This window comes from Bubalus kerabau, chromosome X (genome assembly GCF_029407905.1).
Source record: "Bubalus kerabau isolate K-KA32 ecotype Philippines breed swamp buffalo chromosome X, PCC_UOA_SB_1v2, whole genome shotgun sequence".
In the NCBI taxonomy this organism is placed as follows: domain Eukaryota; kingdom Metazoa; phylum Chordata; class Mammalia; order Artiodactyla; family Bovidae; genus Bubalus; species Bubalus kerabau.
Genome location: NC_073647.1, coordinates 94,649,406 through 94,905,423, shown reverse-complemented (window position 1 = coordinate 94,905,423; position 256,018 = coordinate 94,649,406). Strand labels below are relative to the sequence as shown.

At 37.7% G+C, this 256,018-nt stretch overlaps 2 protein-coding genes, 4 non-coding genes and 1 pseudogene across 9 annotated transcripts; 3 read left to right on the top strand and 4 right to left on the bottom strand.

Annotated features, from left to right (window-relative positions):
* Positions 1-13,408: 13,408 nt before the first annotated feature.
* On the bottom strand, positions 13,409-225,995 carry TEX11 (testis expressed 11). Its single transcript, XM_055565760.1, has 30 exons — positions 225,866-225,995; positions 225,011-225,068; positions 208,309-208,430; positions 201,191-201,275; positions 196,326-196,405; positions 176,734-176,814; positions 176,533-176,652; positions 154,856-154,936; positions 148,288-148,373; positions 137,795-137,849; positions 133,836-133,931; positions 129,382-129,463; positions 126,411-126,489; positions 117,439-117,590; positions 114,511-114,596; positions 112,800-112,937; positions 101,305-101,407; positions 90,170-90,294; positions 83,791-83,876; positions 80,989-81,045; positions 77,180-77,220; positions 75,365-75,451; positions 73,909-73,979; positions 71,497-71,613; positions 65,589-65,661; positions 47,038-47,187; positions 45,344-45,452; positions 44,271-44,391; positions 14,696-14,860; positions 13,409-13,657 (listed from the first exon to the last, which is right to left on the bottom strand). Exons 2-30 carry the CDS (start codon positions 225,045-225,047, stop codon positions 13,586-13,588), a joined length of 2,757 nt encoding a protein of 918 aa, XP_055421735.1. The 5' UTR covers positions 225,048-225,068; positions 225,866-225,995; the 3' UTR covers positions 13,409-13,585.
* LOC129640413 (E3 ubiquitin-protein ligase RNF130-like) lies at positions 41,656-42,799 on the bottom strand (annotated as a pseudogene).
* On the top strand, positions 45,877-45,956 carry LOC129640494 (small nucleolar RNA U2-19). Its single transcript, XR_008708861.1, has one exon. It is a non-coding gene; the product is annotated as a small nucleolar RNA U2-19 (small nucleolar RNA).
* LOC129640493 (small nucleolar RNA U2-30) lies at positions 46,099-46,168 on the top strand. Its single transcript, XR_008708860.1, has one exon. It is a non-coding gene; the product is annotated as a small nucleolar RNA U2-30 (small nucleolar RNA).
* Positions 72,097-72,226, top strand: LOC129640502 (small nucleolar RNA SNORA11). Its single transcript, XR_008708869.1, has one exon. It is a non-coding gene; the product is annotated as a small nucleolar RNA SNORA11 (small nucleolar RNA).
* On the bottom strand, positions 189,952-190,023 carry TRNAC-ACA (transfer RNA cysteine (anticodon ACA)). The gene has a single exon. It is a non-coding gene; the product is annotated as a tRNA-Cys (tRNA).
* A 9,449-nt stretch (positions 225,996-235,444) lies between the features above and the next one.
* On the bottom strand, positions 235,445-239,760 carry SLC7A3 (solute carrier family 7 member 3). Of its 4 annotated transcripts, none has more exons than XM_055565761.1 (11): positions 239,376-239,760; positions 238,883-239,041; positions 238,523-238,700; positions 238,216-238,328; positions 237,868-238,090; positions 237,301-237,440; positions 237,107-237,209; positions 236,701-236,867; positions 236,395-236,561; positions 235,955-236,063; positions 235,445-235,822 (listed from the first exon to the last, which is right to left on the bottom strand). In XM_055565761.1, exons 1-11 carry the CDS (start codon positions 239,743-239,745, stop codon positions 235,692-235,694), a joined length of 1,860 nt encoding a protein of 619 aa, XP_055421736.1. In that variant the 5' UTR covers positions 239,746-239,760; the 3' UTR covers positions 235,445-235,691. The 4 variants fall into 4 exon arrangements, with proteins under 4 accessions (XP_055421736.1, XP_055421740.1, XP_055421739.1 ...); XM_055565765.1 differs by having other exon boundaries at positions 239,625-239,760; XM_055565763.1 differs by having other exon boundaries at positions 235,736-235,839.
* Positions 239,761-256,018: the final 16,258 nt, after the last annotated feature.

Sequence of the window (256,018 nt, the reverse complement as noted above, 5' to 3'; positions counted from 1 at the left end):
TCCTTTTCATTGCCAACTGCTTCCTCTTCTTGAGCTCCCTTTCTTTTCACTCTGCTGTCTTCTCACCAGGAACTGAACAATCTCCAATTCTGCTCCCTCTTACTGACCATTCATTGGTTCAGTGCAAGTTTATCAGGTAACCAAAAACTCTTAGGTTCAGCTAGGACCTCCCAAAAATGATTTTCAAAGACTCCTCTCTCAGCATCACAGAAAGATAAACATCTTTCTGTGCACCCCCTATTCCATTCCTCCCTGGAGCATTTTGGCTTCAAGTAAGACTCCTTCACTCTTCTCCCCCATCCTAAATGCCAGCATTTTCCTAGTCACCTAGGCTCAAAATCTAATTTCTCTCCTTTGGTTATCATGTCCAATCTCCTACTGAAAATTGATTCTTTACGGTGTCCATTCAATTTAGTGCTTTGTTTTCATTATCACTGCCACTACCCTCACAATAAGAAGAGCCATGACCAGCGAGCTCCTCATGAGAGGCCTTGTGCTTGGTGCTGGAAATACAATGGCAAATCAAAGGAAGATAGTCCCTGCCCTCAAGGGGCTTCTAGTCTAGTTGGGAGAGGGCAACAAACAAGTAACTAAGTATATAATTACATGTTATACTAAATGCTGTGAAAGAATTAAATAGGATGTGGCAATAGAGAGGAGACGATGTCCAGGGAAGGCTTCTCTGAGAAGGTGACATTCAGGTTAGAGCTATAAGTTCAGCAGGGCCAGCTTGGTGACAGGAGTCTGGGTTGTGGGGGAGGAATATACTGAACACCCTCCGCAGGCCCTGATCTGCTTTTCCATATTACTTTATGTTTCTCTATAAACCAATCTAGACTTACCTTTTAACCTGTGAGCAAAGCGTCTGTCTGGAATGTTTCCAGTCCTGGTCTCTATGGAACCCTTCAACTTGCAGCTTCAGTGGCATTTTTCATGGTAGCCACTGGTCTTTACAGAAGACTTTCCCCCTCCCTTCCTTTGCACCACTTTAGCAGTTTATACGAACTTGTTCTTCCTTGTCCATAATGTACTTCTTCAACTAGACAGAAAGGTGCTAGAAAGCTGGGATTGCATCTGATGTATCTTTGTATCCCTCACAGCAGCTAATACATGCTAGATGCTCAATAAATGTTTGGTGAATGAACTCCCCCTTTCTGGGCCTGTCTTAACCTAAAACAGGAGGAAGTTGCACCAATGAGTCTACAGCCACTCCCAGCTCTAAGGTCATTGACGATGATAAAGTAGAATTCTATGCAGAATCCCTCACAAAAAGACAGTTCATGCCTTTTGTGGATTTGCAGTTGGAAAAAACCAATGAACAGTGATGCAGAGGATGTGAGAGGCTTAAATACAGCTGCCAAAGAACACAGCCCAAGAGCACATTAGGTTTATACATGATCAAACATTACATGCTTTGTGCATGCTGGAAAGGAGGGAGGAAAAGGATCCATAGGCGTGTGGACTAGGATGTGGGAAATTTCCTTTTTCCAGCTGGGTAGAAGTGTAGGATCCCCAAGACAGCTTGCAAAATAGAAACCTGATAGAAGAAGGTGTCGATTCTGATTACTTACCCTCAAAGAAATTGTGCTAGGAAAATACGGAAATAGGTGTCAAACATCCACTAGACGCCCCCTAAGGAGAGTGTAGGTGCCACAGGGTGACAAATAGTACTCCTGGTGGTGTTTCTCACGAGACTGAGGGCTGTCAGCTGTGAGACTCCAACCAGGAAGTGCTTCCTGGTTCTGAGGCCCTGCAGGCAGTGATGCCCCAGGTTGGGCTTTTAGAGCAGTTGCTGGCTTTGTGTTTGTTAAATGCGAGCTTTTCAACTTTCAGCTCTTGAGGCATTAAAAAGATTCCCACACAAAAAAGGGTTCCCTTACCTTTGACCTATCAGAGAGGTTGAAGTTTCTTAGGCCAAATGAGGGGAAAACTCCAGGTAAATAAACTCAAAATATAAAGGTAAAAAAGATCCTTAAAAAGTCAAGGGGGAACCCACCCCCTTGCTGTTAAGTAGAGGAGACAAAAAAGGCCCTCCCTCTCTGGGGTCTACTAGAGTTCACCCCACCATTTTCAGAGAATAACAGACTATAACAGAGAAGGTAAAGGGGAATAAAAAACACAGTCAAGACTCTAATGAGCGGAAGATTGCGAGACAACAGAAAAGAAGGTAAAAACCCCACCTCACTCTGGCTGCTGTATTAAAGATAGGAATCCTTTCCTGGGGCTGGGAAATTCAGATCTTGTGGAGAAAGAGAATGACAAGAGGGTGTCAAGAGTTAGTGGGTGCAGGGAAACACGTGACCCTGCTAGAGAGCAAGAGCCAAATAATTACAAACCTTCAGAAGGACTTACTGTAATAGGTGTCAGGCATTGCTCTACCAGCTTTGCATGTATTTACTTATTTACAACAACTCTATATAACTGTTGTTATGGAACCTTCCAAAGTGAGGTTAAGCACCTCACCCAAAGTCGTACAGCTAGTGAGTGGGAGAGCAAGGATTTTAACTTGGGCAGTTTGGTTCTGCGTTTTGCTGCTTTGCTGTGCTGCCTCATCTATTTCTTACTACTTCCCACCTTGGTATTATTCTTTGAAGTCTGGCTTTTGCCCTCACTACTCCACTGAAACTGCTCTCACAAGTCATGAATTCCAAACCAACAGATTTTATACTTTTACAGAGGTATACAAAGCGCTGTACCGTATTTCACACTGTTGAAACATTCTCCCCACCCAGACCTGAAATCTTTGCATCATGTCTATGTCTCTCTAATAGTCCTCACATCCATCATCACTGTTTTTACTGCTATTATCCCAATTCGATTCTTCATTATTTCATCCCTTCAACAAACACAATTCCATGTGTCAGGCCCTGGGATACAACAGTGAGCAAAACAGATAAGTCTGCCCTTATAGAGCTCACTGTGGAGGAGACAGGCATCAGCCATAGAAATAGATATTTACAAACATAACTGCTATTCATGAAGAGTGTGGGGCCTTATAAAAGGGTTAAATAGAGACGTTATAATGATTTACAAATTAGGCTTCCTCTAGCCATCTAGTCAAGGCTACGGTTTTCCCATAGTCACGTATGGATGTGAGAGTTGGACTATAAAGAAAGCTGAGCGCCGAAGAATTGATGCTTTTGAACTGTGGTGTTGGAGAGTACTCTTGAGAGTCCTTTGGACTGCAAGGAGATACCAGTCCATTCTAAAGGAGATCAGTCCTGGGATTTCTTTGGAAGGACTGATGCTGAAGCAAAGCTCCAATATTTTGGCCACCTGACGCAAAGAACTGACTCACTGGAAAAGACCCTGATGCTGGGAAAGATTGAGGGTAGGAGGAGAAGGGGACGGACGACAGAGGATGAGATGGTTGGATGGCATCACCAACTCGATGGACATGAGTTTGGGTAAATGGGAGTTGGTGATGGACAGGGAGGCCTGGCGTGCTGCAGTCCATGGGGTCGCAAAGAGTCGGATATGACTGAGCGACTGAACTGAACTGAGACTCTCCCCTCCAATCCACTTCATGCACTGTTGCCCTGATGTTCCCACAGTCTGTCTCTGACCATACAACTCCCCAGCTCAAATTCTTCCATGGCTTAGAGAATCAAGTTCAAATGCCTTAGTCAGGTGTTGGAGATCCTCCATAATCTGCTTCCAACCTATATTTCAAAGTTTTTCCCCAATATTTACCTTAAGCACTCTATACTGCACATAAAAGGGACCCACCGTTTCTACTACTGGAAGACTATGCCTTTGCCATGCTGGGGTTTTTTTGTTGTTGTTTTGTTTTGCCTAAAATACTCTTCCCCTTGTCCCTTATGTTCAAATCCAGTTCAACCTTCACAAAATATTTCCTGATCCCCTCCTTTGGTAATCTCAACACATTTCCCCTACTTTTATATTAGTCACAGTCTAGCTTTAATATTATAATCATTATAATACATTAATTGTAAGCCTAACCAGTTCACTGAGGGTAGGATCTGGGTCTAAACCACAATTACTCAGTGGCTAGATGGACAGATGAATGAATGGTTGATAGTTTCTGGGTTGACAATGTGGAGGGGGCCATAAGTATGCCGACATAGTATGAATATTTTCTCTGATCATGTATTTTCATTGCAGTTTAGCAGAGAGCCATGATAAAGCTATCAAACAAATGCCCATTTCCACCTTCCTTCGCCTCTTAACAGGTGGACATCTGGTAGAAATGAATGGCCCCACCAAAGGAGACATAGAAACCATCCCCAATGACTATTGTGACCGGAAAATTCAATGACATGATCAATCAAGTGTTTTTTCCCTTACAAAAGAAAACTGATACTTTAGAAAAGAAAATATGAATGGTGAAATGGCTGCCTATAGAGATGGAATTGCAGAATAGGATTTCTTTGTCTGGACTATAGTTTAAAATATTGGATTGCTGGGCTCTTGGCTAGGGACAGAGTTCTCTATGATAACTGGGAAAAATGTGTTTACCCAAAGCCTTGCCGATCTGATAAAGAGAACTTTAAATTGAAAATGGAGGGGAAAGGAGGAAAATGACCTGATAATATAAAATCAATTACTATGATATCAGTTATGACAACAAGAACAGCAATGGAAGAGGTGCCTGTTCAGTCATAGGAGAATACATCTGGGAAGTCTTAAGTAGAATTTATGGCTTAAGCTGTTTGTGTATCAATGCACAGCACATACACTGGGTTGAACCACATGAAATTGCCAATATTCTACTGCTTTGACTTACAAAAATGGCAACTTCATATGGCTCAACCTAGTATTACGAGGTACTCTTGAAATTTTACCTCAAGGCAATAAATACCAACTAAAAGATATCATTAAGACTTGGTGGAATGAAACACAACTAGAATTTGGTATCAGGAGCACACTGTAAAGAAAGACTTCCTTGAGAACAGGAGATGGCATTGTGCTGTGTGCTTCAGTTCAGTTCAGTTCAGTTGCTCAGTCATATCTCTTTGTGACCCCATGAACCGCAGCACGCCAGGCATAGACATCCACAAACGTGGGGACAGAGTCCTCTACAGAGTTTTGGTGAAGTTGAAAGGAGAAAGGAGCTGGAGTAATAGTGTAAGCATGTCACACAGCACTTTACCAAACGGGAGAAATGGCTGATGTATTCCTGACACAGATCACAAACATGATATTGGGCAAGATTTAGCAGCAATGAGGTACTTTGTCCAGGATTTCTATTGTTTCATTTGCTTAAAAGCAGAACATTTTGAAATATTTTACTTGTCTTGCTGACAATATTTCCCCTCAGAAAGTAAATCCACAAGCAAACTGTTTGCTCTCCATGACCTAATTCTGACCAATAACAAACAACTGATTAGTGAAGTGGAAACGAAGAGTAACCATAATAGCTCTGGATTTTCGACAGCATAAGGCTGGACATAGTAAGGTATTTTGCTCTAGAATTTAAGAAGGCAGACTTCAGATGGTTCAGAGAAAAGGTAGCATGAAGGCAAAGAAAGAGCAGGGGTCCAACACATCTAGTTTTCAGTCATGGCTCTGCCATTTACCTGCTGTGTGACCTTGATTAAGTGACTTAAACTCTCTGAGCCTGTTGCCCACAGAATGACAGGGAATGACAGGGAAGGAGAGAGAAAGAAAGGAAAGAAGGAAGGAACAGCAACAACAGAATGGCACCACCTCCTTCCCAGGGTTGTAACAACAATTAGATGGGATGGCTGCTTAGTAGGGATATATTCAGTTAGTTTTCCTGCACTTTCTACTCAACTGCCCTTCCAAAAGGGTTTTAAAGCTCTTAGAAGCTAAATTCTGACCTTATAATTGTGTAGTATTTTAATGAAGTAAAAATAAAAGTATGGAAAGAAAATGATGTAAATGAAGGAGTTCTTTGATGATGAGACATTTAAAAGGTGGAGAGAGGGCATCTGACCAAAGATGAATATAAAATAGTAACATGGAGCTGTCAAAATTATATCAGGGAGGCCTGACCCCAAATGAGCTAATGCTAGGAGTAAGAGAAAGAGGCTTGTTTTCAGTTTGTTTGCATCAAGAAGCAAATCAAGGAGGATATGAAGGCTGCAAGTTGGGGCAGAATGGTATGTTTTAATTAGTTTTTAAAATTTTAAATTTAATATAAACACATGTAAAAAAAATTCCAGTAGTACCACAGGGTAAAAAATGAAATGGTGTAATGTTGACAGACAGCCTCTTTAATTTCTCCTTTGCTCTAGTCTTCTCCACCATACAAACTCTGTCCATTAGACTGGAAAGGGTCAAGCAGACATTGGTAAAGAGGGAACTGAGGATCATAGTAAATAAGAAAATTGTAGGAAAGCATCAGAGTGCTTTAAATGATTTTGAGTCTCCTGGCTGAGACAGGTTGTATCTCAGGATGTTGAACGAACCTGTAGATGAGATCACTGCACTGCTGTTTGTAACCACGGAGAACAAGAAAAATGCTGGCAGCCTCAGTTCAGTTCAGTCGCTCAGTCGTGTCCGACTCTTTGCGACCCCATGAATCGCAGCACACCAGTCCTCCCTGTCCATCACCATCTCCCTGAGTTCACTCAAACTCATGTCCATCAAGTCAGTGATGCCATACAACCATCTAATCCTCTGTCGTCCCCTTTACCTCCTGCTCCTAATCCCTCCCAGCATCAGGGTCTTTTCCAATGAGTCAACTCTTCACATGAGGTGGCCAAAGTATTGGCGTTTCAGCCTCAGCATCAGTCCTTCCAATGAACACCCAGGACTGCTCTCCTTGAGGATGGACTGGTTGGATCTCCTTGCAGTCCAAGGGACTCTCAAGAGTCTTCTCCAGCACCACAGTTCAAAAGCATCAATTCTTTGGCGCTCAGCTTTCTTCACAGTCCAACTCTCACATCCATACATGACCACTGGAAAAACCATAGCCTTGACTAGACGGACCTTTGTTGACAAAAGTAATGTCTCTGCTTTTCAATATGCTATCTAGGTTGGTCATAACTTTCCTTCCAAGAAGTAAGCGTCTTTTAATTTCATGGCTGCAGTCACCATCTGCAGTGATTTTGGAGCCCAAAAAAATAAAGTCTGACACTGTTTCCACTGTTTCCCCATCTATTTCCCATGAAGTGATGGGACCGGATGCCATGATCTTCATTTTCTGAATGTTGAGCTTTAAGCCAACTTTTTCACTCTCCTCTTTCACTTTCATCAAGAGGCTTTTTAGTTCCTCTTTCTGCCATAAGGGTGGTGTCATCTGCATATCTGAGGTTATTGATATTTCTCCTGGGAATCTTAGAGAAGGACAAATACTCCTTTTTATTTTTTATTTTAATTATAAATTTATTTTAATTGGAGGCAGATTCATGTTGATTTATGGCAAAACCAATACAATACTGTAAAGTAATTAGCCTCCAAATACTCCTTTCTAAAGGGAGGATGGTAGGTTTCATAAGCTTTAGATAGGTAAATTTCATCTTAATCCCAGGCAAGTTTCTGTTATGGGAAAGGATGGTTTGCATAAGACCTGGAAGGGAAGTAGTGATCACAAAGGGTTTATAAAACTCTACCTAAGAAAAGTACAAGACAAAGCTCATTTTCTTTTCTGAAACTAGGTGAGCATATATAAATGGGTAAAGCTGGGGAACATTGTAGACATAGTGTATCTAGATCCAGCAAGGCACTGACAGCCACTCATGTGTGACTTTTTCCTTGTGAAAAAGTTGGGAAAATGTATATAGTACAATTATGGAATGGGTGAGTGATCATCCTGAAGTCTGCTAGTTAATGGATCAAAGCTTAGTTTATTTATATACTAATTTATCTGTCACCTCCACTTGGATGTAGGCTCCTCAAAGGAGAGACCTTGTCCTCTAATTTATTCATGACTTTATCCCCAGTACCTATAACCATGTCCAATACATAGTAGAAAGTGTTCAGAAAGTGTTTGTTGCATGAATGAACGAACTTGTGGGTATGACTGCAAGGCCTGCCACCAAGCTTTGTCTCAGCCCTTCCTTATTAAGTACATCTTTTCACCTACTTGGATGAAGACATAAGGTGGTGCACTGATCAAATATGCAGATAATGTGGGTCTGAGAGGGATAACACTGTAACAAAGATAGAAATTTTAAAAAGAACTGGTGAGAGCAGTTTAATAGTGATAAATGCACTTAGACTGAAAGTACAAGCTGCTGCTGCTGCTAAGTTGCTTCAGTCGTGTCCAACTCTGTGTGACCCCAGAGACAGCAGCCCATCAGGCTCCCCTGTCCCTGGGATTCTCCAGGCAAGAACACTGGAGTGGGTTGCCATTTCCTTCTCCAATGCATGAAAGTGAAAAGTGAAAGTGAAGTCGCTCAGTGGTGTCCGACTCTCAGCGACCCCATGGACTGCAGCCCACCAGGCTCCTCCGTCCATGGGATTTTCCAGGCAAGAGTACTGGAGTGGGGTGCCATTGCCTTCTCCGAGTACAAGCTGAGACATCAATTAACAGCAGGATATATGAAAAAAAAAAAACAACTTAGTTTTCATTCATTAACAAATATACTTATTGAAAGTGCCAGGCACTGTGCTAGACATTGGGATATACACACTGTCTGCCCTTCTGCAGCTTAAAGACTATTGAGGGAGACAGATGTTAATCAAATTAGTCCACAAGAAAATATGTTATCTACAAACTATGAAGAATAAAACAGAGCACTAAGACAGCATATGACAAGAGAACCTGACCTGGTTGAGAAAGGTTTCTTTGAGGAACTGACACTTGAGCTGACTTCTCGAAAACTAAATAGGAAAAAAACCAAGGTGAACACTGGGGAGAGTAAACAATAAGAAGTCTCGTGAGTCAACACTATGAAACGCCTGCTTAAATGTAAATGTGCTTCCTTGCCCTTCCCTTTGCTGGGGGGTTCGGCAAGGGACTCCTTCCCTTGCTCCTTCCCTGGGCCGGGAGCTTGGCTGATGGCTAGCGTTTGCCAGGGCTTTTTGTCTGAAGGGGCGGCCCTCATGGTCAGTATGGTGGCATTAGGCCTGAGGCCTGACTGGGAGATTGTTCTCAAACAGGGAGACTGAGCAAATAAGTGAGTATTTGATGTTAATAGGAGTCAGGTTTCTCAATGTTGGCAGAAATAGCTGCAAATATGGAAAAGGAGGAAGGCTAGAATAAACCCTCTGGTGTTGGATTGAAAATGGAAGTATCAGTATGAACTCAGTTATCAGTATGATGTTTTATATATACATATATTCACCAGGTGGCGCTAGTGGTAAAGAACCCGCCTGCCAATGCGGGCGACGTAAGAGACTCAGGTTATTATTTTTTTAAAACTTTACATAATTCTATTAGTTTTGCCAAATATCAAAATGAATCCGCCACAGGTATACATGTGTTCCCCTTCCTGAACCCTCCTCCCTCCTCCCTCCCCATACCATCCCTCTGGGTCGTCCCAGTGCACTAGCCCCAAGCATCCAGTATCGTGCATCGAACCTGGACTGGCAACTCGTTTCATACATGATACTTTACATGTTGAAGATCCCCTGGAGGAGGGTACAGAAACCCACTCCAGTATTCTTGCCTGGGGAATCCCATGGACAGAGGAGCCTGGTGGGCTACGGTCCATAAAGTTGCAAAGAGTTGGACACAACTGAAGAGACTTAGCAAAACACACATTTATCTGTAGGTATGTATTCACCACACATTTATTTCCTAATTCTGTCCACTGAGAGGCTGTAGAAACAATTGCACCCTAGTACACCTAGCACTCAGATCTTGGATAATAACTATCATTCTCCATTAAAAGGAATACGGGATCCTTGGAGAAATAACTGATTCCAGTGCAGGAGCAGGGAAAGTACAAGACGAGCCTGCAACATCTTATTTTGTCACAGAGTAAGAAATTGTTTAGTGAATGATGGGGACATGTCAAAAGGACATAGGAGGCAGCTTTGAGTAGCAAAATAGTGGTAATAGTGTATTATAACATTGAATAAGATAGGAATCCATTCAGTTCAGTCCAGTTCAGTCGCTCAGTTGTGTCCGACTCTTCGTGACCCCATGAATCGCAGCACACCAGGCCTCCCTGTCCATCACCAACTCCCAGAGTTCACCCAAACCCATGTCCATAGAGTTGGTGATGCCATCCAGCCATCTTATCCTCTGTCGTCCCCCTTCTCCTCCTGCCCTCAATTTTTCCCAGCATCAAGGTCTTTTCAAATGAGTCAGCTCTTCGCATCAGGTGGCCAAAGTTTAGTCTATACTAAAATATATTTTAAAAATATGAATAAGGGGAAAATGCTCTTCTTTACACATGCCAACTAATAAATGAAGAGGGAATAATAGAAATTTTTTAAAAAAATCAACATTTAGTAACCATCACAGTAAAAATGGATTCAGGCAAGAGTCATCAGTGGATGCTAAAACTAGTGAGAGTTTAATGAGGAACAGGATATTTGATCTTAAAGTATCTTCCACAAGATACTTTATAATTACTTATGAATTATTAATATGGTAGACATTGTCTTAACTATACCCATCAATGAAACAAACTGACATTGTGTGTCTGTTTGTATGATGCATTGAGAACACATCACTTCTGTGGTGTGCTTACAAAAATGTATAAATTAATCATTAGGAAACATCAGCTACACCGAAGTGGAGGTTCATGTTACAAAGTAATTAGCCTACATTCTTCAAAAGTGTCAAGGTCATGAAAGATCAGGAAAGACTGAGAAACTTTGGTTTGCAGATGAGAGACATGGTATCTAAAAGCAACTTATGATCCTGAACTTATAAAGGACTTTATTAAGACAATCAATGCAACTTGAAAGGAGTCTGTGGATTAGGTGGTAAAATTGTATCATTATGAATTTTCTAATATTGATTGCTGTACCGTGGTCACTTGGGAGAATAGTATTCTTGTTTTTAGGAAATACACAATGTGGCAAAGGGGTAATGGAGTGAGAAGTCTGCAAATTAATCTTGAATGATTCAGAAAGAAAAGCAGAGAATGGTAAGGCAATGTGCTAGAATATTAACAAATGGGGACTCGGGTAAAGGGTATGTAGTAACTTGCACGTTTTCTGTGAGTATGAAACTATTTCAAAATCGTAAGTTAATAAATGTTAATACAAACCAACTGGGGAAAAAAGTCAGTGTCATCTCACACGCTAGTGAAGTAATGCTCAAAATTCTCCAAGCCAGACTTCAACAATACGTGAACCGTGAACTTCCAGATGTTCAAGCTGGTTTTAGAAAAGGCAGAGGAATCAGAGATCAAATTGCCAACATCCACTGGATCATCGAAAAAGCAAAAGATTTCCAGAAAAACATCTATTTCTGCTTTATTGACTATGCCAAAGCCTTTGACAGTGTGGATCACAATAAACTGTGGAAAATTCTTCAAGAGATGGGAATACCAGACCACCTGACCTGCCTCTTGAGAAACCTATATGCAGGTCAGGAAGCAACAGTTAGAACTGGACATGGAACAGACTGGTTCCAAATAGGAAAAAAGGAGTACGTCAAGGCTGTATATTGTCACCTTGCTTATTTAACTTATATGCAGAGTCCATCATGAGAAGCGCTGGGCTGCAAGAAGCACAAGCTGGAATCAAGATTGCCAGGAGAAATATCAATAACCTCAGATATGCAGATGACACCACCCTTATGGCAGAAAGTGAGAAAGTGAAGTGAAAGTGAAGTCGTTCAGTTGTGTCTGACTCTTTGCGACCCCATGGACGGAAGCCTACCAGGCTCCGCGGTCCATGGGATTTTCTAGGCAAGAATACTGGAGTGGGCTGCCATTTCCTTCTCCAGGGGATCTTCCCAACCCAGGGATCGAACCCGGCTCTCCTGCATTGCAGACAGACACTTTACCGTCTGAGCCACTAGAGAAGCCCATGGCAGAAAGTAAAGAGGAACTAAAAAGCCTGTTGATGAAAGTGAAAGAGTGAAAAAATTGGCTTAAAGCTCAACCTTCAGAAAACTAAGATCATGGCATCTGGTCCCATCACTTCATGGGAAATAGATGGGGAAACAGTGGCTGCCTTTTTCTGGGCTCCAAAATGGGGCTTCTGCAGATGGTGATGGCAGCCATGAAATTAAAAGACGCTTACTTCTTGGAAGGAAAGTTATGACCAACCTAGATAGCATATTGAAAAGCAGAGCCATTACTTTGCCAACAAAGGTCCATCTAGTCAAGGCTATGGTTTTCCAGTGGTCATGTATGGATGAGAGAGTTGGACTGTGAAGAAAGCTGAGCGCTGAAGAATTGATGCTTTTGAACTGTGGTGCTGGAGAAGATTCTTGAGAGTCCCTTGGACTGCAAGGAGATCCAACCAGTCCATCCTCAAGGAGACCAGTCCTGGGTGTTCACTGGAAGGACTGATGCTGAGGCTGAAACTCCAGTACTTTGGCCACCTCATGTGAAGAGTTGACTCATTGGAAAAGACCCTGATGCTGGGAGGGATTGGGGGCAGGAGGAGAAGGGGACGACAGAGGATGAGATGGCTGGATGGCAACACCGACTCGATGGACATGAGTTTGAGTGAACTCCGGGAGATGGTGATGGACAGAGAGGCCTGGCGTGCTGTGATTCATGGGGTTGCAAAGCGTCGGACATGACTGAGCTACTGAACTAAACTGAACGCAACTCTAGCCAGAATGAGGTTGCTGAACTCTGTGTGGGTCAGACCTCACTGGAACGTGGGCTTTGGCTCTGGGAAAGGTGAGGTAACTACATCATATGAGAACAAGTGAGGGAGTCTGAGGATATATAACCAGAAGAAAAAAGCCAGGATGATGGAGAGAGGGAGCAAACTTGGTATGAGACAAATTTCTGTTCAGTATGAGGAAGTGTATTTTACCAATTAGCAAAAAAAAAGGTGGATTGCATTGTCTCAAGATTGTGTTTTCTGTCAGGATATGTTCTGATAGAGCCTGGACAACCAAGTCTCAAGAATGTCATAGATTTCATGAAATCTGATCAATGCTGGGCCCACAGACCACTACGGTCCATCTGATGAAGAGTCTATGGTTCTGTTATGTTCAGGTATTGGGAATTAGAGCACTTCTCGAATAAAATGCAATCTGTATTGGATCAGGATGAACATCCCCTTTTGTTCACATGGGGCATGAATCATCTTGCTCTCACATGGGCTATTTGAATAATTGCTCCGTTGTGTCTGACTCTTTGCAACCCCATGGACTGTAGCCCTCCAGGCTCCTCTGTCTATGGAATTCTCCAGGCAAGAATACTGGAGTGGGTTACCATTTCCTCCTCCAGGGGATCTTCTCAGCCCAGGGACTGAACCTGGGTCTCCTGCATTGCAGGCAGATTCTTTACCGTCTGAGCCACCAGGAAAGCCCAATATATTATGTATATATGTTCCTTAGCACTTTGGAAAAATCATTTGTCCCTCAGAAATGAGCTGGTCACAATAGTAAAAATCAAAATGCTTTTATTTTTGGAAATTTCACTTAACAAGAAAACAGGGCAGGGGAAAACAGAAGCAAAAAAGCAAGCTTGGTAAGAATTTAAGCATTCAACATCTTAGAACCGTGTACATATCTTCAACTTGCGGTCAGCTTGCCAGTGTATATACCTTGTTCCAGCAGTTCTCACTCTTCATTAAAAGCTGAGCGCTTGTTTTTTTCTAATGCTTCCATAAGCTCTCTGTACAGAATATTCACCTGGGAAAGAGAACAGCAAATAGATTTCTTGAGAGGAAGGGAAATGTGGGAAAGCTTCCCAGACCCATGTTGATGGCATGAGAATCTAACCTTTACCTTCTGAGACCTGAAGCACCACTCTGGGGAGAATATACAGTGTTCTCTTGGGGAAAAGGGATCCTGTGACACTAGGTTTAATTTTACTAGCAGCTCTTGAGAGTCCCTTGGACTGCAAGGAGATCCAACCAGTCCATTCTGAAGGAGATCAGCCCTGGGATTTCTTTGGAAGGAATGATGCTAAAGCTGAAACTCCAGTACTTTGGCCACCTCATGCGAAGAGTGGACTCATTGGAAAAGACCCTGATGCTGCGAGGGATTGGGGGCAGGAGGAGAAGGGGACGACAGAGGATGAGATGGCTGGATGGCATCACTGACTCGATGGACGTTGAGTCTCAGTGAACTCCGGGAGTTGGTGATGGACAGGGAGGCCTGGCGTGCTGCGATTCATGGGGTCGCAAAGAGTCGGACATGACTGAGCAACTGATCTGATCTGAGTATAAAAGATAAGGTACTTAAAACATAAAATATCCTTTGCTCTTACTTGATACAAAAACTTTCTCTCCATCAAGCCTCTCCTGGTGAGGTAGAGGCCCAGAAATAATTCTGCTCAAAATAATTCCTGCAGAAAATGTCTTTTTAAATAGTCACTGTTTGCAGAGAGGTCTTCCCTATGTGCACTGGCACTGATAGTGATACATCTTTCCTGAGCTCACTCTTGGCATTTTTCTTAGATTTCACTTGCTATTCCTCAATTTGCCTTGTTTGCCATTCTTCCTAGTTTTCACTAATTAAGAATTTCACTAATTAATGGTTTTCAGCAATTAAGAAATTACTGTTTATAGTCCCATAACTCTTGCAGTTCATGGAACTACCAAGAGGAACAATGGTCAAGATCCTTTCCTAGTCAACAAAGGTAGGGTTGTGTCTTTACTGAGAGCTAGATAGAACCTCTCTATCCCCTGAGTCATGCCATCCACCCCTAACCTTCTTCCTCCTCACCTGAGTTTCATAGGTGCTCTTGAGGGAGCCAAGGTAGTCAAGGAGACGCAGTGCCAGGCTGCACCATTTTTCAGTAGGTGCATACATGCGTTCACTGTACAGAAATATGCCAATATTCCAGGACTTGATCATCAGACAGAGAATCTCCATTTCTGGGTAGCCTTCCTAAAATCCAAGAACAAGAAGTTTACAGGTATTACTGTCACAATCACTGTAGCACTGATTCTATCAGAGCTGCATCCCATTATTATTAAACAATGGGTGCTCTGCCAACACTGAAGAAGAAACCCACAGCTTCTGTGAGCAATCCTGTGCTCCGGAAGAGGAGGAGAAGAGCACCTTTAAGTTCTGTCAGCTGTAGCATGTTCCATAGCAAGACCTCATGAAGTGACATATAAACTAAAACAGCAGTGAGGCCCTCTTGCACTGAGTTCTGTTTTTTCTGAAGCAGGAGAAAAACCTGTATCCTGTTTGGAGCTTCCCTTGTTGCTGTCCTCAGTCAATTATCTCCCTAATACCTATCTCTAATTTTCAGAGAAGCTTGTCAACAATCAGTTTTACTGAGTCTGCAGTTTTATTGAATCTCTTAATTTTCTTGACCTGCATCAGTCCTGTGTTTGGAACAGAGCTTATATTAATCTTTATTTTTTTGCATATATTGATAGAGATTTATTTTAAGGAACTGGCTCACACAATATAGGGGTTGGCAAGTTTGAAATCTGTAGAGCAGGCTAGCAGGCTATAAATTCATGTAGTTGTGATCTTGAGTCTGAAATCTGTATAAATTCATGTATAAATTCATCATGTATAAATCAACATCATGTATAAATCCATGATGTTGTGATCTTGATTGAGTCTGAAACCTGTAGGGCAGGCCAGTAGGCTTGAAACCCAGGAAGAATTTCTGTTAGAATCTTGAGGCAGAAATCCTTCTCCAGGAAACCTCAGTTTTCGACTTGAAGGTAAAAACTGATTACGGAGGGTAATCTGTTTTACTTGAAGTCAACTTATTGTAATTTAAAAATACTAATCTTTGTGTTGACAGTATCTACCTAGCTATGAATGCAGGACACATTTCTTTTTAAATTTTTTCTTTCATTTTATTTTTTAAATTAAATACGTGTGTATGATAGATAACACATGTATAGGAGACTTGGAAAATACAGAACAAAGTTACATAGAGTCCTACTATATATTACACTTATTAAGTAGATAAATTCAGATTTTTAGTTGGAGTTTCAATATCAAGCTCTCAAAAATTAATAGAATGAATAGACAGAAAAGTAGAAGGATGCAGCAGACTCGAAAAGCACTATGAACCAACTCAACATAATTAAGATTTACACAATTTTCAAAAAACAGTAGGATACAAATTCTATTCAAGTTCCCAAAGACTATAAAACAGGAGACAGCAGGACATATCCAGGGACATAAAACAAGGTGCAAAAATTTCATGTTCGAAAGGTTTTGAAATCATACACAGTCTTTTACCACTGTGGAATTATGTTAGAAATCAGTATCAAAAGACATTTGAAAATAACCCACATATGCAATGTGACATGTACCAAGAGAGACCTTTGAACTTAGCCACTGAAAGCCTCAATAAAGTTAAAATACTGAAAAAACACAGGGTGATTGCAGAGAAGAAAATATTTAAATAAGAAATTAATATCAAAATGAGAGATTAACATCAAAGATACTTTAAAAAACCCATATATTTGGGAATTAAATGTCCACTTTTAAATGATGGATGTATCTAAGAAGCTGTAACAAGGAAAATTAGAAAGTATCTGCAACAGAATAAAAATGAATAGAGAATTTATCAGAATTTATTGAATGCAGCTGAAGTTGCTCAATGTAAGTAACGAAATACAATGTGGAATCTTCAATAATTTATGAGAACAAAAAATGGACACTAGCATAAAATTTTGTGAAATTTGAACAAAATCTGTAATTTAGTTAATAATATTGCATCACATGTTAAATTTTCCATTTTTTAAAACAACATAGTATTTCTTTATGTTCTCAGAATTGGATTATTTTAATAGAAGTTTCAAGCCTCATTCAAATTTTTTAAATCACTACGATAATAAGCTTTCTAGATTTTTAGCAGTAATAGTATATGCCAGAATAAATGGAATTGTATTTAAGTTTTGAGTGAATATAAATTAGAAATCTAGCATTCTACTCATACTTAGTCAAACAAGTAGAATCAAAATGTCAAATTTTTTAGCTAGGAAAAATTCATAATTTTTTCTAAAATATATACATATCATAAATTATATATATGCATATACATATATACACAAAACCTTTTCTACTACACTTGATAAAGGCTTGAGAAAGAACAACAAAAAGAGAAATTGGAAAATATAAACTAAATGAAATAGAAAAAGTGAAACAAACTAGATAAAAATAAAAGATCATCATATAGTTCAGTTGTTTTTAAACAAGGCTGCTCATCAGAATCACATCTGGAGCTTTGGAGGAAAAAACAGTATCTGGGCATCTGTATTTTTCAAAAAATTCCAAGAGAATTCTAATGTGCATCTGGATTTAAAAAGTAATTACATAAACTGATACAGCCACTATGGAAGACAGTATAGAGATTGCTTAAAAAACTAGGACTAAAACTACTACTATATGACCCAACAATCCTACTATTGGGCATATACCCTGAGAAAACCATAAATGAAAAAGATACATGTGCCCAAATGTTTACTGTAGCACTATTTACAATAGCTAGGACATGGAAGCAACCTAGATGCCTGTTGACAGATGAATGGATAAAGAAGCTGTGGTACATGTACAAAATGGAGTATTACTCAGCCATAAAAAGGAATGCATTTGAGGTGGATGAACCTAGAGTGAGTGAAGTTAAGTCAAAAAGAAAAACATCATATATTAATGTATACATATGGAATCTAGAAAGATGGTACTGATGAACCTATCTGGAGCGCAGCAATAGAGATGCAGACAGAGAACAGGTTTATGGACACCAGGGGCGGGGAAGGAGAAGGTGGGACGAATGGAGAGAGTAGCATAGAAACATATACACTACCATATGTAAAATAGATAGCCAGTGGGAATTTGCTGTATGACTCAGGGAGCTCAAACAGGGGCTCTGTATCAACCTGGAGGGGTGGGATGGGGTGGGAGGTGAGAGGGAGGTTCAAGACGGAGGGGACATACATATACCTATGGCTGATTCATGTTGATGTATGGCAGAAACCAACATAATATTGTAAAGCAATTATCATTCAATTAAAAATAAATGAAAAAAATTTAAAAACTGATTACAGGTTTTTCTATTAAGTGGTAGTTTTAGCGATATAGAATTCTGTTATTTTCTGTCAACCAATCATGATACAAAGGTATTAAATGAGTAATAGTTACATAATCACAATAGTAAAAGATGTTTATCTGTTTTCACAATCCGTAGCCAGACAAAAAATAAAATATAATTATAATCACAAGCCATAATGGAAATAAGATTAACCTAACAATACAAAATAATTACATACAATTTAGGGGGTTAAAAGCAGACTGAGGTGGTAAGTGGAGGCGCATACAAGCACATGTTTTCATCTAGCCACCAACTCTATGTCTTTGGGTTGGTGCATTTAATCCATTTATATTTAAGGTAATTATCAATATGTATGATCCTAGTACCATTTTCTTAATTGTTTTGGGTTTATTTTTTGTAGATCTTTTCCTTATCTTGGGTTTTCTGGTGCTGAATTCTCTTTTAACTTTTGCTTGTCTGGAAAGCTTTTGATTTCTCCATCAAATATGAATGAGAGTCTCGCTGGGTAGAGTATTCTTTGTTGTAGATTCCTCTCTTTCATCACTTTAAATATATCATGCCATTCTCTTCTGGCTTGTAGAATTTCTGTTGAGAAATCAGCTGATAATCTTATGGGAGTTCCCTTGTATGCTATTAGTCATTTTCCCTTTTTGCTTTTAATATCTTATCTTTGTCTTTAACTTTTGTCAGTTTGATTACTATGTGTCTTGGTGTGTTCTGCCTTGGGTTTATCCTGTCTGGGACACTCTGTGATTCCTGGACTTAGCTGACTATTTCCTTTTCCATGTTAGGGAATTTTTCAGCTATTTCTTTTCAAATATTTTCTCAGGTCCTTTCTCTCTCTCTTCTCCTTCCGGGACCCCTGTAATGCAAATATTGGTGTGTTTAATGTTGTCCAGAGGTCTCTGAGGCTGTCTTTATTTCTATTCATTCTTTTTTCTATATTCTGCTTTGTGGCAGTGAGTGAATTCCACCATTCTGTCTTCCACGTCACTTATCCATTCTGCTGCCTCAGCTGTTCTGCTATTGATTCCTTCTTGTGTACTGTCCACCTCTGTTTATTTGTTCTTTAGTTCTTGTAGGTCTTTGGTAAATATTTCTTGCACCTTCTCAATTCTTTTTCTGAGATTTTGGATCATCTTCACTGTCATTATTCTGAATTCTTTTTCAGGAAGGTTGTCTATATCCACTTCATTTAGTTGTCTTTCTGGGGTTTTATCTTGTCCCTTCATCTGGGACATAACTTTCTGCTTTTTCATCATTACTTTCTGTAATGTGGTTTTTGTTGTAGGCTCTGTGGGACTCTCCTCCTTTCTTCTGTCTGTCTTCTGATAGAGAAGGCTAAGAGGCTTGTGCAAGCTTCCTGATGGGAGGGAGTGGTGGTAGGAAAAACTGAGTCTTGCTCTGGTGGGCAGGATCATGTTCAGTTCAGTTCAGTTGCTCAGTCACATCCAATTCTTTTTGACCCCATGGACTGCAGTACGCCAGGCTTCCCTGTCCATCACCAACTCATGGAGTTTACTCAAACTCATGTCCATGGAGTCAGTGATGCCATCTAACCATCTCATCCTCTGCTGTCCCCTTCTCCTCCTGCCTTCAATCTTTCCCAGCATCAGGGTCTTTTCCAATGAATTGGCTCTTCACATAAGGTGGCCAAAGTATTGAAGTTTCAGCTTCAGCATCAGTCCTCCCAATGAATATTCAGGACTGATTTCCTTTAGAATGAACTGGTTGGATCTCCTTGCTGTCAAGGGACTGTCAATAGTCTTCTCCAACACCACAGTTCAAAAGCATCAATTCTTCGGCGCTCAGCTTTCTTTATAGTCCAACTCTCACATCCATACATGACCACTGGAAAAACCAAAGCTTTGACTAGACGGACTTCTGTTGGCAAAGTAATGTCTCTGCTTTTTAATAAGCTGTCTAGGTTGGTCATAACTTTCCTTCCATGGAGCAAGCGTCTTTTAATTTCTTGGCTGCAGTCACCATCTGCAGTGATTTTGGAGCCCAAGAAAAGAAAGTCTGTCATGGTTTCCATTGTTTCCCCATCTATTTGCTATGAAGTGATGGGACCAGATGCCACGATCTTCATTTCTTGAATGTTGACTCTTAACATTCACTTTAACTTTTTTACTCTCTTCTTTCACTTTCACCAAGAGGCTCTTTAGTTCCTCTTCGCTTTCTGTCATAAAGGTGGTTTCATCTGTGTATCTTTCACTTTTATCAAGAAGCTCTTTGTTATTATTGTTCTCCAGTTTGTGGATCACTTACCTGGCAGGTATGGGATTTTATTTTACTGTGATTGTTGTGCCCTTCCTACTGTCTTGTTGCAGTTTCTCCTTTGTCTTTGGATGTGGGGTATATTTTTTGATAGGTTCCAGGGTCCTACTGTTGATGGTTGCTCAACACCTAGTTGAAATTTTGGTGTTCTTGTAGGAGGAGATGAACACATGTCCTTCTCCTCTGCCATCTTTAACCAATTTCCCCTTTGTCTTTTAACATGGTTGTTCACAAGATTTTGTGACAGCAAAAAGGATTAGTCTAAGGAGCTACTTTCACAATTCTCGTATAGGAGATGGACCACAAAAGGACCACTTGTGTGCTCATTTCATGTTAAAACCGTTCATCTACACAAGAAGTTTTGAGCCCTTGAAAGGGGACATATGATAGAAGACCTGAGCAGCAGTTTCTTAAGAGTGTCAATGACATTATCTAAGCTGTACTTTCACTCATGTGGATTTATAAAAAATTAATATGCATAAAACACTATGAGAATGAGGGTGCTAAGAGGGAGAAGACAAAGCTTTTATCCTGAATGACACATAATCCCTCCAGGGAGACACTGTATAAAGTTATCCATGTATACAGAGGATCACACCAGTTACATGATTAAGGAGTAGTCAGAATGACACAGGCATGAGATGCTTCAGCTCAGTCAAAGGAACGAGCATTGGGCTGCCAGTCAGAGGTCTAATTTTTCTGCTTGAAATGCCACCACTCCCACCCAGTCCTTATCCACCTGATAAAGTTCTACTTTTTCTTCAAATTAACAAGCAAAGTTATTCCTTTCTCTGTTCCCACAGCAAGCTTTACATTCCTCTAATACAACTTATATCACATTGTTTTTAAACTGTGCATTATGTATTTCCTCTACCAGGTTGAGCTCCTTGAGTACAGGGAACTTTTCTTGTTCATCTTTGTATCCTCAGGGTCCAACACTGTGCCAGGCACATAATAAGGGCACAATACATATTTGCTAAGTGAATGAATGAACAAATCAATTAACATCCAGTCAAATGCTACCTCCTCTTAGGCTTTCCCTGACTCTCCACAATGAATACATACGCACCACTTTGTTTCTATGACACTTTGTTCACAGCACTACAGCAGCAATTACAAGCTGTATTGTCTGTCTCCTCCACTAGGCTGTGCTGTGTGCTTTGTTTAGTCACTCAATCATGGCCAACTCTTTGCGACCCCATGGACTGTAGCCCGCTATGCTCCTCTGTCCATGGGGATTCTCCAGGCAAAAATACTGGAGTGGGCTGCCATGCCCTCCTCTCAGGGGATCTTCCAAACCCACTAGGCTGGGAGTTCTTTAAAGACAGAATGTCATCTACCTTTGAATATTTACAACCTGACACATGACCATGTTGTGATTTTTAACTGATTAACTGAACAATGACTAAACAAACAGACATGATCTTAGGGTAGATGCACAGGTGATCTAGCTATAGAGAGGTTATATGAAATGTCCAGAACAGGCAAATCCAGAGAGACAGCAGATTGGTAGCTGCCAGGGGCTGAGGGAGGGGGGAATTGGGAGTGACTGCTAATAGTTATGGGATTTCTTTTCAGGGTGATGAAAGATGTTCTGGATCTAGATACTAATGATATTTGCAGGATTTTGTGTATATACTAAAAACCACTGAATTGTAGACTTTAAAATTGTGAATTTTATGATAAATGAATTTATCTCAACTTAAAAAAATATATACAGAGAAAGAGATGGGCATTTCATGTGGGCAGAACTGAATCAATAAAGACTCAGACTGTGTTTGAGTCTGAGGGGGACTAATGGTCATTTGGCCCAAGCAGACAATTGACATAGGGAAATTAATGGGAAATAGGACTGGAAATGTAGGATGGGGCTACCTAAGCACTTCCTAGATGCTTTTCCTTAAAACATTAGTGTCATGAAAAATGTTAACAGATGGTGTATAAAAATAGAGTTCTTTAGTCAAATACATTTTGGAAGTACTACATTCTATATATAACCTCTTGGAGCGTTATAATGAACATTAGTTCATTAAAAGTTTTAGGAAGTTTTACAGTAATGAAGAAACTATGTTAACTTTGTTTAATCCAGAGTATGTACATCATTTACTAACATATTGTGGAAGTTAGTTTGTACAACATTGGGCTGGAGTGTTAATGGTTTTGCATAACAGGCTACAGATTTTGAAATTTATTCTGCTGGCAATGAAAAGTCACTGAAACTTTCTAAGAAGGAAAGTTATATGATAAAAGTGGAGTTTTAATAAGACTGAAATGATAATGGTATTTAGAACAGACCTGAGTGTGAGAAAACAAATACAGTGAGACTAAATGGACTTGTAAGAGACAAAGTATGACGTGATGAGGGTCAGAACTAGAATAGTGACAATGGAAATGGAAAAATGTAAGAAAAGTTCTAAAGGAAGAATCAGTATAACTTGGATTGATATGGGGAATGGAAGATAGGTCAATTAAAAATGGCTTAAAGTATATAGTTTGAGTGGCTGAGAGAATGCTGATACCACTAAAAGAAGAAATTGGAATAAAATGTTTCTGGGGATAAGGGATCAAGATAATGTTAAGTTCTAATTTAATCATGTTGAGACTGAGGCAACTTTGGAGATATGTAGGCTGTTGCAGATATGGACTGGAACTCAGGTTGGAGAATATCAACCCATTTAAACGACAGATTATAGAATATGGAGAAGGAAAGAGTAGAGAATATTAGAAATATTCATAGTTGGGTGGTAAGAGGAAAAAGATAACACAGAAGAGTGATGAGAAAATAAAGGACAAAAGAAAAGACAATTTCAGTAAGGGAGGCAGTGGTTTATGAAGGCCAGGGTAAAGAAAGAGGTCTTCAAATTTGTCTAGGGAGATAGCAACTGGTGGCCTTGTATAGTGTGGTTAGCAGTACAGACAGTGATGGAAAGAGTGACTCAAGATGAGGACAGACAGGTAGGCAGGCCCTTGTAGGTCATGTTCAGGATTTTGGTTTTTAAGAGCAATGGGAAATTACTGAAGGAGATTAAGCAACGTCGTATGTATTTGAAAATTTAAAAGATCACTCTGGTTGCTAGATGGAGAGATGAAGAAAGCAAGAGACGCTAGGAGACCAGCTAAAAGTTTCCTGTAGTAGCCGAGGTAAGAGATGATAACCTGAACTAGGTTGGTGATGGTGGAAGATGGGAAAAAAATGAATGGACACGATATTTAGGAGGTAGAATTGACAGGACTTAGTAATAGAAATGGGAGTGAGGGAGGAGTTGAGGATAACTCCTAGATGTCTAGCTTGGATAACTACAAGAATGACAGTGCCATTCAACGAGTTAGGGAACTCAAAGAGTTTTATTTTCATTTGCATTAACTACCCTCCTGTTCAGCACTGCTCAGGTGAACCATTAATCTTCAACAAAGAAATGCATCTATGCAGCTACTCATCCCAATGCAACACAGGCTTGCCTATGGTAATATACAAACCAACTCCAGCAAATAGAGGTGTTTGCACTTAAGACTTTCTCATGCTCATATCTGAAGCCAGTTTTCTCTGTCCTTAAGATCTTAATAAATATAGCGATCATACATATCTCTAACAAAACTGCAGATGTTCTGGAACACAAATGCCATCTTTTCAAGTTCTCTTCAGGGGTCCCGAAGTATATCAGCTTTATTGAGATATAATTCACATACCATACCATTTACCTATTTGAAGTGTACAATTCAATAGCTTTTAGTATTCTCACAGAATTCTGCCACCACTACCACAATCAATTTTAGAATATTTTCATCCCCCTAAAAGGAAACAACTGTGCCCATTAGCAGTCAATACCCATCTCCCCCAATCCCTGGGTAACCACTAATCTAATTTCTGTCTTTTATAAATTGGACCATTCTGGACATTTCGGATAAATGTCCTAAGTCACACAGTATGCAGTCCTTTATGGCTGGCATCTTTCATTTAGCACAATGTTTTCAAGGTCCATGTTGTAGCATGTATCAACGCTTCATTTTTTTAATGGCCATATGACATTTTGTTTATCCATTCATCAGTTGGTAGACATTTAGGTTGCTCCCATTTTTGGCTATTATGAATAATGCTGCTATGAACATTTTTATATATGTCTTTGTTTAGCATTTGTTTTAATTTTTTATGGGTATATACCTTGAAGTGAAATTACTGGGTTATGTGGTAACTCCATGTTTAACCTTCTAAAGAACTTAGCCAGACTGTTTTCCAAAGCAGCTGTACTACTGTAGAGTAACACAGTGTATGAGATCACCAATTTCTCCACATCCTTGTCAATACTTATTATTATATGTCTTTTTGATTATACCCATCTTAGTGGGTATCAAGTGGTAGATCACTTTTTTTTTGATCACTGTGTTCTGATGTGCCTATCTCTGATGACTAATGATGTCAAGAATCTTTCATATGCTTACTGGTCATGTGAATATGTTCTTTAGAGAACTGTCTATACACATCCTTTGCCCATTAAAAAATTTATTTGTTTTTATATTATCAAGTTGTAAGAGCTCTTTCTATATTCTAAGCACAAGTCCTTTAACAAATGTATCATTTCCCAACATTTACTGCCCTTCTGTGGGTTGCCTTTTCACTTCCTTGATGATCCTTCGCAGAAAAATTTTAATTTTGCTATTATCTAATTTATTGATTTTTAAAATTTTATTGCTTGTGCTCTTGGTGTCAAGCAATAAAACTGGACATGGAACAACAGACTGGTTCCAAATTGAGAAAGGAGTATCTCAAGGCTGTATGTATATTGTCACCCTGCTTATTTAACTTATATGCAGAGTACATCACGTGAAATGCCGGGCTGGATGAAGCACAAGCTGGAATCAAGATTGCAGGGAGAAATATCAATAACCTCAGATATTCAGATGACACCACCCTTATGGCAGACGTGAAGAAGAACTAAAGAGCCTCTTGATGAAAGGGAAAGAGAAGAGTGAAACAGCTGGCTTAAAACTCAGCATTCAAAAACTAAGATCATGGCATCCAGTCCCATCACTTTGTGGCAAATAGATGGGAAAACGACAGAAACAGTGAGAGACTTTAATTTCTTGGGCTCCAAAATCAGTGTAGATGGTGATTGAAGCCATGAAATTAAAAGATGCTTGCTCATTGGAAGAAAAGCGATGACCAACCTAGACAGCATATTAAAATGCAGAGACATTACTTTGCCAACAAAGGTCCATATAGTCAAAGCCATGGTTTTTCCAGTATTCATGTATGGATGTAAGAGCTGGACCATAAAGAAGGCTGAATACTGAAGAATACTTTTGAACTGTGGTGTTGGAGAAGACTCTTGAAAGTCCCCTGGACTGCAAGAAGATCACATCAGTCAATCCTAAATATTCATTGGAAGGACTGATGCTGAAGCTGAAGCTCCAATATTTTGGCCACCTGATGTGAAGAGCCAACTCATTGGGAAAGACCCTGATGCTGAGAAAGATTGAAGGCAGGAGGAGAAGGGGACGACAGAGGATGAGACATGAGTTTGTGCAAGCTCCAGGAGATGGTAAAGCACATGCTACCATGTGGACTGGCATGCTACAGTCCATGAGTTCACAAAGAGTCAGATATGACTGAGTGAGTGAACAACAATAATGACAAAGGAGGCATAATATATAATGGAGAAAAGGAGTCTGCAGCAAGTGGTGTTGGAAAAGCTGGACAGCTACATGTAAATCAATAAAATTAGAACACTCCCTCATACTATACACAAAAATAAACTCAACATGGTTTAAAGACCTAAATATAAGACCTGACACCAAAAAACTCCTAGAAGTTAACATATGCAAAACATTACCTGACATAAATCACAGCAATGTTTTCTTTGGTCAGTCTTCCAAGGCAAACAAAATAAAAACAAATTATAAGGAAAACATCAATAAAACAAAAAGACAACCTACAGAATGACAGAAATTATTTGCAAATAATTCAACAAACAATGGTTTAATATCTGAAATATAAAAAGTTTATATACTTCAATATCAAAAAGCTCAATAGAAATTGTCAGAAAACTTAAATAGACACATCTCCAAAGAAGATGTACAGACAGCCAATAGGCACAAGAAAAGATGCTCGAGATCATTAATTTACTAGAGAAATGCAAATCGAAACCACAATGAGTTATCATCGGTCAGAATGGCCATCATCAAGAAGTCTACAAATAATAAATTCTGGAAAGGGTGTGCAGAAAAGGAGACCTGCCTACACTGTTGATGAGGATGTAAACTGGTGGCACCACTATGGAAAACAGTATGGAGTTTCCTTAAAAAACTAAAAAGAGAGTTATCATATGATCCAGCAATATCACTCCTAGGCATATATCTGGAAAAGATGAAAACTCTATTTTGAAAAGATACATACACCCCAATGTTCATAAACAACATTATTTACAATAGTCAAAACAAGGAAACAACTCAAGTGCCCATCAATATACAACTGGCTTAAGAAGATGTGGAATATATACATCCAATGGAATATTAGCTATAAAAAAAATGAAATAATGCAATTTGCTGCAACATGGATGGACCTAGTGAATATCATACTAAGCAAAGTAAGAGAGAGAAATACAAATATTATATGTGGAAGGTAAAAAATAAAACAAATGAATCTACATACAAAAGAGAAACAAACTCATAGAGAAAACAAACTTGGGGTTACCACAGAGGGAGGAAAGGAGGGATAGATAAATTAGGAGTACTGGATTAATGGATACAGACTACTATAGATACAATAAATAAGTACCAAGGTGTTACTGTATAGTGCAGGGAACAGTATTCAGTATCTTATAATATCTGAAATTAACACAATATTTTAAGTCAACTAAACTTTAATGTAAAAAATAGAGACTGAAGGGAGAGGTTCAAAAAGGAAAACCATGAACACAATTCTTCTTATAAACACAACAAATTTACAGCTATATTTGGAATGATTTTCCTTTGAAAAAGACCTGAAAACTAGATGGACAGCACCTTCCCAAACAAAAGATAAAGGAGACACTTTGAAACAGGTAGGAGAAGCAGAGACATGGTCTTGCCTGGGATTCCACTCTAGGAGCAGTGACCCACAGTTGTGAGGGATACCAAAATATGGAATTTTCCCTTGAGGAGTGAAGAGATTGAACCCCAGAACAGGCACCCCAACCCCTGGATCCAGCAACAGAAAGACAAGATCCCAAAACGTCTGGTTTTAAAAATCAATGGGGATTAAGAGTTCCAGGAGAATTGAAGAACTATAGGGAATGAAGAACCTGCATTTAAATGGTTCATAGACAATCCCATTCACACTGAGATCCAGAGGAAAAGCAACAGTTTGAAAAGCACCTCAAGTAAGGGAGACCTACTTACTGATCTTACAGCAGCTACTGGGGAGGCAGAAACTTCCTGAGACTTTCTCTAGGGACAGAAGCATATCCTAAACTGCTGGTGACTAAGCTGGTAGATGCCATTTTTTGTGTCCGCTCTCTAGCCTGGTTACACAATTGTACATGCTCTGCACACCCTACACAACAACCTGGCTGGGTGAGCACCCTGAGCACTTGCCTACCTCACACAACAGCTGTACTATACATGGACTGGGTGAGAACACTACCCCCCACCCTCCTGAGTGCAGCAGTTGCAATGCAATGAGATCAGGCAGTTATCCTGTGCTTTCCACCTGCACAGCAATCTTACCACAGCTGGGCCAGGGGAGCACCCTGAGCCCACCCCCGATATAACAACTGTTCTTCAACCAGGTCAGCATGCACCCCATCTTCAACCTTCCACGCAACAGCTGTGCTACAACTGAGGGCATAAGCACACACACTTTGCCTCACTCTCCCCATTAGCAGCTGTGGCCCCACAAAAACCCACATAAGGGACATCTCTTTAGTGCTTGGCTCTGAGTCCAGGGAAGAATGCGTTTCCAGGCTCCATAGATCATCTATTACACAAGAACTCTCATTCAAGACCAGGAGAGGTAGCTATTTTGCCTAATAATATATGTAGATAAGCATAGCATCTTGCCTGGAAAATCCCATGGATGAGGAAGCCTGGTAGGCTACAGTCCATAGGGTTGCAGAGAGTCAGACACGACTGAGCAATTTCACTTCATTTCACTTCACTTCAAGCATAGAGTCAGACAAAATGAGGATATAAAAGAATATGTTCCAAGCCAAAGACCAAATCCCCAGAAAAAGATTTTAATGAAAAGTACATAAACAATCTACCTTATAAAGTGTTTAAAATAATGGTTAAAAAGATGCTCACCAAACTCAGGAGAATAATAGAGAAGAAAATATTACTATAAGAAAGAACCAAACAGAAGTTATAACCGAGCTAAAAATGCATTTCAGGGATTTAACAGCAAATTAGTGAGCTGGAAGATAAAGTAATGGAAATCACTTAAAGCAACAAAATGAAAAAAGAATTTAAAAAGTGAATTTAAAAAAAGTAAAGATACTTTAAGGGACCTCTTGGATAAACATCAAGAATATTATTAGTCACATTAAAGGGGTCCCAGAAGGAGAATAGAGAGAAGAAGGGCCAGAAAAATTACTTGAAGAAATAATGGTTGAAAACAACCCCCATCTGGGAGAGGAAATAGACATCTAGGTCCAGAAAACCCAGAGAGTTACAAATAAGATGAACCCAAAGAAAACCACACCAAGATACAGTATAATTAAAATGGTAAAAGTTAAGGATAAAGAGAGAATCTTATAAGCAGCAAGAGAAAAAACAACATAATGCATTCAAGGGAAACCACATAAGACTATTAGCAGATATTTCAGCAGATAATTTGCAAGTCAGAAGGGAGTGGCAAGACATATTGAAAGTGCTGAAAGGAAAAAATTTTCAACCATGAATTTTCTACCCAGTAAGGTTATCACTCAGAATTGAGGGAGTGATTAAGAGATTTCCAGATAAACAAAAGCTTCAACTCTTTTAGGAATTCATCACTAAGCATGCCTCACAAGAAATGTTAAAGGAATTTCTCTAAGCTAAAAAAGGCAGTAACTGATAAAAAGGAAACATATAAAAGTAATACTCTCACTGGAAAAAGGTAAATGTATAGTAAAAGTAGATCAATCACTTATGAAGAAAATATGAAGGTTAAAAGACAAAAGCAGTAAAATTAACTATAATTACAATATTTAGTTAAGGGATACATAAAATGAAAATACATAAATGGTGCCATCAAAAATATAAAACTTGTAAAGGATGGAGCAAAAATGTAAGCTTTGGAATGAGTTTAATGTTAATTTACTAACAACTTATAAGAAACTGGTATATACACAGACTGTTATATGTGAACCTCATGGTAACCACAAAGAAAAAAATTATAGGAAACACTCAAAAGAAACATTAAAGAAAGCCACTAAAGCACAAGGGAAGAGAGAAAGAGAAGAAAAAGGGACAGAGAGAAACTACAAAAAGAAATAGGAAATAATTAACAAAATAGCAGTAAGTACATACCTATCAATAATTACTTTAAAGGTAAGTATGAAACACTCACAATCAAAAGACACAGAGTGGCTGAATGGATTGAAAAACAGAAACTATACATGCTATCTACAAGCGATTTACTTCAGAACTAAGGACAAACACAGGCAGTGTGAAGGGATGGAAAAAGATATTCCATGCAAAAGAAACCAAAGAAAGGTAGTGTAGCTATACTCAAATCAGAGAAAACAAACTGCAAAATAAAAACTATAATAAAAGAAAAAGAAGGGCACTACATAATGATAAAGAGGTCAGTTCAGAAAGATATAAAGCACCTTATAAGTATATGTGCACCTAAAATATGTAAATCAAATATTAGTGAACCTAAAGGGAGAAACTGAAAACAATTCAATAATAGTAGGGGATTTTAACACCTCACTTACAGCAAGGGATGGATCATCCAGACAGAGAAGCAATGAGAAAATATTGGCCTTAAATGACACATTAGTCCAATGGACTTAACAGACATATACAGAACACTCCATCCAAAAGCAGAATAGTCTTCTCAAGTGCACATGCAACATTTTCCAAGATAGATCACATATTAGGCCATAAAAGAAGTCTCAATAAATTTAAGAAGACTGTAATTATATCAAGTGTCTATTCTGACCATGTTGCTGCCGCTGGTGCTGTTAAGTCACTTCAGTCATGTCTGACTCTGTGCGACCGCATAGATGGCAGCCCACTGGGCTCCTCTGTCCCTGGGATTTTCAAGGCAAGAATACTGGAGTGGGTTGCCATTTCCTTCTCCAATGCATGCATGCATGCTAAGTCGCTTCAGTCGTGTCCGACTCTGTGTGACCACATGGACAGCAGCCCACCAGGCTCTTCTGTCCATGGAATTCTCTAGGCAAGAATAGTGGAATGGGTTGCCATTTCCTTCTCCATTCTCACCATAAGACCATAAAAAACTCAAGATCAATTACAAGAAGAAAACCAGAAAAACCACAAAGATATGGATATAAAACGACATGCTACTGAAAAACCAACTGGCCTTAGAAGAAATCAAAAGAGAAGTAAAAATATACCAAAAAAAAAAAAAAAACCCCATAAATATTACGTACCAAATTCTATGGGATAGAGCAAAAGTTGTTCCATAAACAAACTAAATTTACATGTAAAGAAACCAGAGAAGAAAGAACAAATGAAACCCAAAATTAGTGGAAGGAAGGAAATAATAAAGATCAGAGCAGAAATAAATGAAGTAAACACTAAAAAGAAAATAGAAAAGATCAACACAGCCAAGAGCTGGTTCTTTGAGAAGACAAACAAACTTGAGGAGCCTTTAGTTTAGACTAACCAAGAAAAAAAAGAGGACTCAAAGAAATAAAATCAGAAATGAAAGGTAAAAGTTATAATTGATACTACATAAATACAAAGGATCATAAGAGAATAATATGAACAATTATAAGTCAACAAATTGGACAACCCAGAAGTAATGGGCCAATTCCTAGAGGCATACAACCTACCAAGACTGAATCATGAATAAATAGAAAACTGAATAGACCAATTACTAGTAAAGGAGATTAGATCAGTAATAAAACACCTCCCAACAAACAAAAGTTCAGGATGGAATGGCTTCCCTGGTAAATGCTTCCAAAAATTAAAGATTTACTACCCATCCTTCTCAAACTCTTCCAAAAAATTAAAGAAGAGGGAACATTTTCTAACACATTTTATGAGGCCAGCATTACCCTGATACTGAAAGCAAACAAGAATACCACAAGCAAAGAAAAGTACAAGCCAATATTGTTGATCAACACAGATGCAAAAATTCTCAATAAAACAGTAGCAAACCAAAGTTAACAATTCATTAAAAGAATCATACACCATGGTTAAGTGGGATTTATTCCAGGGATGCAAGGATGGTTCAACATGTGCAAATCAATCAATATGATATACCATATAACAAAATGAAGGATAAAAATTACATCATCTCAGTCGATACAGAAAAAGCATTTGATCAAATTCAACATCCACTTATGATGAAAGCTCAAAAAAGTGGGTAGCAAGAGAATGTGCCTCAACATAATAAAAGCTGTATATGACAAAACCATGATCTTAGTTTTCTGAATACTGAATTTTAAGCCAACTTTTTCACTCTCCTCTTTCACTTTCATCAAGAGGCTCTTGAGTTCTTCTTCACTTTCTGCCTTAAAGGTAGTGTCATCTGCATCTCTGAGGTTATTGATATTTCTCCCAGCAATTTTGATTCCAGCTTGTGCTTCATCCAACCCAGCATTTCTCATGATGTACTTTGCATATAAGTTAAATAAGCAGGGTGACAATATCCAGCCTTGACGTACTCCATTCCTTATTTGGAGCCAGTGTGTTGTTCCATGTCCAGTTCTAACTGTTGCTTCTTGACCTGCACACAGATTTCTCAGGAGGCAGGTCAGGTGGTCTGCTATTCCCATCTCTTGAAGAATCTTCCACAGTTTATTGTGATCCACACAGTCAAAGGCTTTGGCATAATCAATAAAGCAGAAATAGATGTTTTTCTGGAACTTTTTTGCTTTTCCGATGATCCAGCAGATGTTGGCAATTTGATCTCTGGTTCCTCTGCCTTTTCTAAAACCAGCTTGAACATCTGGAAGTTCACGGTTCACGTATTGTTGAAGCCTGGCTTGTAGAATTTTGAGCATTACTTTGCTAGCGTTGTGAGATGAGTGCAATTGTGCGGTAGTTTCAGCATTCTTTGGCATTGCTTTTCTTAGGGACTGGAATGAAAACTGACCTTTTCCAGTCCTGTGGCCACTGCTGAGTTTTCCAAATTTGCTGACATATTGAGTGCAGCACTTTCACAGCATCATCTTTTAGGATTTGAAATAGCTCAACTGGAATTCTATCACCTCCACTAGCTTTGTTCGTAGTGATGCTTCCTAAGGCCCACTTGACTTTACATTCCAGGATGTCTGGCTCTAGGTGAGTGATCACACCATCGTGATTATCTGGGTCGTGAAGATCTTTTTTGTACAGTTCTTCTGTGTATTCTTGCCACCTCTTCTTAACATCCTCTGCTTCTGTTAGGTCCATACCATTTCTGTCCTTTATTGAGCCCAACAAAATCATTGAAGATGGTGATTGCAGCCATGAAGTTAAAAGACACTTACTCCTTGGAAGAAAAGTTATGACCAACCTAGACAGCATATTAAAAACCAGAGACATTACCTTGTCAACAAAGGTCCGTCTAGTCAAGGCTATGGTTTTTCCAGTAGTCATGTATGGATGTGCGAGTTGGACCTTAAAGAAAGCTGAGCACCAAAGAATTGATGCTTTTGAACTGTGGTGCTGGAGTCCCCTGGACTACAAGGAGATCCAACCAGTCCATCCTAAAGGAGATCAGTCCTGGGTGTTCACTGGAAGGACTGATGCTAAAGCTGAAACTCCAATACTTTGGCCACCTGATGAGAAGAGCTGACTCATTTGAAAAGACCCTGATGCTGGGAAAGATTGAAAGTGGGAGGAGAAGGGGATGACAGAGGATGAGATGGTTGGATGGTATCACCGACTCAATGGACATGAGTTTGAGTAAGCTCCTGGAGTTGGTGATGGACAGGGAGGCCTGGTGTGCTGCAGTCCATGGGGTCGCAAAGAGTCAGACACGACTGAGCATCTGAACTGAACTGATGACAAAACCACAGCTAACATCATACTCAATAGCAAAAAGCTAAAAGCTTTTCCTTTAAGATCAGAAACAAGACAAGGATGTCCACTCTCACCTCTTTGATACAACATAGTTTCGGATGTCTTATCCAGAGCAACTAGGCAAGAAAAAGAAATAAAATTCATCCAAATCAGAAAGAAAGAACTAAACCCCATGATTTGCAGATGACATGACACTGTACATATAGAAAACCCTAAAGATTGCATCAAAAAACTGTTGGAACTAATAAATGAAATCAGTAAAGTTACAGGATAAAAAATTAATATACAGAAATCTGTGGTATTTCTATACACTAATAATAAACTATCAGAAAGAGAAATTAAGAAAAAAATCCTATATACAATTGCATTAAAAAGAGTAAGATACCTAAAAATAAATTTAACCAAGAAGTGAAAGAACTGTACCCTGAAAAGTATAAGATCCTGATGAAAGAAACTGAAGATAAGCAAATCCATGCTCATAGATTAGAAGAATTAATATTGTTAAAATATCCATAGCACCCAAGCAATCTTAAGATTCAATGCAGTCCCTATCAAAATTCTAATGGCATATTTCACACAACTGGAAAAAATTTTTAAATTTGTTTGGAACCACAAAACAATCCTGAATAGCCAAAACAATCTTGAGAAAGAAGAACAAAGCTGGAGGTATATCACTTCCTGATTTCAAAGTATACAATAAAGTGATAATAATTAAATAGTATGGTCCTGGAACAAAAAGACACACAGATCAATGCAACAGATTTGACAGCCCAGTAATAATTCACCCATATAGATAATCTGGGCTTCCCTCATAGTTCAGTTGGTAAAGAATCGGAGAGAGTCATTTCCTAGGCAGGTTGTGAAGAAATCTAGGGGTCCCCAAGGAGAGAGGGGTCTGGAATTCTCAAGGAGGAAGAAAGGACAAACTTTTCTTTCTTCTACATTCCTTAGGATTATGTATCCTGCCTGAGGACAGTCTCTGGATTAAACCTTCTGGCTAATTCTGTTATCTTAAAATGTAAATTATGGGAGGAGGTCTGGTGAGGCCTTTACCACCTTCAGACATTCTTTGGATTCATTGGAGAGTATATAACTCCATTGCTAACACTAAGCAAGCAGGTACTCTTTCTCCCCACTTTTGATGTCTATGTCAGAAGCTTTCTCTATCTCCTTTATACTTTAATAAAACTTTATTACACAAAAGCTCTGAGCGATCAAGTCTCGTCTCTGGCCCCAGATTGAATTCTCCTCCTCCGGAGGCCAAGAATCCCAGCGTCTTTGTGTGGTTCAACAACTTTTCAAATCTACCTGCAATGCAGGAGACCCGGGTTCGATTCCTGGGTTGGGAAGATCCCTTGGAGAAGGAAATGGCGATCCACTCCAGCATTCTTGCCTGGAAAATCCCATGGACAGAGGAGCTTGGTGGGTTACAGTCCATGGGGTCGCAAGAGTCAGACACGACTTAGCGACTAAACCACCAAACCACCATAGACAATTAATTTACAACAAAGGAGCAAAGAATAGAGAAAGGACAGTCTTTTCAATAAGTGGCGTTGAGAATACTGGACAGCCACATGCAACCGAGTGAAACTATGATACCACCCTTATGGCAGAAAGTGAAGAGGAGCTAAAGAGCCTCTTGATGAAAGTGAAAGAGAGTGAAAAGGTTGGCTTAAAGCTCAACATCCAGAAAACTAAGATCACGGCATTTGGTCCCATCACTTCATGGGAAGTAGATGGGGAAACAGTGGAAGCAGTGTCAGACTTTATTTTTGGGCTCCAAAATCACTGCAAATGGTGACTGCAGCCATGAAATTAAAAGACGCTTACTCCTTGGAAGGAAAGTTATGACCAACCTAGATAGCATATTGAAAAGCAGAGACATTACTTTGCCAACAAAGGTCCATCTAGTCAAGGTCATGGTTTTTTCAGTAGTCATGTATTGATGTGAGAGTTGGACTGTGAAGAAAGCTGAGTGCTGAAGAATTGATGCTTTTGAACTGTGGTGTTGGAGAAGACTCTTGAGAGTCCCTTGGACTGCAAGGAGATCCAACCAGTCCATCCTCAAGGAGACCAGTCCTGGGTGTTCATTGGAAGGACTGATGCTGAAGCTGAAACTCCAATACTTTGGCTACCTCATGCCTGAAGAGTTGACTCATTGGAAAAGACTCTGATGCTGGGAGGGATTGGGGGCAGAAGGAGAAGGGGACGACAGAGAATGAGATGGTTGGATGGCATCACCGACTCAATGGACATGAGTCTGAGTAAACTCCGGGAGTTGGTGAGGGAGGCCTGGCGTGTTGTGATTCATGGGGTCTCAAAGAGTCGGACATGACTGAGTGACTGAACTGAACTGAGACACTATCTTACACCATACACAAAAATGAACTCAAAATGGATTAAAGACTTGAATGTAAGACCTGAAACCATAAAAGTCCTAGAAGAAAGCATAGGCATTAAACTCACTGGTCTTAGTGATGTTTTTGTGGATCAGTCTCCAAAGACAAGGAAAACAAAAGACAAACAAATGGGACTACATCAACCTAAAAAGCTTCTTCACAGTAAAGGAAATCATCATCAAAACACAAAAGCAACCTACTGAATTGGGGAAGATATTTATAAATCATATACCTGATAAAGGGTTAATATCCAAACTATACAAACAACTCATACAACTCAAAAAAACCCCCAACAATTGATTTAAAAATGGGCAGAGGAAACGAAACAAAACAGAAAAATGGGCAGAGGACCTGAGTAGACATTTTTCTAAATGATACAAACAGATGCCCAAGAGGCACAGGAAATGATGCTCAACATCATTATTAGAGAAGTGAAAGTCAAAATCACAATGAGATACTACCTCATATCTATTAAAATGGCTGTTATCAAAAAGACAACAAGTGTTGGAGGGCACATGGAGAAAGGACAATCTTTGTGCACTGTTGGCTGGAATGTGCAGTTATTATGGAAAACAGTATGGAGATTATTTTAAAACTTTAGAATAGGTCTACCATGTTATCCAACTATTCCACTTTGGGAATTTATCCCAAGAATATGAAACAATAATTAAAAATGATATTAATATATGTACCCCATGTTTATTGCAGCATTTATTATTTTTTATGGCTGAGTAGCATTCCACATGTAGACACAATGTAATGCTATTCAGTCATAAAAAATAATACATCTTGCCATTTGTGATAATATGCATTGAGAATATTATGTTAAATGAGTCTTAAGGAAAAAATATGCTATGATTTCACTCATATGTAGAATCTAAAAAATAAAAACAAAACAAATTCATAGATATAGAGATTATACTGGTGGTTACCAGAGGGGAAGAGCACTGGGAATTGGGCAAAAGGAGTCAAGGAAGCCAATTGTATGGTGATAAATGGTAACTATGCTTTTTGGGGTAAATACTTTGTAGTATATGCCAATGTTGAATTATAATGTTGTATACCTGAAACTTTTAATAAAAAAGGGAACATTAAAAAAGAGAGATTGGCAAAGTAGATGAAAGAAACATGTTGTTTATATGCTATCTACAAAAAATTTACTTCGAATAGGAAGGTTGAAAGTAAAAGGATGGAAATAGGTATATTATGTAAACATTAATCAAAGGATAGAAAGAGCTGCAATATTAATATTAGTCATTATAGATTTCAGAGAAAAGAAAATTACTCATGATATAGAGGGACATTATACAATGATAAAAGGTGAAATCCACAAAGAAGACATAGCAATCATAAATGTGTATGAATCCAATAACAGAGTCACAAAATACATGAAGCAAAAACCAGTAAGCATGAGAAGAGCTAGGCAACTTCACACTTTAAGTCGAATATTTCAACATGTCTACTCAACAAATAATAGAACAATTAGCCAGAAAATAAGGAAACATATACAAGAACTTGGTGACACCATTAACCAGAGAGATCTAATCAACATTTATAGAATACTCTTCCCAACAACAGCAGAATACACATTCTTTTCAAGTGCCCATGGAACATTTGGTAAGTTAGATCATATCCAGGGCCATAAAAAAATCTCAAAAATTTTAAATAACTGAAATTGTACAAGTTGTGTTCTCTGACCACAGTGGAACAAAACTAGAATTTAATAACAGAAAGATAATAGGAAAATCTGTAAACACTTAGAAACTAAACAATACATTTCAAAGTAATCTATGGATTAAAGAGGAAGTCTCAAGGGAAATTAAAAAAATACACTGAGGTAAATGAAAATGAAAATACAACATAGCAAAATTTGTGGGCTACAGATAAAGTAGTACAGTGAGGGAAATTTACAGCACTAAAAGCATACATTAGAAAAGAAGAAAAATCTCAAATTAATTTATGTTCCCATCTCAAGAAGCTAGAAAAGAAGAGCAAACTAAATGCAAAGCAAGTAGAAGGAAATAAACAATAAAGATAAGAGCATAAATTAATGAGACTGAAAACACAAAGTAGAGAAAAATCACTGGAGGAGATGGTTCTTTGAAAAGGTGAATAAAATTTACTAACTCTAGGCAAGAATGACAGAGAAAAAAGGGAAGATTTAAATTATAAACATCAGAAACAAAACAGTAGATACCACTACAGACACTGCACGCATCAAAATAATAATAAAGGAATAATAATGCAAAGAAGTCTATACACCTAAATTTGACAACTTAGAAGAAACAGGTCACTTCACTGAAAAATATAAACTACCACAAATCATCCAATATAAAATAGATAATGTGAACAACTCTATAATTATTAAGGAAATGGAATTTGTAGTTTTAAAACTCTTGGAAAGAATCTCTAGCTAAACTGCAGAGTTCTACCAAACATTTAGAAAAGACTGACATAGATTCTACACAATCTTTTCCAAAAATATTAAATTTTATGAATCTAGTATTACTCTGATATCAAAACCAAAGACTGTACAGGTAAAAACTACCAAACAACATCCCTCATGAATATAGGAAAAAAACTTAACAATATGCTGGCAAACAGAATTTAGTAATATATAAAAAGAATTTACACTATGACCATGTGGGGTTTATTCCAACAATGCAAGGCTGGTTTAATATTTGAAATCAGTCAATATAACCCCTCATATTAACAGTTTAAAGAAGAAAAATCACATGCTCATATCAATTGGTACATGAAAAGCATGTGACAAAATTCTATACTCATTCATGAAACTCAGAAAAAAGGAATAAGGGAGAACTTTCTTAACTTGATCAAGAGCCTCTACAAAAATCCTATGGCTAACATTATACTTAATGATGAATATCTACTTTCATCACTCTTACTAACATGGTGCTGAGGGTTCTAGTCTGTGCAATAAGGCAAGAAAGGGAAAGAGAAGGCATATTGATCGGAAAGTATGAAATAAAACCATCCCTATCTGAAGATTAGATGGTTGTTTACACAGAAAATCCTAAAGAATCTTCAAATCAATTGTATTTCTTCATACTAGAAATTAACACATGGACACCATTTACAATCACTCAAAAAACAAAAAAACAAAAAAACAAAAAACACAACCCCCACAACACTTAGATGTAAATCTAACAACACATATATGGGATTTGTATGTTGAAAATTATATAATGCTGATGAAAGAAATAAAGAATCTAAATAAATGAAGAGACATATCCTGTTCATGGGTTGGAAGATTCAATATAATAAAGGCATCAACTCTTTTTAAAAACTGACATATAATTTAAGATGTCAATTCTTGATATATAGTGTACCAGGTTGGATGTAGCTCCCCCTCCAAATTCATATCCTTCCTTGTACCTCCATCATATGACCATATTTGGAAATAGGGTCACTACAGATGTAATTAAGTTGAGATCATACTGAAGTAGAGTGAACTCTTAATCCAGTAATGGATGTGCACTTATGAGAAAAAGGAAAGACAGACAGATGGGGAGAATGCCATGTGGTGACAGAGACTGGAGTGATAAATCTATAAGCCAAGGAATGCCAAGGTTTGACAGCAACCACCAAAAGACAGGAAGAAGCAAAGAAGGATCCTCCCCATAGAGCCTATGGAGAGAGTACACCCTGCTAACACCTTGATTTTCAGATTTCTAGCCTCCAGAACTGTGAGAGAATAAATTTCTCCTATTCTAAGTTACCCAGTTTGTGGCAATTTGTTATAGCAGTCCTAGGAATCAAATACAGTTTAATGCAATTCCTATCAAAATCCCAGGAGGAATTTTTGTAGATTTAGAGACGATTACTCTAAAATGAATACAGAAAGTCAATGGAACTAGACAGCTTATAACAATTACGCAATAGAACAATAAAGTTGGTGCAATCACTCTACTTGCTTTTAAGACATTATAGTAATCAGGACTGTATGGTACTGGCAGAAGGATTAACACATAGAGAAAATGAAGAACCCAGTAATAGACTCACATAGGTATATCCAACCGATTTTTGTCAAAAGTACAAAAGCAATTTAATGGAGGAAAGACAGCCTTGTCAACAAATGGTGCCAGGACAACTGGATATCATAGGCAAAAATGAACCTCAACCTAAATCTCACAACTCACACAAAAATTAACTTGAAATGTATTATGAACTTAAATGTAAAACATAAAGCTTAAAAAAAGAGGAGAAAATCTTTAGGATATAGGGCTAGGCACAAAGTATACTAAATACCAACTTGAACTGAAATTCCTAGCAAGAGCAAATAAATAAGACGTGTTCTGGTGCAAAGAGTTGTGAAATTGAGGTCAGACAGTTCTAATTCTTTCATTCACTAGTTGTACAAACTTAGGCAAATTGGTAACTTGACATTTTTGAATCTTAAAAATTCTCTCATTTGTAAATCAAGGATAATACGTATTGCCTGCTTCATAGAATTACTGAGGGTGGGGTGGTCAAATGAAATAATGGATGTAAGAATGCACTGTAAAATGTAAAGCACGATACTGTGGGCCTGAGGTTTTATGTTTGTGCAACAGCCATTTTGCCACTGTATGGACATACTTGATAAAGGTTATCTGCTTAATAAATAATGAACAAGTGACTGGTCATCAGAAAAGTCAAACAAGGGCAAATTTTTTTCCCAAGCATTTAAAACAAAAGGGATGCACACCACATTCAATCAAACAGTAAAAACCAACATATACTATATAAGGAGATAGAGGGTTATTAAATACCTGCATAAAAAGCTAACTATTCCATCATGTTTCAGAGAATTAACAATTATTGTGGGAGACTGGTCAAAAAAGTACAAAAATATTAACCTAACAGGCAATTCAAGAGTCAGAGAGATGGAACAGTAATACATTAGACAGAATAAAAGTGGCAAAAACAAAATGCTCAGAGCAGTTCTGACCTTACATAGAGACTATGGAAATTGATCAATTTGAATTTATAGTACAATTTAATTTTAGTTTGTATTCGTTACTATGGCAAACACATCTGAAGGTCCAGATGAGGCTCATGGCTTAGAAATTAAATTATTTCTTCTTCCAAAAGGAAGTTAAGATGAGGGGAAAAAAAAGATGTATGTATCTCCAAAATGTTCAATGCTGAAGTTTTTTTTTAAACTTAAATTCACACTGGCCGTAATTACATAGTTCCAAAATTCTGGGTTTCTGTAAGACGATGCTAGTTTGTACCAGGTTGTCACCCTGCTATATTATTCCACCATCTGTTGTGGTTTGCAGACATTTGTATATGAAGAAGCAGTTGGGCAAGTCAGGATCCTTGGATATTAACATGGACTCAAATAATGACTTTTTGTGTGACTTTAAGCAGGCCATTTAACCTTCTTAATATTTTATAGCTCCCTTACAATACCAATACTACCTTACATGTATATGAGCTGCTAAAGTTCACAACACATATTATTATTTCAGTTGATCCTTAGAACCTCAGTGTAGGAGTAAGAGAAAGTATTATTTCCATTTTACATGAGAAAACTAAAGTCAAACAGCAGAGGAAGAATAACCTTGTGCAAAAACAAACAAATAAGAAACCATTTAGACCCTTACCTCATACACCATAAACAAAAATTAACTCAAAATGAATCACAGACCAACATGTACGAAATAAGGGTATAAAAGCTACAAGAAAAAAATAGAAGAAAATCTTTGTAATTTTGGAATAGGCAAAGACTTCTTATCATGACTAAAAACATGACCCATAGAAGAAAAGATGACAAATTGGGCTTCATCAAAATTCAGAACATTTGCCTTTTTTTTTTTTTTCTTTTTCAGAGCTTCAGAAAAGTCCTTTATTCCTATTAGAAATACTTTGGGATACAGAAGTACTTTGGGATATATGGAAGTATACAACAGAAAAGGGAACAAAACCAGTAACATTAAAACACAATGCCTTCCCGCTCTCCTACTTCCCAACGCACTGTAAGCTAGAGTGATCAGCACAATGGCTGGGGAGGGGCGTGAGGCGTCTACACTGAAGGCGAGTTGTTTTCACAGCTCTGCAGCCTCTTGGTGCCGTGCAACAACTTGCAGGGCAGAATCCGGACAACATCATTCTGTTTATACCTTTCTATGCACACTGCACAATGATCAAAGTCTGGGTCTGTTTCCTTATCACCCTTTTTCACTGTTCTGGTTGTCAATTTGCTGATGGCTTTCTTGGCTGCATCTCCAAGACGACGCTGGTTCCTATCCCATGCATTTGTATACCTGATCTTCTGAATGAAGTAGAATATAAGCCAGGCTGAAGAAATAATCATCAAAACAATAAAGGATATTGACATGAAGACTAGAGAACCACGGCTGAAGTTCTTTGGCGGCATTCAAGTTCCAACAGCTATTGTCATTTGTACAGAGATGTTTTTCTCCAGATAACTCAAAATATCTTTACCCCTCAATTCTGTAATCATGACAGCAATAATATCTCCAGTGCCTGGATGAGTCATGGTGACTGGCTCCTCTTTGGATTTATTATTGTAGATGACTACAGCAACTGCATTGTGGAAAGCAGCCTGTGATATTTTCTCTTTAAAGGTGCAATTTCCCCTCTGCAGCAAGGCAATCCACTGTTTGATGTTAGGAGGGACAAAGAACCGTGTTTGAGGATCACAGCCCAGATGATCAGCAACTCCATGGATAGGCAGTGGCGCCAGAACCTGGCCGCGGACCTCGGCCTTGGGCGAGTCGAGTCCGTAGCGCCCATGGTCTATGCGGAATATAAGCGGGGCGCGGCGGCCGGGCTCCTGCACCGTCACGTTGATGAGCGCAGTGTAGTACTCCTGGCTCGCGTTGTCTGCCCGCGCCGGCCACAGGCTGCAGGTCAGCAAAGCGAACGCGGCGAGCCGGGCCGGGCCCGACCGCGCCGCGCCGCTCATCGTCGCGCCGCGCCGCTCATCGTCCCTCCGGCCGCCGCCGCTCGCGGACCGGGCTCCCGGGCCGGCCAGAACATTTGCTTTTTAAATAATGCCACTAAAAAATGAAAAGACAAGCCAGAGACTGGGAGATAATACTTACAAATAGCATATTTGATAAAGGATTTGTATCTAGAATACATAAAGAACTCTTAAAACTCACTGAGAATCCAATTTTTAAAATGGGAAAATAATTGAATAGGTATCTTTCCAAAGAACAAACGGTCAATAAGCACATGAAAAAAAGATCAACAGTGTTAGCTACCTAGGAAGTTCAAATAAAAACCACAATGCGCTACCATTACATACCCATTAGGATGGCTATAATAAAAGAATATGGACAATAAGAAGTGCTGATGAGGATGTAAAGAAATTAGAACTCTCATACACTGCTGGTAGGAACATAAAATTGATCAACAACTTTGGGAAACAGATTGCAATTCCTCAAAAATTTAAATACAGAGCATTACCATATAACCCATTAATTCACATGCTCTAGAGAATTGAAAACCCTTGAAAACAAAGACTTATCCACAAATGTTCATAGTAGCATTATTTATGATAGCCATAAAGTGGAAACAAATAAAGTATTTATCAACTAGTGAACAAAATGTGGCATACTGATTCAACAGAATAGTATTCTATTTATTCAGCAATAAAAAGGCCATTCCTTTACATTACTGATACATGCTACAGCATGGGTGAACCTCAAAAACAGTAAGCTAAATTGAAAGAAGCCAGACACAAGAGGTCACAAGTATGATTTCATTTATATGAAGTATCTAGAAAGAGAAAATCTATAGAGATAAAAAGTAGATCAGTGGTTCACTGGATCTGAAAATGGAAGCAGGGATTAACTGCAAACAGGCAATGGGAAACTTCTGTGGGTAATGGAAATACTCCTAAAACTGGAGTATGGTGACAGCTGCATAACCATAAATTTACTAAAACTCACGGGAATTATACACAAACAATGAGTGAATTTTATGGTATGTAAATTACATCTTAATAAAGCTAATTTGAAAATTACTGAATTAAACCTGCACTGAAGAGAAAATCAGCAGAGGAGGGACTAAAATATAGGTCGTCTTCAGTGTTCCTTCCACTCTGTTACCTAGCTCAGAAGTGGCAGGAGTAACAACAAACTTTTCCAAGGAGTTAGTACGATCACAAGGAAATAACAATTCTACCAGATTTGAAAATACAAAATAATTAAAAATGCCAGATGGTACACTTTGACCTATTCCATAGTACACTTGTATTAGAAATTTTCTACTTTTAACTATTAATATTTACATTTCACAAACCCAGGGAAATTTTATAGTGTGTAACCACATTTTAAAATGAATTTATTCATCATAAAACTCATATCAAAAAGCATTATTCTATGTAATTTCTAACACACAAGAAAACTCAGTTCTTTAAAATTAGCTTAAAGTTTAATATTGTTTGACTTACGGTTTGGCTAATAAAGATCAGAGCATCTTCAAAATTGCCCCAAATTTCTTCCATGGGACAGAGTTCTGTATTCGGCACCCCATCTGGCACTAAGAGGTCAACCAAGCTGTGCATACATTGGCTGAAAATCAAAAAGAGAAAACTCATCCCATAAGGAAAGAAATCATTGACTTCATGGCTGAGACAAGTAAAATCTGGACCTCATCCCAGACTAAGAGCTTCAAAACACGTCTGTTCTTCCTTCAATTTTATCTGGCCTTCAAGCTCAACGACAGATTTTTGAAGATATAAAAGGGGCTGACCAATCCTTCATTTTATTATGCCTATGGCTGTCTTTCACTTTTTTTTTAGTTTCCTGAACTAAGGAGTTGTGTCTGTTTACTATATTTTATGAGCTGGTTTAATCTACATGCACTTTAAAGCATTTCATTACATTCTCAAATGGGGAAAGGGAATTGGATTTAAACTGGGAATAATTCCAGGAGAACTGTCTCTCATGTCTCAGAAAAGAAAGACTGTTATGAAGTTTTCCAGAGAAAAATCACACAATATCTATTTTCCCCGCATGTCTGGGAATAGAGAACATAAAATCTCCAATAAATATTATTTTATATTATGTACAGCACTTATTGGTCCTTAAAAGAAAGGTGCTTAGAAAAAAATATGAGGCAAATGTGCCAAAATGTTAGTATCTGTTAAATTTGAGCAGTGGATACATTGGTGCTTGTTATATTAATCTTTGTACTTTTCTGTACAATTGGCATATTTAGTACTAAAAGAAAGGTACCAACACTTAATCAATAATTTGATTATATATAAAGACTCACAAAAGTAACTTTCTCCTTCTTTTTCTCCTTTGGGACAACCAGATTCCTTCACCTTGCCTCAGTCTGTAACACAAGTCTAAATGTGGAGCTGTTCTGTGGGCTGAGGACTTCTTAGTCCAGGAGTTACAAGAGTACCCCAATCATCTTTTGCACCAGTTGAGTATGATTGATAACAAATGGGACACTAATTATAGCACTTTTGGCTATCAAAAAGCTAGGATTCTGTGTTGAATTATATTTACCAACCTGTATCTCAAAACATCAATTGATTCCTTCCTTTTGTAGAAAAACAAAGCCTTTTTCAAGGCCTTCAGAGCAATAGAAGGATAGTATGCAGGCATTTCCATTGCTATTGCTATAAGAAGATAAGCAAAAAGATTGTGAACATCATAATCTCATCCACTGAGTTTTCATCCTAGGTTACAACTTGTTTTCTCTAATGAAACTGACCGGAAACAAATACAAAAACAAACACGAAACTCCAAAAATGAATTTCATAATATGATGATTCCGTGGTGGCTTTCAGAGATAGTTTCTACTTTCTGGGCAGAGTAACATGGTAGGATCACTAGGTTATATATGTGTTTTTTTCCCCCCAGTAAACATCAACAGAGAACCTACTGTTTCTGTGACTCAGCACACAGTCATATAGGCGAAATAATAATCTTATGAACCAAAGTGAAGGAGGGGCACATGAAGAAAAAACAGGAAGCAGATCAGTAAAAAGGTACTAATCAAAAACACATTTATATTCTCCACGATCTGCTTTTACTGAAGTGGATCAATAATGAAAGTAGTCAAATCTGAACATCAGAAAACCTCTTAGTTTACCAGATGCATGGTCTTTATAGTTCCAAAAAGCAAAAGAAAAATGTTTTTAAAACATTAAGGTGTGCATGTGTGTGTGCGTCTGTAAAGGTGACAGTGGATAATTGAGAACTTACTGGTGGGTGAATGAGAGTGGACTGAGGGTGTGTATATATGAAATGCTGATCAGTTCTGAGCAATGATGAAAATGTTTTACTATAGACCTTTATAACTATGAAAATTTCTACACTTGATCTGAGCTCAGAATTAATTAAAAAAAAAAAAAAACCTAGATTTTTACTACAATATACTGTTTCTATCTAATATTAAAAACAGGAAACCCTTGGCGTAAGAGTACATATCAAAGATAAAACTCTCAAAACTTCTAGATGCATTCACCAGGCTTCTAGAATTGGAGTTCCATTATACAAGGAGCAGTGGTCACCATCACATGGCTATAAGGTATATACCACCAGCTCCATGCTCCTAGAAATTCTGTCTTGGCAAGACAAGGAAAGGCAAATGTGACTCTTGTACATTTGGGGCTATCCAATACCTTTATTGAGGAGGGTGAAAGATATAAAGGGAAGATAATTAGGCCATGTCTTGCAGTATATCCCCACAGAGGCTGAGTCCCCAAATACCACTTATAGCCCAACGAAAAATTTGAGGTTGGCAATTATGTTACAAATATCACCAATATTTCTCTGTACACTTTAATAAATAAGATTATATCACCTTTGATTAGTGAAGCAGCTGATTATCTATTTCTAGCTAGCTGAGCAAAACTTTCTTAAGTTTGAGCTACTATCCCTATTGTGTAGTTACATTATTTGATTTTGCACAAAATAAATATAAGTACCTATTATGAGCAATGCACATGGTTAGGGTTTGTAAGTACAACAAATGTAAGTAATTATTACTCATGATTCTAAGGAGCTTATAATTTCGTATAAAGAATAAGATAAACACACAAATGATTGTAATACAGAATAGTTCAAGAATGCTATTAGAGAAGGAGAACAAAGTTCTGTGGGGGAACACTGCTTCCCACCTGGATGAAAGAGAGAAGAGAAAGAAAGAAAAATGATTTAAATGGGTACCAGCCTTCCAAAAACAAATTTAGCTCTTACCTGCAATTGTTTCAAATGCTTTACTTTCCAAATTAGGTAGTTCCCACACTGGTTCCAGGAAGTGGTCCAGTAATGGGTCATTCAGTTTGGCTCTCACTTCAAACTCATACAGAATAAGCAATGTCTCGCATGGATCTCTCGAGAAGTCCCCTAAGAAAGAGGCAAAAATGCAACATTCTCTGTGATTACATTTCATTATTCTCTGCTATTCTACTCTCTTCTGGGGAGATTTTCCTATTGAGGAAAATTAATTCTACTTACAATTTGAGGTTATCTCAGCTCCTTTAGATACATCTTTTACATTTGTAAATCTATAAACTTACCAATACTTTCACACCCTGAAATGCATTCACTGAAGTTGTCTACATTTCCTGAAATTATTGCCATGATATTTCTAAATAGCCTGGAAAACTCCTGCTGCTATCTAATTCAAATATAATGTTTGCCTGCCTTACTTTAATGACTGAGTTAACCAGAAGGTCCAGTGAAATATAAAACAACTGTAGTTTTATTTTCAACTAAGTAAGGGAAAGTTTCCAAACTGTTTCACTTAGTCAGTCAGTAATATTTATTTCTTGGTTATTACCATGGGCAGAATCTTGTATCAGGTGGCATATATCATACTATGTAAGTTGGTTTCCAATCACCCTTATTAGACTGAACATTTTCAAAAGTTTTGAGGTATAGCATATATACAATAAACAAGTATATTAATCTTAAAAGTGTGAATTTTAAATCTTAAAACAGTGAATTTTTATGTCTGTTAAAACCCATATAACCACTACCCAAATCATGATAAAGAACACTTCCAACACTCGTGCTCCTTTCCAGTTAATACCACCTTGCAGAGTTAACAACTATTTTGACTTCTATCACTACCGATTGTTATTTTTATTATTGAACATCAGTGACAGCATGTAGAACTATAACCATCTTTTGAATATTGACCTGTATCCTGTGACTTGCTTAATTCATTTACTAGTTCCTGGAACTCTTTTGGTAGATTCTTTAGACTTTCTATAAAGAGAATTATGTGTCTTCTGCAAATACATGTAGTTTTATTTGATCTTTTTCACTCTACACATCTTTTCTCACTCTTTTGCTTGCCTTATTGCGTTGGTTAGAACCACCAGGATGATGATGACCAGGAGTAGTGAGACTAGATATTCTTGACTTGTTTACGTCCTTCAGTTCAGTCGCTCAGTCGTGTCCGACTCTTTGCGACCCCATGAATCGCAGCACGCCAGGCCTCCCTGTCCATCACCAACTCCCGGAGTTCACTCAGACTCACGTCCATCAAGTCAGTGATGCCATCCAGCCATCTCATCCTCTGTCGTCCCCTTCTCCTCCTGCCCCCAATCCCTCCCAGCATCAGAGTCTTTTCCAATGACTCAACTCTTCACATGAGGTGGCCAAAGTACTGGAGTTTCAGCTTTAGCACCATTCCTTCCAAAGAAATCCCAGGGCTGATCTCCTTCAGAATGGACTGGTTGGATCTCCTTGCAGTCCAAGGGACTCTCAAGAGTCTTCTCCAACACCACAGTTCAAAAGCATCAATTCTTCGGCGCTCAGCTTTCTTCACAGTCCAACTCTCACATCCATACATGACCACAGGAAAAACCATCGCCTTGACTAGATGGACCTTTGTTGGCAAAGTAATGTCTCTGCTTTTCAATATGCTATCTAGGTTGGTCATAACTTTCCTTCCAAGGAGTAAGCGTCTTTTAATTTCATGGTTGCAGCCACCATCTGCAGTGATTTTGGAGCCCAAAAAAATAAAGTCTGACACTGCTTCCACTGTTCCCCCATCTACTTCCCATGAAGTGATGGGACTGGATGCCATGATCTTCATTTTCTGAATGTTGAATTTCTGAACATTTTCTGAATGTTTACGTCATTAGAGGGAAAGTATTCAGTCTTTCATCATTAAAATGACATTAGCTGTAGGTTTTATTTTTTATGGATGGCTTTTATCAGGTTAAGGAACTTCCCTACTATTCCTGTTTAGTTGAGAGTTTCTAAAATAAATGGATATTGAATCTTGTCACTTAATCTGTTGATATGGTGAATTAACTGAGTTTATAATGTTGAAACCAGGACAAATCTCACTTGGTTAAAATCTGTTAGACTTTAAACTATGAATTCAATGGGTTATCTGTTTCTTCTTGTGGGAGTTTTGGTAGTTTGACTTTCAAAGGAATTTGTGAGTCTCATCTAACCCTTCAAATTAATGGGCATAAATCTGTTCAGAATATCCCCTTGTTATCTTTTTGTAATGTCTGTAGGATCTGCAGTGATGTCTACACTATCATTCTTGGCATTGTTAATTTGTGTCTTGATCTGCCTGGTTAGAGGTTTCTCAATTGCATTGACAAACAGCAACAACAAAACAGCTTTTGTTTTCATCAATTTTATCAATTGTTTCCTGTTTTAAATCTTATTGACGTCTGCTTATATTATTCCTTTCGTTCTGCTTAATTTGGTTCAATTTGATCATTTTTCCCTGGTTTTTTAAGGTGAAGGCTTAGACTATTTAAGATCTTTTTCTAATTGAGGCATTTAATTTTACAAAATTTTGTCTAAACACTACTTTAGCTGTACCTCCAAATTTTTATATGCTGTGCTTTCATTTACTTCCTTTCAAACTATTTCTAACTTCCCCTATGAATTTCTCTTTGATCCATTTGATTATTTAAAAGTACATTAAAAAAAACCTGAAGAAACAGAATCACAGACTTAGAGAATAAACTTATGATTGCCAGGGGTAAGGATGGGGGGAAGGGATAGGGGGTTTGTAATGGCCAGGTACACACTGTTATTTATTATGTGAGTGAAGTAAGTAAGAAAAAGAAAGACAAATATCATATAGTAATGTATACACATGGAATCTAGAAAGATGGTACTGATGAACCTATCATCAAGGTAGCAATGGAGACACAGACAGAGAGAACAGATTTGTGGATACGGGGGTGAGGTGGGGAAATGGAATGAATTGAGAGAGTAGCATTAAAAATATATATTATCATATGTAAAGTTAGATAGCCACTGGAAATTTACTGTATGATGCAGGGAGCTCAAATCAGGTGCTCTGTAATAACCTAGAGGGGTGGGACGGAGACTTAAGTGGGAGGGGACATATGGATACTTATGGCTGATTCATATTGATGTTTGGCAGAAACCAACACAATACTGTAAAGCAATTATCCTCCAATTAAAATTAAATAATTTTTTTAAAAAGAAAAAACTGAAAAAATAAAATGGATAACCAACAAGGACCTACTGTATAGCACAGGGAACTCTGCTCAATGTTATGTAGAAGCCTGGATGGAAGAGAGTTTGGGGGAGAATGGAGATATATATATATATATATATATATATATATATATATATATATATATATACACATGGCTAAGTCCCTTTGCTACCCACCTGAAACTATCACAACACTGTTAATTGGCTATATTCCAATACAAAATAAAAAGTTTAATAAAAAAGATATAAAAGTGAAGCATAGTTGCTTTACAATATTGTTAGTTTTAGGTGTACAACACAGTGATTCAATATTTTTACAGGTTACATTCAATTTTAAGTTATTACAAAACAATGGCTATATTTCACTGTGCTGTACAATATATCTTTGCTGCTTGTTTTATTATTATTATTTTTACTTTACAATATTGTATTGGTTTTGCCTTACATCAACATGCATCCACCAGTAGTTTGTACATGTTAATTCCATACTCCTGTATTGCCCCCTCCCCCTTCACTTTCCCTATGGGTAACCATTAGTTTGTTCTCTATATCTGTGAATCCATTTCTGTTGTTATGTACATTGGTTTGTTTACTTTTTTTAAATTCCACATATAAGGGATAACATAGAGTATTTGTCTTCTTCTGTCTGACTTATTTCACTAGTGTAATATTCTCTAGGTCCATCCACGTTACAAATGCAGATTTCATTCTTTTTAATGGCTGAATAGTATTCCATTGTGGGCTCAGTGGTGAAGAATCCACCTGCCAATGCAGGAGACATAGGTTTGATCCCTGGTTTGGGAAGATCCCCTGAAGAGGGAAATGGCAACCCACTCCAGTATTCTTGCCTGGGAAATCCAATGGACAGAGGAGCCTGGCGGGCTATAGTCCATGGGGGTCACAAAAGATTCAGACATGACCTAGTAACTAAACAACAGCAACATTCCATTGTGTGTATATATACACACATACACACACATTTATGCACACCACATCTTCTTTATCCATTCATCTGTTAACAGGTTGCTTCCCTATCTTGGTTATTATAAATAATCCTGTTATGAACGTTGGGGTGCATGTATCTTTTTGAAATTTTTTTTTCCAGATACATACACAGAAAGAAATTACATGATTGTATGGTAGTTCTATTTTTAGTTTTTTGAGGAACTTCAATTTACATTCCCACCAACAGTGTACAAGGGTTCCCTTTCCTCCACATCTTCACAAATGTTTGTTATTTGAGGTCTTTTTGAGGCTAGCCATTCTGACAGGTATCAGATGGTATCTCACTGTGGTCTTGATTTGCATTTCTCCAATGATTAGTGATATTAAGCATCTTTTCATGTGCCTGTTAGACATCTGTATGTCTTCTTTGGAAAAATGTCTGTTTAGGACTTCTGCCCATTTTTAATTGAGATTTTTTTTTTTATACTGAGTGTATGAGCTGTGTATGTATTTTGGATATTAACATCTTATTGATCATATCCTTTGCAAGTATTTTCTCCCATTTCATATTTTGTCTCTTCATTTTGTCAATGGTTTCCTTAGCAGTGCAAAAGTTTTTATGTTTAACTACACCCCATTTATTTGTTTTTGCCTTTATTTCTTTTGCCTTAGGAGACAGATTTGAAAAATATTTCTATAATTTATGTCACAGAGTGTTCTGCCTATGTTCTCTTCTAGGAGTTTTATGGTTTTACGTCTTACATTTAGGCCTTTAATCCATTTTTAGTTTATTTTTGTATTTGGTGTGCAGAAATGTTCTAATCTCATTGTTTTACATGTGGCTGTACAGTTTTCCCAGCATCACTTATAGAAGAGACTGTCTTTTCTCCATTGTATATTGTTAACTCCTCTGTCATAGATTAACTGACCAGAGGTGTATGGGTTAATTTCTGGGTTCTCTATTCTGTTCCATTGATCTGTGTGTCCGTTGTTTTGGCAGTGCCATATTGTTTAGATTACTGTAGCTCTGAGCATAGTCTGAAGTCAGGGAGCATGATACCCCCAGTTTTGTCCTTTTTTCTCAAGATTGCTTTGGCAGTTCAGGGTCTCTTGTGGTTCCATATAAATTTTAGCATTATTTATTCAAGTTCTGTGAAAAATGTCATGAGTATTTTGATAAGAATTGCCTCAAATCTGTAGATCACTTTGGGTGTATGGACATTTGAACAATATTAATTATCCCAATCCAAGAACAGGAAAAAATCTTTCCATTTCTTTGTATAATTTTAAAATTGCTTCATCAATGTTTTATAGTTTTCAGAGTAACCTAGGTATTTTATTCTTTTCATGCGATTTTATTCAGGATTGTTTTCTTGCTTTATCTTTCTCATAGTTCATTATTAGGGTATAGAAAAGTAACAGATTTCCATATATTAGTTTTATATCCTGCAACTTTACTGAAGTCATTTATCAGTCCTAACAGTTTTTTTGGTGAAGAATTTAGGGTTTCTTCTATACAGTATAATGTCATCTGCAAATAGTGAGTTTTACTTCTTCCCTTCCAATTTGGATGCCTTTTTTATTTTTCTGGTCTGATTGCAGTGGCTAGAACTTCCAATGCTACATTAAACAGAAGCAGTGAGAAAGGGCATCCTTGTCTTGTACCTGGTCTTACAAAAAAGCCTTTCATTATTTCCTTGTTGAGTATGAGTGAGTTTATCATAAATGGCCTTAATTATGTTGATACATGTTCATCATAAATGGCCTTAATTATGTTGATACATGTTCCCTTTATATCATAATACCATAATGAAGAGCCTGCGTATCACAATGAAAGATCCTGCATGCCATAATGAAGATCCTATGTTCTGCAACTAATACTGGAGGCAGTCAAATAAATAAATATTAAAAAATAAAGTATCTTATATGATATTAATACAGGCATTCCAGTTTTTCTTTTGATTAATGTTTGCATAGTGTTTGCATAGAAGTATGTTGTTTCATTTCCAAATATATATTTGGAAATAAAAATATGAACCATACATATATTTTATATTATAGATTTATCATTTAATTCCATTATGGTAAGAGAAAATACTTTTTATATTTTAATATTTTTAACCCTTTTCTGGTTTGTTTAGGTTTAGAATGTGGTATATGTTCAGTGATCCACATGCATCTGAAAATAAATGTGTATTCTGGTGTAGAGCATTCTATGTCAATTAGATCAAGTTGACTGATAGTGTTACTTACGTCTTCTATACCCTTGTTGAGTATCTATTGACTAATTCTACTGATTACTGAGTATACTGGAGTCTCCAACCACAGGGTGGATTTATCTAGTCTTCCTTTCAGTTCTATCAGCTTTTGCTTCATGTATTTTCAAGTTCTGTCATTAGGTAAATTACACATTTAGGATAGTTATGTTGTCATGCTTAACTGATCACTTTTTCATTATATCCCTCCTTATCCCTAGTGATATTCCTTGTTTTAAAGCGTCTTTTCTGCGGATTTCCCTGATGGCCTAGTGGTTAAGAATCTGCCTTCCAATGCAGGGGATGCAGGTTCAATCCCTGGTCAGGGAACTAAGAGCCCACATGCAGTACAGCAACTAAGTCCATGTGCCACAACTACTGAGCCAGTGCACAACCAGAGAAGCCTGCATGCCATAATGAAGAGCCTGCGTATCACAATGAAAGATCCTTCATGCCATAATGAAGATCCTGTGTTCTGCAACTAATACCGGAGGCAGTCAAACAAATAAATATTAAAAAATAAAGTGTCTTATATAATATTAATATAGGCATTCCAGTTTTCTTTTGATTAATGTTTGCATAGTGTATCATTTTCAGTTCCTTTTATTTTTAACTTATCTATATATTCATATTTAAGTGAGTTTCTTATAGACAGCATGCAGTTGATGTTGATTTTTTAGCCAATCTTATATTCTTTTTTCTTTTCTTGATCTTTTAATTGGTGTATTTAGATCACAAGTGATCAAACTACAATCTGTGGGCTGGCCATTTGTTTGGCAATAAAGTTTTATGGGAATAGAGTCATGTCCATTTGTTTAAATATTATCTATGTCTATTTTCCTGCCTGTAATGGCAGAGTTGAGTAGCTGTGTCTGAGACCCTATGGCCTGCTAGCCTAAAATATATATTAATATTATTGGCTCTTTAAGAAAAGTGCCTTGACCTCTGATTTATACCATTTATATTTAATGCAATTATTGACATAGTTGGATATTCTTGAACTTCATTAAAATTAATTTTTTTGTTGTTGTGTTAGTTGTTCAGTTGTGTCTGACTCTTTGCAACCCCATGGACTATAGCCTGCCAGGCTCCTCTGTCCATGGAATTCTCCAGGCAAGAATACGGGGGTGGGTTGCCATGCCCTCCGCCAGGGGATCTTACCAACGTCTTACCTACGTCTCCTACATTGCAGGTAGATTCTTTATCAACTGAGCCACCAGGGAAGCCCCAAATTAATTATACTTAGAACAGTTAGAAAATCAAGAAAAATACTATAAACTTCAAGATATTTAGTTCACTTAAAATGTTAAACTGATATTACATTGAGTTAATAAATGGATAATAGATACCAAGATAACTTTTAAGTAAAACCAAATACTTTCATTACTAAGCATAGTTTTAAGTTTATATACTATTGCTTCTTATTTTTATATGCTATAGAGAGGCGGTATCTTTGGGTTAAGGAATGTGTTCATTTTTCCTCTTTAAAAGGGATGAAGGTAGTCAGAGAAAGTTGTGCTGTGTGTTCATGAACTCTGCTAGTCTGCTACACTACCAGTGAGTGAGAGATGGGTCTCAATTACACCTAAGTTTTCTCTTTGAAATAAAAATTATTTTGGTTAAAAGTACAATTAAAACAAGTGGTTGAGATTATATTATGAGCAATAGCATCAAATGGATATGTGCCTTTGTTTTTAAAGGAAAATGCAGTTTACTCCCAAATCAGTGGTTCTCAAACTTTCTGTTCTCAGGACCCCCATGTACTCTGAAAAAATTATCAAAGAGATTTTTCATATGCAGGTTATAACTATTGATATTTACCATTTTAGAAATTAAAACAAAATTTAAATATATTTCCTGATTGAATTAATTTGAGATGAAGTCACTGTGTGTTAATGTCAATTAAAAAGTAATTGTATTAAAAAAAAAAGTAATTGTATTTTGAAAGTGAATGAGAAGAGGGAGGTGGGAGGGATGTTCAAGTGGGAGGGGACATGGGTAAACCTATGGCTGATTCATGTTCATGTTTGGTAGAAACCAACATAATACTGTAAAGCAATTATCCTTCAATTAAAAATAAATAAAATTTTAAAAAATGAATGAGAAGATTGTTTCACAGTTTTGAAAAGCTCCTTAATGCCTGACTTAACAGAAATAGCTAGATTCTGTATTTTCTTCTGCATCCAATCTTATTACAGTATCACACATCATGTAGCCTCTGAAAAACTGTCTTAGTCTTTTCATAAAGCTAGTTTTGACAGGCAGATCCCCTAAAAGGTTGTCAGTTTGTTCAAGAATATAAAAGAGCATAATGAAGGACAAATCTGGGAAGTAAATTTCATTTGCCCTAGTTTAAACCTGAGTCTAAAATACAGCTCTGTAATGTATTAAAATGGAGCAAAGTTATCTTGATTTTTTTTGATGGGCTTGCTTTCTTAGTTTACTAAATGATGGTTTCACTTATAATATAAAAGTTTATTCTTTGTCTTGTATGTAATCTACCTAGATAGCAGATTTTGTGTTTTACCAGAATAATTTTTTGATCTTTGTTATCTTTGTGATGTCTTTATTTTTGATCATTTAATGACAAAAAGATTAAGAAAAAAGTTTTCTCATTTATTGAAGAGCTAAAGTTCTTTAGAATTGTGTTATTTTCTACACTTATTTGTAAATGTGTTATTGTCATTTTGCTTAGACGGGTAACCAAGTACTGTTTTTCAGGCACCCACAATTGTATTTTAATCAAGTGCCCAACTGCCTCTAACAACTCTTAATTTTGCCCTGAAAAGTCACATCCCAAATATAGAAAATATAAAACAATGTTTTCAGGATATCTTCTAAACTAAAATTATCTTTGAGATTCCCAAAAGGGCCCCTGGAAAACTGCAAAAATTCATTCTTTCTCCTCATAAAGAGAGGAAATGTAAGAAGTAATTAGGTTTGTTTGATGGGTTACTATTGATAAGAGTTGCATGAGAAGAGTTTCAAAATCAGAAGAGATGCTTAGCCTTCTCTACGTTAAATTTTTATAGGTAAAATATTATTAATATAAAAATTTCAGAAATTTTACTCTTTATGGGCAGTTCCTGGAGATTTCTGACTGTCTTCTCTGTTCCTAGTATATTTTTACCTTCAGATAAACATAAATCATACATTTTATGAATAATTTTCAAAAATGGATAGAATATGTAGATAGGGGATCAACAAGGAAATAAGAGGATGCCAACAACACTATAACCATTAGAATCCATCCAACAACAGAAGAAAACACTTTATGCTCAAGTGCTAATGGAATATTCTCCAGTAGAGACCATGTATCTGGCTACAAAATAAGTCTCAATAAATTTAATAAGACTAAAATCCCATAGAGTATATTCTCTGACCATAATGGAATGAAGCTAGAAATCCATAACAGAAAGAAAACTGGAAAAGTCACAAGTATGTGGAAATTAAACAACAAGCATTGGGCCAAAGGAAAAAAAAAATCACAAGAGAACTTAGAAAAATACCTAGAGATGGTTGGTAACAAAAACAAAACATAATGAAATTTATGGGATGTAGTAAAAGCAGTACTGAAAGGAAGGCTTGTAACTATAAACATCCATAAAGGAAGAAAAATTTTAAAGCAATACCACAACTTTAAACCATGAGGAAGTAGAAAAAAGAGCAAAACAAATTCAAAGCTACTAGAGAAACGAAATAATAAAGAGCAGAGAAAAATGAATTGGAGGAAAGAAAAATAGAGAAAATCAATGAAACCAACAATTTGAAGAGATTTAAAAAATTGACAAAATTTTAGCTACACTGACAATAAGAGAACTTCATTATAATCAGATCCTAGTAATTCAAAGAGAGGCTTCAAAAGAGGGGACAGTATAACTGACTTTACAGAAATAAAAAGGATTACAAGAGATTACTATGAACTATTGTATGCCAACAAATTAGATTTCCTAGATGAAACAAATTCTTTTCTTTAATTTTTCCCTTAGTTTTAACCTAATGTCCTTTTTCTTTTTTAAAAATTTATTTTTAATTGGAGGATAACTGCTTTACAATTTACAATGTTGTGTCGGTTTCTGCCATACAACAACATGAATCAGCCAAAAGTATACCTATATTCCCTCCCTCTTGAACCTCCTTCCCACCCCTCACCCCATCCCACTCCTCTAGGTTGTCACAGAGCACCAGGCTAAGCTCCCTGTGTTATACAGCAACTTTCCACTAGCTATCTTTTTTATATACAATAATGTATATGTTTCAATGATACTCTCTCAATTCATCCAAAGCGCTATATTTTCCCCACTGTGTCCACAAGTCTGTTCTCTATGTTGGCATCTCTATCCCCGCCTTGCAAATAGGTTCATCAGTACCATTTTTCTAAATTTCATATACATGCATTAATGTATGATATTTTTCTCTGACTTATCTTGTATAACAGGCACTAGGTTCACCCATCTCACCAGAACTGACTCAAATTCATTCCTTTTTATGGCTGAATAATATAAAGACGGGTGAGTGCTGAAGAATTGATGCTTTTGAACTGTGGTGTTGGAGAAGACTCTTGAGAGAGTCCCTTGGAGATTCCAACCAGTCCATCTTAAAGGAGATCAGTCCTGGGTGTTCACTGGAGGAACTGATGTTGAAGCTGAAACTCCAATACTTTGGCTATCTGATGAGAAGAGCTGACTCATTTGAAAAGACCCAGATGCTGGGAAAGATTGAGGGCAGGAGGAGAAGGGGACGACAGAGGATGAGATGGTTGGATGGCATCAATGAATTGATGGACACGGGTTTGGGTGGACTCCGAGTGTTAGTGATGGACAGGGAGGCCTGGCGTGCTGGGGTTCATGGGGTCGCAAAGAGTCGGACACGACTGAGCAACTGAATTGAACTGAATATTCCATGTCCCACTGCATGGATCACAGCCCTGTCATGGTGAAAGAGCTTGTGTAACTCAATGAAGCTATGAGCCATTCCCTGCAGGACTACCCAAGATAGATGGGTCATAGTGAAGAGTTCTGACAAAACATGGTCTACTGGAGGAGGAAATAACAACTCACTCCAGTATTCTTGCCTAGAGAACCCCATGAACAGTATGAAAAGGCAAAAGGATACGACACTGGAAGATGAGCTGCCCAGGTCAGAAGGTGTCCAATGAGGTACTGGAGAAGAGTGGAGGGAAATTACTAATAGCTCCAGAAAGAATGAAGTGGCAGGGCCAAAGCGCAAACAATGTTCAGTGTCCGGTGTCTGGTGGTGAAGGTAAAGTCTGATGCTGTAAAGCACAATATTGTATAGGAACCTGGAATGTTTGGTTCATGAATCAAGGTAAATTGGACACGGTCAAGCAGGAGATGGCAAGATTGAACATCAACATCTTAGGAATCAGTGAACTAAAATGGATGAGAACGGGAGAATTTAATTCAGATGACCATTATATCTACACTGTAGGCAAGAATCCCTCAGAAGAAATGGAGTAGCCCTCATAGTCAACAAAAAGAGTCCAAAATGCAGTACTGGGTGCAATCTCAAAAATGACAGAATGATCTCTGTTCGTTTCCAAGGCAAACCATTCAATATCACAGTAATCCAAGTCTATGCCACAAACACTAATGCTGAAGAAGCTGAAGTTGAACAGTTCTATGACGACCTTCTAGAATTAATGCCAAAAAAAGATGTCCTTTTCATCATAGGGGATTAGAATGCAAAAGGAGGAAGTAAAGAGATACCTGGAATAACAGGCAAGTTTGGCCTGGAAGTACAAAATGAAGCAGGGCAAAGGCTAACAGAGTTTTGCTGAGAGAACACACTAGTCACAGCAAACACCCTCTTCCAACAATACAAGAGATGCCTCTACATATGGACATCACCAGATGGTCAATACCAAAATGAGATTGATTATGTTCTTCGTAAGTCAAAGATGGAGAAGCTCTATACAGTCAGTAAAAACAAGACCTGGAGCTGACTATGGCTCAGATCCTGAACTCTTTATTGCAAAATTCAGGCTAAATTGAAGAAAGTAAGGGAAACCACTAGGCTGTTCAGGTATGACCTAAATCAAATCCTTAATGATTATACAATGGGGATGATGAATAGATTCAAGGGATTAGATGTGGTAGGCAGAGTGCCTGAAGAACTATAGATGGAGGTTCAAAAACATTGTACAGGGGGCAGTGACCAAAAACATTCCAAAGAAAAAGAAATGCAATTAGGCAAAGTAGCTTTCTGAGAAGGCTTTACAAATAGCTGAGGAAAGAAGAGAAGAGAAAGGCAAGGGGAGCCAGACATCCTGGAGCGTGAAGTCAAGTGGGCCTCAGGAAGCATCACTATGAAAAAAGCTAGTGAAAGTTATGGAATTCCAGCTATTTCAAATCCTAAAAGATGATGTTATTAAGTGATGCACTCAATATGCCAGCAAATTTGGAAAACTCAGCAGTGGCCACAGGACTGGAAAAGGTTGGTTTTCATTCCAATCCCAAAGAAGGGCAATGCCAAAGAATGTTCACACTACTGTACAATTGCACTCATTTCACATGCTAGCAATGTTATGCTCAAAATCCTTCAAGCTAGGCTTCAACAGTATGTGAAGAGAGAACTTACAGATGTATATACAAGCTGGGTTTCAAAGAGGCAGAGGAACCAGAGATCAAATTGCCAGTGTTCATTAGATCATGGAGAAGGCACAGGAATTCCAGAAAAACATCTACTTCTGCTTCATTGACTATGCTAAAGCCTTTGACTGTGTGAATCACAACAAATTGTGGAAAATTCTAAAAGACATGGGAATACCAGACTACCTTACCTGTCTCCTGAGAAACCTGTATGTGGGTCAAGAAGCAACAGTTAGAACCGGACATGGAACAACTGATTGGTTCAAAATCGTTAAAGGAGTATGACAAGGCTGTATATTGTCACCTTGCTTATTTAACTTATATGCAGAGTACATCATGCAAAATGCCAGGCTGGATGAATCACAAGCTGGAATTAAGACTGCTGGAGGAAATATCAACAACCTCAGATATGCAGATGATACTATTCTAATGGCAGAAAGCGTAAAGCAACTGAAGAGCCTTTTGATGAAGGTGAAAGTGAGTCAAAAAGCTGGCTTAAAACCCAACATTCAAAAAACTAAGATCATGACATCTGGTCCCATGTCTTCATGGCAAATAGAAGGAGAAAAAGTCTAAGCAGTGACAAATTTTATTTTCTTGGGCTCTAAAATCACTGTGGATGGTGACTGTAACCATGAAATTAAAAGACATTTGTTCTTTGGAAGGAGAGCTATGACAAACCTCGATAGTGTATTAAAAAGTAGTGACATCACTTTGCCAACAAAGGTCCGTATAGTCAAAGCTAGGGTTTTTCCAGTAGTCATGTATGGATGTGAATGCTGGACCATAAAAATGGCTGGGTGCAGAAGAACTGATGCTTTTGAATTGTGGTGCTGAAGAATACTCTTGAGAGCCCACTGGACTGTAAGGAGATCAAACCACTCAATCCTAAAGTGAACCTGAATATTCATTAGAAGGTCTGTTGCTGAAGCTGAAGCTCCAATTCTCTGGTTACCTAATCGAAGAGCCGACTCACTGGAAAAGATCCCCAGGAAAGACTGAAGGTGAAAGGAGAAGGAGGCGACAGAAGATGAGATGGTTAGATGGCATCACTGACTCACTGACATGAATTTGATCAAACTCCAGGAGACAATGAAGGACAGGGGAGCCTGGTGTGCTGTATGCTGTGGTCCATGGGGATGCAGAGTAGAACACTACTGAGCAACTGAACAACCACAACAAATAATCCATCATCCTTGGAGCTATACTTAGTGGTCTTTGGCATATAATTCTTTTCATATATTGCTGGATTTTTTCCAGCTTCATTGGGATGTATTTGACATATAACATTATGTATATTTAAGGTGTACAATGTCATGGTTTTATACATGTATATACTGTGAAATGATTACCAAAATAAGGCTAGTTAACATATCCATTACTTCATATAGTTGCCATTTGTGTTTGTGTGTGGGGTGAGAACATTTAAGATTTACTCTCTTGGCAACTTTCAAGTATACAATTCAGTATTGTTAACTACAGTCACGATGGTGTACATTAGGTCTCTCAAAACTTATTCATTCTATATCTAGAAGTTTGTACCCTGTGACCACCATCACATGTTCCCCCATGCCCCTGGCTCCTGGCAACCAACAATCTACTCTCTGTTTCTATGAGATTTTTTTTTTCTAAGATTCCACATATAAGTTAGGTCTAACAGTATTTGTGTTTTTCTGTCTTATTTCACTCGGCATAATGTCCTCCAGGTATTCATCCATGTTGTTACAAATGGCAGGATTTCTTTCTTTTATAAGGCCAAATAGTTAATTGTGTGTGTGCGCATACATATACATATATATACACACATACATACATATGTATGTATGTCATATTTTCTTCATTCATTCATCCTTCAATTAATACTTAGACTATTTCCATGTCTTGACTATTGTGAGACATGAACACGGGGATGCAGATACCTCTCTGCAATAGTGATTTCATTTCCTTTAGATATATACTCAGTACTGAGGTTTTTGGAGATGGTTGCTCTATTTTTGCTTTTTTGAGGAACGTGTACATTGTTTTCCATAGTGGCTGTACCAATTTACATTCCCATCAACAGTGCAAAAGAATTCCCTTTTCTCCACATCTCCCTTGTCTTTTCAATAATAGCCATTCTTTTAAACAGTTTTAGGTTCACAGCAAAATTGAGTGGAAAGTATAGAGCATTCCCATATATACCCTATCCCCCACTGCACACAACTTCGACTATTAACATCCTGCACCATAGTGGTACATTTGTTACAATCAGTGAATCTACACTGACACATCATTTTTACCCAAATTCCATGTTACATTAGGATTCACTCTTGGCATTGTACATTCTATGGATTTTGACAAATGTATAATAACATGTATATACCACTGTAGTATCATACAGAATAGTTTCACTGCCCTAAAAGGTTTCTTGTGTTTTATCTATTTATTCCTCCCTCCTCAATTCATGCCGACAACCAAAGATCTTTTTATTGTATTCATAGTTTTGTCTTTTTTGTAATGTCATATAGTTGGAATCATATAGTATGTGGCCTTTTCAGATTGGCTTCTTTCACTTAGTAATATGCATTTAAGTTACCTTCATGTCTTTTCATAGTTTAATAGCTCATTTCCTCTTAGTTCTGGACAATATTTCATTGTTTGGACATTCCACAGTTTATTTGACAATTTACCTACTGAATGATATCTTGGTCACTTCCAAGTTTTAGCAATTGTGACTAAAGTTGCTATAAACATCCATGTGCAGGTCTTTTCATGGACATAAGTTTTCAATTTATTTGCATAAATAACAGGGAGCACCGCTGCTGGATTGGATAGCAAGAGTATGTTTAGTTTTGTAAGAAACTGCAAAGCTGTCCTTCAAAGTGGCTATACCATGTTGCATTCCTGTCAGCAATGAATGAGAATTCCTGTTGTTTCACATATTCACCAGCATTTGGTGTTGTCAGTGTTTTGAATTTTTGTCATTCTAATAAGTGGGTAGTGGTATCTCATTGTTTAAATTTGTAAGTCTCTAAAGACATAGATAGATATAGCTATATAAAGAGAATCTAGCTGTGTTCCTAGAATGAATAAACTGATTTTCAGTAGACAGCTAGCATTCTGACATACTTTTTAAATAAAAGGCACTAAAGGTATAAATTTCACTCTGAGCACTACTTTAGTAATTTAGATTCTGTTATGAGGTATTCTAAGTATCATTTTCTAGATATTTCATATTGCTGCTGCTGTTGTTTAGTCGCTAAGCCAAGTCCAACTCTTTTGCAACTCAGTGGACTGTAGCCTGCCAGGCTCCTCTATTCATGGAATTTTCCAGGCAAGAATACTGGAGTGGGGCTGCCATTTCCTTCTCCAGGGGATCTTCCTGATACAGGGATCAAATCCAAGTCTCCTGCATTGGCAGGCAGAGTCTTTACCACTGAGCCAGCAGGGAAGCCCAGATATTCCATAGTTACTTTTGTTTTTTAAAATGTCCAAGTGGTAAAGCATTCTGTTTCCTAATTCCATTATTAATTTCTAGCTTTACTGCATTGTGGTCAGATAATGCTATGTTTTATTTTTAGAATTTATTCAGGTTTTTTTTTTCATTCAGGTTTTTCTTGTGATCAATTCTATCAATGTTCAAAGGGCACATGAAAAGAAAATGAGTTTTCTATTATCAGGCTGCTGCTGCTGCTGCCAAGTCGCTTCAGTCGTGTTCGACTCTGTGCGACTCCACAGACGGCAGCCAACCAGGCTCCGCTGTCCCTGGGATTATCCAGGCAAGAACACTGGAATGGGTTGCCATTTCCTTCTCCAAGGCATGAAAGTGAAAAATGAAAGTGAAGTCGCTCAGTCGTGTCTGACTCTTAGCGACCCCATGGACTGCAGCCTACCAGGCTCCTCCATCCATGGGATTTTCCAGGCAAGAGTACTGGAGTATAAAGTATATTTTCAGGCTATCTGGTATATTTCTATTAAATCTTCCATATTGAGTATGTTATTTAGGTATTTTCTCTCCTTTCTTTTTATTGTTTTTATTCTTCTAAATGCCTGCCATAGATTGAGATATACCTAGGTGAATTAAATTTTATATGTTTATGTTCTTTCTTATAATTCCTATAGTTTGATATAAACATTCATCAAAGGTATCATGAATATACACATAAAATGACAGCCCAATAATTTTTAAATATAAGGAAACCAAATTCACCATTTTTTAAAATAATACACTATGACCAAATGGATTATTCCACAAATCCAATGATGACTTAATTTTAGGAAATGTATTATTATTATAATTTAATATATTAATACTTCAAAAGAGAAAAACCACGTAATGATCTCTAGAGAAACTTAAAAGACACATAATTTGGGACTTCCCTGGTGGCACAGTGGATTAGAATCCACTTGCCTATGTAGAGCACACAAGTTCAATACCTGGTCCAGGAAGATTTGAAATGCCACAGAGCAGTTAAGCCTGTGCCTCACAACTACTGAGCCTGAGCTCTAGACCCCATGGACACCAACTATTAAGCCTGAGTGCTGAAGCCCATGCACCCTAAAGCCTGCATACTACAATTACTGAGCCTATGTGTTGGTTACAACAACTGAAACCTGCACACCTACAGCCTGTGCTCCGCATCAAGAGAAGCCACTGAAACAAGAGCCTGTGTACTGTAACAAAGAGTAGCCTCCACTCATCACAACTAGAGAAAGCCTGTGCAAAGCAATAAAGAGCCAGCATAGCCAAAGTAAATAAATTAATTAATAAAAAATAAAAGGCATGAAATTCAATTCAGTATGTATATATTTTTAAAAAATTCTAACTAAAACAGGAATAGATGGACACAATATAATAAAGTCTATATAATAATACCATCCTTAATTAGGAAACCATAGCAAGCTACTATATAGCTTCAAATGGTTTACTACTACACAGGTTATTTCATTACAAAATGTTAACAGTATCTGATATTATCATTGTGGTTTGGAAGATTCTGTACCCTACATTTAGTCAAAGTCAAAATTTGTTTAAATTAGATATCAAATCCAGTGACCTAAGAGCAATAAAGTCATATTGAACAATGATGGTACTATTTTTATACTCAATACTACAATGAAAATCAAGATAAAATATATTCTTGGGACTTCCCCTGGTAGTCCAGTGGCTAAGACTCTTTGCTCCCAATGCGGGGGTCCAGGTTTGATCTCTTGTCAGGGAACTAGATCCCACACGCCACAACTGAAGATCTGGCATGCTGCAACTAAGACTCGGCACAGCCAAGTAAATAAATAAATATTTTTAAAAATATTCTTACTCTAAGTAGTGTGTCAAAGATTTAAAATACAAAATACAAACACAGAGTGGGGGAAAAGCTAGTTCTTAAAGGATCATTTGGCTGGTTATCAAGTATTTCAGTGGCACAAATTTCTGTTGATAAAAGACTAGGTTATTCAGATCTGAAATCCCCTTTATAACCATGTTACCATACTCCCAGTCCCACTGTACCTGTTGTTTTCAGGACATTCCAGATGTCTCTGCATTTATGGATCAGATCAAGTGCACGATTTAGGAAGTAGTTCTGTTTGGTAAGAAAGTAATGAGAAAATTAGTCTCAACCAAACAAAACTTTAAGCAAATAAAAATTGTATCATTAAAAGCAGTAAAAAATTAAACTAGAAAAATCGAAGTATAAACTGAATACTTTTGGATTTATATATAAATATTAGCCTCTATTTTTTTTTCTCTTTCCTTTTCTCCCCCTAGTTTTATTGAGGTACAATTGATATAACAGCACTGTTTAAGATGCATAGCATAATCACTTAACTTATAGGAAATTGAGGATTAAACAGAAAATCTTGAGTAGTATTAATTTTAATAATCTAGGACAGAAGAAAATTGCTTCCAGAATGGTGATATGAGGAGATCTATGGATCCTCTCCCCAGCAAAACTACCATAACTGGTGAAAATGATAAAACATAATCATGTAAAGTCTCAGAAAATTGCCCTACGGGCATATATTAATAGCCAATGGGGAAACATCTATTCCAGGAAATCTTCTAAAGTCTCAGTAAGAACAGTGAGTACCTGTAGCTGTTGAGCCATGATCTGGCCAACTCCCCTCCCCAGTTCAGTATGATGTAAATGTACTTTAGGTGGGTATAACCAAGAGGATAGGGCTCACTATACCCTCAGCTTCCAGGCTAGGGATGACCGTAAGGGGCATGTTGCCAGGACTTTTCATTCCCCTCCCCAAGACCTGTATTGCATGAATATATGCTGTGCTTAGTTGCTCAGTCATGTGTGACTCTTTTAGACCCTATGGACTGTAGCCTGCCAGGCTCCTCTGTTATGGGGACTCTCCAGACAAGAATACTAGAATGAGTAGCCTATCCCTTCTCCAGGGGAACTTTCTGACCCAAGAATTGAATCAGGGTCTCCTGCATTGCAGTTGGATTCTTTACCAGCTGAGCTACCAGGGAAGCCCGAGTTCTATTATAAACAAGCACAATTAAGAAGCCTGGCACTCTTTTCTTCTACCCAGTCCCTACAAGCACTGCAGTTGAAAATACTGGGTCAAAATTGCCCTCACCTCAGCTTCCTTATAAGAGAGTTTCCATGCTCAAAGAGGCAAGTTAAGAATGTTAGGGACTATGACTTTTGCTAGATCCTGATTTACAGAGCCGTATTGTCATTCTGATACAAATGGGTCATGGTCCCTGCCTCTAGCTCCAAAGCAGTGTATAGAGTTTCTGCTCAGGAGGAGAGGAAGGTCATTAGAAGAGTGAGCTCTGTAGTCACCCTAAGGAGACTGACTGACATTTATTGAAATAGAGCTTGGGGAAGTTCAAGTCTAAAGACACTATTAAAAAAAAAAGTGAAGATTTTGGTGTGGGCAATTAAGAGGAAGCTGGTAACTCAGTGATAATGACAAGCCAAACAGTAGAATACAAGTTTACAGAGAGAACTAAGAGGAGGAGAAAGCTAAGATTACTTACCCCTTCAAAGGGGCCTTACATTAATTGGATCAGACTGTGGAGCAATTTATACCAGAGTATTTTCAAACGCGCATGTGTGAGTGCACACATGCACGTACATGTGCGTGCGCGCGCGCGCACACACACACACACAACCAGTCACCTAGTAATTCATCAAGCCTTACACCTGTGTATGATACCAATAGAAGACCACTCAGAAGCTTAACGGAGAAGGCAGTGGCACCCCACTCCAGTACTCTTGCCTGGAAAATCCCATGGACGCAGGAGCCTGGTAGGCTGCAGTCCATGGGGTCGCTAAGAGTCAGGCACGACTGAGCCACTTCACTTTCACTCTTCACTTTCATGCATTGGAGAAGGAAATGGCAATCCACTCCAGTGTTCTTGCCTTGAGAATCCCAGGGACAGGGGAGCCTGGTGGGCTGCTGTCTATGGGGTCACACAGAGTCGGACACGACTGAAGCAACTTAGCAGCAGCAGCAGCAGAAGCTTAACAGGGTGATCATGGAAAGAGATACTCAAAAATAACCCTGCTAAAACTACTTTCATTCCTTTCCAGGGGAGGGGTCATGGTGACTGCAAAGGCAAAGACTGTGATCTCTGAGGAATAACATTAGATGCTCTATACTATTATACAGCTGCAGAAATAAGACTGCACTGAACTAGCCCAGACAAGTCACTAATCAAACAAACAAGCACATATTAACAAGTCCCAGAGAGGGGGACTCAGTACCCAAAGATGTTCCAAAATACTATGCAAAATGTTCAGTTTTCAACAAAGAATTATAAAATATGCAAAGAAACAAGAAAGTATAACCCATACACAGGAATAAAGTAGGCAAGAGGAACTGACTTTTGAAAGGTCCAATATTGGAAATTAGCAGACACAGGTTTCAAAGCAGCTGTTTCAAATATGTTAAAACAATTAAAGGAAACCATACTTAAAAAAGGAAGGCAAGATGACAATGTCAGGAAATGTAGAATATTGATTAAAAAGGCAGTGGGATAATATATTCAATGTGATGAAAGAAAACAGGCAACCAAGAATCTAATACCCAGCAAAATTATCTCTCAGAACTGAAAGAAAAATAAAGAAATTCCCAGATTAAAAAAAGTTGCATCTTTTTGCTAGCAGAACCATTTATAAAAATGCTAAGAGAAGTTCTTCAGGCTGAAAGCATGTGACACCAATAGCAATTTGAATACAAATGAAAAAACAAAGTGCACTGATAATATATTTCTTCTTTCTTTTCTTATTTTAAAATACTGTGTAAAACTATGTATAGTTTATTTTTATACCTAAAAGATATACATAGACCATTTCATCAACCCAAGAACAAAGTAGATTCTTTCTCAAGCACACATGGCACTTTATCCAGGACAGACCGTATGTTAGACCACAACACAAACTTCAAATACATTTAAAATAACTTGAAGTCAGACAAAGTATGTACTCTGTCTACAGTGGAACAAGATTAGTTCTTCTACAGGAATTAAGGCCTCTATCCAGGTGGAGGATGATAACCTTAGGCTGAGGACAAGCATGTGGACCCCAGACTGGTTGGAACCAGAAGGCTAATATCAGACTGAGATGATGACCATTCTATTACCTCACCACCAGCCAATCAGAGAAGAGCTACGCACTCTGCAGTGCCACTTCCCCAAATGTTGCCTATAAAAACTTCCCTGAAACCCACTGGGGAGTTCAGGTCTTCTGAGCACGAGCCACTCATTCTTCTTGCATGGCCCTTGTTATAAGCCTTTCTCTGCTCCAAACCCTGACATTTCAGTTTGTTTGGAATGAATTTCAGTTTGACAACACCCTTACTTATAAAGAAGCCAAAACGGTTGTTTTGGTTTTGCTCTGAGGCTTGTAGATTTTTTTTCATCTTCTTTTACTATGGAAAAGTTTCTAAAAAGAGGTCCCTTTACTACTCAGGACAAGGACTTTATATCCTTTATCTCTAGTAACTAGCAGAGTACTTGGTACTCACATGTTTTTTTGAGTTGAACTCAATAATGGAAAAGAAAGGAAAGAAAATATGTTGGCAGAGATCTATTGATAGCTTGTTTCAGATGTGAAGAATCATATAAAAGAACATATTAACAGAAGGAACAGAATAAGCAGCAAGAAGGATTTTGGACCAATTGGAAAGAAAAGAAGCTGGCAAGTATGGAAAATTAGGAAGTTTTCTTTGGCTAGGTAAGAGAAAAAAACCAGAGAGATCCAGAAGTTAAAATCATACAAACATGCTAGGAGTCCAATTTGGTGACAAATTTCCTAGCTTGAAAGAAGGAAGGAAAGAACTAAAGACAAATCAGTGAATACTCTGGGAGAGTGAGATATTGATGTTGCTATCTCCTTAAAAGGTGTAAAGTTTAAGCTGAGAGTGGGACTCAGGCAAAAGTAGGTATTTTGTTTTCTTGTTGTTAAAACTGAGTTAATGTGGATCACAATAAACTGTGGAAAATTCTGAAAGAGATGGGAATACCAGACCACCTGACCTGCCTCTTGAGAAACCTGTATGCAGGTCAGGAAGCAACAGTTAGAACTGGACATGGAACAACAGACTGGTTCCAAATAGGAAAAGGAGTACGTCAAGGCTGTCTATTGTCACCCTGCTTGCTGGGAAGCCTGGCACACTGCAGTCCATGGGGTCACAAAGAGTCGGACATGACTGAGTGACTGAACTGAACTGAATGATAAAATATTCAAGAATGTGGGTCAAAGAAAGCAAATGCAATTGAGTGACAATAGTTCAGTTAGTCATGTCTGACTCTTTGTGACCCCATGGACTGCAGCATGCCAAGCTTCCCTGTCCATCACCAACTCCCTGAGCTTGCCCAAACCCATGTCCACCGAGTCAGTGATGCCATCCAACCATCTCATCCTCTGTCGTCCTCTTCTCCTGCTTTCAATCTTTCTCAGCATCAGGGTTGGAGTTTCAGCTTCAGCGTCAGTCCTTCCAATGGATATTCAGCACTGATTTCCTGTAGGATTGACTGGTGGGATCTCCTTGCTGTCCAAGGGACTCTTAAAAGAGTTTTCTCCAACACCACAGTTCAAAAGCATCAATTCTTTGGTGCTCAGCTTTCTTTATAGTCCAACTCTCACATCCATACATGACTACTGGAAAATCCATAGCTTTGACTAGGCGGACCTTTGTTGGCAAAGTAATGTCTCTGCTTTTTAAAATGCTATCTAGGTTGATCATAGCTTTTCTTCCAAGGAGCAAGCGTCTTTTAATTTCATGACCGCAGTCACCATCTGCAGTGATTTTGGAGCCCAAGAAAATAAAGTCTGTCACTGTTTCCATTGTTTCCCTATCTACCTGTCATGAAGTGATGGGACTGGATGCCATGATCTTAGTTTTTTGAATGTTGAGTTTTAAGCCAACTTTTTCACTCTCTTTTTTCACTTTCATCAAGAGGCTGTTTAGTTCTTCACTTTCTGCCATAAGGGTGGTGTCATCTGTGTATCTGAAGTTAAGTTGCCTCAGTCGTGTGTGACTTTTTGCAATCCCATGGACTGTAGCCTACCAGGCTCCTCTGCCCATGGAATTTTCCAGGCAAGAGTACTGGAGTAGGTTGACAGTTCCTTCTCCAGGGGATCTTCCCAATGCAGGGATTGAACCCAGATCTCCCTCACTGCAGGCAGCTGAGGTTACTGATATCTCTCCCAGCAATCTTGATTCTAACTTGTGCTTCATCCAGCCCAGCATTTCGCATGATGTACTCTGTATATAAATGAAATATCAGGGTGACAATATACAGCTTGATGTACTCCTTTCCCAATTTGGAACCAGTCTGTGACAATAAACAAGTCAGCTAAATAATTCCAGATGGCTAACAAAACTGTGGAAGTGGAACTTCCCTGGTGGTCCAGTGGTTAAGAATTTGCCCTGCAATGCAGGGGGTGTGGTTTGATCCCTCGTTGGGGAACTGAGTTCCCAAATGCTGAAGAGCAACTAAGTCCGTGTGCCACAACTACTGAAGTGCATGCCACACCTAGAGAGTCCATGCACCTCAACGAAAGATCCTGTATGTTGCAGCTAAGACCCAACACAGCCAAATGGGGAAAAAAATGCTGTGGAAGTAAATGTGTTTCCTTAGAGAATGTGTGAAAGGAAACAGAAGTAGAACAACCTATGGACCACTTGTGATCTCAGGGAGATGATGAAGATAAAGAATATTTAAAAGCAGATTCACAAACAGCGGTCCATGGCAAGGGGCATTTTAAAAGAGGCTAAGCCAAATATTACCTTTCCTTAGAAAGGAATTACAAATCTTTGAAATCAAGATATTGCCAGAATGGAGGAAAAGATTCTAAAAAGAGAATCAAAAAGAATTGCATGAAGGAAGGCAAACATACCAAACAGCACACTGAATGCTTGCATTTTCTTTGAAGGTTGCACATTACCTGTTCAAAAGCTGTTGAAGCTTTTCTCCCTTGCTGTAGATCAATTGCAGCTGCCATGAGTAGACATGTTTTCTGTGCAATCAGAATTACTTGATCAGAAGGACAAAACAGGGACATCTGATAAGAAATAACCAGAACATCAATGAATAGGGAGAATTCTGCCAGGTGAACACAAACAATCAGAATGAAAATCAGCAACATCCTGTCTGAATGACAAAATTCAGCTGGAAAACCACATCTCACCTTAACGATGATATCGGCTACAACACTGATTTATGGTTTTAATTTTATATTACTTTCTATTTTTTAGCACTTTTCGAGAGATTAAAAAGCTTCATTTCTTCAGAATTTTCCTGTCTTTCCCAGTGACAAGTACTGTCATTTGGCCCTGTATCTTTATCTAGTGATTTACTTCTTGGCTTATGTTGTAATTTCTAAGTGATTTTTCCCCTGGCAAATAGGTTTTCCCTTTGCATTGAATAGAGCTGAAATTAGTACCTATATTGTTCATGGCTGAAAGAGACAATGTCAAATCTTGACAGGCATTAGGATAACTTCATCATTAAACCTTGTACTCTAGCTTTAGAAAAAAACTCCCATGGGGTGTGCTTAGAGTAGGGGCCTGAAGAAATGACTCCTCTGTTTATAACACACCCAACAGGAATCTGGGTTCATTGTGACAAGGGGCACAAAACTTGTGGCCTTTCTATGAACAAATACCCAAACACATGTCTCTCTGTAGCTCCACATGGTTGCTGGTAGGACCAGTGGAGCTCAATACTGGAAGAAAACCTACAGTATTTAATAGAGAAGTTTGCCACCTAGAGCTGGTGAGGTACACACATGAGTGGGCCATGGGTGGTCTTAGGAAAGAAAAAGAAAAAATAGATTGCAACTGCATGCCATTCTGGAAAAGATAAAACTATGGAGACCATAAAAAGATCAACAGTTGCCAGGAGTTTGGGGGGAGAGGGCAGATGAATACACAGGGTACAGAAGTTTTATGAGCAGTGAAATACTGTGTATCACATTATAATGATGGATATATGTCATTGTACTTTTGTCTAAACCCACAGAATATGCAACACTACTCTCACTTATTAAAGCAAACCCTATGGTGAACTGTGGACTTTGGTAATTATGATGTGTCAATGCATTTCGTTCTTGGTTTTTTTAAAAAAGGTACCACTTAGTTAATAATGGCTATGCATGTGTGGGAAGGGGATATATGTGAAATTTCTGTACCTGTCAATTTTGTTGTAAACCTAAAACTGATCTAAAAAGTAAAAAAAAAAAAAAAAAAAAAAGAATTAACACTCAGGGTAGACATTTTTGGCAAAACTTTTGTTTCCCTTTCATGTGTGTATACATATTACACACAAGATTAACCAAGTTTGTAGGCCACTCTAGCCAAGTTATGCTGGCAAATAAAAGCACAAATTAACCTCAAAAAATAACCTCCCAGCATTGTACTACAATAAAATTCTAGGCTACTTAGGATTCTAACATGGAATTCTACTAGTGCTATCATAAATGTCAAAACTAAAACTGATTTACCTCATTAAAATGGCAATTATACTTAAATTTTCAAACATTATTTCTTATGCTCCCCAAATATTTAGTGATCATAATCATTACCATCATTTAACTAAATAGCATTTCAAGATACTCAATCTCTACATCTCAGGTAACTCATATATAAGGTGAAGGAGTTGTGCTAGATTACCTATATAGTCTTTTCCAGTTCTAAAACATTTGATCTATCTCAACATAACAGATTTCATACTCCTGAATGTGTATGAGGGATATTCTTTACCACCTCCCTTTCATCCTCTCATCAATGCTTGTTCCTTTGCCTGTCATTTAACCTCTGCCTTGCAGGCTAATGACTATTTTTAAATGCTTATAATTGCAAAACAAACTCAAATCCTTATACATAGAGCTTGCTCTAAGAAAAGTTATAAAGCAGATCTAAACTTCTTAGCATCCTTTTAAACTCCTGTTGTCCCCAAATACCTATTCTATATTCCTATAGACTTATATCCAGAACCGTTCCTAATGTTTCGGTAATTTACAACTTCTTAGAGTATTTCCTTCTAAAAATAGTTAGATTTTTATATAGGACTTTGAGAGACTGAAATTCCTTCAAAGATAAAAGAGTAAGTCTCTTATGGTAGAACTTTACACTCCAGGATGGTTGTTTGTGATACTGTGGTATGGGGAGATCTACCTCATGTTCTCATATTATATCCTCTAGGGATCAAATTCTCCTTAGGTCATTCCTGCTTAAATGTATATTAAGAGTTCCTAGATTAAAAGCCAATCTCACTCTATACTTAGTCCTTGACTATAGCCATAGGGTCATATCCTTGTTGTGGTTCATACATGAGATACCTGTTAGAAGAGACTTACCTTGTAAGAAAGTACAAAAAATTCTCTCATTGACGGTGGATCTTTCTCACAATGCACGGCCAAGTTCCAAGCTGAACATTAACATAAAATAACATAATTATGAAAATTCACTGTTTAATCTGTACCATTATAATCTCCACAGATTTATAATATCCATATCCTTAATATTAACATACTAATGTGGGGTTTCTCAAGGGTTAAAAAAAGCTAACTTTAGGTTTTTAGAGAAATTTTTTCCAGGTAAACTTAGAGACTTCTATTACTTCCAATCTTTAATTCTAGGACAATGACTAATGGCAATAGTGTTGAATTTTTTTTAAATCAGGGCTATACAATAAATTCTTAGTTGACACGAATCCATCTAAAAAATGAGTATCACATTGAAGAGTTCACCAACTTCAGTTGGTGAAAGAAAGTTAAAATTAAGCAAAGATCAGGTATATTAGACTCAACGTTCAGGAAAACAGATGGAAAGATTCACATCTTTCATAGAGCTGTGGACATCTCCATTAGGCAACATTCAGCATGATCTTTATCTTGAAAAATCAAAATTAAAATTCAGTGAAACAAGTATTGAGAAATAACTTTTTGAACTTCTAAAACATCAAAGTCATTAAATCTTTCTATAATTTAAATGTTTTCTATTTTCCATTATACACATAAGTTTCCCAGAAACCAGATTGTTGTATTTATTCCCTTTTCTCCTAGAGACCCAGTAAACCCCATAAAGCAGAAAAAGGTTCATGAAGAACCAGTTAACCTTATAACACTGATGCTTAATTGCTCTCGCTTACTTATCACTGGAGTGTAAATTTTATAAACAGAATCTGCATAAAGTAAATTACGTAACTCATAACCGTATAACGTGATGAATTTTCATAAAGTATATAATATCCATGTAACCAATCCAGATCAAAGATCTTTATCATTACCAGAAACCCAGAAGCAATCCCACCTACTCTCTTCAAGTACTACTCCCTTCAAGGGTAACCACTATCCTGAGTTCTAAAACTGTAAATTAGTTTGCTGGCTTTTTGTTTCTTACTATATATAAATGGATCCATGCAGTATATACAAAACATCTGGCTTCTTTTGCTCAACATAATTTTTGTGAGATTCATTCATATTGTTGCATGTAGTTTATTTTTCAGGATTCACATTTAGAGATAAATTGGGCATTCTAGAATAAGTTTAGGAACATAACCTTGGAGACCTGCAGTTCTAATTCAATATTTTATTCTTAGATTCATTTCAATAGAAAATGAAGAAAACTAACAGTGAGTGCATGGTATGTCCAGGTTCCCCATTTTTTATAGTAAAACTGAGATTAAACAGTAAAACTGAGATTAAGCAAGTTATCCTTTTACCCATAGCTATAAATTTAAGAGCTAGAATTTGAATCTGTCTGATTCTATCACCCCACAATGTTTCGCTTAGCCACAGAATTTCCTTTTACCTGTTTTTCGAAACCAATGAGCTTCATTAATCTTAGAGGCTGAAGTCCAGGTTTCTCCTTCAGATAACTGAGTAAGGTTCAGGAATGCTGCATCAAACAAGAAAATCTGATATTGAGGTCTTTTACTTTATACTCTAACAAAGTTGTTAATCCTGCTTTAAAAACAGTCAGACATGAGCCTGGATTTAGAAAGTCCTTTTTCAGTGTGTGTGCATGAGTGCATACCAAAATAATTAAAATGACAAAAAGCATTACTAAGCTCTTATAAACTGTTAATTCAAACTCTGGAGAACAAACACATCTTTGGAGAGATTTTTAATTAGAGCAATCATTCACCACCTGAGGTAGAAAGATATGATTTATGTGTAAGGAAAAAATAGAAATAATCATTTAAAATACTGAAATGGAGATTGAGGATTGGAAGAGTACTGATAGGTTGGCATAATATTTACTTACTGAACTCCTACAGCAAGCAAAGTACAGAACCAAAATCTGTTGTGATCATCAGAAAACATTTATTACATACTCTTGTGCCCTTCTGAGAGAGAAGAATGCCAACAGTAAACATTCCTCTTTTGAAAAGCTGTGGTTTCTAAACTGATTTGTTACATTTAACAACCTGTTGACAGATATTTGAGGTATAAAAGTGAACTACTGCAATAAATGGGATAGAATTTCTAGGATATGGAGTTTTTGGTGTATTTTAGACTTAAGGAAATTGGTACATTGTTGTTATTTAGTTGCTAAGTCATACCCAACTCTTTTGTGACCCCATGGACCGTAGCCCACCAGGCTCCTCTGTCCATGGGATTTCCTAGCCAAGAATACTGGAGTGGGTTGCCATTTCCTTCTCTGAGGGATATTCCTGACCCAGGGATTGAACCCACATCTCCTGCATTGCAGGCAGATTCTTTTACCACTGAGCCACCAAGGAAGCCCAAATAGGTACATGGGCAGTAGAAATCGGAAGACCTATTAGGCAAAAGCAACACCAAGAAAGAAAGCATGGAGTTGGAAAAAGGAATTCAATGGAGCTAGGAAGTTAGCTGAATGAAGTGGGAAGGCAGGAATTATTGGTATACAGAGGAGATGACATAGACTTGGATAGATGGATAGTGACTATAGTGAAGTCGCTCAGTCGTGTCCGACTCTTTGTGACCCTGTGGGCTATAGCCTACCAGGCTCCTCTGTCCATGGGATTTTCTAGGCAATAGTCCTGGAGTGGATTGCCATTTCCTTCTCCAGGGGATCTTCCTGACCCAGGGATTGAACCCGGGTCTCCCGCATTGTAGACAGACGCTTTACCGTCTGAGCCACCAGGGAAGTCCAGATAGATCGATGGACAGCCTCAAAATAACAGAGTAAGCAATCTGAATTTGATGCAGAGATCATGAAAATTAGTGGGGTTCAGAGTGTTTTTGTTTTGATCCTTTTTTACCTGTTCATTTTCTAGGTTAGAATCAAGTGGAAACAGAGATGGAAGGCAGGTAGGGAGGGAGGAAGGAAAAAACAGAAATGTCTTTTTAAAAACTGTAATAAAAACAGAGCTGAAATCACATTTGGACATGAATGCTAGTGACAGCAAACTTTTCTCTGCTTGTGAATAAAGAAACTAGATATACTGCTGTGACAAATGTTAGTAAAAACATGAAGCTTAACTCAAACATGAAGCCTTGGAGAATTATATATATTGAGAATTTATATATTGGAGAATTTATATATTGAATATTGGAGAATTTATATATTGGAGAATTTATATATTGATAGAGGATAGAGGCAAGATGAATGAGTGAAAATAATCAAGGAGATATTTACCTGTATTGAAGTAAGCCAAAATTCTATCCATTTCTTGCCTTCTAAAAAGTAAAGAAAAGAGTATTTTCCTGCTGTTCCAAAGCTTTACTACAGAAAAGTATAAAAAAGAGACTCTATTTGTACCTGAGAGCTTCTCAAAGAAAATGCAAAATTGTGAAGTTTTGTTGCTCAAGGTGCAAATCTATCATTTTACACCGTTTTTCCCCATTATAGGATACTGTTCCTCAGCCCCAATGTCCTCATATTTTTTTCTCTCTTCCCCCTCTACACCTATTCTTAAGCAAAGGATTTCAATGACTGATAAAGTTTTATATTACAGGGTCATAGAATTTGAGAGCAGGTACTGATCTCTGTGATTTTCAACTTTTTTTTTTGAAGAGGGGAAACCAGAACCTATGTTTCAGATAAAATTTTATAAAACTCTAATATACAAGAAGAGACAGAAGTGTAGCTGCTCTGGTTGAACCATTCGTGGGCAGAGCCCTAGAGCCTCAGTTCCTGGAAGTCCCTGAGGCAGTGCCATAGAATTTTCAGGTTTCTAAGGAATGTAGTTTAAAAATCACTTATCCATAACCTTAATTTTATAGATGAGAAAACAGATCTGGAAATTGGGGATGATTTGTCTAAGGTCATGCAATGATGACATCAAGACTACTACTACTCAAGCCTTTTGACCCTTTGTTAAGCTTCCTTGTGTGCTATGCTTAGTTGCTCAGTTGTGTCTGACTCTTTGCAACCCCATGGTCTTTGCGACTGTGGTCTGCCAGGCTCCTCTGTCCATGAGGATTCTCCAGGCAAGAATACTGGAATGGATTGCCATGCCCTCCTCCAGAGGATCTTCCCAACCCAGAGATCAAACCCAGGTCTCCCGCATTGCAGGCAGATTCTTTACCATCTGAGCCACCAGGGAAGCCCCAAGTCTCCTTAGGTGGGGTACATAAATTTTAACAGAGAAAAGCATCCCACTATGTTTAAACAAAGGATTAAATATGGAAGTATTAGCTAACTCAACTAAAGAAGTTTATACTAAGTAGGGTAGAATATACTCTATCTACAATCAGGAGAATGTCTAATATTATACAATGCAGACCGTGCTTCAGGAAAACTAGCCGCTTTCTAAGGGATAAACAATAGACATCTACTTTATATAAAGCAGCTTCTAACATAAATTTCATTAATCTGAATTTAAGCTGAGCTAAAGTTGACTTCTTCACTATTTAATTCAGTGACTATATAAAATAATCTAAAAAAAAATAATAAAATAATCTATGAGGGGTCATTAATGTAAATAGTACAAGTAAGAATGAGGATATGGAAAGGAATGAACATTCTATTTAAGAGACAAACTGCTTTAAAAAGTTTTAGCACACAAATTGTTAATACTTAAGTAGATACTGTAATTTTTTTTGATACTGTAATTTAAAACCATATGATTGTAAAGCAATTAGCCTCCAATTAAAATAAATTCATACTAAAAAAAAAGATTTTTAGAAGAGGATAGAACTTTAGAAATTTTCCAGTTCATCTTTTATTTAATAAGTGAAGAAAATAAAGCTTAGAGAAGTCAAATAAGTTGTTATTGTCTAAAGTAAACCAGAAGTTAGTGAAACAGCTGAAACTAGAACTCAATTCTCTGACTCTTTCCACTGAATTAGGCCTTTTCCCCCCTAAATTAGTCTAATCTATTCGTTAAATCAGGTCCTGACCTCTAAAACATTGCTAGTAGATGTTATTTTTTTAGATGTTCTTTATTACTGTATTTACATGAAAACAATAAAGGCATATTTTAAAAATATTCTGTAATTTAAGTTTGTCCTTAATTCAAACAAGATGCCTTTCTTTTTCCCTATCTTCAAATTAGTTTTAATGAGTGGGATCTGACTGCATTGCAATTACATGGAGTATGAAGCACCCTTTAAGTCCAATATAAGATCTTCTTATAAAGAACTGATATTTAGTCATTTAAACAAATTGAGTGACTATTATGTATGTGATACTGTCCTAGGTTTCTGAGATACAAAGATCAATATAAATAGCCCTTTTTAGCCTTCAAGGAGCTTTTATGTTCTATTAGCTATCAAGGTTTAGTCTCTGAGTTTCCTATTTTATTCTTTAACTTTTCACTGTTGAAAATTTCAAAGAAGTTTACATGTGTTAACAGATGAATGAACCCCCAGGTATCCATGGCTTAGCTTCAGTAATTATTAACTCATCATTAATCTTATTTCAATGATACCTCCACCTAGCTATATTATTTTGAAGCAAATTCCAGACATCACATAATTTCATCCATAAATATTTTAGGGTGTGTCTATAAGATAAAAGGATTCTTTAAAAATCATAACTATATTACCATTATATGCTTTAAAGATAATAATTTTTTTTTAAATTTTAAATTATTTATTTGGCTGTGCTGGGTCTTAGTTGTAGCATGTGGGATCTTTTAGTTGTGGCATGTAGGATTTAGTTTCCTGACCAGTGATCAAACCAGGACCCCTGCATTAGGAGTGTGGAGTCTTAGCCACATACAACCAGGGAAGTTCCAATAATTTCTTAATATCATCAAATATTTGATCATTATTTAAATTCCAATTATCTCAATATTTTTTTAGTTTAAGTGCCCTTCAAATGGATTCACAGAACCTGTAAAGAGGCAAAACTTAACCAGACATGTATGGGTAGAATTTGTATTATAAAAAAAGTTATGTCATCAATATAATATTACCTCAGTTATAGACGGTTACCAATGAATTTAGCTGAAAAAATACTATACCTCCAGGTACAAACATACGAAGCAAAAATGAAGTAGTGGTACACTATTATAGACTTTTTGTCCAAGCAGAGACAATAGAGATGAGTGATATTTCTCTGAAAGTCATCCCTACTCAAGATCTTGAATAGTTTTCTTTTAAATTATTAGGAGTAAATTAATTTTGTGAATGAAAAATGGGTGACCTAATTCTTCCACAAATTGTTAAGTTCTTGATATCATATGCCACAGAAACTGTGGACAGAAAGATATTTAAATACTCCCAGCTGAGCTGATAGAAAATCGGAATCAACAAACCAATCAGGTTATTTATGTTTCTGTGGGAAAGTAAGAGATACATCTATATGTAAGTCTCCTGTTAAGAAAGGGAAAAACAGACCTCCCTGATGGTCCAGTGGTTAAGAATCTGCCTGCCAAAGCAGGGGACATAAGTTTGATCCTTGGTCTGGTGAGATTCCACATGCCACAGGGCAACGAGACCCACGTGCCACAACTACTGAGCCTGTGCTCTAGAGCCCATGAGCCACAACTACTGAAGCTTGTAATATAGAGTCTGCACTCTACAACAAGAGAAGCCACTGCAATGAGAAGCCCTTGCACCACAATTAGAGAGTAGCCCCCGCTCACTGCAACTGGAGAAAGCCTGCATGTAGCAACGAGGACCCAGCACAGCCATAAATAAATAAATGGGAAAAACAGATGCAATATCATAATGAAATCATAGCTAATGTTACTGAGGGCATGGTAAGGGTCTGGCAATATTCTAAGTGTTTTACACTTATTTATTCATCAAGTCATCACAGTAACCTCATAGGGTAAGTACTATTATTACACCCATTCTACAGATGAGGAAACAGAGGCCCAGGCTACATATCTAATAAGTGGCAGAGCCAAAATATAAATCCAGGAAGACTAGCCCCAGAGTCTATATTGCCCTTACCCATTATACTATATATTTCTCAATATTAGGTTTCTAGTGGAAGTTTTTCTATTTTTTTTCTAATGGTAAATACATCATTTCTGTTGAATTATAACTTACTTGTTTTCAGAGTCTGGCATTTGAGAAATTCTTGGAAGACAAAGACGAAACAAACACCTGTATGATAAAGTAATAAAAAATGATAAAGTAATAAAAAAAATGATGCTTAGAAAGAAATCAAGTTAGTAATCTTGATTACCCCAGGAGGTGGAAGTAAGAAAAGAGAGAGGAAAAGGAGATTAATTATTTTATTTGTAAGTCTTTGTATGTCTTAATGGTTGCAATGAAAACATACCAACTTTGTAATTTTGGAAGAGTAATTTAGTAAAATAATTTTAAAACAAAAGCATTGCTTATTAGACATTCTTAAATAGTTCCACAGTTTATATCATTGCCCCAAATCACCTGATGGAACATTAGGCATAATGTACAAGTCTTTTATATTTTTCTTTCTATAAAGGAACCTGGAACTGGCCTTTGGGTTCCATATAAACTAGGATGAGTACTTTTTGAAGGGATCTGGCAGCATGATGACAAATGGACAAAAAAAAGTATTTTGTGAAGTTTCAAACCTTAAAAATCTTTAAAAATAAAAAACACTATCAATCATCCTGGATGATTTTAGATATTTATCTGACTAAACATATGCAAGTATCTCAAGACTCCTTCTGATATTATTATATCTGTGATTCCATTTCCCTTCAGAAGAGTGGACTCAAGTACAGTTGGCCAACAGGATAATCACTACAGAACCCTTCTGGTTTCCAGCTTTTCCACCGGCATATTCTCTACCATTACCTCAGCCTCCTCTGCCTGATTATTGTCTGTAAAAGTTCCCTTTTGATAAATCATTTTCCTTCATAGAAAGAGATAAAGAAAAGATCAGGTTTAACTGACATGTTCTTTTTTTTTTTTTTTTTTTTTTTTTTACTTTAAGCATTCTTACCAAATTTCCAATAGCATTTTTCACAGAAATAAGAGAAAAAAATCCTGAAATTCGTACGGAACCACAAAAGACCCTGAACAACCAAAGCAAGCTTGAAAAACAAGAAGAAAGTTAGAGCCATCACATTTGTTTTCAAACTATACTACAAAGCTATAGTAATTAAAACAGCATGGTACTGGCATAAGAATAGTCACATAGACCAATGGAATAGAATAGAGAGCCCAGAAATAAACTCACCTATATATCATCAACCAATATTTGACAAGGGAGACATGAATACTTAATAGAGGAAATATAATCTTTGTCAGTAAGTGGTGCTGAGAAAATTGATATCCACACACAAAAGAATGAAACTGGACCTTTATCTCTCACTACACAGAAGACACAGATCAAAATGGATTAAAGACTTAAATACAAGACTTAAAACCAATTAAAAAACAAATAAATTTTTAAAAAAGAAGAAAAAAAAAAAACAAAAAACGTAGAAGCATAAAACTCCTGGAAGAAAACACGGGGAAAAACTTGATAATGACTTTTTGGGTATGATACCCAAAGCACAAGCAACAAAAGCAAAAATGAGTTAAAATGAGTAAGTGGGGCTAAATCACAGTAAAAATTTTCTGCATGGCAAAGGAAACTATCAAAAAAATGAAAAGGCAACTAATAGAATGGAAGAAAATATCTGCAAATAATATATCTGATAAGTGGTTAATATCTAAAATATATAAGGAACTCCTACAGCTCAACTGCAAAATACAATCTTATTTTAACATGGGAAGAAGCCCTGTATAGACATTTTTCCAAAGAAGACATCCAAATGGCCAACAGGTACATGAAAAGATGCTCAACATTATAAATCATCAGGGAAATGCAAGTCAAAACCACAGTGAAATATCACCTCACACCTGTTAGAATGGCTATTATCCAAAAAAAAAGAGATAATAAGTTTTTTTATAGAAAAAAGGAAACCCTCATGCATTGTTGATGGGAATGCAAGCTGGTACAGCCACTGTGGAAAAAGAGCATGGAGGTTCCTCAGAAATTAAAAATAAAACTGCTATACAATTCACCAACCCAACTTTGGGGTATGTATCTAAAAGAAAGGAAATCATGTCTTGAAGAAATATCTGCACCCCAATGTTCACTATAGCATTATTTGCAATAGCTAAGACATGGAGACAACCTTAAGTGTCCATCAATGGAGGAATAAAGAAAATGTAGTATGGTGTACTTGCACACACACACAGGAATACTATTTAACTAGATAAAAGAAAGTCCTGTCTTTTGTGACAACATGGACAGACCTTGAAGGCATCGTACTAAGTGAAATAAGTCAGACAAAGAAAGACAAGTACTGGATTATCTCCCTTATATGTGGAATCTCTTAAAAAAAAAAAAAAAAGAAAGAAATAACAAAAAAAGCAAGAAATCCAAACACACAGAAACAGAGTAGAATGATGTTTGTTAGGGCCTGTGGGTGGAGAAAATGGAGAGATGCTGGTCAAAGGGTATAAACTTCCAGTTACAAATTGAATACAGCCCAGAGATCTAATGTACAGCATGGTAACTGTAGTTAACCACACTGTATTATATACATGAAGGTTGCTAAGAGAGTAAATCTTAAATGTTCTCACCACATACAGTGTAGTATTTTGTGAGGTGATGGATATAATCTTACTGTGCTAACCATTTCATAATATGAATGTGTATTAAATCACCAAGTTACATACCTTAAACTTACAAAATACCACCATTTGTCAGTTATATCTCAATAAAGCTGGGGAAAAAAAACCCACTTGGTATTGTAGGCATTGTTTCAGCCTGAATCCATCAGTACTATTACGGCAAAATTTATAGACCAAGAGTAACATGTATAGAGGAAATGCTTTTACATCCACAGGATGGGGCTTACTTACTTTAAAGCTGTAAGAACTTGTGGCGGCTCTTCTGAATATTTAGCTAAATTTTCCAAAGCTTTTACTGCTACGACTTGTTGGCCATTCTAAAAAGGATAAATATGATATGTTAAATTACATTTCAAAATGATACTTATAAAATACTGTCTATATTCCTGCCCATTAAGGACAAGAAAAAAATCTAAACTTGTCTGTTTTGCATTCTCAAAAGAGTTGCTGCAAGATGGTAGAAGGATTACTCACTGAAAAACTTTTTACTAAACAGGTTCATATTGGCCCCAGAAAGCCACTCCTCTCTATCCACAAACACTCATAGCCTTGCCAACACTGCATTGACTCCACTAGGACTAATCTTACTGAGCTCTTTATTCTTGTTTATCAGCAGTAACCAAAAGAACCCCAGACTCTGAGATCACCCTCATTTCCAGCGCCCTAATCCACATAAGGGTTTCCAAAGTGGCTCAGTGGTAAAAAAAAAATTCACCTGCCAACGCAGGAGACACAGGATTGATCCCTGGGTCAGGATGATCCCACTCCAGTATTCTTGCCTGGGAAGTTCCATGGTGAGAGGAACCTGGTGGGCTACAGTCCATGGGGTCACAAGAGTTGGATACAACTCTTTTTTGACTATAAACAACAAACCTTTCTAATTCACTCCTTTTATCACTCCAGCAATCCTTCAACTGCATTAAGATCACCAATACATTGACACTACTAACATTTCACCATTCCTAATCTCTTTGAAGTCCTCCTCTGTATCTAGTTTGAATTCCATGAGGATTCATTATAACCATTTCCTTCTTTCTTGATTTTCCTGCCCCTCTTTTGCTTGGTTGTGTTCATCTGGAAAAACTATGTTGTTGTTGTTCAGTCACTAAGTCATGTCAGCAAACCCAAGCCTGGTTAAATTCAACTTTCTAGTCACTTTTGTGCCTGTATACATGCAGCTGAAACTAGCCAGATAAAAACCTGTACAACTATTTATTTTAAAATTTCATCAAATGGACCTTACTGCTACAAGGCAAGCATACCACATACCCTTGCCATTCACTTTTCTGATTTTCTGGATGATTAGTTGACATCTTGTCCTCTTTTCTCAAACACCTCCTCTCCTATTCTTACTCTCGGGTGATGACCTTGTTTCCCACTTCATTGAGAAAAGTGAAGCAGTTAGGAAAAGAAGTTCTACAGATTCCCACTACCACATCTACTCACACACCAGGAACCACACCCACATACTCTGCCTTCTCAATTGTTATCATAAATTAACTGTCCACGTTTCTTCCTACTTGTTGTTGTTCAGTTGCTAAGTCATGTCCAATTCTTTGCAACCCCATGGACTGCAGCAAGCCAGGCTTCCCTGTCCTTCACTACCTCCCCGAATTTGCTCAAACTCATGTTCATCGAGTTGGTGATGCTCTCTAATCACTTCATGCTCTGACTCCCCACTTCTCCTTTTGCCTTCAATCTTTCCCAGCATCAGTCTTTTCCAATCAGCTGGCTCTTCACATTAGGTGGCCAAAGTACTGGAGTTCAGCATCAGTCCTTCCAATGAATATTCAGGGTTGATTTCCTTTAGGATTGACTGGTTTGTTCTTCTTGCAGTCCAAGGGACTCCCAAGATAAAAGCATCAATTCTTTGGCACTCAGCACTCTTTATGGTCTAACTTACATCCATACATGACTACTGGAAAAACCACAGCTTTGAGTATATAGACCTTCATTGGAAAAGTGATATCTCTGCTTTTTAATACACAATCTAGGTTTGTCGTAGCTTTTCTTCCAAAGAGAAAGTGTCTTTTAATTTCATGGCTGTAGTTAGCGTCCACAGTTTCTTTGGAGCCCAAGAAAATAAAATCTGTCACTATTTCTACATTTTCCCCTTCTATCCGTCATGAAGTGATGGGACTGGATGCCATAATCTTATTTTTTTTGAATGCTGAGTTTTAAGCCAGCTTTTCTTCCTAGAGCCAACCCAGAAAATTACACACTTGTGTCCATTACTGTTTAATGACATTAGTCTAACAACTTTCATTTTTGTAAAATTGCCAACTTTTGTTCTCTAACTGGGTCATTCCTATCAGTATATAAGCATTCTCATTCATCCAATTTCAAGCAAATAAACAAACCTCTTTATCCTACTTCTCTCACCAACTACTACCCAACTTCTTTTATTTTTATTGCCCAACTTCCTTTCTTCCCTTTGTAGTAAACGTTTCTACAGAATTGTCTATACTTATTGCATACAATTTCTTTCCTTCAATTCTCTCTTGAGCCTACTGTAATCAGGCATTTGTCCTACCTCGACCCAAACTGCTCGTCAAACTCACCAACGACCAACATATTATAAATTCCAATGGTCAATTCTCAGTCCTCATCGTATTTGACATATCAGCAACAATCAACATAATCACTCTTTCCTCCTTGAAACACAGCTGCCTTCTAAGACACCACACCATCCTTGTTTTCTCCTACCTCATGGATTGTTCTCTTTCATTAATTACCCTTTTATTGGTTCCTCTCAGTTCAGTTCAGTCACTCAGTAGTGTCCGACTCTTTGCAACCCCATGAACTGTAGCACGCCAGGCCTCCCTGTCTATCACCAACTCCCGGAGTTTACCCAAACTCATGTCCATTGAGTCAGTGATGCCATCCAACCATCTCATCCTCTGTCATCCCCTTCTCCTCCTGCCTTCAATCTTTCTCAGCATCAGGGTCTTTTGAAATTAGTCAGTTCTTCACATCAGGTGGCCAAAGTACTGGAGCTTCAGCTTCAACATCAGTCCTTCCACTGAATATTCAGGACTGACTTCCTTTAGGGTGGACTGGTTGGATCTACCTGCAGTCCAAGGGACTCTCAAGAGTCTTCTCTAATACCACAGTTCCTCTGAACAGTTACTGGTTCCTCTGCTTTTCTCCAAACCATTAATATTTGAGAGCTCCAGACTCAGTTTCTGGTCATCTTCTCTATTTCATTTATACTCACTTCCTTGGTGATGGTATCCCAGTCTAATAGCTTTATATATCATCTATATATGCGGAGAAGGCAATGGCACCCCACTCCAGTACTCTTGCCTGGAAAATGCCATGGATGGAGGAGCCTGCTAGGCTGCAGTCCATGCTAAGGGTCAGACACTACTGAGCGACTTTGCTTTCACTTTTCACTTTCATGCATTGGAGAAGGAAATGGCAACCCACTCCAGTGTTCTTGCCTGGAGAATCCCAGGGACGGAGGAGCCTGGTGGGCTGCCGTCTATGGGGTCGCACAGAGTCGGACACGACTGCAGTGACTTAGCAGCAGCAGCAGTAAACCTTTCTCTTCAGCCCAGACCTCTTTCAGAACTCCAGAGCTGTATCAACTGACTACTTGGATCTCCATTTGGATGGTCTAACAGACATCTCAAATGCATCATGTCCAAATTGCACTCCTAACTGTCCTCCCAACTCTGCTCTATTTGGAGCTTCTCCTAGTTCAGTTGATGGCAACTCCTTTTGATGACCCAGTCTCTTTCTCTTATACCCTTCATCTGTCAGCAAATTCTCTTATCATTTACCTCCACTGTTATCTCCCTTATCTGAGTCACCTTAATCTTTTCTCTGGATTACTTTAAAAATTTCCTAATAGGTATCCTTGCTTCCACCTTGGCTCTTCTTTTCTGGCCTATTCTCAGTATACACCCAAGAGTATTTCTGTTAAATAAAAGTCAAATCATGTCACGACACTCCAATGTCATTCAGAGGAAAAGTCAAAGTACTTTCACTAGTCTATAAGGATCTATATAATCCAGACTCTCTATTACCTCTCTGACTTGATCTTTCATTAATCCCACCCTTTATTCACTCTAGCCATACTGGCTTCCTTGCTACTCCTGGTACCTACCTTACAGGCTTTGAATTGGTGTTACCTCTGCCTGGAATACTGTTCCTCTTCACTTCCCCCATATATCTACAGGGCTAACTCCCTCACCAATTTCAAGTCTTCGTACAATGTCATCTTCTTGATGAGACCTACCCTCATCATTCTATTTGAAAAAAATAACTCACACCAATTTCAGCCCATTCCCATCCCTGATCTGCTCTATTAAGACTGCTCTATTTTTTCTATATTGCTATCAACTTCTAACATATTATGTCATTTCTTATTTATTATGCTTATTAATATTTTCTTTCTTCCTGCTTGAATGTTAGCTCCAAGAAGGTATATCAATGTTTTGTTTACTTATTTATACCAAGAGCCCAGAACAATGGTAGGCACATAGTAGATACTCAATAAATATCTGCTGAATGAATGATAGTCTCATTAGCACTTGAAATGCCTTTTGCAAAGCAATTACACTAAGTGAAGACTGGATTCCACCCTTGTTCTTTTGTAGAAATATATTCAATTTCCTGGGCTTGGCTCATCCATACTTCCTTCCATCTTCTAATTCAAACTACTTTGGGTTTCTTCCCCCCGATTCTTTCTCTTCTATTACAATTATTTGCTTTTCAGAAATATAGTTCCATAATTCTTCCACCACCTTTCTTCTGCTTTCCATCAGATATAACTATATAAACCTTCCTTTAAAAATATATTTGCTTTTGGGTTCCCCATTACAGATTTTTCTCTCATTTTCTGCACAAACACATCCTGTATCCACATCTGCCAAATATTTTTCCTCTTCCAGGAGTTTTATTATCCTATTCATTAACATCAAAACACATATTATTCAAAACTATATTCAGCTATTACTTTGAGCAAGATACTGGACTGGGTACTAGAAATATGGTCCTCAAATGTCAGAAAGCATTTAACAGGAGGCTTCCTGTGTGCTGTTTTGGATCTGTCATGAATCCTCTGTTCCTTATTAATTCCCAAATATTCAGGAATTAAGAGGGGTGGCAAACTGCTCCCAGGGCTGAGGAATGCATGCATTTCCTTCGTTCGTTTTTCCATACGATAATAAGTAACTATTTACGACCCTCTTCCTTTTTATGAACCATAGGGTAAAAGGGATTATTTACAACCCTCTCTCTTTGATATAGATTGCCTTATGTTTCCTTGATAGTTTGTAAGTCTGGACTTTTGATCTTTATCTTTGCTAAACAAAGCTACCTTGTAAGACACTATATATACCCACACTATGTTGAATAAAACACCTTTGCTCCATCAGAGCTTGGGTCCCTGTGTCTTTCTCTTTCTCTCTCTCTCTGGCTAATTCTCTGGAGCACAGAAACTCGTCATGCTCCCTCTCCTGCCCAGGCTTCTAAGACCCTCTCAAGAAGGCGCACTGTGCCTTCACCCCCTGGAGAGGGCGCCCAGTGCCTTCGTGAGCAACGCAAGCCCTGTGTCAAGGACTTCACTGGTTTTCTGCGTAAACCAGGGAATATCAGCCTCTCTTTCTCTTTTACTTTCTTATCGTCAACTCCAGACCACCAGGTTCTGGTCCATTAAAGGACCTCAACACTCAAGGGTCTTGTAAGTCAAGTTGGACAGACAATCCATGCATTAGCAATATAAGGCAGTATATAAAATACAGACCAAATAAGTGGTATACACATTAAAAATGACTGCAATTCAGAGTAGGAGGAGAGCACTGAGAACTAGAATTGATTTGGGAAGTCTGTACAGTGGAAAAAAATCTTAAGGTAACATTTAAATAAGAACATTTCTTAAAAGATAGAATGGTGTAAATAAGACAGGGAAAAAGGAATGCGATTGGCCTGTTTGAGAAACATTGAATGTGCTTGGAGTTACAGAAGTCTTATGTGTCCGCTATTCTAGACCCTGTGCCTAAGGTAATAGTGGCTTATATCACTATGATGATGACACAGGGGAGTAATATGAGATAAAGTAGAAGAGACACCTGTGGCCAGATTGTATATTGTTAATAATATACTTGACAGTTGTTACAATGCTTTTCCTAATCCTATATATTTACTAAGACCAGAATTTTGCCAATAAAAAAAGGAGGTACAAGTTATTATTGCTTCCAAACTAAAGTTGTTTTTTGGTTATCAACTAGAAAGGTCCATTAAGGTTCAAACTTTTTTTTTGCAAACCAATGAGATAGATATGTCTCCAAATAAATAACTTTTTTTTTGCATAGTATAGCATTTTAAATCTCAAGTTTCTATTAAAAGTTAATGCTTTGCTACGTGTATTTTTCTATTGTTTTAAGAACAAATATCTAACTTCACTTTGTTTTATTTACTTTAAATCATAAAAAGATGAAGAGAAATAAAGCAATTCTACAACCAAATTTGGTGCGAAAATAATGAGGCAAAATAGATGGTAAAGAAAAGCCTCTCCTGTGCCTAACTGATGATGATTCTATCATAATAGTCTCTGAAAATGGAAAAGAGGTAAAAATCTCATAAGTGGGTACATAAGAATTACCTCTAAAGCAAACTGGGCAGCCAAACAGAAAAGCATGACACCTGAGCTTCTCTTTGTAGATACATTATTCTCATGTTGCTCTTCGGTTGTTAATAAATACTCCAAACTGAAAATTGCCTGCAAAGCTGAAAAACAAGGAGACAATTAAACATGAGATACTCTTATCAAAGATAATAGCTATATGGTTATTATACCACAATGACTTTGGAATTCATTTTAAGAGCACTAATATCTTATTAATTTTCAAAAGTCACCTAAATAGCTAAACTGTTAAGGAAGACTTGAAAGTCAGAAAAATGCCCAACTGAGCAGTTCACCTCTTTGAATTTATTCCATGGATATACCTGCAAAAGTGAATAAAAACATACAAATATATTCAGACAGCAATTTTTTATAAGAGTAAAATATCCTAAATTTAATCAATAATGAATGGGATAAATATAATTTGGTACATATAATACAGAACAGAGTAAAAAAAATTATATTAAATTTCATTATATGCCTTAAAGGTATACCATGGTAAGTTAAATATATGTACTATAGACCTTAAGTAACAACTAAAATAACAAAAGAAAAAGTTATAGCTAATAAGCCAAAGAATGAGATAAACATAATGATAAAACACTGAATTAACCCAAAAGAAAGCAGAAAAAAGAAAAATGGCAACAAAGACCAGAAAAGACAAACAGAAGATAAATAACAAGATGCTAAATTTAAACCTAGCCATATCAACAATCACGTTAAAATATAAATGGTCTAGATGATCCATTTAAAAGACAGAGACAGGCTGAATTAAAGAAAGCGACTTTTAGCTATATGCAACTAACAAAAAACATACTTTAAAAATAAAGCCAAAACTGGTTAAAAGACAATGATAGGATAATATACACTCTGGCAGAGGTTATCAAAAGAAAGCTGGAGTGGTTATATTAATATCACACAAAACAGGTAAACATAAATTCAAAAGTTCTCAACAAAGTACTAGCAAACCAAATGTGACAACACACTAAAAGGATCATACACCACGATCAAGTGGGATTTATCCCTGGGAGGCAAGGATTCTTAAATATATACAAAACAATCAATGTGATACACCATATTAACAAATTGAAGAATAAAAATCATATGATCACCACAATAGATGAAGAAAAAGCTTTCATCAAAATTCAATACCAATTTATGATAAAAATTCTCCAGAAAGTGGGCATAGAGGGAACCTACCACAACATAATAAAGGGTATATACAACAAACCCACAGCAAACATTATTCTCAATAGTGAAAAACTGAAAAGATTTCCTCTAAGATCAGGAACAAGACAAAGGTGTACAATCTCACCACTGTTATTTAACATAGTCACGGAAGTCCTAGATACAGCAATCAGAGAACAAGGAAATAAAAGAAGAACAAATTGGAACAGAAGTAAAACATTTACTGTTTGCAGATGACCTGATACTATACATAGAAAACCCTAAATATACCACCAGAAAACTACTAGAGCAAATCAATGAAATTAGTAAAGCTGTATGATACAAAATTAACAGAGAAATCTCTTGCATTCCTAAACACTAACAATGAAAGATCAGAAAGAGAAATGAAGGAAATGATCCCATTTATCATTGCAACAAAAAGAATAAAATAACCTAAGAATAAATCTACCTAAGGAAGCAAAAGACCTGTACACAGAAAACTGTAAGATATTGCTGAAAGAAATCAAAGATGATACAAACAGATAAAAGAGATATATCATGTTCTTTGATCAGAAGAATCAATATTGTGAAAATGACTATACTACCCAAAGCAATCTACAGATTCAATGCAATCGCTATCAAATTACAACATTTTCCACAGGACTAGGTAAGAAAATTTTACAGTTTGTATGGAAACAGAAAAGACCCTGAATAGCCAATGCAATCTTGAGAATGAAAACTGAAGCTGGAGAGATCAGATTCCCTGATGTCAGATTATGTTACAAAGCTACAGTCATCAAGACAGTATGGTACTGGCACAAAACAGAAATGTACAGCAATGGAACAGGATACAAAGTCCAGAGATAAATCCATGCACTTATGGCCACCTAATCTGTGATACAGGAAGCAAGAATATACAGTGGAGAAAAGATAGCCTCTTCAATAAGTGGTGCTGGGAAAACTGGACAGCTATGTGTAAAAGAATGAAATAGAACACTTCCTAATACAATGCACAGAAATAAACTCAAAATGTAGATTAAAGACCTAAATGTAAGACTAGACACTATAAACCTCTTAGAGGAAAACATAAACAGAACACTCATAAATCACAGTAGGGTCTTTTTTGAACCACTTCCTAGAATTAAAAAAAAAAAAAATGAACAGATAGGACCTTATTAAACTTAAAAGAACAGAACTGCACTCATCTCACATGCTAGCAGAGTAATGCTCAAAATTCCCCAAGTCAGGCTTCCACAATATGTTATCCATGAACTTCCAGATGTTCAAGCTGGATTTAGAAAAGGCAAAGGAACCAGAGATCAAATTGCCAACATCCGCTGGATCATCAAAAAAGCAAGAGAATTCCAGAAAAATATCTATTTCTGCTTTATTGACTGTGCCAAAGCCTTTGACTCTGTGGATCACAATAAACTGTGGAAAATTCTGAAAGAGATAGGAATACCAGACCACCTGACCTGCCTCTTGAGAAAGGGGAATCCTCTTGCATTGTTGGTAGGAATGCAAATTGACACAGCCACTATGGAGAACAGTATGGAGGTTCCTTAAAAAACTAAAAACTACCATATGACCCAGCAATTCCACTACTGGGCACATACCCAGAGAAAACCATAATTCAAAAAGATACATGCACCCCAATATTCACTGCAGCACAATTTACAACAGTCAGGACATGGAAGCAACCTAAATGTCCAACAGAGGAATGGATAAAGAGATTTGGTATATATAGACTATCAAATATTAGTCAGCCATAAAAAAGAATGAAATTGGGTCATTTGTAGAGATGTGGATGGACCCTGAGACTGTCATATTAGTGAAGTAATTCAGAAAGAGAAAAACAATTGTATATTACTGAATATATGTGGAATCTAGAAAAATTATATAGATGTTCTTATTTGCAGAACAGAAGTAGAGACAGAGATGCAGAGAACAAAAAAATAAACACCAAGGTAGCAAAGTGAGGGGTTGTATGAAATGAGAAATCGGGATTGACAGTTCAGTTCAGTTCAGTTGCTCAGTCATGTCTGACTCTTTGCGACCCCATGGACTACAGCACTCCAGGCCTTCCTGTCCATCACCAACTCCCAGAGTTCACTCAAACTCATGTCCATTAAGTTGGTGATGCCATCCAACCATCTCACCCTCTGTCGTCCCCTCCTCCTCCTGCCTTCACTCTTTCTCAGCAACAGGGTCTTTTCAAATGAGTCAGTTCTTTGCATCAGGTGGTCAAAGTATTGGAGTTTCAGCTTCATCATCAGTCCTTCCAATGAATATTCAAGACTGATTTACTTTAGGATGGACTGGTTGGATCTCCTTGCAGTCCAAGGGACTCTCAAGAGTCTTCTCCAACACCACAGTTCAAAAGCATCGATTCTTCAGCACTCAGCTTTCTTTAAGGTCCAACTCTCACATCCATACATGACCACTGGAAAAACCATAGCCTTGACTAGATGGACCTTTGTTGGCAAAGTAATCTCTCTGCTTTTTAATATTCTATCTAGGTTGGTCATAACTTTTCTTCCAAGGAGCAAGCATCTTTTACTTTCATGGCTGCAGTCAACATCTGCGGTGATTTTGGAGCCCCCCAAAATAGTCTGTCACTGTTTCCACTGTTTCCCCATCTATTTGCCATTAATTGATGGGACCAGATGCCATGATCTTAGTTTTCTGAATGCTGAGTTTTAAGCTTTTTTCACTCTCTTCTTTCACTTTCATCAAGAGGCTCTTCAGTTCTTCTTTGCTTTCTGCCATAAGGGTGGTGTCATCTACATATCTGAGGTTATTGATATTTCTCCCAGCAATCTTGCTTCCAGCTTGTGCTTCATCCAGCCCAGTGTTTCTCAAGATGTACTCTGTATAAGTTAAATAAGCAGGGTGACAATATCCAGCCTTGACGTACTCCTTTTCCTATCTGGAGCCAGTCTGTTGTTCCATGTTCAGTTCTAACTGTTGCTTCCTGACCTGCATACAGATTTCTCAGGAGGCAGGTAATGTGGTCTGGTATTCCCATCTCTTTCAGAATTTTCCCGAGTTTGTTGTGGTCCACACAGTCAAAGGCTTTGGCATAGTCAATAAAGCAGAAGTAGATGTTTTTCTGTAACTCTTTGGCTTTTACCATGATCTAACTTAGGATTGACATATATACACTATTGATACTATGTATACAATAGATAAGCAATGAGAGCCTATTGTATATAGTTCAGGGAACCCTACTCAGTGCTCTGTGGTGACCTAAATGGGAAGGAAATACAAAAAGGAGGGGATATGTGTATATGTATAGCTGATTCACTTTGCAGTACAGTAGAAACTAACATAATACTTTAAAACAACTATACTCCAATAAAAACTAATTTAAAAAATAATGGACAAAACAGATTTCAGAGCAAAGAGTTAGTGCCAGAAGGTTATTTCATGATGATAAAGGAATCAATTTATTATGATGACATAACAATCCTGAATGTTTATGCACCTAATACCAGAAGGAAAAACTTACAGAACTGCAAGGAGAAATGAACAAATCCATAATTATAGTCAAAGTTTTCAATGAAGGCTCTCAAAGAATTGACAGGACAGGTAGACAGAGAATATTTATATTTAGGATATTTAGAATATTTATAAATAGGATATTAAACAGTATTAATCTATCTGGCCTGATTGACATTTATAGAACACTTGACCTTACATCAGCAAAATACACATTCCACTCAGGTATACAGGGAACATTTATCAAGAAAGACAATACTCTAGTCCATACAACAAGCCTTAGCATATTTAAAAGGATTCATACAAACTTATGATCATAGACTGAAACAGAATTAAATTAATAAAAAAGTTCTCTGAAAAAAATTCTCTGGAAATCTACAAATGTTTGTAAAATAAATAGCATACTTCTAAACAATCCATGGGTTTTCACTGGAATCAAGTCACATTGAAAAATATGACTGAATTAAAATGAAAACACAATATATAAAAATTTGTGGATTGTCACTAAGGCAGCACTTAGAAGGTAATTTATAGCATTAACTGTTTATATTAGACCAGAATAAAGGTCTAAATCAATAACCTCAGCTTTCAACCTTTGGAAACTAGAAAAGAAATAGCCAATGAAACTCAAAGTAAGTAGAAGAATGGAAGTGATAAAGATCAGAAAAGTAATAAATGAAACAGAAAACAGAAAAAATAGAGAAAAATTGATGAAACCAAAAGCTAGTTCTTTGAGGTCAATAAAACTGATCAGCTTACAGCCACTGACAGGAAAAGAGAGAAGATGCTAATTACAGATATCAAGAATGAGAAATATGACATCATTTTAGAATTTACAGATGTTAAAAGGATAATATGAATGACATAATGAAAGATTTTAGGCCAATAATTTCAACAACTTAGATGAAACACAAATTTCTTCAAAGACATAAAACTACCAAAGCTCAGGAAATAATAGATAACCTGAAGAATTCTATTATCTATTAAAGAAATTGAGTTTATAATTAAAAGCTTTCTCATAAAGAAAATTCCAGCCCCAGATAACTTCACTGGTGAACTCTACCAAACATTTAACAAAAAAATAACACCAATTGAGCAACAAAAACTCTACTAGAAGATGTAAAAAGGAAGTGTATTTTCCAATTCATTCTATGCAATAAGCATTACCCTAACAGGAAAAGAAAAACAGAGACCAATATCTGTGACCATGGACACAGGCACAAATATTCTTAAAAAAACTATTAGCAAATCAAATCTAACATTATATTTAAAAAGAACACATCAAGACCAAGTGGAGCTTATTCCAGGAAGGCAGCATTGGTTCAACAGTTGGAAAATCAATATAACTCACCATACTAAAAAAACGTCAAAAAACTGATCATTTCGTTTGCAAATATTTTCTTCCATTCTGAGGGTTGACTTTTCATTTTGGTTATGGTTTCCTTTGCTGTGCAAAAGCTTTTATGTTTGATTCAGTCCCATTTGTTAATTTTTGCTTTTATTTTCATCACTCAAGGATGTAGACTGAAAAAGATCTTGCTGTGATTTGTGTCACAGAGTGTTCTGCTTACATTTTCCTCTAAGAGTTTTATAGTATCCGGCCTCATACATTTAGGTCTTTAATCCATTTTGAGTTTAGTTTTGCGGATGGTGTTATGGAGTGTTCTAATTTCATTCTTTTATATGAAGCTGCCCAGTTTTCTCAGCATCACTTATTTAAGAGACTGTCTTTTCTCCATTGTATATTCTTGCCTCCTTTGCAACAGATTAGGTGTGTGGGTTTATCTCTGGAATTTCTATCCTGTTCCATTGATCTGTATTTGTTTTTGTGCCAGTACGGATTAATCTTTCCAAAAATACACAAACAGCCCATGAAGCTTAACGTCAAAAAACAACCCAATCAAAGAGGAGACGAAGATCTAAACAGATATTTCTTCAAAGAAGACATACAGATGGCCAAAAAGCATATGAAAAGATGCTCAACATCATTAATTATTAAAGAAATGCATATCAAAACTACAATGAGATAGCACCTCATACCAGTTAGCAGGGCCATCATCAATAAATGCTGGAGAGGCCTTGGAGAAAAGGGAATCCTCCTGCAGTGTTGGTGGGAATGTAAACTGGTATAGACACTATGGAGAACAGTATGGACGTTCCTTAAAAAATTAATAACAGAGCTACAATATAATCCAGCAATCCCACTGCTGGGCATCTCTCCAGAGAAAACCGTAATTCAAAAAGATACATGACCATTCACTGCACCATTATTTACAATACTCAGGACATGGAAGTGACCTAAATGCCCATCTACAGAGTAATGGATAAAGAAGATGTGGTATAAATATATGACGGAATATTACTCAGCCACTAAAAAGAGTGAAATAATGCCACTTGCAGCAACACAGATGGACCTAGGGATTGTCATACTGAGTGAAGAAAGCCAGACAAAGACAAATATCATGATAACACCTACATGTGGAATCTAAAAAAAGGGTAAAAAAAATTTAAAATGGGTACAGGTGAACTTATCTGCAAAATAACAGAGTTACAGATGTAGAAAAGAAACTTATGACTACTAGGGTGTAAGGGGAAGGAGAGACAAAAGATTGGTACTGACATATACACACTACTGTATATAAAAGCAATAACTAATAGAGACCTACTGTATAGAACAGGGAACTCTACTCAATACTCTCAAATGGCCTATATTGGTAAAGAATCTAAGAAAGAGTCAACATATGTATATGTATAACAGACTATCTTGGTTGTACACCTGAAACTAATACAATATTGCATTAATACTTTAGTTTAATTACTATTAAAGTGTACTCCAATAAAATTTTTTTAACTTGATAATTTCAATAGATGTAAAAAAAATCATGACCAAATTCAACATCCATTTCTGATTAAAAACATCTAGGAAACTGCAAACAGAAGGGAACTTCCTCAATCTGATAAAAAGTATCTATGAAAAACCTATAGCTAACATCATACTTAATGATTGAAAATTGGATGGTTTCCCTCTAAAATCAGGAAAAAGTCAAGGATGTCTGCTCTTTACCAATTTTACTCAACACTGTGCTAGAGATTCTAACAAGTACAATAACACGTGAAAAAAACTGCACCCATATTGGGCAGAAAGTAGTAAAATTGTCTTTATTTGTAGATAACATTACATCTACAAGGAAGCTACTGGAAGCAATAAGTGAATTTAGAAATCTTTAGGATACAAGATCAATATACAAAAATCATTTGTATTTCTACATACTAGCAATGAACAATCAGAAACTCCAAGATTTTTAAAAAATGCCATTTGAAATAGCATAAAATATACAGTATACTTAAGGATAAATCTGACAAAAGATGAGTAAGACTGATATGATAAAAGATAGAAACAATCTCTGAGAGAAATTAAAGAACTAAACAAATGGAGGTATATAACTCCATTTCACAGATTGGAAGATGTTGATTCTCTCCATACTGATGTATATATACATTCAATGGAATCTCAATCAATATTTACTTTTGTAGAAATTGAAAAAACTGATTCTAAAATTCACAGAGATGTACAAAGACTTAACCCAAACAATTTGAATGAGAAGAATAAAGTTGGAGGACCAATACACCTGATTTCAAATTTACTATATAGTTCCATTAATCAAGACAGTGTTGGAATGGTGTAAAGATAAATAGATCGGTGGAACACAATGAAGAGTCCACAAACGAACCCATACACAGCTGATTTTCATTAAAGGTGCAAAGGAAATTCAGTTGGGAAAGGACAGAACTTATAAATAAATGAAACTGGAATAATTAGGTAGCCATGTGCCAATAAAGGAACTTCAATCCACACCTTAAGTCAAAAAAATGCAAAATGGATCACAGAACTAACCATAAACTTTAAACCTAAAACCACAAAATTTCTTGAAGAAAACATAGGGAAAACTTTTTGTGATCATGGATTAAGTAACGATTTCTTAGTTACAATACCAAAAAGATCCATAAAAGAAGAAAAAATATAAATTCAACTTCATCAAACTTGTCATGAAATACACTAAGAAAATAAAAAGAAAAAATTTATAAAACACATATCTGATAAATAACTTGTATTTAAAATATATAAAGAACTCTCAAAATTCAATAAGAATACAAAAGCTCCTTATATAAAACTGGGCAAAAGATTTGTACAAACACTCCATCAAACAAGATGTATGGATGTCAAATATTAGATATTGTGGAAATACTAATTATAACCTTATCATGATATCTCAACCTGCTAATTAGAATGACTAAATTTTCCAGTGGACAATTCCAAGTGCTTATAAGGATGCAGATCAACTGGAACTTTAACATACAGCTAGTTAGAGCATAAAACTCTAGAGCCATTTTAGAAAAGAGCTTGGCAGTTTCTAACAAACATATACTTATCATATGACCCAGCAAACATATCCCTCGATATTTACCCTAGAGAAGTGAAATCTTGTCATTGCACAAAATCTGTAAATAGATGTTTATCACACCTTTATTCATAATCACCAACACTGGAAAACATTTGAATATCCTTCAACTGGTAAATGTATAAATTGCAAATGTATAATGTATAAAATTCATTCATACTTATGAAATACTACATGAATTAAAAAAAGTAACAAACTATATCAGTATGAATGAGTTTCAAAGGAACACACAACAGTATGAATGAGTTTCAAATGCATTATACTAAGAGAAAGAAAAAAAGCTTCATACTATATGAATTCATTTATATGACATTCTGGAAAAGGTAAAATTATAGAGAGAAATGAGATTAGTAGGAATCATGGCTAGAAGTAGTGGGAAGGAGAGACAACAAAGGGGCATGAAATTAATTTTTTGTTCTATATCGTGATTGTGGTGCTGGTTACATGAGTGTATGCAATTGTCAAAATTAACAGAGTTACTAATATAAATAAATCTCATAAAATCGTACACTAGGCAATAATAAATTTTATTGTATGTATCTTCAGTAAGTATGTATGTATGACTAAAAGTGATCACAGATAAATGGGGAAGAAATAAAAAGACTGAGCTTATGTTATGCTTAAAAAGTAAAATAATTTTAATAGAATGTTAAAAGAAAAAGTTTAATTGGAAATCTGGTTTTGTGGGGTTATTTTTTTTGCTACTTCTGCTGACAAATGTTTCAAGTTCTTCTATACTTCAGCATAATATATCAAGAAAAATAAATGCCCAGAAGTCTCTAATAAAAACCTTAATAATAGACATTGACAGCAATATTAACCTTGATAAAGAGCTGATTCCAATTTGTTATTCCTTAATTAATATACAGGTATACTTTACTACCCTAGAACACTTCTTTTTCAAAGAAAAAATATCTTTTTCTTAGAGTGAATAATGAAGTCCACTCCAAGGCTCCCCTGTCCCTGGGATTCTCCAAGCAAGAACACTGGAGTGGGTTGCCATTTCCTTCTCCAAGGCATGAAAGTGAAAAGTGAAAAGTGAAAGTGAAGTCGCTCAGTCGTGTCTGACTCTTCGCGATCCCACGGACTGCAGCCCACCAGGCTCCTCCATCCATGGGATTCTCCAGGCAAGAGTACTGGAGTGGGCTGCCATCGCCTTCTCCAGCACATACAGTAGTATTCATAAATAGTTGCTTAACTGGATTAGTATAAATTCTGTCTGAACCCATTAACTCAAGTTTCTCAATTTCTCTCCTTGTACCCTTAACAAAGGGCAACCAGTCTGGAGTTCACATTGCTCCAGGATTTGCTCAGTCATCCAGAGTTGAGCAGGAATAATATCACAGCATAGGGAAACCGATAACCAAGTCAAGATACCCATGTGTGCAGACACCTAGCAAGGAAACTATGCTTAACTTAATAGAAAGGACAAAGCACTAATGGGATAAGGTTCATGTTAGCAATTTTAACACTGTCAACTTTGTGGAGACAAATTCCATTTTCAGGGCCAAATATCTCACTGATAGCCTCCCAGGCTAATTGAAAACAATTAAAAGATATCCTGGAGACTTCAATTTTCTAAAGACAAATTCTTAACTGACTGAATTATAATTTCTCCCTGCCCCCAGCTTTTTAAGGTTAATTTTTAATAGGCTGTTTCAAATGACAAAGTATAAAAAAGTCCACAGTGACAAGACTTCCCCCAATTCTTATCCGACATCTGCCTAGTTCCTATTCCTTCAGTAGGTAGACCTTTTGTTTTTATTTTTATGCAACCTTCCATAGTTTCTTGTTGCATGGTTGTATCATCTTTACATAGGGAAGGTAGCATATATGTGTGTGTGTATATATATATATATATATAGGTATGTGTATATATATATATATCCAACTCCATTGTCTTAAAGACTACTTTTTTCTTTTATGGTCAAAGATGATTATTCTTTGTGTTAATAGACAAATATAACTTATAACTAACATTTATACCTCTGCCAGAGTTGCCCTCCACGACTGAAATCTTGAATATATAAAACTGAGTGAAAATATTTCTAGGATCACGTTGTGCAACTTTGATAATCACGTCTTTAGCCTGAAAAAAAAAAAGGAATATTAGTGTGCTTCCATAAAATATATAAGGAAGATCTTACCATATTTTACTAATGCTATCAATATAGTCACAATGGCTTAGGGACTCTCATAATGAAAAGTCATGAACATAAGAAAAATCTTTAAAGAACTGTTCTATCACAATGCAATAGAAATCAAGAATTCTGCTCCTGAAAACAGGGCATATTATATATGTTAAACCAACACAACACATCTTAAATGTCAAACCTACTTAAAACAAGCAAAAATGTTGGATAACATTTTTTTTAATTCCAAAAGCAACTGACTAGTAAAGCAATTACCAAGAAATATCTAAGGAAAAGTGAGGTCCCAAAGAAGTAAATGGAGATTTAAAGCCATTTAAAAAATTTATTTATTCATCTATTGGCCATGCTGTGCAGCATGCGGGATCTTAGTTCGCCAACTAGGGATCAAACCCGCACCCCTGCATTGGAAAAATGGAGTCTTAACCACTGGACCATGAGAGAAGTCCAGCAGCTTTCTTTTTCTGGTGGGCATTTGTAAACCTAGGCAAATTCTAACTTTAATTTAGCAAAACTAGCTCAGGAAAATAGACATCAAAACTCAAGGGACCATACTCTTAGGCTAAGGGTAAATAAGAAGTAAACTCACTTTTATCCACATTCTCAGGAGACTACAAAAAAAGTTACCTTGGTTCTGAGAAGAATGAAACAAAATAGGGTAGGGAGAACCAATCCCTAAGGTATAATATGAACAGACTCTTTCATGTATCTACAGCCCCAAATCATATTATATGGGAGGCCAAAAGATATCAAGCTATGAATTTATCTTTCATTGATATCAAACAGGGAGCTGACTGAGGCACAGACCATGAATTCATTATTGCCAAATTCAGATGTAAATTGAAGAAAGTAGGGAAAACCACTAGACAATTCAGGTATGACCTAAATCAAATCCCTTATGATTATACAGTGGAGGTGACGAATAGATTCAAGAGATTAGATCTGATAGACAGAGTGCCTGAAGAACCATGGATGGAGGTTTGTGACATTGTACAGAAGGCAGGGATCAAGACCATCCCTAAGGAAAAGAAATGACAAAAGGCAAAACGATTGTCTGAGGAAGCCTTACAAATAGCTGTGAATAGAAGAGAATCGAAAGGCAAAGAAGGAAAGATATACCCATTTGAATGCAGAGTTCCAAAGAATAGTAAGGAGAGATAAGAATGCCTTCCTCAGGGATCAGTGCAAAGAAACAGAGGAAAACAATAGCATGGGAAAGACTAGAGATCTCTTCAAGAAAATTAGAGATACCAAGGGAACATTTCATGCAAAGATGGGCTCAATAAAGGACAGAAATGGTAGGGACCTAACAGAAGCAGAAGATATTAAGAAGAGGTGGCAAGAATACACAGAAGAACTGTACAAAAAAGATCTTCATGACCCAGATAATCATGATGTTGTGATCACCCACCTAAAGCCAGACACCAATCTAGGCCCATCTAGATGCGAAATCAAGTGGGCCTTAGGAAACATCACTGTGAACAAAGCTAGTGGAGGTGATGGAATTCCAGTTAAGTTACTTCAAATCCTAAAAGATGATGCTGTAAAGTGCTGCACTCAATATGCCAGCAAATTTGGAAAACTCAGCAGTGCCCACAGGACTGGAAAAGGTCAGTTTTCATTCCAATCCCAAAGAAAAGCAATGCCAAAGAATGCTCAAACTACCACACAATTGCACTCATCTCACGCGCTAGTAAAGTAATGCTCAAAATTCTCCAAGCCAGGCTTCAACAGTATGTGAACCGTGAAATTCCAGATGTTTAAGCTGGTTTTAGAAAAGGCAGAGGAATCAATGATCAAATTGCCAACATCCGTTGGATCATGGAAAAAGCAAGAGAGTTACAGAAAAATATCTATTTCTGCTTTATCGACTATGCCAAAGCCTTTGACTGTGTGGACCACAACAAACTCTGGAAAATTCTGAAAGAGATGGGAATATCAGACCACGTTACCTGCCTCCTGAGAAATCTGTATGCAGGTCAGGAAGCAACAGTTAGAACTGGGCATGGAACAACAGACTGGCTCCAAGTAGGGAAAGGAGTATGTCAAGGCTGGATATTGTCACCCTGCTTATTTAACTTCTATGCAGAGTACATCATGAGAAACGCTAGGCTGGAGGAAGCACAAGCTGGAATCAAGATTGCCGGGAGAAACATCAAATAACCTCAGAGATGCAGATGACACAACCCTTATGGCAGAAAGTGAAAGAACTAAAGAGCCTCTTGATGAAGGTGAAGCAGGAGAGTGAAAAAGTTGGCTTAAAACTTAGCATTCAGAAAACTAAGATCATGGCATCTGGTCCCATCAGTTAATGGCAAATAGATGGGGAAACAGTGACAGACTTTATTTTGGGGAGCTCCAAAATCACTGCAGATGTTGACTGCAGCCATGAAAGTAAAAGATGCTTGCTCCTTGGAAGAAAAGTTATGACGAACCAAGATAGAATATTAAAAAGCAGAGATATTACTTGATCAACAAATGTCTGTCTAGTCAAAGCTATGGTTTTTCCAGTAGTCATGTACGGATGTGAGAGTTGGACTGTGAAGAAAGCTGAGCGCCGAAGAATTGATGCTTTTGAACTGTGGTGTTGGAGAAGACTCTTTGAGAGTCCCTTGGACTGCAAGGAGATCCGACCAGTCCATCCTAAAGGAGATCAGTCCTGGGTGTTCATTGGAAGCACTGATGTTGAAGCTGAAACTCCAATACTTTGGTCACCTGATGCGAAGAGCTGACTCATTTGAAAAGACCCTGATGCTGGGAAAAACTGAGGGCAGGAGGAGAAGGGGACGACAGAGGATGAGATAGCTGGATGGCATCACCAACTCAATGGACATGAATTTTGAGCAAGTTCCAGGAAATGGTGAAGTACAGGGTAGTTTTTTGAACATTGAGTTTTCAGACTGCTTTTTCACTCTCCTCTTTCAACCTCATCAAGAGGCTCTTTAGTTTCTCTTCACTTTCGGCCGTTAGGGTGGTGTAATCAGCATATCTGAGATTATTACATTTCTCCCAGCAATCTTGATCCCAGCTTAAGCTTCATCCAGCCTAGCATTTCACATGATGTACTCTGCATATAAGTTAAATAAACAGGGTGACAATACACAGCCTTGACATACTCCACTCCCAATTTCGAATGAGTCTGTTGTTCCATGTCCAGTTCTAACAGTTGCTTCTTGATCTGCATATGGGTTTCTCCAGAGGCAGGTAAGGTAGTCTGGTATTCTCATCTCTTTAAGAATTTTCCAGTTTATTGTGATCCACACAGTCAAAGGCTTTAGTGTAGTCAATGAAGGAGAAGTCCATGTTTTTCTGGAATTCCCTTGCCTTTTCTATGATCCAACGGATGTTGGCAATTTGATCTCTGATTCCTCTGCCTTTTCTAAATCCAGTTTGTATATCTGGAAGATCTCCATTCCCATACTATTGAAATCTAGCTTGAAGGATATTGAGCATAACCTTGCTAGCATGTGAAATGAGTGCAACTATGTAGTACTTGAACATTCTTTGTACGAGGCAATATAGATTGTGTGTGTGTGCGCGCGTGCACGCGCGCACTCAATCACTCAGTAGTGTCTGACTCTTTGTGACCCTATGTACTGTAGCCCACCAGGTTCCTCGTTCATGGGATTATCCAGGCATGAATACTGGAGTGGGTTGACATTGCCTACTCCAGGGGATCTTCCAGATTCTGGGACTGAACTTGGATCTCTTGCATCTCCTGCATTGGCAGGTAAATTCTTTACCACTGTGTCACCTGGGAAGCCCATCAGGCATAGATTAGATTTCAATATTTGCTGACTTAAAACCTAAATTATAGTGTTTTTACATTATGGCTGTACCAAGAATGAGTAAACATTAATCTTTACCTCAGGGTTACTTAAGTGCTAACTTTCTTTTACATCCATACAGAAACGTTTGTGGGGAAAGCTATACCTGCCAAAGAATCACAAAATTGCTTCAAAATCACTGATAAGTTATTATTGTACAAACAGAGGCCACAGTGCCATCTAGTGAATGTTATTCATTTACTTCTGTTGATCACAAGCTCATTTTCACTCCTATAATGGAAAGGCATGATTTTTGGTATTTCATATAGCAAACAGAACCAATATAAAACCAGCACATGAGACATGGTTGGTTGCCCTTTAGGTCTTATAAATATTCTATAAAGAGTCTCATCTTGGGGCTGTTGTAAGTCTTATGACCATACTGTGCTTTGAGATTATGCTTTAGTTTTATCAATCTATAGTGATACAATGACATTCATGTATCTAAACTGCAGACACCAGCTGAGGATGGAATTTTTGTACTGAGTTAAAGAGTACTCAATTGTGTATGACTATTAACTTATAAACTATCACCAAAAGAATCCATTATCCCTCTCTTAACAAATATTAAAGTTTTATTATGATTTGCAGTAAATCCCATTATATCAAGTTGCAATAAATTACTCCTATACTTGTAACCCAAGCTCATTTCTCCCATATAAAGTCTGTCCATTCAAGTCTATGACTTTCACAAGCCAAACACTTTAACACCTTCGAAAATAAAAAAAATTAGGGTATTGGGCTTAAGGTGCTACAAATTTTTCAAAGACAGATTCGATGTCTATGAAACTACAGAGTTTAATATTGCCTCACAAAATGTACTGGAGATACTGAATAGATAATGGTGATTAAAAATTTACATTTCTACAAGTTAGAAAATAAACTAAAGAAACTACCTAAATTTAGCATTGTTATCTCAGAGTGATGTCACCAAATACATGAATTGATGAATCTGTAACATAACCTACTAAGAGTTCAGAAAATAGATTCTCCAACCTCTTTAACCCATTCAAATTGATTTATGATCTATGATTCAATGTTTCATGTTAAAAGAAAGGAACTGAGCTAGAGAAAAGAATAATGGGATGATTTTTAAAATAACATAACCTAATTCACTTCTGATAATCCAAGACATTCACATATTTGGTTACTTTTAATTTCCAATTATCCACAGTAGGAAGGACAGAAATAGCATGAACAAATAGAATTCCTATATCAGGGAAACTGACAAGCATTTATGGAGTCTCTATGACTATTTTTTTAATATAATGAGTGTTTACTATGCAATAGGCTCTATGCTAGATATCAGACAAAATAAAGACATAGCCCTATCTTAGAGGAGGTATCAATTTAATAGGGAGCTAAGATAGGTATAGGGCTTCCCTGTGCTTCAGGGTAAAGAATCTGTCTGTAATGCAGGAGATGTGGGTTTGATCCCTGGGTCGGGAATATTTCCTGGAGGAGGAGATGGCAACCCACTCCAGTATTCTTGCCTGGGAAATTCCATGGACAGAGGAGCCTGGAGGGCTACAGTCCATGGAGTTGCAAAGAGTCAGACATGACTGAGCACACGCACAAAACAGGTATACAAATAACTAGAATAGAAGGCATAACATAAGTACCTAGGTAAAAACAGATGTGTAACAAAATCTTAGAGGAAGATCAAGACTCAGAAATTTCCTTAGGAAGCTAAGACTGTCATTGTAATCCAGGCTTTGAAAAGGTTATTTCAAAAGGTAGGGATATACACAAGAGGTAATTTGCAATACAGAAGCATGGGAAAAGTTACAGAGGCAGAAAAACATGTAGTATGGTTAGGAAGCAGCAGGTACTTCAGTTGGGGACAAACATAGTACATGTGTACAGGAAATAAAATAGGATTATTTTATTTAAAGATTACAGAGGACCTTAAGTCTAAGGAATTTGGTCTTTATTTATAGCGAGCCAGTGAAAATTTTCAGCAAGATATAATAATCATTTATAAATTATTCCAATTGTCTTAGAGGTAATTAGTCCAATTGTCTTGGACTAGGATAGTAAGGTAAAGATAGAAGAGGAGACAGTTGGCAAAAATAATGCAGAGGTAAAAGTGACCAGATGTGGAACATGACTAAATATAGAGGGAGAAGAAAGAATCCATGAATCTGAGATTTCAGTCTTAGATAGATGTATATACCCAAGGACAGTAAAACGGTGGAAGTGGGCTGTGAGAAAGATCAGGGTTAGAGATATAGATGTGGGAATGGAGAGTTGAAGCTAAGAAAGCAGCTGAGGGATTACTGAGGGCATAATGTACAATTGAAATAAAAGAATAAATTCAACAAATGTTTACTGAAAACTTATCAAACATCAAGAAAATAAATTTTAAAATGTTTACTGAAAACTTATCATGTACCCAGAATGTTCATGCGGTGTTAAGGATAAAATGGACAATGAGATAAACATAGAACCTGCCCTCATCCAACATTTGGGAAGAGACTGCTGGTAACATAAATAGAAAGGAAGAGTCAGAGCACAGGATTAAGAGAGTATGTCACACAGAGAAAACAAACTTACAGTTACCAAAGAGGAAAGAGGGTAGAGGAAGGATAGAATAGGAGTTTGGAATTTGCAAACACAAAATACTATATATAAAACAAATAAACAACAAGGCCCTACCATATAGTACAGGGAACTATATTCAGTATCTTATAATAAACAATAATGGAAAAGAATATGAAAATACATATGTGTATATATATATCTGAATAACTTTGCTGTAAACCAGAAACTAACAACATTGTAAATCAATTATACTTCAATGAAAAAGAGTATGTTATAGAAGCCAAAGAGAAAGTTTCTAGAAGGGAAAAAGTAGTTGATAGTATTAAATTCTTTTGTGCTAGAAAGACCAGAAAACAAGAAGGACTGAGAAAAAATCATTAGACTTTATCATTAAAAGGTCATTAGTGGGACTTCCCTGACAGTCCAGTGGTTAAGACTGTGCTTCCAATGCAGGGGATGCAGGTTTGATCCCTGGTGAGGGAACCAAGATCCCACATGCCACATGGTATGGTAAAAAAGTTTTTTAAAAGGTCACTAGTGATATTCAAAAGAGCAATTTATAGAATCATGGACATAAAAATCATGAAGAGGGGAGTAGATGATGAGGCCAAAAACTTTAAGAGTCATTCTTGTCTTTCCCTCTACGATCCTGGTGGCTCAGACGGTAAAGCGTCTGCCTTCAATGTGGGAGACCCAGTTAATCCCTGGGTTGGGAAGATCCTCTGGAGAAGGAAATGTCAACCCACTCCAGTACTCTTGCCTGGAAAATCCCATGGATGGAGAAGTGTGGTAGGCTACAGTCCATGGGGCTGCAAAGAGTTGGACACGACTGAGCAACTTCACTTTCACTTTCTACTATTCTATATGTGGTGTGTCAGATAATTCTCTCACCTTCACTTTCATATTCTATCTAGAATCTTACCACTTCTCCCCATCCACACTTCCTCCATACTGGTTCATGCCACCATAATCTCTTGCCTAGATTATTTCAGTAGCATCCTACCTCTTCCCCCTGCTTCTACTCTTACACCCAGCTCAGTCTGTTCAACACAGTGAGTGAGTGATTTTGTTAAAATGTGAGTCAGATATTATCAATCCTCTGCCTCAAACTCCCTCACTGGTTCTCCATCTCAAGAGTTAATGACATAAATCTTTACAATAAAATACAATGTCTTTCTTACAGATCTGTTTCTCTGCTACTTCCTTGATCATATCTCCTACTTTCCCTAATATTCTCTTAGCTCCAGACACACTAGTCTCTCTGCTGTTCATCACACACCACCCATATGCTCCTACTCCCACACCCCCTACAGCCTTTGCACTTGCTACTCCCTCTGTCTGGAATGCTCTTGTTTAAGATATTTATAGCTAGATCCCTCATTTCCTCAGGTTTCTATTCAAAAACTACCTTTTCACTGAGGCCTTCTGTAAAATTACAACCCTTCATTCCTCCTCTAAAATATTTAATACTACCCTTTCCTACTTAGTTTTCTCTAGCACTTATCACTGTCTAATATAACAGGGATCAGCAACCTATGGCCTTTGGGCTACATCCCGTTTACCATCTATCATGCTAAGTTTTACTTTTTTTAAAGGTTGAAAAAATCAAAAGAAGAATACTTTATGACACAAAAAGTTATATGAAATTCAAATTTTAATGTTCCTAAATATCAAGTTTTGTTAGCACAAAGTCAAGTCAGTTTGTTTACATTTGGTCTACAGCTGTTTTCATGGTACAACTGCAAAGTTGAGTACTTGCAAGAAAGACTATGGCCTAGAAAATCTGAAATATTTACCATCTGGTTCTGTACAGAAAATATGCTGACCTTTTGAATATACCATAACATTTATTTTTTCATTGTCTGTCTCTCCAGTAGAATATAAACTCTGTAGGGGTAGACAGTTTTGTCTACTTTGGTCACTACTATATCCCCAATGCCTAGAATAGTATTTAACATGTAGTAGACAGTTAATAAATATTTTTTGAATGAATGAATACTAAAAAAATATAGGCAGTAATTTTAGGTTATAAACTTTGGTAATGAAAAGAAGGACAAACTATAATTTAGGGAGGATGACAGGTTGAAGGAAAGCTTTCAGATAGAGAAGGCCTAAAAATAATTGTAGTGACAGGGAAAGAAACAGTAGAGAGAAAAAGATGAAAAAACTAGCATTGAAATTTGTAGAGAAGGTCCCACGGGAAAGTTACTTCTTTCTCCGAGATAAGCGAGAAGAAAGAATGGATAAAGAGGAGAGGAGCTGATGTCAGTGGCTACAAACCCAGAAAATTAATTTTTTTGTGTGTGCTAAAACAAAGGATAAAGCTTTGGGCTTAGGGATAAAAAACATTTCACAATTACCAAGGATTGGTGGAGAGTAAGACAGAAAGTCAACAAGAGTCCGTTTTAGTTAGTGCTTATGTGAAAACTGTGGGTTTCCCTAGTAGCTCAGATGGTAAAGAATCTGTCTGCAAAGCAAACCTGGGTTTGATCCCTTGGTTGGGAAGACCCCCTGGAGAAGGGAATGGTTACCCACTCTAGTATTCTTGCCTGGATAATTCCAGGGACTGGATAATTCCAGGGAGCCTGGTGGGCTACAGTTCATTGAGTTGCAAACAATCAGGCACGATTGAGCGACTAACACTTGGGCTTCCCAGGTGGCAGGAGTGATAAAGAACCTGCCTGCCAATGCAGGAGACATAAGAGATGTGGGTTCGATCCCTGGGTTGGAAAGATCCCCTGGAGGAGGGCACATCAACCCACTCCAGTATTCTTGCCTGGAAAACCCCATAGACAGAGGAGCTTGGTGAGCTACAGTCAATAAGGTCGCAAAGAGTAGAACACAACTGAAGCAACTTAGCATGTGAAAACTAAGAAATTTTATCAGATTCAATAAATATGGTTTTGTAAAATTTCTGAACAATGCTCAAATAGATCAAGGGAAGGAGTGAAAAAATCACAAAATAAAATTAACCAGGCTAGGTGGGAATAGCAAAATAGTAAAATATGATGAACTGTGTGATTTTTATCACCTTTCTATCTGTCTTAGTGCACAGTAGACTATTCTTACATATGGAGGGTATCAAATTGGTATCTGGTAAGTTTAAGATAAGAAAAATAAAATGGAGAAATATACTAATAGTAATCAAGTAGGCAATCTAGCCTTAAATGATATAATCACAAACCGAGTATACATATTAGAACCCACCTGGTTTCCTGCTGCCTTATTCTTCCCTTCCTCACTACTAATACCATTTGAACTCCCAATTATAGGCTCAGTCCTACACTAGGCTCTAGAACCAAAGCTAACACAAAGGAAATTTAAGAAGCATTGCTTCAAGTCTTAGAAAACTCTATTATCTATTCACTTTGTATTCTCTTTTAGGTAACTGCAGTCTGGCTCCCCATGCCTGAGCTCCTCTTTAGAGCCAGTCACTTTAGATTTAGAGCTCAACCCAAACCTAAACCCAGTCACTTTAGGTTTGGAGCTCGACCTTGCTTTTTTTAGTCTATGTACACATACGCCCAGTGATGTAAAGATTTTAGTCCTGCATCTGAGTCCAAATCTCAATGATTGAAGACCTGTTCCCTGATTGATGAGCTTATGAGATACCAACTACCTATGTGCCTGACTTATGGAATCTTTTCAACTTAAACTTTCCCCACTGCCATAATCTTCTGATTTGCTCATTAGGATACCCTGATGCCAACTGCTTTACTGAGCTGAAGGCAACTTGTTCATCTTTGTAACTTCAGAGACTATTACAGTATCTCATACTATGTTCTTTCCATCTTGATGAGCTGATGAGATATCCCTCCTTGGCCTGCAGATGCATCCATCTCCCAGCTCTAGGTCTCAGTACTTCTCAATCTTCCAGATTAACACAAATCATAGAAGTCACAAAAGCTTTGTGATTCTCTTCTTTATACCTCTTTAAGTAAGCAGTGGGAAATTAACTTTCTGAAATAGTTAATGGTATTCTGAGCAGAAATATAATTAATTAGGTAACAAAATCTATGTGACATCTTTTCAGGTCTTTAAATAAATAGTAGTCAACTATCTTTCTGGAACAATTAAATGTTAGCCTGTGTAGAAATACCATGAGGTAAATAAACTTTCAACTTCTCTTTCAGGACTGTGAATTTATAACAAACTAAATGGTAAATACTCTTGTGAAAGAAAATCTGAAGTATTCATTCAGACAAATAATCCTTCAAAGTGAACAAATCTTCAAAGAAAATGTCTATAATTACATCCTTTAATCACATATTTTCCCCTAAATTTGTCATTAAAACTTAAAAAGCAATCAAAAGCTTCATATTGAGTCCATACTTGTCCACCCCGTTTCTTTGTCCTACAACAAGGCAATATACTCCCTTCCCATCATGTGCATACTATTATGTAAGCAAAGGAAGAAATGTCCCAATTGCTTTGGGAAGTAGGAATGGCTCTATCCTCAAACAAGTTTTATCTATTTTACCTTCTAGAATTTTGTCCTGATAAGAAACCAATTGCTGAACTTTTTAAAGAGTGGTAGAAAGGCAAGAGCTAACCCATAAAGTAAAAGAATGATATTTCATCCAAGTATTTGTTCTAACTGAATGCCTGACCAAAAAAACTGTTTACCTTAAAATTTATTCTGCTTCGAAGGACAATACTGCAGATGGTTAGTAGCAGATAACTCTGTTCATGAATTCCAATGATACACTACCTTTCAGAACAGAGTTAAAAATAAACAGTAAGCAATGGAATTAAGAGTCTATAAATTCTTTCTCCTACTAGGAAGTTATACTTATTAATGTTCATAGTGTGTGAGTCAGGAAACTATCAATTTGACTTTGTCCTGTATGAAGGAACTCTCAGATATCCTAACCTAATAGTCAAGATATCACATTGTAATTATCTCTCTGCCACCACCTGTAACATACGCTATCTTTGAAAAAGAGATAAATCAAATGACCTTATCAAATTGTCCCAAATGCAGGTAACAAGAAGCCATGTTCCTCTGTAGCTTGGCCAAGTCCATATCAGATTGATCAGCTGCATAAAATCTCAGAGAATAACAGTACCAGTGCAGGGCATCATCAAAATTGTGTACCTAAAATTTAAAAAGAAATAACAAAGTTACAGAGATATCTCTACATTTGACCCTAATTGGTCCAAGTCATCTCTAGAAACAAAAAATGGTAATGCTGAAATTTTTAGTCAACCAAAACACATCTTTAGTTGGATGCTAAGTGCATTTTATTACCAGCCTTGATGAATATAAGTCATAGTGGCAATCAATATTCTCTCTTCTTCCCTCACATCAACAAAATTAAAAGGCAACCTATGAAATTAGAGACAATACCTGCAAACTACATATTCAATCAGAATATGACCCATCAGAACAAGACTCAGTTTACCCCACAGTTAGTATCTCCCATCAGGAAGCTTCCATAAGCCTCTTATCCTTATCCCTTGGACTGCAAAGAGATCCAACCAGTCCATTCTGAAGGAGATCAGCCCTGGGATTTCTTTGGAAGGAATGATGCTAAAGCTGAAAAACTCCAGTACTTTGGCCACCTCATGCGAAGAGTTGACTCATTGGAAAAGACTCTGATGCTAGGAGGGATTGGGGGCAGAAGGAGAAGGGGACGGCAGAGGATGAGATGGCTGGATGGCATCACCGACTCGATGGATGTGAGTCTGAGTGAACTCCGGGAGTTGGTGATAGACAGGGAGGAAATAAAGAATCTCTTGATAAGGGTAAAAGAGGAGAGTGAAAAAGCTGGCTTAAAATTCAGCATTCAAAAAACTAAGATCTGGTCCCATCACTTCATGGCAAATAAAAGGGGAAAAAGTGGAAACATTGACAGATTTTCTTTTATTGGGCTCCAAAATCACTGTGGACAGTAACTGTAGCCATGAAATTAAAAGATGCTTGCTCCTTGGAAGGAAAAGTATGACAAATTTAGACAGCATATTAAAAAGCAGAGACATTACTTGGCCGACAAAGGTCCATATGAGTCAAAGCTATGGTTTTTCCCGTAGTCATGTATGGATGTAAGAGTTGGACCATAAAGAAAGCTGAGCACCAAAGAATTGATGCTTTTGAATTGTGATGCTGGAGAAGACTCTTGAGAGTCCCTTGGACTACAAGGAAATCAAACCAGTCAATCCTGAAGGAAATCAACCCTTAACAGTCATTGGAAAGACTGATGCTGAAGCTGAAGTTCCAATTTTTTGGCCACCGGATGCAAAGAGCGGACTTATTGGAAAAGACACTGATGCTGGGAAAGATTGAAGGCAAAAGAGAAGAGCGTGGCAGAGGATGAGATGGTTAGATAGCATCACCAACTGACTCAATGGACTTGAATTTGAACAAACTGGGAGATAGTGAAGGACAAGGAAGCCTAGTGTGCTGTAGTTCACGGGGTTGCAAGGAGTCAGACACTGACTTAGAGACTGAACAGCAACAAACTCCCAGTGGGGATGAATCACATCTTAGCATTTTTAAGTAAATTCTTGTCCACGGCCCATTAATGTTCTGTATTACATTTAATAAATAGTATATAAGCAGAAAGAGATTATTAAGTATTTGATGCTCTATGATCTTTATAGTGAACACACTGTTTTATTTGTTAGTGTGAAGAAAGAATATAAAGAATAAAAATAGATTATTCCCAAACCTCAAAACTTCTGGCAGCTTGTTTCCAAATAATGTTGTGGAAATAGCCTATTAATTCTGATGCCAGTGGTTTTCCTGTTTGGTGACCTGAAAAAAAAAAACAAGCTCTAAAAACAAGAATCAAGATCTATTACCTTAAATAAAGAGCAATAACTGTATTCAGAACCTATAATCTTTACGTAATGGACAAACACAACCACATTCAGACAGGTTTTCATCATCAATTTTAGATTTACTAGCAAAATTGACTATATAATACAATCAGAGTTTGCTAGAATCACTGTAATTTTCCCATCAATCTGTAATAGTTTTCCAGCCCAGTTTCTTTTTAATGTGTTTGCTATGTTCCAAATTTGATCATCATCTGGTGCCTTAATGTTATTATCAGTGAACAGACAGCAATGCTAGAAATCATTAATAAGAAGTGTTTATACTATTATATACTAACTAGATCAGTTCAAGTTCACAAGAAAGGCCAATTATACCTTAAAGCCTTTGTAAAATACTTTAAGACCATGTTTACACATAAACTCTATTACTTTAAATTGTAACATGTCTGATTGTTTCTGGTCTAGACGTTTACAGGGTTCAAATACATTAGCACACACTAAAGTAAAGTTTAATCTATAGTAGAATTGTATACCTCTTCCAATTTCACCACTTTGTCACAATCAATTTCCACAAAAGTCTTGATTAGAAAACAGAGTCTCTCAGCAAAAGACACACAGATGTATAAAACAGTCTTTTGGACTCTGTGGGAGAGGGCAAGGGTGGAATGATTTGGGAGAATGGCATTGAAAAAACATTTATATTATCATATGTGAAACGAATGGGCAGTCCAGGTTTCATGCATGAGACAGGGTGCGGGGGTGGTACACTGGGATGACCCAAAGGGATGGGATGGGGAGGGAGGGGGGTTCAGGATGGGGAACACATGTACACCCGTGGCAGATTCATGTCAATGTATGGCAAAACCACTACAATATTGTAAAGTAATTAGCCTCCAATTAAAATAAATAATTTTATATTAAAAAAAAAAACAGAGTCTCTGACCCCTTAACCCAGTCAGCAAAGTTTGTTCCACAACTTAGTCAAAAATAGTCACATGAAAGTAAAAAGCCCTGTAAAGTACATACCTAAAATATTATAATATGTTGAAAGTATAACTGTATAATTAGATACCATAATACAACTTTGGCTAACTGTAATCATGGAAAATTAGTTATTCTAGATAATAAAGTTTTCTGGTTACCTGGCAGTTTACTTTCATCAAACAAAATATTTTTAAGAAGTCTAAATCACTTAAGGTTCTTAATTTTTCTAAAAATCATGTTTTAAGAATTATGTTTTTCTTTTTTAAATAAATATATTTTTTAATGAATCATATTTTAAAAGAAAGAAAGACAGAAAGAAAAATGTCCAGGAAATGAACCAATAAGAAAGTCCATTTTACCATCTGGATCTCTGATACAATGAGAGAAACCAACATGAAACACTTTCATCTCAGCCAGATCCTCCCCGAGTGGCTCCACCAGCCTTCAGTGCTGGAGAGCTATTATCCATGAATATATCTAGTCTTTTTTTTTTTAATTTATTTATTTTAAACCTATTTTCTAGTTTATGAAGCATAACTATTTTTAGACTATTCAAGGTCAACAATAATAGCTATTGTATTTTATTATACTGTTAGTATACCATAATGATGACTTCAGTGATTATTATATAGTAAAGAAATGGCAACCCACTCCAGTATTCTTGCCCGGAAAATTCCATGGATGGAAGAACCTGATAGGCTACAGTCCATGGGGTCACAAAGAGTCAGACACGACTGAGCAACTTCACATATTATACTTTTAAAAGTATTTAAAATGTTTTTATACAACTTATAAGGTTTTTCCCTCCCTTGTAATCAGGATATCTTTATATTTCCTTGTAGGTCGTCCTTTCTCCCTTCATAATATACTACCATTAAAATGCTGAGGGTTGGAAAATCACATAACCAAGCTTATCAACACTGGGTCTAAAAATAACTGGATTCTTAGTGAGGATATGGAGGAAAGGTGTCATCAGTAAAATACAGTTCATAGAATCTAGAGTTCAAAAGACTCAGAGATTATCTAGTCAAAAGATTTCCTTTAAAAATCAATGCCTTTGTTTTTATGAAACATGATTCATACTTATAAAATTCAAGCAATCTGGTAAACAACAGAAAAGCAACAAATCACCAAAACTCCCACCACTCAGAATAAATCCCAGTGTTAACATTAGTGACTATCGTTCCAGTAATATCTCTACATGTATAGAGCTGAAAGAACAGACTAGGGTAAGAATTTTCTAAGAAAGAGTTCACACTATCTGAGTTCTTCAGAGTATAAGGTTCTAAAGAGAGATGGGGGATTAATGGAATGCTGAGATTTGACTCTATATCTTTGCTTTAACTACAACAACTCTAATCTGTTTTATTTGGGGCAGGGTTCACATAAGATTGCATCACAAAAGGATGCTACTGCTGCTGAAAAGAAATAAAAAATTAGGAATGTAGTTCACAACCTTCACTATATAGTTGGAAAAAACCAAGATCCAGAGATATTACTGACTTGCCTGAAGGTACACAAACTAATCTGAGATCAAACTGAAACATGAAATTAGGCTTCCAATCTCACAATTTTCCATTACAGATGAGTTTTAAGCTGAGTCTATTTTTGTTGATATTTTGTTATTTTTGTTTAGTTTTCATCCTGGCTTAGCACATAGGTGGAATCTGGCTAGGTGAATTGTTATAGTTAAACGATATTAGGGAGGAAAAATAGTAAGTGAGAAAAAGAAAATAAATCTGTTGATCTGAGGATTTTCCTACCGTTCTGATATCCATCTCTGAAGGACATGCATATGAACACTTTTCTAAAACATCTGCAAAAATCCTACTGACCTATAATGATTTCTTCAACCTTCTCCTTTGCAAACAAGTCTTCCTTCCTTTGTAAAAGCATGTCAATGTGTAGCAGTTGAGCTTTACTAGTATCTTCTGATGACTGAAAATGTTCACAGATAATCTTCAGGAAATAAAATCCAACAGAAGCTCTGTTCAAGAAAACACAATTTTAAGTGGTGTGAATAAAATAACTTTTTTTAATTAACAAGCCTAAAATTTGTTTGAGCATTACCCAAACAGGCAAGATAAAACTATATCTGAGCTTAAGTAATACCATTAAATATCTCAACAAAACTATTTGTCAATAACAGATAATTTAATTCACTTCCTGTTTAATTTATCAAGCCACAAGCATTTTCTTCTTATAAATAAATATATACCACCAGATAATCATCTCTCTACTAATATTTAATTTATTCTTTTTCTCCAAAACTGATGCCAATTTATAAATACTGGAACATGAGATATATGAAGTGACGATACACGAACAGACATTAGAAATTTACTAGTCCCTTGTCATGAGAACTTCTATGATCTACTCTAGAATCAACTTTCAAATATACCATACAGCACTGTTTACTACAGTCAACATGTACGTTACATTCTCAATATACATTTATTTTATAACTGGAACTTTGTACCTTTTGATTATCTTCTCAAGTCATGCTGTACAGCTTAAACTTACAAAGTGCTGAATGTCAATTATATCTTAATAAAACTGAAAGAATGAAAAGAAATTTCCCAATTCCCTCAGTCAACAACTCCTTTAAAAAGTATGCTTCATTACACAAATAATATAACAGTAGATAATGACTATGTTAAATGCAAAGAGTTCATGGATTGGAAGACTTAGTATCGTTAAGATGGTAACACACCCAAACTGATCTACACATGTAATGCAATCCCTGTGAACATCCCAAAGATATTTTTTGCAAAAATGGAAAACTCCATCCTAAACTCATACAGAGTATCAAGGTACCCAGAAGAGCCAAAACAATCCTGAAACAGAAGAACAAAGCTGATGGACTCATACTTCATGATTCAAAATTTACTACAAAGATACAGTAATCAAAATAGTGTGGTACCAGCATAAAGAGACACATACACCAATGGAATAAAATAAGAGTTTCAAAAGAAAACCTCACATACATGGTCAAATGATTTTCAACAAGGGTGCCAAGACCATTCCATGAAGGAAAAAAAATAATTTTTTCAATAAACAGTGCTGGGACAATTGGATATCCATAAGCAAAAGAATGAAACTGGTGAAAATTCCTTGATGAAATCACCTTACATCATATAAAAAAACAAACTCAAAATGGATCAAAAACCTAAACGGAAGACCTAAAATGTAAAACTTATAGAAGAAAATATAGGGGAAAACCTTTATAACACTGGATTTGACAATGATTTCTTTGATATGACACTAAAAGCACAAAAAAACAAAATTAAAAACATAAACTGGACTATGTGAAAATTTTTACATTTTGTGTATCAAGGAATACAATCAAAAGGGTGAAAAGGCAACCTATGAAACAGGAGAAAATATTTGCAAAATATACATCTGATACACCATTAATATCCAGATATATAAACTCAACAACAACAACAACAAAACTGACTTAAAAATGGGCAAAGAGGTTGATTAGACATTTTCCCAAAGAAAGATTTCCCTGGTGGCTCAGTTGGTAAAGAGTCTGCCTGCAATACGGGAGACCTGGGCTCGATCCCTGGGTCGGGAAGATCCCCTGGAGAAGGAAATGGCAACCCACTCCAGTATTCTTGCCTGGAGAATTCCATGGACAGAGGAGCATGGTGGGCTACAGTCCATGGGGTCACAAAGAATCAGACATGACTGAGTGACTAACTTTCACTTTCAAAACAATAAAAAATCAACTGACTTTTAAAATGGGCGAAGATCATTAAAAAGAATACATTTGAATCAGTTCTAATGAGGTGGATGAAACTGGAGCCTATTATACAGAGTGAAGTAAGCCAGAAAGAAAAACACCAATACAGTATATTAACGCATATATATGGAATTTAGAAAGATGGTAACAATAACCCTGTGTACGAGACAGCAAAAGAGACACTGATGTATAGAACAGTCTTATGGACTCTGTGAGAGAGGGAGAGGGTGGGAAGATTTGGGAGAATGGCATTGAAACATGTAAAATATCATGCATGAAACGAGTTGCCAGTCCAGGTTCGATGCACGATACTGGATGCTTGGGGCTGGTGCACTGGGACGACCCAGAGGGATGGAATGGGGAGGAAGGAGGGAGGAGGGTTCAGGATGAGGAACACATGTATACCTGTGGTGGATTCATTTTGATATTTGGCAAAACTAATAGAATTATGTAAAGTTTAAAAATAAAATAAAATTAAAAAAAATAAAAAATAAAATGCAGAACTGAAAGGCTAAAAAAAAAATAATAAAATAAAATGTGAAGATCCTACTGTATAACACAAAGAAGTATATGCAATGTCCTGGAATAAATGATTATGGAAAATAAAAAAATAAAATGGGCAAAGAGGTTGAATAGACATTCTTCCAAAAAAAGATATACAAATGGAAAAAATCACATGAAAAGATAATATTACTAATCCATTAGTGAAATGCAATCAAAAGCACAAGGATACCACGTCATACCCATTAAAATAGCTACTGTCAAAAAAAACAAAAAAATGTTGGCCAGAATGTGGACAACTTGGAAAACTTGTGCGCTACTGGTGAGAATGTAAAATTGTATAGCTGCTATGCAAACCAGTATGGTGATTCCTCTAAAAAATTAAAAATAATTTCTATATAATCTACTAATTCTACTTTGTATAAACTCAAATAACAAAAAATAAGGTCTCAAAGAGATATTTTTACACCCAAGGGCATAGCAGTATTGTTCACGATAGCCAAAAGGTGGAAGTATTACAAGTCTCCATCAATGGATGAATGAATAAACAAAATGCAGTACATAACAGTGGAATATTATTTAGCCTTTGAAGAGCAGGAAATTCGGACACATGCTACAACACAGATGAAACTTGAGGATACTATGCTAAGTGAAATACAATAATGGGAAAAGCACGAATAATGTATAATTTCACTAATATGAGGTACCTACAGTAGTCAAATTCATAGAAAGTAGAATGGTGTATGCCACAGACGGGGAAAGTGGAGAACAGACACTTGTTACTTAATGGGTACAAAGCTGAAATTCTGCAAGATGAAAAGAGCTCAAGAGTTTTCTTAATGTACTTTAAACACTATGAATGTTCAATGTAACACACTTAACAATTTAAGTGAACTTAACACTGATGAATTGTATACTTAAAAATAGTTAAGATGGTATGTTTTATATATTTTACCACAAAAATTTTTAATTCGTTTAAAAAATTAATTAAATATTTGAAATATAATGGGTTTTGAACTTTGTCAAAACCTTTCTCTGCATCTATTGAGAATATCATATGGGATTTATTTTTCAATTTGTTAATGTCGATGTATCACATTGATTTACTTGCATATATCAAAAAATCCATGCATCCCTGGGATAAATCACACTTGATCACAGTGTACGATCCTTTCTATGTGTTTTTGTATGTAGTTTGACAGTATTTTGTTGAGGGTTTTTATGTTTATGTTCATCAGCAATACTGGCCTATAATTTTCTTTCTTGAGGATATCTTTGTCTGGTTTTGATATCAGGGTGATGGTAGCTTTGCATAGAATAAACTTGGGAGTGTTCCTTTCTCTACAATTTTTTGGAAAAATTTCAGATGGGTAGGTATTAACGACCCATCTGAAGGGAATGGCACCCACTTCAGTATTTTTGCCTTGAGAACACCATGAACATTATGAAAAGGCAAAGAGATAAGACACTGAAAGAGGAACTCCCCAGGTCGGTAGATGCCAATATGCTACTGGAGATCAGTGGAGAAATAACTCCAGAAAGAATGAAGGGATGGAGTTAAAGCACAAACAACACCCAGTTGTGGACGGGACTGGTGATGGAAGCAAAGTCTGATGCTGTAAAGAGCAATATTGCATAGGAACCTAGAATGTTAGGTCCATGAATCAAGGCAAAGTGGAACTGGACAAACAGGAGATGGCAACAGTGAACATCGACGTTCTAGGAATCAGCAAACTAAGATGGACTGGAATGGGTGAATTAAACTCAGATGACCATTATATCTACTACTATGGGCAAGAATCTCTTCGAAGAAATGGAGTAGCCATCATAGTCAACAAAAGAGCCCAAAATGCAGTACTTGGATGCAATCTAAAAAACGACAAAATAATCTCTGTTCATTTCCAAGACAAACCATTCAATATCACGGTAATCCAAGTCTATACCCCAACCAGTAACGCTGAAGAAGTAGAAGTTGAACGGTTCTATGAAGACGTACAAGACCTTCTAGAACTAACATGCAAAAAATATGTCCTTTTCATTATAGGTCAGCAAAAACAAGACCAGGAGCTGACTGTGGCTCAGATCACAAACTCCTTATTGCCAAATTGGAGCAAGCAGGGAAAACCACTAGACCATTCAGGTATGACCTAAATCAAATCCCTTATGATTATACAGTGGAAGTGAGAAATAGATTTAAGGGACTAGATCTGAGAGACAGAGTACCTGATGAACTATGGATGGAGGTTTGTGACATTGTACAGAGGCAGGGATCAAGACCATCCACATGGAAAAAAAATGCAAAAAAGCAAAATGGCTGTTGGAGGAGGCCCTACAAATAGCTGTGAAAAGAAGAGAAGTGAAAAGCAAAGAAGAAAAAGAAGGATATTCCTATTTGAATGCATAGTTCCAAAGAATAGCAAGGAGAGATAAGAAAGCCTTCCTCAGCGATCAGTGCAAAGAAAAAGAGGAAAACAGAATGGGAAAGACTAGAGATCTCATCAAGAAAATTAGAGATGCCAAGGTAACATTTCATACAAAGATGGGCTCGATAAAGGATGGAAATGGTATGGACCTAACAGAAGCAGGGGATATTAAAAAGAGGTGGCAGGAATACACAGAAGAATTGTACAAAAAAGATCTTCATGACCCAGATAATCACAATGGTGTGATCACTCACCTAGAGCCAGATATCATGGAATGTGAAGTCAAGTGGGCTTAGAAAGCATCACTATGAACAAAGCTAGTGGAGGTGATGGAATTCCAGCTGAGATATTTCAAATCCTGAAAGATGATGCCACGAAAGTGCTGCACTCAATATGCCAGCAAATTTGGAAGACTCAGCAGTGGCCACAGGACTGGAAAAGGTCAGTTTTCATTCCAATCCCAAAGAAAGGCAATGCCAAAGAATGCTCAAACTACCGCACAATTGCACTCATCTCACACGCTAGTAAAGTAATGCTCAAAATTCTCCAAGCCAGGCTTCAGCAATACGTGAACCATGAACTTCCAGATGTTCAAGCTGGTTTTAGAAAAGGCAGAGGAGCCAGAGATCAAATTGCCAACATCCACTGGATCATGGAAAAAGGAAGAGAGTTCCAGAAAAATATCTATTTCTGCTTTATTGACTATGCCAAAGCCTTTGACTGTGTGGATCACAATGAACTGTGGAAAATTTTGAAAGAGATGGGAATACTAGGCCACCTGACCTGCCTCTTGAGAAACCTATATGCAGGTCAGGAAGCAACAGTTAGAACTGGACATGGAACAACAGACTGCTTCCAAATAGGAAAAGGAGTACGTCAAGGCTGTATACTGTCACCCTGCTTATTTAACTTATATGCAGAGTACATCATGAGAAATGCTGGGCTGGAGGAAGCGTAAGCTGGATTGCCAGGAGAAATATCAATAACCTCAGATATGCAGATAACACCACCCTTATGGCAGAAAGTGAAGAGGAACTAAAAAGCCTCTTGATGAAAGTGAAAGAGGAGAGTGAAAAAGTTGGCTTAAAGCTCAACATTCAGAAAACTAAGATCATGGCAACTGGTCCCATCACTTCATGGCTAACGCTGAAACTCCAATACTTTGGCCACCTCATGCGAAGAGTTGACTCATTGGAAAAGATTCTGATGCTGGGAGGGATTGGGGGCAGGAGGAGAAGGGGACGACAGAGGATGAGATGGCTGGATGGCATCACCGACTCGATGCACATGAGTTTGGGTGAACTCCGGGAGTTGGTGATGGACAGGAAGGCCTGGCGTGCTGCAATTCATGGGGTCGCAAAGAGTCAGACATGACTGAGCGACTGAACTGAACTTCACTGAATTCCTTTATTGGGTCTAATAGTTTTTAGTGAAGTCCTAAGAAGTTTCTATGTATAAGATCATATCATCTAAAATATGAATAATTTTACTTCTTTCATTCTGATTTAGGTGCCTTTTATTTCTTTTTCCCATCTAACTGCTCTAACTAGGACTTTCCAGTTCTACACTGAAGACAGGAATGATAAAAGTGGGCATCCTTGTCTTGTTCCTGATCTTAGAGGAAAGGTTTTCAATCTCTCACCATTGAATATGATGTTAATAGTGGGATTGTCATATGTTTTTATGTTAAGGTATGTTCCTTCTATACACAATTTGTTGAGTATTTTCTCATGAAAGGATGTTATATTCTGTCAAATACTTTTTTATCCTACATCCATTGAAAGCATCATATCATTTTTATGTTTCATTCTATTAATATATTTATTGATATGCCTATGTTGAACCATCCTTGTATCCCAGGGGTAAATTCCAGATGGTCATGTTATTTAACCAGTTTAATATTCTATTGAATTGACTTGCTAATACTCTGTTGAGAATGTTTGCATCTATATCCATCAGGAATATTGTTCTTTAGTTTGTTTGTAGTGTCCACATCTGGTTTGGTATCAGGACTGGCTTTGTAAAATGAGTTTGTGAGTATTCCCTTCTCTTCAACTTTTTGGAAGGGTCTGAGAAGAACTGGTGTTAATTATTCTTTAAATGTTTGGTAGAATTCACAAGTTAAACTATCTATTCCTGGGCTTTTCTGTGTCTAGAAGTTTTGATTATTGATTTAATCTTTTTGCTATTAGTTTGATCAGATTTTCTATTTCTTCTTTATTCAGTTTTGGTAGGTTGTACATTTCTAGGAATTTATCCTCTAGGATATCCAATTTGTTGGCATATAACCCCTCAAAATACCCTCTTTTTCCCCTATGTATTATGTAGTACCAGTTGTATCCTCTTTCATTTCTGACTTTTCTTCTTTAATCTAACAGTAAGTTTGTCAATTTAGCTTATCTTTTAAAAAACCACTCCTTAGTTTTGTTGATCTTTTCTATTTTATTTCTGGCCTCTATTTCATTTATCTCTGCTCTGATCTTTGTTATTTCCTTCATTCTATCACCTTTGAGTTTAGTTTATCCTTTTTCTAGTTCCTTGAGATGTAAAGTTAGGTTGCTTATTTGCAACCTATTTTTCCAAGATATGCATTATTGGTATAAACTTCCCTCTGAGAAATGCTCTTGCAGCATCCTATATGTTTGGGGTATTGTGTTTCCATTTTCATTTTTTTGAGATTTTTAAAATTTCCCTTTTTTATTTCTTCTTTGACCCACTGGTTGATAAGTGTTGCTAATTTCCACATATTTGCATATTTTTCTGCTTTCCTCTTACTGTTGATTCCTAGTTTCATATCACTGTGGCTAGAAAAGATAATGATTTCGATCTTAAATTTGCTAAGACGTGTTTTGTGTACTTTCACATAATCAATCCTAGAGAACATTCCATGTGCACTTGAGACGAATGTGGGTTCTGCTGCTGTTGAATGGAATGTTCTATAAATGTCTATTAGGTCTACTGACCTACTGTATGGCTGAAGTCGAATATTTCCTTGTTGATTTTTGTGTGGATGATCTACTGCTACATGTGGGGTACTGAAGTCCCCAATTCTTATTTTTCATAGTGTCTTTCACTTTCATCTCTTTCTTCTCTTTCCTATATTAGAAGTCTCTGATAGCAAGATTCCTTATTTGTATAGTTTATGGCTTTAATGTGAAAATGTTGAAAAATGATAGGTCTTGAAGATACTGTGGGGCTGGTAAATTAGATATCAATATGGTTGAATAAAAGCAAGAGCAGCAAGAGTAAGTACACTAACTCAAAATGATACAATGCTAATGCTAAATATACTGGCAAGAATAATTTTATCTTTATAAATCACCCACTCATAAGTACCTCTTTGGTAATACCAAAATAACTGTTACTGTATTTATTTCATAATTTTGAACTACTCTTCCCCATTAGGCAGTGATCTTCTTGAGACTAGAGACTGCATATTATTTAATTTCTATATCCTCAGTGCCCAGCAATAAAATAACTGGCACACTGTAGAAATTCAGATGTGAAACAATTAATTGCCACTAATTGTCAATTTAATTGCCACTAATTGCACATAAGGCGTGCTGAGTGCCAAAGAATTGATGCTTTGAACTGTGGTGTTGGAGAAGACTCTTGAGAGTCCCTTGGACTGCAAGGAGATCCAACCAGTCCATCCTCAAGGAGACCAGTCCTGGGTGTTCACTGGAAGCACTGATGTTGAAGCTGAAACTCCAATATTTTGGCCACCTGATGCAAAGAGCTGACTCATCTGAAAAGACCCTGATGTTGGGAAAGATTGAAGGCAGCAGAAGGGGACGACAGAGGATGAGATGGTTAGATGGCATCACCGACTCAATGGACATGAGTTTGGGTAAACTCCGGGAGTTGGTGATGGACAGGGAGGCCTGGTGTGCTGTGGTTCATGGGGTCGCAAAGAGTCGGACAGGACTGAGAGACTAAACTGAACTGAACTGATTGTTTAAATCAGTAAGCAAGCAGTTCCATCTTCTAATTTGATTAGCACAATGCCAAATATTGTGCTTTGTGAATATGGGTATAGATAGATACAGATATAAACAGATATAATTCAACTTATGTTAATGGAAACCTTAGAAAAATGTTAGTCTTTAAAAAAAGAAAATCAATTCTTCTATACCTGTCATGATCCATCAGCAGTTTAACAATATTCAGACAGAAGTTCATAGTCATGCCCAAATGTAGAATTTCCATAACATCTAACAAAAAGAAAAAATGAAATAATCACATCAGTTTCATTTTTGAGGAAGCTTAGCTATTTTCAATAATTTTCCTTTGTTCAAAATCTACTTTCTAAATGTTTGCCATATATCATGTATTGCCTAACAATTTATCAAAGCCTTTTTATATGCCAGTAATATCCAATGCTGCAGAGAATGCAGTGAAATAGGCAAAGTAACCTTTTGAAAAGCAATTTGAGTACTATATGCTAAAAACCCAGTGATTAAGAGCTTGGGATATGAAGTCAGTCAGACAGATCCATATTCGAAATCACTTGCCACTTTTATAGCCATAGTCAATTTAGTTAGTTTTTCTGGACTTTAGTTTTGCCATCTGTAAAGTGGGGAACAAATCACCAATCTCTCAGGGTTGTTGAGAGACTTACGTAAGATAATACATGTAAATTACATAGCAAAAGAGCTAGCACTTAGTAAGCATTCAATAAATGACAGCTGCTATTATGATTCTCTTTATTTCAGAAATTGTACTTCTGAAAAGTCACCTGAAATAAATGTGGGGAAATGTAACGAACAAAGATATTATTAATAAAAGCAACACAGATTATGACAATAAAAATGATGCATACTGAGTCTCCACTATACGATAGTGACAAATTACTATGCAACCATTAAAATTGTTAAATATAAAACTGTGTTTTCCATTTAAAAAATGAATATGCACCAATATGAATTATAAGATTGGTAAAAAAAAAAATTGGAAAACAAAGGCTGTCTATAAAGTCTGTAAAAGAGCAAATTAAAATAGAAAAATACTGAAAATAAACCATCAAATTTCTAAAAGGGATTGTGTTTAGATTATTTATTCAACAAATAGCTAACAAGCGTATTCTCTGTGCCAGGGAGCTGTGCTGGGAATCCAGCAGTAGACAAAACACACAAAAATCTCTGCTGCCACAGAGCTAATATACAGTGCATGGTGGACAATAAGTATTTTTAGTATATTCCAAAAACTTCTTCAGTGGGTATGTACTACTTTTTCATAATAAAAAACATTAAATATTTTTAAAATGTCTACTTTCTCTACTATAAAAAATACCAGTGAAGTTCCAATGACAGTAGTTAAGTTGATGATTCTTAAAAGTACTTTCATTAGCAAAGAAATGAACATATAAAAATGTAAGTTTCATATATACCAATACTTTTAATATAACAAAATGAAAGATAATTGTATTATTTTAAACTACACAAAACTTAAATTCATGGAAGTTTCCTAGTTTATAACCTGATGTTGCAATTTCATTACTCTATCATGAGTATCTAGACCAAAGTAAGTAAAAACAATCTGGAAATAAGGAATAATTTCATTTTAAATTGTTTCTTTTCTACATTTTGATTTTAAAAAATTTAATAGGAATTAACTTCAAACTAGGTAACTCCAATAATCTCTCTGATCTTCCTACACTATATTAGTTTGAATAAGACTATTCCTCTAATTGCTTGGTTTGTTTGTTTATTCCCATACTGCAAAAAAAGAATGAAGTTGTCTTTCTGGCTCCAAAAAGATTTCAGCCTGTGCATATCAGAGCTGATACTATTACCTAGAGATGCAGAATCCTCTATGTATTTCAGATCCTGTGATCTCCTGATGATTGGCTAATATTCTAGAAATCACAGAAAGTTTCAGTAGTACTAAATAGGCACTAAACTTACAGCAACTTCCAAATCTGATTACTGTCCTACTTATTATAAATTGCTATTATTTATTGGATAATCAGTTATACTAACATATAATTTTATATACCAAAAATAATACAGCTCTATGATTATATTTTATACAGTAAAAAATAAAGCATGTACACATTAAAAATTTTAAATTAGTTTTATGACTAAGCATAATTGAAATACTGTTAGGTCAGTGTGCATAGAGAGATATTTTGCCTCACTTAATTCCTCTATATAGTAGTAATAACAGTTAATAGTAGTAATCATAATAACTAAATGATAGGTAATATTTATTGCACACTAACTATGTACCAAGCATGGAACTAAATGCTTTACATACTTTTTTCATAGAATTCTCAAAACAACACAATGAGATAGACATTAATATTATGCATTTTTTAAAGCTGAAGAAACTGAAGCACAGAAAATTTAAGTGACTTGCCAAATGACTCAGAGCTCCATATGAGTTCATGCTGACATATGCACATTCTACTTCCTTGAGAATTTCGAAAAACAAATAGCAATGTTTATACAAGTATTTGGGCTTCCTTGATAGCTCAGTTGGAAAAGAATCCACCCACAATGCAGGACACCCCAGTTTGATTCCTGGGTCAAGAAGATCTACTGGAGAAGGGATAGGCTACCCACTCCAGTATTCTTGGGCTTCCCTTGTGGCTCAGTTGGTAAAGAATCCGCCTGCAATGCGGGAGACCTGGGATCAATCCCTGGGTTGGGAAGATCCCCTGGAGAAGGGAAAGGCTACCCACTCCAGTATTCTGGCCTAGAGAATCCCATGGACTACAGTCCATGGGGTTGAAACTGTCGTACACAACTGAGCGACTTTCACATTCACTTCACAGACAAGCAATTATAAAAGGCACAGTAATGCAAAGGCTTTTTCTATCAATAGGTATCTTTTTTCATGATGGGCAGGTTGGGCAGCTGCAATTTTCTGCTAGACTAAAGGAAAACTGATAAGCTTTTACTTTGCTCTTTTTTTCTTTATTACTTGCTAAATTTGCTACTGTGTTCTCTTCCTTCTCCTTTGCTTCCTGACAATTTTATGTACTCAGTTTCTTTCTCAGTCACCATCAAATTATACCTATGCTAGTACAATACAAAATATCCTACAGTCAACAAATTGGTATTAATATTTCTGTACTTTTCACACACAGAGATGTTACTTACTTTGAAAAAGTTCTTCATTATCTGTTTCACCCTTCAAGAGGATTTTCACCTTTAAGAAAAGCCCAACTGGATCTAACTGTTCCTATTTTAAACAAAGAAATCACAATGATATTAACTGTAGAATGTAAAAGACAATTTTAAAGTAATTGCCTATTTCACTAAACCACACCAAGATGACTCATGATTAAAGGAAATCAAAATTATAAAAGATCAAATCATAATATCCAGTCTATCCATGAGGCTATTTTCTGATATTTTATTCAATCTAAATGGAACAGTACATGGAAAAGAACATGTAAACACGTCTATTGAGTGGCAAGCATTTAATGGCAAGGTCAATATTTAAACTGTGAGAATATAAGACCATATTCTTATCTTGGTAAGCAAAACCCTACACATCAATTAGATCTGCTTTCTTTTGAAATCTTAATAACAACTAAAGTCCTTTGCTAATAATGGTTGAATGAAATAAACATACTATAATATGCCTGTCACATTTACTATTAATAACAATATACTCAGAATGGTTTTTCCAAGTCCTTGCTACTTGGACTTGGTTCTACTTCTGCCTGACAGTGTACATTTTGAAACGGCTGTCTACAATTAAAAGTGCAGTCTAGGCTCACAGAACAGAATTTTTCTTTCTACAACATTAATCAACATCTACATGGACACTATATTCATTAGTTCCATGCTCTGTAAATTCATACATGAGATGCCTGAGGAATGGAAAGTTAGGGAAAGCAACCACAGGTATTATAACCAATTGCAAATAATGATGATATCAATACAAGAATAAACTAAGAATGCATTATAATTTTTTACATTACCATCTTTCCTAATGGGCATATTCAAATATGTCTTGAGCTCAAAACATGTTTTATACACTAGCAATGAACAATCCAAAAGTGAAGGTAAGAAAATAATTCCATTTATAATAGCAACAAAAAAGAATAAAATACATAGGAATGAATTTTAAAAATAAGGGCAAGACTTCTACACTGAAACTTATAAAACACTATTGAAAGAAATTGAAGAAGACCTAAATAAATGAAAACACATCTCATATTCCTGGATTGGAAAACTTATAACTGTTTAGATAGAAGTAATCTCCCAATTGATATAGATTCAATGCAGTCAATTTCCCAGCTGGCATCTTTGTAGAAATTGATAGGCTGATCAATTTGGGAATCAATTCCCAAATTCATATGAAAGTGCAAGGAATGTCAAAACAACCTGGAAACACAACAAAGCAGGATGACTCATACTTGCAATTCCAAAGAGTTACCACTTTACACTGACATCAGTTGTGGATAAGAATTTCTAGTGTTCCATATCCTTGTTAACACTTGGAATTACTGGACTTCTAAGTTTTTGCCCATCTAGTGGGTATTATACCCACTTTAAGGTGTTCCTCTTATCCTCCTAGCACCTTACTGTGAGGCTTACAGCTTCTATAAAACTAAATACTCCTTTTCCTACACTCTCTTTAAGGAATCTTACACATTTTACAGACTTCAAATATAGTTCCTTAGGTTAAAAAAAAAATCTGCTGAAGCAAAAGGTAAAATAGAAAAGGAAAGATATACCTATCTGAATGTAGAGTTCCAAAAAATAGCAAGGAGTGATAAGAAAGCCTTCCTCAGAGATCAATGCAAAGAAATAGAGGAAAACAATAGAATAGGAAAGACTAGAGATCTCTTCAAGAAAATCAGAGATACCAAGGGAACATTTCATGCAAAGATGGGCAAAGATGGGCACAATAAAGCACAGAAACGGTATGGACCTAACAGAAGCAGAAGACAGTAAGAAAAGGTGGCAAGAATACACAGAAGAACTATACAAAAAAGATTTTAATGATCCAGATAACCACGATGGTGTGATCACTCACCTAGAGCCAGACATCCTGGAGTGTGAGGTAAGGTGGGCCTTAGGAAGCATCACTACGAACAAAGCTAGAGGTGATGGAATTCCAGTTAAGCCACTTCAATTCCTAAAAGATGATGCTGTAAACTGCAGCAACCAATATGCCAGCAAATTTGGAATACTCAATGTGGCCACAGGATTGGAAAAGGTCAGGTTTCATTCTAAACTCAAAGAAAGGCAATGCCAAAGAATGCTCAAACAACCGCACAATTGGCACTCATCTCACACACTAGCAAAGTAATGCTCAAAATTCTCCAACAGTACATGAACCAAGAACTTCCAGATGTTCAGTGGGTTTTAGGAAAGGCAGAGGAACCAGAGATCAAATTGCCAACATCCGTTGGATCATCGAAAAAGCAAGAGAATTCCAGAAAAATATCTACTTCTGCTTTGTTGACTACACCAAAGCCTTTGACTGTGTGGATCATTACAAACTGTGGAAAATTCTTAAAGATGTGGGAATACCAGACCACCTTACTTACCTCGTGAAAAACCTGCATGCAGCTCAAGAAGAAACAGTTAGAACCGGACATGGAACACCAGACTGGTTCCAAATTGGGAAAGAAGTACATCAAGACTGTATACTATCACCCTGTTTATTTAACTTATATGCAGATTACATCACGAGAAAGGCTGGGCTGGATGAAGCACAAGCTAGAATCAAGATTGTGGGAGACATATCCATAATCTCAGATATGCAGATGACACCACCCTTAAGGCAGAAAGTGAAGAGGAAATAAAGAGCCTCTTGATGAAAGTGAAAGACGAGAGTGAAAAAGTTGGCTTAAAACTCAACATTCAAGAAATGAAGACTGGCATCCTGTCCCATTACTTCATGGCAATAGAGGGGAAATAATGAAAACAGTGACAGACTTCATTTTCTTGGGCTCCAGCCATGAAATTAAAAGACGCATGCTCCTTGGAAGAAAAGCTATGACCAACCTAGACAGCATATTAAAATCAGAGACATTACTTTGCCAACAAAAGTCCATCTACTCAAAGCGATGGTTTTTCCATTAGTCATGTATGGATGTGAGAGGTGGACCATAAAGAAAGCTGAGCGCCAAAGAATTGATGCTTTTGAACTGTGGTGTTGGAGAAGCCCGTTGAGGGTCCCTTGGATTGCAAGGAGATCCAACCAGTCCATCCTCAAGGAAATCAGTCCTGAATATTCATTGGAAGGACTGATGCTGAAGCTTAAACTCTAATACTTTCGCCACCTGATGGGAAGAACTGACTCATTTGAAAGACCCTGATGCTGGGAAAGATTGAAGGCAGGAGGAGATGGGGATGACAGAAGATGAGATGGTTGGATGGCATCACCAACTCAATGGACATGAGTTTGAACAAGCTCCGGGAGTTGGTGATGGACAGGGAAGCCTAGTGTGCTACAGTCCATGGGGTTGCAAAGAGTCGGACTCAACTGAGCAGCTAAACTGAACTGAACAATATAGAGAAATAGAATGCACAAAATGTTAATAACAGGTGATGCTGGGTAAAGTATATAGGCAAGTATTCTTCACACTATTATTCTTTCAGTCTTTCTCTAGGTTTGAAATTGTTTACAAATAAAAGTCTTTTATATGTATACTGCCACTGAAATCCTAACACACCCAGTTTATTGATATCCATGATCAATAATTAGCCTATTAAATGTGATATGTCAGGACTAAGGCAGATGAACAATTATTGTTATAAAAACTGTAACTTCTACATCTAGTGAACAAAAACACATGCTGAAAAGAAGCCATGTAGCCAGTACGCAACCACCTCAATTGTCTTGGATTCTGTTTTTTATCTAGACTTCCATCTCAGCAAATGCAAAACAAAACAGGATGCAACTTTGGAAAATGTTCATGTATATTAATGTTTTTAAATTTAAAAATTTAATATAAAAGCTTTTCAGCATTAAATAACCCCATCCATGTGACATAAATTTCAAGAAAATATAGTTCAAATAAATGGTCTCTCAATTTAATATCCTGATTAAACTATCCCTTTCATGCATCTCATTTTGTTGAAAAATTAAAAAAAAAAACCTTTAAAAATATATTAGTATATTTAATTGCCTTACAGAATAAGACACATTGATCCTAACTGAATCTCTTTTAAACAGTTATCAGTCTATCAGTGTTCCTTGTTCAGGAGTATAAAGTATGTACACGTGTATATATGTGTGTATGTGTGTGTGTGTGTTTGAATGTACGAATATGAACTAATGTGAAACACTGATGTTGTTTTTTAAACTAAATCCCATTATCTATTTTCTCATCATTTCTTTTTTATCCTAAAGTTTACTCACAGTAGACAACACTTTCTGTTCTGTACAAAAGAAAATTTTTTCAAAAATATCTGTTGTCATATTAGTATATTTCATTCTTCCTTCCTGCACTGCAGAAGAAACTGTCACAATATGTTATTTTAAAAAAAAGGAATACTGGAGCAAATGTCTAAACTGGATTTCAAAATGCAAATCAATGCTTTCAAAATTGCATTAAGATAATATTCAAAGTAAAAACTTCTTATACCTTGTTTGCTAGGTTTATAAGGTTGAGAGCCTTATCATGATATTCGCTGCTGTCCCAATCCAAATAAGCAGTGGCTAGTAACCGCAGAACTTTAGCCTATAATTGAAAACAGAAAACACACACACACATAGTTGAGGGTTAAACTGCAATACAATAGCTGACTATGACTTACACAGTGACAGGCATTTCTCAAACCTCAGTCATAATTATGAAATAGCATTTCCTTAAGCAATGACATAGTCTTAGGATATATCTCATCATTACGTTACCCAAACACCGTCTGAGAATTTTATAGTAATAGTTTATTTGAATTTAATATAATTCTGTTAATATAATTATTTTCTTAACAGTTTTCTAGTGCTAAAGTACTTTTTCATTCCCACTTTAAAAATAAGGAAGTTAAAGCCCAGCAATATTTAATGTAATCATCTTATCACCTACTGTTTTGGTAGCATTATATTAGGCATCCATCAAAAGCAATAAATAGAAAGACATAATTCTTCTCTCAAAGTCTTTATAGCCTAGTTGAGATTAACCAACTGGACCACTGTTTCAGTAGGAACAGATACTCTTTACTATAGAGAAGATTTCTCCCAACTCAGCCAAGTTTTAAAATTAATAAAGTATTTCTTAATTAAGTCAGTTTCTCCAGCCAGGTCTACATTGATAAGGAGAGTAAGTCTAGTCAGCACACACTTGTTTAACTACAGATTCACATTTTGAAAGAAGGAGGCCTATTTCCATGAATATTCTACCTTTAAGTATAGTGAGGAAAGTAGGACCAGACAAAGGTGGTCTTCTAACTTAAAAAAAAAAAATGTTAAGCACATTATGGCTCTGTGAATCTTTGAGAAAGGACATTTAGGATGTCACATTTTTGAGTTTTTTAATTCAAGAATTAAGATGGATATAATGTACTTAATATCATTATTATTATCATGGAACAACTTTCAACTTATAAACTCCTCCAGAGGACTTTGATGGAGTAATTATGGCATCTCTGAAAAAGACTGCAGTTATTCTGTAATAGTAAAAGGGTCAAATAATCAGAAAGATAACACAAAATGGATGAATCTCAAAACTATTATGTTAAGCAAAAGAAGCCAGAAATAAAACAGTACATACTGTATGATTCATTTATACAAAGTTCAAGAAAAGCCAAAAATAATCTACAATAAAAATCAGAATACTGGTTTTATCAGGAGGGTAGGAATAGCTGTTAACTGGAAAGGGGCCAAGGTAACGTTTAAGGGTGATGGAAATGTCTATATCTTGATCTGTGTGGTAGTTACAAGACTATATAGATAAACTGAAATTCATCATGCTGTATACTCTTAACATTTGTACAGTTCAGTTCAGTCGCTCAGTTGTGTCCAACTCTTTGTGACCTCATGAACTGCAGCATGCCAGGCCTCCCTGTCCATCACCAACTCCCAGAGTTCACCTAAACCCATGTCCATCGAGTTGGTGATGCCATCCAGCCATCTCATCCTCTGTCTTCCCCTTCTCCTCCTGCCCTCAATCTTTCCCAACATCAGGGTCTTCTCAAATGAGTCAGCTGTTCGCATCAGGTAGCCAAAGTACTGGAGTTTCAGCTTCAACATCAGTCCTTCCAATGAACACCCAGGACTGATCTCCTTTAGGATGGACTGGTTGGATTTCCTTGCAGTCCAAGGGACTTTCAAGAGTCTTCCCCAACATCACAGTTCAAAAGCATCAATTCTTCGGCACTCAGTTTTCTTTATAGTCCAACTCTGACATCCATACATGACCACTGGAAAAACCATAGCCTTGACTAGACGGACCCTTGTTGACAAAGTAATGTCTCTGCTTTTCAATATGCTATCTAGGTTGGTCATAACTTTATCATATATATATATATATATATAAATATATAAAAGTTATACCCCAATAAAGTATTACTAGCATGAAAGAAAAACTATTTCATAATCTTACTTCTCCATACCTCACAATATGAATATTAGGTATCAATCACACTTAATTCCTATCTTCCATCTTCATTTCCTCCTTCAGATGTCTTCTCAACTAGATCATGCCTTGAATTCCCTTTTCCCTCCCTTTTAACTATACGAATTCCATCTGCTTTTCAGGTCTATCTCCTACCAGAAGGTTTCCTTTTTTTTCTTCTTTTGTTTATTGGTTATGCTGGGTCTTCAGTGCTGCACGGACTTTTCACTGATTGCAGCAAGCAGCAGCTACTTTCTGGTTATGGTGTGCAGGCTTCTCATTGTGGTGGCTTCTCTTGCTGTGAAGCACAAGCTTTAGGATGTAAGGGTTTCAGTAGCTGTGGCTCAAGGGCTCAGTAGTTGCAGTTCCCGGGCTCTAGAGCACAGGCTCAATAGTTGTGGTGCACAGGCTTAGCTGCTCCTTAGCATGTGGCATCTTCCTGGACTAGGGATAGAACCCATTTGTCCTGCACTGGCAGGTAGATTCTTTACCACTGAGCCACCAGGGAAGTCATCAGAAGACTTCTTCAAATATTCTAGTCAACACTAATATTCCCCTATTTTGTATACCCTTCTGCATACTTTAGCTTAATACCACACAGTCTGTGACTTATTTTTCTCAAATTGTTTCACTTGTACTCTTTTTAATCTTCTTTTGACCTTTTAATTGAAGTCAAAAATCCATGCAGAAAAAGTTCAAAAATCTCAATGGTACAACTCAGAATTTTCTCAAAGTGAACAAACATATATTAACAACACAGAAATCAAGAAACAGAACATTAGTCTCATCTCATACCTCTTTTCAGACACTATTCAAAACAAGGGTAACCAATTATCTGACTTTTAACACCATGTATTAGGTCTACATGCTTTTGGCATTCATATTTATGTAAATATACAGTATATACTACCTTGTATTTTGCTCTGTTCAACATTATATGTGAGGACATAGTTACAATTATTGTAAGCTATTCTCATTGCTGTATAAAATTCTAATATACGACACTATCATAATATAATCTTATTATTTTTAATTGTGGCAAAATACACATAACAAAAAATTGATCATTTTAACCATTTTTAAGTGCATGGTTCAGTAATATTAAGTATATTCATACTGTTGTACAACCATCACCATCATACATCTCCAGAACTCTTTAAATCTCACAAAATTGAAACTCTATACTCATTAAACAATAGTTCACCATGTTCTCCTCTCTCCAAACCTCTGCAACTACCATTTTATTTTCTGTCTCTATGAATTTGACAAACCAAGATACCTCATTGAAATGGAATCATACAGTATGTCTTTTTGTGAATGGCTTACTTCACTTAGCATAATGTCCTCAAGGTTCATCTATGTTGTAGCATGTATCAGAAATTCTTTCCTTTTCATGGCTGAATAATATTCCATTGTATTCACTTATATTAGTTTCATCTTTTAAACATAAACTTCTTAAGGAAAGAGGCAATGTTTTATGTTTCTCTTTTATTCCCTATCTACCACAATGCTAGATGTATATAAGTATTCAGTTACATTTTGATTGATATATTGTAATAATGGTAAGAAGCAGAGATGGATATTCAAAAAAATTCAGTTCTGTTATGGCATTTATTAAATTAGCTTTATATCAGATCTATTACATAATCACATTTTATTTGATTAAATAGTAAAATTAAACTTCCATACCAGGCATGTACTATCTGATTGGAACAGGAAACCTAAAATTTTTGAGCATGTAAATAAAAGCTAAAACGTATATAGCCAAACATTGTCCTAAGCACTTTACATGTATTAACTCATGAGTATAAGAATCTACCTGGATGGTCGATTCTATAAGTTTATCAACTTTATAAAAACTAACACTGAGATATTAAGTGATGTGCCCAATGAACACTCACAAATAGAAGGATGGATTATTATAAATTTATTAAAATAACATAAACTGTATTTCTTCAACCTATTTCTGCAATATTTAACATGATTCTTACCAGCATTTCTGGCTCAACAGAATTCCTATCCGTCTTCCCAATATCAAAGCTTTGGCTGTAATTTAAAAAGGAAAAAAGAACATATATATACACATTTATTTCAAATAATACTTTTTTTTCAACATTACATATTACTAAGAAGTCATGTGATAATTATACTTAATTGCAGCTTTTCTATTTTGTTCTACAACAGATTATTAGCCAATTAATACATAAAAATCAATTGTATAAAGCAATATTTTCTGACTTTAGAAAACCACAATTTCCTCAGGATATATATTCAATAAATCAACACCATAATTACAGTATTGCTCTTCTCCATTTGGCTATATATACTATATAAAACTGTGTTACATGTATGTACAAGCCCTTGCTTTATGAGCACATTTTAAAGTGTAAGAAATACATTTTTATAATAAAACAAATACATGAGTTTTCATGAAAACAAATGTTTCAGCAATATTTATTATGCTTCACAACACCCTTGTGACGCACAATATTAGTTCCATTTTGCAGCTGAATGAACCAGTTTAGCAGTTAAGTGATTTCTAATATTTCCTAGATTAATACTGAAAATGAGACCAAGGGGTTGGGGAGAAAAGAAATTTGACTTTCAGTTATCTGCTTTAATTACCATACTATATTATCTATGGGACATTCTGATAACTGCAAATAATGTATGAATATGAGCCTCAGGTTTTCAAAACACCTAAAAGCAAAACAAAGATCACTCACCATAAAATTGGTATTCCAAGGAAGGAAGTCAATAAAATTTTGGTGAACTGTACTAAATTGAAGCCATTGTTTTGAAGAATTTCTTTTTAAAAACTCTGAAAGACCCAGAGCTACCAAACTGAGTTTTCAGCTTGCTAACAAAGGTATAAAGCTGGCCTATATTATAATAGCCTTATTGAAAGCCCTGTTTCATAGAGGTCTCTGTTGGTACATTAAACCTTCTACCTCCAGTTTTTAAAATCATCAATGAAAACAGAACTTCTGCAACCGTGGTATTAAGAAGTTCTTGGACTCTCTCTCTCCCCCGTGAAACAACCATCTGCCTGGATAAATCATTAAAACAACCATTTAAGGTCTCTGGAAAGTGTCCTAAGGGCATACAGCAATCGAAAAATATTTATTAAACAAAAACCAACAGAATTTCAGTAAAAACAGTGAGTCTCTGGCATTTGAGCCATGACCTGCTCCTATCCACACCACCTCCATGTGATGGAAGCTACTCCAGATGCGTGCTGTCAAGAAAGGAATCAGGCAGTGGGGTGGGGAGATGAGTGAACTAGGTGACAGAAATCAAGAGGCACAAGCTTCCAGTTTTAAAATAAATAAGTCATGGAGACATAATGTACAGTATAGGGAATACAGGCAACTAAACTTGCGGTGATCATTTTGTAAGGTACAAAAATATCAAGTCACTATGTTGTACACCTGAAACTGATATAATGTTGAAAGTCAATTATACTCCAATTTAAAACAAAAAATAAGTGGGAATTCCCTCTTCCTCCAAGTCCTAGACTCAGGCTGCTAGCCTCTCTTATCTTCCCCAGATCTGTGATGCAGAAGTACTATCATGGGTAGGTACAATGAAAGGACTGGGTCTTCCTTTTCCCAACTCAGTTCTCACTCTTAGGCTAAGGGCTCTACCCCAGGTGTTAACAGCTGATCACCTTCACCCAGGCTGGCTCTTGGGGCAGAGGCTCCAGGAATGGAGGGCATACTAAGAAGATTAGGGGCTACCATCTCCACAACGTCTACTGCAGGAGGAGCTACCACACTCCTGCCACCAACTACAGCACTGTGGCACAGTTTCTGCCCAAGGGAAGAAGAAGGCAATAAAGAGGAAGAGCTCAGCATTTCTGCCTAAGGGAAATGACTTGAAAACCAAGCAAGGAGAGACTCCTGCCTAAGGGTATAGTCAAAAACAATGGAGATCTTAGCCATTCTTGATTAAGGAGGAGGCTATGCATGTGGCAGGGAAGGGGGTATGTGGGAAATCTCTGTACCTTCCTCTCAATGTTGCTATAAACTTAAAACTGTTCTAAAAAAATTCTGTCTTAAAAAAATGAAATCACATTCATTTCTGGGGGGTGAGGGGTGGCGGGTAGTGTTGGCAATTGTGCACATGCCCAAGATTACTCACTCAGGCATGACCAGAGACAGAACATATTGGCTACTAGCCCCTGGCTGAATACAGGGCAAAATAATGAATTCACTGAACGGTGAAGACAGTCTTTAAGCCAAACACATAATCAAAAGGAAAGGGTGAAATTCAAACTGGCTAAGTGGGCTTAAAACAACCTTTGACCAACATGAGGTTTATGTTTCCAGATGCAGGGGTGAACCCCAGAGAGCCATGAAAAGACAAAAACAGGAGAAAAAACTCTCAGCAGGGACATTAGAGGTCATACACTGTAAGAAAAACAGACCTCACAGAATTAGTCCAGTCAGGTGAACTAACAAATAGATGACCAAACAATAAAAGAAAAGTAACTACCAGAAAAGAGGGGGACAGGTATTCAAACTTGCCACAATATATTATCCAAAATGTCTAGTTTTCAATAAAATATTATATGACATACAATAGAACAGTGACTCATACAGAGAAATAGGAGAAAGCAATAGAAACTGCCTTTGAGAAGTCTTAAATATTACACTTACTAGAAAAATACTTCAAAGAAGCTATTGGAGATATGTTCAAAAAACTTTAGGAAACCACGTTTAAATAATTAAAGGAAGGTATGGTAACTGATTCATCAAATAGAGAATAAGAATATATTGATTAAATGATCAAAATAATTTTAAAAAGTACAAATTCTCAAGCTGAAAAGAACAATAATGGAAATGAAAAATTCACTAGAAGAGGCTCAAAGTAGATCTGAGCAGGCAAAAAGAGAATAAAAAAATGTGAAAATAGATTGATAGTGATTATATAAATCTAAATAAAACATAGATGAGAAAAAAAAGAACAATGCCTCAGAGAAATGTGGGACATCATTCAGTTCAGTTCAGTCGCTCAGTTGTGTCCGACTCTTTGCGACCCCATGAATCGCAGCACGCCAGGCCTCCCTGTCCATCACCAACTCCCGGAGTTCACTCAGACTCACGTCCATTGAGTCAGTGATGCCATCCAGCCATCTCATCCTCTGTCGTCCCCTTCTCCTCCTGCCCACAATCCCTCCCAGCAACAGTCTTTTCCAATAAGCACACCAACATAAGCACAGAGTACCAAAAGGAGGGAGGCAAGAGAAAGGGATAGGAAACATATTCAAAGAAACAATGGCTGAAAATGTCCCAAATTTGATGAAAAAAAAAATAATCTACTTGGTAAACAATCTGACTGCAATGCATAAGACCCCCATTCAATCCATGGGTCAGGAAGATCTGCTGGAGAAGGGATAGGCTACCCACTCCAGTATTCTTGGGCTTCCCTTGTGGTTCAGTTAGTAAAGAATCCACCTGCAATGTGGGAGACCTGGGTTCAATCCCTGGGTTGGGAAGATCCCCTGGAGAAGGGAAAGGCTACCCACTCCAGTATTCTGGCCTGGAGAATTCCATGGACTGTATAGTCCATGGGGTCACAAACAGTCGGACACGACTGAGTGACTTTCACTTTCACTGTTTTTCACACATTAAGAAGCTTAATAGGCTCCACGTAGGATAACACAAAGAAATCCATACTCAGACACATTATGGTCAAATTATTCAAGGAGAAAATACTGAAAACAATAAGACAAAAATGTTTCATCATGTAAAAGGGAATGATACATGTAAAAAGTCAGATTAACAGCTGACTCTTCATCACAAACAATGGGGAAAATGGCAGGGATGACTAATTAAAAAATTATCAACTAAGAACCCTATATTATATATCTAGCTCTTCTGGTAGACCCCAAGGACACCACAGAATATAGTTTCTTAATTACCGAACTAGATGATCTGTAAGAGTTCTACAGCTATAAAGTGTTATGTGTAATAAATTATCTTATTAAAATTGCTACTATATAATTTGTTGTATTTCCACAAGATGGCGCTAATATATTTCCATTTTCCATCAAAACATGTCTTCTATATGATCATTTCTATAGTTAATAATTTAAACATAGTCTATTATTACATACTCTTAACTTTTCAAAATACTGTTGTATTATTTATGCTATCTTCATTGGAAGTCATCTACACAAATGATGCTGAACTAATATTTCAGATGGGTAAATCAAAGCACACAGTAGTTACATAAGTGATCCAAGGTCACACATTTCATTAGAAATTGATTTTCTAATGTTAGTTCTATAATCTTTCCCTAGATCACAGTGCCTGATTACAGATAATGGTGTCAAATTCTCAAGGTCTCAGGCTGAGAACAGAAGCAAAATTAAAGCAACGAATATTAAATAGCATTAAAACTGATACAAACTTCCCTTGGGCTCATATACTGAACCATTAATATTTCTGCACAGAAGTACATTTATGCATATTTCCTTTGCTGTTTCCCTTACTTCTTATTAGACGACCTTGGCATTATATATTCCTATACAACCATACTAAAAGCTCAATATTGATAAATTAACACTGTCCTTATTGTAAACATAATAACTATATTTTAAAATGATCATTGAAGGACTTCACTGGAAGTCCAATGGTTTAGACTCTATGCTTCCAATGCAGGGGGTGTGCGTTTGATCCCTGGTCAGGGAACTAAGATCCAAAAACGTGCTGCATGGGCAAAAAAAATTTTTTTAACTCAAATGAAAGTCTCTCTTTCAAAAACCATCAAAGAACTCTAGCGACCCCATGAATCGCAGCACACCAGGCCTCCCTGTCCATCACCAACTCCCGGAGTTCACTCAAACTCATGTGCATCGAGTCAGTGATGCCATCCAGCCATCTCATCCTCTGTTGTCCCCTTCTCCTCCTGCCCCCAATCCCTCCCAGCATCAGAGTCTTTTCCAATGGGTCAACTCTTCCTATGAGGTGGCCGAAGTATCGGAGTTTCAGCTTCAGCATCATTCCTTCCAAAGAACACCCAGGACTGATCTCCTTTAGGATGGACTGGTTGGATATCCTTGCAGTCTAAGGGACTCGCAAGAGTCTTCTCCAACACCGCAGTTCAAAAGCATCAATTCTTCGGCACTCAGCTTTCTTCACAGTCCAACTCTCACATCCATACATGACCACTGGAAAAACCATAGCCTTGACTAGATGGACCTTTATTGGCAAAGTAATCTCTCTGCTTTTTAATATGCTATCTAGGTTGGTCATAACTTTCCTTCCAAGGAGTAAGAGTCTTAATTTCATGGCTGCAATCACCATCTGCAGTGATTTTGGAGTCCAAAAAAATAAAGTCTGACACTGTTTCCACTGTTTCCCCATCTATTTCCCATGAAGTGATGGGACCAGATGCCATGATCTTAGTTTTCTGGATGTTGAGCTTTAAGCCAACTTTTTCACTCTCCTCTTTCACTTTCATCAAGAGACTTTTTAGTTCCTTTTCACTTTCTGCCATAAGGATGGTATCATCTGCATATCTGAGATTACTGATATTTCTCCTGGCAATCTTGATTCCAGCTTGTGCTTCTTCCAGCCCAGCATTTCTCATGATGTGCTCTGCATATAAGTGAAATAAGCAGGGTGACAATATACAGCCTTGACGTACTCCTTTTCCTATTTGGAACCAATTTGTTGTTCCATGTCCAGTTCTAACTGTTGCTTCCTGACCTGCATATAGGTTTCTCAAGAGGCAGGTCAGGTGGTCTGGTATTCACATCTTTCAGAATTTTCCACAGTTTATTGTGATCCACACAGTCAAAGGCTTTGGCATAGTCAATAAAGCAGAAATAGATGTTTTTCTGGAACTCGCTTGCTTTTTCGATGATCCAGCAGATGTTGGCAATTTGATCTCTGGTTCCTTTGCCTTTTCTAAAACCAGCTTGAACATCAGGAAGTTCACGGTTCACGTATTGCTGAAGCCTGGCTTGGAGAATTTTGAGCATTACTTTACTAGTGTGTGAGATGAATGCAATTGTGTGGTAGTTTGAGCATTCTTTGGCATTGCCTTTCTTTGGGATTGGAATGAAAACTGACCTTTTCCAGTCCTGTGGCCACTGCTGAGTTTTCCAAATTTGCTGGCATATTGAGTGCAGCACTTTCATGGCATCATCTTTCAGGATTTGAAATAGCTCAACTGGAATTCCATCACCTCCACTAGCTTTGTTCATAGTGATGCTTTCTAAGACCCACTTGACTTCGCATTTCAGGATGTCTGACTCTAGGTCAGTGATCACACCATCGTGATTATCTGGGTCATGAAGATCTTTTTTGTACAGTTCTTCTGTGTATTCTTGCCACCTCTTCTTAATATCTTCTGCTTCTAGCTTAAGGATTCGCAATTTCATTCATAATTACAGCAGCCTGTTTTAATCTGTGGCATCTCTAATCAGGAGATATAATCCCAAAAGTGTGGAAGAATTCAAGGAAAGCAGCAGCTATTTATGAAGTTTTTTACCAAAAGAAAAGGCTTGGGGGAGACAAAAACTAACAAGGTCCTAAACTGAGATCTGTTAACAAAAACTGAGGGAATGAAAAGGGCTTTATAAACAATACCCACTACCACCCTTTATGTCCTAGGCTTCTACTTCAACAGAATTCTAATACACTATAGCAATTTTGATCTCTTATCATTTGTGTCAAGATGAGGGGTTTTCCTTTTAGACTGAAGAGGTACTTTCAAATTGTACATAACTTCTAGCTTCAGATATTCACTATTTGCAAAAAAGTTAAGCCTATAGAAAGTACGCTCACTTTCCATGCCCTCCTTCTAGTACAAAATTCACAGAGAAGGGTGCTTAATTAGCAGCTATTTATTCTTGCCTGTTATCACCGACTGCTCCCAACCAACTGGTCCCAACATACAGACAATTAAAGTCCAAAGAAAAACTGACCCAAAGACTGGCATTATATGATAAAAGATGTGAGTGTTTGTCTCTGTAATATTTTTACCTGGGGAGTCAATATGTAATCTGCATTTTATTTCATTTTGATAAATTTTGGAATAAACTAGTAAAGTGGCCATATTAGTGCCCGTATCACCTAGTAATAGCAAAAGCTACTGCCATTTATTGAGCAGTTTTTATTTCCAAAGCATGTGACTAAACACTCTACTATATATGCATCATCATAATCAAAAAGTTGGTATCTAAAAATATGTATAACAATGTTGATAACTATATTTGCCTGTTTTTGGCCACCTCATGCGAAGAGTTGACTCATTGGAAAAGACTCTGATGCTGGGAGGGATTGGGGGCAGGAGGAGAAGGGGACGACAGAGGATGAGATGGCTGGATGGCATCACTGACTCGATGGACGTGAGTCTCAGTGAACTCCGGGAGTCGGTGATGGACAGGGAGGCCTGGCGTGCTGCCATTCATGGGGTCGCAAAGAGTCGGACACGACTGAGCAACTGATCTGATCTGATCTGAAACTCATTAAAATACAATCTTTTTCAAGGCATTTGATAATATCTCACTAAGTTATTTTTATATCCCCAAAAGATGTGGGAAAAAAACTGGAAGATTAAAATAATACATAATAACTAGGCCAAGAATTCAAGCCCTTCCTGTTTTCCTCAATCTCATTCTAGTGACAAGAATACAAAAGAGTCAAAAGATAGTGGTGCTCTATAAATTTGTTATTATATAGTTCTTGATGAAAATATGACTGTGGGTCAAATAATGTTCTTAATGATTGTGTGTGTGTGTGTGTGTGTGTGTGTGTATGTGTGTGTGTAAGTCACTCAGTCATATCTGACTCTTTGTGACCCCATGGACTATGGAATTCTCTAGGCCTAAGAATACAGCCACTAAACATACACTGAAGAATTGATGCTTTTGAAATGTGGTGTTGGAAGACTCTTGAGAGTCCCTTGGACTGCAAGGAGATGCAACCAGTCCATCCTCAAGGAAATCAGTCCTGAATATTCATTGGAAGGATTGATGCTGAAGCTGAAACTCCAATACTTTGGCCACCTGATGCAAAGAACTGACCTGACTCTGGGAAAGACTGAAGGTGGGAAGAGAAGGGGATGACAGAGGATGAGATGGCTGGATGGCATCACCAACTAGATGGACATGAGTTTGAGTAAGCTCCAGGAGTTGGTGATGGACAGAGAAGCCTGGCATGCTGCAGTCTATGGGGTTACAAAGAGTCGGACACAACTGAGAGACTGAACTGAACTGAACTGAAACACATAGTAAAAATCTGATACAGTTAGCTTATGATAGAAATATCAGTCATGTTCTATCACCATCATAGTTTCCTTCTATAAGGTTTTCTTAAAAAGATGATGACAGATTAGAGGTCAACAATCCATGGCATATATGATAATAACCTACATGTTTTGCCACTTCAGCCTAAGTCTACTCTTATAAACCACTTCCTAGAGAATATTCATGTTCATATTTATTCCTGGCATAAACTACAGGCTCACCTCCATAGTGTTAATCTTCCAGAAGCCATCCATGGCACCATAACATCCTTTTTTATTTTCTCCCTCCCATTTCTGTCCCTTTGGCATACTAATCTTTGATAGGTTGATGCCATCTTTCTGAGTGCTCCTCCTTCAAATATTGCCAGATCTTGGAGTAGAACTTACTCTTCATCCACTTTATAAAAAGATTGCTCATTTAAAGGAAACCTGTGGCGTGGAGATTCCTTAAAAAACTGGAAATAGAACTGCCATACGACCCAGCTGGGCATACACACTGAGGAAACCAGAAATGAAAGAGACATGTGTATCCCAATGTTCATCAATCACTGTTTACAAGAGCCAGGACATGGAAGCAACCTAGATGCTCATCGCCAGACGAACGGATAAGAAAGCTGTGGTACATACACCCAATGGAGTATTACTCAGCCATTAAAAAGAATGTGTTTGAATCATTTCTAATGAGGTGGATGAAACTGGGGCCTATTATACAGAGTGAAGTAAGGCAGAAAGAAAAACACCAATACAGTATATTAATGCATATATATGGAATTTAGAAAGATGGTAACAATGACCCTATACACAAGACAGCAAAAGAGACACAGATGTAAAGAACAGACTTTCGGACTCTGTGGGAGAAGGTGAGGGTGGGATGATTTCAGAGAATAGCATTGAAACATGTATATTACCATATGTGAAATAGATCGCCAGTCCAGGTTCGATGCATGAGACAGGGTGCTCAGGGCTGGTGTACTGGGACAACCCTGAGGGATGGGATGGGGAGGGAGGAGGGAGGGGGGTTCAGGATAAGGGACACATGTACACCCATGGCTGATTCATGTGAATGTATGGCAAAAACCACTACAATATTGTAAAATAATTAGCCTCCAATTAAAATAAATTAATTTAACCAAATAAGTAAATAAATAAAGGAAACCTGTGGTAAACCTACATTAAACTAGTAGTTCCTTTGGTATACTTTTAATAACTCAATTTATAAAGTGTGATTTATAATAAAAATTGCAGGTATATCCCACTTGTGTGAAGCAGTCTACGTTGAGACAAGTATATCTCTTATAAATGCATAAGCCTGTTCTGTCATAGTTCTTTATAAAGTTTAATCAATCTGTGGGCCCAAAAAAGTCTTTTATACAAACTATTTGCATAAATATTTTATTAGAAATATATATGCCTGTGAGGACTATAATCTTAATGATATTTCTATTTATTTCATTAATGGCAAATGTAATTTTCACTAGTTAAACTAATCAAGAGGCTATCTCCAAATAACTATAATTAACTCGATACTCAAAGAAGGCAAACATTTAGTGAATTAATTTAATATATTTTACTCCATAATCCCCTGATATTCAAAGCACTTTATGTAACATCTACAGAAAAATATGTTTTTCACAAAAATTCATTTAACCAGCAATTACTGAGTATCTACCATGTGTCAGAACATGTACTGGGCATAGGTAGTCAGTGAAACACAGGATTCTTGCATATGAGTGCTACATTTTTTCACTATTCGTTTGATATTTCCAGATTCAACACAATAGTACAAATCTTAGTACAGTAATAAGCACATAATAAGTGCTTAATATATATTTACTTGACTATTATTAAAATACCAAAATTCATTTAAGAATAATAATTTTAGCTGATCTTCCTATTTACCCACCTGCCCTTATACTCTTGGGTAGCAGACACCAATATATATACCAAAGCAAAAAATAAAGTTTTCCATATTCTTGTTGGAAATACAAAGGAGGAATGGACACAGAAGATGCTCTTTATGTTAGTATTAAGAATAGAATATACTTTTCTATCAACTGGAAACATACAAGAATAAACAATACATGTTAAAAGAGTAAATAAATTTAGCATGTTGGCTTTTGAAATCAGAAAATATTTAAACTTCCAAAGTACCCCATGGTAAGTATTAACTGAACTCTCTGATAATAATCCTGAATTTACATTCATTATTTTTTTATATTACCTAAGCCAGAAACAACTTTCTTCATATTTATTCTCCCTGTAGGTTTGTAGTCCAAAGTTGTAACAGACAGTATGAAGATAACAAGCCTGCAATATAAAAAACAAACAAACAAAATATGTCAGATTCATGATTCTTTTAACATTAAAAAATTTATGGCATTTCAGAGTCTTTAAGACATAATAAGTGTTCTGTACATCAAAATAACCAATAACCCACTCATCCTTGGGCTTCCCTGATAGCTCAATTGGTAAAGAATCTGCCTGCAATGCAGGAGACCCCGGTTTAATTCATGGGTCGGGAAGATCCAATGGAGAAGGGATAGGCTATCCACTCTAGTACTCTTGGGCTTCCCTTGTGGGTCAGCTGGTAAAGAATCTGGCTGCAATGCGGGAGACCTGGGTTCGATCCCTGGGTTGGGAAGATCCCCTGGAGAAGGGAAAGGCTACCCACTCCAGTATTCTGGCTTGGAGAATTACATGGACTGTATAGTCCATGGGGTCACAAAGAGTCGGACACGACTGAGCAACTTTCACCTTCACTCATCCTTAACAAAACCTCTCAATTTATATAAAGAGGAACTAAAAGTATTCAGGGTGTGGCATGAGTTACATATGGAAAAGTAATAATTACTAGTTGAACTTGAAAGGTTCTTTGTAACAGAAAATAGGGAAACCAATCATTGCCCAGCAAAAGAACAGGCCTCTGTAGGTTGCCAGATTTGTTAAAAAGCATTGGAAAAGAGTATATGCAAAGAAAACAAAATCACTACTGAAGGGGGAAAAAAATGAATATCTTTCAAAATTAAGACAAATAAAAATAATTCTAAAGTTCAAAGCACTGTCTAGTCATAAGACTTATCTAGAAATAATTAATTTGGGGCTTCCCAAGTGGCTCATTGGTGAAGAATCTGCCTGCCAATGTAGGAGACACATGTTTGATTCCTGATTCAGGAAGGCTCACGTGCCTCGGAGCAACTAAGCCCATGTGCCACAACTCTAGATCCCAGAAGCCACATCTTCTGAGTCCACATGCCACAACTACTGAAGCCTGTGCACCCTAGAACCCATGCTCTGAAACAAGAGAAGCTCCCACATTGAGAAGCCCATGCACCCCACTCACTGCAACGAGATAAAAGCCCACACAGCAATGAAGACCCAGAACAGCCAAAATAAATAAAATTATTTTCTTAAAAGAATTAATGTGTCTCTTAATAACAACAAAAATTTTCTTTACCTAAATTACAACTGAGATAAAAGTAGAAACAGTATGTGAATGATGCCATAGGAAAATACTCTTACAGATTATCAACCAGCATCTCAGTCCTTGTTATCAACAATGTCATATCTTATAGAATTTTCATTCATCAAAATACTGGGAAATGGCATAAAAGAAAAAATTTAATTCTAATAATTTATCCAAATATTCCCTCAGTATTTATAGAAATCATCTATCCAGAATCTGTCATACCCATATAAAGGAATCTTTTATATAAGTTTTACCTGAGTAAGACTACAGAGGCAGATCCTGAGACAAGTTATTCATAAGTAATATGTAAAGAGCTGTCTTGCTTCAAATATGTTTCCCTTTGAAATTTTGTACAGTACATTAAGAAAGTAGAAGTTCAATATGCGTGCCTGAGTACATCAGACCTACTGTATATTTAAATCCAAACTAAAGAATACATCTTGGTAATGTGGGCCTGGCAAGAATCCAGAAGTATTTAAATGCATTCTCAACATTTTAACAGAAAAAGCTTAACTCATTACTTGCCCCAGATCCCATAGGTGCACACAGGGCCACACCAATTATACAGCTATACTGGAATAATGCAGCTTGTACCCACTTGCTGCAGAAAGGCTTGCAACTAACTTATACAGAGAAAAATGGAAAGTAAAACTTTTGATGAACATTAAATATACTGATATATTATAAATATATCAGTATTATAAATATATCAGTATACTGATAAATATACTTTATCCAATTTCCTCAGTGTTTTCTTTTTTTCTGCCCTCACAATTCTTTCAAGTGTACTTACATTAAATGCTACTTTCTAGGGGAGAAAAGAATACCAAATAATAACAAATTTATAAGACCAAACCTTGTTGTTTTTGTTGTGGTTTGGTCACTAAGTCATGTCCAACTGTTTTGTGACCACATGGACCATAGCCTGCCAGGCTCCTCTGTCCATGGGATTTTCCAGGCAAAAATACTGGAGTGGGTTGCAATTTCCTTCTCCAGGGGATTGTCCCAACCCAAGAATCAAACTCACAGCTCAGATTCTTTACCCCTGAGCTACCTGTGAAGCCCAAGACCAAACCTACAAAATACTAAAATATCTAATATTTTAAATACACTAATTTAGTATAATAAATATACTAAGAGATCTGTAACATATTTCACTGTAATGATCAAAAAATCTTTTAATTACCAATACTGTTCCCTTCACTCATTCATTTATATAAATAATAAACAATATTATAAATAAAATAAAAATATTTATGAATAATAAATATTTACTAAACATGTTCTATCTATAATGTGAGGGTGTTAGTCGCTCAACTGTGTCCAACTCTTTGTGACCCCATGGACTGGGGTCTGCCAGGCTCCTCTATCCATGGGATTTTCCAAGCAAGAATACTGGAGTGGGTTGCCATTCCCTTATCCAGGGGATCTTCCTGACCCAGGGATCGAACCCAGGTCTCCCACATTTCAGGCACACTCTTTACCATCTGAGCCACTAGGGAATTTCTCTGAAAGTGAAAGTGAAGTCACTCAGTTGTGTCCGACTCTTTGCAACCCCGTGGACTGTAGCCCACCAGGCTCCTCCGTCCATGGGATTCTCCAGGCAAGAATACTGGAGTGGGTTGCCATTTCCTTCTCCAGGGGATCTTCCTGACCCAGGGATCGAACCCAGGTCTCGAACCCAGGGAATATCTATAGTATTAGGCAATATTAAAGACACATCAGTGAACAAAACAGACAAAGATCCCTATCCTCATGAAATATTTATAATGGGGTATTAAATACTAAGATCTATACAAATATCTCTTTTAAAAATACTTTCCTAGCCTTCCATGCAGTGGTAACATCTTACTTTGCAAGTAATATACAATGGCAAGTAATACAAAGATGGTAGATCTGTAAGTCTACTGATTATTGGTCATATAGAAATGGACTTATGAGACTAGAACTATGGAATCTCCAGAACCTCCAGCCACTGTTACATCTCTGGCCCAGAAATGACAGATCCAACCAAATACCTACTTTACAATGCCAAGATTAGACTATATAGATGATTTTTAAAACTCACTTAGATATTGCTGCTAAAAATGACTTTGATCACTAACTTTTGAGTTCAATACAAGACTTTTTATTTTTAATTAACCATATAATTTCATTTTCTGTATATTACTTTGTAAATTAGATTCTTAAAATAGAGAAAAAGCAGACCTATTATTTTTTTTCATTCCAAGCTATTTTCCTTTGTGATTTTGTTGTCTTTTAAACATTTATAGATCATGCATTTTTACATTTTGTTAAATTATAATAGTGTAGCAATAATTAAATGATAATTGCCTGACTACCGGGGTCCAGCCCCAGCTGATCCAGAGTATTCGAAGGGGAGACGGCGTCGGTAACTATTTAAATATTCATCAAAGATATAAAGAATAATAGAATGAGGATAGCTCAGTAGGAAAATTCAGTGGAGAAAAGAGGCTGAGTAGCTTGGTTTACGCGGAAAATCAATATAACCTGTGACACCAGGTTAGCTCTGACCACGGAGGCCACAGGCACCCTCTCAAATAGCAGAAGGTGCCCCACCTCAGACACCTTCTCGAGTGGGTCTTAGAAGCCCAGGCAAATAAATGGTAGCAGAGGACCTCCGCGCTCCAGATGGAGACTCAGCTGGAATTTGAGGAGAAGAATGACATGGGGAGACCAAGCTTTGGTTAGCAAAGCCCGTAGCTTTATTTTCAACAGGGGTTTTTATTCCCTAAGTTACACATAGAGGATAATAGGGGATGTGAAATCATGCAAAGTCAGCAGTCTTTGATCCTTATCAAAAACTAGGGTTTCTTTCCTGCAAATTTATCGTATACAAATGGTTTAGGTGATTTACATCATCTTCTGGCCAGAAGGCCTATTAACATTTTATGACTCTTGACACAGGTTTGTCATCCGTAAGACTTATTTTCTCTAAGAGTAATTATTTTAAGGTTTGGCGGCATCTTCCGAAGGTGTTAGATAAAATTGCATTCCTATAGGGCAGAAGTGCAATGGGTTTACAACAAAGGAAAGAATTTATTACCTTAAGGGTCTAAAGTTGCTAACACCAAGGCCACTACTTATTTTTTCTACATACCAACTATATTAATTAATACACATTCAAGGATACAATAAAGGGGATGTGGAAACTTGGCAGCAAGCATTGGCTCATCAATGAAATCTTTTACTCGTTTTATTCTGACAGTTTCTAACTCTCTGAGAGGCTCTAAGCTATTTGAATATCTTAAGCTTCCCGTGCCTCTCGAGGCTGGGAGACTGTAAACAATTGTGTGCATAGCTGTAGGAGTCCGGGTAAACTTGTCAGGAGAGTTAGAGAGCTATCTGAGGGGTTTAGATTTAAACACTCCTAATGCCCAGGAACTTTATTAATTGGAGCTGTAAGTTAACTCTTTGTCAGAGAGAGCGAGATGGTGGTGGGGGACAGCCCCCAGTAAAGTCAGAGGTGAGAGCACAAAGCAATAAAGTAGGTAGACTCTGGGTTTTTGGGGGTAGATGCTCGAGAATATCCAGGGGGACTCCTGAGGCTCAATCTCGCCTTTGCGTATGCCGAGCCTCCTTCCTCATGACCTTTGTCACGAGTGGAGTGCCTCTCGCCAGCTCCCGGCACCTGACTTTCTTCCTTAATGGCTTTAGGACATGTATCTTCCAATCCCTCCCTTACTCAGCTTTCTCTAACCCTCAGGATAGAATTAGAAAAATAGCCAGGTGTCAACCATCACAGTACCAATTTAGGCAGGAAATCTCAACAGATAGTGAAAGTTGGATGAGAAACTGGATTTTACAAAGTCTCAGAGCATCATTTCACAAAACACTTAGGAATAACAAAGGGAAAAAATACATAAGTTTGAAACCTGTAAGAAACCATTTTAACCAAGAGATCAAAGTTAGCACCACCACCAATAGAATAAATCAATCTTGTATGTCATTCAACAGAATCATTTCTGTGATTTTCTGGCCCCAAATTCATAACCTAGTCTATCATAAGGAATCTTTTAACAAACCCTAATTTGGTTAGAGAGAGGTAACTGGGGAGACGTCATTTAAGGGTTTAAACTTGCAGCTAGTAGATAATTTCTGGAAATCTAATGTACAACATAGTGATTTTAGTCAACAATACTGTGCTTTAAATTTTTAAATTGCTAAGGAACTAGATCTTGACTCTTCTCAACACAAAAAAAATGACATTTATGTGACATTATAAAGGTGTTAGCTAACACTACTCCAGTAACCATACTGCAAATTAAAAGTATTATCAAATCAACATGTGAAATACCTCAAATTTATACAGTGTTATATGTCAAATATACCTCAATAAAATTTCTTTTTAATTTTTGAAAAATAAATTAAGTCACATTCTACAAAACGGCTGTTCTGGAATCTTCAAAATTGTCAAGGTCATGAAAGTCAAGGCAAAAGTGAGGAATTTTTCCAGTTAAAGAGACTAGAGACTAAGTGAATCTTAGAAAGAATCCATTTTGTGTAAAGATCAGTATTGAAAAACTTGAACTAGGTCTCAGGGCAAAGGGTATATAGGAATTCTTTGTAAGATTCTTGTTACAGTTTTGTAACTGTGAAATTGTTTTTAATTTTTTTTAAAGACTAGAAGAGTACCTCCACATAATATTAGCAATATATAAATAGTTACTGAATTAAGTTCTACATTATAACATAGAATTTGAGAGAAAAGTACGACCAGTTTCACATGAAGGTACAAGTGATGGAGCCCTGAGACCTCCTGATACCAAATTTATCTTTGGTATCAGTCTCCTCTGTAACAGTAAAGACTGAAGTAAGCATAGGCCTGAAATAGGGGAGAAAGAATGGAAAAGGGAGGTAAAGTGGAAAAATTAAAAATTATCTACTCTGGAATACTGATGAACTCCAGTCTGAGAAACAGGTTTTATTTATCCTATCAAACTGCTCACACCTCCAAATCCCAATATAGAAAAATACTATGGCAATGATATGAACAGCTGCTATCAACCTTGTCAGTAGGGCAATAAACTCATTTTTTCTTTCTTTCATCATAAACCATGACATATGGAGGAAATATTACCAAAGTATTTTGACAATAAAAGGGAAAGCAAAGAAATGTAAAGTAACCTGTATCACTTTTTAGAACACCTGTTCTATTAAAGAGCAAAAGAAGCAAAATATTTCAAATCTTGGCTAAGTAAGTAAATCTTATACAAAATATAAACTCTATAGGAGCACATGAAGTAGTAATAAGTCTTCCTAGAATGTGATACAGGAGAATGAAGGCAGAGATTTCACTCACCATTTGGGGAAGCCTCACCAACATATCTTTACAGCGTAGTATACAACGAGATGCTTTTTGAAAATCCCCTTCAGCAACTGCCTGGGAAAGCAAAAAACAAAATGTCAGTAACTGGTTAAAATGAATAACAAGCTATATGTCTAAAAGTCAATTCTGACATGTGAACTGCTGTTAAAAGGTCTTGATTTGTTTACCTCTTCTTTTCCAATGTGGATTCCTACTATTTTTCTTCTCTGATTGCTATGGCTAGGACTATGAAAATTATGTTGAATAATAGAGATGAGAGTGGGCACTCTTATCTTGTTCCTGACTTTAGAGGAAATGATTTAGAGGAAATCAGTCCTAAATATTCATTGGAAGTAGTGATGCTGAAGCTGAAACTCCAATACTTTGGCCACCTGATATGAAGAGCTGACTCATCTGAAAAGACCTTGAGGCTGGGAAAGATTGAAGCTGGGAGGAGAAGGAGACGACAGAGGATGAGATGGTTGGATGGCATCACTGACTTAATGGACATGAATTTGAATAAGCTCCTGGAGTTGGTGATGGACAGGGAGGCCTGGTGTGCTGCAGTCATGAGGTGGAAAGGAGTTGGACACAACTGAGCAACTGAACTGAATTGAATAAGGGTGGTGTCATCTGCATATCTGAGGTTACTGATATTTCTCCCAGCAATCTTGATTGCAGCTTGTGCTTCAACATCCACATCCATATATGACTACTGGAAAAAAACATAGCTTTAAGTAGACAGACCTTTGTCAGCAAAGTGGTGACAAAGCAGACCTTTGTCTGTTTTTTAATACACTGTCTAGGTTTGTCATAGTTTTCTTTCCAAGGAACAGGGGTCTTTTAACATTGTGGCTTCAGTTACCATCCACAGTGATTTTGGAGCCCAAGAAAATAAAATTTGTCACTGCTTCTACTTTTTCCCCATCTATTTGCCATGAAGCGATGGGACTGGATGCCATGATCTTAGTTTACTTGAATGTTGAATTTTAAGCCAGGCTTTTCACTCTCCTCTTTCACTCTCATCGAGAGGCTCTTTAGTTCCTCTTCACTTTCTGCCACTAAAGTGGTGTCATCTGATCTGAGGCTGTTGATATTTTTCCCAGCAATCTTGATTCCAGCTTGTGATTCATTCAGCCCAGCATCTCGCATGATGTACTCTGCACTGAAGTTAAATAAACAGGGTGACAACACACAGCCCTGACGTACTCCTTTCCCAATTTTGAACCAGGCTGGTTCTAATGTCTGGTTCTAATCATTGCTTCTTGACCCGCATACAGGTAACTCAGATGACAGGTAAGGTAGTCTGGTATTCCCATCTCTTTAAGAATTTTCCATAGTGTGTTGTGATCCACACTGTCAAAGGCTTTAGCATAGTCAATAAAGCAGATGTTTTTCTGGAATTCCCTTATTTTCTCTATGATCCAACAAATGTTGGCAATTAGATCTCTGGTTCCTCTGCCTTTTCTAAGTCCAATTTGTACATCTAGAAGTTTTCAGTTTACATACTGCTGAAGCCTAGCTTGAAGGATTTTGAGCATTACCTTACTAGCATGCAAAATAAGCATAATGTCCAGTAGTTTGGACATGCTTTGGCATTGCCCTTCTTTGGGACTGGAAGGAAAGCTAACTTTTTCCAGTCCTTTTTCGTGCTCATCCTTGCATGAAATGTTCTCTTTATCACTCAAATTTTCTCGAAGAGATCTCTAGTCTTTCCCATTTTATTGTTTTATAATGATTCTCCATTATACCTATCATAATGTTTTTATTTAAGTATGTATATGAAGAATATCCACTCTCACACATTTATGTAGTTGGAAAACAGTCTTTTCAGATAATTGTGGCTATTCTTCTTTGATACAACACAAAAACTCAGTAAGCAGCCGTTTCTTAAAGCTTAGTTGTAATGTGAATTCTGGAACCATACAAATGAACTTTTCATAAATAAACTTTTACATTAAAACTCATGGACCTATCTTATCCTTTGAGTCCACATTTTAACCATGCATGAATTGTGACAATATGAACTGGAAATTTGGAAAATATTGGTTAACTGAGTTATGTAGATATACCAAAGCTTGACACATTGCATTATAACATGTCCAAAAAAAATCATTCATACTCACCACTCTTGTTCAACATAGTATTGAAAGTCCCAGCCAGCACAATAGGTTAGAAAAGAAAAGTTATACAGATTTCAAAGGAATAAAATCGTCCCTATCTGTGGATGACAAGACAGCCTACACAGACAATTAAAAAAATTTTTTTTTAATTCTAGAATAAGTCAATTTAGCAAAGAGATAAGATACAAGATTAAGGGTAAAGGGACAAAGTAGGTGATTAAATAGTTAACTCCACTGCATGCATGCATGTGTGTTAAGCTGCTTCAATCGTGTCTGACTCTTTGTGACCCTGTGGACCATAGCCCGCCAGATTCCTCTGCCCATGGGTTTTTCCAGGCAGGAATACTGGAGTGGGTTTCCATTTCCTCCTCCAGAGGATCTTCCCAACCCAGGGATCAAACCCACATCTCTTATATCTCCTACGCTGGCAGGTGGTAGTCCTGACAACTCATGCCATCCCCACTAGGGGATTGTAAGTAGGAAAAATATGGGAGTCCCTGTAAGTTAATTACTCAAGAAAGCAGTTTGCTTAATTGCAAAACAAAGTAGGCTTGCTCAGCAACAGAAGCATGAGACAAGCCCCCAAACAATAAAATAATGGTGGCAAGAGAGCAACATCCTGTCCAGTGCATACAATAAATTAATGATCCCTAGGACATGCTCTTGGCATATATTTAAAACAACAACAATAATTTGTGGACCTAGCTTGACAATGTAGGAACAAGAAAACTCCCTTGCCCAACCTGGAAAAGGAGATGATGATGGAAGCATGATATCTACTCAAGAAAGACAAAGAAGGTCTTCTTCCCTTCCCCACTTTTCCTTTGATTATAAAACTGTATCCCAGTTAGTTCTTGGGGGCACAGCACCCTCTCACCTGCCCACTTATAGCCCTTGCAAATGACTTATTCTAATAAATCACTTATCTAACACTTTGCCTCTCACTAAATTCTTTCTGTACTGAGATATAAACTTCAGAGCTTTCTGGAACACCACCCAATGGTTTCAAATAGACTAAAGCTAATAGTCCAGAAATAAATAGTTACATTTACGATCAACTGATTTTTGACAAGGGTACAAAGACAAGTCAATGAAGAAAGAATAGTCTTTTTTAAAAAATGGTGGTAGGACTGGATATTCAATACAAAAGAATAAAATTGGATATCTACCTCATACCATATGAAAAAAATGACTCAAAGTGGATCAAAGGCTTAAATGTAAAAGCTAAAAGCTATAAAATTCTTAGACCAAAATATAGGAGTAAATCTTCCTGATCTTGGGTTAGGCAATGGTTTCTCTGATATGACAACTAAAGCACAAGCAACAAATGAAAATAATAAATGTCAATTCTTCCCAAATTGATATATACGCTGAACACAATTAAAATGTAAATTCTAGTAAAATTTTTTGAAAATGTGGACAAGATTATTCTAAAATTTATATGTAAAGGAAAAGGAATTAGAATAACTAAAATAATTCTGAAAATAATAATAAAATGCAAAGAATCACTCTACCCATTGTCAAGACATCATCGGCTCTAGTAATCTAGACAGTGTGATAGTGAAAGGGGGATACACCAATACATCAAAAGAAAAGAATAAATATCCCAGAAATACCAATAGATCTATCCACACAAGTATGGCCAACTGATATTTAACAAATGTGCAAAAGCAATTCAATGATGGAGGGATAGTCTTTTTAACTAAAGGTGCTGGAGCAATTAGATATCCATAAACAAAAAAGGAAATTAAACCTCACACCTTACAGAAAAATTAACTCAAAATCAAACATAGATTTAAATGTTAAAGGTAAAGCTATAAAACTTTTAGAAGAAAATATAGGAGAATATTTTCATATTTAGGGTTTGGTGAAGAGTTTTGAGACATGACACCAAAAGCATAATCCATAATAGGAAAATATCAACTGGACTTAAAATTACTTTTGTCTGCAACCCTATTGAAAGACTTAACAGACAAGTTACAAACTAGGAGAAAATATTTCCAAACACATATTTGCCAAAGAACTCAAATCTAGAATATGTAGTTTTTAAAATTCACAGTAAAAAAAGCAAACAGTACAATTAGAAAATGCTCGACATGAACAGACATCTCACTTAAAGAGAACATACAAGTGGCAAATAAGTACATGAAAATGAAATTCAACATCGTTAGCCATTAGTGAAATGCAAATTAAAATTGATGAAATACCACCACACATCTAACAGAATAGCTAAAATAAATTAGGCACAATACCAAATGTTTGTATGCATGCAGAGAATGGGATCTCTCAGATATTGCTGATGGGAATTAAAATGGCATAGCCACTTCAGAAAACAGTTTGACTTGACAGTTTCTTCAAAAATAGACAGCTAAACATATACTACCCATTTGATCTAGCATTTGCAGTCCTGGGCATTTATCCACAGAAATAAAAATCTACGTTCACGCAAAAATCTAAAAAAACAAACAAACAAACAAACAAACAAAACCCACTATACACAACTGTTCATGTCAATTTTATCTGCAAGAGCCAAAATTGGAAACAACCCAAATTCCTTCAATAGTGAAAGGCTAGACAAATTGTGGTATATCTATACCACAGAATACTACTTGCAAATAAAAAATAAACTATTGATACAGAAAACTTGGATGAATGTCAAAGGAATTATGCTAAGTGGGAAAAGTCAACATGAAAAGGTTACATACTATACCATTCAGTTTTTATATACCACTCCAAAATGATAAAATTATAGAACTGGGAAATAGGTTATTGGTTGCCTGGGACTGAGGATAGGGGAATGGGTATGACTACAAAGGTGAAGCATGAGGGATCTTTGTGGTCATGGAACTTTTCTTTATCTTGATTGTGGTGGTGATCTTGGGGATAGTGGTTACCCAAATCTATCCATGTGATAAAACTGTATAGAAGAACAGATACACATGAGTTCACATAAAACTGGTAAAATATGAGTATGATTTATGGATTGTACCAATGTCAACTCCTTATGCAAGATGTCACCAAGGATGAAAGTGTGTGAAAGGTACACTAGAGCTCTACTATTTTTGCCCCTTCCTGTGAATCTGTATTTTAAATAAAAAGTATTAAAAAATCATATGAGTTAATACCATCATCGATTTCATCAGAAAAGTCTAAGTATCTGGAAGCTCTCATGGTCATGGTAGAGATATACAAGTTTTCCAAACTTCTAATTTTTACTTTTTCAAAAGTTTAAATTTTATCACTGGCAACAAATATTGTTGGTTGCCTTCCTTGAAATCACATTCCCATTTCATTCATTTTTATGAAAATGTCTGCTAAATACCCAACTATCTATCAGTCAGTCTTCCAGTAAAAATGGTGTTCTGTGAAAACAAAAGTAGCTAATTCAGCTCACAACCCAAAGAATTACATGTGGGCCTTTCCTCAAGACAATCCTCATACTTCAATATGTACCAGAAATACTATGGGAACTTCCCTTTATATTACTTAGAATATTAAAACCTTATATACTTAAGAGTCAAGGTTTAATAAAACTAATAATTTTTATTGCTTCACCAAGGGCATTTTTAAGTAAAACCAGAATTCTTTTTACACCAAGGGTGTAGCAATGAAGAATACAATGACAACTAGTAAAGGATGGGCCACTGTCTTGATTATTGTTCAAGTATCAGCAGTTTTACCCACCACTGCTTTTGAACCACTAATACAAATGTCAACAGAGTGAAAAAAGCAAATGCTTTGAATTATCAGAATACTTTTCACCTCAGAGACGCTCCCACCATACTAACTTCTTCTACTGCCTCACCATCCACCCAGCACTTAAACTCCTATAGTCTGTCTTCTATTTTTTACCTTGCCAATGATATTGATCATCTTCTGGAATGCCAGATTCTAATAGCCTTTTCTTCATCCTCATTTTTTTCCTATTTCTCTGAAGCACTGACCACTGCTAATCTTCCGATTTCCCTTGAAATTCTCTTTTCTTCTCATACATGACTCACTTTTATAGTCCTCTGTCTCTGGCATGTCATCCCATCTTTATGTTTGCTTTACTTTTTGCTACATTCTCCCCCTCCCCCGGCCCCAACAACATGTATACATTTGTGAAATAAATTAGTTTTCTTATTCTCCCTTTCCTGTCTCCAGACTGAATGGTTTAGTTCTTCTCACTGAGCATGTTTTCTTCCTTTATCTGCTCCCTTCATTTCGATTTTTGTTGCTAATACTACAGTCCAAGTTCTTATCAATTCATGCTTACACTTATGGTAGATTTACTTTTTCAATCCAGTCTAAGCATTATTGACAGATCGCACTTTGTGCCACCTTATCTTTTCCCAAAAACCTTCAACCACTACACTACCTTTAAAAATTATTTTTTCAAAGAGGTATATTCGGGCCTTCTCAACGTGACCCAACTTAGTTCTTTAAACTCAGTCCTTACTATGCCCTTTCACAAATACTTTCCTTTGAATAAACATATCATTGAATAGTCCTTAAACCAGACACGCACATTTCTATCTGTATGACTTTGCTCAACCATCTTCCCTGCTTATCTAAATCTTTTCCTTTCTCCAAAGTGCAAACTATGTTTTAAATCCTTTGTGTGTCTCCCTCTAACAACCCAGCCCAGATTAATCTCACCCCCTGCTTCCCCTTTCCTACAACTGTATAGCACTTGTCTATACCAGTGTCTCTCAATCTTTTATAGTTTATATACTACTGCCAGGAGTATATTGCTAAGAGATATATCAACAACCTCAGATATGCAGATGACACCACCCTAACAGCAGAAAGTGAACAGTAACTGATGGAGAACGCAATGGCACCCCACTCCAGTACCCTTGCCTGGAAAATCCCATGGACGGGGGAGCCTGGTGGGCTGCAGTCCATGGGGTCTCTAAGAGTCGGACACAACTGAGCGACTTCACTTTCACTTTTCACTTGCATGCATTGGAGAAGGAAATGGCAACCCACTCCAGTGTTCTTGCCTGGAGAATCCCAGGGACGGGGGAGCCTGGTGGGCTGCCGTCTATGGGGTCGCGCAGAGTCCGACACGACTGAAGCGACTTAGCAGCAGTAGCAGCAGAACAGTAACTGAAGAGCCTCTTGATGAAAGTGAAAGAGGAGAGTGAAAAAGCTAGCTTAAAACCCAACATTCAAAAACTAAGATCATGGCAACCAGCCCCATCACCTCATGGCAAATAGATGGGGAAACAATGGAAAGTGACTTGGGTTCCAAAATCACTACAGACGGTGACTACAATGATGAAATTAAAAGACGCTTACTCTTTGGGAAAAAAAGCTATGACAAACCTAAACAACGTGTTAAGAAGCAAAGACATTACTTTGCCGAAAAAGGTCCACATAATCAAAGCTATGGTTTTTCCAGTAGTCATGTACAGACGTAAGAGCTGGACCATAAAGAAGGCTGACTGTCAAAGAACTGATGCTTTCGAATTCTGGTGCTGGAGAAGACTCTTGAGAGTCCTTGGACAGCAAAGAGACCAAACCAGTCAATCCTAAAGGAAATCAACCCTCAGTACTCACTGGAAGGACTGATGCTAAAGCTGAAGCTCCAATACTTTGGCCACCTGATACAAAGAGCCAACTCATCAGAAAAGACCCTGATGCTGGGAAAGATTGAGAGCAGCAAGAGAAGAGGGTGACAGAGGATGAGATGGATGGATAGCATCACTGACTCAATGGACATGAGTTTGAGCAAACTCTGGGAGATAGTAAAGGACAGGGAAGCCTGGCGTGCTGCTGTTCATGGGGTCACAAACAGGCACAACTGAACAACTGGACAACAATACTACCATCACTCTTCAGGGGGACAAACAGGTCAGGGAGGGATAATAGGAAAGCAGATTCATTTGTGGAACATGCATTTAACATATTATTTATTATCTGCCAGCTACCATACTAGATACTGATGATGTACAGATTAATTTTTATGCTAATACTTAACTAGTAGGAAAGATAGAGGACCGGGGCTCTTGGTATAATAAAGGTAGTGGGCTTTCCATTTGACTTACATCTTCAGGACACCCTTCATCATAGTCTTTATGGATAAGCTAATGGCTCATATGTTCCTATGACCATACCATCTTTTTTTTTTTTTTTTTTAATTTTATTTTTTAAACTTTACATAATTGTATTAGTTTTGCCAAATATCAAAATGAATCTGCCACAGGTATACATGTGTTCCCCATCCTGAACCCTTCTCCCTCCTCCCTCCCCATTCCTTCCCTCTGGGTCGTCCTAGTGCACCAGCCCCAAGCATCCAGTATCATGCATCGAACCTGGACCGGTAACTCGTTTCATACATGATATTTTACATGTTTCAATGCCATTCTCCCAAATCTTCCCACCCTCTCCCTCTCTCTCAGAGTCCATAAGACTGTTCTATACATCAGTGTCTCTTTTGCTGTCTCGTACACAGGGTTATTGTTACCATCTTTCTAAATTCCATATATATGCGTTAGTATACTGTATCGGTGTTTTTCTTTCTGGCTTACTTCACTCTGTATAATAGGCTCCAGTTTCATCCACCTCATTAGAACTGATTCAAATGTATTCTTTTTAATGGCTGAGTAATACTCCATTGTGTATATGTACCACTGCTTTCTTATCCATTCATCTGCTGATGGACATCTAGGTTGCTTCCATGTCCTGGCTATTATAAACAGTGCTGCGATGAACACTGGGGTACACGTGTCTCTTTCCCTTCTGGTTTCCTCAGTGTGTATGCCCAGCAGTGGGATTGCTGGATCATAAGGCAGGTCTATTTCCAGTTTTTTAAGGAATCTCCACACTGTTCTCCATAGTGGCTGTACTAGTTTGCATTCCCACCAACAGTGGAAGAGGGTTCCCTTTTCTCCACACCCTCTCTAGCATTTATTACTTGTAGACTTTTGGATCGCAGCCATTCTGACTGGTGTGCAATGGTACCTCATAGTGGTTTTGATTTGCATTTCTCTGATAATGAGTGATGTTGAGCATCTTTTCATGTGTTTGTTAGCCATCTGTATGTCTTCTTTGGAGAAATGTCTATTTAGTTCTTTGGCCCATTTTTTGATTGGGTCATTTATTTTTCTGGAGTTGAGCTGTAGGAGTTGCTTGTATATTCTCGAGATTAGTTGTTTGTCAGTTGCTTCATTTGCTATTATCTTCTCCCATTCTGAAGGCTGTCTTTTCACCTTGCTAATAGTTTCCTTTGATGTGCAGAAGCTTTTAAGGTTAATTAGGTCCCATTTGTTTATTTTTGCTTTTATTTCCAATATTCTGGGAGGTGGGTCATAGAGGATCCTGCTGTGATGTATGTCAGAGAGTGTTTTGCTTATGTTCTCCTCTAGGAGTTTTATAGTTTCTGGTCTTACGTTTAGATCTGTAATCCATTTTGAGTTTATTTTTGTGTATGGTGTTAGAAAGTGCTCTAGTTTCATTCTTTTACAAGTGGTTAACCAGTTTTCCCAGCACCACTTGTTAAAGAGATTGTCTTTAATCCATTGTATATTCTTGCCTCCTTTGTCAAAGATAAGGTGTCCATATGTGCGTGGATTTATCTCTGGGCTTTCTATTTTGTTCCATTGATCTATATTTCTGTCTTTGTGCCAGTACCATACTGTCTTGATAACTGTGGCTTTGTAGTAGAGCCTGAAGTCAGGTAGGTTGATTCCTCCAGTTCCATTCCTCTTTCTCAAGATCGCTTTGGCTATTCGAGGTTTTTTGTATTTCCGTACAAATTGTGAAATTATTTGTTCTAGCTCTGTGAAGAATACTGTTGGTAGCTTGATAGGGATTGCATTGAATCTATAGATTGCTTTGGGTAGTATACTCATTTTCACTATATTGATTCTTCCAATCCATGAACATGGTATATTTCTCCATCTGTTAGTGTCCTCTTTGATTTCTTTCACAAGTGTTTTATAGTTTTCTATATATAGGTCTTTAGTTTCTTTAGGTAGATATATTCCTCAGTATTTTATTCTTTCCATTGCAATGGTGAATGGAATTGTTTCCTTAATTTCTCTTTCTGTTTTCTCATTATTAGTGTATAGGAATGCAAGGGATTTCTGTGTGTTGATTTTATATCCTGCAACTTTACTATAGTCATTGATTAGTTCTAGTAATTTCCTGGTGGAGTCTTTAGGGTTTTCTATGTAGAGGAACATGTCATCTGCAAATAGTGAGAGCTTTACTTCTTCTTTTCCAATTTGGATTCCTTTTATTTCTTTTTCTGCTCTGATTGCTGTGGCCAAAACTTCCAAAACTATGTTGAATAGTAATGGTGAAAGTGGGCACCCTTGTCTTGTTCCTGACTTTAGAGGAAATGCTTTCAATTTTTCACCATTGAGGATAATGTTTGCTGTGGGTTTGTCATATATAGCTTTTATTATGTTGAGGTATGTTCCTTCTATTCCTGCTTTCTGGAGAGTTTTTATCATAAATGGATGTTGAATTTTGTCAAAGGCTTTCTCTGCATCTATTGAGATAATCATATGGTTTTTATTTTTCAATTTGTTAATGTGGTGTATTACATTGATTGATTTGCAGATATTGAAGAATCCTTGCATCCCTGGGATAAAGCCCACTTGGTCACGGTGTATGATCTTTTTAATGTGTTGCTGCATTCTGATTGCTAGAATTTTGTTAAGGATTTTTGCATCTATGTTCATCAGTGATATTGGCCTGTAGTTTTCTTTTTTTGTGGGATCTTTGTCAGGTTTTGGTATTAGGGTGATGGTGGCCTCATAGAATGAGTTTGGAAGTTTACCATCCTCTGCAATTTTCTGGAAGAGTTTGAGCAGGATAGGTGTTAGCTCTTCTCTAAATTTTTGGTAGAATTCAGCTGTGAAACCGTCTGGACCTGGGCTTTTGTTTGCTGGAAGATTTTTGATTACAGTTTCAATTTCCGTGCTTGTGATGGGTCTGTTGAGATTTTCTATTTCTTCCTGGTCGAGTTTTGGAAAGTTGTACTTTTCTAAGAATTTGTCCATTTCTTCCACGTTGTCCATTTTATTGGCATATAATTGTTGATAGTACTCTCTTATGATCCTTTGTATTTCTGTGTTGTCTGTTGTGATCTCTCCATTTTCATTTCTAATTTTATTGATTTGATTTTTCTCCCTTTGTTTCTTGATGAGTCTGGCTAATGGTTTGTCAATTTTATTTATCCTTTCAAAAACCAGCTTTTGGTTTTGTTGATTTTTGCTATGATCTCTTTTGTTTCTTTTGCATTTATTTCTGCTCTAAGTTTTAAGATTTCTTTCCTTCTACTAACCCTGGGGTTCTTCATTTCTTCCTTTTCTAGTTGCTTTAGGTGTAGAGTTAGGTTATTTATTTGACTTTTTTCTTGTTTCTTGAGGTGTGCCTGTATTGCTATGAACTTTCCCCTTAGGACTGCTTTTACCGTGTCCCACAGGTTTTGGGTTGTTGTGTTTTCATTTTCATTCCTTTCTATGCAAATTTTGATTTCTTCTGTGATTTGTTGGTTATTCAGCAGCGTGTTGTTCAGCCTCCATATGTTGGAATTTTTAATAGTTTTTCTCCTGTAATTGAGATCTAATCTTACTGCATTGTGGTCAGAAAAGATGCTTGGAATGATTTCTATTTTTTTGAATTTACCAAGGCTAGCTTTATGGCCCAGGATGTGATCTATCCTGGAGAAGGTTCCATGTGCGCTTGAGAAAAAGGTGAAATTCATTGTTTTGGGATGAAATGTCCTATAGATATCAATTAGGTCTAACTCGTCTATTGTATCGTTTAAAGTTTGTGTTTCCTTGTTAATTTTCTGTTTAGTTGATCTATCCATAGGTGTGAGTGTCCCCCACTATTATTGTGTTGTTAATTTCTCCTTTCATACTTGTTAGCATTTGTCTTACATACTGCGGTGCTCCCGTGTTGGGTGCATATATATTTATAATTGTTAGATCTTCTTCTTGGATTGATCCTTTGATCATTATGTAGTGACCATCTTTGTCTCTTTTCACAGTCTTTGTTTTAAAGTCTATTTTATCTGATATGAGTATTGCTACTCCTGCTTTCTTTTGGTCCCTATTTGCATGGAAAATCTTTTTCCAGCCCTTCACTTTCAGTCTGTATGTGTCCCCTGTTTTGAGGTGGGTCTCTTGTAAACAACATATGTATGGGTCTTGTTTTTGTATCCATTCAGCCAGTCTTTGTCTTTTGTTTGGGGCATTCAACCCATTTACGTTTAAGGTAATTACTGATAAGTATGATCCTGTTGCCATTTACTTTATTGTTTTGGGTTCGAATTTATACACCGTTTTTGTGTTTCCTGTCTAGAGAATATCCTTTAGTATTTGTTGGAGAGCTGGTTTGGTGGTGCAGAATTCTCTCAGCTTTTGCTTGTCTGAAAAGCTTTTGATTTCTCCTTCATACCTGAATGAGATCCTTGCTGGGTACAATAATCTGGGCTGTAGGTTATTTTCTTTCATCATTTTAAGTATGTCTTGCCATTTCCTCCTGGCTTGAAGAGTTTCTATTGAAAGGTCAGCTGTTATCCTTATGGGTATTCCCTTGTGTGTTATTTGTTGTTTTTCCCTTGCTGCTTTTAATATTTGTTCTTTGTGTTTGATCTTTGTTAATTTGATTAATATGTGTCTTGGGGTGTTTCGGCTTGGGTTTATCCTGTTTGGGACTCTCTGGGTTTCTTGGACTTGGGTGATTATTTCCTTCCCCATTTTAGGGAAGTTTTCAACTATTATCTCCTCAAGTATTTTCTCATGGTCTTTCTTTTTGTCTTCTTCTTCTGGGACCCCTATGATTCGAATGTTGTAGCGTTTAATATTGTCCTGGAGGTCTCTGAGATTGTCCTCATTTCTTTTAATTCATTTTTCTTTTATCCTCTCTGATTCATTTATTTCTACCCTTCTATCTTCTAATTCACTAATCCTATCTTCTGCCTCTGTTATTCTACTATTTGTTGCCTCCAGAGTGTTTTTAATTTCACTTATTGCATTATTCATTATACATTGACTCTTTTTTATTTCTTCTAAGTCCTTGTTAAACCTTTCTTCTCAATCCTTGCCTCCAGGCTATTTATCTGTGATTCCATTTTAATTTCAAGATTTTGGATCAATTTCACTACCATTATTCGGAATTCTTTATCAGGTAGAGTCCCTATCTCTTCCTCTTTTGTTTGGTTTGGTGGGCATTTATCCTGTTCCTTTATCTGCTGGCTATTCCTCTGTCTCTTCATCTTGTTTAAATTACTGAGTTTGGGGTGTCCTTTCTGTATTTTGGCAGTTTGTGGAGTTCTCTTTATTGTGGCGTTTCCTCACTGTGTGTGGGTTTGCACAGGTGGCTTGTCACAGTTTCCTGGTTAGGGAAGCTTGTGTCGATGTTCTGGTGGATGGAGCTGTATTTCTTCTCTCTGGAGTGTAATGAAATGTCCAGTAATGAGTTATGAGATGTCTATGGTTTTGGGGTGACTTTGGGCAGCCTGTATCTTGAAGCTCAGGGCTGTGTTCCTTTGTTGCTGGAGAATTTGCTTGGTATGTCTTGCCCTGGAACTTGTTGGCCCTTGTGTGGTGCTTTGGTTTCAGTGTCGGTATGGAGGCGTTTGATGAGCTCCTGTCAATTAATCTTCCTTGGAGTCAGGAGTTCCCTGGAGTCAGGGTTTGGACTTAAGCCTCCTACTTCCAGTTATCGGTCTTATTTTTACAGTAGTTTCAAAACTTCTCCTTCTATACTGCACCACTGATAAAACATCTACATTAAAGATGAAAAGTTTCTCTACTGTGAGGGTCACTCAGAGAGGTTCACAGCGTTACATGGAGAAGAGAAGTGGGAGGAGGGAGTTAGAGGTGACCCATATGAGATGAGGTGGAATCAATAGTGGAGAGAGTGGGCTAGCCAGTAGTCACTTCCTTATGTGCACTCCACACCTGGACCGCTCAGAGATGTTCATGGAGTTATACAGAGAAGAGAAGAAGGAGGCAGGAGACAGAGGTGGCCAGAAGGATAAAAGGGGGAAATGAAAAGGAGGGAGACAGATCCAGCCAGTAATCAGTTCCCTAAGTGTTCTCCACCATCTGGAACACACAGAAATTCACAAAGTTGGGTAGAGTAGAGAGGGGTTAGGGAGGAGATACAGGCGACCTGGTGGAGATAACGGAGAGTCCAAAGGGAGAGAGAGCAGTCAAGCCAGTAATCTCGTTCTCTAGTGAAAAATGGGTCCTGAAGATTGGGTTCTTAAAGGTACAAAATTGGTAACAAATACATAAAAGCAAAAATTTAAAATCTAGAGTAGAGTTTGGAATTTCAAAAATGCAATGTTAATGAAAAGAAGAAGGAAAAGAAAGAGAGAAAAAATGAACAAAGAAAAACAAACAAGGTTGCGAAAATTATAAAGAAACTACAGGTACAAAATTGATAACTAATACCAAAAAGCAAAAATTAAAAATCTAGAGTAGAGTTTGGAATTTCAAAAATACAATGTTAAAAAAAAAAGAAGAAGAAAAATAAAGAGAGAAAACAAACAAACCAACAAAAACAATGTCGCAAAAATTATAAAGAAAATACATGTACAAAATTGATATCAAATACCAAAAAGCATAAATTAAAAATCTTGAGTAGAGTTTGGAATTGCAGATGTATGATGTTATATAAAAGAAGAAGAGAAAGAAACAGAGGGGAAAAAAAAGAAAAAAAAAAAGTCCCAGAAATTATAAAAAAAAAACTATATGTACAAAATTGATAACATATACCAAAAGGCTAAAATTAAAAATCTAGAGTAGAGTTTGGAATTTCAAAAATACGATGTTAAAGAAAAGAAGAAGGAAAAGAAAGAGAAAAAACGAACAAAGAAAAACAAACAAGGTCACGAAAATTATAAAGAAACTACAGGTACAAAATTGATAACTAATACCAAAAAGCAAAAGTTAAAAATCTAGAGTAGAGTTTGGAATTTCAAAAATACAATGTTAAAAAAAGAAGAAGAAAAATAAAGAGAGAAAACAAACAAACCAACAAAAACAATGTCACAAAAATTATAAAGAAAATACAGGTACAAAATTGATATCAAATACCAAAAAGCATAAATTAAAAATCTTGAGTAGAGTTTGGAATTGCAGATATACGATGTTATACAAAAGAAGAGAAAGAAACAGAGAAAAAAAAAAAAAGTCACAGAAGTTATGAAAAAAACTATAGGTACAAAATTGATAACATATACCAAAAGGCTAAAATTAAAAATCTAGAGTAGAGTTTGGAATTTCAAAAATACAATGTTAAAGAAAAGAAGAAAAAGAAAACAAAACAAAACAAAACACGGTCAAAAAATTATAAAATATATATATGAAGCTTGCTGAAGAAAAAAAAAAATAGGGTCTTTTTTTTTTTTTTTGCAAAGTAATAGTTATAAAAGTGAAAATTAAAGGACAATAGAGGACTTAAATTTTTTTTTTAATTAAAAAAAAAAGAAAGAAAGATTGATCGTAAAAATAGTAAAAATATATCTAGGTCTTTCTCTGGTTTTGTTGTGAGTATTGTGGGTTCAGTTCATTTTTGGCTAGTTCCTTGGTCTGACTTATATTTCTCAAGATCCTATGTAGTCCATAGTAACCACAGGGTTTTAATCTATGGCCTGTAGCTTCCAAGGCGTTTCCCTCTGTTATAGCTTCTTCTGTTTGCTGGTCTCTTCAGTGTCTGGTTCCTGCCCTGACACAAAGGGGACGGTGGAGGACACTATTTTTTTTATTTTATTTAGGCTCACTTGTTCAGCCGCGCTGTGGGGAGGGAGGGAGGGATGCTGCAAACAGATAACACTGGCATGCACTCGCAGTGCCTCAGCCACACTGGGTCTGCCCCCGCTCACGGCACGTGTAGCCTCCCTGCCCACACTGCTCGGGCTCTAGGTTGTTCCTCCGGGAACAATCAGAGGCCGGCCCTGGGCTGAGCTCCCAGGTCCAAGCCGCTCAGGTTCAGGCACTCAGGTAGTCCTCAGAGGCGCAGACTCGGTTGGGCCTGCGTTTTGTGCTCTTCCCAGATCTGAGCAGCTCAGGTGATGTGTTTGGCAGGCGCCAATGCTGCGACTTATCGCCTCCCCGCCACTCGGTTACCTGGGTGTAAAACCGGCGCACCTTCTCAGGCAGATGTTGACCATCCAGACCCCCAAGAAGTTTTAGTTAGCAAAGAAGCCTGCTTACAGTTTTATAGATAGTGTCTCTCTTGGGCTGCGATTGCCCGCTTACGGCTCTGGCTGCCTGTCACCGGAGGGGGAAGGTCTGCAACCGGCTATCTCTGTTCAGTCCTTTGTTCTGTGCGCGGGCCTGGCAGTGTCTTAGGTTAGGGCTGGCTTTTCACGTGGTAGATATCCCACAGTCTGGTTTGCTAGCCCAAATTATTTTGCTCAGATAGCGCTCAGGACATTCGGCTGATTCTTACTATAAGGGACACAGCCCGCGCCGCGCTTCCCTGCCCAGCCCCTGCTTGCTAATGGCGTGTGCAGGCGTCTGCGCTGCTTCTCCGCTGGGGGAGTTACCGTAGGGCTCACAATCTGCGATTTTTAATTGTTTATTTATTTTTTTTTCCTCCCTTTTATGTTGCCCTCTGTGCTTCCAAAGCTCGGCACAGATTCGGCAGTGAGAAGGTTTCCTGGTGTTTGGAAACTTCTCTCTTTTTAAGACTCCCTTCCCGGGACGGAACTCCGTCCCTCCCTCTTTTGTCTCTTTTTTTGTCTTTTATATTTTTTCCTACCTCCTTTCGAAGAGTTGGGTTGCTTTTCTGGGTGCCTGATGTCCTCTGCCAGCATTCAGAAGTTTTTTGTGGAATTTACTCGACGTTTAAATGCGCTTTTGATGAATTTGTGGGGGAGAAAGTGTTCTTCCCCGTCCTACTCCTACGCCATCTTGGCTCCTCCCCCCCTAATTCCATACCATCTTTTATAAGTGCTCTTACTCTACTAAAGAGCGAAGGGTAGGAGGGAGTGGGAGGGAGGCTCAGGAGGGAGGGGATATATGTATACTTATGATTGATTCACACTGTTGCACAGCAGAAACCAACACATTGTAAAAGAATTATCCTCTAATTAAAAATAAATTTTAAAAAATTTTAGAAAGAAATCAGATTGTTTTAAATAAACTCAGCAAAATTTTCAAGGCCATAAAAAAAAAGAGGGAGCAGCAGAGGACATAGCCAGCAGAAAGAGGCACTGCCAATAGACAAGGGAAATGGGTAATTTGGAGAAACACCAAGATCTACAGTTCCTTCTACAGTGCTAAAAGGTTATAGATGGATAATCTGTGGCACAAGGGTAGACACAATACTTGCATCACCTTACCACCTTAAACAAAGTCTGTGCTCCACTTGATCTATGCCACTCATCTGGCACTTATATTTTCCTTTGTCCATTTTTCAAAAAGTATTTATAGCCTAAATTTCAAACTAGCTTATCATTTTCTTGAGGGTGGTAACCATACCTTCAAAAAAAAAAAAAAAGAGGCAAGAAACAAGTGGTGCTAGGAAAACTGGACAACTACATGGAAAAGAATGATATTAGACCATTTTCTCTTACTGAATACAAAAGTTAGCTCAAAATGGATTAAAAACCTAAAGTTAAGGACTGAAAGTCATAAAACTCCTAGAAGAAAATATAGGCAGAAAACTCACTAACATAAATACTAGCAATATTTTTTTGGATCTTTCTCTTAAAGCAAAGGAAACAAAAGCAAAAATAAACAAGTGAGACCCAATCAAACTTAAAGCTTTTGCACAGCAAAGGAAACCAATGACAAAATGAAAAGACAATCAATTGAATGGGAGGAAATATTTATAAATGATATGACCGATATATAAACAGTTCATACAACTCAACATCAAAAAAGCAAAAAATCTGATTAAAAATGGGTGGGTCTAAATAGACAGTTTCCAAAGAAGACCTTCAGATAGTCAACAGACACATGAATAGATGCTGAACATAACTAATGCAAGTCAAAACCACAATGAGATATCGATTCACACCTGTCAGAATGGCTATCATCAGAACGAACACAAATGACAAATGTTGCAAAGAATGTGGAAAAAAGGGAATCTTCATATACTATGGGCTGTAAACTGGTACAGTTAGTATGGAAAACAGGATAGAAGTTTCTCCAAACACTAAAAATAGAACTACCATATGACTCAGCCATTTCATTCCTGGGTATGTATCTGAAAAATAAAACACTAACTCGAAAAGATACATTCACCCCAATGTTCACAGCAGAATTATTTACAATTGCCAACATATGGAAGTAATCTAAGTATCCATCAATAGATACCAAAAGAAGATGTGGTATGTATATGTACTTGAGTACTGCTGCTGCTGCTAAGTCGCTTCAGTTGTGTCCGACTCTGTGTGACCTCATAGATGGCAGCCCACCAGGCTCCCCCATCCCTGGGATTCTCCATGCAAGAACACTGGAGTGGGTTGCCATTTCCTTCTCCAATGCATGAAAGTGAAAAGTGAAAGTGAAGTCGCTACTCAGCCATAAAAAAATAAAATTTTGCCATTTGCAACAACATAGATAGACTTGGGAGGGTACTATGCTAAAAAGTGAAATAAGCCAGATAGAGAAAGAAAAATGCTGTATGATATCACTTGTATGTGGAATCTAAAAACTGCACCAAACTAGTGAATAAAACAAACAAACAAAAAGACTCACAGATCCAAAGAACAAACTTGCAGTTACCAATGAGGAGAGGGAAGGGGGGTAAGGGCTATATAGGGGTAGGGGATTAAGAGGTATAAACTATTATGAATAAAATAAGCTATAAGAATATACTGTATAATATGGGAATATTTTATAATAACTATAAATGGAGTATAACCTTTAAAATTGTCAATCACTATATTGTACATGTGTAACATATAACACTGTACATCAACTATACGTCAACAAAACAGTAAATAAAATAAACCATATAGGTCTTTTTCACATGAACTACTATCAAGTCAAATGCATCCCTGTCACAGTATATAATATAGAGTTGTGATCTCTTAAATATTAGATTTTTATAGGCCTGAGGAGGTTAAGTAACAGCCCAAGGTCATAGAGCGAGTTGGAAGAAGAGTTAAGATACAAGACCAAGACCTGCTGGACTTTTTATCAATTTTTTAGTAGTTGCATTAAAGTAACTGACAAAGGATATTAACATTTAAAAGCAAACAAAATTACCACAAAGGGTTCTCTTTTTATACAGCAACCTAATTTGAGTAAACTCCAAGAGACAATGGGGGGCAGAGGAGCCTGGTGTGCTGTAGTACATGGGGGGTCACAAAAGAGTTGGACATGTCTTAGTGACTGAACAACAACAAAGTTTTGGGTAGGGAGTGTTAGACTAAAAGTCAGAGAATCATGGTTCTAGTCTTAGATCTTCAATTAACTCACATCATCTCTCTGAACCTGTTTCATCATTTAAAAAATGAGAAGGAATTAAAACGTAACTAAATGGGTAATATCTCATATCCATGGATCAAAACACTTAACATTATTAAGATAGCAATAACTCCTCAAACTGATCCACAGATTCAGTGGTTTTCTTATCAAAATTCCAACTGGCTTTGTTGCAAAAATTAACAAGCTTTTTCTAAAATTCATATGGAAATGCAAGAGACCCAGAAGAATCAAATAATCCTGAAAAATAACAAAGCTGGAAAATTCACCCTTTCTTATATCAAAACTGACTACACAGCTACTGTACTCAAGACACCATAGCACTTGTATAAGGACAAACATATAGATCAATGGGAACAGAATCAACAGTTCAGAAATAAATCCTCACACTTCTGATCAATTAATTTTTGACAAGGGTGATAAAACCATTCAATGGGGAAAGAACAGTCTTCAACAAATGGTGCTAGGACAACTGGAGAGTTACATGCAAAAGAATGCAAACAGACTCTCATCTCATACCATACATGAAAATTAACTTGAAATGGGTCAAGTCCTAAATGTAAATTCTAAATCTATAAAATTCCTAGATATGAAGAAATTAGGGCCCTCAGAGACTAGTGGCAGAAGTGTAAAATGGTAAAAAGCCACTGTGGAAAACAGTCCAGCAGTTTCAACAAAAGGTTAAACAGAGTTATCATGTTATTGAGCAATTATATTTCTAGGTATGTATCCAAGAGAAATAAAAATATGTACATACAAAAATCTGTACATGAATGTTCACAGTAGAATTATTTACAATAGCTCCAAATTGAAAACAATCCATATGTTCATCAATAACTGAATGGATAAACAAAATGTGGTATATCCATAGAGTACAATAATATTTGGTAATAAAAATACTGATAGATGCTACAACATAGATTGGGCTTCCCTTGTGGCTCGGTTGGTAAAGAATCTGCCTGCAATGCAGGAGACCTGGGTTCGATCCCTGGGTTGGGAAGATCCCCTGGAGAAGGGAAAGACTACCCACTCTAGTATTCTGGCCTGGAGACTGTATAGTCCACGGGGTTGCAAACAATTGGACATGACTGAACGACTTTCACTTTCACAACATAGATTAAAGATTAAATTTGAAAACATGCTAAGTAAAAGAAGCTAAGCACAAAAGATTAATTGTTATATGATCTCATTTATATGAAATGTCCAGAACAGATAAATCTATAAAAACAGAAAGTAGATTAGTGGTTGCTAGCGGTCAGGAGGAATAGGGAGTGACTGTAATGGATAGGGGATTTCTTTTGGGGTAATGAAAATATTTTAAACTTAAGATTGTGCTAAAAGTTCTGAATTGTATGAATATACTGAAACCATTGAATTGTATTTTTAAATGTGTGAATTTTACAGTATATGAATTATATTTCTGTGAAGATGTTAAAAAATAAGATTAGATAATTTTTAAGTTCTCTTTCATTTCCAGAATTACATAATTTCAGAGAGTAAACTCATTCCAGCTTATATTTTGTCAAATTAAAATGCACACCGAACAGCATGGTGACAAAAGAAGGAAACCTATAAGCCAAATGGAGGAAAAGTACAACTCTGAACACTGACATCAGCACACTTTTAGAAAATATTAGCAAACAACTCAGAATAATTGCAAATGTGAAGGCTCTTTTGGGGCAGTACTTTAGGTATTGGAGAAGGAAATGGCAAACCACTCCAGTATTCTTGCCTGGAGAATTCCATGAACAGCAGAGCCTGGTAGGCTACAGTTCACGGGGTCACAAAGAATCAGAAATGACTGAACGACCAACACACTTCAGGCATACTGTGAACGTTAAGAGAGTCACAGAGACAGGTGTTCAAATAGAGACCACTGCCACAAATAAATGATAGATATTACATGCAGTGGTTGAAAATAAGAATTAGTTATCTAAGTCTTTTCAATTTCATCTACCCCAATAAATACCAATTACCATTAGTAATGTCACCTTCAGCTATAAAACAGAGATTAAAAAGGTTAAATATAATATGCAATAAAAGACCAATGACACCTGACTTTCTTCTAATAGGTTATATCTCATCACTTTTGCATTTACATATAGAAAATGCCCCACTGTAAAGCTCTGGTGACTATGATACTTACTGCCTCTGCTTGGTAAGAAAGCACTTTCAAAAGGTCCTTCTCCACAGAATTCTTTTGCATAATCACATGTTCCTCAGTGGAGCTCCTCTGAGTTAATTTGGAATATAACTGCTCCAGACTCTGGAAAATAAACCACATTACAATGTAATGATGAGAATAACCACAACTGCTACTAACAGTTAAAAATCAACAGTAACTTACAGTTATGGCAGATTGAAAAAAATCATCAGCAAGTGCCGCATTTCCAACATTCACCCATCCTTTTCCTGTTTTCATGTTCATCTGGAAGAAAGAAGGTAAAAAATAATTGTTAAAAATTCACACCTCAAGGACGTTCAAGATGGCAGAGGAATAAGATGGGGTGATTACCCTCCCCACCCAACAAATACATCAAAAATTCATCTGAATATGGAACAACTTCTACAGAATGCCTGCTGAACACCAGACTTCCAAAAAGGCAAGCCAACCTCCCCACAACAAGGTACAGCAAAAGATAAAGATAAGAAAACCAAGATTTCAGGACAGGGACTTGTGCCCCTGGGAAGGAATCCCAAAGGAGGAAAAGTTTCCACACACTCAGAAACCCCCTCAGAGGAGGGGTCAGGGGGGAGCTTTGGAACCTCTGAGGGAAACACAGCAACAGGTGCTTAGAAGGCAAAACGGAGAGAATTCACCTGAGTTCATTGTCAAACAGCACTTTTCAGCAGAGAAGCAGCTTACATGCCCTTCACAACAACTGGGGCTAGATGCTCAGGCTCAGGCTTCAGGGGTCAGACCCCAGGGAGAGGATCAGGGTTGGCTGCCATCAAGATACTCTGAGGGGACTAGTACAACACAGCTGAGGGAGTCCAGGGAAAATCATGGGCCAGCCAGAGAGGCCAGAGATCACTGCAGTGGGAACGCTCTAACTACGCACACTCCCAGAATGCAGGACCTCACCTTTGCCAGTGCCATAGGTGGGATGAGTCAGCTGCGGTCTACGAAGGTAGAAAAGACATTGCGAGAGCTAGAGGCAGAGGATAGGAGGCCACTACAATCTCAACCCGAGGGGTTGCAAGTGCCACCAAGCTGTGAGCAGGCACAGGTCACTGCCCACACCTTCCTGGGAGACTGAGCAGTTTGACTCTGCTGAGGGACCCACAACTCAGGGCCAGCTCCCACGGGGAAGTACATGAGCCACCTGAGACTGTGGCAACTCACCACAGGTCTTGGCTCCAGCAGGCACTCCCCACACACCCCAACTGTGTCCAATTGAGCATGTGAGCCCCAATAGGCTGCCTTGTGTCTGGGTTGGGAACAGACACCAGAGAGCAGCCCACAAACAGAGGGAGGGCCAAAACCAAAGTGGAACACCAGAGGATGTGTAAGCAAAAGAGAGAAGGGGGCAGCACTCCTATAGCAGGTGCAGTGGATTAAATCCCCACAATTAGCCTGAGACTGTGGGCTTAGGAGCAACTGTGGACTTTAGGAGCAAGTACAAGCTGGAGGAAGGCAAGATATGAGTCTCAGACACACTGCACAGAACAGCTCCACAGATCTTCCTAGAAATATTGGAGGAATTTCTGAATAGGCAGATTGACTAGAGCACACAGTATGGAAAGGTCAATGGAGGAATTACAAGAATATTCTTCATATTACCATTCAATATATACTTTGCTATTTTTTCCCTTTTTTATCATACTGTTCTAATGTTGTTTTTTCTCCATTATTCTTTTAATTTTTATTTTTTATAACCTACTTATTATTCCTTTTTAAAAACATCTTATTTTTAAATAAATTCATTTTATTTTCCTATTTTTACAGTATTTACATTTTCCCCATGTTTTTTTATTTTGTATTTTTGCTAGTCTAGTTTTTAGTATTCATTTTCACTTCTGGGTTTGTCTCTTGGTTTGACTGTTCTCTTCTGACTCCTGCTTTTATCTTAATTTTATTTCTTTTCTCTTTTTTTTTCTTCTGTTTGTAAGTGTGTAAGTTTCTTTGAGTGTTCTGGGCTGTTCAATGGAGCTTTCACCATTAGTCTTCTCTGCTGTGAGACCTGTGAAGTCTTGGTCCTACAGTAAGGGGTTAGGCCTGAACCCCAAAAGTGGAAGACCCAAGTTCAGGACTTTGGATCCCAGAGAACTCCCAACCCCATGGAACATTAATTTATGAGAATTCTCCCAAAGGCCTTCATTTCAACACTGAGACCAAGCCCCACCCAAAGGCCAGCAAGCTACAGTGTGGACACCTCACACCAAAACTTCTGCAAACAGGAACACAACCTTGCTCATTAGCAGAGAGGCTGCCCAAAGCCTTATCAACCCATACACACCCCAAAACACACTACTGGACCCAACACTGTCCTTCAGAGAGACAAGATCTAGCTCCATCCACCAGAACACAGGCACAAATCTGCCAAACCAGGAAACCTTCACAAGGCATTGGTCCAACCCCACCTAGGGGAAGGAGATTCCACAGTTAAAAGGAACTACAACCTTCCTGCCTGTAGAAAGGAGACCCCAAACACAGTAAATTAAATAAAAAGACAAGACAGAAAAACATCCAGCAGATAAAAGAACATGGTAAAAACTCATAAGACCAAACAAATGAAGAGAAAATAGTCTACCTCAAAAATAAATCAAGAGTAACAATAGTAAAGATGATCCAAAGACTAAGAAATAAAATGGAAGCACAGATAAATAGACTTGAGGCACAGATCAAGAAGATACAAAAATGTTTAACAAGGACCTCGCAGAAATAAAGAAGAGACAATCAGCAATGAACAACACAATAACTGAGATTAAAAATACACTAGTGGGAACCAACAGCAGAATAACTGAGGCAGAAGAATGAATAAGTGAGCTGAAGACAAAATGGTGCAAATAATTGAAGCAGAGCAGAAGAAAAGAGGACAGTCTCAGAGACCTCTCGGATAACATTATGCATACCCAACCTTTGAATTATATGGGTCCCAGAAGAGGAAGAGAAAAAAAAAGGGTAGGAAAAATACTGGAGGAGATTATAATCAAAAACTTCCCTAACATGGGAAGGGAAATAGCCACCCAAATCCAGGAAACCCAGAGAGTCCCATACAGGATAAACCCAAGGAGAAACACACCAAGACAAATACTAATCAAACTAATGAAAATTAAACACAAAGAACAAACATTAAAAGCAACAAGGGATGTTTTTTTAATGTAAAATATCTTGTACCTGCTTTATGATATGTAGTAGTGACTGTGCTTTATCAGATCTGTTTTTAATGACGTTATTCTAGAATGTTTTCTTTCCAGATGATGATTGAGAAACATAATTAAAAAAAAAAATGGTGCCAGGTACCACAACAGTAACAGAACTTTGCTGTTTTCTGAGGTTTTGTTTTTTTTTACTTTTTTTTTTTTTTTTAATGGAGTGTGCTGGATGTCTCTATAATTTTGTTCAGATGACTGCAGAACTTGGAAAAGCTGTTGCTGCTATTGATGCATAACATACTGCTATTGGTCTTTTTATATAAATAAATAAATCTATATATATATATACATATATATATATATAATTTGAATTTTTGGAAACTTTAGCTGTGCTGTCAACTTTGGAAAAAGTATCCCAGTTGTACCGTGTTGGGTTGGCATTGTACAGAAATTAACAGCCATATTGGTCTAGAAACGTTAAACATAATTTTTTCCATTTGTACAGGGGTAACACACTGTATTAAATATGTAAGGTCTTATCTACATGGGTTTGATTACAGAAACTAATAAAGTATTCTCTAAAAAAAAAAAGCAACAAGGGAAAAGCAACAAATAATATTCAAGGGGATCCCCACAACAACTGATCTTTCAACAGAAACTGCAGGCCAGGAGGGAGTGGCAGGATATACTTAAAGTGATGAAAGTGAAAAACCTGCAACCAAGATTACTCTATCCAGCAAGGATTTCATTCATATTCAAAGGAAAAATCAAAAGCTTTCCAGACAAGGAAAAGTTAAGAGAATTCAGTACCACCAAACCAGCTTTACAACAAATGCTAAAGGAACTTTTGTAAGCAGGAAGCATAAGACGAAAGAAAAGGACTAAAAAAACAAACCACAAACAATAAAGTAAATGGTAATAGGATCATACATTATCAATAATTACCTTAAGTATAAATGGATTAAATGTTCTAACCAAAAGACACAGATTGGCTGAATGGATATAAAAACAAGATGGCTATATAGGCTGTCTACAAGAAATCCACTTCCGACCTAGAGACACATACAGAATGAAAGTGAGGGGCTTGGAAAAGATATTCCATGCAAATGGAAATCAAAAGAAAGCTGGAACAGCAATACTCATATCAGATAAAATAGAATTTAAAATAAAGACTGTTACAAGAGACAAAGAAGGGCACTACATAATGATGAAGGGATCAATCCAAGAAGATATAACAATTATAAATATATGTGTACCCAACACAGGAGCACCTCAATACAGAAGGCAAATGTTACCAAATATTAAAGGGGAAATCAACAGTAACAGTAACAAAGTAATAGTGAGGGCCTTTAACACCCAACTCACACCAATGGACAGATCATCCAGACAGAAAATTAATAAAGAAACACAAGCTTTAAATGATACATTGGACCAATTGGACCTAACTGATATCTTGATACATAAAGGGCATTTCATCCAAAAACAGTAGACTGTACTTTATCTCAAGTGCACATGGAACATTCTCCAGGATAGATCACATCTGAGTCACAAATCAAGCCTTGGTAAATTTTAAAGAACAGATATCATTTCAAGCATCTTTTCTGACCATAATGCTATAAGATTAGATATCAACTACAGGGGAAAAAATATAAAAACACAAACACATAGAGGATAAATAATACACTTATGAATCCCCAAGAGGTCACCAAAGAATTTAAAGAGGAGCTCAAAAAATACCTAGAAGCAAATGACAATGAAAACACAACAACGGAAAACCAATGCGATGCAGTAAAGGCAGTGCTATGAGGGAAGTCTATGGCAATACAATCCTACCTCAAGACACCAGAGAAACATCAAATAAACGACTTAGCCCTAAACCTAAAGTAACTAGAAAAAGAACAAAAATAATCCAAAGTCAGTAGAAGGAAAGAAATGATAAAGATCAGAGCAGAAATAAAAGAAATGAAGGAGACAGTAGCAAAGATTGATAAATCTAAAAGCTGGTTCGAGACAGCAGAAGAGACACAGATGTATAGAACAGCCTGTTGGACTCTGTGGGAGAGGGAGAGGGTGGAATGATTTGGGGGAATGGCAATGAAACATGTATAATATCATATATGAAACAAATCACCAGTCCAGGTTCGATGCGGGATACAGGATGCTTGGGGCTGGTGCACTGGGATGACCCAGGGGGACGGAGGTGGGAGAGGGGTTCAGGATGGGGAACACGTGTACACCCGTGACGGATTCATGTTGATGTATGGCAAAACCAATACAATATTGTAAAGTAATTAACCTCCAATTAAAATAAATAAATTTATATTAAAAAAAAGCTGGTTCTTTGAAAAGATAAACAAAATTGATAAACCATTAGATAAACTCATGAAGAAAAAAGGAGAAGACTCAGATTAATAAAATTAGAAATGAAAAAGAAATTACAACAGACAATGCAGATATACAAAGGATCACAAGAGACTACTACAAGCAACTCTATGCCAATAAAACACACAACCTCTAAGAAATGGACAAATTCTTAGAAAAATATAACCTTGCAAAACTGAATCGGAAAGAAATAGAAAAAATGAAGTGACCAATTAGAAGCATGGAAATCAAAACTGTAATAAAAAATCTTCCCACAAACAAAAGCCCAGAATCATATGGTTTCACAGGTAAATTCTACCAAAAGTTTAGAGAAGAGCTAATACCTATTGTCCTCAAACTCTTACAGAAAATTGCACAGGAAGCAAAACTCCCAAATTCATTCTACAAAGCCCCCATCATACTGATACCAAAACCAGACAAGGGACAAAGTTGCCACAAAGAAAGAAAATTACAGGCCGATATCAATGACGAACATATATGAAAAAATCCTCAACACAATTCTAGCAAACAGAATCCAACAACACATTAAAAGGACCATACATTATGATCAAGTGGGCTTTATCCCTGTGATGCAAGGATTCTTTAGTATATGCAAATCAATCAATGCTATATACCATATTAACAAACTGAGAGATAAAAAACAATCATCTAGAGAAAGCTATTCCACAAAATTCAACACTCATTTATAATAAAAACTCTCCAGAAAGTAGGCATAGAAGGAACATACCTCAACATATTAAAGGCCACATATGACAAACCCATAGCAAACATTATTTTCAATGGTGAAAAAATGAAAGCATTTCCTCTAAAATCAGGAACAAGAAAAGGGTGCCACTCTTGCCACTATTATTCAACACAGTTTTGGAAGTCCTAGCCACAGCAGTCGGAGAAGAAAAAGAAAGAAAAGGAATGCAGATTGGAATAAAAGATACACCGACATCCCTTGCATTCCTATACACTAACAATGAAAAATCAGAAAGAGAAATTAAGGAAACAATCCCATTCACTACTTCAAAAAAAAAAAGAATATAATATCTAGGAATAAACCTATGTAAAGAGACAAAAGACCTGTATGAAGAAATCTGTAAAGACACTGATGAAAGAAATCAAAGATGACACAGAGATATATCATGTTCTTAGATTAGGATTGGAAGAATCAACATTGTGAAAACGACTAAACTACTCAAAGCAATCTACAGATTCAGTGCAATCCCTAACAAACTACCAATGGTATTTTTCACAGAACTAGAACAAGAAATTTCATAATTTGCATGGAAACACAAAAGACCTCGAATAGCCAAAGCAATCTTAAGAAAGAAAAACAGAGCTGGAGGAATCAACCTTCCTGACTTCAGACTTTATACAAAGCTACAGTCATCAAGACAATATGGTACTGACACAAAAACAGAAATACAGATCAATGGAACAAGACATAAAGCCCAGAGATAAACCCACGCACATATGGGCACCTTATGTTTGACCAAGGATGCAAGGATATACAATGGAGAAAAGACAGCCTATTCAACAGTGGTGCTGGAAAAGCTGAGCAGCTATATGTAAAAGAATGAATCTAGAACACCTCCTAACACCACACACAAAAATAAACTCAAAATGGATTAAAGACTTAAATGTAAGGCCAGAAACTATAAAGCTCCTAACAGGAAAACATAGACAGTACACTCCTTGACATAAATCACAGCAAATTCTCTATGATTCACCTCCTAGAGTAATGGAAATAAAAATGAAAATAAACAAATGGGACCTAATTAAACTTAAAAGCTTTTGCACAACAAAGGAAACTACAAATGAGGTGAAAAGACAAACCTCAGAATGGGAGAAAATAATTACAAATGAGATATCTAACAAAGCATTCATCTCTAAAATATACAAGGAGCTCATGAAGTTCAATACCAGAAAAACAAACAACTCAAACAAAAAGTGGGCAGAAGATCTAAACAGACATTTCTCCAAAGAAGACATACTGATGGCTAATAAATACACGAAAAGATGCTCAACACTGCTCATTATTAGAAAAATGCAAATCAAAACTGCAATGAGGTGTCACCTCACACCAATCAGAATGATCATCATCAAAAAATCTATAAACAATAAATGCTGGAGAAGATGTAGAGAAAAGGGAACTCTCTCGTATTGTTGGTGAGAATGTAAATTGATGCAGCGACTATGGAGAACAGTATGGATATTCCTTAAAGAACTAGGAATAAAACTACCATATAACCCAACAATCTCAATACTGGGCATATACCCTGAGGAAACCGTAACAGAAAAAGACACAAGCACCCAAATATTCATTGCAGTACTATCTACAATAGCTAAGACAATGGACATAGATATCCACTGACAGATGAATGGATAAAGAAGTTTGGGTATCTATATATAATGGAATATTTCTCAGCCACAAAAAGGAAAACATTTGAGTCAGTCCTAATGAGGTGGATGAACTTAGAGCCTATTATACAGAGTGAAGTAACTCAAAAAGAGAAAGATAAATACAGTATATTAACGCATATATATGGAATCTAGGGCTTCCCTGGTGGCTTGAACAGTAAAGAATCTGCCTACAATGCAGGGGACCTGGGTTCAGTCACTGGGTCGGGAAGATCCCCTGGAGAAGGGAAAGGCAACCCACTCCAGTATTCTTGCCTGAAGAATTAATTCCATGGACAGAGGAGCCTGGAGGGCTACAGTCCATGGGGTCACAAAGAGTCAGACATGACTAAGTAACTAACACTTTCACTTTCACATGGAATATAGAAAGATGGCATTGATGAACCCACTTGCAGGGCAGCAGTGGAGATGCAGACATAGAGAACAGACTTGTAGACACAGTGGGGGAAAAAGAGAGTGGGATGAATTGAGAGAATAGCACTGAAACATATATATTACCATATGTAAAACAGATAACCAATGGGAATTTGCTGTATAATTCAGGAAGCTCAAATTCAGTGCTCTGTAACAATGTAGAAGGGTTGGATGGGGTGGGAGGGAGGTTCAAGAGGGTGGAGAAATACATATGCCTATGGTTGATTCATGCTGATGTTAGAAACCAACACAATATTGTAAAGCAAGTATCTTCCAATTAAAAATTAATAAATTTTTAAAATTCACACCTCTTCTAAATTGGGTGATGATTATATTGGGTAAAATATTTAATCCTCTGTCCAGATTCAGTAGTGTAATCCACAGAAAACAAAAAAGTAACAGTATTTATTAGAATCCTATGTTCTCTATGGAACTCCATAATTAAAGAAAAATGGTCTTAAAAGCAATAATAAAAAATTAATAGACTTGAAAATACATCTTCTAAGAAATATGAAAAGAAAACATTGGGATAATTTAAACAAAAGAAAGTTCTAAAAATTAATGCCTCACATACCTGAAGAAATTTTTCTATGATAAACACTAGATTATAAGTCAACATACCTGGGATCTGGTATTTAATTATATCTCTAATAAAAATTTTCTTAGTTCAGCAAAGGCTTATTATATATCCATTACATGCCAGGCACCCCAAAGAACCTCACTCTATTATAACTGAAAGACATCTAAATAAACAGTTGATGAGCAATACGTACAAATACTGTGGAAGCAAACAAGAACTGAATCAAGATGGAGGATTGAGTATACACTATAGCCACCCCTTCTATTACAAATCCCTAGAAATGATATGTATATATACTATATACTATGATATACTAGAAACGATATAATATCATATATATATATTATGATACAGATCATATGTATCATTTCTAGGAATTTACATATTTTTATAGAAATAATATTAATATATGCATATTTTCATATTAATAATAGTCCTGAAAAAACAGTGTTTTTAGTTGATTGGAAATTATGAAGAACCTCTGAAAAATAGCAAATGGACTAAGGCAAAAACCTACATGCTAAAATGCACAAAAACGCAAAATATGGAAATATTCTGGATGTGAACAGAAGGAGTATCAGGCAGTAGGCTTCATTCCCAAAAGACTTTCCCCTCCTCCTCAGAAAGGAACAGTGAGTATGATCACTTAGACTAGAAAAAAGTAGAGTTCCAGATGGCTGACAACACAAGTCAATGCAAAATCTCTGCTCCTAATTCTCGATCAGTTATTGGACTCGGGTTACAGTAAATAGTGTGACACGCTATTCATAGAAAACTATCAAGGACTCTCAAACCAAATATAAGCAAGAATAACCAAATTTTTGAGGGAAACCAGTAATATGAAAGGACAACCCACTACTCAACAAACAGAATACCTGAGGAAATAGAATTAGGACAGCTAATAGAAACATAAAGAGATATATCATTATTATCCACAGAATTAAATAGCAGTCACAATCAATAAAATGCTTTTAGTTATCATTCTTTGAAATCATTAAAGCCAAAAATGCAAACATTAGATGTAACTGAAGTTGGAAGGTTAATGATGAGGAAAGGGAGAGAGAATGATAAAGGTACTAATATCCTCACAGAGTTGAAATGTAAAGATATACTCTCTGGGACTTCCCTGGTGGTCCAGTGGTTGGGCATCTGCCTGCCAATGAAGGGTACGCAGGTTTGGGCCGTGGCCTGAGAAGATCCCACATGCCGTGGGGCAACTGGGCCAGGCACCATAACGACTGAGCCCACTTGCCCAGAGCCTGTGCTCCACATAAGAGAAGCCACAGCAATGAGAAGCCCATGCCCAGCAAAGAAGAGTAGCACCCCCACTCACCAGAACTAGATAAAGCCTGCATGTAGCATTAAAGACCCAGCACAGTCCAAAAATATAATTAACTTAAAAAATATATACTCTCCAAAACTGATGGAGTAAGAAATAAATACTTAAATATATAAAAATAAATAAATTTAAATTTAAATAATAATCATTAACATAAATAAAAAAGTATAATATAACTAACAAAAACTGAAAGGCAGAGGCAGGGAGGCAATATGTAATATGAGATAAATCTTCACATATCTGTGAAACAGATAGTATATGTAGTATTTCTATATAAGATAGTATTTCTGTATAAGAAACAGACAATATATGAAGCTGATGAATCAAGAATTAATTATTGTAGGCTGAACTGTATCGCCCCCCTCCCCATCCAAAAATTTATTTGAAGCCCTAGGTCCCAGTACCTCAGAATGTGACTGTATTTGAAGATAGGGCCTTTAACAAAATTAATTTAAAATGAAACCATTAAGGTGTGCCCTAATCCAATCTGACTGGTATCCTTTTAAGAAATCTGGATACACAAAGGGACACCAGGGATGTGCACACACAGAGGGCACAGCCAAAAGGCAGCCATCTGCAATCCAAAAAGAGGCCTCAGAAGAAAACAAACTTTCCAACACCTTGATCTTAAACTTGATTTTAGATCGTGATTTTTGACAGAATTTTGAGAAAATAAATTCCCATTGTTTAGACCACCCACTCCATAGTATTTTCTTACGGAAGCCTAGCAAACTAATACAGTGATACAAGCATATGATTAAGATATATGGATGTAAACATGACAAATAAAAATGGTTATGAGTAACAGCCTTAAAAGCAGGAAAAGATACATGCACAAGGCATTTCATTGCAGCACTCAAATGTCCATTAAAGAGGGCAGGTTGAATATAAAGTACATGCACCAAGTGAATAATATCATGTAGCTAAAAAAATAAAGAATATGTCTGTATACTGCTATGGAGTGATCTCTAGGATATAATGTTAAGTTGGGTAAAAAAAAAAAAAAGGACGGACCTACCCTACAGTACATGGAAATCTGCTCAATGTTATGTGGCAGCCTGGATGGGAGGGGAGTTTGGGGGAAAATGGACATGTATATGTATGGCTGGAAAAAAGTTAAATAAATAAAAAATACACCTAAAGCCAGACATCCTGGAGTGAGAAGTCCAAGTGTGCCTTAGGAAGCATTACTATGAACAAAGCTAGTGGAATTCCAGCTGAGCTATTTCAAATCCTAAAAGATGATGTTCTGAAAGCGCTGCACTCAATGTGCCAGCAAATTTGGAAAATTCAGCAGTGGTCACAGGACTGGAAAAGGTCAGTTTTCATTCTAATCCCAAATCAGGGCAATGTAAAAGAATGTTCAAACTACTGTACAATTGCACGCATTTCACATGCTAGCAAGGAAATGCTCAAAATACTTAAAAGTTAGGATTCAACAGTACGTAAACTGAGAACTTCCAGATGGTAGAAGCTGGATTTAGAAAAGGCAGAGGAACCAGATATCAAATTGCCAACACCCACTGGATCACAGAAAAAAGCAAGAGAATTTCAGAAAAACTCCTGCTTCATTGACTACGCTAAAGCCTTTGACTGTGTGGATCACAACAAACTGTGGAAAATTCTTCAAGAAATAGCAATAACAGACTCCCTTACCTGCCTCCCAAGAAACCTGTATGCAGGTCAAGAAGTAACAGTTAGAACTGGACATGGAACAATGGACTGGTACAAAATTGGGAAAGGAATACATCAAGGCTATATACTGTCACCCTGCTTATTTAACTTATATTCAGAGTACATCATGTGAAATGCTGGGCTGGATGAAGCTAAAGTCAGAATCAAGATTTCTGGGAGAAATATCAATAAGTTCAGATATGAAGATGACACCACCCCTACGGCAAAAAATGAAGAGGAACTCTTGAAGAGCTGCTTGATGAAGGTGAAAGAGCAGAGTGAAAAAGCTAGCTTAAAACTCAACATTAAAAAACTAAGATCTTGGCATCCAGTCCCATCACTTCATGGCAAATAGATGGGAAAACAATGGAAACAGAGACAGACTTTATTTTCTTGGGCTCCAAAATCTGCAGATGGTGATTGCAGCCATGAAATTCTATGACATGTGCTCCTTGGAAGAAAAGCTATGACCAACCTAGACAGCTTATTAACAAGTAGAGACATTACTTTGCTGACAAAGGTCCATATAGTCAAAGCTATAGTTTTTCCAGTAGTCATGTAGAGATATCAGAGTTGGACCATAAAGAAGGCTGAGCACCAAAAAATTGATGCTTTCAAACTGTGGTATTGGAGAAGACTCTTGAGAGTCTCCTGGACTGCAAGGAGATCCAACCACTCAATCCTAAAGGAAATCAGTCCTGAATAATCATTGGAAGGACTGATGCTGAAGCTGGAGCTCCAATACTTTGGCCATCTAGTGAGAAGAGCCCACTCACTGGAGAAGACCCTGATGCAGGAGGAGAAGGGGATGTCAGAGGATGAGATGGCTGGATGGCATCACTGACTTAATGGACATGAGTTTGAGTAAATTCCAGGAGACAGTTAAGGACAGGGAAGCCTGGCATGCTGCAGTCCATGGGGTCTCAAAGAGTCGGTCATGACCGAGCGACTAAACAACAACAAATCATAAGCATGCACACTCAGTCATGTCCAACTCTGTGATCCTACAGACTACAACCCACCAAGTTCTTCTGTCCATGGGATTCTCCAGGCAAGAATACAGTAATCAAAGTTAACTGTAGTGATCTCAGAATAAAGTAAACTATTATTTTCCAAAAAATGGTGGAGAAATGTATACATACGGAATGTTACCAACTATCTAAGAGCCTTGGGGCAGGTTCCTAGATAAACAGGTATTCTTAGATAAATAGGTAAGAATATTCTTATAAGTATTCTTAGATAAACAGTTAAGATATTCTTAGATAAATAGATATGAATACCTATTTGCTTATATGTTAAAAGAAGAAGAAAGAAAGTGGAAGTGAAGTTGCTCAGTTGTGTCCAACTCTTTGCGACCCCATGGACTGTAGCCTACAACACTCCTCTGTCCATGGGATTTTCCAGGCAAGAATACTGGAATGGGTTGCCATTTCCTTCTCCAAAGGATCTTCCCAACCCAGGGATCGAACCTGGGTCTCCCGCATTGTAGGCAGATGCTTTACCATCTGAGCCACCAGGGAAGACTTTAAAACCAAAAGGAAAGACAAATATTCTATGCTATCACTTACACGAGGAAATCTAAAAGATAAAACAAATACATATAACATAACAGAAACAAGCTCACAGATATAGAGAAGAAACTAGTGGTTACCAGCGGTGAACGGGAAGAAGGGACCAGAAAGGGGTTGGGGATAAAGAGATACAATCTACTGTGTATAAAATAAATAAGCAGGGGCTTTCCTGGTAGTCCAGGGGCTAAGACTCTGCACTCCCAATGCTGGGAGCCTGGTTTCAATCCCTGGTCAGGGAACTAGAACCCACATGATAACTAAAAACCCCACATGCTGCAATTCAAAGATCCTGGGGCAGCCAAGTAAATAAATAGATAAATATTTTAAAAAAAAAAAAAAAAAAAAAAAAAATAAATAAGCAACACAGATATATTGTACAGCAAAGGGCCATATAGCCATTATTTTATAATAACTTTAAATGGAGTATGCTGCTGCTGCTAAGTCGCTTCAGTCGTGTCCGACTCTGTGCGACCCCATAGACGTAAGCCCACCAGGCTTCCCCGTCCCTGGGATTCTCCAGGCAAGAACACTGGAGTGGGTTGCCATTTCCTACTCCAAGGCATGAAAGTGGAAAGTGAAAAGTGAAAGTGAAATCGCTCAGTCGTGTCCAAGCGACCCCATGGACTGCAGCCCACCAGGCTCCTCCGTCCATGGGATTTTCCAGGCAAGAGTACTGGAGTGGAGTGCCATTGCCTTCTCCAAAATGGAGTATAATCTATAAAAATACCAAATCACTATGCTGTACACATGAAACTAATACTATAAATAATGCTTCAATAAAATACATGTGTACATACAGGCATACATACATGTGTTTATCAAAAATGTTTGTATACATATTTATATACATACACACATGCATACATACATGTCTATCAAAGGATTTGTTAGATACCATCACCAACTCAATGGACATGACATGAATCTGAGCAAACTCAGATCCATGTGAAGGACAGGGAAGCCTAGTGTGCTGCAGTCCATGAGTCACAAGGAGATGACTTAGCAACTTAACAACTACAATCAAAAGGATAAACAATAAATAAACAAAATAGTTATCTACAGGGGGAGGGAGGGAATAGCGTGTAAAAGACAGAGATAGAAGCTAGACTTATCCGAAGATAGTTCCTTTAGTAGATTTGACTTGACTTCAGAACCATGTCAATATTTTACATAATTATAAAACAACATTAAATCAAAATGGGTAAGAGGGAAGCAATCACAAAAATCAAGAGCAAATAGAAGCAAATATATCTAACTGTATCAAGTTGACAGCATAATCATAGAGAAAGGAATTTTTGACATAATTTTAAAATAATATTTTAATAATACTGAAACAATATTTTGACTGCACATTCCTAGTGGGATATACCTTTAAGAACAAAACTGCAAAAAAAATTCCTAACCATTTTTAGAAATCATTCTTTGTAATAATATTGATATTGGTATATTCTGAAACTGTTATAAAAATAATTTTTAGGATAAAAGAGGTTATTCATTATATTAATGTTTAGCACCAAGATTTTTAGAACCAGAGACACAAATATAAAATCAAGAAACTAAGTTTAAAAAAAAAAGAAGCTAAGTAAAATACTATAATCCTAAATAGCAATTGGAAATATCAGTATGAACTCATTATGTACTTTCTTTTTAAAAAAATGTACTTCATAGCTCTGTCAACTTAAAAGGTCTAGAAACAATGCCAATGCAATAGCAATGAGCACCTGTAACATCCAGACTCATATTTCTAAATAACACTCTCCACTAAAAGGACCACAGGGCTCCTTAGAGGAATGGCTGATTCCAGGTCTAGACCAGGAACTATACAAGACAAACCTGGATAACTTGTCATATCAGAAACCAAATAAAACTACTAAAAACTACTGAGTTCATGCCAAAAGACTCAGAACCACTTAAAGAGGCTCCTACTAGCCAAAAGTAGGACACTGTGCTTCAGTAAGAATAATAACTACAAAGGATTGAAAGTCACTAAGTATGTTAAAACCCATGAATTCACAATATTAAAAAAAAACACAGTCATTATTAAAGGATGTTAGAGAACCAACTCATTATCCTGAAAACTGTTAAATAAAGGGGAAGAGTCCCGACTTTCTCAGACAAAGTATACTTCAGAGTGACCAAATCGTTTATGAAAGCTTCTCTCTATTCCAGTTAATAAACAAAGAAGGAATACAGAGGTAGAATATGCAAATCTCCACAGAAATAATGGATCTAGGGATAACAATTATCAAAGGGCACTACACAACAGAAGAGAAACAACAGACATTACTGACTCCTGATGGAAGTACACCAAATACCGCTGATGAATTATTCTTGACAAAAATGAACCTGAATCAGATCAAGCTTCTAAATCTAACTACTAGTTTTCTGGAAAAACAGAGGACAAAGTACTATATTAAACAATACACTTATGATGTAGTTATCAGAATGCAGAATTTAGGAAACTATAGAATATATTAACAAAGTACAAGGTGCAAATTTAATGCTGATTCTAAAAACCAACTGGAAAGAAGCAGGGTAGAGGAGAATAAGTGTGAGAAGTTGCAGGGAGGGAAGACTGGATATTTTATGATTTTAGAAAAATCTTTATTAAATTTAATTGGGTATAATAATAGGTAGGGGTTTTTTTGGAATAAAAAATCTTGTCTTTAAGAGACATGTACTGAAATATTTATGGGCAAAATAATATTTTTTGGGATTTGTTTCAAAATAATCCATGGGATTGCTTAGGAGAGATACAGAACAAACAAGAGTGGTGGTGAGTTGATGATTACTCTAGCTGAGTGATGAGTAAATAGGGGAATCATACTGTATCTTCTACTTTGTGTGTACATTTGAGCTTTTCAATAAAATACTGTTTTAAAATACTGGGAAAAATATTTTCCATTAAAAACATACTTGCTTATAGGGAGCAAGACAGAGGTAGAAAGGGATGGAGTAGAAAACTATTACTTTTGACTACTTTCATTACTTTTCATAAATTCTGAATTATAAGTTCAGCATTTAGTCCACTGAATCACTGTACTAACAACTACAGTACTACTGAGACCTCTAATGGTAACAGATATAATTATTATGAAAGTAACATTGATAGCATGAAAAGACAAAAACATACGACACTGGAAGATGAGACTCCCAGGTCAGCAGGTGTCCAATATACTACTGGGGAAGAGCAGAGAAATAGCTCCAGAAAAGAACGAAGAGGCTGGGCCAAAGCAAAAACGATGCTCAGTTGTGGATGTGTCTGGTGCTGAAAGTAGAGTTCGATGCTATGGAGAACAATATTGCATAGGAACCTGGAATGTTAGATCCATGAATCAAGGTAAATTGGACATGGTCAAGCAGGAGATGGCAACAGTTAGCACTGTCATTTTAGGAATCAGTGAACTAAAATGGATGGGAATGGGAGAATTTAATTCAGATGACTGTTATACCTACTACTGTGGGCAAGAATCCCTTAGAAGGAATGGAGTAGCCCTCATAGTCAACAGAAGAGCCCAAAACGCAGTGCTTGGGGAGCAATCTCAAAAACGACAGAATGATCTCTGTTCGTTTCTAAGGCAAATCATTCAATATCACAAAAATCCAAGTCTATGCCCAAATCACTAAATGCCAAAGAAGCTGCCAAGTTGAACAGTTCTATGAAGACCTACAACACCTTCTAGAACACCCAAAAAAGATGTCCTTTTCATCATAGGGGACTGGAAGGCAAAGTAAGAAGTCAAGAGATAACTGGAGTAACAGGCAAGTATGTCCTTGGAGTACAAAATGAAGCAGACCAAAGGACAACAGAGTTTTGCCAAGAGAATGCACTGGTTATAGCAAACACCCTCTTCCAACAACACAAGAGAAGACTCTACACATGGACATCACCAGATGTCAATACCGAAATCAGACTGATTATATTCTTTTCAGTCAAAGATGGAGAAGCTCTATACAGTCAGCAAAAACAAGACCGGGAGCTGACTATGGCTCAGATCATGAATTCATTATTGCCAAATTCAGACTTAAATTGAAGAAAGTAGGGAAAACCACTAGGCCATTTAGGTACGACCTAAATCAAATCCCTTACAATTATACAGTGGAAGTGAGAAATAGATTCAAGGGATTAGATGTGACAGACAGAGTGCCTGAAGAACTGTGGATGGAGGTCTGTTAACACTGTACAAGACGTGGTGACCAAAATCATCCCCAAGAAAAAGAAATGCAAGAAGGCAAAGTGGTTGTCTGAGGGGGCCTTACAAATAGCTGAGAAGAGAAGGAAAAGGCAAAGGAGAAAGGGAAAGATATACCTAACTGAATGCAGAGTTCCAGAGAACAGCAAAGAGAGAAAAGAAAGCCTTCTTGAGTGAACAAGCCAAAGAAAAAGAGGAAAACTAGAAATCTCTTCAAAAAAAAAAAAAATAGACACCAAGGAACACTTCATGCAAAGATAAACATAATAAAAGAGAGAAACGGTAAGGACCTAGCATAAGTAGAAGAGATTAAGAAGAGGTGGAAAGAATTAACAGAAGAACTACACAAAAAAGGTCTTATTGACCTGGATAAGCACAATGGTGTGTGTGGCCACTGACCCAGAGGCCAGACATCTTGGAGTGTGAAATCAAGTGGGCCTTAGGAAACATTACTATGAAGAAAGCTAGTGGACGTGATGGAATTCCAGCTGAGCTATTTCAAACCTAAAAGATGATGCTGCACTCAATATGTCAGAAAATTTGGAAAACTCAGCAGAGGCCACAGGACTGAAAAAGGTCAGTTTTCATTCCAATCCCAAAGAAAGGTAATACCAAAGAATGTTCAAACTACCATACAATTGTCCTCATTTCACATGGTAGCAAGGTAATGCTCAAAATCCTTCAAGCTAGGCTTCAGCAGTACATGAACCAAAAAATTCCAGATGTTCAAGCTGGATTTAGAAAAGGCAGAGGAACCAGAGATCAAATTGCCAACATCTGCTTGATCATACAGAAAGCAAGGGACTTCCAGAAAAACACCTACTTCTGCTTCACTTACTACACTAAAGCTTTTGACTGTGTGGATCACAAGCAGCTATGGAAAATTCTTAAAGAGATGGGAATACCAGATCACCTTACCTGTCTCATGAGAAACCTGTATGCAGGTCGAGAAGCAACAGTTAGAACTGGACATGGAACAAAGGACTGGTTGAAAATTAGGAAAGGAGTACATCAAGGCTGTATATTGTCACCCAGCTTATTTAACTTATATGCAGAGTACAACATGTGAAATGCCGGGCTGGATGAATCACAAACTGGAATCAAGACTGCTGGGAGAAATACCAACAATCTCAGATATGCAGATGATACCACTATAATGGCAGAAAGCAAAGCGGAACTGAAGAGGCCCTTGGTGAAGGTGAAAGAGGAGAGTGAAAAGTCTGGCTTAAAGCTCAGCATCAAAAGCTAAGATCATCGCATCCAGTCCCATTCACTTCATGGCAAACAAATGGGGGAAAAATAGAAATGGTGGCAGGTTTTTTTTCTCTTGGGTTAAACAATCACTGTGGAAGGTGACTGCAGCCATGAAATTAAGATGGTTGCTCCTTTGGAGAAAAGCTATGACAAACCTAGACAGCATATTTAAAAGTAGAGACATCTCTCTCAAAGCAACAAAGGTCCATCTGTATAGTCAAAGCTATGGTTTTTCCAGTAGTCATGTACAGATGTGAGAGATGGACCATAAAGAAGGCTGAGCACTGAAGAACTGATGCTTTTCAAGTGTGGTGCTAGAGAATACTCTTAAGAATCCCTTAGACAGCAAGGAAATCAAACCAGTCAATCCTAAAGGAAATCAACCCTGAATATTCATTGGAATGACTGATGCTGAAGCTGAAGCTCCAATATTTTGGCCACCTGATGCAAAGAACCAACTCACTGGAAAAGCCCTGATGTTGGGAAAGACAGAGGGCAGGAGGAGAACGGGGCAAGAGAGGATGAAATGCTTGGATGGCATTACTGACAATGAACACAAGTTTGAGCAAACTCCAGGAGATGGTAAGGCACAGGGAAGCCCGGTTTGCTGCAGTCCATGGTGTCACAAGGAGTCAAACACAACTTAGAGACTGAATAACAACAACATTGACAGAACTAAAGGATATAACACCTCTTCCATGTTTACACTAAATTCAACCATCTTCACAGGAAAATTCAACCATTTTCACAGGAGTAATGACTATCTCACTGCATGTGCCCTCTCCTGATTTAATTAGGACTTACCAAAAATTGTCTTTGAATAGCTTCTTCTGAAGCATCTGGGTGTTCACACATGCGAATCAACTTACAAGCAACATGCTGCACTGCAAAACAGTAATTCAGTAATTAAGACACGCATAAACACAAAACATTCATTCTCCTTTTATATATACCTATAAAGAGATAAGAGGAGTGAAGTAAAATCATATTTGTTGTTAAAAATAGGACTTTTAAAGGCCTTTTTAAAAAATCAATTACCAAAAGTAGATGACCTGAAAATTACCAAATGAATAATTTGCTTAAGTCAAACAGGTATTTTCAAATTTTAATTTCTACAGGTCTTAAATCCCAAAGACTCATATGATGCTCTTGTATGCACCATGCCAGCAGGAAAATTCTAAGTAGAATTGGAATCTAAAGCTATTCAACATCTGACAAAATTTCTGAATATCAGAATATTTTAAGATTATTCTCCTAAAATGTGAAACTTCCTAAATACACTATTTTCTTCAGATGAGGTAAAGTTCTTGAAGCATAACTTAGAAAATACAGATATCTTCGTTGTACAGTTAATTTAACCTGAAAATAGGAAAGCTTGAATAACTGTAACCTTATTTGTGTGGTTTCTTTCATCATAAAACATACCCAGATTTTTAAAGATAACTCCACATATAACTGAACTAATTGCCTTGATATTTTCAAAACTCGGCAGCCATTCTATCTATGCTAATATCATTTTAATTAATACTCCAATAAAAAGCGATTTGCCCAGCTTAAATTACAGGATAATTGAAGTAATCAAATTTTTATTAACCATCACAAAATGTAAAATTTATTCATTCCCTCAACAAATTTAATTTGTTTCTGGAAAAAAACTTACAGTAAAATAATTTCTAAACATATATTTACTTTGTCTTGCATTTCCAGTTTTGAAAATGTTTCTTTTTTTCCAAAGTTTACTAATTTTTCAGTATTCTCAACGACCCTGATCTCTCAATTATTTCCCCTCTCCAAAGATATCTTCGGTGCTTCCCTCTCTATTCCTTCCCCACTACCTTCAAATATATCTATTTCCCTTCTTTGAAAAAATTCAACTAACCCCACTGTGCTTCAAGCTTCCATCCCATTTCACCTCTTCCTCTCATTTCCAAACTTTTTTTTTTTTTAATTATTTGGCTGCATCAGGTCTTAATTGCAGCACTTAGGGTCTTCTGGTTAAGGCATGTGGTCTCTCTAGTTGTGGTGCAGGCTTGTGGGATCTTAGTTCCCAGATCAGGGATCAAACCTGTGTCCCCTGCACTGCAAGGTGGTTCTTAACAAGGACCACCAGGAAAAGTCTCAAATTTTCATGATCTGAATGACCTACTATCTCAATTTTATTACTGCTCCCTCTTTTCCCTAATGTCCTGCAATCTGTTAGGCTTCATTATCATTTTACTAAAGCTGCACTCACAAAGATCAGCTTCCCTGACTTCACAGCAACATTTCCCAATGATCATAACCTTTTTGAAAAATACCACTTCCTTCACCTCACTCTATCCTAGTTCAGCATGAAGCAGTGTCCCTCTGTGGGAACTGTCTTAGTCTAAGAACTTTGCTCCAGGCCTACATTCTTAATCCAGGTGTATATAACTATCACCATTAAGCCTTCTGACCAAAGGCAGCTGAGGCTAAGACAGAACGCTATTTCAGTATAAAGATGTTTTCTTTGATGTTGTTGTTCTATCCTCATCTTCTCATCAGCCTGTTCTTGGCCCTCTATACTATAAATATCCTGGTTAGGTGCTTGTTGACGGACTTTACACAAAACAAAGATTTTTTCTCACATCTCTAACTTTACACAAAACATAGATTTGCATCTGCTGGCACTTGTGAATTCTTTATTTGTCCTGTTTATTTAGCTTTAATCCATTCCTTTCTAAATCTTCAAGAATAATGTGCCTTGTATTTTCATTCTGGAGTCTTACCTTGTCCCTTTTACCTACTACCTGCCATAACATGGTTTGACAACCCTATAAAGGAGTATGTACTCAATAAGTGCATAGTGCTTATTTAACTTATATGCAGAGTCCATCATGTGAAATGCCGGGCTGGATGAAGCACAAGCTGGAATCAAGACTGCTGAGAGAAATATCAATAACCTCAGATACGCAGATGACACCACCCTTACGGCAGAAAGTGAAGAGGAACTAAAGAGCCTCTTGATGAAAGTGAAAGAGGAGAGTGAAAAAGCTCGCTTAAAACTCCACATTCAAAAAACTAACATCATGGCATCCAGTCCCATCACTCCATGGCAAACAGATGGAGAAACAATGGAAACAGGGACAGACTTTATTTTCTTGGGCTCCAAAATCACTGCAGATGGTGACTGCAGCCATGAAATCAAAAGACACTTGCTCCTTGGAAGAAAACCTATGACAAACCTAGACAGCATATTAAAAAGCAGAGGTATTATTTTGCTGACAAATGTCCATCTAGTCAAAGCTATAGTTTTTCCAGGAGTCATGTATGGATGTGATTGTTGAACTATAAAGAAAGCTGAGCACCAAAGAATCAATGCTTTTGAACTGTGGTGTTGGAGAAGACTCTTGAGAGTCCCTTGGACTGCAAGGAGATCAAACCAGTCAGTCCTAAAGGAAATCAGTCCTGAATATTCATTGGAAGGACTGATGCTAAAGCTGGAGCTCCAATATTTTGGCCACCTGATGTGAAGAATTGACTCACTGGAAAAGACCATGATGCTGGGCAAGATTGAAGGTGGGAGGAGAAGGGGACAACAGAGGATGAGATGGTTAGATGGCATCACTGACTTGATGAACATGAGTATAGTGAGTCCTGGGAGTTGGTGATGGACATGGAAGCCTGGTATGCTGCAGTCCATGGGGTCGCAAAGAGTCAGACACGACTGAGTGACTGAACTGAAGTGGATGGTAAGTATCCTCTAGAATATTTTGACTATTCCTTTTATGTCTCCTATCCTTGCTCTTTTACTTAACTGGAAGAATTAAGGTTAAAATCTCACTACTTTATTCTCTCAACACCATTGGTTCTTAAAATTTGCTGTGCATGAAAATTCCTAAGAAATTTTTTCAAATTATAGACATGCCCAGAATTCCTCCTAAACCCCAAAATCAAAACCTCCAATGATGGGGCCTCGGCATCTGTATTTGAAAAAGGCTCCACAAGGGACTCTCATTTATATGAATATTTAAGAACCACTGTTCTTTCTTTTCTCCCTCTGAGAATTCAACAACTTGTGTGGCTTCAACAATCACCTCCATGTGAATAACTATCAAATCTATAGGCAGCCCAACCTTTCACACAAGCTCCAGTCTCACATCTCTAACTTTACTGTCACCTCAAATACAACAGGTCTAATACTAAAGTTTACAAGTCATTTGTCTACTTCTCGCTTTCCCATTTCTGTCCATTGTTCCATAATCCTTCCCAAGAATACAAAATTATAGTGCATAAATCTTGAATGACTTTTTTGATCACATAACATAATCCAGGCACATTGAATTTGTTTTTGAGACAAAATATCTTCCAACCAATCAATGTATTTTGGAAATAAAATTTTTTTTAAACCAGATGCTTCCTGCACTACATCCTGTATTCCACTGTATCTTAAAAATTCTGTACACATAACAAGCACCCAAATATCTAAGAAATGCAGAGTCAGTACATTATGAAAGGTCCTAGGGCTACAACTGCCATTTCATCTACCAAATCCCCACTACTGGGCAAGAAGTGAAAAACAGCCAGAGCAGTGTCCCTTGATATGCAGAATGGGAGGAGTTTAGAATTAACCCATTTTAACATCACACAATTCATCTGTACAGTAGGTTTCTCCCACAGATGAATTTCCAACTCTTCCCTCCTCACAACTCCAGGATCTAAGCCTTCTAGGAGCAATGATATCAACATTTATCTGAGAGTTAAAGAGATAGAACTGTTCTCTAAACATCTTAATAGAAGAATGGGCTAGTAAGTAAGTATATTATTGACTATACTAATCACTAAGTACCCAATACGTACACTGAGGTTGTATACAGTTTGGTTTATATTCATACAGATAAATATTTAGTATTAAATTCTATTTGTTGCATACAGACAAAATTCATTTGTCTGCAAGGCAAAGCACTCCAGAGATTCACCTTTTGACAGGTTGCCTCAACATATTCTTTATAATGAGGAAATATACTTTCCATAAATGCATTAACTGTCACTATCCTTGTTGGAAATCAGTATCTGTCAGCACACTAGATCCTGCCCATTTAGCTAAAGTGCTCATACTCTGCCAGAAAGTGGATCACATTTAATACACCAAAGCAGATGAATATGGTTTGGGGTTTTTTTTTTCGTTGTTATTCTTGTTTGCTCTATAATTTTCCTCAGTAACTCAGTCCAATGTTTATCAACCCACCTCATGAAGAAACTATTCTTTACGGATTTTTTATTCAATCTAAATTCCTCACACAGCAACATTTTTCATTATTTTCTTAATGGAGAAGAGAACCTACTATTTGATGGTTCTTCAGAATCCAGAAGATTCTGATCATCTCTTCTCCAGAGAAATAAACCACGTCCTTTGACATTTCTTCAAGTTCTCATTTTCCCCACCTCATTTTTAATTATCTTTTTTGTTCACCACCAGACTATTTCTTCAGTGAAGCTTTTAAATTTCTATGAAAAAGAGCTAACCTCTGAAAAACGATAAAACCAAGGCAGGGTTTGCTCGAGAAACTACAGTCTAAGGATTGTTTTGTTTAATTTTCTTTCAACAAATATGCATTTAAGAACTGATAAAAATATTTAAATTACAGGAACACAATCTGATGTACAATAAGAATATTCCTCATAGTATGAGTTACTAAACATATACGTACCTTTAGCTTTCTGTTCTTCATTTAACACCATATCTATATTATTGGTAATTATCCAGTTCCACAGGTTTACTGCCATTTCTTCAATCTGTGCAACAGAAACATTTTCTTAGTTAAAATACTGTCTGCCTCCAATGATATTTTATTTCTTGCATGTTTCACATTTATGTGACTATTGTGGGTTATTAACATGTCTGTTGGGAGCAGCATTAGGCATTACTGACAAAATGGAGGCATGGCCCCAACCCCCTCTCCTCATCCTGCAGGCACGGTCCTGGGATGAAGGAGTTAGGTCTTGTGATTCTGACTTGTTCTTTCCTTTCTTCAGTTGAGTCGGCTGGTAAGAATGTTAAGGTGCTTATTGTTCTTGAGAGAAGCATGAGAAAGCACAAAGCCTTCTGCAGTTGTGCCCAGAAAATAATCTATAAAGTAACCATTGACATTTGTTCAAGGATCTTTACAAAGAATGTTCCAGGCTGAGCACGTAGGTGGCAGCTTGAGGCCATGGGAAGGATTGTTATCTGAGACCTGTTTGTGAGGGAAATATTTATGACAAAAGAAGTTTGCTGAGTTTAGGGTTTAGGAGTAATTATGAATAGTTACAAGCTAAAAGTTTAAGGAATGTTGAAGTGTTAGCATATTTTACTATAGCTTACAGAGATTAGGAATTTTAAAGATATTAATAGCTAGAAGCCTTTTTAGGAGATGGTGATCTTAAGATGCTAGAGGCAAACAGGATTTAGAAAGATAAGAAATAAACTGAGGAATGTAGCATGAGTTACAATGTAATCACAAGTTAAGTATAGGACACATAAGAGGAAGTAGATAATAGACAGTAAACCCATTCTGAGAGAATTGCTGAAGCAGGAACTCTGTAGGGCAACAATGATTTCTGGAGACAATAAATCTGGGTGTGGTGGGGGGACTAAAAATGTCAAACCTCTGACCTAATGCTTTTGTCAAAGTATAAAAGAAAACCTGAAGCTTAAAATAAACATGTAGCCCCGCACCTTGAGTCAGAGGCTACATCATTGTCCATCGACACAGCTCACCCCTTCAGGCTGATTCCCTGGCTGCTGGAGCTGGACTCCGGCACATGTCCTCCATAACCTAGTCTCATTTTACCTTTTCTCCCCAAAACTTAGCATCAGAGTAATTATATCACTGTCCTATCAACACAACTTGTTCATTCCTATCTGTGTACCTTTATTCATACAAACCAGTCAGTCCTAAAGGAAATCAACCCTGAATATTCACTGGAAGGACTGTTGCTGACATGGAAGCTCCAATACTTTGGCCACCTGATGTGAAGAGCCAACTCATTGGAAAAGACCCTGATGCTGGGAAAGATTGAGGGCAGGAGGAGAAGGGGGCAACAAAGGACGAGATGGTTGGATGGTACCACCGACTCACTGGACATGGGTTTGAGCAACCTTCAGGAGATAGTGAAGGACAGGGGAGCCTGGCATGCTGCAGTCCATGGGGCTGCAAAGAGGACACAACTTAGTGACTAAACAACAAGAAATTCATACTGTTGGCTTCACCAGATATACCTCCTCCCCTTATCTTTATGTAATTCAAATTCAACCTCACCAAGAACATACATGAAATTTTCAACAACCACTACATTCTTCATTATCTTTCTCTTCTTTGAATTCCTGTATTCACTAAGTTTCACATAACTGAACAATTAATTATGCTACTTTGTATTATTTATCTTTTGTTTTTGTTGTTACTCTTATTTCCCAACTAGGCTTCTTGATATCAAAGATCGTATCTTACTCAATTTATGTAGCACTCACATTACCTACCAAAGGGCTAAGTAAAGAATACATATTCAAATAATAAGATTCATTTTACTATATCCTGTTCTAGGAACAAGGGGAGCAAAGATTTTGGCAGCTTCTTTTGGGGTTTATCTTTCTATCAGGTCAACCAGATGAAAAAATGAATCAATCTCATAGCATCAAAAGAATAAAATTTGCAGTAAGTTGGCTTCTGGCAAGAGATCTCTAGAGGCAATAGTTGATCCTGGGTGGTACTACTGCCTGAGACCAATATACCATAGCTCTGACCTAAATCTCCCAGTGTGCTATAGTGACGACAATACAAGTTATATACCTACCATTCTTATCATAAACATATTGATAGCAAATGACTAAAAGGAATAATAACTGGAAAAAAACTTAAACTCAGTCTGTGTACAATAATGGTACACAATTGTATTTTAGTTTATTTGTTTATTTTCTCCAGTGCCACTTTTTCCCCCTATGGTTTCAAATTTCCCTGATGAGCTCTGCTTTGAACAGATTATTTATTTGGCATGGCCATCATTTCACTAACTATTCTGCAGCTAATTGTCATGCTCACCTCCATCTCGCTCACATAGTATCCCCATCCCACAACTGACCTAATGATGACTTTCACATGAAGTATTATTTGATATGTTTCATCAAAAGCATATGGAGTTAATATTTGACTCAAAATTTCCCAGAAAAACAAATGGTATTTAGGGGGAAATATTAACATCAGAATAAAGCAACTTAAAGAAGTTGCCTTTTTTGGTATTTTAGAAAGCAATTTAACAATATGTAAAAAGAGCCAAAAAATGTTCTTATCTTTTGACACAGAAATTGTTTTACTGAAATAATCTAAAATATGGAGGGGATAATCTCTGCACTTAATAGTGTTCCTCATACCATTATTTACAATAGTGAAAAATTAAGAACAATATAAGCACTCAGTAATAAAGAAATATATAGATAAATTACAATAAATCTACTAGATGGAATGTTATTCAGTCATTTAAGACAGTGATCATGGACTTCCCTGGTGGCCCAGTGGTTAAGACTCCACCTGCCAACACAGGGGACATAGGTTCAATTCTTGGTCCAGGAAGATTCTACATTTCTCAGGACAACTAAGCCTGCATGCCACAACTACTAAAGTCCACAGGCCCTAGAGTAACAAAACAATAAATACTGTTATGATTCCACTTATATGAGGTACCAAGAGTAGTCAAACTTATGGAGATAGAAAGCAGAATGCTGGTTGACAGAGTCTGGGGAAAAGGAAAATGAAGTAGTTGTTTAACAGGTATAGAATTTCAGTTTTTCAAGATGAAAAGAGTTCAGGAATTGGTTGCACAATGATGTGAATGTACTTGATACCACTGAATTTTACATTTTAAAATAGTTAAAGATGGTAAATTTTATGTTATGTATACTTTACCACAATTAAAAATAAAACAAGCACAGTGAGATACTACTTTACATTCACTAGGATGGCTATAATCAAAAAGACAGATAACAATAAATTTTGCTCCTGATGTAGAAAAATTGGGTCACTCGTACACTGCTGGTGGGAATGTAAAATGGTACAGTCACTTTGGAAAACAATCCAGCAGTTCCTCAAAAACAAAAGAGTTACTATATGACCAGTAAATTCACTCTTAGGTACACACCTGGAAGAAATGACAGAAACCAACAAAATTTCTGTAAAGCAATTATCCTTCAATTAAAAGATAAATGTTTTAAAATATGTAAAACCTGTACATGAATGCTCATAGCAGCATTATTTTTAAGACATTCATTCTCCTCAGATTTATATGTAGATTTAATATAATCCTTATTAAAATATCAACAGAGCTTTTTTTCACTTGAATTAATACTTGTTTTAATTAGAGGATATTACTTAACAATATTGTGATGGTTTTTGCCATACATCAACATGAACTAGCCATAGGTATATATATGTTCCCTCCCTCTTGAACCCTCCTCCCACCTCCCTCCCCATCCCACCCCTCTAAGGTATCACAGAGCACCAGCTTTGGGTTCTCTGTGTAATACATCCAACTCCCACTAGCTATCTATTTTACATATACTAGCATATATGTTGGAGAAGGCAATGGCAACCCACTCCAGTACTCTTGCCTGGAAAATCCCATGGACGGAGGAGCCTGCTGGGCTGCAGTCCATGGCGTCGCTGGGAGTCGGACACGACTGAGCGACTTCACTTTCACGCATTGGAGAAGGAAATGGCAACCCACTCCAGTGTTCTTTCCTGGAGAATCCCAGGGATGGGAGAGCCTGGTGGGCTGCCATCTCTGGGGTCACACAGAGTCGGACACGACCGAAGCAACTTAGCAGCAGGAGCAGCAGCAGCGTATATGCTTCAAGGCTATTCTCTCAAATCATTCCACCCTGTCCTTCCCTCACTGTGTCCAGAAGTCTATTCTGTAGACACAGACAGCAAAGTGTATCTTCTTTGCTGCCCTGCAAATAGGATCATCAATACTATCTTTCTAGACTCCATATATATTCATTAATATATGATATTTGTCTTTCTCTTTCTGACTTACTTCACTCTGTATAATAGGCTCTAGGTTGATCTACCTCATTAGCACTGACTCAAATGCATTCCTTTTTATAGCTGAATAATATTCCATTACTGATGGACCCTGATGCTGGGAAAGACTGAAAGCAAAAGAGGGTGGCAGAGGATGACAATTGGATAGCATCACCAATTCAATGGACATGAACTTGGGCAAACTCTGGGAGACGGTGAGGAACAGGGAGTGGTGGTGTGCTACAGTCCATGGAGTTGCAAAGAGTTAGAAATGACCTAGTGACTGAACAACAACAACATTCCTTTGTGAATATGTACCACAACTTCCTTATCCATTCATCTGTCAGTGGACATCTAGGTTGCTTCCATGTCCAAGATATTGTTAATAGTGCCATAGCAACATTATTTATAGCAGCCAAAAAGTATAAACAGCCCAAATGTTCATCAACAGATGAATGGATATACAAAATGTGACATACCCAAAGAATGAAATATTATTCAGCCATAAAAGGTAATGAGTTACAGATACATGCTACAACATGAAAGAACTTTGAAAACATTATGCTAAGGGAAGATCCCCTGGAGAAAGTAGAGGCTACCCACTCCAGTATTCTGGCCTGGGGGTCGCAAAGAGTTGGATACAACTGAGCGACTTGCACTTTCACTTTCAAGTGAAAGAAGTCAGTCCCAAAAGACCACATATTGTATAATTCCATTTATATAATATGTCCAGAATAGGCAAATCCATAGGGACAGAAAGTAGATTAGAAGCTGTCTAGAGCTGGAGAAGAAAGAAGGAAATAGAGTGTGTTTCTTTCTGGGGTGATGAAAATGTTCTGAAGTTCACTTTGGTGATGAGTATACAACTCTGTGAAATACTAAAAATCATTGACTTGTACACTTGGGTAAACTATATGGCATATGAATCATATATAAAGCTACATACATGTGTGTGTGTGGGTATTAGTCACTCAGTCGTGTCCGACTCTTTGTGACCCCATGGACTGTAGCCCACCAGGCTCCTCTGCCCAGGGGATTCTCCAGGCAAGAATACTGGAGTGGGTTGCTGTGCCCTTCATATGAAAGATATTTACAATAAACTTTCTTCTCACCTTTCCATTTGTACAGTCACCTAAATGGAAGGATCTGCCCAAGGTAAACATTTTCAAAATGTTTCAGAACCTCAAGGCAATTTCAAAATTAAGTGACAGACTTCCAATTAAACACTAGAAAAAAAATACCCTCCCCTCAAAAAAAGCACTACCTCCGAAGGCTTATATTCAACTGAGTTCCCCACTACTAGGTAGTTTCTTATTCTACTGCAAAAGGAAGGAAAAGAGAATTACTATTAAGTGACTAACTACTATGTATAAGATGGGTTTAGAAAAAGCAGAGGAACCAGAGATCAAATTGCCAACATCCATTGGATCATACAGAAAGCAAGGGAATTCCAGAAAAACATCTTCTGCTTCATTGACTAGGCTAAAGCCTTTGACTGTGTTAATCACAACTGTGGAAAATTATTAAAGAGATAGGAATACAAGATCATCTTATCTGTCTCATGAGAAACTTGTATGCAGGCAAGAAGTAACAATTACAACTGGACGTGGAACAACTGATTGGTTCAAAACTGAGAAAGGAGTATGACAAGGCTGTATATTGTCACCCTGTTAATTACATGCAGAGTACATCATGCAAAATGCAGGGCTGAATTAATCACAAGCTGGAATTAAGATTGCCAGGAGAAATATCAAAAATCTCAGATAAGCAGATGACACCACCCCAATGGCAGAAAGAGAAGAACTAAAGAGCCTCTTGATGAGGGTGACAGAGGAAAGTGAAAAAGCTGGCTTAATTAAAAAAACTAAGATCATGGCATCTGATCCCATCACTTCATGGCACATAGAAGGGGCTCCAAAATCACTGCAGATGGTGAGCACAGCCATGAAATTAGAAGATGCTTGCTCCTTGGAATAAACACTATATAACAAATCTCAACAGCATATTAAAAGCAGAGACATCACTTTGCCAACAAAGGTCTGTATAGTCAAAGCTATGGTTTTTCCAGTCATCATATACAGATGTGATAGCTGGACCATAAAGAATGCTGAGCACTGAAGAACTGATGCTTTCAAACTGTGGTGCTGGAGAAGACTCTCGAGAGTCCCTTTGCCTGCAAGGAGATCAAACCAGTCAATCCTAAAGGAAACCAACCCTGAATGGAATGATGCTGAAGCTGATGCTCTAGTACTTTGGCCACCTGATTCAAAGAGCCGACTCATTAGAAAAGGCCCTGAAAGACTAAAAGCTAAAGGAGAAGGGGGCAGGAGAGAATGAGACGGTTAGGCAGCATCACAAACTCAAGAGGACATGAATCTGAGCAAACTCCAGGAGATAGTGAAGGACAGGGGAGCCTGGTGTGGTACAGTCCGTGAGTCATAAAGTCAGACACAACTTAGCAAATGAACAACAACAACCCAGGACCTAAAATATGTTATTTTGTTCACTATTCATAACAACATTGGGAGGTGGGTTTTATTATTCTCTTTTTAACATATGAGAAGAGTGAAGCCTAGAGAGGTTAAATAGTACATATTAAATTTGAGACATATTTTTCCATTGGTTTCTAAAACACTATTTTACCTAAATGTGCCATTAGGCTTGATTTCTATGTATTTAGATTTCATGTTAATCATGAAGATTGTTTTTTTATTTATACATTAATTAAAACAGTGAATCATAAAAACTTATCATAAAATTATTTTTATACCAACCTGAAAATCCCGTATTTCAGCCATAGACTCTCTGTTGATATTTCCTATATCCATGAAGAGTTTATCAATTGCCTCAGGTGTGGTAGGTGAAATGTCTGTCGCAATTAGGTTTTCAATAGTTTCTGAAATAACAATAAATGATAAAAGTGACATGAACTATCAACATTGGCTGAAACTAGCAAATCATTCTGAAATCTGTTCCTACAGCATGAAGAAACTCCAATGATCCTTAGGGTAAAACTGAACTGGAGCTAAAGTTTATTTTAGCTAAAGGAAGAGTACAGTTTTCAAATAAATTTTCTATTTCCTGGGACTCACTTGTTTATAACTTAATCATCATTACTCATTCTCAAAGTAAAATGCATTGACTTCACAAATAGTATTGTAATTAATAGGTCATTTTAAAACTATAAAATAGAAATTAACAATGTCTTCAAAACTACAAAATCTAGAAATTCTGAAGGGAGACTTAAGATATATGCCCTGTAAAACTGAGATACTTATTAATACATTCAAACATTAGGCAGACATACTCTGAAGTCTTGACCCTACCTTCTGAGAAAAAAAATGACATGCTCAGTTAGCAACAACATTAACCAGTTACTGAATCTATAGAAATGATTTCACCATTTTCTAAGACTTGAACTTCAGAATCCATATGGCTGAACCTGATTAAGCCATAGAATTCCTTAAAATTAAAACATGATGTATAACCATAATTGATGCTTTTCACATTATCAAAATTGAAGTTTTTTCAAACTCATGTAACAGAGGTCTCGATAACCTACGTCTCTAATTTCTTGCATTGCTTCTGAGCATTAACTAGCATTAACGATACTAATAAGAACACCTTCTGGAATATTTTTAATCTGCTACAATAAACAGATTTTTAACCTGTTAAAATAAACAATACATCTTCTAAATTAAATTCTTTGTTAAATATCAGAAAATAGATTCACATAGCCACTTCACAAAGCAAACTATTTTCAAATATACTCAAATATTTTTTAAAGCTCATAGAATCTTTAGAACCCTTCATGATCAGATTTTAGGGAAAACATACCATATATATTTCAGAGGCCTCAAGTAATGATACATATGAAAATAAAAACCTCTAGCTTCCTTACTCCCATAAAGCAGTTAATAAGCTAATATTAAATTTTTTTATTCTTCTAAGATTAGGTAACCATTATGCCTTGCTCAAAATACTGATAACAGATTTAGGAAAGTTTAGAATGGAAGAAAATATTTGCAAATCATATATCTGATAAGGGCTTAATATCCAAAACATATAAAGAAATCAGACAACTTAATGGTAAAAACTCAAACTTAGGAAACATGGTGAAGACCACTAGGTACACGAAGAAAAGAAGCTCAACATTATTTATCATCAAAGAAATGCAAATCAAAACCACAATGAGATATCACCTCACACCTGTTAGAATGGCCATCATAAAAAAAGACAAGCAATAAGTAGTTCTGGCAGGAATCTGGAGAAAAGGGATGCCTCAGCACTGTCAGTGGAAATGTAAATTGGTGCAGCCACTATGGAAAACAGTAAAGTTCCTCAAAAAATTAAAAACAAAACTACCATATGATTCTACTTCTAGGTAGTATCTGAAGAAAATTTAAAAACTAATTGAAAAGATTATGTGCAAACTCATGTTCACTGCAGGACCATTTACAATAGCTAAGATGTGGAAGAGAAGACTACACATGGACATCACCAAATGGTCAACACCAAAATTAGATTGATTATATCCTTTGCAGCCAAAGATGGAGAAGCTCTATACCATCAGCAAAAACAAGACCAGTAGTGGACTGTGGCTCAGATCATGAACTGCTTATTGCCAAATTCAGACTTAAACTGAAGAAAGTAGAGGAAACCACTAGACCATTCAGTTCAGTTCAGTTCGGTCGCTCAGTCATGTCCGACTCTTTGCGACCCCATGAATTGCAGTACGCCAGGCCTCCCTGTCCATCACCAACTTCCAGAGTTCACCCAAACTCATGTCCATCGAGTCGGTGATGCCATCCAGCCATCTCATCCTCTGTCGTCCCCTTCTCCTCCTGCCCCCAATCCCTCCCAGCATCAGAGTCTATTCAGGTATGACCTAAATCAAATCCCTTATGATTATACAGTGGAAGTGAGAAATAGATTTAAGGGACTAGGTCTGAAACACAGAGTGCCTAATGAACTATGGATGGAGGTTCATGACATTGTACAGGGAGCAAGACCATCCCCAAGAAAAAGAAATGCAAAAAAGCGAAATGGCTGTCTGAGGAGGTCTTACAAATAGCTGTGAAAAGGAGAGAAGCGAAAAGCAAAGGAGAAAAGGAAAAGATATAAGCATCTGAATGCAGAGTTCCAAAGAATAGCAAGGACAGGTAAGAAAGCCTTCCTCAGCAATCAATGTAAAAAAATAGAGGAAAACAACAGAATGGGGAAGACTAGAGATCTCTTCAAGAAAATTAGAGATACCAAGGGAACATTTCATGCAAAGATGGTATCAATAAAGGACAGAAATGGTATGGACCTAACAGAAGCCGAAGATATTAAGAAGTGGCAAGAATACACAAAAGAACTGTACAAAAAAGATCTTCACAACCCAGATAATCATGATGGGTTGATCACTCACACTCACCTAGAGCCGGACACCCTGGAATGTGAAGTCAAGTGGGCCTTAGGACGCATCACTATGAACAAAGTTAGTGGAGGTGATGGAATTCCAGTTGAGCTATTTCAAATCCTGAAAGATGATGCTGTGAAAGTGCTGCACTCAATATGTCAGCAAATTTGGAAAACTCAAGCAGTGGCCACAGGACTGGGAAAGGTCAGTTTTCATTCCAATCCCAAAGATAGGTAATGCCAAAGAATGCTCAAACTACCACACAATTGCACTCATCTCACACGCTAGTAATGCTCAAAATTCTCCAAGCCAGGCTTCAGCAATAGGTGAACCATGAACTTCCAAATGTTCAAGCTGGTTTTAGAAAAGGCAGAGGAACCAGAGATCAAATTGCCAACATCTGCTGGATCATTGAAAAAGCAAGAGAGTTCCAGAAAAACATCAATTTCTGCTTTACTGACTATGCCAAAGCCTTTGACTGTGTGGATCACAATAAATTGTGGAAAATCCTGAAAGAGATGGTAATACCAGACGACTTGACCTGCCTGTTTGAGAAACCGTATGCAGGTCAGGAAGCAACAGTTAGAACTGGACATGGAACAACAGACTGCTTCCAAATAGGAAAAGCAGTACGTCAAGGCTGTATATTGTCACCCTGCTTATTTAACTTATATGCAGAGTACATCATGAGAAACGCTGGGCTGGAGGAAGCATAAGCTGGAATCAAGATTGCTGGGAGAAATATCAATAACCTCAGATATGCAGATGACACCACCCTTATGGCAGAAAGTGAAGAAGAACTAAAGAGCCTCTTGATGAAAGTGAAAGAGGAGAGAGAAGAGTGAAAAAGTTGGCTTAAAGCTCAACATTCAGAAAACTAAGATCACGGCATCCGGTCTCATCACTTCATGGCAAATAGATGGGGAAACAGTGGAAACAGTGGCTGACTTTATTTTTCTGGGCTCCAAAATCACTGCAGATGGTGATTGCAGCCATGAAATTAAAAGATGCTTACTCCTTGGAAGGAGAGTTATGACCAACCTAGACAGCATATTAAAGAAGAGAGACATTACTTTGTCAACAAAGGTCCATCTAGTCAAAGCTATGGTTTTTCCAGTGGTCATGTATGGATGTGAGACTTGGGACTGTGAAGAAAGCTGAGCGCTGAAGAATTGATGCTTTTCAACTGTGGTGTTGGGAGAAGACTCTTGAGAGTCCCTTGGACTGCAAGGAGATCCAACCAGTCCATCCTAAAGGAGATCAGTCCTGGGTGTTCACTGGAGGGACTGATGCTGAAGCTGAAACTCCAATACTTTGGCCACCTGATGCGGAGAGCTAACTCATCTGAAAAGACCCTGATGCTGGGAAAGATTGAGGGCAGGAGGAGAAGCGGACGACAGAGGATGAGATGGCTGGATGGCATCACCGCCACAATGGACATGGGTTTGGGTGGACTCCGGGAGTTGGTGATGGACAGGGAGGCCTGGCGTGCTGCAGTTCATGGGGTCGCAAAGAGTCAGACACAACTGAGTGACTGAACTGAAGACATGGAAAGAACCTAAGTGCCCATCGATGGATGAATGAATAAAGAAAATGTGGTAAATATATACAATAGAATATTATTCAGCCGTAAAAGAATGAAATCTTGCCATCTGCAACATGGATGGACTTTAAAGGTGTTATGCTAAGTGAAACAAGTCGGAGAAAGACAAATACTATATGATCTCACTGACACATAGAGACATTAAAAAGAGAAAGCCCATAGATACAGGAAATAGATTGGTGGTTGCCAGAAGCAGGAGGCAGAGTGGGCCAAATGGGTAAAGGAAATCAAAAGATACACTTTCAGCTATAAAATAAATAGGTCATAGGAATGTGATGTATAGCATGACAACTATTATATATTTTTAAATTGCTAAGAGTAAAAAACTGCTAAGAATAAATCTTAAAATTTATCAACACAAGAAAAATATCTAACTATGTATAGTGATGGATGTTGTTTTTTATTTTTGTGATGGATGTTAAATTAGACTTATTGTGCTGATTTTGTAATATACATAAATATTGAATCATTATGTTGCATACTTGAAACCAATATAATGTTGTATGTCAATTATACCACAATTTTTAAAAAATTAGGAAAAAATTTTAAGTGTTTTAAAAAAATCCAAGTATCATTTAGAAAGATTTCTTAAAATGTTTTTGAAAAGAAAAAAACCATTAGCGTGGGGTGTCTGGCACTGGAGCTTGCTGCCTCTTGGGTGGAGCGTGGTCCCAGTGTAGGTATGTCATAGGGAACAATATTCCCTGGGGTCAGGAATTCTATGATAGTCCAAAGTTCTGGAGTTGAGCCTCCTGCCTCTGGGTTTCAATCCCAACCTCTGACAGTAGCATCAAGACTTCTCTGTCCATACAACGCAGAAGACAAAACCCTTAGGTTAATGGTGAAACAACTCCCCACAGCCAGGAACACCCAAAGAGATTCACAGAGTTATACAGAGGAGAGGGAGGAAGGAGATAGAGGCGACCAGGAGGAGAAAAGGGGGAGTAGTCAAAAGAGAAGAAGGCAATCAAGCCAGTAATCAAATCCCTAAGTGAAAATGGATATTAGAAATTAAACTCTTAAAGGTACAAAATTAATAACAAAAGATCAAAAAGCAAAAATTAAAAACATAGAAAAATTGGACTCTTAAAAGTACAATATAAAAAAAAGTAAATTGAACATAAAAAACCATACTAGGATAGTATGAGGAAAAAAAGAAAATGAGGATGGGAAAGAAAGTTTAAAAAAGAGGAAAAAATAAGAATAAAAAATAAAAAGAAATAATAAACTTTTAAAAAATAATTATATAGAAAAATATATCTAGGAATTTCTCTGGAGCTGTTGTAAGCAGTGTGGGGTCATTTCAGTGTCAGATAATCCCTTGTTCCAGCTTGTACTTGTTCTCAAAGTCAACAGTTGCCCCTCAAATACAGTCTCAGCTTAACTGCAGGATTTTAATCTGCTGCACCTGCCACTTCTGGGGCAGTTCCCCTTTCTTTTCTTTGCTTAGGTTGGCCTCCTCTGCTTGCAAGTCTCTTCAGTGTCTCATTTCTGCCCTGACATGAGGGGACAAAAGTGGCCACTTACTCAGACTCACTTGCTCAGTTGTGCAGTGGCAAGGGAGGGATAACAAACACCGCTGAGATGTGTGGGTTGGATGTGCTCGCAATGGATGGACCACACAGGAGTCGCCACAGCCCAAGGTGGCATGCACTTCCCAGGTCCAAGCCACTGGAGCTAATCAGTGAATATGGTAAAATCACAGGATATAATATTAATACACAGAAATCCCTAGTATTCCTGTATGCTAACAATGAAAACAATTAGAAAGAAAAATTAAGGAAATAATACCATCCACCACTGCAATGAAAAGAATAAAATATTTAGGAATAAACTTCCCTAAAGAAACAAAAGACCTATATACAGAAAACTATAAAACACTGATGAAAGAAATGAAAGATGACACAACAGATGGAGAAATATGTCATGTTCTTGGATTCAAAGAATCAATATAGTGAAAATAAGTATACTACCCAAAGCAATCCACAGATTCAATGCAATCCCTATCAAACTACCAACAGTATTTTTCACAGAACTAGAACAAATAATTTCACAATTTGTATGGAAACACAAAAGTCCCCAAATAGCCAAAGCAATCTTGAGAAGAAAGAATGAAACTGGAGGAATCAACCTGCCTGACTTCAGACTATACTACAAAGCCAGAGTCATCAAGAAAGTATAATATTGGCACAAAGACAGAAATATAAATCAATAGACCAAAACACAAAGTCCAGAGATGATAAATCCACACACCTATGCACACCTTATCATTGACAAAGGAGGCAAAAATATACAATGGAGAAAAGACAGTCTCTTCGACAAGTGGTGCTGGGAAAACTGGGCAACTACGTGTAAAAGAATGAAAGAACACTTTCTAACATCATACACAAAAATAAACTCAAAATGGATTAAAGACCTAAATGTAAGACCAGAAACTATAAAACTCTTAGAGGAAAACATAGGCAGAACATTCTCCAACATAAATCACAGCAAGATCCTCTATGACTCACCTGCCAGAGCAATGGAAATAAAAACAAAAATAAACAAATGGGATCTAATTAAACTTAAAAGCTTGAAGGAAACTATAAGCAGTGTGAAAAGACAGCCCTCAGAATGGGAGAAAATAATAGCAAAGGAAACAAATGACAAAGAGTCATTCTCCAGAATATACAAGCAGCTCATGCAGCTCAGTATCAGAAAAAAGAACACCCCAATCAAAAAGTGGGCAAAAGACCTAAACAGACATTTCTCCAAAGAAGACATACAGATGGCTATTAAACACATGAAAAGATGTTCAACAATACTCAATTCAGAGAAATGCAAACCAAAACCAGAATAATTATCATCTCACACCAGGCAGAATGACCATCATCAAAAAGTCCACAATCAATAAATGCTGGACAGGGTGTGGAGAAAAGGGAACCCTCTTACACTGTTGGTGGGAATGCAAACTGGTACAGCCACTATGGAGAACAGTATGGAGATTCCTTAAAATGCTGGTACTAGAACTTGCCATATGACCCAGTAATCCCACTGCTGGGCATATGGAGGAAACCAGAATTCAAAGAGACACATGTACCCCAATATTCATTTTAGCACTATTTACAATAGCTAGGACATGGAAGCAACCTAGATTCCATCGGCAGATGAATGAATAAAGAAGTTGTATAGAACAGTCTTTTGGACTCTGTGGGAGAGGGAGAGGGTGGGATGACTTGGGAGAATGGCACTGAAATATGTATAATATCATATATGAAACAAGTCGCCAGTCCAGGTTTGATGCATGATACTGGATGCTTGGAGCTGGTGCACTGGGACAACCCAGAGGGATGGTATGGGGAGGGAGGAGGAAGGAGGGTTCAGGATGGGGAACACATGTATACCTGTGGCAGATTCATTTCGATATATGGCAAAACCAATACAATATTGTAAAGTTAAATAAAATAATAAAAAAAGAAGTTGTGGTACATATACTCAATGGAGTTATTACTCAGCTATAAAAAAGAAACACATTTGAGTCAGTTCTAATGAGGTGGATGAACCTGGAGCCTATTATATAGAGTGAAGTTAAGTCAGAAAGAGAAAGATAAATACAGTATATTAACACATATATATGGAATTTAGAAAGATGGCACCAACGATCCAACATGCAGGGCAGCAAAGGAGACACAGACATAAAGGACAGACTTTGGACTCAGTGGGAGAATGCGAGGGTGGGATGATTTGAGAGAATAGCACTGTAACATGTACATTACCATATTTACCAGTGTAAGTTCAATGCATGAAGCAGGGTACCCAAAGCCAGTGCTCTGGGACAACCAAGAGAGATACAGTGGGAGGGAAGAGGGAAGGAGTTTCAGGAGGAGGACACATGTATACCTGTGGCCGATTCATGTTGATGGATTATGGTAAAAACCATCACAATATTGTAAAGTACTTATCCTCCAATTAAAATAAACTAATTTAAAACTAACTTTTAAAAAAGAAAAAAACCAATATAAAACTTTTAAATTCAACCTCATTTTTTTAATCCAGATATTTTATTAGAATATCAATTATAACTCCTAGTTACATAGTATATGAGACTGTGATTTTGACTTGTGAATGTTCTCTTAATGTTTTATATAATTCATTCTTTGTCAAAATAACCTGATCCTTTCAAAACATATTTTCAGTGTCATTCAGTTGAGCAACTTGACTGACACCAGCTGAGGCAATGACAGCACTGGAGTTCTTTAGGATAAAATGCAGTCAGCAAAGCTGAGTAAGTAAGAGAGATCACATAGCTGAATGGTTGAGAGTTACACTATGAAGGAGAGACTTTCTTCTGGGAGAAGTTCAGAAAAAAGCTTCTATAAATACAGCCTATTCCTGAGATGTGAAGACAACATCCTGTATTAAGGTTATATCAAGCAAGACTGTACATTTTGAAAGAAAATGATTAAATTATCTTCCTGGCTACTGAAATAAACTATGATTTACAATATGATTTCAGTTAATTTAAATGAGATTCATCCTGGTTAAAACTGGGGAGTCAATCTATTGAGGCAGTCATGTTAAACTGTACCAATTAATTCTAATTAGGTAGATAGCATTTTAGGTACAGTATAGGGAAAATTTCTCTGTCCTTGAGGACAGGAGCTTCTGTTACAACATGGAAAAAAAAATCTATCAACAGTCCTGCCAAGTCTCTCCCCATGACCTCCATCAACTCAAGCAGTCATTCAAAAGCCAAAGCAGTTCAAAGACTTTCCAGGGGCCAAGATTTTACTCCAAATCACAATAATTATCTGCAAATTCTTCAGTGAGAAAAGGACGAAAAATGGCAATAAAGTTAACATTTGCCTAGTGCTTTATATAGTCTCTTAGTTTTTTCATATGCATTTTCATTTAATCATCAATGTACTCTGTAAGGGAGATTATTTATTTAAAGAACTTTCTTCTTTTTTAATATTTATTTATTTGGCTGGGTCTTAGTTGCAGCACACAGACTCTCTGGTTGTGGTGTATCGATTCTCTAGTTGCAGCATGCAGGCTTAGTTGTCCCTTGGCATGTGGGATCTTAGTTCCTTGTCCAGGGATCAAACCCACATCCCCTGCACTGCAAAGTGGATTTTTAACCACTGAACCACCAGGGAAGTCCTGGAATCTATTTTTATTTTATGAGATGCAGGCACTGAGATTTAACAAAGCATAGTAACTTCTTAAAACTGACAGAAAGAGGAAGTAGTAAACTAGGACTTGAACTGAGGCTTTCTAATATGAAATCCTATACTTTCCACTATATTAGGCCTATTGAGAAAGGCCTGGAAGAACTGACTTGCCAGGACTCTGAGACAACTAAAAAATAGTAAAGAGAGAATAAATGAGCCAACACTATTCAGAATGCTACACTATAATTCTGTTGTGGGCTAAGAAAATCTCCCAACAGAGGCTGGTTTCAATGAGGACAGTCAAAATGTCCAAAACAGTGTCAAGGGGGCATGGGAAAAAAATTGGACAAACAGGTTAGTGATGGACAAAAATCACACTGCAAATCATACTGCCTATCTTATGGTCAGAGAGACAATCATTTTTCTTATGCAATGTTCCAGGAGGACCCAACTGACAAACTGGGTATGGCACAACAGAATCCAATCAGTGAATCATAATGCCTAAGTCACATGAAACTGCATGCACCATAGTTTAAGAGAATTATTCACAGCAATGTATTGTAGTTCTGAGCAGAACCTTCATCCTTGAGAGCAACTAGGAAAGGATACAGGGCAGGGCTAACTCCATGAAAACCATGACAGTTAGAAATGATAAAGCTCAACAGGTACCCAAAGTACCCATAGCATGTTAAATATCAAATCTGATGGCCACTATGACTTCATTCCAAAACAACCTCTTCCCTACTTCATAATACTGTTATTCTTTCTTGCTCCAGACAGAATTGGCTCAGGGACTGGAGCAAACTTAAGTCTGGGTTCATCATATGTCAAATTTTAGAGGGCAACTGGCTGGGCAGCAGAGAGGGTAAAAAGGCAAGAGATGACTAGATCATGCTAATCAAAAAAGTAATTTCCAACTTGATTCTGGTGAGGAAATACATCTAGTCTCATCCGGGGCACTAAACTTTAGAGACTAAAGGGTAGAATTATACTTACTCTGAACAAACTATAGCAGTAGGAGGAATATCTCAAAAAGCTACAACTCAGTCCTCTCAATCAAATGCACATTGTATAAATGTTTCAATGAATTTGGTATTTCCTTCACACGCCTATAAAATGGAAGGTCAAAAACCAAACTCAACTTGCCAATTCATCCAATCCTACCCCTAAGTATCTGTATAGATTTACAAAGTCTCTGTGTAAGTTTTACTCTCATTACATCTTCTTACCCACTGTAGCTGAGCCCGGTTGCTCTTGACTGAGTCTTTTATTCAGCTGAGATCTGGTTTGTTTTAGTTACCACCATACCAAAGGCTATTTTTATCTAAGTACTTAATTAACTTCTGTTTACATAGTGTTAACACATTAAAAACCAGAGACATTACTTTGCCAACAAACGTCCGTCTAGTCAAGGCTATGGTTTTTCCAGTGGTCATGTATGGATGTGAGACTTGGACCCATTTCCCTCATCCTTCTCCCCCAAAATTATAACTATGTGAGATGATAAGATACCTTAAACAACGTTACTGAGGTAATCACTTTGCTATACATACATATATAAAAATCACTAGGCTGTACATCTTAAACTTACACAATATTATATGTCAATTTTATCTCAATAAAGCTGAGGAGAAAGGTGAATAGGAGGAATTGGTAACAGAAGTTCATATACAGAGAGCCTCAAGAGGCCTTCAAAGAGATGAACCAAAATTCTAAATCTAGAGTTAAAGCCAAGTACAGAATAAGACAGTGGCCAGGCTTTGGAAACAACAGAAAATCAGGCAGGTTGAATAAGCATACTCAAGAGTACTTGCGCTCATCAATGAATTTGGTAAAGTTGCAAGATACAAAATGAATATACAGAAATCTCTTACATTCCTATACACTAACAATAAAAGATCAGAAAGAGAAATTAAGGAAACAATTTCATTTATTATCACATCAAAAGAAAAAATACCTTGGAATTAACCTATCTACGGAGGCAACAGAACTCTACTCAGAAAACTATAAGATACTGATGAAATCAAAGATAACACAAACAGATCGAAAGATTTACCATGTTCTTGGATTGGAAAAATCAGTATTGTGAAAATGACTATATTACCCAAAGTAATCTACAGATTCAATATAGTCCCAATCAAATTACCAATGCCAGTTTTTCACAGAACTAGAACCAAAAAAATTTACATTTTGTATGGAAACACTAAAGACCCAGAATACCCAAAGCAATCCTGAGAAAGAAAAACAGAGCAGGAGGAATCAGGTTTCCTGACTTCAGACTTATCCTACAAAGTCTATAGTAATCAAAACAATGTGGTACTAGCATAAAAACAAATATAGATCAACAGAAAAGGATAGAAAGTCCAGCGATAAACCCACACACCTACGATCACCTAATCTATGACAAGGGAGGCAAGAAGATATAATGGAAAAAAAGAACCTCATCAATAAGTAGTGCTGGGAAAATTGGACAGCTACATAAAAAAAAATGAAATCAGAACACTCTCTAATACCATACATAAAAATAAACTCAAAATAGATTAAAGACCTAAATGCAAGACCAGATACTATAAACCTCTTAGAAGAAAAGAAAGGTAGAACACTCTCTAACATAAACCACAGAATGATTTTTTTTTGATCCATTTCTAGAGTAATGAAAATAAGAACAAAAATAAACAAATGGGACCTAATTAAACTTAAAAGCTTTTGCACAGCAAGGACTTCCCTGGCAGTCCAGTGGTTAAGACTCTGTGCTTTCAATGCAGGGAGTGTGGGTTCGATCCCTAGTCAGAGAAGTAAAGATCCCACATGCTGTGGAGCAGCCAAAAAAAAAGGAATCCATAAACAAAATAAAAAGACAACACATTGAATGGGAGAAAATATTTGCAAACAAAGCGACCTATAAGGATTACTCTCTAAAATATACAAACAACTCATGTAGCTCGATATCAAAGAAACAAACAACCTAGTCAAAAACTGGACAGAAGACTTAAATAGACATTTCTCCAAATACAGAGGCCAAGAGGCACATGAAAAGATGCTCAACATCACTGATTATTAGAGAAATGCAAATCAAAACTACAATGAGGTATCACTTCACACAAGTCAGAATGGCCATCATCAAAAAATCTACAAACATTAAATGTTGGACAGGGTATGGTGGGAATGTAAATTGGTACAGTCACTATGGAAAACAGTATAGAGGTTCCCTAAAAAGGCAAATATAGAGCTACCATATGACCCAACAATCCCACTCATGGACATATATCTGGAGAAAACCATAATTTGAAAAGATACATGTGCCCCAATGTTCACTACAGCACTATTTACAATACCCAGGTGATGGAAGCAACCTAAACGTCCATCAAAGGAGGAATATGGTTATATATATACACACACATACACACATACAGAGGAATATTACTCATCCAAAAAAAAAAGAACAAAATAATTTCATCTGCAGCAAAATGGATGGACCTAGAGATTGTCACACTGAGTGAAGTCAGACAGAAAAAGATAAATATCATATGATATTGCTCATATGTCAAATCTAAAAAAAATGGTACAAATTAACCTATTTACAAAACAGCAATAGTCACAGATGTAGAAAACAGAATTTTAGTTACCAAAGGGGAAAGAGGGGGGAGGGATAAACTGGGAGACTGGGATTGACAGATACACACTACTTTATATAAAACAGATAACTAAAGAATCTACTATATAGCACAGGAAATGCTACTCAGCACTCTGTAGTGACCTATATGGGAATAGAATCTAAAAAAGAGTGGATACATATGCATGTATAACTGATTCACTTTGCTATAAGCAGAAACTAGCACAACATTGTAAATCAACTATAATAAAAATTAATTCAAAAAAATAAATACTTTTTTAAAAAGCATACTCAGAGCTTGCTGCCTAATGAATTAATGTCTTAAGTTTTTAATAACATAATATTCTGCCCTTGGCTCTACTCTATTTAACAATTTTATCAATGATTTGCATGAACAAGTTGAGAGAGAGACAAGAAATAAGAGACAAGATATAATCAGGAACAAAAATTAAATCCCCAATTACAGAATGACATTAATGTAAGAAACAAAAAGTCCTGCATTTAAGTCTCTGAAACTAACTCTACCAATATGACAGTCAAGATGTAGCTTAATATAAGCATGTATTTAAAAAACACTGAGGGTCTTCTGGGACCAAAAGCTCAAAATGAGTCATTAGTATGGTGTGATTGCCAGCTCCCAAAAACAGGAAAAAAAATTCAATCTTAGCTGTAACAGTATCTAAAGGCAGCAATGATCATTTCTAAACCTAAAGCAAAAGATTATTTTGAGCTTATCATACTGAACCGAGAGAACTGTGTTCTGTTCTGTGTACCATACTTTAAGGAATAACATGAAAAGAATAGAGCATGTTCAGAGGACAGCACACAAAATGATCAGAGGACTAGAATCCATGTAATATGAGGAATGACTAAAAGAACTAAAAATGTTGAATCTGAAGAAGAGACTTTCCAGGGACAGAAGTATTTTAAAATAGTTGAAAAGCTGACATGCAGAAAAGGAGTTACAATGATTTAGACACAATGAGTATAATTTAGACCAATTTCTGTTCCTTTTTGACCTTGAAACTGACTGTAATTGTTGATTCAAAAAGACAGATGTTATGTCAATTCTCCCTGAGAAGAAAATAAGCTAAGCCATCACATGGCCTTTTGTGATCCATTTTTACAAAACTTGACTAAAAAGGTTATGTACACAGAAGATAAACCTCAAATGGAAAATAAATCTATGAAAATATACCCAACTTCGCTACTTAACAGATATGCAAATTAAAACATCCATGTAATACATTAGAGCAAATGGAACTGGCTGAGGAGTATCTAAGAACTCTCTATACTCTCTCTGTAAATCTAAAACTGTCCTAAAATAAAATGTTACTTAAAAACAACAACACCCTTCAATCATGCAAAATTTTTTAAGTCTGACAAAAGCAAATATTAGACAGAATAATAGGGAAAGAGAAAGGAAGAGGCAGTATAAATTGTTCAAACTACTTTTGACAATGATTTGGCAATATTTGTTAAGTTAAAGATGCTTATAGCATTTCACCCAGCAGTTCAAATTCTTAATTACAATCCAGAGTAGCACTGCCACTATAGGGTAGCCACTAGCCATATGAGACTATTGAGCACTTGAAATGTGGCAAGTCCAAAATGAGACATGCTTTAAGTATAAAATACATACTAGACTTCAATGATTTTGACTAGAAAAGAAAAAGAATATAAGCTATTTCATTAATAATTTTTATATTGATTACATGTTGAAATGATAGCATTTTGGATATACTGAGCTAAACAATTTGTATCGTTAAAATTAATTTCATCTGTTTAAGCTTTTTTAATGTGGTACAAAAAATACAAAATTCTTTACGTTTGCACTATGTTTCAATTGTTCAGCACTGCCCTAGAGCTTCATCCACTAGTGTTCAAGAAATAAATTAATTTAATGAGTCATAACCAACATTTACATTTTTAAAAGAAAAAGCATAGAATAGAAAATATCCTTCAAAAAGCACAGAACAGAAAATATTACATACACATGCACTGTATGTAATAAGGGTAAAATGATTTCATTAAACTTTTGATACAGTGTGTATATACCAAGATGTGATGGAAAATATATTTCCTTTCCATAGGTGTTGGTGGTAGTCAAAAATGTTTGAAAGCTCCTGATAAACTCTTCAAAACACAATGTTGTAATGCTGTTGAGATTAGATAAATAAATTGTGGTACACTTATAGTCAGTGTAATATTACTAATAAGCAGTGTAAATAAATGAACTAGAGCTAAAATATCTGTATGGGTAAATATCCAAAACATAATACAGAGCAAAAAAAAAAATACAACTTGCAGGAAAAAAATCATACAAAATGATAACAATTTATGTAATATTTCAAAGATGAAAAAAAGGCACCTTATCTTTTAGAGAGCATCCCTGGGGGCTCAGATGGTAAAGAATCCACCTGCAAGGCAGGAGACCTGGGTTCAATCCCTAGGTTGGGAAGATCCCCTAGAGGAGGGTATCGCAACCCACTCCAATATTCTTGCCCAGAGAATTCCCACGGACAGAGGAGCCTGGCAGGCTACAGTCCATGGGGTCGTAAAGAGTCAGACAAAACTGAGCGACTAAGCACAATCTTTTAGAAGCATGTGGCAAAATGTGAAGGTTCAACAAAACTTTGTGGTAGTTTTACAGGTCTTCATTATATTCCTAAACTTTTCTGTGTGCTTCAAATATTTATGTAAATACCAGGTCTCAAATACAATATATTTAAAAGTAATAATCTCTACTCAATGTTTTTAATCCTTAAAATGAAAGTGAAAGTCACTCAGTCGTGTCCAACTCTTTGTGACCCCATGGACTATACAGTCCATGGAATTCTCCAGGCCAGAACACTGGAGTGGGTAGCCGTTCCTGTCACCAGGGGATCTTCCCAACCCAGGTATCGAACCAAGGTCTCCCAAGTTGCCTGCGGATTCTTTACCAGCTGAGCCACAAGCGAAGCCCTAAAATAGCATATCCTAAATTAAAACTTAAGGTTAAGTGGTAGTGGGCTTTGTTGTTGTTGTAAAATAATAAGCATTAACAAAATACTGACCTAAACTTTTTTAAATCACAGATTTGTAGCCAATCTGGTTATGACGTATTTCATTATTATATGAACGTGAATGCAAATGTACCATAGGTCTAATCATGTCCCTCCAAAAAAGAAGTACGGTAAACTCTCCCATACCTGGCATGGTTGCGGAATCTGGTTTTCTAGTCAATTGAACTGCTTTTTAAACTAAGAATTCCCAAAAATATCATCCATTGAGTACCAATTTTCAAAAGAATTAAGATATAATAAATTGCACTTAAACCTAATGCTACACAGGATATAATTTATTTTTCACTGATGATTATGGACAGGCACTTCAGGATCTAGCAGTAATTTTTTTAATGTCCTTTTAACACAGATTTTTATTTCAGATTAAACCAGAGTTACTACGCATGCACAACAATCCCGAGAAAACAAGCTATAAATTGTGAATTCTATTTCCTTATGCTAGTTTTTAAAAGGATTCCAGTGTCTTAAACATTAACATTGTTTTCCAATACGTAAATGAGAAAACTTGGAGCTATGGATACTCTGAAGAGACAAAATTAGGAAATAAAATACATTCAGATGATCTGAATAAGATAAGGCAGCAAATAGTTAAACATTTTCTTTACTATTTTTACATTTTCTAGTGTAAAGCTAGATACCTTTAAAGTCCATGACACGAAAATCAATGTTGTCCATTTTGGAATCTCCGGCCCAGGCCTATGAAATAAAATATTTTAATATTCTGTCCTTTATTCTCCAGCTTAGCAATAAATTTCTTTTCAAATTTTTCCTGTCAGTTCTGTTCCAAAAGAAAAAAATGCTGAGGAGATTTTTAAACCCAGAAAAAGCAGTTAACGAACGCCAGGGTCAAGCTCCTCCAACGTGAACTCGGCTTCGAGAAAATTTTCATCTGCTGCGCAACACAAAAACCGCCCCCTGGGCCCGGGTTACCCTGTGATTGGTCTGTCTTCTTGCTGCCTCCTCTAATTGGTTCAAAATCTCCCCTGCCGCTCATACGTTCAAAGCATCCAATCACTGACCGTCTTTTTTCCCGCTCTCTGCAGACCCAACTAGCGCGCCTCAGCTCCCCGCCCCCAACGGTCACTAACCATGAAGCTTCAACCGAATTTTAAGTCCGTCACATCCAAACTACAATAAATATCTCCCACTTTCGGTGGCCCCACACCACTGTCCATACTTCATCCATGTCCCCAAACCCTGCCTTTTGCCCACCTTCCTTCACCCAAGAGTCAGTTCCATAGTTCAAAATCACTACCTCAGAACCACTTTAAAAAGTATTTGCCTATGGCCTATTCATGTTAATGTCTGGCAGAGGCCATCACAATACTGTAAAGTAATTACGGTAAATTACGGTAAAAATCTGACTAAAATAAATAAATATATATATATTTTTAAGTGGTAACCTAACGGCAGCATCTCCTCGCTAATTAGAAACCACCCAACTAACCTGTACCTGACCCTCCTCTAGCACTTCCAACCAAAAAATCACTCACAGCAGCCGGCAGAGCCGACGCCACAAAGCTCCTCCGCAAACCGAGTCCACAGCGAGAGCCGTCGAAGAAAAAGAGAACGCCAGACGCAGGACGCTAGGAAAGCTCCTCCCCCAAAGTGACGTAAATCAAAGGACGTAAATCGCAGAGCCGTCGCAGAGCGGATGTAGAACCTGAGCTTCCGGGCACAGTCTGTACATGAAGTTCTGGGGACGCAGTTCAGAGGGCTGGGTGAGAATCACTGAGAGTGAGGGAGTATAGTGTAATACTAAAACATACTGCAGTTACTACGGGAAGAGTGCAGATGGTGAGGGTTACAGAAAAGAGGAGAGCAGGTCTTCGAAAGAAAAAAAAAGGAGAGAGCAAAGAAGGAAAGAAAAGTAAAATAAACAATGTTGCGCACTGATATTCAAGATATGTTTCTGCTGCCCTGCCCTTGTCAAGTCTTAAGAAAAATACCCAATGACTCCCCTGCAGGTTCACAGCAAGGGCAAGGGACCTACCCATCTCCAAACAAATGATTTCATTGATGGTGTGGAATATATATATATGAATATGTTTGATTCCAGCTAAATCTATGGGTGATGCTTGCAAGGAAGGAGTTGGCCTCCACCGAAATCTCCACTCAGAGACAGCAGTGTTAAGACATGATGTCTCCATATTTGGAGACATCCCATATCAAAACATTAACAAGCCTCCCACCTCTTGCCTCACATACCCCTGTTTTAAGCCCTGTGCACCTCAGTCAAGCCAGTTTTAAGCCCTGTGCACCTCAGTCAAGCGAGATGCAGAGCTGGCTAACAAGATGGAGAAGAGATTATGGCTTCAAATCTGGGAACTCTAACATAGCTTCCTCGCAACCCTGAGAGTCTCAGATTCAGTCATTATTTACTATGGAAAAGATGAGATTTCTAAAAATAATTTCTTTTCCCTCTTCAAAATTTTGTGCATCTAAATCACATAGTATCATGAAGAAAAGGGGGTAAAACAGGAAGTACTGCTGTTAAATACTTTTCTTTTGGATCCTCCTCTATTAAACCCTGGTATATAATTCACAATCCTCTTCACTTTCACTTTTTACTTTCATGCATTGGAGAAGGAAATGGCAACCCACTCCAGTGTTCTTGCCTGGAGAATCTCAGGGACGGGGGAGCCTGGTGGGCTGCCGTCTATGGGGTCGCACAGAGTCAGACACGACTGAAGCGACTTAGCAGCAGCAGCAGCAGCAGATTGCTAAATTAGGGGAAGAAATATGGTAGAAAAGGGCAATGTGTGTGTGTGTGTGTGTGTGTGTGTGTGTTCAGTTGCTTAGTTGCGTCCAACTCTTTGTGACCCCATAGACTGTAGCCTACCAAGCTCCTCTGTCCATGGGATTTTCCAAACAAGAATACTAGAATGGTATTTCCTCCTCCAGGGGATTTTCCTGACCGAGGGATCGAACCTGCATCTCCTGCATTGGCAGGTGTATTCTTCGCCACCTGGAAAGCCCAAAGGCAGTAGAGTATCCCATAATTGACTGAATCTTTATGCACTACATACTGTGTGACCTGGAGCTAGCTACTTAGAATCTCAGTACATCAATTTCCCCATCTGTAAGATGGGAATAAAAGTCATTCTAGGCTTCTGGTTCAATGGAATAGTGTACATATTAACATCTAAAACAGTGGCTGGCATATGGTAGGTACTTATCAAATGTAAGTTCCCGTTGTAATTCCCTATTTCCTGGTTGGCAGTTAAGAGCTCCTAACTTCCATCATCCCACCCAAGCTCCTGGCTGTAGCATAACTTCTTTGTTCATGGATGAACTAATGAACAAACAGGACAATAATTAGACCTCAGTTCTCAAGCCTATAGTGGTCCTTTGAGAGCTCTTAGTTTCTAATAATGTCTGTAGTAGAATGGCTATTATCCAAGATTATATAAGGCATCCAGGAATCAAGTGACTCAATTGATCAATACTGACTGCAAATATGACTCCAAAGTCAGGTCTACTTACTGAGCTGACACCACTGCATTGAAAGGGCCAGTGAAAAAAGGAAAATATGCAGAAAGGTGAAAAACCCTTATGTTGTTTTGGTATCTCCAATTTTTTTTTTTTTTTGGTCTCGATAGCCTCTTTAGATGTTACAAGTAAGTAAGATTAAGAGACAGAAAAAAAAGTAAAAGAGAGAGAGTAGAGGAAAGGAAATAAAAGAAGCTGGTGCATGTTGAGAAGGACATGCAACAGTGAGCAGTGAAATACCATTAAGTAGCACTCAACCGGCTGTAAATTATCTTCCCTTTCCCCTAGCATAAACTATAAATTTTCCACTCCAACCCTTTAACAAATTAGTGCAGAAATGGTGAGATAAGTACATAAGGCAGGTGAACAGCTTGGACTCTAATGAGAGCTTATTAAGACTCTCATTAATAGAGTGGATTAAAAGAGAATAAGCAACTGAGAATACAAATTAGTTAATAAGCATTACACCTTGTCAAAAGAAGAAGAAGACCTCTAGAATAAATATAAGTATAGGCTGGAAAATTCCAAAAACATACTAATAATGAAGCAAGGAATGGGCTTATTCTATTAGATATTAAAACTACCATAAATAAAATTGTATGGTAATAGTGCATACAGAGAAATGGAACAAAATAGAGTCCAGAAACAGGTCCAGGTATATATAGAAAGGATTCAAATCAGTGGAGAAAAGATCTAGTCAGGAAAAAGTACTGAATTGCGATAGCCATTTTAAAAATATAATAAAACCAAATCCCTGACTTACTTCATATACCAAAATGAATTCTGAATTAATCAAGGACTAAATTGAATCATAAAACTTCTAAAGGAAGTTTGAGTGAATATTTTATAAACACAACAAGATTTAAACATGATCTGAAACCAGAATCAAAATGGAAAAATAATAAGTTTTACCACATAAAAATTAAAATCTTCCTAATGGTACTGTAAGCAAGGTTGAAAGACAAACCACAGATTAGAAAAAGGTACTTTCAACATATGTAATAGATAAACAGTTAACATATCTAACATAAGAGCTCTTAAAGTTAAAAACAAATCTAGCACGTAAATCAGCAAAGAACGTGATCAGACAATTTGCACAGGAAGAAATATAAATAACCAATAAACACATGAAGAGATATTCAGCCTCACCAGTAATCAAAGAAATGCAAATAAAGCAAGTGAGTTTTTTTTCATTTATCAGATTGGCAAAGGTTAAAAAGATTAACAAAACTTCAAATTGATAAGATGTACAAAAGACCCACTCTTGTGTACTCTTCGTAGGAGTACAAATGGGTATCAAAATCTTAAAAGTGGGGGTTTCCCTGGTGGTCCAGTGGCTGAGACTCCCATGTTCCCAATTCCAGGGGTCTCAGGTTCAATCCCTAATTGGAGAACTAAGATCCCGTATGCCACAACTAAAACCCAGCACAGCCAAATAAATAAATGAATATATCTTTAAATCTTAGAATGTATATACCCTGTTTCACAACAATTCCTCTTCTAGGAATTTTCCTAAAGAAGAAATTGGAAAAGTCTGCAAAGATAGATTAACAGAAATGTTCACTGACACATTGTAAATCTCTTAAATGTTCTCCTAGTTGAATCTAGACTATTTATACAGCCTAGTGTACATTAATACCATATAGTGGAATACTTATACAGCCTTTAAAGACACTGCTGAGAAAACAACCTAAATGTGTAAGACGGGAAATGCCTGTATCCTACCATTGAATTTTAAAAAGAAAGAAGTTACTAACTGCTCAAAAAGGTGTAATTTTATAGATTTGAATAACTACAAAAACTATTATACAGGGAGTTCCCTGGTGGTCCAGTAGTTAGGACTCAGCACTTTCATTGCAGTGGCCCCAGGTTCTATCGCTAGTCGGAGAACTAAGATCCCACAAGCCATGTGGTGTGGCCAAAAAAAAAAAAAAAAACTATACATACAATAGATATGCAACAAAGATTTACTGTATAGCACAGGGAATTATACCCAATGTCTTGCAATAACCTATAAATGGAAAAGAATCTGTAACAAAGCTGAATCACTATGCTGGACACCTGAAACTAACACAATTGTAAATCAAGTATATGTGTTTGTAGCTGATAAATCGTGTCCAACTTTTTGTGACCCCATGGACTGTAGCCTGCCAGGCTCCTCTGTCCATGGGATTCTCCAGGCAAGAATACTAGAATGGGTTGCTGTGCCCTCCTCCAGGGAATCTTCCCAACCCAGGGATCGAACCCAGATCTTGGGCATCTCCTACATTGGCAGGTGGGTTCTTTACCAGCTGAGCCACAAGGGAAGCCTTCAATAAAAATAAATAAATATAAAAAAAATAATAAATAAACTATTGGGATGGTTTCTGTCTGAGTATGAATGGGAAGCGACATACATGGCTACAGGGACCAACCAATCCCACTAATATGTAAATTGAAAAAAGAAAACAGTTGACAGAAAGATAAACACTTATGTATGCATATTTTAACAAAAATGTGTGGAAGAATATTTACCAAAATATTAATGTTTATCTTTGAGTGTTGGGATTTGGGATTCTTTATATCTTTCAGTTGTTCAGTGTCCTACAATGAACACATTTTTATCATTAGGGGAAAAAAAGAAAAGCTATTTCCATTTTTAAAAACTCACAGGAAGATGAGGAAGTTTTTATCTGATGGGCATGTGTTTTTGCAATAAAGTATGAGACAAAGTCAACAGCAGCGAGTAGGAGGGAGAGATCTGAAAAACGTGACTAAGGTAAGAAATAGTTGTTTCAGAGAGCAGGGCAATCATAGAGAAAAAGAGGATTTCCAGCACATTTGAGGGCCTGGTCAAGCTTGATTGTTAACCCACCCATCTCTGTGACTGCCACCAACAATCTTGAACTACAGAGGTGAAAGTATGAAAAAGATGTTTGGATTCCTCTGGGTGGGGCAGAGAGTACTCTGGAGTATTGCCTAGTGAGATAAAGATATTCACAAGAATGATAATGGTAATAAATTCAGAAATGTAAGTGGAAAAGAGAACAAGCAAAGATTGGAGGAAACTGATAAAAAGAGAGAAGGTATATCTGGAGAGTTGCGGAGTAGCAAATTGGAGGATTCATGAGGTCAGAATTATGGCAGTGGGATTACTTGGGCAAATGAGCGATAACTTGAGAAGATGTACACAGAAAATTTGATGTAAGTGTCTGAGGTATGTGTAATTCACTGAAACAAACCACAGACCCGCTCTCACCTTTGCTTATTATAACACTAATCCACACACCCCCTGTCCTTTAGTTGCAGGCCCTGGAATTAACTGAGTTCAAGAGTGACTGGAATCTACCTCTCCTTCTTTCTTTATCCACTTCAGTACTTCAAAATCCTAGGTTCTGGGGAAACAGAATTATAAACTTTCCCATCTTCTTGCCTTTGGCACAACGTTCCCTCCTCCTGAAATGCTCTCCCATCATATCTGGGAGATACATATTTTACCCATCCTTTAAACCAGTTTAAAAGCTTCAACCTCCAGGAAGATTTCACAGAACTCCCTCATGTGACTGGTACTTCATGCATACCTCTCTTATGATACTTATTATTTCCCACTTTGTGTCTATAATTATTTGGGGCAATTTTAACTCTGACTCTGAAGAGATTGATTAGACCATACTTAAAGAAATTTTCTACTCCAGCTTCAAGCATAGCATCCTACAGAGATTATTCACTTTGTTAACTGTTTCCAAAATATGGTGTAGGCCATTATTTTAGGTGATGCACAGCCAAGCATTTTTTAATAGTTGGATATTTTAATGTATATTAGAAAAATTCTATTTTCCACTTATAATAATGGCAAAATGTTTTCTTTTTTGATTAATTAATTTATTTTTTGGCCATCCTGGGTCTTGTTACTGCACACAGGCTTTCTCTAGTTTCAGCAAGTGGGGGCTACTCTCTAGTTCCAGTGGGTGGGCTTCTAATGTGGTAGCTTCTCTTGTTGCGGCGCACAGGCTCAGTAGTCGTGGTGCACAGGCTTAGTTGCCCCATAGCATGTGGGATCTTCCCGGATCAGGGATTGAACCCATGTTCCCTGCATTGGCAGATGGATTCTTAACCACTGGATCACCAGGGAAGTCCCCAAATAGCTTTTTTAAAGAAGTATATTTAATCTTAAAAGTGGTGTTTTTTTATAAATAGTATAGTACTTACACAGAGAAAAATTCATGAAGGTTATACTTATCTGTCTGAGATCTGGAAACACTGCACTGAAAGAAAAAAGACGTAGAGAACCAAATCAAAGAACTACTCCTTCCTTCACAAATGATTTGTTTAAACAGTAGTGCCAGGATGTATTGGGCTCTCTCCATTGACAATCTCTTTTAAGCATATAAATACAAGAATTGCCCATCTTAAAAAAAGAAAGGAAATCTCTCCCTCAACTCCCTCCAGCTGTGCCTCGAAATGCTCACCTATAGCACACATCCTCCTCACCTTCCATTCAAAATCCACTGCAATCCCCCCTCCCCAACATCTGACAGACCCTGCTCTTAAAATGATCAATTACCTACTAACTGACAAAACCAATGAAACATTTCTGTCGTCATCTTATTTAACTTGACTCTCTAGGCAGTATTTGGCATTGTTGACTGCCCCTAAGAAGCTTCTTCCTCCCTAGACTGCCACATCACTCTCCTGTCTCCTCAGTCATTCCTTCTCCATCTCCTCCTGCACCGCGTCCTCCTCCTCCTCCATCCCTTCAATGTTACTACCTCCAATTTTTTACTATGATTATAAAAGGAATTTTAAAAGTAATGTTTGTAGCTAGTAAAAAACTGAAAAAGTACATAAGAGAAATCAGAGGTTTCTGGCTAATTTTTCCACACACACAAAAAATATGTATAGATGCATTCTCTTTTGTTCTTTCATAGAAATATTTTGCACCTTGGGGGTCTTTGTTCCATTTTGTTCTGTCTCTGCTTAAAATGTGTCTTGGATCTCTGTCCATCTATATCATCTCTTGGCACATATAATTCTATCTCATCTTTTTTTAAGTAAATACCATGCTGTTTCATTTTATTTAGATTTATAAGCTTCATATTCAGAAAAGCAAGATATTCTACCATGCTATCTCATCATTCTAATGGCTGTATTAAGTATTCCACTGAATTAATGTAACTTAACTAGTTCCTGGCTGGTGCACATTAGGTGGTTTCCAACTTTGACACTATGATGAAAACTGTCACTGTAAATATCCTTGTATATGTAAAATTTTAATTCCTATCAATGAAATTATCAGATTAAAAAGGAAGTGTTTTTAATTCTGGTATCATCAAATTACCCTCCACAAGTCACAAGAATGTATATCCCTATCATGCATAAGATTGCCTTTTTACCCTCACTTTTCCCAGTGCCTTGTCATTGAAATTTGTTTTGCCAGTCTGTAAGAACTGAATTTTTATGATTGTTTTCATTTGCATTTCTTTGATAAGTGAGGTTGAGTATCTTTTTTATATTTGTTTGCATTTTATATTCTTTTTCTGAAAACTATATCCTTTGTATCAGGTTATTCATCTCTTATTGACTTTTTATGAGTTCTTTGTATATAAAGGAAATTATATAATTTGTGCTTCAATTTTTTTGTTTATTTCACCCCAAGGCAATCTTTAGCCCCACACAGCTTCCATTACATACTCATCTGCTCTCTGAGTTCAGTTCAGTTCAGTCACTCAGTCGGTTGATGACTTCTAAATCTGTAACTCTAGCTTAAGACCTCTAGCCTAGCTCCAAGTTCCAATTGGTGATTATGTATCTTCACCTATATGAAGCTAAACTCCTGTACATGTTTATAAACTCAGCATATATGGAACTGGATTTGAAAAGTGAAAGTTAGTCACTTAGTCATGTCCAACTCTTTGTGACCCCATGGACTGTACCCCACCAGGCTCCTCTGTCCATGGAATTCTCCAGGCAAGAATACTGGAGTGGGTTGTCATTTCCTTCTCCAGGAACTGAATTTATCTTTCCCCAAATATGCTCTTCTTCTTATGCTCTCCATCTTGGCTAATAATTTGATCATTCGCCCAGAGATCTAAATCAGCCACTTTTTTCTTACCTTGTACATCCACATGAACAAAATTCTTGAAATATTTTGCCCAAATGACTATGATGCTCTTCTAGTTACTGCTGGCAATGTCACACAGTGGTTAAAGAGTATACACTGCAGAGTCAGAACTGAGTTTGTATCCTGGCCCTGATCATTCCAAGTTGTGTGACCTATAGCATATTCCTTACCCCAAACCTGTTCCCTTATCTGTAAAAAATAATTATCATAACATGTACTTCGCTGGGTTATTGCAAGAACTAAGAGATTTATTCACACTATCTGGTCTATAATAAACACTCAAAAAATGGCAGCTATTATCACACTGCCTAAACTTCTCCCGCCCTCTTCCAAGCTATCCTCCTTGCTGCTGCCAGACTAATAAATCCAACCACCTCTTTTGCTTGGAATCATTCAGTGACAACACCCCCTCCCCTCCACACACACACACAATTTTAAGATAACATCTGAATTCCTAGGTAGGGTACACAAGGCCATCCACATGTTCTGTTATCTTTTACCACAACCCCATACTGCTGCCCTTCAGCCACATTAAACTATATGTCATACTCCCGATACAGTACGCCTTTTCATACTCCCACAGCCTTGTGCACACTGTTCACTGGCAGACAAGCCCTCCCCTCAGTCCACTTCATGAACACCTACTCAGGAGAATTCCCTGGCAGTCCAGTGGTTAGGACTCTGAGCGTTCCCTGCAGAGGCCTCGGGTTAATCCCTCATGAGGCACACTCAAGTCAAACGCATCCTTTTCCATGCTTCTGCAGCACTCAGCACTTACCTCTACCCTGGGACAAATCACACTGTTTCCTGCTAACCGGCTTGTCTCCACCACTAAATGATGAGTTCCTTGAGAGCAAGGACTATGTCTTATTCATGTTTGTATCCTCAGCACCCAGCACAGGGCCTAGCATTTTATAGGAGCTCCTCATATGGTTGTTGAGTAAATGGATGAATGAATAGTCCTTGGTCTGAGCAGCTCTAACCTGTTTCCTTACAACAAGTATCTATAACATATACATAGTCCTTTACCCACTCTCTCCTGCTGTCCCCTCTTCTTCCCAGAAGTACCCAACACCCCAGCCAAAATTTCTGTTGTCCAGGCAGTCACAGGAGTCTGGGACTGGTCCAACTAGAAGGAGTGGAACAGAAGACAATGGTCTCAGTGTTGGCCTTGACCAATGCCAGTGTTGAGATGAGAGTCCACCCCCAAATCCCAGAGATGAGTGTTGTTGCCTACTTATTTATAAACTAACCTTTAGTGTAGCAAGGAGAAAGTATATCTCAAGTTTGTTCCCTGAAGTGTGATTAGACTTGATGCTGCTTACACCATCCTACTCAAACCCCAAGCCAATAAGAAGCACACACAAACATAGCAGATACTTTTGTGCTGACAGAGCAAACAAAAGACACTTATCTGAAGTTCTCCACACTGAAAGTCAGGATCCACATCACCTCTAGCAAACAAAGAACAAAACATAGATTCTTTTTCTAGTTTCTTTTAATAATAATTTTTTAAAAGCTGGTTAAGCAACTACAGATACAATTAAAAAGTAAACGAATAAAAAAAAAAAGATGAGAAACAGCAGACACATCCTTGACTCCACAATAAATACAGAGCTCTATCTGTGTTCCCCCACCAACATCCCATGGGAAGCCTAGCTCAGTGTGGTCAGGAGTACACTCCATTATTGTGCAGGGAGACCAGACAGCATTCAGGTGTGATGATGTCAAATCGAATGCACACAGGCACTGCTGAGGTCCAAATCTACAGTTCTGGCCCTAGACTTGAGTGAGGGTTGGTCACTCTTAACCTCTTCCAGGCTGTGCCGCATCCCATAGCCGAAGTAGATAGCAAATCCTAGTGGGAAAAGGTAGCTGTGAGGTAGAGAAATAGTGGTCTGCAAAGGCTTAATATGACTCCTACTTGAGACCAAGAAAGAAAAGAGGTGGGATAGGACCCAAGAGGCCTACTCTTCCCAAGAATACCTACCAATCAGCATCCAGACCCCAAATCGGGCCCAGGTGCCAGCTGTCATCTGCATCATAAGGTAAATATTCACAAAGATGCTCATTAGTGGAAGAAAGGGCAAAGCAGGTACCTGGGAACAAAGCAAAATCTTTGTACAGACCACAAGGTAAGATAGAAGAGATTCCTAACCTTTTTTAGCCAGGAAAGGGAGAGTCTGACTCCTACTCATGCTATGTGTTTCAGTGCCTGCTCATGTAGTGTACCTCATATGGGACTCAAGAAGATGCAGAGTCTGGGGAAATGGAACAGGAAAGAAATAAGCATCAGATAAGATGTTTCGGCCTAGGTATCTCCTATATCTTTCCCTTCTTGTCCAGTGAAAGAAAATGTGAGACTGTGAGGTTTCTAGAACCTATTCTTCCAACATGGGTTAGTTGCGGGGAAAGAAAGAGGTCATTTACCTTAAAGTGAAGTTCAGCAGAGCTCTGTGGCTGTCTCCAGATGACTCCAGTGATCCCAGTAATGAGCATCAGGAGCAGCACAACCACTGCAACCCACACTGGGTCTCCAGAAAGCAGTGGAATGGACCACTGGGCCAGTACTAGGCAAAGGACACTCAGCAGCAGAGCTTCAAGAGTCAAGTTGAAAAGCATCAAAACCAGTTCTTGAGAGCAATATGTTTAAACATTAGGCACCCCATTCTAAGGAGAGCCACCCTCTCTCCAGTTCACATCATGCTGACTCAAGAGAAAAATTCCAATGCTCACCAAGCAGTGAGGAACAAACATAGACAACTTGGCCAGAGACTGGAGTGGGGATGGAGTTGAGTGGACAAAATAGTCCCTGTAGGGTCAGTTTCTCTGCTTCAGGGATCTTCTCCTCCTGCAACTCCACTTCATCTTCCTCATTCCTCATCTCCCGGTCAGGCTGATACCTGAGGCAAGAGGAAGATGGGAGTATTAAGAACAACCCTTAACCATCTTCTCCCAGGCAGGTTAACCTTCCTCATCACCACTAAGGGTAGTCGCATTTTTTGGCAGGGAGGGATAGCCATACTCCTCAAGGAGAGTCAGAATGATGAAGGCAGAGAGCGGGGAAGAGAAGCAGATCCCCATCACTCCTCATCTAAGAATTAAAACCCAAACGACAGTACGCAGAGGAAAGGAGCCTCACCTGAGGATAAGAACACAAATAGCCACCAGGGAATAAGCAAGCAGGGTCCCAATTGACATGAGGTCCACCAGATCAGTGAGTTCAAAGAGGAATGCCATGAATGCTGAAATTGATGAGCAGAAAACATGAGCTAAGGCAAGAGCAAAGTGAAGGGAGTTGGTGAAATAACAAAGGGAATGGCAAAGAGTTTTCACCTGCAATAATGCCAGAGACCACAGTGGCCACGATGGGAGTGTGTGTGCTGGTGTGGATCCGGGCAAGGCCACGAAACAGGAGGCCATCCTCTGCCATCGCATAGATCACTCGAGGCATGGGGAACATAGAGCCCAAGAGGCTGGAGAGAAGAATGCCCAGAGCGGTGTTGACCGGGTATCTCTTTCCTCCAAAATGTGAGCTTAAGGAGCCTCCACTTTCTGCTCACAGGCCTTTTAAGGGCTTTTAAAGGGCCTTTTAGGGCTTCCCAGGTGGTGCTAGTGGTAAAGAACCCACCTGCCAATGTAGGAGACGCAAGTTCGATCCCTGGGTTGGGAAGATACCCTACAGGAGGGCATGGCAACCCACTCCAGCATTCTTGCCTGGGACATCTCATGGACAAAGGAGCCTGGCAGGCTACAGTCCATAAGGTCACAGAGAGTTGGACACGACTGAAGCAAATTCTCATGCAGGCAGGCATGCAAGGGCCTTTTTAGGGGTAGTCTCTGGTATGGAACACTATCACCTGAGACTCTGGCAGCAGAGGAGAACAAACATTTGACACTGACCTGGTAGAGAGAGCACAGAGGGATCCAATGGCTACAACATAGCGGGCTGGGGCCCACCCAGTATAGAGAAAGGCCTCAGGCAAGGGACTCTTGGGTTGAAGCTGGTAGTAAGGCATCATGAGCGTGAGCGCCGAAGAGATCCCAAAATAGGCCAAAAAACAGACGAAGAGTGAAATCACAATGCCTGTGGGGATGGAACGCTGAGGATTCTGGGCCTCTTCCCCTGCAGGAAGGGGCACAAGGTCTGAATCAGAGAAGCAGGCTTGCTTCTCTACCCTTCCCCCAACCCGCAACACCACCTGAGCACAACAAGGTGCACAAGCCCCAGTGGAATGGAATGACTGTTACCAGTGGTAGCAATACAGTCAAAACCAACGAATGCGTAGAAACAGGTCGCTGCTCCACGGAGAATCCCCTCGAAGCCAAAAGGCACAAACCCTCCAGAGCCCAGAGGGCCCAAGCTAAAGTGAAAGAAGAGACAGAAAAGGTAAGGGCATGTTCAGCCAACTGTTCTTTTTCTCTGAAGCCCAGCTACTCAGCTGGGTCTTCAAGGCCTAGGTTCCCATCCCCACCCCCAGCCCCACCCCCAGCAGAAACCCTCAGTGCAGCTCCCCTGTCTCCACCATGCTCCCAGCTTTGTATCTCCTCTCCTAACCTAGAAGTGTCATTGAGTCCGGCCACGGCCAGTCTGTAGTCCTCTTCTGTGAGCTTCCAATTGTGCAGATCTCCCTTAACGAAGCCAGAGATGATGACAAAACCAAGAACCAAAAGATTCACCACCGTGAACACCTTGGTAACTAGGGCTGACTCACTAGCCCCCAGAGCCAGCAATCCTGTGGGAAAGAGGCATTCAGGACTTTAAGAAAGGCCTCAGTCCCAGCTCTGTTTCCCTGCCTCTAGATGCAGACCTTTACTCCCCAGTCTCTCTTCTTTCTCACAGCTACCACCTCCACAAGCTCCCAGGCCTAGTCCCCACTAGCCCCACCCCAGTCACTGTCCCTGTCCCTTGCCTCACCAGTGAGCAACAACACAAGGCCCATAGCAAAAAAATCTGGATATTCTGCGAGGACATGGGGAACATGCAGTGAGATGCTCCCCTGCAGGGTCTGAGAGATGTGGTTCCCAATCAGGTTGTCAAAAGCTGAGCTCCAGGCCCGGGCCACACTGGCTGTACCTAATGGAGCAGAGGGAGAAATACGGGGTCAACTTTCCTCTCTCATCTCCTTTCCTCCCTCTCCCAGACCAGTGTCATAAGAACCCTGCTATTTTCACCTATTCTTACCTTTTAAGAACCAAAACCAGCCAATTAAGGAAGCCAGGACAGAGGTAGGTAGAACGAACAATTTCTCCACACCTTCAACCCACCCAGCTCCCCCAACAAATACACGCATTTATGAATATTTAATTCCTGTGAATGATGAATATCTTGCTTCACCATTCCACCCAGATTTCCTGACTCCAAGCCCCTTCACTGGCTGCGTAAGTGCCCCCCTGCCCCACCATCTCACCGATGACATAGGAGAGGATGAGGTTCCAGCCAGTGGTGAAGGCCCAGAGTTCACCCACAGTGACATAGCTGTAGAGATATGCAGAACCAGAACGGGGCACCCGAGCACCAAACTCCGCATAGCACAGCCCAGCCAACATAGAAGATAGGGCGGCCACCAAAAAGCAGATCACAATGGATGGTCCTGCTTTATCTTTGGCCACCTCACCAGCCAAGACATACACGCCTGCACCCAAAGTGCTGCCCACACCTAGGGCCACTAAATCCAGAGTGCTCAGGCATCTGGCAAGGCGAGTCTCAGCCATGCCTGGCTCCAGCGTACGTCTGCGTACCAGCTTTTGACCAAATCTGCAAAGCGCCTGCCACAGCATTCTAGCTGGAATTGAAGAGGATGCTAGGAAGGATCTGGTGAAAAACAAGACAAAAGACCTTCAATAGGGCTCATTATCCCTAAGCTCTGAGAGTGAATTACAATACCCACGCCACCAAGTAAAAGAATTGTGGGGGGAGGGGAGGAGGATGTTGAGGGGACAAAGGCAAGTCACTCTTCCTCTAACCTCAGTTTCTTCATTTGCAAGTAGGAATAACAATACCTCACAGGTTTGTGAAAGGACAATTTCAGAAAAGGCACGTGAAATTCCCCATCCTTCAGTGGTCTGGCACCTTGTAGATGCTCAATCAATATCAGTCTCTTCTTTCTTTGGCGGGGAAACTGTAGAGCTTATCCTAGACCCCAACCCAGGAGCCAGGGAAGCTCATTTGCCTCCGTCCCCTGGCCTGTGGCTCTTTAGGAATTAAACAGAACTCAACCCAGGAGTGGCCAGCAACTCTGGGGAGAACCTCCTTCTAGCACCCAATATCCACATTCCTTTCCGGGGCTCACCCCCAGGGCTTCAAATAAGCATGGTTCCTAGATCCCCCGGAGAGAGGGGAGACCAATCTCAGCCACAGATCAAAAGTGAGCACCGACTCAGTTCCATCCCTCATCTCCAAGCCCACACTGTAACTGGCACTGCCGTCGCCCAGGGGAGTAAGCAAATGCTCCCCCACTTCCTCCCGCCCCGCAAGGCTGACCAGCAAGCATCAACAGTGAGGCGGGGCTTCGACATCTGAAGATAAGGAGATACCCACCCCCAGCGAGAGGGGCCCCTGAGCAGCCCGAAATTGCTAGCACCCGAGAAGAGGGGTTCCGCCTTATGCCCCCCGACTCAGCTCCCAGTTTCTTATGCTCTCATCTAGAAAAGGTCTGGGGCTGAGATGCAAATGGGAGCCTTGGCTCCCAGGACTGGGGTCTCGCCTGCAACAGGTCACGGCCGCGTTGATGCAACTGCATGCCATGGTTGCCAGAGAATCCTAGGTATGCCCAGACCCTCGCTCGTCCCCTCCGACACACGTGTCGGCCTTCAAGGCTTACCCAGGAGCTGTTGCAAGCCCAGGGCGCGGAAAATCTCGGTTAGGATTCCGCGAGGCTGAGTTCAGCCGAGTTGGGTTGGGGCTACCGAGTTCGGTTGCTCAGGTTTCAAAGCTGCTGCTTGGGGTCGTTGCGCGCCAAGCGCCCCTTATATACACCGGGAGGCGGAGCCGCTAACGTCATGGAATCCCACCCCCAATCCTCTTCGCTACACACCACACACACAAACACACACACCCCACACACACACACACCACACCACACACACACACACACACACACACACACACACACCCCTCTCTCTCTCTCTCCCGCTTTGCAAAAGGGATTGCGTGGGGCCTGACATTGCTTTCCACTTGCAAAAGCAAGACCGGTGGGCAGGGAGCGAGAAAGGGGGGAGGGTAGCCTTTTCCTATTCTTCTCTAGGCATCAGAGCTGGACAATAAGAGGCTTCCTGGCCTAAGACCCCCCAGGGGATTTTCTACCTTTGTGCTAGATAGTCAGAATCGGTGATTGACAGGAGTGGGGGAGGGGTGAGAATTGGAGGGGAAAACAGCACAGAGGGGTCTCCAACTCAACTCTCTCCTTCCCAAGATTTCCTACATGAGGTTACCTGAATTTAACTGAAATTAACCTGAAATTCTATGTGAGCTTTCACCCCTAAAATCTTTCCCAAGGACCCTACCAGATTGTGGATAGCCAGCTGACTCCAACCCCTCAGTTCTCACCCTCAACTGTGGTGTTTTCCTAATGCAGTCAGCAGGAGAATGGAAGATGATTTCAACAGTTAATTAATCCCATCTAGATGTATAGGCCCCAGTCTCTCCATAGTGTACCTCCAGCTACCCATTAATTAATAAACTAAATATTAACTATGGCTCTTTGGGAATTAAACAGAACTCAACCCAAGAGGGGCCAGCAACTCTGGGGAGAACCTCCTTCTAGCACCCAATATCCACATATTAAACTAAATATTAACTATGAAATTATGACAATATTGAAATATTAGAGGAGGGGGCTTATTTAATTCCATTTTACTGATGAGTAAACTGAGGCTCAGAGGCATAACTTGGCTGACATAACTCCATAATTATTTGTTGACCACTTTACTGATAAAACCTGGCATGTTGGACCTGCCTCTATAGGTGCCGTGGTGGTTTGTGGTGGTTTAGTCACTAAGTAGTGTCGGACGTTTGCAACCCCTTGGACTACAGTCCCCATGGACTACAGCCTGCCAGGCTCCTCTGTCCATTGGATTCTCCACACAAGAATACTGGAGTGGGTTGCCATTTCCCATTTCCCACACAAGAAAAGGAGTGATGTAAGAAAGCAATTTAACTTGCTTATTTAACTTATATGCAGAGTATATCATGAGAAACGCTGGGCTGGAAGAAGCACAAGCTGGAATCAAGATTGCCAGGAGAAATACCAATAACCTCAGATATGCAGATGACACCACCCTTATGGCAGAAAGTGAAGAGGAACTAAAAAGCCTCTTGTTGAAAGTGAAAGAGGAGAGTGAAAAAGTTGGCTTAAAGCTCAACATTCAGAAAACGAAGATCATGGCATCTGGTCCCATCACTTCATGGCAAATAGATGGGAAACAGTGGAAACAGTGTCAGAGTTTACTTTTGGGGGCTCTAAAATCACTGCAGATGGTGACTACAGCCATGAAATTAAAAGACACTTATTCCTTGGAAGGAAAGTTATGACCAACCTAGATAGTATATTGAAAAGCAGAGATATTACTTTGCCAACAAAGGTCTGTCTAATCAAGGCAATGGTTTTTCCAGTGGTCGTGTATGGATGTGAGACTTGGACTGTGAAGAAAGCTGAGTGCTGAAGAATTGATGCTTTTGAACTGTGGTGTTGGAGAAGACTCTTGAGGGTCCCTTGGACTGCAAGAAGATCCAACCAGTGCATCCTAAAGGAGATCAGTCCTGGGTGTTCATTGGAAGGACTGATGCTGAAGCTGAAACTCCAATACTTTGGCCACCTCATGCGAAGAGTTGACTCATTGGAAAAGACCCTGATGCTGGGAGGGATTGGGGGCAGGAGGAGAAGGGGACGACAGAAGATGAGATGGCTGGATGGCATCACCGGCTCTATGGACATGAGTTTGAGTGAACTCCGGGAGTTGGTGATGGACAGGGAGGCCTGGCGTGCTGCAATTCATGGGGTCGCAAAGAGTCGGACACAACTGAGTGACTGAACTAACTGAGTGAATATATAGATATTAAACTTTCTTCTATAATATTTGATTCAAATATTTTCCAATGTTTGTTGCTTTTATTTACAAAGTTTAAGCTTTTTAAACTTTTTATTGAGGTATGATATACACAGAGAAATGTGCACACTGGTATCATTAAGTGTACAGCTCAATGAATGTTCAGAAAATGAACACACTCATATAACAGCACCTACATCAAGAAACAAAACATTATCAGTACCCCAGAAATTCCTTTCATGCTTCCTTCTAGTAACTACTTTCCCTTCCCACAAGGGCAACCTCTGTCCCAACTTCTAACAGCCTAGATATTTTTTGTTTGTTTTTGTTCTTTATATAAATGAAAGCATATAGTATTATTATTTTGATAATTGAGATAAAATTCACACGCCATAGAATTCAACCTTTTGAAACGTACAATTCATTTGTTTTTAGTGTAATTACAGAGTTGTACCTCTATTACTACAATCAATTTTATATATATTCGCTATCCCCAAAAGAAACCCTGTTTCCATTTCCAGTCATTCCCTGTTTCCTCCCAACCCCCTCACTCCAGCTCCAGGCAACCACAATTCTACTTTTGGTCTCCATAAATTTGCCTATTCTAAACATTCTCCTAAATGGAAGCCTGCAGTATGTGGTCTTTTGTGAACCTGCTCCTTTCATTTAGCATAATGTTTTCAAGGTTCATCAACTTTGTACCATATATAAGTACGTACTTCATTCCTTTTTTTATTGCCAAATAATGTTCTACTGTATGGAAAAAACACATTTTATTTATCCATGAATCAGCCAGTGAACATTTGGGTTGTCTCTTTTCTTTCCTTCTTTTTTGGCTATTATGAATAATGCTGCTATGACCATTAGTATACAAGTTTTCCTGTGGACATATGTGTTAAATTCTTTTGAGTACATACCTAGGAATAGAATTGCTGAGTCATGTGGTAACTATTTTTAACCTTTTGAGAAACTACCAGACTGTTTTCCATGAAAGCTGCACCACTTTATATGCCCACCAGCAGTATTATGAGGCTTCCATTTATTCCACCTTCTTACCAACACTTGTTATAATTCATCTTTTTTTTTAAATCCTAGCCATCCTAAGTGTGAACTGGCATCTTATCATGGTTTTAAATTGCATTTCTCTAATGATTAATGACGTTGAATATCTTCTCATGTGCTTATTAGCCATTTGGCTGTCTTCTTTGAAGAAAAATCTATTCAAATCCTTTGTCCATTTTTAATTGATTGTCTTTATATTGTTGAGTCTTAAGAGTTCTTTATATTGTCTAGCCACTAGACTTCTATAAGATAAAAGATTTGCTAATAGCAATGGCACCCCACTCCAGTACTCTTGCCAGGAAAATCCCATGGATGGAGGAGCCTGGTGGGCTGCAGTCCACGGGTCACGAAGAGTCGGACATGACTGAGCAACTTCACTTTCACTTTTCACTTTCATGCATTGGAGAAGGAAATGGCAACCCACTCCAGTGTTCTTGCCTGGAGAATCCCAGGGACAGGGGAGCCTGGTGGGCTGCCATCTATGGGGTCGCACAGAGTCGGACACGACTGAAGCGACTTAGCAGCAGCAGCAGTCCATTTTATGGGCTGTCTTTTCGCTTTGTTCATAGTGTCTTTATTTTTTTTAAGATGTATGCTTTTTTTAATCTTGCATTTATTTATTCTTTTGGCTCCACTGCATGGCATTTGGGATCTTAGTTCCCTGACCAGGAATCAAACCCATGCCCCCTGCAGTGGAAGCTCAGAGTCTTAACCACTGGACCATCTTGGAAGTCTCCTTCATAGTGTCTTTCGATACATAAAAGTTTTTAATTTTGATGAAGTCCAATTTATCTATTTTTTCTTTTATTGCTTCTGATTTAAGTGTCATATGTAAGAAACCATTGCCTAATTCATGGTCACAAAGATTTATACCTATGTTTCCCACTAGTTTTATGGTTTTACTTCATGTTTAGGTCTTTGGTCCATTTTTGAGTTAATTTCTGTGCAAGGTGTGAGGTAGGAGTCCATATCCATTCCTTTGCATATGGATATAAAGTGTCCCAATACCATTTGTTGAAAAGACTATTCCTTCCCCCAATGAATGGTCTTGGCACCTCACCAAAAATCAACTGACTGAAAATGTAAGGGTTTACTTTTGAACTCTCAGTTCTATTCCACTGAGTTACATGTCTGTCCTTACACCAGTCCCACACTTTTTTGTTTTAATATCTATTTATTTGGATGTGCTGGGTCTTAGTTTCGGCATGTGGGATCTAGTTCCCTGACCAGAGATCCAACCCAGATCCTCTGCTGTGGGAATACATAGTGTTAGCCAATGGACCACAGGGAAGTCCCCCACACTGTCTTGATTACTGTAGCTTTGTAGTAAGTTTTGAAATTGGAAACGTGAGTCCTTTAACTTTGTTCTTCTCTTTGAAGATTTTTGACTATTCCAGGATCCCTTGAATTTCCATGTGAAATTTAGGATCTGCTTGCCAATTTCTACAAAAACAGCTGGAATTTTGAGGGGTATGGCCATATATCCATACATTAATTTGGAAAGTATTACCATCTTAACAGTATCAAGTCTTCTGAACTGTGAACATGTATGTCTTTCCATTTTTTTAAGGTCTTCTTTCAATTTGTCAACAACATTCTATAGTTTTCAGAGAGTAAGTTTTATACTTCTTTAGATAAATATATTCTCAAGTATATTATTCTTTTTGACATTATTGTAAAAAAAAGTTTCCCTCTTTTTCTTCTATAGAAATATAATTGATATCTGTATATTGTTCCTGTACCTTGCAACCTGGCTGAGCTCACTTATAAGTTCTAATAGTGTTTTAACGGATTCCTTATAACTTTCTATATACAAGATAATGTCATCTACAGAGATGGTTTCACTTCTTCATTTTCAATCTGAATGCCCTTTCTTTCTTTTCCTTACCTAATTGCTCTGTTCAAACTTTCAGTACGATATTGAGTAGAAGTGGTGAGAGTAGACAACCTTGCCTTGTTTCTGATCATAGGGGGAAAGTATTCAGGTTTTCATCATTAACTATGTTGCTAGCTGTTGGTTTTTTGTATATACCCTTTACTAGACTGAGGAAGTTCATTCAACATTAACTTTTTGAGATTCATCCATATTGTTGTGTGTCATTGTAGATCATTCATTCTTAGCTGTATAGTATTTCTTTGTGGGACTAGATCACAATTTATTCCTTCTACCTTATTGATCACTTTTTGGTTATTTTCCAGTTTAACTACTGCAAATAGTACTGCTTTGAACATTCTAATACATATTATTTGCTGAAAACATGTACATTACTATTGGTTATAAATCTATCAGCATGGGCTTCCCTGGTAGTCCAGTGGTTAAGAATCTGTCTTGCAATGTGGGGGACACGGGTTTGATCCCTGATCCAGGAAGATCCCACATGCCACAGAGCAGCTAAACCCGTCTGCCACAACTACTGAGCCTGCACCCTAGAGCTCATGCTCCACAACAAGAGAAGCCACTGCAATGAGAAGCCTGTGCACTGCAACTAGGGAGTAGCTCCGCAACTAGAGAAAGCCCAGGTGCAGCAACAAAAGCCCAGTGCAGCCAAAAATAATTAAATAAATATTTAAAAAAAATGATCAGTGGACTTGCTGAATAATAGAATGTGGATATATTTGACTTTTGAAATTTTATATTTGAAGCTGTCAAACTTAGTTTCAAAAGATACTGAAGTATTTTTTGATATTTATTCGATGCAAGTAAAAGTGTTAGTCCTTCAGTCATGTCCAACTCTTTGTGACCCCATGGACTGTAGCCTACCAGTCTCCTCTGTCCATGGGATTTTCCAAGCAAGAATACTGGAGTGGGTTGCCATTTCCTTACAGAGAAAATGCATAATTTCATAGTGATGCTTTAAAAGGGCATGGGGAAGCTCTTCTTTATAGAAGAACACCAGCTAACAGAGACTTCCCCAGTGGTCCAGTGGCTAAAACTCCATGCTTCCAATGCAAGGGGCCCAGGTTCTATCCCTGTTCAAGGAAATAGATCCCACATGCTACAACTAAAGATCCCGCATGCTGCAACTAAAAAAAGGTCACACATGAAGATTGTTCATGCTGCAACTAAGACCTGGTGCCGCCAAATAAATAAATAATTATATTTTTTAAAAAAAGAACACCAGCTACTAAATCTATAAGAAATGCTAGAGTTAAAAAAAAAAAAAGAAATGCTAGAATTCAAAACTCACCATTTTGTACTCACCAAAGAAATAACTGATTCAGACAAAGATAATCAATAGATGATCCTTGAGTAATGGAAAACACAATATTCACATGATCTCAAAGTAGCACCCCAGTTTACATATTAATTACAAAAGGAAACATACCTATATTAGTTTTCTATTTCTGCAGTAAAACATTACCACAAATTTATCAGCTTAAAACAACACAAATTTATTATTTCACACTTTATAAAGGTCAGAAGTCCAGCACTGCATGGCTGGATTATTTGCTCAGGGTCTCACAGGGGTAAAATCAAAGTATCTGCATTCCTATTTAGAAGCTCTGGGGAAGAATTCACTTCCAAGTTCAGTCACGTTGTTGGTAGAATTTAGTTCCATGCAATTGTAGGACTGGAGTCCCATTTCCTTAACATATAATCTTCTCCATTTCTAAGCTCCAATGCATCAAATCCATCTGCTTTGAATCTTTCTGACCTCCCCTCTTCTACTATTAAGGGCTTCTGTGATTACACTGAGGTAATCTAAGACAACCTTCCTGTTTTTGGATTGGTAACCTTAATTTGGATTGAAAACTCAGCATTCAAAAAACTAAGATCATGGCATTCGGTCCCATCGCTTCATGGCAAATAGATGGGGAAACAATGGAAACAGTGACAGATTTTCTTTCCCTGGGCTCCAAAATCACTGCAGATGGTGACCAAAGGCAGATGGTGCAGATATACCAAATACAGACTCAGAACCAGGCAAATCAAAATGATTTGCCAAAGGAAACCCAGAAGAAATGCCCCATATGAGTGACTCAAACTACCATAAAGGCACAACTCTCTCTCTCAGTCCACCCATGTGTCTATCCACACATACTGTACTCTTTTCCTCCTAGAAACACTTGGTTCATTACTTCCTGTCTTTGTGGGAATTCTCTTACGAAAAGCTGAAGGGCCAGGACCTTGTCACTGACCACTGGTCTAGTGGCTGGGATTCAGCACTCTCACTGCTGAGACCTGACCTCAATCTCTGGCGGAGAACTGTAACCCTGCTTCAAGGTGCTGCAGGCCAAGGCCACCTGGAGATCATATTTGGTTCTGAAACTTGAGAATTCAAGGTAAACCGTGGACTTCACAGCCCCTGACTCAAGTCAGCTTGAGGCCCCTTTTCAAGACTCACGAGGCATAACCTCTGTCTGCCTACAGCACTATGGCTCCCCCCAACATTGGGAGTGGCAGGGGGATTCCTTGAGCCTTGCAGATTCCAAATAATGCTTGGGTGACAGCTGATGCTGTCCTCTGGGACATGGTGGAAACACAATTTCCAACCATGCAGGAGCCCAAGGGATCTCTCTCACTCTCCTTCTCTCACGGTCCCATATGGAACCCTCCACTATGCTTTTCTTTCCCACCTTACTCGCACAACAAAGTCTCTTCCTCACTTCTTATCTCTGCATTCATTTAGGGAAGGATTTCCTGGACTTCATTCCTAAACTGCGTCCATGCCACTGCCAAACTTAGTGCTGTGTCAGACAGAATCATCAGACGATTCCCAATTCTATCTTAGCTGCCAGACAGATAGGGCAAGGGATTTGGGGTTCTTCTGCTGTCCAGTCTCTCACCTCACTCAATGCCCAAAAAATTTACTATGAGAATTTCTTCATCTTCCAGCCCTTGAGTCTTGAATCTGTGCCATCTTCCATAGTGCTCAACTCCAATTTCTCCAAGGGTCCCTCTTTGCACTTATCAGACCCCTTCACTCCAGTCCTTGGCAGCCTCCACAGTGCTACCGACAATCTATCAGGCTGCTTGCTACCCAGAAGCCCAAATTATAAACTTTGTTGATGCTCAGTTGTGAGGAATAGGCAGACCCCAGCACAGGAAAACTCATTACAGAAGATAAGCTCTATAGACAAGGGATCTCTCCAAAGGAAAGTCTGGCAACTGGTCTGCACTGGTTCAAATGTCCTCCCCTGGCCATGTGGGGGGACACCTTGTGTTATTGTTGTTCAGTTACTAAGTCATGCCCAACTTCATGATCCATGCATGGACTGCAGTACACCAGGCTCCCCTGTCCTTCACTACCTCCCTGAGTTTGCTCAAATTCATGTCCATTAAGTCTGTGATGCTATCAAACTATCTCATCCTCTGCCGCCCCCTTTTCCTTTTGCTTTCAATCTTTCCCAGCATCCAGGTGGGGCCAAGAAAGACTACAGGCATTTGGTCAGGAATCAGTGGGAGAGTAGAGGACACTTGAGACTGCATCAGGTTTAAAGGGAATTTAGAGGGCATCCTGAACCCCTTCAAGCTAAAGCCTCCAGGTAAATATTTCCGGGACACCAGATTTCATTTCTAGGAGCACTCTCTTGTTCTCTGTTGCAAGTTACCAAATGGGAGGGCTCCCCATCCCCACCCCACCCCACCCCCACAAACCAGAAGCAGCACCTCTGGAGTGTATCCTTAAGAACTGGAAATTGTTTAAAATAAAAGGACTGAGAAAGGAAAAACTTAAGTTCTACCGTAAAGGTGCCTGACCTTTGTATAAGTTGGGGAATAGAGAAAAATGGCCTGAAAATGGGTCTCTAAGTTATAATCAGATCAGATCAGCTCAGTCGCTCAGTCGTGTCCGACTATTTGCGACCCCATGAATCTCAGCACGCCAGGCCTCCCTGTCCATCACCAACTCCTGGAGTTCACCCAGACTCACATCCATCGATGTGAGTGATGGCCCATCATCGAGTCAGTGATGCCATCCAGCCATCTCATCCTCTGTCGTCCCCTTCTCCTCCTGCCCCCAATCCCTCCCAGCATCAGAGTCTTTTCCAATGACTCAACTCATCGCATGAGGTGGCCAAAGTACTGGAGTTTCAGCTTTAGCATCATTCCCTCCAAAGAAATCCCAGAGCTGATCTCCTTCAGAATGGACTGGTTGGATCTCTTTGCAGTCCAAGGGACTCTCAAGAGTCTTCTCCAACACCACAGTTCAAAAGCATCAATTCTTTGGTGCTCAGCCTTCTTCACAGTCCAACTCTCACATCCATACATGACCACTGGAAAAACCATAGCCTTGACTAGACGAACCTTTGTTGGCAAAGTAATGTCTCTGCTTTTGAATATGCTATCTAGGTTGGTCATAACTTTCCTTCCAAGGAGTAAGCGTCTTTTAATTTCATGGCTGCAGCCACCATCTGTAGTGATTTTGGAGCCCAGAAAAATAAAGTCTGACGCTGTTGCCACTGTTTCCCCATCTATTTCCCATGAAGTGGTGGGACCGGATGCCATGATCTTCATTTTCTGAATGTTGAGCTTTAAGCCAACTTTTTCACTCTCCACTTTCACTTTCATCAAGAGGCTTTTGAGTTCCTCTTCACTTTCTGCCATAAGGGTGGTGTCATCTGCATATCTGAGGTTATTGATATTTCTCCCGGCAATCTTGATTCCACCTTGTGTTTCTTCCAGTCCAGCGTTTCTCATGATGTACTCTGCATATAAGTTAAATAAACAGGGTGACAATATACAGCCTTGACGAACTCCTTTTCCTATTTGGAACCAGTCTGTTGTTCCATGTCCAGTTCTAACTGTTGCTTCCTGACCTGCATACAAATTTCTCAAGAGGCAGATCAGGTGGTCTGGTATTCCCAACTCTTGAAGAATTTTCCACAGTTTATTGTGATCCACACAGTCCCATTCTGCAATTGGATCTTTATTGTCCCTTTCTTGTTGTACCTCAGTATCCTACCCTTTTCCTTGGGAGGGACCTTCTGAGCTCCCTTGGGGCCACCTTCCAGTTAGGAGGCCCTAAGCAGCCCCTTATTTTGACTCTGCTAAGACAGACCAGCCAGAAGAGCAAGATTCTATTCCCAGCCATATTCTACAAACAATAGACTCTTCCGTATGGGACAAAGGAATCCCTGGAAGGGCCACAAACGCCCAACCTGTAAGAATTACTTTTGGGCCAGAAACTGCCTATCCTAACAGAAGACAATATCCTATAAAGTCGGAAGCAAAGAAGGGCTTAAAACCCCTCATAGATAAATTCTTAAGGCAAGGCCTCTTGGTTCCCTGCAGTCTCTGTGCAATACTCTTATTCTCCTAGTTGTTAAGCCAAATTGGGAATATAGGATGGTACAAGACCTTAGAGCAGTCGGGCACGACTGACCAAACTGATCTGAACTGGACAGGATCTTACATATCGATAAGTACCTTAAATATAAATGGATTAAATGCACCAACCAAAAGACAGACTCGCTGGGTAGATGGAAACATGTGCATGTATGCACTTCCACTTACCACATCACTGCGCTTGATCCCCCCAAATTGTATGTAATTACTTTATATTGATAAGTTAATCAAGTTCTCATTATGGCTTGCAGTTGTAATTAGCTTTAATTTTTGTCTGGCTATTGATTGTGAAAACTGATATATTTTACTATTGTGATTATGTAACTATTACTTAATACCATTGTATCTTGATTGTTCAACAGAAAAATAATAGAGCTGTATATCACCAAAACTAGGATCTAATAGAAAAACCTGTAATCACTTTTTAAGATCAGATGCATATCAGAATTATCTTGAAATTTTTTGAAAAGTACAAATGCTCAGGTATTGCTTTTTTTCTCCAGAGCTCCAGATATGTTTCTAATGAGCAGTCGTGTTTGAAAACAACTGGTCTATATGATGATCTATTACTTTTATCCAGTTTGTTTCACTTTTTCTATTTTATATTCAGTGCTCCCATTTCATTTATTTGTGTTCTGCAATTTCTCCATCTCTTTTTTTATGTTCTTTCTCAAGCCTTTATTAAGTGTAGTAGCAAAGCTTTTGTATACATATATATGCAGAGTACATCATGAGAAACGCTGGGCTGGAGGAAGCACAAGATGGAATAAAAGTTGCTGGGAGAAATATCAATAACCTCAGATATGCAGATGACACCACCTTTATGGCAGAAAGTGAAGAAGAACTAAAGAGCCTCTTGATGAAAGTGAAAGAGGAGAGTGAAAAAGTTGGCTTAAAGCTTAACATTCAGAAAACAAAGATCACGGCATCTGGTCCCATCACTTCATGGCAAATAGATGGGGAAACAGTGGCTGACTTTATTTTTCTGGGCTCCAAAATCACTGCAGATGGTGATTGCAGCCATGAAATTAAAAGACGCTTACTCCTTGGAAGGAAAGTTATGATAAACCTGGACAGCATATTAAAAAGCAGAGACATTACTTGGTCAACAAAGCTCCATCTAGTCAAAGCTATGGTTTTTCCAGTAGTCATGTATGGATGTGAGAATTGAACTATAAAGAAAGCTGAGCGCCAAAGAATTGATGCTTTTGAACTGTGGTGTTGGAGAAGACTCTTGAGAGTCCCTTGGACTGCAAGGAGACCCAACCAGTCCATCCTAAAGGAGATCAGTCCTGGGTGTTCATTGGAGGGACTGATGTTGAAGCTGAAACTCCAATACTTTGGCCACCTGATATGGAGACTGACTCATTTGAAAAGACCCTGATGCTGGGAAAGATTGAGGGCAGGAGGAGAAGGGGATGACAGAGGATGAGATGGTTGGATGGCATCACTGACTCAATGGACATGGGTTTGGGTGAACTCTGGGAGTTGGTGATGGACAGGGAGGCCTGGCGTGCTGCGGTTCATGGGGTTGCAAAGAGTCAGACATAACTGAGCAACTGAACTGATATGTATAATATATATATTTTAGAAAACTTAAAAAAAAAACACCCCAGCACCTTATAATGGCCCCCCTAAGTCAGAATTCCAGCTACCTACTTGTGCTCAAACCTTAACTTGCCCCTGATGGAAGAAGGATCCACACAGGAGAAGCAGATAGCAGGATGAACATGGATGGAACAGGTTGGGTTTGCAGCTGGAGAACATTTCCATAGCTGCAGAATTGGATGGCTAGTTTTTATTTTTGTCCAAACTAGAATTCTATATTTGGTGAAAATGTCCTTCATATGTTACGGCAAATAAAGCTATTTTAAAACAGAGAAAGAAGAGAGAGATAAATTATGTCTAGTGACGTGCACTTTAAGAAATGTTAAAGGCTATTCTTCAGGTGGAAGGAAAACATTACCATCAGTTCAGTTCAGTTCAGTCACTCAGTCGTGTCTGACTCTTTGCGACCCCATGAACCACAGCACGTCAGGCCTCCCTGTCCATCACCAACTCCCAGAGTTCACCCAAACTCACATGCATTGAGTCGGTGATGCCATCCAGCCATCTCATCCTCTGTCATCCCCTTCTCCTCTTGCCCCCAATCCCTCCCAGCATCAGGGTCTTTTCCAATGTGTCAACTCTTCGCATGAGGTGGCCAAAGTATTGGGAGTTTTAGCCTCAGCATCAGTCCTTCCAATGAACACCCAGGACTGGTTGGATCTCCTTGCAGTCCAAGGGATTCGCAAGAGTCCTCTCCAACACCACAGTTCAAAAGCATCAATTCTTCGGTGCTCAGCTTGCTTCACAGTCCAACTCTCACATCCATACATGACCACTGGAAAAACCATAGCCTTGACTAGATGGATTTTTGTTGGCAAAGTAATATCTCTGCTTTTTAATTGCTATCTAGGTTGGTCATAACTTTCCTTCCAAGAAGTAAGCATCTTTTACTTTCATGGCTGCAATCACCATCTGCAGTGATTTTGGAGCCCAGAAAAATAAAGTCTGACTCTGTTTCCACTGTTTCCCCATCTATTTGCCATGAAGTGATGTGGCTGGATGCCATGATCTTAGTTTTCTGAATGTTGAGCTTTAAGCCAACTTTTTCACTCTCCTCTTTCACTCACATCAAGAGGCTTTGTAGTTCCTCTTCAGTTTCTGCCATAAGGGTGGTGTCATCTGCATATCTGAGGTTATTGATATTTCTCCCAGCAATCTTGATTCCAGCTTGTGCTTCCTCCAGCCCAGCATTTCTCATGATGTACTCTGCATATAAGTTAAATAAGCAGGGTGACAATATACAACCTTGACACACTCCTTTCCTATCTGGAACCAGTCTGTTGTTCCATATCCAGTTCCAACTGTTGCTTCCTGACCTGCATATACAAAATCTTAAATATTTAATGAGAAATAAAGAGTATCAGAAAGAGTAAATACTTCAGTTCAGTGGCTCAGTTGTGTCCAACTTTTTGTGAGCCCATGGACTGCAGCACTCCAGGTTTCCCTGTCCATCACCAACTCCTGGAGCCTACTCAAACTCACGTCCATCGAGTCGGTGATGGAATAGCTAGTTTTTAAAACCTTGAATGAGTTAGTCTATTGCGCCTAACCAGAATACATTTTCATATGTCAGGTAGATAAAAAACCATGGGCCACAAATAATCTATGCAACAAGTCCACACACACACAATGTATGCTGGGAACCTTCTTTCTCAATCTACTCCTTCAATGAACCCAAGCACTGGGCTAGTTCATTAAAACTGTTTACTCAATTAAGTCAAGATTTACCTGGTGGCTCCCAGATGGAAATGCCTATTTCTTTGGGTACACCCTGTTAAAATGGTGTAGTTGAAATGGGGAGTAGTTGCCTACCAACATGTCCTTTGAAACACATTCTTACTGCCATAGCTAACCATACTGCTAACTCTTGCTAATTTACAGAAGTTTCTAGATTTGCTGGCCAAGGTGGTATTTGACAACCCTCAGGCTCTGGATTATCTGTTGGCAGAACAAAGAGGGGTATATGCAGTTGCCAATACTTCTTTTTGCACATACATTAACACCTCTTCCCAGGTAGAGACTGATACAGAGAAAATTCAACAACAAGCCACCTGGCTTCAACAGACAATTAACCACCAATCCTCACTGATCAGTATGGGTGGGGAAATTGAAAACTGCTTCTCTAACTTGTTCTCCTGGATCCCACAAAACTACTAAAATCTTTCTGATGGGAGGTTTCCATTTTCTTACAACCTTCCTCATCTCAGCCATACTGATTTATATTATATTTCATGTAGTGCTTTGTTGTCTTCCATATTGTTGCAAACCTGCAACTAAGACCTTTCAGTTAAAGAAGGAGGCCTGGGACCAACAGGCTCAGACCTTCCATTTTAGAAACAGAGAAATATCCAAAAATTTTAAGCCTGAGATTAACAAAAAATATGCTGACCTGTCTAACCAGATTCCTACCCTTGTCTGAGTTTCTGATTATAATAGTCTTTTACTTCTGTTTAAGTGGTTAGCTTCTGCTTCTCTAATTATTTAGTTTGTTTTCTCTAGGGCATCACAGGACAATGGTAATACAGGATTCCAGCCACTCCCCACAGCAGATCCTGCCAAAATAATAACAGAAGAAACTCTGGGGTCCCTTAATGAGACAGGGCAAGAGCTCCATGACCCCAGCTAGGTAGGGTTTATGAGCCCCTTGCCAGCCTGAAGAAACTGCAGAAGACAGACCTTCCCCTTCATCTTTCCAATAAAGATTTCTTGGGGTCTATATCCCTCAGGGAAGATTTGAGGCAGGAGGTAAATGGGCCCCCTCTGTTAGAGCAATTTGAGTTAATTCCCCATGGACAGAAACTCCAAAATAACAATAGCAGGACCATCAGGAGAGGAGACTGGACCCTGTCCAGATATTAATAAAAGATGAGACACCACATATTTCTCATTCTTGAAGTCAGGGTGTCTGTGTGCTCAGTCATGTTCGACCCTTGGTGACTCCATGGACTATAGCCCTCTAGGCTTCTCTATCCATGGGATTTTTCAGGCAAGAAATACTGGAGTGGGTTGCCATTTCCTCCTCCAGGAGATCTTCCTGACCCAGGGATT

Coding starts and splice junctions, on each gene's coding strand:
- SLC7A3 (XM_055565761.1), bottom strand. CDS start 239,745: ATGCTGTGGCAGGCGCTTTGCAGATTTGGTCAAAAGCTGGTACGCAGA. Junction 238,701..238,882: donor CCTTGTGTTGTTGCTCACTG/GTGAGGCAAGGG, acceptor TCTTTCCCACAG/GATTGCTGGCTCTGGGGGCT. Junction 236,562..236,700: donor TGTTTGTTCCTCACTGCTTG/GTGAGCATTGGA, acceptor TGACTCTTGAAG/CTCTGCTGCTGAGTGTCCTT.
- TEX11 (XM_055565760.1), bottom strand. CDS start 225,047: ATGGACAACATTGATTTTCGTGTCATGGACTTTAAAG. Junction 83,877..90,169: donor CTGCCCAGTTTGCTTTAGAG/GTAATTCTTATG, acceptor TATCCTTTTTAG/AATGGCCAACAAGTCGTAGC. Junction 47,188..65,588: donor GAATGTCCTGAAAACAACAG/GTACAGTGGGAC, acceptor CCTCTTTCTTAG/GGGACTTCTCGAGAGATCCA.